This window comes from Plectropomus leopardus, chromosome 6, assembly GCF_008729295.1.
Source record: "Plectropomus leopardus isolate mb chromosome 6, YSFRI_Pleo_2.0, whole genome shotgun sequence".
Taxonomy (NCBI): Eukaryota; Metazoa; Chordata; class Actinopteri; order Perciformes; family Serranidae; genus Plectropomus; species Plectropomus leopardus.
In genome coordinates this window covers 26,350,374-26,582,944 of record NC_056468.1, presented here as the reverse complement: position 1 = coordinate 26,582,944, position 232,571 = coordinate 26,350,374, and the positions used below count along the sequence as shown (strand labels likewise).

The 232,571-nt window shown below is 38.7% G+C and overlaps 11 protein-coding genes across 16 annotated transcripts; 4 read left to right on the top strand and 7 right to left on the bottom strand.

Moving 5' to 3' along the window:
- Positions 1-850: 850 nt before the first annotated feature.
- Positions 851-2,534, top strand: cldn5a (claudin 5a). Its single transcript, XM_042488430.1, has one exon. It carries the CDS (start codon positions 1,067-1,069, stop codon positions 1,712-1,714), a length of 648 nt encoding a protein of 215 aa, XP_042344364.1. The 5' UTR covers positions 851-1,066; the 3' UTR covers positions 1,715-2,534.
- Positions 2,535-30,171: 27,637 nt separating this feature from the next.
- On the bottom strand, positions 30,172-39,532 carry cdc45 (CDC45 cell division cycle 45 homolog (S. cerevisiae)). The gene is made up of 18 exons (XM_042488412.1): positions 39,354-39,532; positions 39,134-39,193; positions 37,019-37,111; positions 36,432-36,569; positions 36,153-36,302; positions 36,002-36,060; positions 35,856-35,904; positions 35,698-35,759; positions 35,540-35,590; positions 34,498-34,617; positions 34,212-34,343; positions 34,010-34,108; positions 33,742-33,903; positions 32,747-32,885; positions 32,572-32,655; positions 32,348-32,466; positions 31,014-31,090; positions 30,172-30,480 (listed from the first exon to the last, which is right to left on the bottom strand). Exons 1-18 carry the CDS (start codon positions 39,402-39,404, stop codon positions 30,416-30,418), a joined length of 1,710 nt encoding a protein of 569 aa, XP_042344346.1. The 5' UTR covers positions 39,405-39,532; the 3' UTR covers positions 30,172-30,415.
- A 3,642-nt stretch (positions 39,533-43,174) lies between these two features.
- Positions 43,175-49,855, bottom strand: plpp5 (phospholipid phosphatase 5). The gene is made up of 8 exons (XM_042488542.1): positions 49,702-49,855; positions 47,157-47,297; positions 46,923-47,031; positions 46,311-46,401; positions 46,149-46,212; positions 45,926-46,050; positions 45,452-45,622; positions 43,175-44,407 (listed from the first exon to the last, which is right to left on the bottom strand). Exons 2-8 carry the CDS (start codon positions 47,225-47,227, stop codon positions 44,238-44,240), a joined length of 801 nt encoding a protein of 266 aa, XP_042344476.1. The 5' UTR covers positions 47,228-47,297; positions 49,702-49,855; the 3' UTR covers positions 43,175-44,237.
- Positions 49,856-56,331: 6,476 nt separating this feature from the next.
- Positions 56,332-84,393, bottom strand: nsd3 (nuclear receptor binding SET domain protein 3). The gene is given in 29 exon segments (XM_042487540.1): positions 56,332-57,276; positions 58,550-58,754; positions 58,854-58,960; positions 59,076-59,217; positions 59,306-59,422; positions 60,269-60,391; positions 60,495-60,641; positions 60,755-60,867; positions 60,969-61,171; positions 63,031-63,187; positions 67,024-67,170; positions 67,866-68,045; positions 70,072-70,272; positions 70,349-70,475; positions 70,569-70,694; positions 71,450-71,580; positions 71,696-71,741; positions 73,973-74,073; positions 74,163-74,319; positions 74,401-74,850; positions 74,852-75,031; positions 76,065-76,219; positions 76,301-76,463; positions 76,584-76,783; positions 76,786-76,831; positions 77,690-77,872; positions 77,874-78,287; positions 78,289-78,551; positions 84,116-84,393. Coding segments are annotated over 28 exon segments (4,800 nt in total). The 5' UTR covers positions 78,508-78,551; positions 84,116-84,393; the 3' UTR covers positions 56,332-57,016.
- Positions 84,394-85,616: 1,223 nt separating this feature from the next.
- letm2 (leucine zipper-EF-hand containing transmembrane protein 2) lies at positions 85,617-100,970 on the top strand. Its single transcript, XM_042487539.1, has 11 exons — positions 85,617-85,873; positions 86,637-86,705; positions 88,542-89,076; positions 92,167-92,310; positions 93,448-93,591; positions 94,383-94,586; positions 94,985-95,104; positions 95,304-95,423; positions 96,579-96,677; positions 97,073-97,141; positions 98,526-100,970. The coding sequence occupies exons 2-11, from the start codon at positions 86,659-86,661 to the stop codon at positions 98,580-98,582; spliced, it is 1,539 nt and encodes a 512-aa protein (XP_042343473.1). The 5' UTR covers positions 85,617-85,873; positions 86,637-86,658; the 3' UTR covers positions 98,583-100,970.
- Positions 100,971-103,394: 2,424 nt separating this feature from the next.
- LOC121944625 (protein pygopus-like) lies at positions 103,395-108,645 on the top strand. Its single transcript, XM_042488480.1, has 2 exons — positions 103,395-103,623; positions 105,206-108,645. The coding sequence occupies exon 2, from the start codon at positions 105,213-105,215 to the stop codon at positions 106,944-106,946; it is 1,734 nt and encodes a 577-aa protein (XP_042344414.1). The 5' UTR covers positions 103,395-103,623; positions 105,206-105,212; the 3' UTR covers positions 106,947-108,645.
- A 2,557-nt stretch (positions 108,646-111,202) lies between these two features.
- LOC121944148 (calcium-binding protein P-like) lies at positions 111,203-113,460 on the top strand. Its single transcript, XM_042487849.1, has one exon. The coding sequence runs from the start codon at positions 111,203-111,205 to the stop codon at positions 112,529-112,531; it is 1,329 nt and encodes a 442-aa protein (XP_042343783.1). The 3' UTR covers positions 112,532-113,460.
- Positions 113,461-120,883: 7,423 nt separating this feature from the next.
- On the bottom strand, positions 120,884-125,948 carry sprn2 (shadow of prion protein 2). Its single transcript, XM_042488827.1, has 2 exons — positions 125,585-125,948; positions 120,884-122,070 (listed from the first exon to the last, which is right to left on the bottom strand). Exon 2 carries the CDS (start codon positions 122,057-122,059, stop codon positions 121,538-121,540), a length of 522 nt encoding a protein of 173 aa, XP_042344761.1. The 5' UTR covers positions 122,060-122,070; positions 125,585-125,948; the 3' UTR covers positions 120,884-121,537.
- Positions 125,949-126,122: 174 nt separating this feature from the next.
- rassf2b (Ras association domain family member 2b) lies at positions 126,123-143,807 on the bottom strand. 3 transcript variants are annotated; one of them, XM_042488429.1, is made up of 11 exons: positions 143,619-143,807; positions 137,773-137,818; positions 134,573-134,646; positions 133,826-133,901; positions 132,920-133,071; positions 131,066-131,181; positions 130,349-130,485; positions 130,012-130,165; positions 129,755-129,876; positions 129,454-129,551; positions 126,123-128,812 (listed from the first exon to the last, which is right to left on the bottom strand). In XM_042488429.1, the coding sequence occupies exons 3-11, from the start codon at positions 134,623-134,625 to the stop codon at positions 128,743-128,745; spliced, it is 978 nt and encodes a 325-aa protein (XP_042344363.1). In that variant the 5' UTR covers positions 134,626-134,646; positions 137,773-137,818; positions 143,619-143,807; the 3' UTR covers positions 126,123-128,742. The 3 variants fall into 3 exon arrangements, with proteins under 3 accessions (XP_042344363.1, XP_042344362.1, XP_042344361.1); XM_042488428.1 differs by having other exon boundaries at positions 143,629-143,806; XM_042488427.1 differs by lacking the exon at positions 143,619-143,807 and having other exon boundaries at positions 137,773-137,970.
- A 1,267-nt stretch (positions 143,808-145,074) lies between these two features.
- On the bottom strand, positions 145,075-197,257 carry slc23a2 (solute carrier family 23 member 2). Of its 2 annotated transcripts, none has more exons than XM_042487448.1 (15): positions 196,987-197,257; positions 176,430-176,656; positions 173,425-173,523; positions 170,922-171,038; positions 167,730-167,887; positions 160,712-160,800; positions 160,461-160,528; positions 158,866-159,047; positions 157,557-157,677; positions 156,022-156,178; positions 155,239-155,386; positions 155,025-155,130; positions 153,850-154,117; positions 153,145-153,240; positions 145,075-151,483 (listed from the first exon to the last, which is right to left on the bottom strand). In XM_042487448.1, exons 2-15 carry the CDS (start codon positions 176,532-176,534, stop codon positions 151,206-151,208), a joined length of 1,992 nt encoding a protein of 663 aa, XP_042343382.1. In that variant the 5' UTR covers positions 176,535-176,656; positions 196,987-197,257; the 3' UTR covers positions 145,075-151,205. The 2 variants fall into 2 exon arrangements, with proteins under 2 accessions (XP_042343382.1, XP_042343383.1); XM_042487449.1 differs by having other exon boundaries at positions 176,430-176,653.
- Positions 197,258-202,864: 5,607 nt separating this feature from the next.
- kcnip3a (Kv channel interacting protein 3a, calsenilin) lies at positions 202,865-222,468 on the bottom strand. Of its 3 annotated transcripts, none has more exons than XM_042488872.1 (8): positions 221,032-222,466; positions 210,730-210,732; positions 210,104-210,228; positions 209,942-210,011; positions 207,920-208,098; positions 207,252-207,356; positions 207,061-207,123; positions 202,865-203,866 (listed from the first exon to the last, which is right to left on the bottom strand). In XM_042488872.1, exons 1-8 carry the CDS (start codon positions 221,135-221,137, stop codon positions 203,819-203,821), a joined length of 699 nt encoding a protein of 232 aa, XP_042344806.1. In that variant the 5' UTR covers positions 221,138-222,466; the 3' UTR covers positions 202,865-203,818. The 3 variants fall into 3 exon arrangements, with proteins under 3 accessions (XP_042344806.1, XP_042344805.1, XP_042344807.1); XM_042488871.1 differs by lacking the exon at positions 221,032-222,466 and adding an exon at positions 213,321-213,432; XM_042488873.1 differs by lacking the exon at positions 210,730-210,732 and having other exon boundaries at positions 221,032-222,468.
- Positions 222,469-232,571: the final 10,103 nt, after the last annotated feature.

Genomic DNA, 232,571 nt, shown 5'->3' with positions numbered 1-232,571 from the left:
TCATGAGAACCTCGGAGGACACTCACCTGGATATTTCTGGTGTAAATTTGTAAGTAAAAGTAAGTAAATATCAAATAATAAACAACAGTGGCAGCAGCAACAACAATAACAATAATGATTATTATAATTGTTGATGTTATTGTTATCATTAGTAGTAGTAGTAGTAGTATTGTCATCATTATTTGTTAATAAGTAAAATTATAAAATTAAAAACAGAAGCACCCTGATTTCAAGAATGAGAATAATTATTGTAGATAGCCTAATCTAAATGTTGTTGTTTTTTTTCTGAACAGTATGATGGTAAATTTCTCAAATTAAAGGGAGCCTTAAAACATATTTCATGATTCTGTAGAAACGGAAAAAGGAAACAGAACGGCAGATGAACAGGAGGTTTTATATATGGGTTGTAAAACTTCAAATGCATTTAAATGTTTGCAATTTTCTTTTCTTTCTTCTTTTCAGGCATTTTGAGACAACAAATTAAAAGCCTCACACACATCACAATGAGCGTGACATGACCACAACCAGACAAGTGGCATTATCCTCCATGTCTGAAAAATCAATAACAAGTGCCATGATTCACCCAACCACTGCAGTTCAGCTGCTCCATACCCTTAAAACACCTCCCGTGCGCCCTCACCCCCGCTGCTGCCCCCTCTATTCATTGTAAATAACTGTTCAAACGCACAATGCGCTCTGGACCGCTTTATTCAGCCTCACAACTTCCCCGCGTTTTCATTGGTCCCCCGAGGATGCGGCGACAGCTGATTGGAGGAAAGTTTCTTCTCGAGTTTAGACACCCCCGCCCCGCACATATTCGTGGTTCGGTGCTACTGTGATTCCAGTTGTTTTCACATCCCCTCACTAACAAAGAGACCCAGAGCTGCTGTCTCTTACATCTCCCAGTAAATGTGGTGAGTGATGCGCAACTAACGATTGACGCTCCTGCACATCGAGGCGAAGACGAAGAGATAAAGAGCATAACTACACCTTGCTCCCAAAGAGGAGAAATTAGGAGAGAGTTTGAAAAGTTTCTGACGGACTTCAGTGAAGGTAAAAAGCAAAAATGGTGTCGGCCGGACTGGAGATCCTGGGACTATCGCTGTGCGTAATTGGCTCGCTCCTGGTGATGGTGTCCTGCGGGCTGCCCATGTGGAAGGTGACGGCTTTCATCGAAGCCAACATCGTGGTGGCTCAGACAATTTGGGACGGCTTGTGGATGTCGTGTGTGGTGCAGAGCACGGGTCAGATGCAGTGCAAGGTGCACGATTCCGTCCTCGCCCTCACCCACGACCTGCAGGCGGCTCGAGCGCTCACCATCATCTCCTCAGTGATGGGCGTGCTGGGGCTCATGGTTGTGATCGCGGGGGCGCAGTGCACCAATTGTATCCGCGCTGAGAACGTTAAAGCCCGGGTGGTGAACGCCGGAGGGGTCATCTACATCATCAGCGGTCTGTTCGTGCTGGTGCCTCTCTGCTGGATGGCCAACAACATCATATCGGACTTTTACAACCCTCAGGTGCCCGCATCCAAGAAGAGGGAGATCGGCGCTGCGCTCTACATCGGCTGGGCGGCCTCAGCGCTGCTGCTGATCGGAGGAGCGCTGCTGTGCTGCTCCTGCCCCTCCAGCGGGAACTCTGGATACTCTGTAAAATACGCACCGACCAAGAGAGCCACGCCGAACGGGGACTATGATAAGAGGAATTATGTGTAGCTGTGCGGCTCACAGCAGGTGGTGCGCAAAAGTGACCTTTTGAAAAACTGTTTTTTGACGGACGTTATCTTTGCACCTGCAGTTTTTTTTTTTTTTTTTTTAAATCTGAACTTTGAAAATCAATGGAAGCACATGTGCTGTTTTTACACTGGCCCTTTAATATGCTCGGACCACAAATTCACACATCCTCTACATCCTTTTTGTATCTATCTACAGGAGATTAAAAAAAAGACTATCAACCACAAGAGGTAGCTCACGACAAAAAGGAGTATCTTTGTTAGGTACCTGGTTTTGTAAGTCTTTGAAATTATTAGTATTTTGAATTGTTTACCGTTTGTAACCGAAAAGTTTTTTCTTTTCTAGAGGAACTGTCGCCATCGAATATATACACTGATGTTGTTTTGCCATGATGTGCACTATCAGCACAAACTTGTACAGTAACTGAGAATGATTGCACTCCCACACATTCAAAGACCCATTTCCTTTAGTGGAGCTACGCCGACATGTTTGAGGACTCCAACAATGTCCAATACAGAACGAGGAGAAGAAAAGTGTACACATGGTAAAGCCCCCAATAAATCTCGGACAGGCTTTTGTGTTGTTCATGAGTTGGTGGCGGCGACTTTGAAGTCTAATTTTGGACCTGTAGATCCCGGAGAGCCTGGGGTCTGTATGTCACGACATGAAATGTTAGAGTCCGTTATTCGACTGCACTGAACACCTGCAACGTTTTTTGTTTTTGTTTTTCATCATTATCACTGCAGGAAGTCTTCTCTTTTCCAAACATCCTAGGAATAAACTTTTTTTTTCTGTTTTTTGATGTAATGATTCATCATTCGTGTATATGAAGATGCAATATTGTGTCATTTTATTAAGATTAAAGTGAATATATTGACTGAAATCTTAAGTTAAGTGTGTTCTTACAGAAAACAAAGTTGAGATGGTGTGCAGAGCTCTCCGTGGCTGTGCGTAATGCATGCTGTTCCCACCGTGAATCCATAAACCCCCACGGCGGGAGAAAGTATTTTGGTTAGCCATAGAAATCCAGATGACAATGCCCATTCAGCTAGAGTGGGGCTCTGCTGTTCAGCTCACAATACTGCACAGCCCCCACCACCCCCCCCCCCCTTCCGACCCCCCCCCCCCCTTCTCGTCCGCAGTCAATGAAAGGCGTCCAAATTAGAGCTATGGTGAAGTTGCTGGAATCGTCTTCTCGCAAGTCACTGCATTCATCCATCCTCACAACGCCATCTCCCTCCACAGGGGCGGTGCTAAGATAGATGGGCTCCTCACAAAAGATCATCACTTTAAAGCAATTAGTTTATCCACAGCTGCGTCACGGACACCGCATTTATCGACACACTGAGGATGATTTACAATATTATAATAAAGGCATTAAATATACAGGACTCTTTAAGTTGTGTGACAACAATAGAAAAACAAAAGATATTTCAGTCCACGAGTAACTCTGATTTCACACTGTGACTGGATTACAAAAGCTTATCCATACTTGTTTTGCTGGTCACTTAAGGATCTTAGCAGGTCATATGCCCTCTTAAAAGTTGAAAATATGGCTATGCAGAAAGTCTGAATACAGTTCGGGGAGCGTGTGACTTGTGCACCCCTTTAAGAGACCCACAGAATCAATAAATGATCATTTTTAATCCACTGTAGTAATTGTACTATTTACTACGGCAGTGGTTCCCACTGGTCCAGCCATGGGGCCCAGATTTTTCCTGAGTCATTAGTCCCAGGTCCATAAGAGACATTGCCCCATATTGAATTTCACTTCACAAAATGAAAAAACAAGTGGACTTAGAACACAACTAAATGAAGAATATTGCAAGAAAAACAAGTACATCTACTTAAAACTTGGTTAATAAACAGCACTGCAACCAAAACAAAGTGCATATTATTGCTTTAAGACCAGTGACATAAAATTTGCAAAGCCACAGCATATTAATAAGTCAAATAGCATCAAGAACGGGACAATAAAATGGTTGCTGTACTTCACAAAAACTCACGACAACACAACAGCATCTCCAGCTACATTATCGCTTAGTAATAGTTCAAGTGTTGCTAAAGCACTAACTAACAGAGTTATTTCGACACAGGCTTGTGTCTGCTACATGCAACAAAGCACGTAGCCTGGATGTCATCTAAAGTTTGCATTGGGTCCATAAAAATATCTATGCTTTTGGCCGATTTAACATATTTCAACACCCCATTGCGTCCCCGTCTGCATCGCAATGCAGATAAAGCTAGTACAGTGCTAGCTAAAACATATCGGTTGACGCTTGGTTGAGGCCAGCACTACGCGCCCCTCCCCAGCACCAAGTGTTGGGTGTCCAACACCGATTTCCGTTGAAAATTACTTGTAGCCTGTTGCTGTGTCACTCTGACATAGTACATCTTACATAGTTCTTCTAGTCCTTCTTGGTCTTGGAAAAAATAGTTTGACAAAACAATCTCAACTCAAGGGCCACTTACAAATTTGTTGTAGTCGTAAAATTTAAATCAGCAAACTCCATGATGACTATGTGATTTTGGATAAAAGGTCTAGAAAAGAAAAAGTTTAGTAAGTGTGGCTTGAGTTGGGCCTGTCACATTATACCATAATTATAAACTACATATTGAATACATCCAAGGTCAAAAATGATCTTTCATGTTGAGTTGAATCAGTAAGTCGATTAATCAATTAGTTGATCATAAGACAAAACAAGATGAGAGGAAATAAGTTGAGATATGCTTCACTGTTTTCATAGAAAACTTTTGCTGGGGTAATTGTGCTACAACAGCTACAATAAACTTCAGACATAATAAATCACATACAACAAAAATGAAACTTACACCAATAATATATAAATACATAGGCATGGTAGAAATGAGATGGAGTCATAAAAAAACATAAAACCATGACACATAATCCATAAAACAATGTGCAATAGTCGCGTCTTGCTTACCAAACTCAGGAGTAAGGATCAACCTGGCTTTTTCTGATCAACAAAAAATGAATTACCAATCATTTAAAGGACCAGTGTGCAGGATTTGGGGGTATATTGGCATAAATGAATGTAAAATCACCTGAAAATAACAATTGCATTTTCATTACCATAGAATGAGCTGGCGTAGTTAGAAGACCCTCTGCAACAAGCAGCATCAGAAAAAAACAACAACCAGCTTTTCTAACATGAAACTTAAGTGACTTAATTCACTGTTTTTAGCGGTTTAAATCACCAGGTCTGTTTGTTTTGGAGAGGAAGAGACTTCTGCAGATAATTCGACTCCCGGTAGACACTCAGGAATGATGAAAACTAAAGAAATTCTAACCAGGAGAAGTTTCAGCTTGTTACAATCTATAATCCCTGCCACTAGACTCCACTAAATCCCCTTTACATATATTACAAACAATTGATTCATTGAGAAAATAATTGACAGAGAAACTGATAATAAAAATAATTGATCCTACTTTGATGCTTATGGATTCTAATATAGTTTAAATACCATATTTGCCCTTTCTTCAGTGCAGCTGAGCTGAGATATAGTTTCTCAAACTTGTTAGATAATTTTAAGTGACTGGAATGACTAGATGAGATAATGAATAGTGTGATATGTGATTTTGTCAGCACTGCCCAGTGCTCCCAGTACAGCTGGCTACAGTAGGCGTTCCTATTTTGGGTCTGTATGGGTTTTTCTACACAAAGACACTCCCTGAAAGGTCCAGTCTGGTCCGCCTCAGTGAAATGTTTTTGTGGGATTGTTAGTTCCACTCCTCTAGTCACCACTCACAGGGTGACGAAGCGCCGTGTGTGTGTGTGTGTGTGTGTGTGTGAGCAAGGGGTTAAGTGAGCGTATGTGTGTGTAGAGAGAGTTGTGTGTGGGGGGGGTGGCACCTTTAAAAAGACCCTCATTCCAACGAGGAGAGAGGCGGCAAATAGGGCCAGAAACGTCACTCAATGGGCTCGCCATGGTAACCAGCCAGAACCTGCTGTTGCCTGGTTACAGGAGCCTATAATGTGGTGGTATGGATGAGCCTAATAAAAGGGCCTGGTCGACAGACATTCCTGCAAGCATGGACACACTCATACACACGGACACACACACACACACACACACACGGACACACGGACACACACACACACACACACACACACTATGCACGGCAGTCTAGAAGATGAAGAAGGGATTTACTTTAAGCCTGTAATGGTCACTGCAAAAAGAGCTGTGACAGCAGAAACATCTTTGTTTCATTGTGTTTCTTTTTAAGAGCAAATGTTGAGTGTTGCCATAAATGTTGCACATCAGAGAAGCAAACACTTTTTAATCAAAACAAGTAAAAACATGAGCATAAACAAATGAGAAATAACTAAAGGTGGGAATACTGCACTGTTATGATGCTGTTCTGTATATGAGGTACGATCTGGAGTAGGGGGACAGAGTTGTCTCGCATTTAAACCGCCACAGAAGGTAGTAACAGCGCTGAAATGGTCTCTGTATAAACAGGACAGCTAGCAGAATGGGACCATGGGTGGTACAGGAGTGATGTTTTGATGGCGTGTTATGATTCAACCGACCACATGATATTTAAAAAGCAGCTTTTAGCAGTTAGTAGCTAACTGAAAGAAGAACAGTGGCCAAAAGTGTCTGCAAATAGGGAAAACGATGGAATTGGGGAGCTCCTTACCCTCCGAGCTGAGGACAAGATCCAGTGTCAGTAAATGATTTTTATTGCCATGCTATGCTGTTAATATTATTCAGAAAGCGCTGCCAACCTGTATATTATATGTCACATGAGAGGCTGACTCTGTTGTGTTAATAAAAAATAGATAAACAAATGAATTATTATTATTCTAATTATTATAACCTAAATTCATACAGATAAAAAATAAGAACAAGAGTGATAAAACCACAAAATTAAGAAAATAAAAAAAATCACAAAATCACATAAAAGCAAGTCTACAAAAACAATGACTGACGATGCCAAATGCTATCCAAAATCACAAACTGGAGCAGAATGATGCTGCTGTCATTTGTTTCTGTGGAAAAATGCAAAGGCGACATAAAGAAGGGACTTAGTAGCGGCCTTATAGCTATATTTCTGCGTAAAAAAAGGCAATTGTTGCCAATATCTCAGAAATGTCTCTTAGAAACAGATGACGTAACACAACAGAGAGCTATTTTGACCTCTAAACTTGACCTCCCTCAGCCCGACAGAGCACATGGTTAAGGTCATGTCAGAAGTCGGTCAGGTTGCATTCTGGTGTCAGATAGCCAGTGAGCGGTGTGCATTTTTTTTGGGAGGTTGGCCTCAGCTGGGGGAGTCGTTTCTCATGACATGAACTTTGAACTCTGAATCTGGCCTCAGGTCAGGCGCATCAAAAGTCACTTCCCTCGACTGACCAGGCATGATCTCATCGAAGCAGAATCCCCCTCATTTGATGGGGGTCACAACCTTCAACCTCGAGCTCCTCACACCAGCAAATAACAGGTTATGCAGGCAGCTGATGGAATTTTAAGTTTTAATTTGATATAATGAAACAGATTCTTCAGAGCAACGATGAATGTAGCAGTGAGTCATGACATAAATCAGACTTAATTATTGGTATTACTGACTGACTCAGACTTACATCAGAGCCAGCAGGTGCATACAGTCCGCAGACCTCCCAGCAGGACGGAGCTTACTCACAGATAGTAAAGCCAAGAGTCAGCAGGTGGTTAAACATGGAGGACAAATGTGGCTTTGTGTACAAAGTTAAAGACCCTGTGAGCCGTTTGTTTGAAAAACAATGTTTGAGGGAAAAGATGGAGATCAGAAAAGAAAGCAGAATATCAGTTTTTTTTTCTCCTGCATGTTTGCAAAGTTTACGGCTCTGTGACTCACGGGTTTTTGTCGCAGCTCAGTAGCACGACCAGGCTTCCTGTGCAGTGGACAGCGGAACAGGAAACAGGAAGGAACATTGAGAGGGTGTGGGAGAGGAGGAGGAGGGCTGGAGTGTGTGAGTGAGTGTGTGTGTGTGTGTGTGTGTGTGTGTGTGTGTGTGTGAGAAATTGGTCGTTAAAGCACTCCTGAAGACATACACACACACACATACACACAAACAAACAAGTACAAGGGAATTATGTACATAAAATCTATCTTTTGTCTGTTCAGTTACAAATCTTTTCAAACCTCACAAAACAGGTAGACGTAAATATATGCAAGGTAATATACAGAAGCACAGCTGTATGAAAAGCGTCTCTTGTTTGTTGGTCTCATAGCGACATGTGCGCTGTCGGTAAGTGAACGGCTTGCTGTCTGTCTGGATTTTGCAGTTGCAGTTGCAGTTGGAGCTTTCCACAGCTCGGCTATATTTTCCATATTAAAAAAAAAATATTACTTGTTTCTCAAAGCTACTACACATAATAAGTGCTTTATTGTAATGATTTGTGTTTTAACTATCTAAGTTGAACTGGTATTGTATAATTATCAGTCTAATTACTATACACATATTACATCTACGATGTTACATCTTTTCAAATGTATACATACAGCTTCTGTATATTGTCCGCTACTTCTGTTGATACTATTTGATGGAGGAAATTAGCATTGTTCCATTACTAATCTTTATTTCTGGGATCCAGCTTTGGACATTTGGAGGGATGGGAAGGTTTTTTTTACATTACAATTTGCTTTGTTGGCTACATCCCACTTTGGCATGCACTTTGGCTATTTTAACGGTCCCCTCCATTTCTTGCAAAAATTTCAATAAACATTTGATCACAAAAAGTAGATGCATAGTCATGTCAAAATATTTGTTTTTTTGTGCAAGTTTTCGAAGTGGAGTGGAGTGAAGCGAAAACAAACTATGTCGGGCGTAATACAGAAGACATGTCAACTTCAAACCTCAAGAGCAGCGTAAATATATTTTATCTTGCTCGCCCTTGTTGTAAGTACTTCTCACTGGTTCCAGTGCACCACTCTATAACACCTGACAACAGCATTAACCCCGCCCATGGCGCTGACTGGTTGTTTTTTATTTTAACTGAGAAACAGCTGCTTCATGTCACAATGCCAGATGAATCAGTCAACTTGAACTCGGCGGAGAGGGCAGTTTCAAAGTTCTGGACCCAGGCAACATAAATTCAAGAGGTGGCCAGAAACACAACATCAAATGAACATTAATATTCCTCTGTAACTGCTGGATGTGTAAATAAGCATATGTTTGTCAGATCAGCTGTAACAGTCAATGTTGTATTCACAAAAAATCAGTTATTGCAGGTTTAAAGCTACTTCAAGGTTGTAAACTGAACAGTATGAGGTTGAAGGAATACCTCACCCCCCAAATGACCATCTGCATATTAATTCCTCAAACCATGTGACATTGAATTCATGAAGAATGTGTGACTTTGGTGAATCTTAACTCACCCATTAAAACACCAAAGTCACACAATAACTCAAACAAACTACCTGATCAAGGCAGCAGTAGGCCAGCAGGGTAAAATTACTGTTTCTATCTATGGAGCCCGGCCTGAAGAGACCATAAGTTTTACTTTCAGTTCAGTTTCCCATGAAAATGGGTGGTCGTTTGTGGCAAACTGAGAATATAACTGAATAAATGAGACTTGGATTTTACTGCACGAGTCGTTTGAGAGTTCGTAAACAGATTGTTTGACATACTTGTTGACATCATGGTAACGGTATCCCAGAGCGTAAACAGCTGACGCAGAAGGATACCTAAAACATCATATGTAGACACGTATGTTGGAATGAGAGCGTGTTGGTAATTGATTTACAAACACTCATTTGGAGGGTAAAGTATTCTTTAAAAGGTCACTAATAGTGATGCAATTGTAAGATCATACCCGAAAAACCAAACGCAATCTCAATATTTATAAAAAGTGCTGCCAAATATTTAATCACACTTTCCCAAAACTACACAATATTCAAGTATTGATGTGTAATTTGAGACAAGCCAACAACAGTTTTACAGCAACAGATGAAGTGTTTTCCCAACAGAGTGATAAATAGAGTGCTCCGTGACGGTTTTATCTCAAAAATATATGAGAGAGGAGAAGTCAAAAACGGGGAGTCTGAACTCCTCTCATGCCTGACTGAGTGAGATCATGTTTCCATACAGTATATTATCACGAGGAGGCATTTTTAAATAGATGCTCACAAAACACACACACACACACACACACACAAAGACATGTAGGTAAGTTGGAACAGACAAAGAGGTGAATGACAGCCCTCTGCTGAGATGAAGAGGCCTGGCAGCACGAGGAATGTCTGGGTTGGATCAGGAGACATTTCTGATTTGGCATGCTTAGCAAAATGTATGTGAACTCGTCTAACATGGGGGGCTGCAGCTGCTCACCACACCAGTGTTTATACACCATCTTTGCAATCACAGAGGCACGTGGTGTTGCTTTTAGCTTCAGCCTCTTCTGGTAATTTTGACTCATATTAACATAGGATACAGCAATCAGTGGCTAAGTAAACAAACAACTTGTCTCAAAACACACACACACAAAAACAGGATCAGGATTTCAAGTTGTAAGTGTATTGTTTCCACACTAATTGCATCTTGCGGGAAAACTCTTGCTGGTTATTCTCAGGACAGTTTAAGTCAACACTTGATACGTGGAACAAGTCAAATTTGAAACAAAGCAAACCCACATTAAAGTTTTTCTTTCTCTTGCTGAGCTCTTGTCTCGAGTTTGTGCATGGGACTGCAGTGTTTTTTTGAGAATGGGAGTTGCAGTGCATGTCATCCACTAAAGGGAGTCCAGCATGACTGAGCCGCCCACCGCTGAGAGTAAAGAAAAGACACCCGACTGCAGAATGAAGCTGTTGTGTTTTCAGCCTGGCCTCCTTTAGTTTTCTTCCCTGGCATCCCAGTGTCTGTGCAAACTCAAATATAATGTGAATGACATGCAAGCTGGGATAAAAAAAAAGTGCAAAAAGATGAAAAAGTAAAATAAAAAAGCAGGGAGTCTGATAAGAGGATCATCACCACTCTCTCATCCAACTAACCATATAAAACAAACTATACTGTCCCTGTTTGGCCACTTAAATGAATACTTTACCCACTAAGACAAGGGTGAGTAATTGTATATCGATTACTCATGCATTCAAAATCATTTACTGACTTTACTTAATCGGATCACTGTGTTTGTACCAATTCAAAATTCAACGTTAGTATCCTAAGTATCATAATTCATGCAAATACTTTTCATACAATACCTTCTTTTTGCTTGAAAGCACTTTAAAACAATGGAAGAGTGGAGAGCAGTTTGCGGGAATAACACCCCGACTGTGAGAGGTCTTGAGGGGTTAAAGGTCACAGGGGTTAGGGATCATTAAGGGCATCTGTGGGCTGACAGGCTGACGTGAAGCTAGCAGCAGCAGGTCTGAGGTGAATATGTTGCTTTTTACAGTTTTAGTGAAATACAGATTTGTCTATGGAGGTGGTGAGTTTACCTATGAGCTTTTGTGTATGAGTGTAGAAATGTGTGTGTGTGTGTGTGTGTGTGTGTGTGTGTGTGTGTGTGTGTGTGAGCATCCTCTCACAGCATGCTGGGGAGACAGGCAGCAGGCAGAAACACTCAGCTGTAGTTCTTTGTCCCTGGTTGTCCAGTAAAACTAATCCTATCTGGAATCTGAGATTGTTACAGACAAAGAAAGGCACGAGAGCAGGCACGAAAACAACTGAAACTGTTCAAGGAGGACGCAGAGAAAAAGGAAGTGGAGCAATTTGTCTTCATTCTTCTCTAAAAATATTACAAGACTTCACCTCAGTGACAAAGTGCACCGTCTGAAAATTTTACATTAGAAAAGTGAAAATACTTATGGGAAAGATGTCCACCTGACTGCAATAAGGAAATATTGAATTAACTTGTCAAACAAGACTTTGCCTACATAAAGCCACAGACAAACTAGTCAGTCATACGGTATATTCTTAAACATGTTTAAAAAAACAGAACTGATCCCCTAACTTCATCACTGCAAAATCCTCTTTGTGATGATCAAGTTAAGTCAGACCAACTTGATTTACTGAAGTTGCTAACACTTGAAAAAACAAGGAAACCTAACTTAGTTATATGTACTTTCAGTGGGTTTTCCAAAATTATTTTCAGTAAGTTCAAAGCGCTAACAGTGATCTGTTTTCACAAAAATGGTGCTTTGCATTTATGTTACGTTAACACATGTACCTATAAGCATTGTTTTGTGCTAGATTGTGGAAGCAAATGTGAAACCTGGGGATCTTGTTTTCAAGCAATAATCTTTAGGAATAAGAAGCAAAGACACAAACGGGATCAGAGTATTCATTTGCTCCTCATCTCATTGTAACTAGATGCAACAGGTTTTCTGTAACCACAAAAATTTATTTTGAGGGAAACGGTTGGGCAGCAGTTGCAGGAGGAAGACGGAAAGAGTGCAGATGCTCAAATCTAAAGATGCTTCTCGAGATTCAAGTGCATATGCATGATGTGGCATACAGCTATTACATGTACAATATCAAAACTCAAATGCAGGTGAGAATATATGGTTAATGTGGTAAAAATACTGCATCATATAATAAACCAGAGCAGCGCCCTCCGTCTCTGCATCACTACCCACTCCAACATCTGCTAAGGCTCCACTCAGCAGCTCACCCTGAGGAGCAAAAGGCAACGAGGCTGTTTGAGTGTGGGGCCTTCAAAAATGCTGCTCTGCATCAATAAATGGGCTGTATGATGTGGCCTTTGGGGGTATGTCTCCCTCAGTGTGTATGTGTGTGCTGGGTCTGTTGCATGCCACATTCCTCAGTTGCAGAGCAGCGGAAAGGGCAGTGGCCCCACTTCACTGGAGGTGCTAGAGGGGGGATGGAGAGCAGAGTGATTGATGGCTGAGAGGAGAGGGCCAAATGATGGGCTGAACAGGTGGATGTCCTCACCAGAGCATCAACAGACCGACTGATGCTGCCACCGTCTCTGCTCACCGACCAGGTAAGTGTCGCGTGAATGAAAACAACAGCTGTTCAGACCGGACCTGTCCTCAAGAGCCAACAAAGAGAAGACTTATGCTGCGTTCCTTTCAAAGTCGGAGGCCAGAATTTCCCAGCTGAAATTTCTGATATCCAAGTGTTCCAGGTGCACAACACCAAACGCAAAGAAAACAGTGACGAACTGATGTTTCTGTGGCTAGTCCACGGACAATTGCACAGTCAGCGGGGCCGCCTACTTGCACATATGAGCAACACAGAGTAAAAACTATGCATAATAGGTCGGCTAATGTATTTTAGTACTACAGTATAACGTGATGATGTTGTGGCCTTAATGGATGTCACCATTTTCTTAAAAAAATAAAATAAATTAAAAAACCTGGGAAGAAGGCAATAAGAAATTATAATGATACTATAACAATATTTTTAAATATATAATCATAATTTAAACATAGTTGTCCAGAAATATTTGAACTTTTTAAAAAAATTCTAATTCTATTGTTTTTTTTGCAATTTGCAGGACTTTTCTTGCTAAATTTCTCATTCCTGTGTTTTTTAAATAATCAAACCAATTTCTAATAATAATAATAATACATTTACTTCTTTATTTTCTTTATGTAATTTTGTTTTATTTCACTTTTTTATTTTATGCACAGGTCATGATGCTCATTGTTCATTCAGGGGGAAAATTAAAAAAGCACATGTTCTCTGGCATCATTATCTCTATGAAAACATAACAAATTCTATCAATTTTACTAACCTTACTAACCTACTAACCAAAAATTAATCTGAGAAAATTGGTGCAATTTATTTCAAACCATGGGATAAAAAAAGGCAATGAGCAACTTGGTAAGAGATGTTCTTCTAATTGCAAGAAATGAGTAGATTTAGAAAACTACTGTTTAGCAAGTTAGGGAAAATGCTGAAATTATAATTGTAAAAAACTATAAATAAAAAAAATCAGAATTGTAAGCACTTTTTTCAAGTCATGCTTGCTTCTTTGTAGTTATTATTTTTTTAAATAATAATTTTGAGGTAATTTTCTTGTTCTTTTTACCAGTTTCTTGCAATTTCTTAATTCATCTTTAGTTCAGTCTGGCTTGCATTGTTTGTTTTTTTTTTTCTAAATCAAGCCAATTTGCTTATGTTTCAAAAAGGTAAAGGACCACAGCAGTGAAACCTTTGAAACTTGGGTTAATATAGCTTCTCTTGTGGTGCTTTCAGAGGCCTTCAACAAGTATATAACTTATACCTTTGATCCCTGAGCAAATTGGTGCAATATCTTTAAACATGGGAAAAAGGCAATGGGCATTTTGGTAAGAAACTCTCCACTTTTCTTGTACTTATTTAAGTTCATTTTCTTGTACTTTTACCAATTTCTTGCACATTTTTTCTTCCTTTTTTAATTTTTTTTTTTTTTTTACTAATTTCTTGTATATGCTTGGGTCATTTTCGTCTTGCTCACCCCCTTTCTTTCTTTTCTTTTCTTTCTTTCTTTTCATTCTTTTCTTACTAATTTAAGGTAAATTTCTTGTTCTTTTGACTCATTTCTTGCATATTTTTTTTCTTTTTTTTCATTTCTTCTTTCGTTGCTCATTGCCTTTTACCCGTGTTATTGAAAGATATCAAGCCAATTGCTGAGGTGTAAAAGGGTTTAATTTTACACTGAAAGCCAAACAAAAGGACTTACTCTGCAGTCAGACATTTCCAATCGGTATTTCTCCCCTTTTTAATGTGAAATATTTAAACACAATGAATCATTACTATGCTTAAAAAAGATTAACATAATTAAATTCTTTAGTGCATGCATGCTTAATAATAATAATGCTAATAATCAGAATCGTAAACAGTTAAAATTTAATAATAATTTGTTTTATTGACAATTTCTGGCCCTTTTGGAGTTTGCTATTCTTATTATCAGTGAATCGCTCTTAGTCTGGCCCCTCCCCTAGGAACACTTTGCGTTTGGAGACCCTACCAGGAGGTAATGCCCCCGACAGCTCAGCTCCCAGGATCACAGGGACACGCAAACCCCTCCACCACGTTAAGGTGGCGATTCTTGGAGGGGATTTTTTTTTATTTTAATTTTATTTTTTTTTAATTTAAACAGCAGGCCGGCAGAGCAGCCGCTTTGTGAGCTCCGGTTGTGAGGAGCTGCACGAAGCTCCTGCAAGTCACAATACTCAGGAACAAGAGTCAGGGCGCTTCACAGCAGAGGAGAAGAGCTGATACAGGTATCAGCAGAGCAGGAGGACTGCAGCTGTCATGGTCATAGAAGCAAAACCTGAAGTGTTAAAGGAGTTAGCGGAGGTCAGAAACAGGCTCTAACAAACTGCCATATGACTGACAGGTGAGGCAGGTGTTTGTTCAGCCAGATGTCAGTACTGGAGGAGAACTACTTACCTTGACTCTGGATATTGTTGAGCAGCAACCTGAGTTTTGTTTGGGTTTCAGAGAGCACAAAGACCTGCAGCTTTTCCAGACTGAGGAGCAGCTCGAGGATAATACAGTCTGTAAGGAGAGGAGATGAATATTTTGTGAGCGAGACTGATTTTCTTGAGGTTGTTCAAGAATGGCTAGCAGGGCAGTGGAGTCAGGAGCATTATGATGTTCTACTGACTTTGATACAGTCAGTACGTTTACATGCACAGTTAACCCTTTACAACCTGAGAAACTTGGCTTTATTTCTTTAAAAACGTGGGAAGAGAGAAAATGAGTAACAAATGAAGAAATTACCAGAAAAGTTTAAAATTAGATTTTAAACTCACTAATTCAAGGAACATTCTTTATCAAGTTTCTGACTGCCTTTTCCCCAAGAAAATATTTGTGACAGATCTTTGAAAGTGGCACAAAAAAGTGATGCTGCTCCAGGATTCAAAGAGTTAAGTGGAGCTGTGGTTAAATCTCGATTAGGCCATTTAATAGGACTACTGCCCTTGTCCCAGTATACAAACACAGAGGGAGAAACTATTTATTGATGGAGGAATGTCCCACTCTGCTATAATGGGTGGTGATATGCCCCTTTTAGCCAGCTGCGACTGGACCTTCACTGTAAAAAATATTTTTTTTTTTTAAGATTTGAAGATTCTGGGTCAGAGCCCGAAGCAGCAAATAAGAGCAAGCACAGAACGCCTGGGCCGGTTCGGGTCCGGTTGACACGCATACATGAAAGTGTAAATCCGAGTATTTTATCTGTGTGTTAGTCCAACTTTGAGAAGTTCAACTTGATACGATTTCAGTCTTACTATCATGTTTACATGTATTTTAAAACTCCACTTTAAGTCAGACTAACATAATAATTTGACTTTTTCTAACATGTAAAGGTACTGAGTTGATTCAGTTTAAGTTCAGAGAATTTTAACATTTCACATGGGTGGTTTGACATACTTACAGAACCCAGAGGAGGTTGATGACATGAAGATGCAGTTGGCCTTTTTTTTTTGGCCAGAGGTTGCAGAGGTAGAAGATACGATGTCAGAGGAGCTTGATAAAGAAGCGAGACGTTGAGGACTTGAAGATGCAGTTGGCTTTTTTTCCCTTTTTTTTGGCCAGAGGTTGCAGAGAGGTGGAAGTTATGTTTTAGTTGGCCTGCTTTTTAGGCCAGAGGTTGCAGAAGTAGAAGCTATGCTCTGTGGAGTAGGCAGTGGCAACTTGCAAACAACCCAAATGCTGTAACCAGGGCAACTGACAAAAGACTTGCTCATGTTCACTGGTAATTACTTTGTGTTATATTTTTTGAGACAGTAATGTAGTTAATTTTTGACTACATTACATTTTGAAGTGAGAGCAGAAAGTATTATTCCCCATATATATTACCTCTTTTAAAGAGGAATTACCAACCCCCTGAAAACGCTATGGTGGCCCCCTGAGACATCCTGAATACTCAACTTAAAAGTGTGAGTTTTCATTTGATTTCACAGTTTCTAAAGGCAGCATATTGGCTCATTGTGGTTAAGAGACTTGAGTGATTGTCCCACCAGCAGTCAGCGTCAAAATTGTCTTGACTGCAATCTCTCCTCCCTCACTTTAACCCAGCCTGTTATTTATGTTATGTTTCCATAACCTGTTCATTCAGTTCGATCCAAACCGTAACCATTAGAGAGGGAGAGGAACAGCTCGTGTCAGATGAAAGTAGTCCTTCCTCTGGTTTGATGATTTTTTTTTTGCTGTTAACTACAGCAAGAAGGATGTGTGTTAAATCTGCTGTATTTGTTGTTTTTTTTTTCTTGTTTAGTTTTTTTTTAGTTAGGTTTAGGTTTTTTGTTTGGTTTTTTTTTTTTGTTGTTTTTTCGTTTTTGTTGTTATTTTTGTTTTGTTTTTTTCAGTTTTTTGTTGTTATTTTTTTTTTTGTTGTTTTTGTTGTTTTTTGTTGTTATTTTTGTTTTTTGTTTTGTTTTGTTTTTTTTTTTGTTTTGTTTTGCTTGGTTTGTTTCTAAGATTATTTTTTAGGCTTTTTTTGCCTCAAAAATAATCTTGTTGTTTAGTTTTTTTTTAGTTAGGTTTAGGGGTTTTTTTTTTTTTTTTTTTTTTGTTTTTTTTTTTTTTTTGTTGTTATTTTTGTTTTGTTTTTTTCTTTTTTTTTGTTATTTTTGTTTTGTTTTTTTTCAGGTTTTTTTTTGTTATTTTTGTTTTTTGTTTTGTTGTTTTTTGTTGTTTTTTTTTTTTGTTTTGTTTTGCTTGGTTTGTTTCTAAGATTATTTTTGAGGCTTTTTTTGCCTCAAAAATAATCTTGTTGTTTAGTTTTTTTTTAGTTAGGTTTAGGTTTTTTTTTTTTTTTTTTTTTTGTTGTTTTTTTTCAGTTTTTTTGTTGTTTTTTTGTTTTGTTTTTTCAGTTTTTTTGTTGTTATTTTTGTTTTTTGTTTTGTTGTTTTTTTGTTGTTATTTTTTTTTTGGGGGGGGTTATTTTTTTTGTTTTGTTTTGCTTGGTTTGTTTCTAAGATTATTTTTGAGGCTTTTTTTGCCTCAAAAATAATCTTGTTGTTTAGTTTTTTTTTAGTTAGGTTTAGGTTTTTTTTTTGTTTTTTTTTTGTTGTTTTTTCAGTTTTTTTGTTGTTTTTTTTTTTTGTTTTTTCAGTTTTTTTTGTTGTTATTTTTGTTTTTTGTTTTGTTGTTTTTTTGTTGTTATTTTTTTTTTTTGGGGGGGTTATTTTTTTTGTTTTGTTTTGCTTGGTTTGTTTCTAAGATTATTTTTGAGGCTTTTTTTGCCTCAAAAATAATCTTTACTTAACTCTTTACTTAAGCCATTTACTTCTCCTTCTTCTCCTGTTTCCTTCTTCTTCCTTTTTACTTCCTCTCTGTCTCCGATCTTTTCCTTGCCCACATCAGGCCCTCGTCTGTTTCTGTGCGTTTTTCCTTCTCCTCCACCAGATCAAAGCCACCTAAAACCAACAGCATATACAGAAAAGGTTAAGTTTGGAGTCCAGTTGCACACCTAATGTCAGGAAAGAGTCAACAGACCTTATTGGTGTCATTTTCCACATAAACAGATTTTACACACTTATGTCTTCTCTGCAGAACAGGATAACACAAGGGAACTCATGTTTTGACATAAACAACAAGTAACATATCACCAACTTTAGACAAATAATGTGCACACTTTTGATAAGCTGATAAGTTCAGTAAATCGAATACTACCCAGAAATGGACTCATTTAAACATTTAAAACATCCATTTTCTTGTGCTGTGTTCAGAAACCTTTTGGAAGCATATAAAAACTTTGAAACATACAAACTTGTTGGATTTCTGTGAAAAATATGTTTTAAAAACATATTTTTTTGGGGGAGCTACAAGTCACCTTTTGTCAATAATTTTACTTTGGTTGAACTCCAAAAGCAGGACTTTTGCCTGTTAGCAAGTCTTTTTATATTGTGTTATTAGTACTTTTACATGAGAAAATAATTTGAAGTAGTTAAAAGGAATTCTGTGTCTGTTGGATGCAGTTCATATTTTCATCACATTTTATGTGACAGAATGTCAGCTGTCTTTCTTACTTGTTTGTTGGAGGGGGCGCTCCTGCTGTTCGTTCACCGCAATGTCAATGCAGTTTTTACGGCCGCAGCACAATGCAAGTTGCACTCTTTTCAAGAGCAGCTGTTTTCCCCACCTTCAAAGTCTCTCGCTCCTTAATCTCTGACGCTATGGCCTCCTTCCTCTGTTTAGTTTTCTCTTTCTGCATATTTTTCTCCTCCTTCTCCTCTCTTTTTCTCTCTTTCTTCACCTCCTTCTGTCTCTTTCTCTCCTCCTTCTCCTCCTTCTCCTCTCTTTTCTCTCCCTCTTCACCTCCTTCTGTCTCTTTTGCTCCTCCTTCTCCTGTCTTTTTCTCTCCTTCTTCACCTCTTTCTGTCTATTTCGCTCCTCCTTCTCCTCTCTTTTTCTCTCCTTCTTCAACATTTTCAGCCTCTCTTTCTCCAGCTTCTTGAGTCTTTCTCTCTCCTTCTTCTCCAACTTCTGCCTCTCCTTCGCCTCCTTTTTTCCTTCTCCTTCTTTCTTCTCCATTTTGAGACTTTGGCCGCGCTCTTGAGCCCTGTCTTTGTTCAGATTTACCAGAATATCTCTGAACTCCATCCTTACTCTTCTTCTTTTTTCATCACACTCCTTCTTCTTTTTTTTTTCAAAGTCCTCCCTAAACCTTACGCAAATCTGGATACAATCCTGTAACACAGCCCTCTGGAAGCAATTCCAGCACTCAGTGGTCAGAGGTTTCTTTTCCCTTTGTTTGAACAGCCTCCGGATAATAGTGGGCAGGTCGTCTTCAGAAGACGAAGGGCTCTCACCCCTCCGTCCCCGCAGCCTCCGGGTGGTAGTGGGCTGGTTGTCTTCAGAAGACGAAGGGCTCTCACCCCTCCGTCCCCGCAGCCTCCGGGTGGTAGTGGGCTGGCCATCTTCAGAAGACGAAGGGCTCTCACCCCTCCGTCCCCGCAGCCTCCGGGTGGTAGTGGGCTGGTCGTCTTCCGAACATGAAGGACTCTTACACCTCTTTACCCGCAGCCTCCAGGTGGTAGTAGGCTGGTCATCTTCAGAAGACGAAGGGCTCTCACCCCTTTGTCCCTGCAGCCTCCGGATGGTAGAAGGCTTCTTGACTACAGTTGTGGAAATATTAGGAAATGTTAAGAAATATTGTTCTCTACAGAGGAAGAAATATCAATAAAATCTCTTGTTTTTTTATGTCTACCTGCCCAGGTACAACAGATGAAAACTAGCTAGCTGGTAGCTCACTTCCTAATGTCTTTGTAATGCACAATTAACGATGAATCCTGCACAGTCCGTGTTAAAATACACTGTATATTTAAGAAAATGGTACCTACCCTTCTTGTAAGGCTGGTAATCTTCACAAGACAAAGGGCTCTCACCCCTTCGTCCTTGGTCCTTCATGATGGTTGAAGGGTTGATGTCAGCGAAGGACAAAGGGCTCTCACCCCTTTGTCCACGCACCTTCATTGAAGAAGGGTTACCTCCACGAGACGAGGGACTCTCACCCCCTCGTTCGTCTTCAGAAGACGAAGGGCTCTCACCCCTCCGTCCTAGCAGCCTCCGAGTGGTAGTAGGCTGGTCGTCTTCAGAAGACGAAGGGCTCTCAGTCCTAGCACCTCCGAAGGTAGTAGGCTGGTCGTCTTCAGAAGACGAAGGGCTCTCACCCCTCCGTCCCCGCAGCCTCCGAGTGGTAGTGGGCTGGTCGTCTTCAGAACATGAAGGACTCTTACACCTCCGTACCAACAGCCTCAAGGTGGTAGTAGGCTGGTCATCTTCAGAAGACAAAGGGCTCTCACCCCTTTGTCCCTGCAGCCTCCGGATGGTAGAAGGCTTTTTGACTACAGAAGTGGAAATATTAGGAAATGTTAAGAAATATTGTTCTCTACAGAGGAAGAAATATCAATAAAATCTCCGTTTTTCTTTTTATGTCTACCTGCCCAGGAACAACACATGTAAACTAGCTAGCTGGTAGCTCACTTCCTAATGTCTTTGTAATGCACAATTAACGATGAATCCTGCAGAGTCCGTGTTAAAATACACTGTATATTTAAGAAAATGGTACCTACCCTTCTTGTAAGGCTGGTAATCTTCAAAAGACAAAGGGCTCTCACCCCTTCGTCCGTGGTCCTTCATGATGGTTGAAGGGTTGATGTCAGCGAAGGACAAAGGGCTCTCACCCCTTTGTCCACGCACCTTCATTGAAGAAGGGTTACCTCCATGAGACGAGGGACTCTCACCCCCTCGTTTGTCTTCAGAAGACGAAGGACTCTCACCCCTCCGTCCCCGCAGCCTCCGGGTGGTAGTAGGCTGGTCGTCTTCAGAAGACGAAGGGCTCTCACCCCTCCGTCCCTGCAGCCTCCGGGTGGTAGAAGGCTGGGTGTTGGCAGAAGACAAAGGGCCTCTCACCCCTTCGTCCCCACAGCCTCCAGGTGGTAGAAGGCTTTTTGACTACAGAAGTGGAAATATTAGGAAATGTTAAGAAATATTGTTCTCTACAGAGGAAGAAATATCAATAAAATCTCTGGTTTTCTTTTTATGTCTACCTGCCCAGGAACAACACATGTAAACTAGCTAGCTGGTAGCTCACTTCCTAATGTCTTTGTAATGCACAATTAATGATGAATCCTGCACAGTCCGTGTTAAAATACACTGTATATTTAAGAAAATGGTACCTACCCTTCTTGTAAGGCTGGTAATCTTCAAAAGACAAAGGGCTCTCACCCCTTCGTCCGTGGTCCTTCATGATGGTTGAAAGGTTGATGTCAGCGAAGGACAAAGGGCTCTCACCCCTTTGTCCACGCACCTTCATTGAAGAAGGGTTACCTCCACGAGACAAGGGACTCTCACCCCCTCGTTTCGTCTTCAGAAGACGAAGGGCTCTCACCCCTTCGTCCCCACAGCCTCCAGGTGGTAGAAGGCTTTTTGACTACAGAAGTGGAAATATTAGGAAATGTTAAGAAATATTGTTCTCTACAGAGAGAAATATCAATAAAATCTCTGGTTTTCTTTTTATGTCTACCTGCCCAGGAACAACACATGTAAACTAGCTAGCTGGTAGCTCACTTCCTAATGTCTTTGTAATACACAATTAACGATGAATCCTGCACAGTCCGTGTTAAAATACACTGTATATTTAAGAAAATGGTACCTACCCTTCTTGTAAGGCTGGTAATCTTCACAAGACAAAGGGCTCTCACCCCTTCGTCCTTGGTCCTTCATGATGGTTGAAGGGTTGATGTCAGCGAAGGACAAAGGGCTCTCACCCCTTTGTCCACGCACCTTCATTGAAGAAGGGTTACCTCCACGAGACGAGGGACTCTCACCCCCTCGTTCGTCTTCAGAAGACGAAGGGCTCTCACCCCTCCGTCCCCGCAGCCTCCGGGTGGTAGTAGGCTGGTCGTCTTCAGAAGACGAAGGGCTCTCACCCCTCCGTCCCCGCAGCCTCCGGGTGGTAGAAGGCTGGGTGTTGGCAGAAGACAAAGGGCTCTCACCCCTTCGTCCCCACAGCCTCCAGGTGGTAGAAGGCTTTTTGACTACAGAAGTGGAAATATTAGGAAATGTTAAGAAATATTGTTCTCTACAGAGGAAGAAATATCAATAAAATCTCTGGTTTTCTTTTTATGTCTACCTGCCCAGGAACAACACATGTAAACTAGCTAGCTGGTAGCTCACTTCCTAATGTCTTTGTAATGCACAATTAATGATGAATCCTGCACAGTCCGTGTTAAAATACACTGTATATTTAAGAAAATGGTACCTACCCTTCTTGTAAGGCTGGTAATCTTCACAAGACAAAGGGCTCTCACCCCTTCGTCCGTGGTCCTTCATGATGGTTGAAGGGTTGATGTCAGCGAAGGACAAAGGGCTCTCACCCCTCCGTCCACGCACCTTCATTGAAGAAGGGTTACCTCCACGAGACGAGGGACTCTCACCCCCTCGTTCGTGCACCCAGATGGTAGGGTCGAGGTCCTCAGGAGTCGAAGGTCTCTCACCTCTTCGATTGTACTTCTTCGAAGAAGAGTACTTGTCTCCTTTAGACCGAGGTTTAAAGGGATTTTGTCCGAAAATGGACTTCAGCATGCTATCAAACTCTCTCGTACACGGGCTGTGGAAAACTGCAAACACAAACACACAGCGCTTATTTCACTGACAATCAGATTTTTTCAAGCAGAAACACTATCTCCACTAAACCTTAAGATAAGACTTAAACAATAAAACTGACCCCAAGATAAATTGTTCAACTGAACCAAAATTTAATAAATTGTTGAAATATTTTTCAAGTGATTGTATTATGGCACACAAATAAGAAATGGTTCACATTTAAACCCAAGTCTAACTATCACTACAATAACACAAAAAGACTAAATACCATAGTGTTGTTTTAAATTAAATTCAAGTATGTAAGAAGTTCAACTGACAAATAACACATCTAGAATAATTACATTCATTGGCACAGTATTGTTACAACTAATGTAGTTAAATATAACAAATGATACTGAACCTTCACTATTAACAAAGATGGTTACAGTAATATAATGATTCTAACAATAACTATAATAAAGTTGATAAAAATCAGAAAATCAAGACAGAAAATTAACCTCAGAGCTACAGTGAAATCATGGTTTTCCATCTAAGTTCAAAAGAAGCTTTTTCTGTAACATGTAGTGCAAAGAAACACTACAAATGCAATCCATTTTGTGCAGACACAATTTAGACAACAAGTGAAGCAAAATTTACAAGTTAAAATTTTGTTTTGCGAGACAAAAAGTGAAATTTCATGTACTGATTTACAGCTCATGTTACTGCACTTATATTTTGATTGTAACAAATGAAAAAGGTAATTTAATTGACAGAAAAATGTGTGAAGAGTAAATGTACTTGTCTTCCAACACAAATGAACATAAATGGTTGAGTAAAAAACAGAAGTTTTAAGTGGTGAAAAGTGTGTCTTACCTCTCCAAAGGGTTGTGCGAAAATGAGATTTGAATTCTGGCCTCCTCTATTCATAAACTCAGTGTTCCGTGATGTCATTCGGAGTAGAACATTGGTGTTCTAGTTCTACTGTAAGTTCCAACCGGTTTTTTTTCTTGATACAAACAATGGTGGACTCAGTATTTTTACTAAAGTATGGTACTTAAATACAAATTTGAGGTACCTATAACTGAGTATTTCCAGTTTATGTTGCTGAATACCAGTACAAGACATTTCACACAAAATAACCACATTCAGTATGATGCATTTTCATAAATGTATCCACACAAAAGTATTTAGAGCGGCAAAAATTAATGCAATTATAAAAATCCATAATAGGATGCCCAGGCTAACCTGCAAGCTAACGAAGCCCTGGTTCCCTCATCAAATTTCCCTAGGGATGATGTTTTTCTGTTGGCCAACACGCAAGCTAACGAAGCCCTGGTTCCCTCATCAAATTTCCCTAGGGATGATGTTTTTCTGTTGGCCAACACGCAAGCTAACGTAGTCCTGGTTCCTTTGTCAAATAGCCCCAGGGATGACGTTTCTCTGTTGGCCAACTTGCACGCTAACGTATCCCTTATTCCTTCGTAAATTAGCCGATGGGATTTCTCCATTTAGTTTTGGATCATTGTAGAAAAAAAGAATTTATCCTTAGCCTAACTGCGAGATGTAAAAAGCTAATGCTAGGCTAAAACTAACTACACTACGGTTGCTTTGCCACAGCTACGAGGCTGTAAAGTCATGTTTGGCGCAGTTCAATGCTATGTTTTGCATTCTCTTTAGCCACTTGATAGCAACTGTCCATATTAGTTACACCTCTCTGACACCATTAATTAGTAGTATTCACCTTATTCCTGAGGGCACGACTGTAGAAATGAACATGAGAGCAACTTCTGGTGGGGTAGAGAAGGTTACAGTAAGCTAGTTCACTGCATTGACTTTCCATAGATGCTACTCTCAATGGCTAAATGCCAACGGCTATTCTTTAATAAAGTAATTTGAATGAATTCAGCACATACAGCTTTGTTTTTTTGTTTGTTTTTTTTTTTACAGCTATTTAGCTAACGTTAATGTAAATAAGGTCTGTGGTTAACACAGGCTATGTTGTTGTTTTGATCTGTAACATAAAACACGTCCATATAAATAAAATTTTTTAACTTTTAAGGTTTTACGGATCTTAAAAAAGGCAACTGCTAACAAGTGGCTAAAGCCTCGTATTTAAAGGCCAATGCAATGCATAAAATGCCATTTTCAGCTTGCCAAAAAGTGATTGCAGCTGCTATCTTGATACTGAAAGGTTGTTTCTGCCTCAAAATGACTAAATTTAATTCTTGGGGGTTGTTTCTGACTAATTTTAATCACTCATTTTTACCTGTGTAAACACTTTTAAATGGCCAATGCAATGCATTAAATGTACTTTTCAACTAGCCAAGAAGTGATTGCAGCTGCTATCTTGACACTGAAAGGATCTTACAATATGATATAGAGAAACCCTACAGTTTCTTCAATGAACATGCACTTGGCAAGAGTGGAGACTCAATGACTGCACATAGGTCCCTTGAAACAAAACAAAACAAAAAAACACACATAAAGTGGTGTAACTTAAGGGGTATGACATAAGCTGCTCTGATGGCTGAATGATTTATTTACAAAATCTAATCAAAACTAATCTAAAATTAAAATTTGATCAAATTATTTTTAAGGTAGTAACTGTTTAGTGGCCAGATAGGAGCTGCAATCACCCTTTGGCAAGTTAAAAATTGCATTTTATTTGCTGCATTGGTCTTTTAAAGGAATTTAAACAGATAAAGGGCACTGGGTGGGCTATAATCTGTCAAATATGATCACTCAGAATGAAATCTAGTATTTTGAAGCAGAAACAGCCTTTCAGTGGCAAGATAATTAAAAATTGCATTTTTTTTTCTTCAGTTGGTCTTTTAAAGGTATTAACATGGGTTGAAAGGGACAAGTTGTGCTATAATCAGTCAAATATAATCACTATGAAGGAATCAGTTCATTTTGAGGCAGATGCAGCCTTTCAGTGGTAAGATAGGAGCTGCAATCACTTTTTTGGCAAGTACAAAATTGCATCTTATGCATTGCATTGGCCCTTTAAAGGTTTTTAAACACGTAAAAAGGACTGAGTGAGCTATAATCTGTCAAATATATCACTATGAATAAAATCAAGTCATTCTGAGGCAGATTTCTTTGTAAGAAGCTGTCATTTGGTGAGTTTATCTTTTGAATATATGTTATTTAAAATGGAAGTGAAATGGAAGTGAATTGGCATAAGTCAAAGCTTCACGTTCATTTTTAAATCTATGAAGAAAATGTATGCATTTATTATTTGACCTTGAGAAGTGCAAGGCTGTCATTTTTCTTCTTCTGAAATCATCAACAGACACAGTAACATTTCACGTGTGTTATTTGCTACCATGGACAGATTAACAAACCCTCCTGTTCCAATATCCACCAGGAAATGTAACGAGTTTGCAGACTTTTCTAATAGCAAGGTTCAAGGCATCAGACTTAAGAATTAAGAATTAACTCTTCAATGCCAAAGACTAATGTGCCATCACTGCAGACTTCCCAAGGTAACTTACTAAGTATGAAGCAATTTAAGGCCATGAGTGACAAATCACTGGAAGAAATTATCTCCAGTCTCAGTTCCTCCACCTGCTGCCTTGATGTGTTACCCACTAGCTTTGTTAAAACGGTTCTGAGCAGTCTGGTAAAACAACTCACTCTTATAGTTAATTTGTTTCTCCAATCTGGCACTTTTCCAAATGCTTTGGAAACTGCAGTCATCAAGCCTCTCCTAAAGAAGAGCAGACACTGTACTGAACTATTTCAAACTTACAATTTTTCAGTAAAGTTATTGAAAAGGTTGTCCACCAGCAACTTAGCAACTTTTTAAAACTAAACAACTGCTATGTAACTTCCTTTTTCACATTGCCTACGCCACCTGCTGACTACCAACTCATTTTAAAACTTGATTTTAAATCATTTTAAATTATCTTTTAATCTTTGCACCTCTTGTCTGCATTTTTTTTTAGCATTTGGTAATTGTTTAACCTTGTATATCTTATCACTTTCTCTTTTACTGTAAATCTGTATCTTTTATTATGTTTTTATATTTTATTACTCCTTAAAGCTCTTTGAATTGCCCTGTGTATGAAATGTGATATAAAAATAAAGCTGCCTTGCCTTGCCTTGCTTTTGTTTAGGGTAAAAGACTAATTGACATTTAAAATCTCTTTCCAAGTGACCTGGCCAAGAGTGCAGCTTAAAATATGGTTACAATAATAAATACAAACAAATACAAATATCACACAATACAAAGAGCGAGTATAACCTCCAGTTAAAATGCAAAACAGAACAGTCAGATACATAAAAATGTGCAGTTATCAAATTCAGTTACCATTAGAGTAGCAGTCACATTGACCAAAGAGTGCTATTTTCTTGACCTTTAAATGCAACTTAAATTCCCCTGTAGTGATCAGCTCAGACAGTTTCAGGTCTTCCTGTAAGTTATTCCGAGTAGAAGGAGCGGCAAATTTAAAAGCTTTTTCGCCAAGTTCTGTGCGATATAGCTCGATATCACGAATTAAAAAATTTGCCTCAAGTGCCTTTGAGATCTGTGCAACAAACAGCACCACCTAAAAAAGCCTTCGAGTTGAGTTGGGATCCCTCTCCCTGGACGGACAGACATGCAATTGATATATGTATGAAATATGTTAAATATGACAAGACAAAAGAAATAAGGGGAGGAGCGAGAGGCCATATTTATCAGTAACTTGTATCTTATTGTGTTCCCACACCTAATTAAACATCAAGTTCATGGACTTAACAGGTCCAATTCCCTCAAAATCAAGGATCCAACACAACGCAGTCTGAGAGGATCAAGATTTTTTAGAATGAAAACAAGGACTACTGACTCCAGAAGCTCACAGGCAAGAATGAAAAAGAGAGATGATTTTTCCCTGAAATGCACAAACTTTCAAGTATTTCAAGGACCCATGGGAACTCTGAAAAACCGTCTCTCTGATAATGATATAAATGTGTCTTCCACAAACAGTATTCCTGCTGGATAACATCACTCCGCTGTGACTGTAAACAATATCATTATGGATGCAAACTGTTCTCAAACAGTCGACGCAGAGGAAGCAGCGAGACATTCACATTCATACACAATAAGTGATGACGGTGATGCTCGTAACCTCAATAATAAGACTGTTTGCATTAACATGCTGCAGCTCGATGCAGATCATGGCACATTTCAGTCCCCCCTACCACCACCCAGTCCGGACTTTCCTGTGAAACCACCCAAACACGTTCCACTCTGCAGGTCATGATCGCATCCTGATCCAAAAGCGATAAGGATCTTAATCACCCCGCAGAGAGCAGCTCAGGCTCCACCTTTCCAGTCACTCTGTGGGCCGGCGGCAGATCACCACCAGGAGGCCTGGCCTACTTTCTCCAATGTGGGCCAAGGTCACAGCCCTCACCTTTGCCCCACATGAGCGGGCTGAGCTCAAGGGAAGATGTTTTAAGTTTCACTAGAAGTCCCACAAATACGGAAAGAGCTGTTTTACTTTCTGTGGACACACAAGTTGTGCATCAGCAAAACAAAAGATTGGATCCAGATGAAAAGACTTTAATCAGTTTAGATCATCCTCTCTACCACCGCCGGCTGTGACTGCCAGCTGCAGACACTCTGCCAGATCTTTGTTTTATGACATGAGAGAAAATTCAACTTCCCTTCTGACAAATAAATTAGGAACTTGCAGTGTTTTTGTCGATAAACCAACAATGGTGGCTCCTAATATGGGTCAGTGGGACTATAAAAAAAAAAAGAAGAAGAAAAACATAGATAACACACTTTATTTTTGTTCTTCCTTGTGGAATATTTCAGTCTGTAGTCCCCACTTATAATGAAGCTTAAAAAGAAAGGAAATTATTAACTACTATTATTTGTTTACAATTCTGCCACCTGTCAAGGGGACTGCAAACAGGTGTTTTTATGTTTTTTTAAGGTATAAAGGTTTAGGAGTCAGGGGTTTAACACATTAACACTTTCTTTATAGACTCACCAGAGATGAGAGGGACAATATATGATTTTGCTGCAGGTCATTATAAAAAAAACCAAAAAAAAACACCCACAGTAAGTCAGTATGAATCGAGGTTGTTATTATATGTGCAGCAACACCCAAAAAGACTGCTGGCCAACCAGAAATTAAAGAGACTCTGTAAAGCTGCATATATACAAACTTAAATAAAACCCAAAACAAAATGTCTTAATAAATCATCAGCATATTTCATAGCCTATTGGAAGATCTGATGCCATTTCAAAGAGTTAAAAATGCCTTTTTTTAAAGGACTATTTAATTGTTAGAAGGGTGGTCATTGAGAAAAAAGTGTCCAATCTGTGATGCAATAAAAATATTTAATTAACATAATGTATGGTAAAGTGATTCTAGTAAGTTTTAATGTCTTTTTAAGACTTTTAAGTATATGTTGATGATTATCAGGATAATATTGTGAATCACATATTATATTGGCCAGAATAATGGTGACATGAAATTATCACATTGTCCCACCATGCCCAGTACAGTTCCTAATGACTGAAATATTCGAGCGCTCCACTGATAAGAACAGATCGAATTTGACCTCTGCGGATAATTTGGCTCTTGGTGAAAACCCCATAAACATCTGGATCTTAAGTTAGAGAAAAAGATGAGGAAACATTAGCAGCTGCTGGGTGAGTCACCGGCCTCCAAAATGTCACACAGAGGAGGAGAAACATGGATTTGTACCGTAAAATTATGTTATTCACATTTTTTTAATCACCTCGTCCATTTGTTTTAGCGAAGAAGAGACCTCTGTGGATAATTTATCTCACAGTTAAAACCTCCTGAACAATGAACACTAAATGAATCTTAACCAGAAGTTTCAACTTCTTGAAATCTGCAATTCTCACACTGGACACATTTCAGCTTTTTTCTTTAGTGTTTTGGTGTCTTTACATTTTTCTTAGAACCACAAAACATTTTATATTTAGGCAACTGAGGAGAGTTTAGGAAATACAAAAGGTAATGTTTTGGAGTATTTGAAATCAGTGTATGATTTAACCTCTGTCTAAAATCTCTGACAGCAAGAATCTACCCTGCCGAGTGAAGTAAAACAGGTCATTTCTCATTTGGAGACTTGGCAGCAGAAGCACAACAAAAACAAAAAGATATGTATAAAAAGATAAGAGTACCTACTGATAAAATGAATCTAAAGGAATGGCGATACAGTCATATTTCTACTGGACGAAAGAGGAAGTTTCCAACATTTCACAGCTTTTGGGTTTTTTTTCAGGAGTTTTTCTTTAGGCGATGTGAGGGTCTGAGGGCAGAGGGATGTCGTACACTGTAAAGCCCTCTGAGGCAAACTGTGTTTTGTGATAATGGGCTTTATAAACAAAATTGACTTGACTTGACTTGACATACCAAAAACTCCTAAAAAAAACAAGAACTGTAACAAACCACCAAAGCATTCAAGTCACTTACTATGATTTATTAAACATGCTAGAAATGTCAACGATTCACATACACAGATAGGAATAAAAAGACAAACGTCACAAGAATTTAAAAGCAAAAAAAGACACATTTACAAAAAGACTGTACAATATTCACACAAAATATTAAAATCATGTTTAAAGTTCTGGTACATGTCTGATAAAGACGTGAACAGCAGCAACTCTTTGACTGTTCAAGACTCAAAACTCATGTGCTCAGGTGCTTTTTCATGTCAGCAGGGTGATGAGTGCATCCAGAAACTTGCTCCTGTCCTCCGTCTTCAGCTCAATTACTGCAAAGAAGCAAAACACGGGTAAGAATAACCAAATATAATATACTTCTATCAGCCAGAAAAAGATAGATTGGGATAAACTTTTCCATGAGGAAGGTGCAGAAGTACTACACAAATCTTACTTTACATATGAAAAATGACTGATATTTCATGATACCAAGTGCTAGAAACTCTAATAGAAATGTCATTTCATTTTCACTTTTATTCCGCTCATGGAAACAGACAGTTTAAAATCAAGCAACAAGTTTTTTGCTACATAACATTCCATAAAAAAAGGGGCAGGGAGAAGAAAATAATATTTACAAGCCCCTTTATCAAAAATAAATCTACAAATGGAAGTAGATGGTGTGTCTATCAGTTACTTAGCAAAAAAAGACAAGGCTGCCACCTAGTGTCTGAGGTAGAGACTAACAACTAAATGGTAATGATGACCCCAAATAACACCAGATGTAAAACACTTATATACTTATAAATATATACTTGGACACAGCACATTAGAGAAGTAAGTAAGTAAATAACAATATTAATCTTACTTGAGGTGTCGAAGTTGTCATGAAGAGTTCTGGAGCTCGTGCTCTCTGCAGCTTTCTCAAATGCCCGACCAAAGAAACTTTTGGAGTGCAGAGAAAAAGATGCGAGTGGAGGAAATTAGGTATTTCTGCTGTATATAAACACAAAACTAGTTGTTTTATGCATTTGTCGATCAACGGAAAATTAAAAACCAATTATATTTATAATCGGTTTATATTTTAAGTCGTTTCTTTGAGCGAAAACACCAAAAGTTCTCTGGTGTCAACTTCTCTTCCGTAAACTTTTTGCTTTTCTCCATTTCATATAATAATTTGAATGTCTGTGAGTTTGGGATAGTTGCAGGGTGTCTTCATATTTAATGCCTTTTAAGACCTTTTCAAGATATTTTTTAACCAAATGTAAGACAAATCTTTGTTTCTTATTCAACTCCCCACTGTTGTGAAACCTACGCCCTTGCATGCAGAGGCAGGTTTTAGGAATATGGTTATTGGAGATAGATGGGTTAATCTGCATTTTGCCAACAGGTAAGTGCTAGTTTAAAGTAAAAAGATTTGAGGTTCAGTGGTACATTTGAAGATTTGCAACACCAGAAATGCAGACTTGAACAGAGAGGAGTTTGATTCATTTTGACAAAAATAAAAGGTGGATACATGAAATTAGATAAAATGTTTGTGGGGTTTATGGTTTCACAAATATCACTTTATAACAATTTAAAGACTTCTGAGGCCTTTTGAGACTTTTATATAACATGAAGACATTTTAAGACTTTAGAAGGACCTGCAGACACCTTGTGTTGGTTGGACAAAACGAGCGGTGTGAGTACGTCACCTTGGACTACACTGAAACACATCCCATCACTTCTTCACAAAAAACAATATACATGAATATGTAATAGTCATTGTAACATAACAGCCTGTTAAAGTAAATGCAGGTCTGAGTGTTTGTCTTTTAATTATTAAAATGTAAAGAAAGAGAGGGACTTTTTTTTTTTTTTTTTTTTAAATAAGGCTGATTTAAATGTTTTGCAAAGTATTGCAACATCAACTTTAACCAAAGATCAAATCAGCAAAAGATATGAGACAATAGTAGTATTATATCTCAAAGCACACAAAGCATGACAGGAACATGAACACACTGCAGGTCTGCAGAGTCGATAGCAAAAACGATACCAAATATGGAGTGTTTAGGCCTGATTTCAAGATTTTGAGGTTATATTTTCCAAAAAGTTAATAAAACAGCTTTGTAGATGCACTTTCAAGTTGTATATTGGAGACAGATTTTTATCATTTCTATATTTTTTTGGTTGTATCCTACAGTGTAAAAAGTGAGATCTTACTTCTTCTTGTCAGATGTTTCAGACTCGGGCGGGATTCCCACAACAATGACGGTTCCCTTCTCCACGTCCTTGGGAGCAGCCATGATGAGCGGGAGCAGTTTGCAGCGCTTATTCCTCGTCTAACCAACAAAAACATCACCGGTGAAAGAGTGACACCAACAAAAGTGTTTTTCAGTTCTTTTTTTCACAGTCTGAATGCAGCCTGACGGCAATAAGATACTTACAGAATGGATGAAAGCCTTCAGGAGGTACTTGCAGAGCAGAGTCAAGGCCATGGGCTTAGAAAAGAGCTTCACGTCAGGTGTTCCCTGCACGTGAAAGGAAAGTATTGAGCTGAGCAGGAAGTACTGCTGAGAAGCTGCCATATAAATATCCGCAGGTCATAATGGAGACTCGTACCTCCATGAGGTAGCAGTAGAGGAAAGGTCCCTGCGACAGGATGAGGTTGGTGCAGATGCAGCTGGCGACTGTCTGCTGGATCGCCATCAGCTTCTTCTTGGCCAGGTCGATGCCTGAATGTAGACGATCGAGGTTACTCCTACACAGGAGGAGACACCAACAAGGGACAGAAAGTAAATTGGACAAGAATGTTTTTGTCATCTGATCATAAATAGACACTGCACAGCTTTAACCCTCTGAAACCTGAGCAAAATAGCTTGATTTCAGTCAAAATAATGGGAAAAGGGGAATGAGCAACTTAAAAAGAAGGTTAATTGACCTGGTTGAAAATCAAACTGCACAAATATTGTATAATTATGCGTGTATGTTAATGTATGTATATGTTCATACATTTATATGTGTGTATGCAAAATATTCATATAAAATGAAGAATAATTGCTGAGTTATGGAGAAAGTGCAGGATTAAACAAGTGTAAACTTTATCCAACTCCTTTTCGGGCATGTCAGTGCTTGCAAATGGAAATTATTTTCTAACATGCTTTTCACTTTATTCTGCATATTTGTTGGAACTAATTTAACTTTTTGTTTGTTTATTTTGTTTTCACATGTCTTAAATAAATATTTATTCATTCAGATAGAAATGACCCAAAAATTATCAAGAAATTAGTAAAAGGTTACAAAGAATACCTGAAAATTAGGGAGGAAAAGGGCCAAAAAAGGCCTAAAATCACAAATAATAATGTAAAATAAATAATTATGATAATTCTAAACATAGTTTTGAGGACATTTTTCCTTGGCTTTTTTTTAAAAAATTTTTTAAATAATTTTCTAAATCTATAAAATCTTGCAATTTGTGGGAAATCTTGCCAATTTGCTCACCGCCTTTTTCCTCCCATGTTTCCAAAGAAGAAACAATTAGCTCAGAGTTCAGAAGAAGAAAAGTGATGTTGATTCAGGCTCTAAAGGGTAAAACCACTCATCTTATCAACACAAACCTGGACAGCGAGTCCAGAGCCTTGATGAAGTTGTCGCTGTCGCTTTCATCCCTCTCGGTGCTCTCGAGCAGGGCAGCAGTGGCATGCACCATGTCACTGGCCAGGAAGCGGTTCTTAAAGCCGAAGTGAACGCCAAATGTCTGGATGCGGATGTCCTTCATACTGATGGAGGAGGAGAAAATAAAAAAGACGGAAAATGTCAGGCTGTCTGTCAATTAAAGCATCTGAGTTAAACAGCTTTCCTTCTTCCTCTCGTTGCTCTTCATACCCGTATTTATTGGAGGACTCCTCAATGACGTCCCTCAGGTTCTCTTTGATGGACATGTCCATGGAGTTGAATTTCTGCCTCACTTGTTTCAGAGGGAGCCTGTGAAAGCATCATTAGCACATATCAACCAAAAAAATGTGAGGCAGCTCAGTTTCACATCATTCAATAAAATTAGACGTTTATTGATTTCTAGGCACATTACCCCATGTCGGCTAAGAACTCCTGGAGCTTCTTTTGGCCGTTTAAAGTCCAAAGCTTGAAGTTGCATGATGTGTAACAGGAATTACAGATGCTCTCATACAGGGACCAGTGCTGATAGAGCGTCAGACGGAGGCTAATAAAAGGAGGGTTAAGGAAAACTCAGAGAAAAAAGGAGCAACAAAGTTTGTACGGGTAATTTGACTGCCACTATGACACTTGATCATATGACGAAAAAAGTTGAGATGTTTAAAATCCACTTGACAACATGTTAAATGCATGATGGATACTCGTATTCAAAGGAGATCCTCATGCAGTCGATGGACAGAGAGTTCTCCTCGTCCTCGTTTCGGTGGTTATGTCGGGAAACGTGTCGCTGCATTGTGGCGATGTCAGTTACATACTTCATACTTTAGGGAAAAAAGAAGAACTCAGTGTAAAATCAGACAGAAGTCAAGTAATCCCAAACTAAAGTGCCTGATAGCATAACAATAAAAATAATATAAACAAAACGTCGCAAATAAACGTGATATTGCAGGTTAGCCTGTGCGGGAGTCCTTTGGACGATCAGCCCCTCTCCAGCAAACCTGTCTCATCTGATGGTGTTCTTCTGTTCAGAGTTGTGAAGGTAGAAATGCATGTCAAAACGAAAGCCCGCATTTCTCATCAGAAGAAACACGCCTTCTTTTAAAGTCTTTCTTTGAAAGACTTGTTTATCAACAGGATTTTGGATATGCGCAAAGATCGCGATATGGACCTTTTCAATAAGGTTTTTGAAGGAACAAATGAGGGAGGCTCTGATCACACGTTGGCACATTGTAATTTTATTTTATTTATTTATGATACTGTTTTTGCACCTTTTTTAACTGTTTTTGCACCCTGCTTTTACTATCTCACATTATAATATCTTAATATTTTTATATTTGTTTTATTATTTTATTTTTTTTTTTACGGTTGTGTTGTGTCTTTCGCTGCTTATACTTCTTCGTACCTCATAGCTGCTGTAATATTGTGAATTGCCCCACTGCGGGACTAATAAAGGAAGAATTTTACATTAAAATAACATGATAGGACACATTAACTGACGTATGCACGGCTGCATGTACACATGGATATTAGTGAAATATTAATTTTCATTGGCCATGTAAACAGCTCAGTAGGAACATTGGGGTTTTTCAGAATAAAGGCAAATATCTTAATATTTTGGGCATGTAAACATAGTCAATGTGAACAACTTGATGCAAACACAGTAAATACACCCTGTGATGACCTTTAAATTCTAATCACTTGACGCTTTTTGGAAATGTTTTAAAATATTGAAGACATTCTTACTGTGTGATTTTATCATGAACCCACTGGTCAGTCAGCCCAATGATGGCCCACCTGCAGAGAAAAAAATCAACAGTTATCTACATTTTAAAGTCTGAACAATGCACCGTGCATTTCCACAATGTTTATGTCATTAAAATGAACTTGATCACACAGCTTACCAGAGCATGTCCTTGGTGTCTTTAGTCAACACCCACGCCAGCTCAAAGAACATCATCGCAGCCTGACAACAGAATAATTTCAACAAAAGTCGACATACAGCATAAATACAAGTAAACTATCAAATCTGTATAAATAAATGTAAAAACTGTCCACTCACAGATGTCCCGTGATATTCATACTGCTCATAGTCAAACAAGATTTCCCTCCTGAAAAACAAGTCAAACTTTAGTGTCTGTTTAGATATTGTTAAGTCCATACAACAGATACCATCCTCACACCTACACCTCCTTAAAAACACTTCACCTTCGTGCCTCCCACTCCCTCCTCGCTCGCTGTCTTTCAATTCTCCTCTCCACTGCACCCTGCAACAACAAATAATCACACAATCTCTGGACTCGCATCAACACTATCTGATTGATTTCAGTGGTTTGTTCTTATTCACTTCAATACGTACTTCATCAAATCTCCTCCGTTTTCCAGACGGCTCTGAGCCTCCGTCGCTCTCATTTCCAGAGTCATCTCCTTCTTCACCGTCTTCATCTCTAAAGATATCATCATATGAGGGAACTCCAAGGTCGTCATCCTGTTTGATTAGTAGCTTTATCTGTGGACGAGATGACGGGAGTTTACACAGTCTTAGATTTTGGTTTCACTCATAAACTTCAAGAGCTAAACAGAAGAAAGTGCTAAGTAAAAAACAATAATTTGAGCTGAAATGATCATTATCCATCACCTGGGTGTCATTGTAGACATTGACCACGTCTACAGGCCGGTGTGTGTCACAGATGAAGAAGACGGAGTCATCATCCGGCTGCAGCATCTCAAGAAGGTCAACATTTGCTCCGCAGTTAATGAGAACAAAGTACTGGAACTACAACAGACCAAAATAATACACTTAGTTTCAGGCAAAAGTGGAGCAAAACTTCTGTTATTTAAAGGTGTGCTATGCAGGACTGTCAGTTAGTTTAGAAACACGCTCCCCAGCGAAGCTGAAAGCCAAATCCAGGTTTTTGTTTGGAGTTCCACCTCATTAGATGTGGGTTTTTTTGTGGCACTGCGTTTTTATGAAGCCCTGACCTCGCCTGTGTGCTGTGGGGGTGCACGCTCATAAACGTCCCGAGCACAGAAAATAAAAACAAAATACAGGCAAAGCAGTCTCTGCAGAAAAATACACCTTTACACACTTCTAATGGATCGTAAGCGATGGTTGGGGGGATTTATTCTGTGTAAGTCTTTACATTGTGTATACATTGTTTTTGTTTTTTCCCAGTGAAATCCTGCATAGCACACCTTTAAGATCAGGTCTGACTTAGATCTTACCTGCTCTTTGTGTTCAAGGAAGGCAGTGCCGAGGTCCTGCCAGCCTGTAACTGGCACAAGTGTGTACTGGACCTGGTCACAGTGGAATAACGCCTAAAAAGAGACAAAAATTCAACGATTGTTTAATTAGCTAATTTGCCATTAGTTTGTCAATGAAAAAAACAGGGGAACACCAGTGTGTCTACAGGTATCAGATGCTAACATTTGATGCTTTTTAAGACCTTTGAGTTTTTTTTAACCAAACTTAAGAAAGATTTTTGAAAAAATAAATAAAAAAATCTTCTTATTCAAGCACTGCTGGTACATATAAGTAGTGTTCATGCGGTCCTGTGCAGAGGTGGGTTGTATGTAGATGTGTGGTTGATAGAGTTGTTAGATTATTCTACTTTACTAGAATAGTTTTACTAGCATTATCAAGTGGATTTTATCCATGTAAAGATGCATTTTATGTATTCTTGTCTGATCTTATTTTATCTTATTTTTACATGTGGGTTTTATTATGTCTTTATGTCTCCTATACCTGTTTTCATGTGAAGCACATGGTGCATGTCATTTCTTTGTTGTAAAGCATTTTGGGCTGCATCTCTTGAATGAAAGATGATATACAAATAAAGTTTATTATTATTAATAGTCTACATTTTGCCAACAGGTAAGTGCAAGTATAAAGTCAAAAGACAGTATCAGGTTTAGTGGTAGGTTTGTCACAAGATCTTGACTCATTCTAAGAAATTAAAAGATGGAAACAAAGAAAAAAAAGATAAAATGTCTGTGGCAATTAAGATATCACATATTCAACTTTTAAATTAATTAGTGACTTTTAAGGCCTAGGAATTTAAGACTTTAAGGACCTGCAGAAATCTGTAACAGTGAATCTTGAGGGACCGTGTCACTGAAGGCAAAGCCCACAAATCTCAAAGTATAAAGATTTTTATCGGCATTACCTGCATGTGATCATTTTTATTTATCCTTGATATGTGCATCTAAAAGATATGAATTTGACAGCTTAAACATCATCCCCATAAAATCTGCTGACTATTAGTGTAAGAGATACAACTGGAGGCATTTATCACTATGATCCCAAGTTAACATTGTATAGAGATTCATGAATCTAGTGAAATTCTAGACTGCACGAATGAAGTACAAAGCAAGAATCTACTTCCTGGCAATTCACAAAAAAATGGTTAGAATTTAGGAGAAAAATATAATTCAGAAACAATGTTGTGTTCGCACCAACCTATTAAGTATGTATCTCTTTGTGTTGTGCTTATGTGGGAAGGTCTAGTGCAGGAAATCAAACAAAGTGAGTTTATCAGACAGTTTAAAAAGATGTACAAATGTACAAAAAATGTTTTTTGTGAGGTTAAAAAATTGTGAAGGGGATTGAAAAGCAAGCTAATGGGGGATAATGTTTATATACACACACATATATAGGAAAAGCATGAAGAGAGTGGTTTAGTTGTGTGAGTTGTGATTGGATGCTGGGGCAGAGAGTTGGTTTATGAGACTATTTAACAAGGATTTTGTACTGATGGGTTAGAATAGAGCAGGGGTAGGTCTTGAAAAGCAGTTTGGATATTAAATGTTCATTCGTGTTGCTTGTTGAAAATCTGTTATATATGTTACAATTATTTTTGTTTGTTTTTATAGTTTTTTTTATCGCATTTTTGCAATTTTGCACTTTGTATGACTGGTAAGGCTATGGCTTGTAAGGGATCTCAACTCAATGAGGACAATACATGTTAATGTTGTGTAATCAAGAAAAGTAAACAAAGTCAAAGTAAGTTTTTCGAACTAAAGCAGGTTTAGTTCAACTGACAATATTCAACAGGTCCTGTGCACACGTCAGATACTGTACCTAACACACCATAATGTTTACAAGGAACTGACGTATCATAGTATTACTTTCTGTTGTTGTTGTTGTAAATAAGGGATAATAAGGGATACGGTCTACAGTAGAGCTGCTTATTGATAAAGTCAAACGAAATACTAAGCTGGTGGTCGCTAACAGAGCACGATACATGATATATTTTATTTGAGGGGATCTCAGTATGTGGCCACAGTCTGAACAGAGGGAGCAGGAGCTAATGTTTGCTAACAGTTAGCTGATTATCTTACCTGTAGTATCTTACAGGCACACAGAGCGTCGATGTCTGATGCCACCAGGAGTGCGACTCTCTGAAAGAAAAACGAAAGTTAGTGTTAGTTTAGTGTATCACATACAACTAATACCGTGTTGATAATAACGCACCTAAACGCTGTGTAACGTTAGCAAACAGTCCTTCATGGTTCAGGTTAGCCGACCTGACGTTACAGTTAGTTCGCTCAAACAACTTACCTGGTTGGCAACAACTTCGTAAAATTCCTTTCTTATGTCCGTGACGAACATTTTCAACAATTAAAAACGTTTAAGATGACAGAAATGGGGTAAGATAACGCTTAAATATCATGAACAGCGGGTTATTATGGTTTACTGACAGTCAGAAGCGGAGCTTTCTGTTCCCTGTTGGAAATGTGGCGCCAAATCGAGACGTCACTTCCGACCAATCACCGGGAGGGGATTCACATACGTCATACACACTAGGCCGCGCCCGCTCCATTGAAGAAAACAGCTGCCTGAAAACAGAGCAGAAACCCAGACTGTCTATGGGAGAAACCAGTAAAATACAATTAAACCCGACTCCTACTCAATCATTTTTAGTACTTGTACTTTAGTCGAATATTTCCATTTTATACCACTTAATACTTTTACTCCACTACATTTTGTAGGCAAATGTATCTTTTATTCAACTGCATTTATGTGACAGCTTTAAAATCAAACTTTGCATACTGTAAAACTTCAATTAATAGCCCTGGCTAATATTTGTTTATACCACTGAACTCAGCAGGCTTATAACTCCTTTTAACACAAAAAGCAAAGATGGACATTCATTCAAATTATTTATTCAAACCTTTGAGACGTGGGCAAAATGGCTTTTTTCCCCAAAACATGGGAAGAAGGTAATAAGCAACAAAAGAAGAAATGACCCAGAGGTTATCAAGAAATCTGTGAAAAGTAAAAGACAATTACCTTAAAATGTGCCCCCAAATGAAAAAAAAAACAAAACAGAGAAAGTATTTATGTTAAAAAAAAGCCACAAATGACCCCCCCCCCCAAAAAAAGCTTAAAAATTATAATAACTGTTGCTTTTGCTTACTCATGAACAGGACTGGAAAAAGATGAAGTTGCAGCAGTTACTTCACTGACATTGCAGCTTTAAAACAGAAAATAAATGTGATTTTTTTTTAACTTTTAAAAAATTTTTATTACTGCAACTCAAGCTGCTTCATGATACATTTGTATTCATCCATTTTTTGTTGCTGTATCCTGTTATCCTGCCCACTTTTCAACACATCCTTAACTATAAATTTAATAATTCTACACAGCTTCCCGTAGTCATCATACATTTCTGACTAATTTCTGAAAATAAGCAAAGGACAGTGTGCAAGATTATTTAGAAACATCATTTAGTGTCACCAAAAGAGTCATTAAAAGCATCACAACATGTACAATCAGGATACTGTATCAGCACAAGCGGCTGCTAAATGGATACAAGCCAAGGCAAATTATGATGAGTGTGACATCAATTAAGAAAAACAGCGTCATCCCTTTTCATGACAGCAGATCTAAAGACATGATCAACAACCTGATACAGTATTCATGTACAGAAAATCACATAAATTAATAGAAATGGATGGAAATGTGGGGAGTTGGAATGATGTAATAAAGAACATGTTGCCATTAAGCTGTGAATCATGCAGGACTTTATAAAAATGCAGCAAAGTCTAATGATCTTTATTTTTTAATCTGAAACATCCACCCGAACTCCATCTGCCCACACACATGACCCCTGTTTTAATGAGATAACATCGTCATATATAAGGTAAACAAACAAATATTCAAAATTCAAGTAAACTCCAACATGCCCCTACATGATACACTTAGACCTGTACATCATATCATAAATACCTGTGAGATTGACCAAGTAAATTAATGTTTTTGTCTCAAAGTTTTGTAAAAAGTGACATTTTTCCTCCTGTTGACTACTCTCTCTGTTGTAACTTTTACATGCTTCCACCAAGAAATCGCCACATTTGACTCCATCAACAATAAAATTTATGGAAAGTACTAATCATTTTTTTCTGAGGTAAAGAAAGGCAGCATGCCACATTTAAACTCCCCAACTGACTCCTATACACTGTAAAAAAACAAAACAACAACAAAGATTCTGAACAAAGTTGAGCATACACTGTAACATGCAGTATATACTTCATTCATCAACTGAGAATAATAAAGTAATATAGGAAACAAAGGCACAAATTCATCTGCTTTTTCTGCCACGTTTGGTCTGAAACTTCTGTGATTCAGCTGCTTTCAGCTCGACTCACAGCGATGAACAAAAGTGCTTTGACCCTGCAAAACTTTGGCCGGTTTCACACGCAAACAGAAACATGAAGAAGTTCAGTTGTTTCTCATGTTTCAACCTGCAAAAACAGTCACATCTTTGTAACATGTCTTTGTAACGTGTATGGTTTTTTAAAATTGAAAACCAACCTCACAAACATAACAAAAAGATAAAATGGAAAAAAAAATAAAAGAGGACCGGAAAAAGTAAACATAAATCAACTGAATCACAGACTTTAGTGCTCCCTGTCTTTAATGAACTGTGATGAAGAAAGAAAAAAACACTTTACGTGCCAATAAAACTACTAACAGGATAGAAAACCTGACCAGCAGGAGCACTGGGAGGCTAGCACCATCACCTGGAGAGGTTACAGTCTGACCTCACTCAGGTTCATCAGATAGATCTGGTTTCACTCCAACAACCAACCCCCTGCACACCACGTCCCTCCACCTCTGATGCACGACTAAACCTCAGATGTGTCTGCAGAAGAGTTACGAAAACCAGACCTACAGTAAGCCTGAGACCACTGGTGTAGGAAAACTTTCTTTTACAGTCATATTAACGATATTTGCACATGTGCTGTCCAGCTAGAGCAAAGATGTGATTCTCAAGTACAGCGAGAACTGCGAGAAGAGATGAGTGGAGCTGCTACATCAGTGCCGAGGACAGGGCGTACGAACCCTTTACAGATATTAATCAAACAATCTGTGAATGGCAACAGTTAAATTATATCAGAGGAAGACGGAGAGATTTAAAGCACTGCAGACAGGCAGCAGAGCAATGTGGAGGTCAAAGATATGAAGCAGACAAAGTGGTTTTGATTAAACTGCTTTAAATACGAAGGTGCTTTCAGAGAGGGGTAGAGGTCGTTTTCACACAGAAGCAAACAGCAGACTCCCAGGTGAAAGTCTGGAGTCCTCCCCTCCTCCCTGCTCTGTATGGACTTAACTGCAGCTACTACTCAGTGCATCTCATACAACCGCTAAAGGGTGCCTCTGTGCTTTGGTTATCAGATGCCAAGGGCCACTGACCAAGCTTTGATATTTGACGAGCTGTGAGTGAGACCAGGGTGTACAGTTTGGTGATATTCTGTACATTTCTTTTGCTTTTCTTTCTTGTTGTCAACAAGTCAAAAACCAACAATGACTTGATCCTATTGACAAGGTCTTTCCGTGTAGATGAAGACCAACATTCCTCTTATATCTGTGTCATACACCTCCACTTGGACACTAAATGTTTATTAATCCGCAGCTGAAAATAGTCCCCAACGAAAGCATATTTGCTCCTGGTTGAGTAACGGTTCCTAAAAACTGCAGCTGCTTACAGAAATTACTGAGACGTTTTTTCAGATATTAAAGTACGATGTATATAATGACATCATCAATGATATCATGATGTAAAATTACATATAGTATTGTAATAGAGGACCCCCCCCCCAATTTTTCGACATACAAACAACCCACATAAACACCTCTTATTTCACTGCTGTTAAATCAAATACTATATAACGCAGATGATCTCAGCTCAAAGTCCACTTGCTAATTATCTGTCAACCGCATCTCAAGTCTTTTCTGGTGAACGGAGCATCAGGTAACTTAAAGTTAAACATTCAGGTGCATGTTAAAGGAATACTTCACCTGCAAAATGCTCATTTCTATATCAGTTACTCACACCATATTGTGTTGAATTTGTGAAGAAAACATTGTTTTTCTTGCATGCCTCTGGTGAACGGAGAATCCAAAAACAATTGAACATTCTTCATGAATTAAAAAAGGGACCCGCATTTCACAACCGAAAGACTATGAAACTTCTTAACAAATTCAAATTAACACCCGCTGAGTAATTGTTATGAAACAGGTCATATTACAGATAAAGGGTTATTTCAACAAGAGATTGAAACCCGTATAAATATTCAAAGGGTGCCCACTTTAAAATTTTTATAGCCTGTCCGCTGACTTGTGGTCATAAACCGTGTGTTTATGGTGTTCATTCAGTCTGATGTCCGGGGTCCTTGTTTCACATTCAGGTCTTGAATTCGTAGAGCTCCATTCGTAGAAAAAGACTTCAAGATGCAGCTGAAACTCTCAGTCATGAATATGTGGATCTTTTTAAGCTTGAGCTGAAACTAATGATTATGTTTAATATTTATTACCTTAAATATATTACATATTCATTTATTAAGATTTTTTCTGATTAATTTTAGAATATTATATGTAATTTAAAAAAACAATACTGAATATTTTTCCATCAACCCTGCTTGTTGAAAAAGTTTTACAAAACAATCACCAAATATTGTCCCTACTTGATAATGTGCCCCACAGCAGCTGAGCTGGTGGCTGATGGGCAGTGGACTATTAGTGCAGTGCTTGTGTTGTTGACCTGCTCAGCTGGTGTGAGGATTTAAAGTTATGTGATCTAGAGGCACAATACACAGAAAGTGCAGGGCTGTGCGTGATATTCAGCAGGCCCTCCATAGTTGAGTTTTTTTATGTCATGATCTGTTTAGGTTTGGAAACACCTTCAGTTGTTTATTTTTAAACTGGAGTTGTTATTTACAGCAACTCTCAGGTGTTTCAGGAGCTACTCGAAATGTGTCATTAGTATTTTCAGTTTAAAAAATAAACCATATGTCACCATACAAAAAATCCCACTATACAGTTACAATGATTGACGATAAACAATAAATACTGATAAACTGCCCAGCCCAAAGAGTGAGAAAACCAGAGGGATTACCATGTAACCCAGTATGGATGACACCAGTAACAGTTACAGCTGTTCTACAGGGGCAGGATGTAGGTGGAGTTGGCCAATTTGCGCTCCTGTGCAGCGGGAACAGTCTCTCTGTGACGCAGAGGTCTGTGGCAGTCAGCATCCTGAAGAGGAGGGTAGTGCTGCCTGTAACACAGCCAGGCGAAGACGAGACCCAGCAGAGAACCCACTAATACATCTACAGCAGGGAGAGAGGATAGATAGATACACACACACACACACACACACACACACACACACACAGACAGATGAGGACTTTGATATCACCACTTCATATGAATCTTTCCATATTTGTTATTTATTCCCTCTTTGGGAGGAATTTTAGGTCATGAGATTCAATTAAATTAAAAGGAAACCTCACTATTTTCCGATATTTTTGTCTCTAAGCGACCAATGGAGGCAATATTATTTAAAATTGGTTCAGTATTGAGAGAGTGCTCCAGCCGCAGCGACGAAACAGGCTGCAATGTAACCACTCTGTACAACAGGGAAGTGTTAGTTTATGTCAAATGTTGTCAAATGAGTTGGAACAGAGAAATGTCCACAGTATGGAAAGAGATGAATGTATGAAGGTATATATGCATATAGTGATATTCTTTTTCTCTGAAATACCTTCAAAATTGATCAGATTTCAAGAGTTTTCTCATCTGGAATAAAATTTTATACTAAAAAGAATCAGTTCAATAAATCAGAAGATGTACAGTAATTGTATTAAGTATCCACAATTTAAGTACATCGATATGTGTTGTTAAAAAATAATTGTTGTGATGTGACGCAAATAATATAATTATTTCTTAATCAAAATATTTATGTATTTACTGCTACAAAAGCAAAACTGACAGGTTCATATCCCGAATAAGGTGTTACATTTGCACTAAGAGTGGTTTCCCAAAATGGAAAAAAGAACACAAGCCAATCAGAGTTTTGATGACAGGATTATGAATATGGATGTCATCTCCCTGTGACAGAAAAATATCCACAGAAAAGCTGACAAATGTGGATGAGATTAATACTGCTGTACAGGCGGATGTAATTCGATTACTCATCATATTTCTTCGACTGACATGGAAAACTTCAAAATGATCCCAGTGACTGTACCAGTCAACTCACATCCTCCTTCACTGCATCCCTCTAAAACATCTTCTGGTCACCACTGTCAAGCAACCGGTTTTGTTTTTTACACAATGCACTGTGCCACTCTGAGCATTTCTGCGACTCTGACCTTGCCAGTGGTGTTTGTAGTCGCAGGTTCTGGAGAGAGCGATCACAGTCGCGATGAGTAAAGGTGTGAGGAAGGCACACAGCCGCCACGCTCTGCCTTGACCTGCTGCGTTGAAGCAGCGCAGCTTTCCTGCGACGTACAGCGCCGTGAAACCCAAACCTGCAAAGGCAACTGTGGCCAAGGAGAAACGATTTGAAATGGTGATCAGAACCAGAGGACATTTTATACAGAGAAGATGAAGAAAAAACAACAAAAAGAGAACAGATAACGGATGCTTTTTAAGAGAAACGTGGGACGATCTCTTGCTCATTTCACAAAACCAGAGCCCGAGGGCTAAAATACACTTACATATGTCTATTTTCAGATATATTATATGCCCTCCTGCCCCACTCTGTGCATTTGTTGTTTTTTTTGTTGCCTGCTGATGAAAATGTACCAGCTACTGAGGCATAATAAAGCATAAAAGGTCCTTACAGGAAGAGTGCCCGCTAGGAAAGCTCTTCCTGCCCTCCATCACCACATCTGGGTCACCACTGCAGTGCATCTCCAGGTTCATCTGACCGTCTGGGAAACAGCGATAGAAGAAGTCTGGCCGCGGTCTGAGGCAGCGACAAACACGGAGAAGAAAGCTTTAGGCTTTTATCCACTTAAACACCGGGGTTCATTATCATCTGCTGTGTTTTTGTTCAGTGTTTACCTGCCCACAACAAGTTTGATAACGTTGGTGAAAACTCCGTTCAACACCAGAGTCAAAGTCACAGCTGGATGGCGGAGAAAAAGAGACAAGTCAAGTCAGCAAACTAGTGGACATTTTTTACTTTAATATGAAAAACCAGATGTGTGTTTGCAGCTGTCTTACCCAGTGTCGCCTCCTTCAGATCTCCTCGCTCTGACTTCTTCAGAAATGCAAAAACCACGATTACAATCAGCGGGGTGAAAACCGCCACACTCTGATAGAGACAAGACAAGAGGAAAGTTTCACAGCTCTAATCCACTTAATGCCAAATTAATGTCTGTCTGTAAACAAGCATACCGTAAAACTTCAATTAACAGCCTGAGCTATTACTTGCTTAAATCACTAAATTCAACCGGCTCATATTTGGGACAAACTAAACTAAACAAACAAACAAACAAAAAATAAAAGTTAAAAAAAAAAAAAATTACAAAGTGAGACATGACCAGAAAAAAAGCTTAACAATTATAAGAATTCTGTAAAATCTTAAATATATAATTATGATAATTATGATTATAGTTCACTGACATTTTTAACCTACTAATCTCTGTTTTTGCATCTCTCTTGTTTACTGTGTTGGTATTACTGTCTTCTTTGGTGCTCATGTTGTCAGTAAAACTAAACAATTAAATTGGTGAGAATCTTACCAATCTAACACTGGGCCTCATTTATTAATATGTGCGCAGAAGGTTGTGAAGGTTGAGGTAAGACTTAGAGGCATGCAGCCATATAACTTACAAACATCAGAGAGGTGGGTACGTGGTCTCTCTCCACACGATGGAATTTATACAACCACATCTCCTCCGGCTGGATCTCACGGTAGAAAGGAGGAAGCTGCTCCGTCACACTACACCAACACAAAAGGAGCTTTGTTTGTATGTTTGTTATCTCATCATTAAAAACAATGCCTCCCTTTTGAATAATGGATCCATAAAGCAATGATGCAAATGATTCAAAGTTAGATATGCTTACAGGAACACGAGGAACAGCGCCATCCGGACGGAAACTTCCGACAGGAAACCGCGAAGCAGCCTCCTCTTCATTTTGTAGTTTGGACTGGACCTCAGTCAACAGCAAACATCATCACTCCACTTTCACTTAACTTAACTGGGACTAGAAAAAAAACAAAGACCTGAGGTTAAGTTTATTTCTTTTTCATTTTTTTTTAAATGGAGGTTACGGTTTTATGGCAAATGTTTCTGAAAAAATTCTAATATATTTCTGAATTACTATATCTATCTATCTAGCAACTAAGGTCAAATGCCATCTGAATACATGTGAATACTACATCAGCGAGGTACTGAGAATGATCGGCAATCCTAGCAGCAGTAACTTCTGAATAACGTCACCATAAAATAGGCCTAACATTCACACAGCATGTGTATAATTTAGCTAATAAATATACAATGCTTCTTTAAAATGGTTACATTTTCTACAAAGCTAATACAAAATTTAAGAAATATCTCTTCAACTATTTACATGAAATACGACGTAACAGAACCAACATAAATGAAATATTGTCTTCTATATGTTTTCCAGCACGTATTTCTCCAGACACAATAAAGTTAAAGTTTATGTAATTAATTTGGGTGCTGAAAGGAAAAGATGTCTAATGAGTGGTAAACATTTGTTTAATGAGTTAGAGAGGTTGTGCAAGTGGAGAAACAGTAAATCTAATTACTTTATATGTGGGCACATTCATGAAACAATAGAATTATCTGCTCTCTGCAGAAAAGAAGAAACTGACTTTGCTTTTTCTGGATATTATTTTGTCTACTTCAGAAGGTCCATCACACTGCATAGATGTTTTTAGTGATTTTGTCTGATGGACCTCTTTAACACATTGTAAGAAAGTACAGACTAAATTCATACAACATCTCCCTGATACACGTTATTTTTGTTAGAATGGGATTTTTATATCAGTTGTCTGTAGCTTGACTGATACTGGATTTTGTGAACACAAACAGTATTGATATCTGACAGTTTGAAAAAAAAATCCAATGACATGATATAGGCCTATATTTATTTTTCTACTTAATGGTCCAGCGTGTAAGATTTTGCGTATAGCAATGAGGACTGCAGATTGCAACCAGCTGAAACTTCTCCTCGTTAATATTCCTCCAGTGTTCATTGCTCAGGATCTTAATCAGGAGCCGAGTTATTTGAAGAGGTCTCTTCCTCCCCAAAACAAACAGACAAGGCGATCAAAACTGGTAACAGTGAATAAAGCAATTTCACGCTACAAATCAGTGTTTTTTCCAATGCTGCTCAGGTTGTTGCAGACTGACTGCTAACTACAGTGGCCAATGAGAACAAATTAAAATGTGTATGGCCCCATCTAGAAACAGTTTTAGGTTTGTCCATCCTGGGCTTTTGTAAACATGGCGAAGCAAGATGGCAAACATGAGAACCCGCTCCCTGTATAGATATAAAAGGCTCATTCTAAGGTAACAAAAACACAATTATTCCTATTTTCAGGTAAATAAACACTTAGGAAAACGTACTTAATCTATTATATTCAATTTCTGCTAATATATAAGTTCTGCCAATATTATTAGAAATTTTAAAGGTTCTCTTTTTTAACTTACCTTTGGATTTTAATTTATTAATTTTTTATTTATGTTTTCATTTCACTTTGTAAAAAAAAAGTTGCTGGGAACTTGCTGTATATTATATGTATATGTGTATGTTACTTGTTTCAGTTTTACTTATTACACTTACAACATTTGCCAAATGCATTTAAACAACGTTTTGTGCTGAAGTTTGTTATATTCCAAATTCTAAATATGACAGAAAGATTTTCATTTTTCATGGAAAAGAAATTGGTTCCAAATATCGGTCTCATTAAGGACCAATAATCACTTTTGGCTCTGAAAAACCAATATCAGTTGACCCCAAAAATACCCTTGCAATTTTAAGAAACCAATTGGCACATCCCCAGATTTAAAATCACAGTCAAGTGAAAACCCTTAGTATCACAGTGAGTTTTATAGCCCCACATCAGCACTGGTTTTTGACCCTTGTCCCCAAGATAATATTTTTCTCTACAAAGGAGGAAAAAAACTACATTAACACACAAAAAATGAGTAAAATACTCTCCTTTCCACAACATATCTCCACCACCTTCAGTCTGAGTATTTATCTGCTGAAATATCAGTAAAGATAATGTTAAAGTATCTTTCATGTTTTACCTTAGGTAGCCTCCTGCCCTGTCCAAAACAAGGCCAACATGCTGCACCTGTGTCCTCCTCCTCTAGATGATGCACATTAAATATTCTACGGTTATCCAATAGCATACAACACGGACTGTTTATAGAATAAATATATATTATTTACATATGTACTCTACAACATTTGTCCATACACAGAACAGGTCCAGCAAGCTAACACTACCTGCCTGTGTTGTAGTAACAAGATGTTAGCAGACTAAGCTAAGCTAGTTAGCAACATCTGTCAAAAAAAGACATCTGGCCCGTTTCCGCCTTGTCAAACTGGGAATCCCGGGTCCGTTACTCACATTTAACGGGTCCTGTTTTTATCTCTTCATCCTCATATTAACGTGTGTCGTTAACGTGAACCGGGCCTCGACATCCCCTGTTTGTGCCGACGGTGAAGTCTCACATTTGAGGACTTGAGAGAAACAGAGGATGCCACGGAGGAGAGAAGCGCCGCGTGAAGCTAACGGCCACATTCGGGCTGCTTCTGGTTCAGAATTTTCAAAATAAAAGTGTGTGTATTAAAATGTAGAATCGACAGTCTCATTTTGGGTTAAATATACTCGCCTGTTCTGGAGTTCTTGAACATGTAACACTGTTTTTATCAATTCATAAAATTCTTAATATCATATGTCATTTAAAAATACTAACATGTTGTTCCCAGTTTATGATACAATGCAACATATAAATAAACTATAATAATATTTTTCTAAATAACGCAGAACCCTTGAGTTAATGAAATTCAGATTTATTGTATTTTTTATAGGAATTCTTGTCGATTAAGTCCATATGAACATTGCAGAAAGAGGCATGGAAATACCTATAGAATTAATTATCTTAACTATCTTATCTTATCGAATTTGCTGATGTGTTTGTATTTCTGCTGTTTTCATTATATCCTGTGATGTGCGTCTTAATACATCTTGACTGGACTGAAAGTGAAGTTATGTTGAGGAATTCTGTGGTAAATTTGTTGTTGTTGTTGTAACACTTGGATATTTGGTAACATATATTTAGAATATTGCTCCGGAGTAATCAGTTATTATTGCAAATTTTTGAGTATTAAATTATGTATGTATTTATTCATTGTATTTAACAGTACAAGTTTTTTTTTATTTAACACATTTCTAATGCTGTTGTCTTTTTTGAGAAAAAAATAAATAACTCTTTTATTACATTTTCTCTGTTTCATTGCACCTCTGTGTATAATGTTCCTTCAAGTGTTTGGGTTTTTTTTTTGTATTGTATGGTTTTTTGTTGTGAAGCACTTTGTGACTGGTTTAGAAAAGCACTATAGAACTTTATTTTTCTTTCAATTACATGAGCTTCCTGTGTGACAAAAGCGGTTTTAGAAAATACAAATTTTTATAGTATAAGATACATATATTTTCCAGGGTTTTTTTTAATTCCATAAGCGCTGAAGTTTATTTAAATTAATAAACTGTAATCGGTTACTGGGTGTGTAAGTTTGACCATGTGAGAGCTCTGGAGTATTTTACAAACCGGAAATGGCCATGCAGGTGATTTCTCGAGCTTGACACGTGAATGCAAAAAGCCACGTCACGTTACAGCCATCTAGAGGTTAAATGACAATGTTTGCATGCATTTTTTATTTTCACAAGTGCTCAAATAAACATTTATATTTTTTTGTGATGCTCACTTTTACTTAGCAGTCACCTGACTGGTAAATACGTATATGGTTCCCTGTTTTCATTAAACAGTTCAAATAAATCTGATGCAGTGACAGCGTTTCACTGAGACAGAGTACAGCTTTATTAAAGTCAAACTTCAGGCATGTCTGAACTCTTCAAACTCAACTTTAGAATGAAAAAGGACAGAATCAATATTCTCAAATAAAAAGACAGTCATGTACAAAAAGAGTGTCGTCTCAACAGTCACACACATTTAGAAGCTGAATTGTACAGGCAAAAAGAGCACGCCACAGTAACATGAGTCTATGCAAGTTCAATGCAAACTATTTACAAGTTCTTCAACAATATGCAGTATGCAGTAACACAGGCTGAACAGTAATCAACATGGTATTTTGTGTTCATCCACGTTTTAATTGAAGCAACACCAAGAGAGATAGATATGACCCCAGTTAGAGTTACTGTAAGTAATTTTACTACAAGTAAAAAGAGATGATGAGTGCTTATGAAGGTGAATTTATTTATTTATTCAAACACTTTCTCTCCTCTGACAGCATGTCAATTTCAAGAGACAGTCGGCAACATTGCACAAAAAAAAAAAAAAAACCCAAGACATCACAGTGAACTAAAACATACCCTTCGACACACAAGGGGTCCATCCTAAATTTAAGCGTATATAAAAAATAATAATCCTGGACAAAATCCTCCTCAGGTGTATTTAAGGGTCACTTAAAGGAAAACAAACATGCTGTCTCTTTAAAAAACAAATGCGAGCACTACAATGACAATAAACCAACAAAACATACACATAAGAGAATATTTTAAGTGACTGAAATGATGCACGCTGGGACACTTAAATGAGGCATACGTAATACTGCTGCTGTAACAGCTGACAGGGGCAGGACAGGACAAACTGGCACAAAGTAATTTGTGATCATGCGATGTGCAGGTGCAAAAACAAACAAAATAAAGGCTTTTGCACAACATCTGTGCAAGGTGGCAAAAAAAAAACAAATCAGGCTTTTAAAGACAGTGTCTGATGTTGGAAGCATGCATTCAAGCCAAACAGTCGCCTTGAAAATAAAAGGCTATGAGACCAGTTGTATAATCGCAACTCTTTAGTCAGTTTCTGAAGCTACAAACACAAAGAGTCAAGGATACCTGCAGTCTGATAATGAAAAAAACATCAATAAATTAAAAAAAACTAAAATAAAATTCAAGTTTAGACATGCAGCTTGCTTTGATTTTGTTAATAAAAATGAACTGAACAAAAACACATCTCTGAATGTTTGTTGCCTGGGTCCAGACCTTGGAGCCCGCCCACTCGACCGAGCCGACAATTTGGTCTGATATCAGGCAAGAGAGTTTGGCAAACTTAAGGGCAGAAAGAAATAAGCAAGTTACAGCTTTCTTATAGGAATTCATTAGAAAATAAAGGACTTCCTAAAAGGGTCTGTAATAACAAAAAGACAAAAGACGCGCAGCACTTTAATACAGAAGATAAATGGATAACATATTTTAAAGGGAAACAGAAGTATGTTTCAAAGGGACCCTATTTTCCTATGTATTTTGTGTCTGAATGACTCAGTTTCTTAAAACTGGTCCAGAATTGATAAAGAGCGCCGCAGCCACACTGGCAAAACAGGCTACAATATAATCCCTACAGATATGTCTGCACAGTCATGTTCAACCACTAAAAAGTTCTTCTTTTTGCCGCTGACAAACTCAGATAATCACTCCAAGTGCCTGACGAGATTATGAAAAGAACCCTACAGACAAATGAAATGTTTCTGCTTACCTTTCGCAGATCTGTTTATTGTGACCAAGTCTCCCTCAAGGAAAAGTCTATTTCTAAAATCTCATGGACTTTTTCAAATTGTCAACATCAGCTAAATATTCAGTCATGACACTGTCAATCACCAAAACAACAAACCCTTCCCGCTCTCCAACTCTCACTAATGTTTCCACCGTCGTTTTTCCTGCAACTAGTCACCAACTTCTCCTTGAACGAGACTTGGTCACAAAAACAAAAAAGTTAATTGAAAAATGTTTCGTCTCTCTGTTCTATAATGTTGTCAAACACTTTCTAATAACAATCTGATTCTGTCGGTGGAAAAAACATGCACACAGAGGACATAATTGAAGGTGCACATTTGTCCGTACAGGGATTACACTGCAGCATGTTTTGCCGCAGCAGACGTAGCGGTCTCTCTCAATACTGGACCAAATTCAAACACTGTTGTCTTTATTAGTCACTTAGACACAAACATGAGGAAAAAAAGAGTCCAGGTTGAATGAGGCAAAGCCTTTTTCTGCTTTCTTTATCTGATTAAGTGCCTGTGTTTTGTATGTATGTGTAATGTGCATATATTGAGATCCCCCTCCACTCAAAACTGTATTATGCTGGGGCGTCTGGTGGCTGAGTGGATAAAGCAGGCGCCCCATGAATGAAGGCAGTGTCCTTGCTGCAGCAGCTGTGAGTTCGATTCCCATTCGTGGCCCTTTGCTGCATGTCATCCCTTCTTTCCCCTTCACACTATTGATCTGTCCTATCCAATAAAGGCCAAAAGTGTTATGCTCATTTTTACCCTACTTCAGTGTTTGATCGTCACTGTGCAGAAGTCTATTTTTTAATTCATTTTTATGTCTTAAAATCATGTCGGGAATTTTCTCATTTTTCTACATTCAGCGACTCTTGATGTTTTGATTTTAGTCTTTTTCTTTAGTCTATTGGGTAAACCCAGCTGAAACTAACGTAGTCAAAGACAGCAGTCCAGAAATAAAACCTTCTGTTCAGTTTTTGTTGCTATTGTTTTGAGGTGTGGATTTAACTTTGTGGTCACTTTAAAGGATGTAGTTTGTGGTGCTTTTGAAATGTATTGCATTATACAGAGCGGTGTCTCTTATATTTTATCCACCATGTTTATATTAATGAGAAAAGACTAAATATTAAAAACACCTCTCGCTGTAACAAAGTGCAGTTTTACAGTATCCCAATCTGCAGTCTCAAAAATGATCATACAGTTGAATTAATACCTCTATAAAACAGTGTCTACAAAAACATTATTTGTAACCTTCATAAATAGGGATGGGAATTTCTAAAAAAATAAATAAAATTTTTTAAAAATTGTATTCCAATGCCATAGTCGATTCTGCTTTTTGGTCCAATTCTATATCTGTTCTCTTATTAATTCCTGATCAATTTTCTGTGTAAAAATAGAGAGCTGATGTTTGAGTTGAGCGAGCTGCACCCTGACAACTAGCTGTAGCAACAGTTTGTCAGTCATCATCTAAAATGGATGAATGAGAGAATATTTTACCGCATTTGTTTTGACTTTGGTTTGCTTCGTCAGGGGTGTTTGCTGGTGTTTACATTCTTACTTTAAATGATCATTTTACAAACATTACAAGCAGCATTGTTGTCATCTTTCTTGAAATTAAGCCAAAATTTGGACTGCTGCATGCAGAAAACGTGCATGAGCCTGATGTCTTTCTTTTGCACAACTGTAAGAAAAAGACGCTGGCATTGATAAAAAGATTTCAAAAGCTCAGAGGCAGAAGATTCAGATAGGTCAGACAATTTGATACCAGTTCTCGATTCCCATCCCTCTTCATATAGGTACAATTTATTTCAGGTCTTTTGTATCAGACTGCATCAGTTTTAGCTCAATGTATCGAACAAACTGACAAGCAAATATATGCACTCTCTGCCTTCAAAAAGACCCTAAATGAACTAAAATGATTTTGTAACATTGGCACAGTTTCACCCTGTGGCTCCACTTTTAACAGCAAGAGGCTTAAAAAAATCATCTTTTAAGGGCAGAAGTCACAAACAGTCATGTAACTGGGGTAAAATCACAAAAAGCTGAGCCGTTATTACAGATAAACTCTCTTGAGGCAGGCAAAGAAAGAAAAAAAAGCACAAAAACTCCTGAAACTGAATCTTTACATTCCTATACTGAACTGCTTCACACTGCTTTAAACACCAATTACAGTGAGTCACGATACAAGTCGATGAGCAGTGGCTGTTTCCAAAGTGTGGAATCATTACACCAAATGTAAAAAAGAATAATATGCAATGACTAAATACAGATATATTATGTAAAACTCCCCATGTTTTTTTTAAATATTTCACTTACACTGTGGTGGAGGGGGAGACAAACTACTGCACTGGTGTTTGAAAAAAGAAATTGGTATAAAATGTGGTGCAATAAATACAAAAATTTTGGATCTGACAGATGAGCGATTAAAAACACTGTACAGGAGTTTGTATTTGTACATCATACTGAACTGGACTGTTGTTATACCACTACGTCTTTACATAAAGCCCAGCCTTGAGGATGTTCTCCAGGTGGAAAATGAAGGAGTGCCTCTGGTGGACTTTTCTGTACGAAGCCGGGCTGGCAGTCATTCCTACTTGTGCCAAAAGAAACCAGCAGCATTTAGGCCACTTTCCTCAAAACGAAAAAAAAATAAACAAAAAAACCCAGCAACTCACCACGTTTCTGACCGAGGAAAAAGTTACAGCACAGTTTAAATTCCGACGTTACTACAAGAAGAAGAGGTATCCATTTTGAAACACTTGTCTTATGTTCTTTTAAATATACATTTCTGTATATGTATGACCTAGCTAAACTGTGTCGCGACAAGCCGTGTAAAAGTGCTTTTCAGAAAAAGTTTGGCAAAACAAAAAACAAAAGCGTCAAAGCGGTCACAGTACACGACGTTACTGAAATGGACTGCATCTGGGCAGTAGTTACTACAGCCAGAGTCAAACTTAAGGCTGATGAAAAATACTTTAAGACAGCACCAGTGATCACAAGCTGAGCCCCTCCGTCTACAACACAAAGAACCGCTCGGAGGAAATGTGGGAACAGAAAAAGGGAAAATAAAAAGCTTCTGTCTTGTCGTTTAAAAAAGCGATTCCTTCTTCCAGGAACAACCAGAGAGGCGAGGCTCTGTCCCTCCTGGTCTGTACGTACTTTACAATATTATGAGCCAATTATGTACACAATGGCGAGTGAGACTGGCAATATGAAAATCACAAGTACTTTTGTAATGTCATACCATTACACTATATACCATTATATTTCACCTTAATAGGACTATTTTCACAAGGAGGTCTGCGTAATGCTTAACACCTAAACAAACAAACATAATACACCACTCACCGAGATGAAGTGAGAGAATCTGTCTGTAAACATTAACAAACATAGATACTGTATATAATTATATTCATCTATACCCATAAGTATATTAAAACCATGTCTAAGGAAGGTTGGAATGTAGTGTGGTCCTGAAAAAAATTGCACAAAATCCCCCCTTTTTTTTCCTCCACGAAGAAGAAGAAGAGATAAATACGATGACGGATCACGTCTGGAGTGATGATCGGCTGAGGAGGAGGAGGAGGAGGAGGAAGGCTCGTCTCCGCACAGCCATCCTGTGTGTGAGATGCCGACCACGGCTTACAGCAGGTAGACAAGGAGTGGAGCAGCGTGGCGGTGGAGAGGTTCAGCTTCACATCCTCCTCCCTCTTCCTCCACCTCTCTCGTCTAGTTCTTAAAAGTGCCAGAAACTGACGACGTGACAACACTTAAAATTTCCACAGCTGTAAAAATTAAAAAAAAAAAAAAAAAAAAAAGAAACATAATGAGGTGGTGGTCTGGGCCCTCCAATGGGCGCAGACGAGCTGTAGAGAGCGTTATTAGTGGTGTTTTAGTAGCAAGAGAAGGGAGGGGAAAACTGTGCACAATGATGCCTGGTTAGTTCCCCTGCCGACACTCCGGTCGCTCTCGCCACAAACGGCATCGAGGTGTTCGTCTGTGTGTCTCAGCTCGGCCATCGCACTGGTCAAAAAGCACTGTATTCCCTTTCGTCGTGCACTGCTTCAGATCAGAGGTGGATCAGAGCCCAGGGGGCCGACGGGAGCACACTTTACAGGGAATGAGGTATTGAGGGAGCTGCGGTGTCACTCTGAAGCCGGATGGCCCGCCTCCGGCTCCTCTTTGACGCTGACGGGGCTCAGAGCGGAGCGGCGTGGCTGTGCCGAGCTGGAGCCCAGGGGGCTGGCGGGGTTGTGACTGGAGCAGCAGGGGCGGCCTTCCAGGGAGGAGGAGGTGAGCGCCCCCGCCTCGTGATCCCGGCAAAACGAGCGAGGGCAGAAGTCACAGAGAGACGAGGCCGGGGCGCCGCAAACGCTGCAGTCGTGCCATGGACATTCCCAACGTCCTACAGACAGACATGGAGGTCATTATGGTTTCAAACCTGAGGGTCGAGACCCCCACTGAGGGTCACTGATAAAAAGTAGAGGTCATGAGATGATTAACAGGACAGGAAATCAGATAATACAAACTTCATCCTGTGAATTACTTAGTTATAGTATCTATCCAGGCCTCCAAAAATATTCAGATAAAACAAGGAGAAAAATCACTTTTTGATTCAGTGGGTCACAGTATTTGGACAATTATGCATCATTAAGTTTGAAGGGGTCACAAGGTAAAAAGTACAATATAATATACTGACATTGACACACCAGTGGTGCTGATACGATGATGCCAATAATGGCAATTATGTGCCAAACCTCTCTAAAAACTTTTAAAAGTTCACGTCACCCAAACTACATAAGACATACAGTATATTCTCATGAAACTCCAGAGATGGGCAGTAGCTCAGTTAAATGTATTTAAAATTCATATTCAATTACATTTGAGTGTTTTCTATTTTTTATTTTGCTGAATAAGATGAAATTTGTAACAAAATACTCAGAGAGCTTACATTTGTGTATTTGAGAAAATACATAAAGAGTGCAGCTCTGCTTAACTTGAGTTTGTTTTTTTTTGGGACAACCTCATTTTTTATTCACTCAACTCAGATATAAAAAAAAAAGGCAGCCAGCAAACGTAGGCCCTACACTATGACTTATAATGCACAAAGTGCAGATATTCTTGCAATAAAAGTATCCAGCGAGCATCCTGTTGATGATAATGCCACAGCAGTTTCATGCAGTGTCGCTCTAGCTGAGAATCCACCCTACTCTGAGGGGTACTATTAACAGCAGAAAAAAATTATAACACAGAACACAAATATACATATAACACAAAAAGTCGTGTCTATTTTTTGGGAATTTCCCACAATATTTCTTGTAATTACTGGCTATGTTTACCTTTTCAGGACTTCATATGCAGCCTGTGACTAACAACCAGGCATTGTATGTAGACATTGCCAGTTTTGAGCCATCACAAACAGAAAGGGTTGGGTATTCATGGTTTAGGAACTGACCTTTTGTTTAGAGAAGTTGTGTAAGTGTGAATTAATAAATCAGTATGGGTACTAGTAAAGTAAGCAGTGTTTTTTATACCTCTGCAGCATCACAGCAGGTATGATATGCTGCTGAAATCAAATGGAATTGCCATGAAAAATATTTGTTATAAGCAAGTTTTCAACATTGTGCATCTTCAGATTTCACTGGATTCACAAACATAGAAGCTCATTGTGTCATTACCGTATGGCGGCTTGGTGAGGTTGAGACACAGCAGGTGGTAAGCTTTCGGACAGTCCTTTCTGTCACACATCACCAGCTCGCCTCCTTCTCCGCAGCAAAAACAGAAGTACTCATGCGTGTGTTTGCCCTCTGGCCGCAGCTTCCGCTTCTTCGGCTTCAGCTTGGCGTTTCGGGCCTTCTCTTCTTTCTCCATCACCACAGCACTCTGGAGAAAATATAAAAACACCAATGGTATCAAACACGGCTTCTAAAGTTGGGATTACTCTGGAACTGGATGTACGGTGGCGAGGGTAAGCGTGCTCACCGTTGGCTGCACCCCGAGGAATCCAGAGCAGTTGTCTGATCCACAGTGACAAGACGATCTCCTGTTGCCCACACAGTGCAGGTTGTAGTTGAACGTCAGCTCTGTGTCTGCAGGAACAACAGAGACAGGATTCATTGATCCTCTGACTCACTTCAAGTGCATGTTACATTTATGTAGGAATGTAACAGAATATGTATGTGTCATGTTTCCATGTGAACCCACCGGCCTCGATATCACACAGGGTGAAGAGTCCGATGCGAACGTCTCCGTTTACCGTCCACTTTTGGGTTTCACAGTTTGGGCTGCAGCTGTGGTTCATAAACCGAGATGAGTTTCCTTTTGGGCCAGCGTCTATCACACGATCCTACGACGAAGGATGGACATTAAGACACCAGAGACTCAGTGGATGTCTCTCCTCTAAACAGTGTTTATCAGTTTATTGCTGACGTTACCTTGGTGAGAGTGAGCATGTAGAAGTTGGTCACATGATTTTCGTGGGCGCGTTTGATTCGCTGCTGGCACTCCTCTGAGTCGATCACCTCTCCCACATACTCTGTCACAAAGTCACCCTGGAGGTAACAAAGATCAAATTTTTTACGTTTGTGTTTTTATGTCGATTTAAAATTGCTTAAAAATAATGAGAAGGGCAGGAATCAATGTCATGAAAGACTCAATAGGACAAGTGTTTCGGAGACTTTTGAATGAGTCTGATCATTGGGTCATTAGGGATTTGACTCGAAGATCAAGGTCATTTTAAACTTTAAAAACAGCCATCCGGAGAAAACATTAGCAAAGTTTTGTGCGTTGACATAAAGGATCTTGGCACCCTGAACTGCAATCACAGCTGGGCAGATCCTCTGCAGCGCACTGGTACAAAAACATATGTACGTGTGCGCCGTAACTATCATATATGTTTTTATAAATGCTTTGTACCTGTCTGCTTTGCACCTTACATGTTATTAATCGATTATTGTTTGTTATTCAATGGATGTGTGACGCTACTATTGTTGTATGCATGTGTTGGGCGTATATGAATCACCTGCTGTTTTGGCTAAAGTTTCCAATGTCTAGATTCACTCCAGGCAGCAGGAGAGGATCAATTCAACTCACCATCTCCTCTGGGCCCACTGTCACACAACACTGATACGTTCTCTGCTTTCAAATGTCACTCTGCAAATTGAAGAAAATCTTGACCCATAGCATGATGCAAGAAGCACAAGTTGACTAATCTGCAGTTCCTGATTTTGTGGTTTGTTCTCAGCATCCATCAGTGCTGGCTCAGCAGGAACAACGGTCATTTTGAACATATTTTATCCTGTTAGATTTTCTAGGTTTATTTTGACTTTTTTGTGTGTCTGATTATACTACAGGAGGCCGGTTCAGACAAATGTTTTGGGTAAAAGGACTGAGCTCACCTTCCTGAGAGCCTGGTTTGTCCTGAGGCCCCACCCACGGCCGTCTGTCTTAAAAACTTCTGTCTCTGCATACAGACGCTTTGAGAAACACTGATTCTCACAGCTTTCTCCCGCAGGACACACCTAAAAACAATAAAACAGCATAACAGGTAGGAAGTGTGATCTCTCATGACTGCTTACTGGTTTTACTGTTCAAGAAATTAGCTATATAAACATGCACGCAGACCTGTGGATGACACTCGTACTGCAGCATGCGGTTGAGACACTGGGAATGGAGGCTGCAAGGATGCTCATCTGTTGGCCTACAGTTGCATCGTGGGATTTCTGACAAGTCGGCTACGTGCATTTGCACTTTCCCCACTGGTTTGTTGGACTGATACAAGAAAAAAAACACCCAAAGAATAAGTAAAAACACTGAAGACTTACTGAGTGAATAGAACATCTACTTACAGTTTTGCGGTTACTTGTTCATTAAAATGACATTACCTTGATGAATTTGTAGGGTGGAGGTTTACGAGAGTTGCGTTCCTGTTCTAGTGCCTCCCTGCTCTCCCTCTGTGCCTTAAGCTCCTGAAACCTCCGAGCAGCTTCTTCCAGAGCTAAACACACAAAGGACATCTCAGAGAATCAGCCTTCCTGCACCTTTGAAATTATGAAATCACAGCAGATGTCTACAAGGAAATTTCTATGGAAAAAATACCTTTCTTGAAGGTTTTGTTGATGTTGATCTGACCCGTGACAAAGTTCTTGTCATTCTCTACGTAGGGGAAGACACGGCCCTGGTTGATCCAGTAGTAGTCGTGGGAGCCAAAGAAGAAAACAGGGAAGTCACCGACATCGTGACGAAGGCTCTGAATGTTTGATGGCACCAAGCGAGGGTTGCAGATCTCCGCTGGCCACCACCTGCGAGGGAAACAGGACAATGACGTTGAAAAGTTAGGAAAGAGACGAGTGTGGTGGAAAAGAGGTCCTAAAAGATGTCTTTGCACCATCTTATTCTTTTCTATTGAAACACATGTGAATGATAATTTTTCAGAATTGTATATACAAGTATAGAAAAGCTCCTGTAAAATCCTATATCTACATGTTTGACTAACAGGAATGCCATTTTTGGCATATAATCATTTTTCTTAAATGGAAGAGACATTGTTTGTGTTCTGTTACTACATTTAAACCTAACAGCACTCCAGCAGCCTATAAACTGCAGAAGAAATATTAAAGAGTGCAAGAAAGAAAACACCACTTCTGTGCTCTACTTAGTACTTTCTGAATACCTGTATCTATAATATCACATCACATACTGTTTCAGTGTGAGGTGCAAAGCAAATCTGTTGCACTGAACTTAAACAATAAGACTGGTAATATACATAATTTTTTTAATGGATTATTTCCGCGTAGCTAATGCTATAAAAGAACAACAATAAATCCGTCCCTAACCCAAAGCCTGTTTTGTCCTTCTAGAGACATAAATCTGTAGTTAGTTTTGGCTTCCTCATGGGATTTTTTTTAATTAGAATTAAAATACAGAATATCACAAGACTTATCCTTTAAAGAAATAATTTAACCCCAAAATAACCATTTGTAAATCAGTTAATCACCTCATGTTGCATTAAATTTGTGGATAAAATTTGCCTCCAGAAATGAAAAAAAAAAAAGAAAAAATATTGATAAATCGAAGTCATGGGGTCAGCATTTAACAACAGTACATCTTTATCAAAAATCTGTTTACAAACTTTCACAAAACTCGTGCCGTATAATCATTTATCCAGATGCTCAGTCCTTTCCGATAGGGAACTGAACTAAAAGTTTAAACTTGGAACTTATCTATGCTCGCTGCAAAGCCACACTCCACTGACAAAAACAGTCATTTTACCTCATTTTACATGAGAGATGTTGGTCTACTGCTGCCTCCATCAGTCACTTTGTTTGTGTTGTTGTTTGACTTTAGTGTTTTAAAGGGTTAGTGCGGATTCACCAAAGTCACGCAATAATAAAAACTACCCTACTGATGGAGGCAGCAGTAGACCAGCGGCTCCCCTGTTCAGAGATGTCAAATTACTGTTTTTGTCAATGGAGTCTGGCCCTGAGGGGAGCACAGATATGTTTTGTCAGTAAGAGCTGTCTGGATTGTGTGAGAGTTTGTAAAGTTATGTTTTAATATAGTTTGGCTGTTGTTGAATGTGGACCAGGGTTGGAAATTAACTCATTTGTCCGCCTGCCTCTGTGGCTGGTCGATTCAAAAATCTACAGCCACTCAATATATTCCCATTGTTTTTTGGGCTAGCAGCCACTTGCACACTTGACCAACATTTAGCTGGTGGCTGGTACTAATTTTTGACCCTGATGTAGACCATGATGACTTATATTCATCTAGAATTTCTCCAATTTGTGGGGCATCCACTAGTTCCCCTGGTAGAGCGGGGGCCCCATGTGTAAAGGCTGTGTCCTTTCCACTGCAGTTTCTATTCCGGCCTCTGTCCTTTTCTACATGTCATCCCCTCTCACTCTCCCCCTTTCACGCTATAGCTGTTCTATCAAATTAAGGCAAAAAAGCTCCCAAAAATAAACTCTTAAAAAAGAATTTCTGTATTCTTCATTTAACATAGTCATTCGAGAAAAACGTTTTCTTCTGAAGTTCAATGAAACACAGGGGGGACGAACTGATATACAAACAGTCATTCGGGTGTTTAAGTATTCCTTTAAAAGCATAAACTGACCGTTAAACAACCTTCAGCAGTCTATAACCAGTGCTCTCTGCGTACCTGTAGTTGCCCAGTTTGACCCAGACAATCTGTTTGTAGTGAGGTTTCTTCCCTGCCCTGCAATCGCTGCAGGACCACGCCCCCTCCGGCATCTCTATCTCCAGACACTCCGGGTGGAAGGAAGCCGGGCATGTGTCGCAGCACAGCAACTTGCCTCCTACATTTGTGTGTATGTACACATGTATGTGTGTGTGTGTATGTACACATGTATGTATGTGTGTGTGTGTGTGTATGTATGTACACATGTATGTGTGTGTATGTATGTACACGTGTATGTGTGTGTATGTATGTACACATGTATGTGTGTGTGTGTGTGTGTGTGTGTGTGTGTGTGTGTGTGTGTGTGTGTGTGTGTGTGTGTGTGTGTGCATGCGTTGTGGAAAATGGGTATGCAAAGAGAGGAGGAGTGTCTGATTAGGTGATGCATCTTAAAACCTGGACAAACTCTGAATCTAATTTGCAGACAAGCCTATGAAAATTATAAATACAACAAATACAACGAGTCTTGTTTTTCCAACATCTAGTATGATGTGAAAATATTGTCTGTGTAGGGAAAACATCTTTATCTACAGCTACCATAGTAACATCTGGTCATTGTTCTGAAATCAAAAACTAGTGCCAGGAGCTTTTTGCTCGAGTGGAGGCTCCAGTGAGAGCCGCACTGCGTGAAAATAACTGATTTTTGGAAACCACTGCATGGCGTTCTCAGGCCGGTTACAACTTTCACTGCAGCAGTTTAAGCATGTCTGGCAATCAGATTCAGAGCACTGTACCAAGACCAGTCTACGGGAAATACATGCGGCAGCACAGGAATAAAATCAGCCAGTGAGTTAACAATGGATAAGGGTTATATTCAAATAATAAATTATTGGCAAAAAGCAGGCATGCAGTCCTGCCAGTAAAGCAAACTTTCCCATCACACATATCGCATCCTGCACAGACCAGCTTGCATGGAATCAAATTATTTTATAATATAGCAATTTGGAATTTTTTTCTTTACATCACAACAAGAAAATAGCGTTATTTTACTATTCTTGCACTCATCTCTGCTTAACTGTGATCAGATCTGGTCCTGATTGAGACTGTATTCCATTCAAGGCAGGTCAAAGCTTGAGAAAATGGGGTGAGCCAAAAATTTCATTTCATCTGAAAATTTCAGTCAAAAATAAAACTTAGTTGCAGTCAGCCTAAAAAGAGGTGAGGCCTTTCAAATCAAAAACAAGCCCAGAGTGCTGAAGCAGAGAAGCAGTGCGCCTCCAGCAGTGATAAGCTCCACAAACCACAGACAGAACCTGAATTAATCCAGAGCATCCTGCATCATACAGTAATTTAAGTACTGGAGCTTTGATGACCAATTACATTGTCCCAGAATATTTAAAAACTGTTTTTATTTATGCAGTATGTTTAAACTAATTGGCTTTGTTTTTGTCTCTGTAAAGCGATTTTGAGCATAGTGAACAGCGCTCTATAAATAACAACAACAACTTTATGGCAGAGACAAACACTCAAATTGACTGTTTATGTAGAGCATCAACCAATGGGCCTCGTGCAAGAACCACTCGTACGAACAGATGTGTTTGTGACACGTACAAATGACTTAAGAGACCTTGTTGCATTCACCTGTTTTCCTGTACTTTTCTTAATATCATGAATACATAGATTGTCTTCCTCCACAGAAGAGAATCATAGTGCTTTATTTCAAATTAATCTGAAATCAAATATGATGCTTAAATAAACTCAAATTATCGTTAATGACTAAATAAAGCTTAATTACTACAATAAACCACATTATCGTGGCCAATTTATTGAGAATTTGTTTTGACAAGATTTTGTGGTTTTATTGGCATATTGTAAAATCTTCTGGTGCACCAAACAGTGTAATACCACCTGATGAATAATCCTCTCTCATCCATCTCTGTGACATTACCACATGCCATACACATTTAGCATCTCACCATTTTCTTCTTTGAACATGGCAGTTGCTTTTTAATAAAACTAATAATTTGACAAATATTCTTAACTCAGGGTTCACTTCCAAGGCCAAGTCACATTTGACATCTACAGACAGAGACAGGGTTTATATGATCACCTGTTGTCACAAGGCCCAGTTGTCCTGCTATGACACCTGGACAACTTCCACCTGCTAAAGAAGGCCTGAAAGCTGCCCGAGTATCTTAGAATAGCTGAGCAAGTGAACTTTGAGTGTCGAATCTTCATCACAACATTTTTACCAAACATTTTATTGTTTTATTCTCATAATTATGTGTGTGTGCGTCATCATGGCAGAATGTGGTCCTGGTGACACCTGCTGTAGCCGAACTACCACAAGTGTTTATATTTATCTGTCTTTAAAAAGACTTTGGTAATGCAAAAAAAATGTGCAAATAGAGTCATCAAACTTTACAGATGTGTAGTCGAGACCACAATGAACACAGAGTAGATGGATTATTGCCCTCCCACTTTACACCATTAGGTGGGTTTCCGTTACAGATTTGCGCTACACTTAAGCGATATTTTCAAAATATCGATAAAACACAATTGTGAAATGACTGCGTCTCCATTGAATGATGTTATGCGACTCCTCCTCTGGTGATAACATTCCAAGAAGCCTGGCGATGGATGTTCAAAACATCAGCAGATTTATTTCTATCACAGCCAATGCACTATTTCGTCATTATTTCCAATCGAAGGCTACATAAGCATGTTATGCCAGTGATAATGGAAAGGCAAGCCCCTTATACATGGGAGCGGCCACGTATGAGGGATTTCTATGAGGTGATGGTCAACGATTAAGGAATTGTGGATTCAAAACTTCTGGATGATCCGCTCAATTTTTGAAGAGTTATGCGATGCAATAACACCTCTTGCAGGGCCTGCTGCATCATGCCAGAGGGAGCCAGTTCCTGCCGATAAGCGCATAGCCATAGCATCATGTAACATATAAAAGCGAAAAAAGTGTTTCCATTGCAGTATTGCGAAATACGGCTTTTTTGAATCGCTGGAAATACCACCTCATGCCAGAGTAAAAACTTTTGAGTTTTTTTCTGAAATTGACGTGTTTCCATTGGGTGTATTTTATATTCGCAATTTGAGGGTTAATGGAAATCCGCCTACTGGTCGGCATTGGCTTTAACTCGCAGCTCGTTGTATCGCAGCTGGCCCTGCAGGATGGTGTCTAGGTATTTTTGTCTCAGCTGCTCTGATGACACATTACTGGAAGCTGTATTAATATTTTCTTATTATTTCAAAGCCTCTAATAACATCACTGACACTGCTAAATGTGTTCTGATTTCAGACAGCTTAGCTTTTTACTCTTGAGTGAAAGCTGCCCACCAGTGAAGCATAACGGCCTTGTTAGCAAATTAGGGGCATGAATTATGCAAATAATGATGCAGTGAACAGGTGACATTCATCAGGTTGAAACAAGAAACATGCCTTTTTCACAGGACACATTTTAATTTGTCATAGTAGGAAAAGCACAGGTGTTAATATCACCATAAACAGAACCAGTAACATTAACAATGGCTCTGTTCTATTCAAGTGTCAGAGTAAACCATGACACTGAGACAGTGAGCCGGTGAGACAAGTACAATATCAAGACCTGAAACTTTACCATTTAAATTTGAATTAACTTTTCTATTTATACCTGCGCTTTTCCGACTTTGACATGTCACAATGTCTGCTGCTAAAAAGGCTAATTTGTGGTTTGTTTTGGTAAATCCAAGTTCTCGTTTACCCCACTAAAGAGAGGTTTGGTGTGAGAGTACAAAACTGTTCTTGAATGAGGCCCATTGTTTCCTGTTAATGTGTTAGGGAACTTGGCTGAGGTTACTTTGCACCACTCTGCATTAAAATTAACTGCGTGTCTAACCAGTTAATTAACTTTGCACCTCAAGGCTTTGAAATGAAAGATGCGTACAAAAAAGGGGAGCAGGCACAACACAAACACAGAGCAGTGGGACAAAAGGAGAAAGAGAAAAACTGTTCAGTTACCTTTCCCAACATTCTTTTTGGTAGCTGACGAAGGAGAGGGAATCATAGGTAATTTCAACTCAGCACGATTTGACTCAGTCAGAAGGTAGTGGGACTTATAGGCATATGAACTTAATATGGTGTCAGTAAGGTCTTGCACTAACAGTCCTACACAAGACACACAGGAAGAGACGGGGGTGAGCCGCAGTCAAACTCGAAATTACCCAAAATTCACAAAAAGAGAAAAAACAAAAACTCACACTCTCACACACACGCATAGAAGAAACAAGAAAAAGAAAGTTGGTCCTGACACAAAGAGGCCAAACAATGCACTCAACTTATCAGCAAGCAAAAAAACATCACTTACAAACTCGTTAAAGACAGATTTTTTTTTTTAATCCTGTTGTTCTCTCACTCATCACCATCCAGGACAGATGGGATTGTTTTTAAGCAGAGTGCAGTGTATCATTCATAGTATTAGTATCGTGATGGAAAACAAACATTACATTTCACAGCACTGCTATTCATGAACAACAATGCCAAACATGAAACATGTAATATTAAAAGATAAGGTTTTACTCATGAGATGTTACTGCAGTTGTGACTTAATCAAAAAGGTAATATTCCTTAAAGAAGATGAAAAAACTACAATCACGGAGGGTGATTGGGTCCTGTTGATGCTCCAATGTGAAGTGCAAGTAAGAGAAACTGACTGAAACCAGCCGGTGGGAGAAAAATCATTGCTTGTGGTGAAATTAAGAGCTTCCACGTGTGTCTTCTCCGTCTGTTTGTGGTCACTGCTAAAAAAAAATCACGACTGTGGGAGAGGAAGGCTGTTAGCGTGTGCAGTGGTGCGAGCTTACCTCTGGCACACAGGAAGCACCAGCCCACGTTGATCGGGGAGGTGAGGAGGCCGTTCCTCTTGGTGCTGCCGTGGCTGCTGCAGATCATGATGTGATGGGTGATGGCAACGCTGCCAGCCGCCACGCAGCTGTCTCCTGTGTGATAGGCCACTGGACAGCGGATGCAACGCATGAGACGGCCTGGACGAGAGGCAGAGGACAGACAGAGAGGACTTTGTGGTCACACTCATGTGGCTGTGAAACAGTGCAGTGCATATAGAGCTGAGTTTTCATGAATAATTAGGTCAAATTTCTTTATGTGTTGCAGCTGTAATTAAAGGAAATCAGAAGGGAACTAGAATTACTGCCTTATGGGTGTATGCCTCCGCAAAGTTACACTTTCCATCCATGTCTGTCCAGATTCATACACTGTGTAGCCATGACAGTAGACAATGCTTAAAATATGGATATTTCTGCAAAGCAGCCACATATTCTGAATCTTGGATGCTTACACACATCTTCAACTCGGCAGCACAGCAGATTTATACAATCAGCACAGTTTCAAGCAAAATGCCTAACATTAGTGTCACCACGTCAGTATCTGACCAAACATCTCCCTTTCAGTCCTGACATATGACTATGAGTAACAAGAAAACAAGAAGAGTGTTTTTGTAAAACATTATAACATCACAGTGAAGCTGACCTTTGCCATTTTGGATCTTAAATTTCATCACTTCATCATTACTTCCCCATTAGACAATTGTGTAAAACTGTCATAATTAGCTCATGAATTCTTGGGACCAAAAACATGTTTTCTTAGGTCACAGTGACCTTTGACATCCAAAATCTAAATAAACATTTGTGCCAAACTTGAGGTTTTCTTGAGATTTCGTTTTATGGGAATGGGAAAGACATCAGGTCATAGTAACCTCTAACCACCGAATTCTAATCCGTCAACAAGGTGTTTATAAAATATCAGGTTCATGAAAATGGGAAGTACATATGTACGGACAGACAAACAATTTGAAAACTATTTGTGGCTAAGACAATAAAGACTTCAGATGGTAAAATGTATTTTTTTCTCCTTGCTTCATTTGTACAAGAACAAAAACGAAACACAAAAACATGGTTTAACACTGAACATTCACACTTGATGTTTTGGACCAGTGGTTCCCAACACAGGGGTTCAGAGGGCTGAAAAGAAGAAACAAACTAAGTTCCACTAGACTTTTCTTTGTTTTCATTTGTTTGATTGAAACATCTGTTCGAGGCCCAAAAAGGTAAAATTATGAAATATTTCAATCTTTGAAAAATGTCTCTCTGGTGGAACAACTCATCACCACATACACACACAACATAATTGGCAAAGGGATGTAATTTGGGTCTTCCTGAGAGCTTTAAATAAAATATTACTTTTCTCTCTTTCACTTTGTAAAAAGGCATAACTAGCAAAGGAGTGAATTTTAGGTCTCACTGACTTGCTTTCCAGCTTTTCTCATCTATTAATATGTTATACTTAAAAGTTAAGTCAGAATCGGACACAAACTGCATTAATCCTGCCTTGTCTCACATTTAGGCAAAGGTGTCTGAGTGTTTTTTCTCAGCACATTTTTGGCACCTCCGCATCTGAGGGTCATTTTTAAACCACAAGATGCCAAAACTCTGTTGTAAACAAAGGGCACCTCCTCCATTTTCAGATGTGTTATTTCCAGCCCGATAATGCACCATCATCTCAAGACATTTCCCGGAACATGGCAATTATTTTATTTTCCTCCAGTGGTCTGCAGCCTCCAGATGCCTCTCACTTCAAACCAAATAGAGCAAATTTGGTTTCAGGTAGAACCGGATGTTTGTAGCATGACTGTGTCACCAAATATGCTGCAGGATATGCTGTGCAAGATTTTTTAAGTAGCACAATTTTGTCAGCACCCTCTTTCTAAATCTAATTTCCATCAAGAGAAACACCTTTTATGTCATTTTTCTTCCTCTTGCAGTTGCCTCTCACATGTTCAAACAGGGAAGTACAGCACTGACTCTTGCACTACTCATTATTGAGCTTTTTTTGTTGCTTTTGGTCAATGACATCAGCCAGAAGGATTGAATGTAATGGCAAATGAAAGTTTTGTTTTTAATACGGTTTCTTCACACTTTGCTGATGCAGCACCGGCTCATTAACCCACAGCTTTCACAAACAGGAAATCAGCTGAAAAACAAAGTTGAGCTTTACCTTTACTGGCTCGCTGCAGGTCTCTCTCCAAGCAGCAGGTAGAGCAGCTGTGCTGAGGGCAGCAGAAGCCTCCGCCCGAACTGCTGGTGGTGCCCGGAAGTTTGCGGACACAGTCCTCGTGGTAATAACAACCACATCCAGACACGGAGCAGCGTGTCACCTCCTGACCCGCCGTCTTACAGCTAAAACAAAGATGATTGCCTGGAGAGAGAGTCTGTGTGAGTACAGAGCCAAACACAACACGTGAGATAGTGAAGATGTTTTCTGATTCGCTCACCATTTTTGCACTCCATGCAGGTGAATCTCCCTTCAGGTAGGGACGTCAGACCGAGACAGTCCAGGTGAAACTGTCTGCTGCAGTCACCTTCACAAACCACCAAACCCTCTCCATACACCTCACAGATCTACACACAAACACAGAGAAATACGCCTTATATAACTCAATACTTGAAAGTTTTCAGAAGACAGAAAGTACAAGAATTGTGAGCAGCGCTGACCTGACACACAGTGTCTCTCTTTCCTGTGCTGCCATCTTGACGGGACAAGCCTGAGTCCACAGACTGAGTATCTGAAGCATCTGCATCTGCGGCTGCTGGACTATCAAGACTCTTCCCAAATAAACCCTGTGAGGAAAAGAGAGCGCAAACGTGTAAATGTGTTTTTCTGTGAAAGAATCCAGACGCGTAAAGCACAAACACAGCAAATGTAAGCCAACTGTATTCAACTACTATTTCAAAAGTGTGTAGGTATTTAGACTCGTAGATGGTGTGATCAGGGCTGCAACAAAAAGTCTTTTAGGGGTGGGGGAAAAATTGAAGAGTCAATAATCAGACACCTAAAACCCAACTCTCCACATTATGAACGCCTGAAATAGTTTTGTAAGAATGAGCTTTACATTCCTTTCGGCTCAACTAACTGGATGGTGAAATGTGACGGACGTACACATTTGTGTCGTGTTTAAAATCTTACATTACGTTCAATTTTTTTGATTAGTTGATTAATGGTTTGGTATATAAAATGTCAGCAAGTAGTAAGAAAATCTCATTACAAGTCCCAAGACTCCACAGTGACATTATCAAATGTTTGTCCAATTAATAACACAGAATCCACAGATATATATATATATATATATATATATATATATATATATGACAGTTAATGACTAAAATATATAAAAATATCCAGCACACTGCTAAAAATTCACAGGGTCAATGCTATTCAGATGACTAAAAGTTGTGTTGTTTAATAGTCTAATACTGAGTATTTTCTGACTTCTGCATTTGGATGTACATTTACTCATACTACTTTATGTCCAGGAGAAATACAGTGTTTTCCTCTCAGTGTGTGTGTGTATTTCTGCACATGATTTCTATACTACCTGTGGGTCATTGAGTCCTCTGGAGTCAGAGTCAGAGGTATCTCTGTACTGCGAAGACGTCATTTCCACATCTGTTGACGCTCTGCTTCTCTTCTTCAGGGGCTTGCAGGCATCTGAGATCTCACTGGCTCCTGGTGGATCACACAGGAGGCAATAAAATAAAGATGAATTTCACTTTTTTTTTTTACATAAAAGGAGCTCCTGCCACAGATGTTTTACAGGAAGCATGAAATAAGGATCCTCTACCTTTCTGTGAACCGGTCCTCAGTGTGGTCTCAGGAGCCATTTCAGCCTGTGAGGAAGTTCAACATGAAAGTTTAAGTTATCATGGTTTATGAAAATGGCAGTTGCTAATGCTAAATGGCTGTTTAAACCAGTCAACAAACACTTACATCACTCATGGTTCCTCTTGTGCTGGGAGAGTACCTACTCTGAAATAGGAACTAAAAAAGTCCCTAAAAATGGTGTTATAAGAACTGCAATCATTCCTAGTTCTTGCGGTCCAAAAAACTTAAAAAGTAAAGTCAAGGAGGGTACTAGAACTATGAAAACTTACTTAGGTCCAAAATCGCCTGTTGCATCTGCACCTCAAGAACTAGGACTTTTGAGGGATGTTTGTAAGTTACCTTTGAAATTGGAGAGTAGGTCTACTCCCAACACAAGAGGAACCGCAAGAGACTACATGTACGCAGACTGGTCAAAAACATGAGTCAATGTAGCATCGACAACCGGCATTTTTTAAAAACAGTTAGCCGTGTAAACAACAGACAACACAAAACATAAACAAAAGTGAAAAAGTTGAAGAAAATGCAGACAAATGGACTGACAGTGAGGTCCAAGCTTTCCTGAGCATACATATAAGGGGAAATATGGTGCAATTTTGACTCGTCAAAGTGAAATAAGAATCTTCAATATCAGACTTACGTCACTTCAGCATTCCTAATAGTGGCACTGATGCATACAGTAAAAAAGTCTTTATTGGTTTGTCAGAGAAATGATCGTAAAGCATCTCATTTTGTTTCTATGAGGTACGCATCTCTCTGGGGAGCTCCCCAGGATGCACTTCCTCTCAGGGAGTCCCCAGAAACTGTTTGGCCTGAAAACACCTATTGTCTAACCAGTACCCCCACCAACACCCCTTGCATTTTTTATTTATTTTTTTATTATTATTTTTTGCAATTTTGCCTTTATTTGAGAGGTGAAAGTGGGGGGAGAAAAAGAAAACAGAGTAAAGAAAACATGGAGAGAGAATGGTGTGACATGCAACAAAGATGCTGAACAAAACTGGGAAGATGCTGTGAAGTTTGTAGTCTAAGCCATAGAAATAGAAAGAGTAGAATAGACATTGAGATTCAAATGAATGTATCAGGATGGTCAGAGCGACAGCCGTGTTTAAGCATACTGTCGCCATTGCAGGAGAATAACTTCTGTATAAACAAAACAACTCGCGGTATGCTACGAACTCACTGAGGTGAGGTTTTGTAGTCATGACCAAAGGAGCAGTAACGCAGAGTAGTAACATTACGTTTTCAGATAAGCAATCCTTTACTTTTAAAAAATTGCAATAACTTTTATTTCCCTGTTTCTCTTGTTGCCATCAATTGCATATATGTTGAAACATTATGTGCTGTAGCTGCCTCCGAAAAATGAGGAAGAGACGCAGCTGAGAGGACAGCTGACGGGGGGAGACCACAGGGATAAACAGCGTGCAGAACAGCATATTTTCACATCTAACTCTGTTGATTAACCCTTTGAAACCTGAGTAAAATGGCCTGATTCCTTTCAAGAACATTAGAAGAATGCAATGAGTAACTCTAGAAGAAATGACACAAAAAATGTAAGTTACAAGAAAATTACCTGAAAAGAAGTGGTGATATATATATATATATATATTTTACTGTAAACAGGCTGTAAAATACATAACTCAATACCTACAAATAAATTTTCTCGAGGAGAGAAAAATCACCTTTTAATAATTTCTAGCAATTTGCAAGACATTTCTTGCCAAGTTACTTGTTACCTTTTTTCCATGTTTTCAAAATAAAACAAAAAACTGAATGCTTGTGAAAGGCATCTAAACACAACAACACAAGAAAACTAATGTTGATCCAGGTTTCAAGGGTTAAGGCTTTATTTTGACCAAACTGGAACTTGTTGTTAGGACAGTGGACTAACTAACAAGACTAAGACATTTTCTTCTAATTGTATGTTGTTTCTGTCAAGTTTGAATATAGTGTGTTTTTCGATGAAGCTTGTGTAAGTTCATTGAAAAAGAGAAACTTGGATTGGTGTATGGTTGTATTTTTTGGTTTATTATGGAAAACAGTTAATAAAAAATAGGCCAAAAAAAGGCTCTCAAACTAGTTAGTGTGACACACTTCACAGCCCCACTGACATTTATTATTGCCAAAACAACTTACAACAATCTCCTTTTTTTATTGTACCACGGCAAAAAGTTAAATGTTTTTCTATTCATTCCATTTCTATGGTCTGAGCACCAGGTTTTCTGCTGAGGACTGATACCTGTTCCTTTTTGGTTTTCTTCTTGGGGACGGGGTCGTTGCCTCTCTCTGACTCAGACCGGCTCCTGACTGACCGCCGTTGCAGCTTCCTCTCCTGAGAACCTGAAAACACATAAAATACTGACCTGTATCTTTTTATAATCAATTTTTTTAAAAAAGCCATACACCCTGCATGTCTGTGTTTTACCCACCGTGTGGACTACTGTGGTGTGAACCAGGAGAGGAGGTCTGCTGCATTCCTCCCTCCTCACTTCTCCGACTAGCGGGGGAGCCTCTCCTCTCCTCTTCCTCTCCGTCATCCCCGTCTTCCTCCTCCTCTGGACTGGGCTCAGGTTTTGCTCTGCTGTCCTGCTGAAGGCATCAACATTTGAGTATCGTGTCAGGAAACCCAAGATTCTACATTTTTCTGTCTGCACAAGTTACACCTACCTCAGGTGAGCAGTATCCCAGGTCGGGCTGCCGGGCCTCTCTCTCCACTCTCTCCTCTTTCTCTTCTTCTCTGTCTTTTTTTGGAGACGGAGCTGCTTTTTTCTGCAGGAGAGGCCAGTCGCACTTTGTGATCTCCACGTTCAGTCTCTTCATGGTGATAGAGAGAGGCAGCAGCTTCCTGGCGGCTGCTGTTTTCCAGGCCCTGACTGGTGGCGGTGAGTCCTGCTGTGGTCGTGCATCACAACCAGCGTTCTGTTTCGGGGAGATGGTCTTACGCTGGTCTCCCCTCTGGTTCTTCTCTTCATTTGAAGCCTGGGAGTTTGTGTTGTCCTCCGTGTTGGAAACACTACACTGTCTGCGTGGCAGCAGCCGTCGTGGCGGCTGCTCTCTCTCTGGTGACTTCACGGCTCCCTCCTCCTTCTTACTGACTGAGCCGCTGGAGCGCCGGTTTTCGTTTCTCCGCTCTGATGTTGGGTTTCTTGTTGGTCGTACCTTCGTTAGGGTCTGGGTCAACATAGATGAAGGTGTAGTTGTCAATTCGCTCCTGCCGCGTCATCACGAAGGCGTCCTCTGCATGGCCCACACCACCTCCCCACTGGGAACGCTCCCGCTGAGGGATAGGCTTCAGGAGCTGGAGAAGAAAACATCAAAAAGATTAAAAAAAAAAAAAACAACTGATGAACTTTATTTCTACATGGAACCCATCTAACTGGACAACTGGTGATATCAATATTGGCTTCACCAAATACATATTAATAGATGTTGGTTTAAAAATGCAAAAAAACATAAATGGGATTACCTAGAAACAGTGTCATCATTTCATTGTTCTTTTCCTATTTTTCTCTATTAATGATAATGTAACTAGCTGTCAGACGGCACTGCTCACCATAAAATTACCCTATTGATAAAAGGATACATGTTACTGAGTAGGGCAGAACCACAATGACTAAAAATGTTGTTTAAAAAAGAGACGATTCATGGGAGTTTAGAAAAGTACATTTTTTGTTTGTTTTGTAAAAAGGTGTTTTAGAAGCTTACCAATGATGAGCCATGTGATGGAATAAATAAAAGGCATTTACTTCATTTGTACAGTGAACACAGTCTTTTTGTAAATGGGATAGAAACTGAAGAGAAAATCAAAAGAAATTGCTAATCAGCCCCTCAAGTATTTTGGGATGTGATCGCAACAATTAATGCAAAGTCAACCAATCGCAAGACATTTTGCACAAGCTTGCTATTTTGTCCAATTGCTGCAACTTTTCAGCAAATTTGACCAATCATCGGTTTTTAACAAATTATACAAAAAAAAGCAACTTTTTTTCCCTTTTCGCTTGCTCCTGCAATTTAATTGCAACAAAACAAAACAAAAAAACATTACAACACGTATCACACCTTTTTTGAAAAGCTGTGGTGAAATTTTAGAATGCAACAATCAAAAAAAAAAAAAAAAAGAATTTAAGATAAAAAATTTCTGAAATTTGTGATTGGTGGATTTAGATAAATAGGCATTACTAAAAATAAAACATCAATAAAAGCCCATTCAAAATATTAATTTAAAATAAAAAAACTGGACTCACATTTGTATCAAATTAATTACTGCCTACATTTCAAATAAAGGAAATTAATTTAAACACAAGTATTTGGTTGGTTTGTGTCGTACGTACTTTGTGTTTCTCTACAGGGTTTGTGGCTTTGCGCAGAGTCTCAGCCTGAAGTTCATCAAACTGTTGCTTTCCCTGATACAGGACAATCCTCTTCTCATGGATCCACGCTCGCTCTGCAACACTGCCAAAGAACTGGACGTGATACTCCCGGTGACCTTTACACAAACAGAGAAAGAAGCTGTGGCGTTTTAGGTCATCACACATTTATACGTTTGTGGAAGGAAAAATGCTCGTACCTCTGGTGTTGATGCGAGTGTGGACCTTCATCTGCGGGTCTGAGGAGACCATGCAGGGCCACCAGGGGTAGGTGCCCACCTTGGACCACACCAGGTCTCCTATCACAAACTCCTTGCAGAAGCCCGTCTCTTGGATCACTGATGGATGATGGACTTTCGGAACCTAAACAGGAAAATGAACGAGTCACTGGTCTGCTTTCAAAATCCAAACAATGACAAGTTCGTCTACTGTAACATGCAGAGAATCCAAACTGCTGTGTAGTGTGAACAGTCGTGCTCTTGCCTTCGGCGTCTTTGGTTCAGTTTTGATAACGGTCTTTTGAGGCTTCTCTGTCTGGGCTGGGGGTGTTTCTGTCGGCTGGGGCTGGATGTGGATGTCCTCTGTGTGCTCCGTGGTACCTGCCTGGGCTTGGCTCTGCTCCAGCTTCTGTTCCTGGACCTGCAGCTGCAACCTCGCACTCTTTTTCCTCTTCTCCTTCTTCTCTCATGTCTGCGCTGCATCTGAGTGGCCTCGTTCTTCTGAGACTCCTTCTGAAGAGTAGAAAATAGAAAAAAAAGAAAAAAAAAAAACAATAGCGATGAGACATCTGTTAACTTTTTTCTGTTTATATAAAAGGTAATTCAAAAACTGATCTCTCTGTCTGCTGAAATATTAAAAACTTCTTAAGACGATTAAAAGTGAACCAAGATGCATGCAGTTCAATTCCAGATGACTTTTTATGGGAGAAATTAGAGAAATAAGAGTATATAATATGCTGTTGTTTGCATGTAGAGCATGCAATTTTTTTTAAGAAAAAGGCCCAAACAAAGCTGGTTCCAGCCACTAAAATACTTAGGTTTTCTGTTTTCTATGCTTTTATACAACAGTGAACAGAAAATCTTAAGAGTAATAATTTGGACAATAGCAATTTGGGCACTTTTGTTGATTTGCAGACAGTAATAAAAATTTGCAAGGGTCAAAGCAAGGTTTTAAAATTAATACTGCACTCCTAAAAAGGTGCATGTAGAGCAAAAAACTAATCATTAAGCAATAACGGTCTTTCATTATTAATTTATCTGCTGATAGTTTTCTCAAGTAATCAATTAATTGTTTGTTCTAGTGTTGTCACGATGGTGTAATTTCTAACTCCGATACAATAGCTTGAGAAATAGCAATACTGTCAACACTGCCACTACCAATGCCACTTTGACGCTCAATGTCTTAAAAACCCTCAGAACGCAGACATGACCTTCCCAGTTGGCAAAATGGAAAAAAAAAACATTAAAAAGGACATGACTGCAGGGTCTGTATGTGTGTGTGTGTGTGTGTGTGTGTGTGTGTGTGTGTGTGTGTGTGTGTGTGTGTGTGTGTGTGTGTGTGTGCAACTAACTCAGATGTGCACACATTACCTGCAGTTCTTGCAGCAGGTCTCCACACAGCGCAGATTCAAACAGCTCCTTCCCGTTCTGATACGTCTTTATGATCTTCAGCTTGATCTCTGGAGAGCTGGTTTTCTTCAGCACCCCACCGGGAGTGTTGGACAGGGTGTGGGAGGGCTGAGAAGACGGGGTACTGTCCACAAGGGAGGGGGGGAGGACTGGAGGAAGGCAGGAGCAATGGGGGAGGAGGGGGGAGAGTGTGGGTCATGATGTGAGGCGTGTGGGGCAGGTGGTGCTGGGAGGGCAGTGGCGGCGGCGGAGGACTCTGTGGGTGCGAGTGGGTTTGTATGTGCGGTGGATTGGAGTGGAAGTGGTGTGCGTGGTGGTGGTGATGCGGGTGATGATGGTGGTGGTGGAGGTGCGGGTGATGCGTGGGCAGAGGTGGGGACACAGGAGACAAAGGTCTCTCCTGGAGGCCCGGCCCCCTCAGGACCGTCCCCTCCCCCGGCATGAGACCATGATCTCCGTAGCTCCGTATGGCGCCGTAGCCGTTAGCGGAGCCGTTGGGGAACTGTGAGTACATGGAGAACTTGGCCTGTGGCTCGTACATGCCCAGGCCGGGCGGGCGGGTAGCCGTTGGAGACCTGCGACATGTCCTCCGAGGCTGACGGCGGGTAGGAAAACTCTGCATCCAGGGCAGCATCGTAGGAGGGACCACCATCCTCGCCTGGATCACTGCCGGTGTCGCAGGTGCCTTCCTGTCTGATGTTGGCTGAGTCAATGAGCTGAGGGGGTTGCTGAATTGTATTTCCCATGATCCCTTGCATGAAAGAGAAGGAGAAATCCATTGTTGGGCTCCTGCATCCTTAACTGTCTTTTTCTTTGACTGGACCTGTTGACAGAGATTTATATAATTACATTAGATGCAGGCAGGCTCCCATTAAACTATTATCACTTTAACCCTCTGAAACCTCGGCAAATTGGCTTGATTTCTCTCAAAAATATGGGAGGCAGACAATAAGCAACTTCAGAAAAATTGCCCAAAAATTAGCAAGAAATTAATGAAAAGATACAAAAAAATCCTGAAAAAAAGCACAAAAAGAAAAAAGTGCTTAAAATACTTCTGTAGCATAATTAAAATAACTTTAACTTTAAAATAAAAAAATAATAATAAAAAAATCTTCTAAATCTTGCGGGACATCTTTTCAAGTTATTCATTGCCTTTTATACCATGCTCTCCCTGCTGACAACTGCAACGCTACATCCCTGGACATGTTTAAAAAAACTCCTTAAACCCAACCTGTTCACCAAGGCCTACAACCTCACGTAATTCTGTCCACTCGAAAAACAGGCAACATGTAGTTATTTTTCAGCTTTGTATTTTGTATTTATTTGTTTTTGATAAGGGAACTATGCAAAGTGTCTTTGGGTCTTGTGAAAGGCACTATAAATTCAAGCTATTATTTTAAGTTACTTATTTATTTTTTCTATAATAATAAGCTTTATTATTATTGTTGTTGTTATTATTATTATTATTATTAAAGAAGAAATCAAACCAATTAGCTCAAGATCCAGAGGTTTACATGCTTGTGAAAGGTGTCTGAACGCAGCACAAGAAAAGTGATGCGTTTCCAGGTTTTAAAGGTTAAACACATTAGATTTTCAAACTACCTAAATGTATTGTTCAAGATCATCTTGTTTACCCTTTATGAAGCCCAAAGAAATTATACAACATGCAGAACAGCTTGACATTAAAATCAAAACTGCTCTCTGTATGACCAACAGGTACAATCAGGGTTCCCACACGTTTTCATGGACATTTCAAAAATGTTTCGATTACTTTTTAAGGATCCATATCCATTTTTTCTTGCCCCAGTTGCCTGGCAGGGAGAAAATGAAGTAACGCAAACAAACGTCACACACAGACACCAGTGTTTCCCACAGAATCAGTATCTATGTGTTGTAGTAGCTTTTTATCTTGTGTGTGTGTCCCTTCTCTAAATTTTGTCATTTCTGCGGGTGCATGAACGGCTTAACTCATCATGAGTTGTTTTTATCCCTCAGCGGCAGTTTGTGTCGCGGCCGGGTTCCTACAGCTTAAGGCTAGGTTAGGTTTTTTTTAGGTGACTTTTTTAGACTGATTCAATGTAAATTGTAATTAAATTTAAGACAAATTTTACAATAATCAAGATTGAAAAAACAAAACAAAACAAAACAACAAAAAACAAAATATCAACAGACATTCACGACTTCAGGTTAGGGACAACTTTACTCAAATGTTTACTGGAACATAAAACATGATTTTTGGTTCAGGTGAAAAAGTTGAGCTACTTTAAATGTTGGAAAAAAAACAATTTCGTCGGAAAGGTTCACTGTTATGTTACATGACAAAAAAGGTTATTCCCAGAAGTTTACTGTATCATCACAGACTACAAAATTCAATTTCCAAAACTTTCAATTATTATTATTATTATTTTTTATTTTTTTTGATAATTCCTTGACGGTTCGAGACCTGGAAAATGTTATTGTGAAATTCCATGACTTTTCCAGGTTTTCCATGACTGTGGGAACCCTGCGCAGTGCATACCATGGACTACACAAGGCAGCTTCATACATTTTTTTCCCAGAGGCCCAAAAAACTACCAGGGCTCTATTCTGGTTTGCTGTGCGCCAGCTGGTTTGTGGTAATTTAATTAAACACAAATGTATTTAGGAACATGCACCGTGCAGGCAAAACATAATCTGAAATTTTGAAACTAGATTTTGACAAAGGTATAGCTATGTCAGGGCCTCAAAATAAAGTGAAACTGTAGCACTGGTGGCCCTGTGGTTAACACACATGCCTGCATAAAATGCAACACCCCCGGTTTGCTTCCAGCCAGGGACCTTTGCTGCATAACATATTCTGTCTTTCCTTTGCCTGTCTATTCTGTTAAACAGCCCCACCTCGAAAAAATCTCCCCAAATTATCTTAAAACAATGCAGTGCCTGCTTTTACCATTTAGGCTGATACTGTGTTTTAAAGGTGCATATTTGCAAACAAACCAGCTTGTGTGAAAAAACACAATAATTGCTAACCAGGGGACTGGAGTAGTACCCCGGAGCAGTACTACGATTTGCCTGGTGGGTAATCCAGCCTCACTGCTTTATGAAGTCATAAGATATTACATGACATGTAGCACCATCTTAAAAAGACATACTGTAGCTCTGAAATGTAATCTGAGCTCCTAAAACTCGAGAGCTTAAACGATTAGTACAATAATTGAACAACATTTCAAAGCAAAACTGGCCAAAAATATCACTGATTACTGCTCCTTGAATGTGAATAGTGCATTTTTATTTTTTTTTTTAGTATTGTTGAGTTTAAACTGAATATCTTTGATTTTTTGACTGCTGGTGAGACAAAACAAGAGAATAAATTATGTTTACTTGGGATTTTGATGGGCCTGTTTCGTTATTTCATTCACCAAATTATTATGTATTGCCCATGTATTGAAATAGTTTGCAGATCATTCGATAAGAATTTTTTAAAAACAATTAGTCAATAGGGGTGAGGGAAAAACTGATACAGCGTAGTATCAAGATATTTTGAGTGGTGACACATGGACAGCAAGTATTGATTTTTAAAATTATAAAACACATTAATATTACAAATACAACATCAGCGTAGCCTACTAGAATATAAAATAATTTGCTTTATTAGTGCACAAGGTACATTTTGCTGCAAAAAATACTTTAAGGGGGACGGCTGAAAATGTTATGTTATTAGATAAAACAGATAATGACAAAAATTTCCTTTGGTGACCTAATTTAAAAAATTGAAAAAAAAGGTAAATAAATCTCAATACATGTTATTGTAATACTCAAAAGCTTATGGCAAAATGCTGAAAATCACACTAATATTGTATTGTGAGTAAAGTATTGCGACAATATTGTTCCATGGGGCTTATGCAGATTTCCACCCGTTAGTGTTGGTCTGAATGTCAGTGGACATTAAGGGATTGTTCATTATTTATGAGAGGGGATGCTGTGGTGCAAAACGGGGAAGGAACTTCAGGTAATTTCTTAAGTATCGGGGAAGGAGTTATGTTTCTTAAACTTTAAATGGTTGTATTGTGTATTATTTTATAAACCCTTTAGAACCCCAAACCCACAAACGGATTAAAAATCTTTAAAAATATCCAAAATAACACCATTTATCAGCCAGAAACTATGAAATATGGTTATTTGTGGTGAGGGGAGGGTCTTGCATTCCCCCCAGTCACTCAGGAGGGCTTGAGGAAAAATATTTGTTGCTGCTGAGAGGGTCATGATCGAAAAAAACAAAGACAAAGTCAGAACCCAGCCACCCCCGTACTCTGATAGAACAGTAACAAAGTTCTAAAAATCATTTGAATTCAATAAATCAGAGATAATATTTTAAAATAATAAAGTTAGAGATAGGTTTAAGTCTGAGATGTTGCACCTATATTGTACCTTATTCTACCATATATCTCATACCTCATAAAATACTTTTTAATTATTCTAATTCAATTTTACAATTTTTATTAATCCGAAGGGGAAATCCACATTTTTCACTCTGTTTTCATATACACACAGGGTTTAAACACACACACACATGCACAAACAGGAACTATACATGCATTTAATATCTAAATATAAGTGCACTTGGGGGTTCTGAAAGAAATTTCTGAGTGTCAAACACTTGATTTCCTGCACTCGGTTGAATTTTATGCACCAATTTTTGCCCCTTCTGCTTCCATTTATGATGTAATTGCCTTTAATTTTGTACAACTAAAAGTCCTCTGCTACTTTAATGTTTTACTGGGGGGAATAAATGCTCGTGTTCGTAATATTAAGGGGGACGTGCCCCCCCTGAAATCTCTACCTATATACTATATGTTAACCCTTTGAAACCTGAAGTGACATAGTTTTTCTTGGGCTGCAGTCAGAGGCCTTTCAACAAGTATTTAAACTTTTGAACTCTAAGCAAACCACTGCAGTTTCGTTCACAAACATGCAAAAAGGCGATGAGCAACTTGGTAAGAAATGTGCGACAAATTGCAAGAAATTTATACATTTAGAAAACTATCTTAAAAAAGGCTAGGAAAAGCTATAGTCAAAATGATATTAATGACGTATATAAAATTATTTTGCAGAATTATTCTAGATTGTTTACACTTTGTCCTGGTCATTTCTTTGGGTTTGTTTTTGTTTTAACTTTCTTTTTCATTTTTAAAACTATTTTTCAGGTTATTTTCTTGTTCTTTTTACTAATTTCTTGCTAATTTTTGTGTAATTTTCTTCCTTCGTTGCCTTCTTTCCATGTTTTTGAAAGAAATCAAGCCAATTTGCTCAGGTTTCAAGGGATTAAAATGTTGCACAGTCCCTATACAGACTATAAGTGGACTTGTTTGATCAAATTCTTTACAAAAACAGAATAAATCCACATAAAGAAATCACCATCATTTATTTTAAACTTCCTCTCAAACCACAAAACAAACTCTAAGCATTTTGTACTAAATAATAATTTTCCTCTTTGATGGCTATTAATCATCTCTTAAGTGCCTCTTTTCACAAGCTTTAGATAATTTAGTGTTTTTATCTCATCAACACAAACACATGGTGGCCTGCTACCACAAACAAAACAAAGAGCAGCTACCACCGCCCGGTTTAGCCTCTTAAACTTATCACTTTAATATCTTTTATGATTAATTAATCAGGTTAAGAGTGCCGGACTAATCTACTGTTAGTGGTTTAATGTGTGAACACACTCAGGCTTGCCCAGCGTTGGCGAAGGTGGATAACGGTGATGTAAACATCCATAAAGGTGTCAACTAACGGTCACTAGCTGCCCATAACGACTTGTGTTGTCAATTTAATGCTCCTACGAGTTGTGTTAAACATTAATGTTTGCTTTAAACTGTGTGGTTGTGTTTAAAAATCGACTGCGCAGACAACAAATGTTTCACTGAATGATCTTATAGCTTTCTGCGATGTTAGCCCTAAAGCTACCTGGCATTAAAAGGGGGGATTCAAAAAAGATATGGCCGTTTTTAACCGTTACAAACACAAAACGCGACGCGGCGGTTACGACCGTTAGTGTCTCGGCTCACACGAAACGAATGAACGTTTCCATGTATTGTTTATCCGTTAATGTACATCACACATGGAAGAAGATGAAAGAGGGGGAAGCTAACGGTGGCTAAGCTAACGTACCATTTGCCAATATGGCTGCCTTTGCCCCTTTAAATCAAATTGTCTGGCGTGATTATGGCGGTTTGGAGAGAAATGTGTCCGAAAATAAGCTAGCTACGACCCCCCAAAAACACGGAGACGGGGAGACATGCAGCGGGCAGCGGCTATGGCAAACATCGCCAAAGAGGAGAGCAAAGGAAGCAGCACAGATTTCGAGTCGAGAGATGCAGAGGAAATGTAAATTTAAAATATAAATACCTTCAGCGTGTCCCATTCTAAACACATACACCAGCCAGTAACGGATCCTCGTTTAATATATAAGGAGAAAAAAAATCAAAAAAATCCCTGTAATATAGATAAAGCGCAGGCCTTTTCCTTTTTCGTTTTAACGCAATTCTCAATAGAGAGGAGGAGGGGGTGTTACGCTATCTGGTCGCTGCCCAATCCCAAAGCCTGGCTCTTCCTCAGTGTAGGGACTGGAGCATTTAGTACTGCTAGATATGTTCAATTCTCGCACCCCTCCTGTGTGCAGTCTCTATACTACTACTACCAATAATAATAATAGTCTCTAGCTCCCTCTTCCTCTGGTTCAACAAAAGCACCCTGCTATGTTTTTTTGGTTTTTTTTCAGTCCAGGCCCCTTTGGTCTCCTGCAGCTGCTCAGCGCCAAAATCACACAGATCCGGATCGGAGGAGCACTCCGGGATGTGTAGTTTACCTCTGATTATATCTACTCTAATAAGAAAGAGTGTGTGCACAGAACGAGTATCGAGGAGCTAATGTAATATATGTCACACCTACACTAAAATGAAAGAGGAAATCCATGTGTCATGTTTCATCTGAAGAGGACAATGAAAAAAAGAAACTATTTTTAAAAATACAAATGTTTAATAGTGTCAAAAGGTATTCAAGGACGAGGAATGTGAACAGTATTAAATTGTATTTTGGTTATTTTTATTTTGTCCATATCATAGAGCGATGCAGATGCTGTCGTTACGTCTACAGCAGCGTCTCTGATTGGCTTTTATACGCCTCCTCGCCTGATCTGTAACTGAGAGGAGGAGAAAATAAAAGAGGTCTCACTCTGCCTCTAATTCCTAAAACCATTGTTGAACAGTTCAATTCAATTCAATTCTATTTGCTTTATTGGCATGAATGTTTGGAAAACAACATTGTCAAAGCCTCAAATACAATCAAATGGTGATATAAATAAATACAAGGGTAAAAAACCAATAATGATAATCAAATCAACAGCAGTCCATTGGATTAAAAATAGATGTGTATATAAAAAAGTGCAAGAACAGTCTATTACCACGTAACTCTGGATAACGTTAAGTATATATATATATAGATGCTTCACCAACATTTCGGTGGAAATTCAAAATTATCCAGTTTCGGAAAGTTTGGGATCTCCAGTAGAAATTAAAATTAAGTTAAATGGTTTTGAACGACATGTAGCCAAAAGCAGTGACTGGTACAGCCGAGTTTAAGAGGTTAACTTTTACCAAAGTCGTTTTCTGGTAAGACATTTGTACTTTTACTTAAGTAGCCTACAGCTTTCAGGTACTTCATCCACCAGTGCCTATTACTTTCGTAAAATAAAACACCAGCTTTGCATAAGTCATCCTGTGTGTTATTTTCAACTTTTAGATGCTCTAAGGTGGGACTATATGGGTGGGACTGGTATCTTTTACCCACAGAGTAACTCATCTTTCCAAATATAGAGGATCTTGGGCTGGTACGCAGTCAACATTCACGCATGTACATTGTGACCTTTCAGTGCAGCTGCCTGAGAGGCTGCACATGCAGAACAGACGGACCGGAGCTGAAATACGACGACTTTAAACGTATAAACCCTTCTTAAATGGGTTTATCACAACATCAGCCGTTACTTTCGTGGCTCCCGTTTACCTCGACCGACTGTTGTGGATGGATTACAATATTCACCGTCTCACCGAGAAGCCTTACGACGCCCAGTCAGCAGCGGCAGCCATCGCTCCGTCATTGACGCTGGAGGTTAGTGCGCTCGTCATCCGCAGACTGCCATTTCACCAGCTAGCTTAGCTCAGCTAGCATCAGCGAACCGGCTAGGCTAGCGGAGGGAGCTAGCGATGCTAGCAGGGTGCTAATGTAAATCTAACCTACCGGCAAGTTTCAGATGGTTGTAAAATACATTTTTTTCGATGTGTTATAAAGATATTTTGGATATTTCGACTTAAGCGTTACAGCAGTAGCTAATGATAGTGGAAAATGATCAAAATATTGAGGATTTTGTCTTAAGTTGAGCTCTAAGTTAACGTCTATTTAGCATAACAGTGGCTGGATTGCTTAACCTGACGTCGACCAATATGGATGATCTTCGTAGCGATATCTAAGTTTATTTCCTTGTTTATAATATCGCTTGATAATATTGGTTGATTTTAACGTTTAGTTAAGCCATTGAGTGTTACTGGGACCGGACTGATACGTGATATCTGTCAGATAGGAGGTGAGCTGTGCTACTGTTGAGTTGTTACATAATAATGAGCTAAACCTGCTGTTTGGCTGAGCTCATGTTAATGTTAGTCATGTTATGTCAGTCATAGTTAGCTAATTTTCAGAGCATAGATTATGCATGGTTTTAACACGACAGGAGACTGTGTATGTGATCAGACGGACTTATTGCTTTCTGTATTTTTCCAGTCAGCCTGTTGCTGCCCCATGTGAGTGAACTGTAACCGGACACCTTCATGCTCTCTCTCTCTCTCTCTCTCTCTCTGTCTGCGTGTGTGCTCAACAGAAAACTGTAATCTGCCTCTGCAATGGCAGTCTTTAGTCACCAGGTGCTCCTTGCAGTCACAAGATCCAGGTAAGCAAGCAGCACATGGCTACAGTAACATCCTGTAGTTAGTAAAACAACAACTCCGTCCCACAGAACTGGTTTCCTCAGAGTACAGGGGCAGTAATTACTAGCTCTCCAATGCTCCCTGTTGTGTTTAAAGAGATAGTCCAGATTTTGTGGGGATTGTAGGTTGTGTAAGGCACTAATCCATAGACTGTATATTAGATACAGCAAATGTCAGCAGACAGGACTCTTGACATGGAAGCTAAACAATCTACTGCTGCCAAGGGGTCAGTAACAAAGTGGTTTTTTAAGTACTTCCTAAGAAGTTGTATGTCAGATTAACCCTTTAAAACCTGAGCAAATTCACTTAATTTCTTCCAAAAACATGAGAAGAAGACAATGAGCAATTGATCAATCAACTGATATTTTTCGCTAAAAAAAAAATCCAAATCTAATTATTTCTTGCAATTTGTCGAACATTTCCTAACAAGTTGCTGATTGCCTTTTTCGCGTGCATTTGAACGAAACTGCACCGATTTGCTCAGGGCTCAAAAGTTTAAATATTTGTGTAAGGCATCTGAAAGCAGCACAAGAAAAGTGATGTCGTTCCAGGTTTCAAACGGTTAAGTGTACGCTAAATTGAGAGTATTTTCACAGCTTTACCTTCATGTCATACAGTGACTTCCAATGGAAGAATGAAAAAAATGTGATTAAAGATCACTGAACACGGGAGTTGCTGGTCACCCGCTGTCCCGATTAGTTGGTTAGTTTGTGTTATTGTGATACCTTAGTTTTTAAAATGGTTAATTTGTAGTCACCAAATGTATACAATAACAAAAACTAGCTAACTGGTAGAAGCAGCGGTAGACAAGCAGCTCCCATGTTCAGTGAGGTAAAATTACTGTTTTTCTTAATGGAGTACGGTGACTTTGACGAGAGCATAGACAGGAAATTGAAGCAGTTAACGGTTGTTAAGTGGTGACAATACTCTATATAGTGTCCACTTAAACTGAAAAAATGTTTAAGGTGGGTAAAACATGTTATGCTGTTGATGCCCATCCCTGCAAACTGAAGGCATGCTGACTGACATCTACTGTATGTGTATAAGCACCCCATACAACCCTACTTCAAAAAGTCCAAACTATCCCTTTAAGGAGAGTCATAAGCACAAACCGTCTCTGTTTACCTTTTGTCTGCGACAGTGAAGCAGCCTATTCAGTGTATCCCATGACACACAAGAGGTGAACACACAACTGATGATGCAAGATCAGAAACTTGCAGATGATAGGCCAGCTTTGTCCTCACTCTCACTACCCAAATTCTCATGACGGCAGCAATTGCAGTTGTCACATTGTTATACAATTTCAGTTGTACATTAGGGTTGGGCTGCGTGGTTTTCTATACCATGACAACATATAGACCAATTTGTCAGCTGTGAGAGACCTTATTACACTATAGTTAGCAGTTAAATACCATTTTGATATCTTTGGATTTATAAGGCCACCATCACATTAACAATATCTCATTGAAAGGATTTTTTAAAATCAGTAATTTTTCTTTGATCAGCCAAAAACAGCCTTTGTTTTAGTTATTTTATCGGTCGTAAAAAGAAGTTGATTGAGTCACAATAATTTACTATGCTGATACATACTATTTCATTTTTAAATATCCCCGTTAACATCGTCAATACCGGTTTATCGCAACACCCCTACTTTGTCTATTGATTGATTCATTAGTTATCAATACTGTATGTGTTTTGTTGACATTTGAGCCACTATCTCATACTTTTGTTACTTTTTTATAAGCATTCTTCTGCACGAGATTGTGCAATAACTAACCAGTTTTTCTTGCTGTCTCCAGGGGATCATATTTGTTATCCAAGAGGCACAGCTGCTCGTCTCTGTCTTCCAAAGCCTATCTTCACATAGACCCTCCCCGCCACATCTCGTCCTCACTCACACTCAGGCACTACCGCTACGGCTACCCCCACTGTTACCGCGGCCACGCCCTCAGCCGTGGCCACAACTCCGCCCTGCTCGCTCGCTCTCTACACAGCTCAGGTGTTTGGCTCCAAGACATAAAGAAGGAGGATGCTAAAACTTCACTAGCTGCTTCCCAGGATGTTTCTGCGGGAGCTAAAAAGGACTCTGTAGCTGCTGCACAGCAGACACAACCTCCATCAGCCTCGACTCCGACGCCAACCCCCACAGCGGCCGCCATCCCTCCAGTGCAGGAGAGGGCAGTCGTGAAAAAGGCTCTGCATGTGAGGATAGTGGACGAGTTGAAGCATTACTACAATGGCTTCAGGTTACTCGGCATCGACATCAACATTGCAGGCAGAATGGTGTGGAGACTGCTGCACGGACAGGTGCTCACGCGTAGGGAGAGGAGAAGGGTAAGAAGTTTACATTACTGGGTAGCATTGTTCAGTCTGTCTGATATTCCAGGATTTATTTATCTTCAACTGTATATTTTAGCAGGCAAATGGAACCAAAACATATACAATTAGGGAGTTACTGAGTCATGCATATTTAAGTCTTGGAAGACACCAAAATGCTTTGCAGCTGTGAACCAGGTCAGACTGGAACATCAGTGCTTGTAGGGCTGCACAGTTACTCAAAATATTATCAAAATCACAATACGACCGAGTGTTATTTGCAGGAGCTGTAATTTTATGATGAAGGTTAAGTGTTCCACAACATATGATTATAAGTGAAGAATTGTGGAGCTATAGAGATGCCCCTGCCTAAAAATCCTTAAGGGAACATGCGTGTTTGGTTCAGACCCCTGCAAAAATCACATCATCAACATTTTATGTCATTTTCATATATTATCTTTGTTTTATTTTTTTTTATTTTTTTTTTTGCATATTGCACAACCTTAATTGCTTGCGTATAACATTCTTACACCTAAAACACAAGTCAGGTTGGGTTTTTCTTATAACCATCTTATCCACTAACCAGCCAGATGCTGGTTAAGTGTACAAGTGGCTGCTAGATTTGCTTCACTCACTTGCCAAAAAGCAATTGTAATCTACTGTGTGGCCAGTAGATTTTGGAGTCCAGTGCCTGGCAGACAAAAAGTTAATTCCCAAACCTGAGCTCACAAAAAAAACTCATTCGAAATTAGGGTTTTTTGGGTTTTTTTTTTTTTTTACAAAACAACTAGCTCTTACATCAACATATTGAGTGTTAAATAGACTTAAATTTCATGTCTTTTCTGGTTAGTGAAACCACTATTCCAACCTGTGTGTAATAATGTTTCTAATAGTAACTACCATGGCTAAAAATTGAATATGCTGTGGACTGCCTGGTCTTCTGTAGCGATCGTCTTTTGTTACCCTCTGGTCACAACACATCTGTCCAGTTCTTTTACAATTGTCTGATTTCTTTTTCGTCTACAAAAAGACTCTAAATGTTGTCGTCCAGGTACCTTTGTCACTCTTGTCTGGGTTGTTATCATGAAATCAGTGAGACGTATTTTTATGGCTTTAGGGCTTCAGAGTGTCTCTGAACGTTGTAGCACACCTTTGCATTTCAATAAGGAATGTGAACAGCATGTTCCCAAAGTCATAAAAAAATAGTCCACTACAGTGTGTACGCTGTTGTGCTGTACAGTGGTGAGACAGATCGTCCTGTATGTGGTTTCTGACCGTTTTAAGCGTTTTGTTTAATACTTTATGAAAAGTCTTTTATAACCCTGAAATTGGTTTAGTCTGTGGCGCTGAATCCTGCTGTTCTGGTGTTGTTTTGCACGGATGCATAAAGTATGAACTTTTGCACAGTGATTTATAGAGTTAAGCTGTAGGTTAAGCTTTGTGCAGCACTAACATGACACTGACTTACTTTCAATATTATTGTACTATATAATAAAATAAGAGTCAGAATTTGAGCTGAGAGCAATAAGTCGATAATTTGTTTTGTTTGTTTAATTTATCAAATATTTTGATTACTGATAATTATTTTGGACATTTTTTCAAACAAAAATGTAAACTAAGTGCACACTTGCTGTGTTTCTTTGTCTTATGCAGTTGGTAAACTGAATATGTCTGGGTTTCTGATTCCCTTTTTTTTTTTTACACTTCATAGACAAACAATCAAGAAAATAATCACCAGGTTAATCAATAATTAGAGTAACTGTCAGATGAAACCCTGGTCACTGTCTCTCTGTTATGCTCCTGAGCTGAATTGATGCTCTTGACTGTACTGATTCGGAGTCTGATTTTATTTTATTTATCTTTCATTTAAAATGATTATTTCCTGCATACTACAGGAACATTGTTAGTGTTGGGAAGGTTATCTCTATTCCAACAATAACAAAAGTTGTGTTGTGTCTCAGAAGCCTGATACACCTGGATAATGTGGCCGAAACACATCCAGTGGGAATATGTCTTCAATAAAACTAGATAGAGTTTGTTAATCTGCTATAAAAGTGTAAAAAATATTATCGCAATAACAGACAATATTAATTGTTTTACATAAATACATTACATTTGTTTTACAATTTTACAAATTGCGACTGAAATCTGTAGTCAGTCGGGTACAGGTGCTATGATGTAAGTTATGAAGGAGCGATCACATGATGTGATCAGCTGAGCTGGTCTTGGTTGTATTCAGAAAACCTGAAGTTATGTGAAAGTTGTCCGGACATGTTTCTTGACATGGAGGTGGCTGAGCTGGTGGCTAGTAGCTAATGGTGCTATCTCCATTAACCCTTAAACACCCGGATCATCATCAGTTTTCTTATGCTGCATTCAGACGCCTTTCAAATTCGTCTAAACCAAGCTAACTTGCAAAAAAAAAAAAAGGGTTTAAGCTGATAACAAAATCGTCTGGAAATTAGCTGTGGAGGATTATATGATTTTATAAATAAGACTAGGGATAAATGTCCAGAAAATTTCATTTATAAACAATTATTTTATATTTAGAGTTGTTTTACAACACAAAAAATCTTTTATTCTATTTTTTCTTTTCTTTTTTTCTTTTTTTAGTACTTTAAACTTTTCTTTTTTGTTGATTATTTCAGTACATTTTCTTAATTTTAATTCTTAATTTTTTTTTTGTAAAACTCCTGCTTATTTTTGGCCCCTTTTTTTGGTAAGTAGCTCATTGCCTTCTTCCACTAATGGCTTTGACAGAAATCGAGCCAATTTGCTCAGATGTAGGCTTAACAGCAAGGGTTAACAGTAATAAACAATGGCAACAGTGCTGACAGAGCTAATGGTGTTAATCAGGGAGGTACTGGAGGGTGTGTGCTATGATGATGATGCTGGTGCACATTATTCTACACCCCCAGTGACCCAAGCTGTGCACATGCCATGGTAAAACTATATTAAGGCTATTTTAGAAGAGGACTGGCAGAGCCTCCGTGCACATGTAATGGATCTTACATGCAAACACACCTCCAAAAGATGACTGCATGCATACTGGCTCACGTTACCGCCCACGTTTTCTGGCATTAACAGTGTTTCTCTCTGGGTTGACAGCTGATGAGGACCTGCGCTGACCTGTTCCGTCTGGTGCCCTTCATGGTCTTCATCATCGTTCCTTTCATGGAGTTCCTTCTTCCCGTCTTCCTCAAACTCTTCCCAGAGATGCTGCCCTCCACCTTCGAAACAGAGACCAAAAAGGCATGTGTTCATGTACACACAGACACACACACCCTCATGACCCCACCTCCGGGTTCATGGTTATTATATAACTCCTCAGATATGTCTGCTGTACTCAGAACCTCGGGCCATAAAGGCAGCAGACTTTATCTAATCTTTATTTATTTTAGGACATGTAGCATGATAGACACATAATCGCCCAACCTGCAGATTTTTTTTAAAGAAAACTTTCATATTGTTACTGTAATTAAAATGATGTGACACTCTTTTTACCTTTTAATCTCCGGTAAAAGAAAAGCAGCAGGTTTCTGTGCTTGGTCCGGTCGGCCTGTCAGCTCTGATGTTCTCTGGTTGTTCTGGAGCACGGTTCAGTGAGTCACAGAAATGCTCTCGTGCTCCTGGACAGCACAGACGTGTCCAGCCTCTGAAAATGTGACTGAACAGAAGGACAAAAAAAAACATGTTAATATAGTAGACTACAGTATGATATAGTCAAAAACTATCATCACTAAATGTTGGTGGAATTACTATTATTATTTCTGTAATATTCAAAGTGTGTGTTTTGAGTCCATGTTATTATCTACACTGAATTCATTCCAGAGGGACAGTGTACGCTGCCTCGTCCTTTTTTATTCAGATGCAAATGCCTTTTAACTGTTAGGTCAAGTAATTATTCAGAACCGTTTCCCTCATAGGTAGTACTTTTTTTAATTGTAAAACTCAGTTTTGGGGAACCATCCTTTCAGGTTTTCATGTTTTGCCTCTCTAATATGTAAAACATTAGTCTTTTAGCTAAAGAGAATAAAAGCAAATAAGAGTCACAGTTAAAGACGGCAGCAGAAAACCTGCAGTCCAAACAACGTAATAAATCACACCTTTTGTTTTTTTATTTTTGTTATGCACTACTGTTTCAAATTATTTGGAAAGTTCATAGGGTTTTGCACTTGACTACAGAGGCAAAGACCATCTTTTAAAATATCTAACTACCACAATGAAGAAGTATTAACTCTGTAACATTGAACTATAGAGAACTTGTATTATACACAGTGTTCTGGAAAACATGAGTGTATACTCATGCATCAAACTGCAGCTGTCTTTGAAGTATATTGTATATATTTTTAAACAAACTTGTCTCCTCCCTCCTCCTTTTTCATGCAGGAGGAGAAGCAGAAGAAAGGTCTGGCAGCGAAGCTGGAGCTGGCCAAGTTTCTCCAGGAAACCATCGCTGAGATGGCTCGAAGAAATAAAGCAAAAGCTCAGACAGAAGATGAGACGCAGCGCTTCTCCACATATGTTCAGAAGGTAAATTACAGCAAAGTTTTATTCCTATGACATTTGCTTAATGACACATGAAGCCAAAAAAACTACCCAGATTTTCCACATCATTGGGCCCATGAAGCAAGCACACTACAGACCTCACTGGCCAAGCTGCCTACTGCCGGTTTAGCCCAGTGATATAACCTTTTCTAACATGAATGGAGGGAAATGACTTAATTGTCTGGCTCTTCTAGACGTAAAATTTAAAAAATTTGACTGAATGAATCAAATCCTGATCGTGAAACAAGTCTTTTTAGGGGGTTGAGATGCTAAAAAGGATGTATCCACTGATACAGATGTCTCTTTTACAGTATAGGTCTAGGGGGAAAAGTCTTTTTGGACTGCATGGCATCACGTGACAGACACTAAAATTGTAATTACACGGTTTAGCTACTATGTCAGAGTGGCTTCAAATTCCACCACACTTTGTTGGTGTCTGAATAAAACCATTCAATTGTTTAAATGCTGTATTATGTCTTCTGTGCTCAAATTAGGGTTTGACTGTTGCCAACTAAGTGTTTAAAAAGTGATGCAAGTCTGTGAAACAACTGATCCATATTTGGGAATTTAAGATGCATAGAGGATCTGCAGTGTTGAATGTTGTATCAATAATACTGTTAATACTACTAATAATTAGACAGTACATTTAATGACTGCAGTCCTTTATCCAAACAAAGTGTCTGTACGTTATCTAATCTCATGAAACTGCTGGTACAGCTGGTCTGGAAAATATTTGCTCAGCCTTCTGTACATTAGTGACTTTATGTCCTTGTCAGGTTCGGGGCACAGGCGAGCAGCCCACCACGAAGGACATCGTCCGGTTTTCGAAGCTGTTTGAGGACGAGCTGACGCTGGAGCACCTGGAGCGCCCCCAGCTCGTGGCTCTGTGTAAACTGTTGGAGCTGCAGCCCATCGGCACAAACAACCTGCTGCGTTTTCAGCTGATGATGCAACTCAGAACCATCAAGTCAGACGACGAGGTGAGACGGAGGAGCAGAACCTGGTAGTTTAATTGTGGAGCGACGGTCGGCTTGATTTTATCGTCATGAGATGAAGAAATAGAGCGCCATAGCCATTTTCTACAAACGGCTTTTGCAGCTGCTTATGTTTGATACTTGAAATTTGATTTTAGTGTAGTGAAAAGAAGTCAGTGGTCCTCTGGAAAATAGCTTTTTTTAATTTTCTACCCACAATAATAATCTGTAGGTAAATAGTATAACACTAGGGAATGAGCTTTGACGATATTTCAAACTCTGCTATCGTCATGATGACATTAATTTCATAATTTCCTGTTTTTCCTGTCCCTCTTTATTTGCAGCTATCTGAATTTCTCATGCTTGTGCAATAGTTTTTGACTTCTGCCTGTGTTTCTTCACAGATGATTGCAGCAGAGGGTGTGGCAGCTATGAGTGTGTCAGAATTACAGGCAGCGTGTCGTAGTCGAGGGATGAGGTCTCTGGGTCTCACCACCGACCAGCTACGTCAGCAGATGCAGCAGGTGAGGAACTGAATGTTAACTTTTAACATTCGTTGGTTGATAGAAACTAAATTCTTCTTTCATAAATGTACAATTCCCCAAAGATTTTATGCAAATCTTTTAATCTCACAAGATTGCAGGGGAAAAAAAATACATGTAGGTTTTAATTTCTTCATTTATCAGATAAAGCTCAGTCTCGTCATTGCTTTTCTCCATCTAGTGGCTGGACCTGCACCTGAAGGAGAACGTTCCTCCATCGCTGCTGCTGCTCTCCAGAGCCATGTACCTGACTGACCTCAAACCAAAACCTCCAGTCATCCCACCTGTTCCCAAACTAGAGGTTCGACCTTAACAGTCCACTATGAAGTCGTACTGGATACTCACTTTAATGTTCAGATCAGAGAGATTTGTACTGAGCTTAACATTCCAGCTGTTGAAATCACTGGTTTGCAGGTCACTGATGTTTGGCACTGAGCAGTGTTTCCTGTCTTTAGCACCTGATGTTACATAACTATTCATGATGTTTCTTGGCTGCAACTAATAACTATTTATTATCGATTAATGGTTTAGTCTGTGAAATATTAGAAAGCAGCAAAAAAACCCACCAATTATAACTTTCAGTGTCTTCAAATTGCTTGATTCGTCTGACCAACAGTCCAAATACACAAGATATTTAATTTACTCCAATATAACTAAAGAAAAACAGAAAAATTTCAACATTTGAAAAGCTGGAACAGGTAAATGTTTGACTATTTTGCTTGAAAAATGTACTGAAATAATTGATCAACTGTCCATAATGTTGCCAGTTAGTTTTCTCTTGTAGCGAATCATTGCAGCTCTATTGCAGGGTTACCGCGGATCATTAAAAAGGCTTAAAAGGCATTTAATTCATAAACCTAAAAATGAGGCCTTAATTAGTATTGAAATGTCTAAAATCAATCTTTCAAAAGTCTGAAAATGTGTTTGAGACATGGGAACTATGATTTTATTGATTTTTTTTTTTCAACATTTAAAGTACCTCATCTAATTTTTTCCTTGAAAAAAACATTTTTCAAGGTACAGTAAAACTTTGAACAAAATTGTCCCTAACCCCAAAGTTGTTGATGTTGGTTCACTTTTTTTTTCCTTTTTGTCCTTTTTTTTGTTGACAATTTTCACTGTTGTAAAATTGGTCTTAATTTTTCATTCCAACTGACATTAAATTAGTCTTAAAAAGTCTTAAATCTCTCTTGCCTTAAACTGTAGGAACCCTGTATTAGTTACCCTGGACCCTTATTAATCCCAATTAAAGACGTCCTCCAGATATGTGTTAAACATGTAAAAGAATACTCTGCTTAGATTTATTCTGTGTACAATATATATAAAATTCTTAATATTATATCTGTTTCCTTTCCCTCGTTTAAACGTCTAGAATCTATAATTATATAAAAATGTTCTTAAACTTCTGTTTTGTGGGATGTCTCTTTCTTACCAGATGTTTTGTTGTTTTTTGCAGAAGTCCACACCTCCTCCAGTGGAGAATACAGGAGCAAACACGACCTCGGTCAGCACCGACATGTTGGCGGACCCCGCTATCATCATCAAAGAGAGACCGGTCAGTGCACGGATATAAAACACAGCCACAAAACACACAGCAGCACCAGATAAAACCTGTAATGATGACAGAGAGAAAATAAAGTCATCGTCACACTCAAGAACAGATTTCTGACAAAGCAATAGATTTGCTTGTCGTGCTTGTGGGGCTGCACCACTGTTTTTCTAGTCAGTCGAGTGCTGGGATAATTTCAATACTTACAAGCTAGATACAGAATTTCAAGATATGATGAAAATATACAAAATACTAAAAACTGGTAATATATGAAGTTTCTTTCAGTCACTGTCCAGTTTCTGAAGGCTTGTTTGAAATACGACAGAATGAAACAGAAACAGGAGAACCATGAAATCCTGCAGCACCCCACACTTATGTTTTTCTTGTTGTGTGTGTTGTAGGTGGAGGAGATAAGAGACAAGGCTCCTTTGGTGTCAGACAAACCTCTGACTCCTGCTGAAGTCCTTCAGGTGAGCAGCTATTGTTGTTTGGACCTGTGGAAGACACAGAGACCTGTATGAGATGTGAAGCAGCACAGGGCTTCATAATCCAGTTAGTCCTTCCTGACTTTTATCTGTCTCACATGACATGCTGATCTCTCACACAGCTGCTATTCTGAGAAAGTAACTGCACGCAGAGGAAAACGCACAGACCAGCTGGTAATCTATAACATGTAGATGTGTAGAAGTAATATTTATTGACAGAGTAACCATCACAGATACAGAAAGCTACTGGCAACGTTTGAACTGAACATCTCAAGTTAATCTGTGAGGTTTAAAAATAGCAGATAAATATAGACCTGTCACCGGCACGCACGCTTCCAACTCATTCTTTTTTTTAACCAGCTGGTCATTTAAAGAGATACTACATGACAGCAAAACACAGTTTAAATCCCCTGTGTGTCAATTTTTTAATGCAATTGAAGCATCTTTTCATATTTTTCTGGTGGCATACATTTGTTTTTAGAAAAGGTAGTAGGACACAAGTTAGTTTTCGCTCTCTCTTTTTCATTCGTTATTATGTTTAAATGTTTCCATCCCTTATAAACACAGCAACACAATTCTTAACAACCGTGTATCATACGGGGGGAAGCTCATGTCAGGTTCAGGTCTTTGATTTCCCGGGTCAAAAAATTAAATTTTAAGAATACTGGAATACAATTTTATTTTCAGTTTCTGTCAGAAGTTCTATCCTACGCTCATAGGCATTGATTTGTACTTTTTCGGATGAAGGAAGGTTGTTGACAGTTTAGTGATGTTTCATTCAGTGTGCTCAGTTGAACAAATGGTTCAATAATGTAAAGTTGATATGGCTTGTGATATAAACAAATAATGATGTATGCATATTATCTATACAGTTCCTAGTCTGTCTCCTTTAGTATAATAAAGAAATAAATGATATCAAAACACATATTTTTACCAAAATGTTTGCATACTGGGTATGACTTTACTATTTAATTGTTAAAAAAATGCTGCAACAACTCAAAAATCATCTCACGTACTTTAGGACCTGTTGTATTGTAGCTGTTCAATATTCACCTCATTATTGAGGCTGCGCTTCAGAAAGTCATAATAGGTCACTATAGTGCACCAATCATCTACTAGCATTTACAGTGCTGTTATATCAGCAGACGGAGACACATACCATGTGATTGTGACGGTTCTTGTCTGGCTGCTGACCTTTGTCACGTCCTGTCCCCCCGTCTCACTCTCTATCCCATGATTTAGCTCACTAAATTGCTTTGAGCTATCAACTTAAGGAAAAATGATATAAATATTTAAAAAAGAGTACTACGTTTTGAATGGGGAAAGCTGAGTATATAAGCTTTACTAACCTCTGTGATATTTTCTGCAGGCTAAAGCAGCAACAGAGGTGTCCCAGAAGAGCAAGATGAGTGCCAACGGTGTGTAAAGTGAAGCAGGAGCCTCTGGACCGAAGGGAGGATGGACGCAGCTCTGTGTCCTCTTGGGGAGAGGGACGACTGGGATGTGGTGGTCAGATGACGAGCCATTGATGGTCTACATTTCAGTAGCCCTCAATTACATTGAAGCTCCTTTTTTTGGACGAGAGGGAATCACCGGCTGTGTTCAGCATTGTGTCTGAATGTTGAGGACACAACTCATCCAGGAATTCCCTTCTTGTCCGTCTCTGTTAAGGAAAGTCTGCTGCCTCTTCTGCTTCGTCTCAGCAGCTGCTTGTTTATACCCTCTATTTTTACGTGTGTGCACTCCGTTCTCTGTCACTCTCCGTTAGAGCTGGAAAAACCAGCCTGACGTGTCACTGGACTGGCAGACCACTGATGGTATGATCACTTTGACCTGATGTCCTGGATGTGACGCCCAAACCGCCCACAGCAGCGCCTGGTCAGCTGATGGCGTCTCCTTACAGTCTAGTCGGTTTCCTCCTTCTCCTCCTCCTGTAAATGTGTAAATATGCTGTAAATTTGTGTCTCTGTCTTACATCGCAGCAGCAGCAGCTTTGTACATTTTGCTATGCAAAGTCTCTAGAAAAATTTCAAGGTGTTCTCTCTTGGCAGTTTCATTTTGTTTTATTTCCAGTCCTTTTCGGGATATCATAGAAGTCATCCTTTTTTTTTTTTTTTAATATATTGCTGAACTTTTTGGTTTAGTCCCACCTCCATCCTGGCTCAGTAAGCTGGACCATGGTGATGTGTTCAAGCAGACGGCACATCCTGAACCTGCGATTGAATAAAAAAAAACTTATTTCTGCAGATTTGGACCGGCCCTGCCTCTAAACAGGGTGACAAAGCGTAGTTGCTTGCTGCTGCAATTAGTAAATGAAGACTGGTATAATATAAGAGAGGTCACTCCTTAAACCCAGAGGTGACTGTGTGTGTGTGTGCAGTCCGCCTCCGCTGGTAAACCACTGAAAGAACAATCTGTATAAACTGTGCAGATTTTATTTGCATATACAGTGTATGTATTGTGTTTTAACACTATGATGATACTGTAAACTGAAAAGAGAAAATACTTGATGTTATCCATAAAGATATATTATTAATTTTTTTTGGGAGGGGGGGGGAGGGGGGGTGCTTAAATTTTGAAGCCACAGATGAGATTAATGTTATTTTTGGTATTGTGGCGGTAAAAGAGGTAAAGCATTATGATTGATTCGCCCAAATATCCTACTGCATTACATGACCCTACAAGCTGTTATAGAAAGGTTTACCACATAAACGTGTACTGTATAATACAGTTTTGTGTGACAGTACTTAAGATTTTCCATCCCTCTTTATACATTGACTTTGTTGGAGTGAATTTTTGTCTCCATATTTTTCCTCATTGCTATTTATCGAGAAGTGGATGCCATAAACTAAAATAATATTTTCAAGCAAAAGAAAAATATATTGCTAACAAAGATTTTTATTGGTTTTACATATGTGCCTAAAGTTAAAGGGCGATTGTGTTTGCATTTTTCATCAGAGAGCAGATTTTCTATATTGTATTGTTTTCAGTTTGCACATTTACCTTAGTGTGTTTAAAGCGCCCATTTGCACCTTTTCTCTTTAGTGTAATGTCTCCTTATCCCGTCTCCTATTTTATCCAACTATCAATCCTTTCTCCACTGATGAAAAAGCAATCACCTTTTCAATCAGCTCTGCACTCGAGGTGCAAAGGGTATCCAAAGTAAAAAGAATCAGAACAGTTGCTTTATCGTCTCTGCTGCCATATTTGAAAATATCTGAGACATTTCGACGTGAACTGATTTAAGCAGCATTTATTTATTTTTTTTGGAAACAAAGGGTTGGTGCTTTTTAACACCTGTCACTGACCTGCTGAGAAAGTGTTGTGCTGCTCCTCAGAGTTGTAGAGTCGATCTGTTGGGAGGTTTTCTGATGTCTACTGCATGATTAAAGGACTGCACAGCAATGGGAATGGCTGGACTGGTTTCATGTTTCTGCTGTCCCTCCGAGACCCTGAAACAAATAAAAGTAAAACATCACCTCCAGTTATTGGAGAAGGTGCATTCATCTGCATCCACAACTCGCGTCTAACATTACCTTCCTCGTGTCGCCTCTTTCATTCATCAGCATCATAGTGTTAGTTAAACGACACGATGCCTGTCTGGAAGCTACAACTTCCCACTGCAACCTCACTGGTACATCAGTGCCATCGTGATGTGTCCTCTGTCTTTAAGGATTGTTTCTTTCAGTTTAAAAATGCACTGCTGCCCAGCTAGTTCTGACCCTGCATTAAATCCATGCATCACTTTACCATGGCATACGAGTGTCTGGGTGATGGAGAAAAAAGAATTCACACGATTAAAATCATTAAACCCGGACTTCCGGTGACGCCATGTTCGAAGTCGCAGCATAACAGTTGAGCTCCGTCCATACAAATAATTTAACCCTAACAAAAGAACTAAAAACTTGGCAGAATCGCGGAACTCAGGATGACATCGTCTACTAGACACAAAGGTACAAGTAAGCAGGAGCTGCAGAAGGATAAAAGTGATAATTTGAAGCAGCTAACAATTCAAGCATCCAGTGGTGCACTTGAAGCTAACACACAGGGCCAAGAATCCAAAATACTAGCTGAGCTAGAGAAGCTAAGGAAAGAAAAATTCTGATTCTGATATGCCTTTTCCTTTCTTATTAAAAATTTTATTTTTAGCCTTACTTATATATATATATAGATATATATATATATAATATATATATATATTACACATTTAAAAAAGAATTATAATTGTTTTTTCTTATTATTTCTAATTTATTCTTAAGAGACTGTACACTGATTGATAGTTTCGTGGGGAACTTAACTTGTCAAGCTCCTTGAGGTTTTTTTGAGTTTTCCCCGCATGTCTCCTTTTATTGAATGTATAACAATTCAAATCAAATCTTTATTGGCTAAAAATAGGATAATATTATTGTGAGGTGGTTGAGTTCACAGAAATACTTTGCAGGATTCTTGAATGGGTCTCTTTATGGCCAGCAGGTGGCGCCATCTCTATACAAGCTCAACTGCATTAACACATTGGTTAAGTTTAATGTCTTAAGCTCAATCATTTAACCTATGCCTTTATGTTAAGCACAGGAGAGGTCTCTCTTACATCTGATTATAAGGACTAATCTGCATATGGGGAGGTATCGTTTAAACGTGTCTACAGATGGAAATGTACAAGGTGACAGTTATGTGAAAACGGTTGCCTACTAGTGTCAGTCTTTCCTTTCACTTGGGATTTTCTCAAGTCTAAAGAAGCTGATAACATCACAAGGAGGGTGGTTCTAGAAAATGTTGGTTCAAACTGGTGCTGTTTTTTCTGCTTTTATGGAACGTTAAAAGGTTAATCAACCCAAATCACACCAACACAATAACACCCTCAGTGGCATCTAGCCATGCAGATCGCTTTGTTTTTTATTTATTTGTTCTGTTTAGCTTTATGTACAATTTACCTGTCTTTGGATTATCCCAAACATTTTTTCAGTGCGGTAAATGCCTCAAGAATTCAAAAATATATATTTCTAAATGTATTGTATTTATCATTTTCATTCCCTGCTTTTCCTTCTTTTCTTTTTTTGTTATTAGTGCATATCTATTTCCTTTGGTGGAGGAAGTATTCATGTGTTTTCCTCAAGTAAAAGTAGCAATATCACAGTGAGAGGAGAATACTCTAAAATAAATAAATAAATAAATAGATAATAAAACTGAAAAGTACAAAGTTAAAGTATTTGAATATACTTTAAGTACCAAAATCAAAAGTAGCTACTAATGCAGAGGGGCCCATTTCTGAATCATACATAGGCCAGTATATTACTGGATTATGATAAACGATGCATTAATGTGTGCATCACTTGTTGCAATTTAAAGTAGGGCTGTTTTAATTCCTACAGCCTACTGGTGGGCAGCTTAACTGTTAAAATAATAAATTTAGTTTATTAGTTAATTTATGTTAATAATCTAAATCAGCAAAGAAACCTGTAACTTAAGCTGCCAAATAAATGTAATAGGGGAAAAAAAATCTTATTTATTGAAAACATGAAAGTAGTCGAGAACTTGTCTTTTGTCCAAATTAGAGGTTTACACCATAAACTGATGCAGAAAAGGTACACATTACTGCCTAAGATATTAAGTATTGCTGTGCTCTAAATTTTCAGGTGGAGGACCCCCAAACCCCTTCAATGTTTAAGATTAAACCGATGCCCTCAGATAAAATAAGAAAAATGTCATGACTGTCTGTGTTGGAGCGTATATTTTTTAACTTTGGGGTGCCTTTTTAACACATGGCCAGGGTCAGCAAACAGAAACTCCACACAATATACGTCACTAACTCATTTACAGTTATTTTTATGCTGCTGGCCCAGTAAAATAATAAAACAAACATATATTAACCTCCAATATATTGGAAGCAGAAATGTCAAAATCTGGCCAAATTAATCCTAACTGTCACCACTGGAGTTAATAAGTAAGAAAATTATGTTTGGGTGAAATGACCCTTTAATTCCCACCATCACCCGTGTTGCGTTCAAGTTCTCTGAAATATGAAAAGTTGGTCAAAATAACTGTCAATCTTATAATGATCTTACCCCTAAAACTCCTTATCCAACTTGGAAATACATTACAAGAGAAACAAAACTAAATAACTCGAGGTAAACTATTGCTAAAGCAAATTATTTCAGTTAAAATTAAAAGCCCATTTGATCAAATGCACTTTAACCTACAGTCTCCTCTGTTCACACTTTAACGTTGCACTCAGCTGAAAGGAAACGCCATCTTTCACCTTAATCATTTGTCTAACACAGGCGATCAGCTATTTTAGATACATATTAAATTATCCCAGTCATATTATTGGTTAATGTGAATGTTAGTTTTGGTGGGCGGGGGGTTTAAAAATATTTTAGCCGCACATGGAGGACGGGAGGAGGCTGATACAGAAAGTTTGAGAAGCAGGAGCTGGATCTACAGAAAGAAACGACGGTGTAGTGAACAAGGTCAGTAGTAGGCTTCATTTATGAATATTCAGTTTTAACATAGACAGTTAGACTTTAACAGTTTTAACTTTTGATTGACGTTACACAAACTTTTCCATAGCGGATGTTTTCTGGAAAGTTTCGCAACGCGTCATCGTGGTTTTATCAATGTGCCTTTCTTGTAACGAATATTTGCTGGTCTTTCTCCAATAATAAAAAAGCAAAGTATAATTTAGCCTAACGTTTAGTGTGAACTTGTGTAGAAACAAACATTTGGCCACCGACAGTGAGATAACAGTCTGAGGGTCTGCGCTATTTTGAGCCTGGCAGCTATGTTGGACCCACAGCTTCATGCTGAACTAATGGCACAGAACAGGTGGACAAGGCTGCATGCTGCAAAAACACACCAAAGCTGTTTATGCAGGCTGGTATGGGAACATAATGTATTGTAGTGAACATGATTCAGGCTAATGTGTCATTGCTCAAACGTTTCCAGTGCAAGAAAACCAGTGGTAACTGTATCTCCTTTCCACTTTAAAGCTGCTATATGTTATGGTATTTTATTTTTAATAAAATAACAGACAATAACACCACTATGAGAGTAAATCTTCCCATATACACTGTTTCACAAGTACAGTAAATCAGTCAGGCTCACATTAGTACATATTAATTGATTCAAGGAGTATGCACAACCACTGTTGATATTAATCTAAGAACATATTCTCATTGGATGTGATTTAAAGATTATATACAGCAGAGCTAAAAGAGAAAAAACAAACAAACAAATAATTACACAAAAGGAGAACAAACATTGTTTATAAAAACCTGCAGGTATGGGGGTGAGAGAAGACAGACAAGACCCAATTTATATTGGCAAACCATATGGAAAGTATTGACTGGATCTAAAAAATGATTTAAGGCCTTTTTGAGCTGTTGTAAAGATGAGTTATAAAAAATTGTGGCCGGCAAATTCCAGATTTTGGACCCTCAGTAGATTGTACTAAACTGGGATTGGGAAGTTCGGGAATGAGGGGCTCTAAACTGACCAGAGCTACGTGTGGGATACGTATGAAATTGGTAATGAAAAACAAACATGTCATGGAAAGAGAGGAGAAGGGTTCTTTTTTAAAAACTATAGAAAAATAAAGTGATCTGGAAGGGATTCACTTGATAAACATTGAGGACAATGAGTTTAAGAAACACAGGCCCGAACGTCTTTGATAAACACAAGTTATTATTCTGAGAGCTTGTTTCTGTAGACAGTAAATAGTTTCATGTTCAGTCCAATAAGTACTTGCTCAAGCTGTCTTACAAATAATTATCTAATAATTGTAATATATCTAATTGTAATAATTAATAAATGTATGGAAAAAATGTTGAATGATATAACATACTGGCTACCTCAGTGTTTATCAAGCGATGAATTTTGCCCAGTATACCAATACTCTTGGCCATTTTTGTTGTTATGGCTCTGATGGTATGGCTCTCAGTTTTGGGTAAAATGTTTGCTGTGTGTTTTGAATGGCAAAATAATAAAATCCATGCCTTTTCATATCTCTACCCTTTTGTTCTCTTTATATTTTTTTCCCTGATTTCTCTGCAGTGCAAAGATGAAGCCGGCTGTAATAGCTCTGTTGTGTCTGTCCCTTCTTTTGGTTGATGTTCGTTTTTCGTGGGCCAAGAAAAAAGGAGGGTTCGGTGGGAAATTAAATATCTTTAAGACGACCCCCAAAAAAGACAAAGTGGACACAAAGTCTAAGAGTGGAGTCCTTAAACAACCTAAACAAACTGAACAAGTCAACCAAGGAGGCTACCCACAGCAGCCAAGCCGACCAGGAAGTTACCCTAACCAAGGGGGTTACCCTAACCAAGGGGGTTACCCTAACCAAGGGGGTTACCCTAATCAAGGAGGATACCCAAATCAAAGGGGTTACCCTAACCCAGGGGGCCACCCTAACCAAGGAGGCTACCCTCAGCAACCAAACCGACCAGGGAGTTACCCAAACCAAGGGGGTTACCCTAACCAAGGCGGTTATCCTAATCAAGGAGGATACCCGAATCAGGGTGGTTACCCTAACCAAGGAGGTTACCCTTACCAAGGAGGTTACCCTAACCCAGGAGGCCACCCTCAGCAACCAGGCAGACCAGGGGGTTACCCTTATCAAGGTGGCTACCCTAACCAAGGAGGCTACCCTCAGCAACCAGGCAGACCGGGTGGTTACCCTAACCAAGGAGGCTACCCCCAGCAGCCAGGATACCCAGTTGGGGGCTATCCCGCTGGCAGTTACCCAGCACAGGGCTACCCATATGGAGGAGGTTATGGCAGTTACGGTGGTCATGGCGGATATGGTGGTTATGGAAGTTATCCAGGTGGATACATGAACTACAACCCAAACAACAAAATCCTGAGTCCTCACGATGGTGGCAGCTTTGGATATGGGGGCCATGGTGCTGGGGGCGGCTCTCCCTTTTCACACTCAGTACAGGCAATGGGCATATATCCCTCTGATAAATCCAGAGGATTTGGACGTAGCGCTGTAATGGCAGCAGCTGGAGGGGCTGTGGCGGGGATGGCCCTGGGTTATGGACTAGGAAGATTCCCCCGCCCTCCCTTCCACTTCCACAACCCCCAAGAGGAGTATTACTACAACCACTACATGTACAAAAGATATGGTACCAAGTCTACTGATACCAATGACTACAGCAGAGACTATACGTACAGCAAACCTCCTGAGACTTATGATAGCTACATGGACTCCTGCATGAAGAGAACAGACCTTCTGCCTTCAGAGAATCGAAAAAGCAAACCAGCTGCAGCTACTACAACTACAAGTACAACTACCACAACTACTTCTGTAACTAACGCACCTACTTCTGTAAGTAATGCAACTACTTTTGTAACCAACATAACTACTTCTGTAACCAACACAACTACTGCTGCCCCAGACTCTGGCATTGGCAGAAACACAACAAAGAGCAACAACACTGCAGCAGAAAACCCAACTACTGCACCTTCATCTTCACACCCTCTAAATGAGTCTGAAGCCAATCCAGAGCCTCCAGCTTCCCTCGCTCTCCTAAAAGCTGCTACTGATGATGATGATGATGATGATACAGTCAGCATTGTGGAGATCGGCTACCCCGCACTGATTGAGCAGATGAAGGCCAGGATATGTGTAGAGCGGTACATGGTCTACTCTGAAAAATACTTAAAGAAAAAGACGGAGCCAAGCATCATCGCTGGGGTGCAGGGACTGCAGATGGGCTTGCAAGGGCTTTTAGCTGTGATCACCAGCACTACAGTGATGCTACTCAACAGCAACATGTTAATACTGCTGTGCTGAGGCCTTCTTTAAAATTTAAAATGAGGGACAAAAAAAGAAAAAAGTGTACAACAAACAATGTGTTAAATATATCAACTACATATCTTGAAACATATCTTGATGAGGTTTTGGGTTTTGTAGCTGTAGACTCATTCTTGTTTTATTTATTCAAGCCAACTGTGTAGTGTCTAACACAAGTGACTGAGGGGATTAGTTTGCACCCTGGAGCTGTTACAGGCTCTGCCATGGTGATGATCTGTGTAAATAAACAGCTCTGCAATGATAGCTCTGTGAATACAATGGCGTTATCACAAAGGGTGCTGATGTTGGAGGCGAGCTGAATATTATATTTAATGAAAAAAATGTAATGAATATTAGAATATTTATATTATTGGTGCTTTAGACAATAGAGGGGTTTCACATTGTAAGCATTAGGGTAGTAAAAACAATTATATGAAAATAGCATATTACAAAAACTACTATGAGTATATGTAACATTATTAGTGGCTTCTTTGGTCTGATATATGAACTGAATTAAGTTTTCCTACTGTCATGTCAGCTTTTTATTTGATAGAAACAGATGGTTATGGGGGTCACAGAATAATTCATCACAGAAAGTTTTTAATGTTGTTTTTTTAGTGTACTTTGAATGACCAGCAGGTGGCGTCAGCTGTATTTCAGACTTAACTGCACTGCGTTTTCTGTTCTGTCTCTTAAAAGCAGCCACAGCCTTTCAGAGCTCAGTTACCTACATTAAAATGCTTTGAACTCACTGCTTTTATGACTAAAACAATACCACCAATGGCTCAAGCAAATGAGAGCATTTGAGCTGAACAGCAAATGACTAAAATGCATACACTCTACATTAAGTTTGTGAATCTCCTTTCACAAATTACATTAAAAAATGTATGTAACTGGCTTTTTATGTACTCAGAGGCTTGTAAGCTATGATGAACTGTAACCCTTTTTTCCTCTCTCTCTCTCTCTCTCTCCCCTAAGGTTTACTGCAATCTGATTTATTTAACAGGCCATAATGCAAGAATTGGAGTTTTTGTAATCTAGGTTACGAATAAAATTAAATAAATACAAAAAAAAAAAAAGAGAGAAAATTTGAAAATCCATCTAACTTTCAGTAAAGTTTAAAATACTTTCCCCTTGAAGAACTAAGTTTTTGGGGCTATTCCAATTAGTTTCTAATTATTATTACTTTTTTTTTTTTTTTATAAAACTGGAACTAACTCATCTGGTATGACTACAGATAGTAGCCAACATGTGACCTAAAATATAATTTTCAAATGTGTCAACAAAGCTGAAGTACTCAAACTACCCATCTTGTACTTAAAACTTAGGCAGATAATATGACTAAATGTATAATTTATTGACTGCATACATACCATACTATTAATGTCTTTTAGTTGTAAAGTATTCAGTTCTTTTTTTAAATAAAAGTGGCCATGCCACAATACCAAAATTACTTCAAGTACACATAGTACAGAATGTACCCTTTCAGATATTGGCTGATCAGCATACTGTTCATTAATATGCAAATGGCTAGCTGTTTAATATTTAATCAGAATCCTATATTGTCTGTATATAGGATTCTATAATATTGTATACTATTCTAAAAGATCGCATGTTTTGAGTGACCTATCTGCACGTTTTGTTTTCAAAATAATGAAAACTATGTCCTGAAATGTATAGAATAAACGGATTAAATGGTCAAGTTAAGTATTTCATAATTATAACTGAATACAGTACTTAATTAACTGTACTTTTATTGATTTGATTTCCACCTCTGAAACCATGCATTCATTTTACCTACACGTGAATCCGCACACTGTTCATTTAGGTGTGGTGATTTTCCGTGAGGTTGACATCATCAGAGGGTTAAGGATGCTCGGAGATGAGTCAATTCAGACCCCGCCCCCTCTCTGTTTCTATGCGACCCACATCCCTCGTGCCACACTACGTCATTTGATATTATCCATTGCACAACATAAAGATCCCAACTCACGCGCAAAATCGACCCGCGACACTGGAGGGAAATAGCACGTGAAACAGCATCCAAACAGTCATCACTCAAGGTAAGACCAGTCCCTTATTTAAGGTAACCGCACCCTCTGTATTTTAATACTGGTTTAGGAAATAAAACTATGTTTCACGCGACCATTTCTGAATAAAAACGTATTTCGACGCTTTATTTACAGTGTTCAGCTTAGTTAAAGTTCACATTTAGGCTGCTGGCGCCATCTTTTAATGAATAAAGGGCAGTGGCCATATTAAACCACTGTCAAAACAAGGGCAGTAATAATGTCTGTCTACAGTCTGTATTCATAAATCTGTCTGCTTTGTTTTGAGCTTTCTTGTGACATTCTCCGGAGCACATGATTTGTTGTTGTATTAACAAGCATCATGTCCATCCTAAAACCTGGACATGTTGTTATTGTGTCCTGCCGCTGCCACACCTGTTTTCTCCTGATGTACCGAGTTTGGCTTCAGAGAGAGAAAAGTCATCCTTTTCATTTATGAGAAATCGATTTTTTTTGAACGAATAAACTTTAATTAGAAAGCAGATCGATTAATCATTGCATTTGCCAAAGAAAATGCCGACTTTGTCTCGGGTTTATGACTTCTGTATCCCATTGTTGATGTAATGTGAGAGATCAACATAAAACAGCAGTGAGGAGAGACAGAAACCACTCATCCAGTTTTTCTTGTCTTTTATCACAGTGAATGTTTACAACACTGTAAACAACTCACTAAGATCAGAGGCTACATCAAACGTTTAACAACAGCTTGCTCCCACTGGATAACAGCAAACAGACAATAAGAGCCAATATAAACTCAGTATTGGTGTTTGGATCAGGCCTCTGGTGGACTGACACCAGTTACACCATGTTCTTAACTGGTCACATCATTCAAGGATAGTTAGCATCCCCTTGATGATGAGCCAAAAAACTCTGATTTATATGCAAAACTGCTTTATTTAGTGTTTTTGCCATTTTAAATCACCTGTCCATTTAGTTTTTAGAGAGAGGGAGATCTGTGCGGATAATTCAGCTCCCAGTAAAAACCTCCAAAGAACTAAACACTGAGGGAATTCTAACCAGCGGTTCACACTTGACACCTGGGACAAGTTTCATGCTGCAGTCTGCAATGCTCACCTTCAAATCCACTAAATCCTATGCACTGCTCCTTTAATGATCAAACTAAACTATTCTGGGAGTATGCGTATGCTCATGAACGTTCACGTGAACTCTATAGATAATCTGTTCTACATCTAAAGACAAAGCGAAACAATTACATTTTTGAATATCGACTAATAAGCTGTTGAAATGTTACAAATAAACTCTTTGTAGGTGGATTAACCAAATAAAGTGTTACTATGTTATGTAATTTAAATATTTTTCTCATCACAATATCAGTTGATAATAGAAAGAATCATTTTAGATTCGAAATATCTTGACACTGATGTTAAAATCATATAAACATCTAATATGGTTATACATAAGTGATTCTTATTGATTTGTAACATTTCCCTACAATAGCCTAATACATATATTAAAGTTATTTCCATAAACAGTATTGCAAAACATCTAGACGGTAGACAGATTTATATAATGTTATGTTAGCCTTTATCATAAAACCACAAATTGTTATAGTTAAGTATACAGATGCGTAAAAAAAAAAATACTGTTTTCCCACCAACAAGGGTCACTTATCCATACTAATAAGAAAACATCTCTGTTATTTTAGCGACTGAAAGAAATATTAAGTGTGGATGCTTTGCAACAGTGTCACAAATGACTGAAAATGAGCACCACTGTTGAGTCACCTGCAGTAAAATTAGGACGGCAGTGCACTGTGCTATTTCAAGCCAAACTGGAAACCTAAGATGTTGAGAGACTGTCACTAAAATTAAGAGATTAAATGGTATTTTGCTTCTGCTGTTTGAGTTGAAAGAGGTTGCTCCAATGTTCCCAGTACGCTCAGGTCAATGAAACTAGTGTTAGGTTCATGTTCTCGTGTACGTCAAAGTTGCAATAAGTGCAACTCAAGGATTTTACTGCTTCCAAAGAGAAGGACAGCTGGCAATAAATGAAACAAGACTATTTTAGGATAAAATTATAAAACTAAAGTACTGATATTTTGGACGACATGCTATAGTATGACTTTTTTATGCTATTTTGGATGACATGCTATAATATTATTATTTCACTTTTTCCTCAGCACCTTAATGTTCCTTTTCTCTCCTCAACCCTCACGACAGGGCGAAGATGAAATTAAATTCATTAGCAGTGCTGTGTCTGGCACTTCTTTTGTGTCATACTCATTTTTCATTGGCTAAGAAAGGAGGAGGCGGCGGCTTTGGGAGAAGCTCAGGCGGCTCAAAGAAAACCTCCACGTCCAGCCGAGGCAGCACCAGCTGGAATTCAGTCAGCAGAAATAATCAGGGCTCCAGCTCTCAGGGGGGATACCCCAGACAGCCTGATCAGAGAGGCCACCAACCGCAACCAGACAGACCAGGGCGGCACCCGAATCAAGGAGGCTACCCAAACCAAGGGGGTTACCCTAATCACGGAGGATACCCTCAGCAACCAGGCAGATCTGGCTATCCAGGAGGTTACCCCCAGCAGCCAGGTGGAGGCAACCGTTACCAGTATCCAGCACCGGGCTCACCATACGGAGGAGGTTATGGTGGTCATGGTGATTTCGGCGGTCAGGGTAGTTATGGTGGTTTTCCTGGTGGATACATCAACCACAACCCAAACAACAAAGTCCTGAGCCCTCGCTATGGTGGCAGCTTTGGATATGGGGGCCATGGTTACGGCGGCTCTCCATTTTCCCGATCAGTTCAAGGTATGGGCATGTATCCCTCTGATAAATCCAGAGGGTTTGGACGCAGCGCAGTAATGGCAGCAGCTGGAGGGGCTGTGGGCGGGATGGCTGTGGGCTACGGACTAGGTAGATTCCCACGTCCTCCCTTCCACTTCCGCAACCCCCAAGAGGAGCATCACTACAACCACTACATGTACAAGAGATATGGTACCAAATCCACCGATACTAATGACTACAGCAGAGACTATACGTACATCGCAGTCCCTCAAACCTATGATAACTACATGGACTCCTGCATGAAAAGAACAGACCTTCTGCCTAAGCCAAAAAACAAAGCACCTGCCAAACCTGCAGCACCTGCCACACGTACAACAACTGTGGTCGTCTCAGCTCCAGACACCAACACAAGTAGTGACACAACAGAGAACAACAGCACTGCCGCAGATAACTCCTCAACCTCTGCACCTTCAGCTCCCCGCAGTCTAAATCCACCTGTAGCCACTGCTGGGCCTGCAGCTTTACGGGCTGACAGCAGTGCGGAAGACGATGATACGGTCAACATCGTGGAGATCGGCTACCCGGCACTGATTGAGCAGATGAAGGCCAGGATATGTGTAGAGCGGTACATGGCCTTCTCTTCAGACTACTTGAAGAGGGTGGACAGTGGGGTGCGGGGACTGGAGATGGGTTCACAAGGGCTTTTAGCCGTGCTCACTGGTACTATACTGATGCTACTGAATAGCAACATGCTAATGCTGCTGCACTGAGGCCTTAACTATCATTGAAAGTCAGGGAGAAAGTGTTAAACCTCTATAACTCTGCTGCACCAGTCACTGGCTCCTGTGTTTGAGCTTCATGTTACTCAAATTAATTGAAACTAATTTTAAATTCAATTGGAGATCCCAAACTTTCCAAAGCTATTTCAAGCAACATGAGAAATTGTGAATTTCCACCAAAATGCTGGTGAATAATATACACAAAGGCGCCATCTATGGGTGGGGCATTGGGTTTTTACCACACCAAAGTTAAAGATAGACCCCTTCCCAAATCCTGCAACACCACTGATAATATTTGGAAGCCAAATGCAGTGTTCTGAGCAGTAGCATAGCCAGAAATATTAATTTAGGCGGGCCTAAGTTCAAGTGATATGCAGATCAACCTGAAGCAGTTTTTACTCTTTATTTTCAGGTGTCATTTAAGCACAGTGATACGGTAAGGACCCAGGCACTTCTATGGAGGGATTCCTACACTGAATTAATACTGCACATATAAACACAAACATGTCTAGTCAGTTCAGTGTTGCTACAAATAAGATATAAGCAGAATAAAATATTTTTTCACAGACAAATTTAGGTGCGTATCCGCAAACTCCACAGGTAGGCCAAACAAGTAATTAATAATGACTTAAAATTAACTAGTGCCCACGCGCCCCGTTTATGAATGATGCAAAGGTGTCTAACATCAAACCTGAACAGTTTTGGTGTGAGCCAAACCTGTACAAGTCCAAATTTATTGAAAAGATATGGATGAAATAATTTTCAAAATTCACGATATCTTTATCTAACAAAAAAAAAATCAGCTTTAAGCTGTATTAAAACTAAAATTAACCCTTAAAAAAAAGAAAAAGAAAACAGCAATATTTTCAGTCCGGTCTCTAAGTTTATTACTCTCGCTGTGCACAAAGGAAAGACGGGACTGTCTCATACCAATACATCACAGAGCCAGCTGCTTTTCAAATTAAAGAATGGATAAATTGTTCAATCGGCCCATGAGCATAGTTGCCCTTTAGTAAAAAACAAGAGCTCAACTGTGCAGCTTATTAATAGGATAAAATGAGACATTATATTAAGATTTTTCAGTTTGCTGTAAACTTATATTTCTTAGGATTTGGCTGAGTGTGCCATCGTTAGATTAAGGAGATACAGACACATCGAGACACACCTGCTGCTGTCAGGACATTTTTACATTAATCCATTAAATAACGTGACGCTTGTATCAACAATTCACATACAAGTAGGCTTATTTTACACATGATATAAGCAACTTATATATATATATAGATAGATACATAGATAGGTAGGTAGGTAGGTAGGTGGATAGTCCCTTGAAGTGGCTGATATTTTACATTGGTTTGGTTTTACTTTAGTTCCACAAAAATGTTAACAAGTTGGTTTGTTCTAAAAATCAGTAAAATTCTTAAATGTTTTGGTAGTTTTAATCTCTGAAACCATTGATTTTCACAATAATCTTAGATTTTATGAACATTTCACCAACTTTTTGGTGGAAATTCAAAATTTTCCAGCTTTGGAAAGTTTGGGGGCCAGGGGCCAGTGACTGGTCCAGCAGAGCTTAAGAAGTTAAGGGAGAAGAGGGAGAATGAGTAGGGAAGGAGAAACCTGCTGTCTCTTTTTATTGTGTGCTCGACTGGCACCACACAGCTGGTACACATACTGTGTTGTATTTTTGAAAAATGTAATTAAGGATAAGAGGGGAAACAGTTAGACTAGAGGGCCTGTGAATCCCACAAAGTGCACTTCCGGTTTCCTCTTCTGAAAGAAAAATAGTCCATTAATGGTACTCTAATAAAGGATGTGGCCCATTAACTTCCATTTAAATTTGAGTGAACATGGTCTGTAGCCCTCAGAGATACAAAAACTTTTTTATTGTTTGACTGCAGAACCATCTCTGAACACAAGCAATCGAAAACCCAGTGAATGCTTTCAAGGGAATCTCAGACAAAAACAAAATCTTTAAGGAAGCTGGGTCTCTTTATGTTGCTGGAAACGCGTTGCGATTAACAGCATCTTGTGTTCCAGATTTGCAGTAACAGATATTTGCTTTTTTAAGTGTAATATGATTACCTTCAGGGACATTGATTTTGGAGGACTATTTCATTCAAGGATAAGAGTTGGGAAATAGTGACCTTAAACTTAAATTAATACTGGACTTTAACTTGTCTAATATTGCATTAGCCTCCTCTGAGCTGAGTCTGTGCTTCAGACTCAAACATTTTACACTATGAGCATGATGAGTATTTTTAATGGATCATATATACTTATTTCTTCGTAGCTTAAAACAAATGGACTTCTATCATATAAGGTCTGTTGAAATAAAGAATCTCAAACCAAAAAGACTGATAACTATATCTGTCAGTCCTTACTGCTTTTGGATTAACAGACTTTCTTAACAAACAAACAATAGTATGCATGCAGGTATCATAGCACTCGTTAAAGTACCGACTTTCGAATCAATGTAAAACAAAGTGCACTTTTCCTGAATACGTATGTATGTTGCTTTAACCTTTTTCCACTCATACTATCCTTGCCTTGTGCAGCGTGTGCATATTTTCAGATTTTTATTTTATTTTTTAAGTTTACATACACGCGCCTTTTTTCTCTCTTCAGTGTTTTGCTTCCCTCTTCTGTCTCGGGGTAGCTTGTGATTACAGAAGTGCACTTAAAGTGTAAACACCTCCTGATGTACTAATTCACCTCTAAATCCTGCTGAATGTAATCTTGTATTAAAAGTCGAATGTATGTTTGCTAAGCCCGTATATATAGATACATACAGAACAGTACATTAAGGTTTATGTAATATGATTTTTTGAATCATAGAAGTTGATTACTTTAAAAAGGTGCTCTCTGGAGTTTTTGCAAACAGCTTCAATTTAAAAATTTCTATACAAAACATATTTTCCAACACAATTCATAACTTGTAATTCAGTTGGTCATAACTTGTAGACGCAGTTATTATGTGCGCATGTAGGACACTTTGTTACCAACTGCAGTCTAAGCTGTTGTGAGCTGTGATTCACAGGTTAAATGAAAACAATGCAAGCTTCATGTTGGATCAAAATCCTTTCTAACGTCAGCTCTGTCACTCAAGGATAAAGCTCATTCATAATCACCTATTCGCTCTTAATCTCTCCATTTATTTACAGCCTCCTGCCAGTGGTGGAAGAATATTTAGATCCATTACTTAACCAACAGTTCACCCACAAAATGACCATTTGTATATATCAGTTAGTCATGCCGTGTTACCTTGAATTTATGAAGAAAACCTTGTTATTCTCGCATGTCTCCACTAATTCATTTTCACTAAAAAACTTTTAAAAGTGAACTGAAAGTGGAACATGATGCTCTCTTCAAAGCTTAACTTCAAATAGTGCAGTTTTTCTACTTTTCCATGGAGGCAAGTGAAAAAAACAACATTCACGGTAACATGCAGTGATAATTGATTTACAAGTTGTCATTTTGTTGGTGAAGTTTAAAAATACTAATTCCACACTGTGAAAATACTCCACCACAAGTAAAAGTAATGCTTTCAGATCCTTCAGGGAAAGTATGCAAGTATGTAGAAAAAGTCAGGGTTTTATTTTTATTTATGATGGAGATACAAGGTTTTCACTGGAGAGGAGGGGTATGAAAATTTGTAATCTGAAAGTAATTAAAGCTGTCAGATAAATGTAGTGGAGTTAAAATTACAATGTTTGCCAATGAAATGTAGTGGAGTAGAAGTATAAAGCAGCATAAAATGGAAATACTAGAAAATTTGTACTTGAGTAAATGTACTTATAGTCCACCATGAGCACTAAAACAGAGCATTTCACATTTCAGTGACAATCACTAAACTACAATACGACTCTATTTGTTTGACTGTAGAACAATCTGATCATAAACTCCACTGTGTACCTGTAATGTGTTGTTATGTCTGTCTCATGTGATCTTGTGTCCGGCCTTGAATGTATGTGAAAATACACGTGTACTGCTATAAAGACATGTATGCCTCTTTCTGTGTTGGACCGCGTGTACTGTGCTGCTGGAGCGTCTAATACTGAGCTTCATCAAGTAAACTTATAAACGTCACTGATGTGCATTTGTGGATATTTCATTTATTTTAGAATTGGGTGTGGAAGGAGTTTTGATGACATTTTGACTGAAAATGAGCATTATATTGTAGAGATCTTTAGATTAGATAACACATTTGAATAAACAGGGTGAATTGAACTAAAACAATTAAACGTCTGATAATGCAAATTATAATATTGAGATAACAAGAATTTGACAAATTCTGAGACTTCCATCTGAATTTTTAAGTTAAGAAACAATGGGTTACTGGAAACTCAGACTGTTGTCTGTTTTTTATTCGCTCTTTGGTTTCTTTGACTTTGTACTTAAATGCATTAAGAGGCTGTTTATCAGAGAGGGAAGGCTCTGTGAATATAGCTTGCGTTCAGGTCGTCACCATGTCCTTATCCTGTCAGATTTTGTTCAGATTATATGTTAAATAATAATCTAAACCTCTTAAATACTCTAAATTCAAAGGGAATACAATGCATGTTGGTCAGTTACTAATTCGATGCTGGCTGCTGACAGTCTGGCACCTGCATGTTTTTATTTCCTACAGCCCTGATCTCAACTGAGCGCTGTGGACGAAAACGCCCAGAAATGTCCAGAACACAGAAAATACAGGCAGAAGGCAAATACAGGGGAGTCTCTGCAGAACAACACACTGCCACACGCTTCAGATGGATCATAATGACAACTGAGAGAGATTACTTCTGTATGAGACTATAAACTGTTCGAGGAAAATCCTGCAGAATATATCTTTAAAAATAACAAATTAATACCCTTTCTTCACATAAATGAATGAAAGGCCTACTTTACATAATTACAATAAATTTTTACAGCCCTTAAAATAGAGAAAGTCTTGCGACACCCTGTGAAGCTTTGGTGACCCCTACTGGGGGTCATGACCCTCAGGTTGGGTACCAGTTCTGCACAGAGAAAAGCAAACATGAGCTCTGGTGTGATCTGATCAGCTGTGATCTCACAGAGCAGAGAAAGCGATACACGTCTGCCACAGGCTGAGTCATGCAGCGCCGCAGCCCCCCCGAGGGTTTCCATATGTTGATTAAATAACAGGCTTAATGGAACTGAAAGCCTGTATTTTATAACACAGTGAAGGTGTTGAAGGAAATTTAATTACTGGACTCAAGTTTTCCTGCTGCATGTTGCCTGCTCCAAGAGGGTCATATAGTTTACAGCTGTGTCTTCTAGTCCGGATGGTAAAGTACGAGAATATACTGAACCAACCAGTGCATTTTATTTGAATAAAACTGCTTGTATAGAAAATGTATTTGGAAAAAAAATAAACCAGTTAAAATGTCATTTGAGTAAACTGCATGATGTATTGACAGGCTATATACGTGTGATTATTACAATACTGCTGAAAAATTAAAGATCACCTTTTTACGACAAAAAGAAAACAACAGCAGCATCACGCCACCAAACTCTAATGTCCAAACAAACAACAAATTCAGTTTCTATAGAAACACTATGCAGCCGGTGCATACAGCAATTAATTCATTATACAACCACCCATCTCAGTTTAACCAAAAATAACCAGAACAAAAGACAAATTCAAACAGTTTAACAAAAAGATCTGACAATAAATAACAACTGGACACCATGGCTGGTGCAACAATAATTAACCCTTTTAAAACCGAGATGTAACTAACGTTTCATGTGCTGTGTTCAGTATTTTTTTTTTTATATATTTTTTTCTTTTTAAGTATTTTGAACCTTTGAACCCAGAGCCAGTTGGCTTGTTTCCTTTTAAAAACATAGGAAATGCTACTTTTCAAGAAGTGTTTGACAAACTGGTAGAAATTAGTAGATTACAAAAACATTTTTTAGAGAAAATTATCTGAAAAACTATTTAGAATTATCTTAATTATATATTTAAAAATATTTTACAGAATTAGTATTACATTACATTACATTTTTATTTTTTCTAAGTATATTTCTTGTATTTTTCTAATATTTTTTGTTACTTTTTGAGATATTTCTTCCTTGTTAGCTCATTGCCTTTTTCCCATGTTATTGAAGGAAATCAAACTCAGGTTTCAAAAGGGTTAATAAGTTATGAAAAATCAATTAATCTGGCACTACTTATCGAATCTGCAGAAGAATAAAAATTTAAAAAAATCACCAAAGCCGAACAGCACAGATGTGTAAACAATATTGACTGCAGCCAGAAACACACATACAGCAGAGAGAGCAGGCAGTGTGTGTATGTGTGTGTGTGTGTGTCCCCTGTACAGACACAAACACTGGTCACAAACACTCTGTGTGTGTGTGTGTTTGATTTGGGTAACACAGTCTTTGTTGACTCATTGCAGTTCAGTGGGTGTGTTTGTACTCACCTGAGTATTTGTCTTGTGGCATGAAATCCTCCTCAGTCGGCTCCAGGTTAAACTTCTCTAATCGTTTATTCTAAAAACGTAGTGAGTCCACTCTCTGCACCAGTGTAACCAGTCCACTCTCTGTCCCAGTGTAACCAGTCCACTCAGCCTCTCTGTCCCAGTGCAGAACGAGGCTCTGCAGTCACATCAGAGATAAACAGTCACAAACAGACATTTCCTCACAGTCCTCACTGAAAGTAAGAGTTCCTCAGTGAACACAGAAATCACCTGTAGAGCCAAAATGCAGCTGCTGCATCATCACAGGTGTGTTTGATTCGTCACTCAGCTGCCAGCCAGGCGGTGCCTCAAACCACTGATTAATGAAAAAAACGTGTGTAAGATTTCGGGGGATTTAGTGGCATCTAGTAGTGAGGAGTGCAGGTTGTAACCAGCAGAAACTTCTCTTCCTTCAGTGTTCATTTTTCACAAGGTTTTTATCCTGAGCTAAATTATCTGCAGAAGTCTCCTCCTCTCCAAAACAAACGGAGTCTGGAATTAAAACCAAAACACTGAACAAAGCAGTTTCCTGAAAAAACAAAAAAAAACCCACATCTCCAGGAAGAACTTTGTGTACCTGAGGGCCGTGCCAGCTCTTCCTTGTGTTTCAGGTCTGAGATTGTAAAGCTTGTGAAGCTTGATTTATTAAACACAAACTGCCCCAAAACACTGTTGGATGGTCAAACAGATTTTACGATGAGCAGTTTCCCCACATTTTTCCTCCGAAACCTGTTTTCTATTATTGATTTACTGACGTGTCCTGACAAAGTAACATATTTCATGGAAAACAATAACAGAACAGAACAACTGAAACACTGCACAATTAACCCAAAAATGAACACAATGACTGCAGGAAGTTTGGGTAAAACGAGAGATCTGCATGAATTTTGAGTCAGGTATTTTCTGTGCATAATAGATAAACGCTGACGATTCTCTGTCTGTATTATGGTTTTTAATTTTTACTTTATTTCTTTTTAAGAGGATTTTTTTTATTGGACAAATTCAGTGTTTTCTCAGCCATTTTTCTATTTGCTCTTTGGTTCCTTTAACTCTGTACTTAAAAAAATGGTGTAGAAATATGGCAGTGTGCCATATTTAATGGTTATTTATGGGCATGTTCCCCCACAGCACTCATCTGAGATCTCCATAAACACGGACTCGCTCCCTATGAAGATATAAATTGCTCATGTTAGGTAACAAAATCACAACAGTTCTTATTCTCAGGTGAATATACACTAAAGAGAACATATTTATGATATTATATTTGTATACTAGTGCCAATACACCCCCCGGAAACCCTACACATGGAGCTTTAAGGCAATTTCACCCTTTTTCTAAAACAAAAAAAATTAGGCCAGTGTACTATAATGCTAATCATCCCCCATAATGACTTGATCATTAATTTTATGGCTTTGTTGTAAATTTTTTTGTATTGTTCACTAACTGTAAGCAGGTGCGGACACAGTCTGACACCACCTGATTTTATTTCAAACTTCCAAAAATAAATAAATAAATAAAATTGAGGATTTTAAAAAATATAAGAAAACAAACAAATAAAGAATACCCAGGGAAAAAAAACGTAAACAACATCACTATTTCGTATCTTAAAAGGAGTAGGAAGAAGTGACGTCCTACCCCTTTTTAAAGAAAATGTGCAGTCAATAAACTCAGTACTCAACATACATATCTTTATTTATTTATATATATTTTATTTATATTTATATTGACAACAACAGTTTTCCTGAAATGCGATCCATCAATCAACGCGTCACGGTCTCTCATTTCTGTAAACAATAAAACTCAACACAAATGTTTGTTCTAGATTCTTTTTTTATTAATATAACAATATTAAACATGAAAGCAAATGTTGGTTTTTTTTAAACATAAAAGTCTACAAAATGGCATAAAACGTGCTTGATTAGGTAAAGTATAGTACATTTACAGGCGTAAACATTTTAATACTCACTTAAATATGCACAGCAAACAGAATATGAAACAGATTGAAAAAACTGTCTAAAATATTGAACTGAAAATGAAGTATACTAGGAAATGGCATTATCTTATGAAGTAGCTGCTCTTAAACTTTGGTCCTCACATGACTTGTTGAGGTAGACGTCACCTACGTCCAGTCTACTCCTAATGAATCTTCACAGATTCTGTAAGGAGAAATCATACTTGATCAAAAACAATCTTAAAATGTATAAAAAAAAGACTTTAAATGGGAGAAATGGGAGCGAGGAAAACATTTTAGTCAAACTATCTCTGACATATTTCTACAGGAAGTGGTTTGTTCATCAGAAGATGTGCAGATTGAAGTACGTCACACTGAGGTGCTGTAGAGGTCAAAGGGGTCAAATTCCTCCTCCTGTCCTCATGGAGGGTCACTGAAGTGTAAACAAATTGGCAGCAGCTTTTCAGTATTCAAGGATCATATTAGACTTTAAACCGGAGATAGTACCGCTTTCTGTTTTTATTCAGGGTTTGTTTGGTCCCATGTGTGGTTTTTGGGATGGCGGCTCGGCCTCCAGCTCTACATGACTGCCACCAGGTGGCCCATTAGCAGGGACATCAGGGAGCCGATGACCACGATGATGCTGTTGTAGATGGGACCGCTGGATGCTCCGGTGTAGTACTCCATATCTCCAGAGCCCTCTGGCTCGTAGCCGGACCTGGGGCCAAAGCCACCTCCACCTCCAAATCGTGGGTAGCCGTAGCCCCCTCCATATCCTCCGTACCCTCCTCCGTACCCTCCATAGCCTCCACCATAGCCTCCATATCCTCCACCGTACCCAGGGCGGCTCAGGGCAGACCCTAGCATTGCTCCGCCTATGGCACCCGCTGCAGCTGCCCCGGCTACTTTCCCCGCACTGGGGCCGCTGCTCTGGGCCGGTCTGTAGCCCCCGCCGCGGCTGTAACCTCCACCTCGGCCAAAACCACCACCTCCAAAACCGCGGCCACCACCGCCACGCCGGGCCTCAGAGCTGGGCAGAAGTGTGGCGAGGAGCAGCAGGCAGAGGAAGGCTGTGAGGGGGAGCTTCTGCAGGCCAGACATGATTTCTGATCCTGTAAAATAAGATACATAAAGATATTAGGAGGAAAGAATTTGCTACTTTTTTATTTGTTTAAGTTTTATGCACCAACATCCTCAGCTGGTTCTGGGCTGTTCAGATCTTGGCAGTGATGGAGGAAGTATTTATATCTTTTATTTTAATAAAAGTAACAAAAGCGCTTTAATAAATGTAGCAATACTAAAGTACATCAGTGCTGTATGTTATGAGTAATAAGCACTTTTCATGCTTAAGCACTGAGAGTCTCCCACAGTTTGTAAATGAAGAGAATTACAAGATACAAGCAGCATTAAAATAGATGCAGAAGGTAGAAAACAATAACAACTGTAAAATGGTTATTTAAAAAATAAAAACAAATACAGAAATATACATAAAAATACACATAAAGATGCTTATAAAGGCCATTCTGTAGACATTTAACCTTTTAAATACTACCTAACATTTCAGATTTTTTATTGCAACAATACTATTACAATTGATATTTTAATTTGTTTATTTATTTTTAATAAATAAAAGCAAATAATAATAACAATAATAATGATAATAATAATAAATCACCACAAAATGGTGAAGATAAATAACAACTATTGTGTACGTCAACATTAATACACAGTGACTCCAGACATTTGTCCTTGTAAACTTTTTAAATATTATTTAACTTTACTAGTAAGTAAACTACTAAGTCCTGGCGTTCAAAATTTCAAAAGAAAAAAAAGTATTGTTAGAAAATTATATTTAAGGAATCAAACGTAAAAGTATTATTTATGCAAAATTGCAATTTAAGAGTGCAACATTATTATTTTAATATAATATAATACAATACAATATAATATTATGTATATAATATTATATAATAATATGCAGCATTTGAAATGTTATATGTGGTTGAGTTGGAGCTATTTTTCTATTTTTCTTTTTAAGTGTTGCATAAAATCTTGAGTGAGTGTACCTGGTTTAACAGACTGATGAGATGTTCTCATGTCAGCTAAAGTCCTGCTGCCTGTTATTTTTACGTGGCTGATAAATTAGGAGCAGACAGATCATGTCTCTTAATCCAGCTTTGAGAAAACACATCTTACACAAGCAGCGTCACTGCGACACCAGTTAACGCTGCAGCTGACCTGGGATCAGATAGCTTCCATAATCTCTAACGCCCTTTAAGATCTACTGAAAGAAATTTAATCTGGATCTGTGAACAAGACCTGCTGCGTTAATGATCAGGGCACCAAATGACGGCTGTTTGTCAGCATTAAATAAATTAATATTTTGTGTATCACAATACCTTAGACTACTTAAGAAAAAACATTTATGCATAACTCTGGCAGCCATATGTATACAATACAAGACACTTACAATTTACAGTATAAGTAGGCCTATAAATTATAAATATCCTTTAAAAATATAACATATTAATAGCACTGTCTTAACTGTACCATAATTGGTCCAATTATTCAACCGTGGAATATTCTTCCCGTTCCTGTATATTTACCATATGTTGTATATTTTATATATTCTTATTCCCACTTGTTTATATTGTGTATATACATTGTGGCATCATACACATATTTTATATTTACATATTATTATTATTATACTTTACATATGAGTTAAAACATTGCATTGCAGTATAAGGGACATATTTTTAAAATATTTTTTACATTCAATAAATAATACATATTCCACTATTTCATTATATTTTATAATATTTATATTTTAAAATATGTTACATGTAGCATATTGCACACATTTTATTTTTTATATTTTTATATACTCCCTACTTACAACTTATTTCTTCTTTTCTAATATTCTATGCTTTACATCAAAGTGACTGTACCAAAATAAAGTACTGTATTTAAGTATAATTTTGAGGTACTGGTACTTAACTTGAGTGGTTTCATTTCATGCGACTTTATTCTTAAAAACACTACATTAATTTAACAGATATATCCTCAAGCTACTTTTCAGCCAGCGGTACAAATATGTAAACGTGTAAAATATGCCTTTCATTATTTCAAAGTACTCAAAAGTATATGAAGCACTTCAGTTGGCTCCATTTTGACCTGCTCTGACACCAAAGAGCCACGGACATATTAATACATCAATAATAAGAGTCCAATACTGTAACAGTGTAACTGACAGCAGCTATTCTGCATCACCATGAATGCATTGACTTTTTATACTCAGAGTAGATTTTAATGCAAATTAATTTTTAATGCAGGACTTTAATTTGTGGTGGATTTTTTTTTAGAGTGTGGTTCTTAAGTAAATAGTTTGGATTCTTCTTCCACAGCAGGACATCATTTCCTCTGCCGTCAACAAACAGTACGAGGTCTAATCTGTGTCCTCTTAAAAGATGAGTTGAGCTATAATTAAACCGGGTCACTTAGTTTGAGAATAATCCAGTGACTCTCAGATTAGAGGAGCACTGACTCTCAAAGAAGATAAAAACATTTCATTATGAATCTGGAGCACTCTGATGTGTTTATCGGCGAATCATTGTCACATTTTAAATCACTTAATCTGTTTTAAAAAGCCTTTTATTGATTTTAGCAAACTGCTTATTTTTTTATTTGTCTTATCTGATTATTATTATTGTTATTATCTTATATTGTCATTAGGTATTGTTGTCTTTTTTTTTTGTATTTCTCAATCAACTTTGTTTATTTGCCTACCACATAAAGCACTTTGTAACTTTGTTTTGAAAAGCGCTTTATAAAAAAAAGATTATTATTATTATTATTACCATCATTATCATTATGTGGTTTCTAGATATTGACTCTAGTTTGTGCAGCAGAAAACAGCTAAAACTGCAAAAGAAATTCATTCACAAAATAGGGGAGGAAAGGGGGGATAGTTACTTCCTTTTTTTTTCTTTGCTCCTGGAATTGAGGTATTGAGTATTAGAAAACAAAAAAGCTGTTTATCTTTTTTAAAATGTTTTAATTTTTTTGTCTGTTTATTTGTCTGTTTTTGTTGTTTGTTCTTTGACATTTAAGCTCTAAATTATGTTGTTTTTCTGCTGTGCTTTTGTCCTTTGCCTTATGTGTTGTACATTTCCTCTTACTTTACCTTAATCTTACACATTAAAGCCAGCAGTATAGTGTAACATTAGCTACCAAAAGCTTAAAATCTTCCACATCATTCATACATTACTGGTATTCAACATTTAAAGCAGTGCAGTGTCGTCTTTTCAACATCCAGCGTTCACATCTGCAATTATGCTCTAAATACACACTGATATCATTCAGGGTTTTTCTACATGTGCTGTTATCTGATGTTTAGTACATGTTCATTTTGTCAATTAAAAGAAATACATCTTTTTAGAAGTGCAATATTTCCTGTTGAGATGTAGTATGTATGACAATGTATGACAAAATTGTGCTTTACTGTTGTCATTGAGTAAATGTACTCAGCACTGAAAACATTTTTCAAACCTGCTGAAGTCGACAGTAAAATCTTCACACCAGATTATATTAAATAAGAAGCAATAAGAATAAAAAAAGTCTCACCTGTTGAGTTGCTGTTTTCGGTGGAAACAGATGACGTTCCTCTCCTGACAGTGAAAAACACGCAGCGTTTGTTTGCAGCTCAGACTCCTCTGACAGTAAGAAGTATGTTTCGGGGCCGGCCTGTTATCCTCCAGACAATCTCTATCAGGTGGAGTGGCTCACTGCGTCTCACACCTGCTCATTGGCTGCAGTAAGCTGCTGCAACACTGACATCACACATAAATACCTGTGTGTGTGTGTGTGGGTGTGCATTTGTGTGTCTAATTTTGTCACAATTATTTAACCAGAGCACTTAACGAACTCTCCCGAAGCTTCGACTTATGTTATAGCTCCTCTGTTACCAGATTTAAACATTATTACGTAACATGTGGGACTTTTTTTACCCACTGACCTGAACCACACTGAAGGAGATTATATATATATATATATATATATATATATATATATATATATATATATATATATATATATATATGTACATGTATATTCATCTTTTTTGAGATAACTTTTTTTTTTATTAAATAACAATCATTGTACGAAAAAAAAACTACATTATCCAAGTAGTGGCTCGGTTCTTAACATCTCAAAGATCATTATTTTGTAAAAGACACAATACAAAAGCAGGCAAGTCTTAAGAGTCACTAAAAATATAACATGCACACTCTCAGAGTCTCACACACACACACACACACACACACACACACACACACACACACACACACACACACACACACACACACTCCGGATGAAACTTTGTACGGCGAGGTTTTCCACAGCGGTGTCAGAGATATTGAACGGACGGGCAGACAGAAGCAAAGCGCTGTACATGTGGAGGCTAACTGTGCTACTTTAAAATGATCATTCATACATCTACAGCGTTCTTCCGACAAAGATGATGGACATTATTCACAGTCTTGTGGGATCCACGCGGGTCGCTCTTGGTTGGATGTAAAAAAAAAAAAAAAAGTCCATCCGTGAATATTCTCTCATGTTTGCAGTCAGTCCAAATGTCCATCTGGGAATCTTCTTATGAAGGATTATGTTGAAAACTGTTCATCTGTCAAATATTTAACTTTAGAATCTCAACAGGACATCCTCTCGTCATCTAACATAAGGCAGGAAAGCAAATGAGGACAATACACCCAAAAGAAAACCTAAAAGTAATGTTTCAGGAGTCTTTTCTTTTTAAGGAACAGTTTTGGGAAAGAATCTTCTTGGATTTCTTGCAGTTTTATAAAAAGGTTGGCAGCACTCTCCGTGAAGCTACAACAACCAGCCGGTTAGCTGAGCTCAATTCAAAGGCAAGAACAGGAAACAGCTTCCCTGACTGTTTCCAAAGGTAACAAAATCTGCCTACAGATATTTTTAAAGCTTATTAATTACATTATTGATTGTTTGTTTAGTCTGACAAAAATCAAAGTGTAATAATGACAAATTGCTAGCGCCGCGACGCACCAAGCTCATAGTTGGACATTAGTCAGTGTAAGATGTGAGCATCTGCTGCCCTGATTTTTGCAGTGTGTCCTGCACTGTTGTCACTAGTTCGCCCTTAACAGCTTTCTTTCGGCCAACACTGCGTGCCGCGTGGCAGCAAAGCCTGTCAGCGAGTAAATGCCTCTGACTCAGCCAAGAGGGATCAGAGAGATCAAAACAATCGAGTCATTTAAGATTTTGTTTTAGCCATCGAGCATTTAAGCAGAATGAGTTTGTTTGTGCTATTGTTTACTAACGCGCAGTAAATATAATTGTTCTTTCAACATATGGCTGTGTCTTTAACGTGCTAACTTGTCTTGAATCTGTCCCGTCAGTCTTCTTGTCTTTCATGTCGGTAATGATGAACACAGACGACCGCGGCCTGCTGACGTGAGTTATTTCCACTCACACAGAGCAGAACATATGTGCTAGTCGGCTGTTGGCTGTAGTCTTTGCGTCGTGTTTAAGTGCAACTTTTTAGCCGAAGAGGCAAGACAAAAGCCGGCCTTTGTTACTGCTAGATCTGATGTCTGTTTGGTGTCTCTGAGCTTTTACAGGGGCTATGTGCTCAAATATGTCCCGACCAAGAAAAAAAAATCATCATTTCAACTCCTTTAAAACCATGACTTATAATATTGACGTTGTTTGTTGTACAAATTAAAACAAATTTGATATCACATAGTTCAAAGTGAGCAGTAGAGGTGCAGCTTGTTACCTTCGGACACAGCCGAGCTCGCTGTTTTCTTTGTCTCTGTTTAACTCAACAGCCGTCGACTGAAAATTATACAAACATCTGACTCTGCTAAAAAAGTTTCCCACAACATCAAACTAGTCCTTTAACTTCAATCATAAAATGTCTTGAACATTCAGTTTGAACGCCTGCTGCAAAACAACAGACAGCTGTCTCCACCGGACCACCAACAGACCGATGGTCACAGCATAAACAGATTATCTGTTCACACCACCGTCAATAATCCCGCAGTGAACTTCTGAGATAAAATAAAAATGGTCAATTATTTTCCTTCAAATTAGAATTTAAGAAATTCTTAAACATTGAGGATCAAAGGCACGCAGCTTTTGGGGGAATGACTGTTTTCTCGGGGGTTTGGTCGGTTTCACACCAACAGAAACTCTGTGGTCTGATGTACTTTCTAGGTGAATTTTCAAAATTGTTCTACAGAAAATCATATGATCAAAGTTTGTGTCTTTGTGCTTGGAGAAACCTTTCAGCAGGCACTTTATTAAGACCATATTCTTTGATGTTTGTGCTTTAAATCGATTTTGGGTATCAGCTTGTAATCTGACGGGTAAACACAAGACAGGACGTCTCATTTTAGGCTCATTCTGCAAAACACTACACTGCAAAAATGTTAAAACTACTCATGAGTAGAGGAATGTCTTTCAGTATGGACTGTTTGTGATGGTGAAGACAAAAAGTGATTGTGTCTGAAGACTATTGCTGAATGTTTCCACTTCACATGCACACAACATCGCATGTTTTAAGTTTGGTCTGTAGGTTGATTGATTGGATGATTTGACTAAAGACTCCATGCAGAGGCAGGGATTCAGGCGGAGCAGGATAATCGCTGAAACACGTACATTAGGGTGCTGTCAGCTGATTCGCGGTCGCTCTCTCGGTCACAGCAGGGCGGGCGATGTGGTGCTTTTGACATTTGATGAGCGGATCACATACACGTCGCTCCTTCTGGAAGACATCTGAGCTGCTTCTCTATTACACACCGCAGGTACGTATACCTGCCAGAACAAGCAGACAAATACAGAGAAAGACCGAATGTGTGTGAGAAGATACATTTGTTATTGATTGCACTCAGCTGATGAGCTTTTTGACGACTGTGGCCATTATAGGCCAAAAAACAGAAGAAAGACAAAAGAAGTTGGTTTAGGGTTTCCACACATTTCATGATCGATGAACTTTTCAAACTTTTACATAATATTTGACTTAGTTTCAATGACTTTATGTAAGTATTTTAAAATAGGGCTGTGTTTTAGCCATACGTCTTTAAACAGGCATAAGCTGAGGTAAACTGTCCTGCCACCAACTAGCTGCACAGCCAATAGATCAGACCAGCGCATATTAATATTTCACAAAACGCCAAGGCCACGCCCCTTTATTTGGGATATAAAACCAAAGCTCATATAGATGTCATCCAGTTTGAAATGTGAATTATGTAAACATGAATTAGGAATACAAGGAATATATTTCATGTAACCTCAGACATGTTTTAAACTTTAAACTGTTTTTAAATAGCCAAAACAATGTATATGCAAAGATTTTTTAAACCTAAAAACAAAAAGTGTTTTTATAGTTTCATAACTTATTGAGGCATTTCATGACTGTGAGATGTCTGTCGATTATATTCAGTACTTTTTTGTACCTTTTCCTGAGTTTCTGCACCTCTCTGTCCTCCTCCTCCTTCAGTTTGGTGATGAAACTCTGCAGGACGGGCATTTCGAACTTGATATACTGCGCCACCTGGTGGAAGGGAGGAGAAATACAACGAAAAAGCACAAATAAGAGAGATAATCGTAGCAGGAATGGATACGGGATACACATGGGAGAGGATTTTTTGGCTAAATGCTGTCACAATAAATGAGTATGACATGTTCATATCTCTGTATCTCTGTGTCAAATCATTTGTCCACTTTAAAGAAGTTATAATGAATATGGTGATTTACATCATATGTGACTTCTTCTCCCAGATCTTCCTCCATGAGGAAAACCTTGCAGACCTGCTCACATGGGCCCTGCATCACTCTCAGCAGCAGAGGATAGTCACTTCGCTTCAGTTTCACTCGCTCTGAAACATCAGAACATCAGCAAAGGTGTCAGTTAACGAACGAGATAACAAATAATAGATTCAGTACAAATGCCTCTGTGATTAAGAATTACTTCTCTTGATAAACAAGAAAGAAACTGAATAATTCAAACTCACCTCCGCTTGCATGGACAAGGTAGAGCGCAAAATCATCCGGGCTGTTTTCAATTTTAAACTTGTTGAGGAGAACACGGAGCACCTGAGGTGTCGTCATGCAGCTGTTGATCCGAACATTAGTCACTGAGCCCAAGGCAGGAGTAAACACTGCTGTCTGAGGAAAAAAAACATCAAAACATTCATTTAGTTTCCTCTGTACCTTTTTTATAATGGTGTGTGCGTATTTGCGTACAGATTTGCAGCCAGAATCACTAACAAATCCAGCAAAAGTAAAACATTAAGTGCACATAATTTTTTTATCAATTTTTCAGACTTTCTAGGGAGCCATTTGCATCACCTTATGGTTGTAAAAGTGTCCGTTGATGGAGAAGCGATTGCGTCGAATCTTCCTCTGGTCGCTTGGCGACCGTCGCTGACCCCGTCTTAAGACGCCGGCGTCGCTCTTTGTCCTGAGGAGCTGAGCAGAGCTGTCCTCTGTCCGATCAACAATCATGATTATCAGTTATTTTTCAGGGTTTTTAACATGAAAAGACACGTTTTATTATTTAATGAAGCAGTGGCAGAAGAACTCAAATCTTTTACTCCAATAAAAGTATTACCACAGGTGACAGTAAACGTCACCTGTACACAACTGGAAATAAAAAAAGTATTTCTGTATACATTACCATTGTCATATGCACCCTCTTTTAAAGCCTGAAAAACCTCTAAACAACTCTATTAAAACTAAAAATAAAGCTTTAATTCCCTCCTCATGCAAAGTTGCCATGCTGGAGATGAGAGGTTTCCACCAGCAGTGATGGAGGGTTTATATAAAGCTGCTGAGGGTTAATTAGAGATTTGGTCCATGGAGTTTTTTTTAAAGCTAAGTTCGTTTGATCTTAAAGACCTAATGCAATGTTTCTTTTTTTGTCTCTAGAACTGATGAGTCAACACAAATAAAAAAAAGAGAAAAGTATTATTTAATAATTTTGTTGTTTTGGGAAGGTTAATGTATACTGTTGCTCACTGGATCCTGATGACTGATATTCACTATATTACCAGTAAAACCACTCACCTTCTGTCTGTTCCTCCTTCACACCGTTGTTCTCTGGTTTGCTGTCGGGCGGCGTCACTTCCACTGTGGGCGGGCTCTGTGCTGTCGTCTGTTGACCATCTGTGCTGTTTGGGGAACTTCAAAAAACAAAAAAACAAGAGAGTACAACACAGAAAAAAACTGTTAGGATACAAACTATTTTTTATTTTACATATAATTACATTGAATATAGATAAAAACATTTAACATTTAAGTTAGGGGAGTTAGAGTACAGAATAGTGCAGTAAGTCAGAATGTAAACACTGTAAGACTTTAACTTTGGAGTAACAACATCACCACAGCAAACACTGATACAAAGTTGGTTGTTATTATTAGATTTCCTGCCAAGCAGCAGCATTTCATTAACCACTAATAAACCACACACTGTGCGCACGTCACATCCCATCTGATTAGTTTCAGCTTGTGATAGCTGTTCCTCTTTGTTGGTGTAGTTTGTGTTGTGTAACAGTATTTCCTTTCGTATTTAAAGTAACTTTGCTATATTTTTGGACTGATATACCGGCAGTGTGTGTGTGGAGTATTTGGCCTTGTCTGATAAGTTGTCTGTATGTAACTTTATAAAACTTGCATTATCAGAACCAGAACCTAAAACCAGATCTCGTATGTTGCTGCTGACTGGCATCCTCCCACCTAAAAAGCAACTTTACAGCAGCTGTGGTGTTAAAGTTGATGTTGTTACTAAAAGTAAAAGGGCTTAAGTTATTTTGTCTATTTTCTGTAAATCAGGCTCTGTCTACATGTATACAGATATTTCTGTTGCTTTAATTGCTTTCTACTACGTTTTGGCTTCTTCTCCACATGCAAATGATATTTAAATGCTTCTTAACAGCATGTTCACACTGGATGCAGAAGTGCAGCAAAGCACAGTGGTTTTCCACAAAGCGCTGCACGCTTCTTTTTGGCACCTGTGTTAAGAGATGAAACTGTTCACACTGGACACACCGCAGCTCCAAGCTCCACTGCAGGCTCACGATTATCTACAGTAGATGTCTGTTGGCACGTTGAAGTACCGACACGGAAGCTAACACACTTCCACATATTTGTCAGTTGTATCTAAACAGAGACGAGTGGACACAAACAGACAGACGAGCACACACAGGCACCTGCTGATGGCCGGCTACACGATTAACGTGCCCAGTGTGAACTCAGCGTAGGCTGCAAATTTTTTCAAAAATCAAGTTACGTTATATCCTTGTGGATGTGCAAAGCGGAGCATTTGGAAACAATGACGTCATCTCCTCAATTCAGTTTTGTTGTCTCTGCTTGATGTAATGATTACTTTACACTTAAACAAAGTATTTCTGCAGCACTTCGCAGATAAACAGAAGCTCTGCTGCACACAGTGTTATTTGGTCCACCTCAGCGGTTGATGTTTTGTAAAACAAAGGTTGTATGGACAGAATTTTTCATAAAAACAGAGGAGAGAAATATTTGTTTGTAAAAGTATCTGTGTATGTGTAGACAGGGCTGTATTTTGTCCTTAACATCAGCTGCATGCCCGTGAGCTTTGTTATCCCTGGAACAAGAATAGCTTCTTCTGATGAATGGGATTACAGAGCTGAAAATGGGGCTTCAAGCCTATTGATACAAATTCATCTTTGGTAGCTTGGAGCAAAATCCAAAACTGTGCCAGACATGTGGGCTAGAAGGGTCCCTTTCCTCTGCCGAAAGGATTTATCAAACTGTGGAAATCAATTACTTGACTTAACTTCAGTTTTTCACCAGACAAACTAGACATAATCTATACCCCCCCCCCGCTGTGTATCACAATTTCCGGTCAGCAGAGGTGTAACTGGATCTGTGTAGACCTCTTACCCTTGACTGTCCAGATTGCAGCCTGAGTGCCAGGATGTAGAGGAGGGGGGCGGTCTGATTCGCTCGTGGTCATCCTGCATCTGAAGCCTGATTGGTCGGCGCAGACCCCAAAAGATATTGAGCAAGCCCTCGATGATCAGCTCCCCCTCTTCCTGTTAGGAGAGAGCAGCTTTGGTCAATGCACGCACACACACACGCGCACACACACATGCACACACGCATGCACGCACGCACACACGCACATGTATAAACACATACAATGGACCCTTATTACCCCTTTGGGATACAGAGTATAATGGAGAGAGTATATTAAATTACAAATGACTGACAGAAAAGGGCGACAGACAGGGGGACAGTCAGACAGACAGACAGACAGACAGACAGACAGTCAGACAGACAGACAGACAGACACAGACAGACAGGGGACAGTCAGACAGACAGACAGACAGACAGACAGACAGACAGACAGGGGGACAGGGACAGACAGTCAGACAGACAGACAGACAGACAGACAGACAGACAGACAGACAGACAGACAGACAGACAGACAGACAGACAGACAGACAGACAGACAGACAGACAGACAGACAGACAGACAGACAGACAGACAGACAGACAGGGGACAGACAGACAGACAGACAGACAGACAGACAGACAGACAGACAGACAGACAGACAGACAGACAGACAGACAGACAGACAGACAGTCAGTCAGACAGACAGACAGACAGACAGACAGACAGACAGACAGGGGACAGTCAGACAGACAGACAGACAGACAGACAGACAGACAGACAGACAGACAGACAGACAGACAGACAGTGGAGAGATTCAGCTTCTGCTAAAAAGGAAGAAAAACATTAAAATAGAAGTAAACACATACACACACTGAGCTGTAAAAACCCACCTCTCTGTGTCGGAGCTGTAGATTTTGTCCTTCATAGTAAAGGTTGTAAGTCTTCAGATGTGAGAGGACAGTTGCCCTGGAGACAGAGATGTTGAATCACTGAGTAAGAAAAGCTTTTTAAAGAAGCATACTGCTGATTTCATTTTTTTAGCCAACCACTGTTGATATACACTATGTACTGTATATTTATCATGTATACGTCACAACACATTTTTACAAAGCGTCAGAAGTGGTTGCATTGATTTCCAGCTGTCCAGCATTTGAATCTTAATTCATTCTGGCGATATCACAAACCGATATATATACTGTATTTGAACATGTACAAAACACCAACCGTAAGTTGAAGTATTTTTCTTATTGTGCACAATAAATGAATATTACGTATATTAAAAAGCATTGTATTTACGTCTCCATCTGCAGGTGGGCTGTCACAATGCATAATAATTATGCATAACATGATGTTATTTCTACTACAGGGAAAGACTTGATGAACACTAAAATTAGGTGGTTGTTGCCCAAATTAGTTGTTATAAATCAACATACTGGCAAAAATCTGATATCATGCATCCATTATCTGAACTATCTCTGCAAGTAAAGCTTTTACATACTAGATACTTAATCTATCAATAAATGTATGTGTAATTGGAAAATGGTCAGGCAAATGCAGGTGTGTGTGTGTGTGTGTGTGTGTGTGTGTGTGTGTGTGTGTGTGTGTGAGAGAGAGACAGGGAGGTGTTTAATACTTACTTCCTGATGAACTTGTTCTCTCCAATCTGAACCCCGTCCTGTATATCATCCATTCTCAGTCAGCATGAGAGGAGCTGAGGACAAAGAAGCAACATAGAGAGTTAATATTTTCATTTATCTGATTCAGTCTCATGACTCCTCATGACCAGCAGTAAGACACAACAAGCCTGGAGAGGAGGAGAGTGATCGCAGGAGGAGGAGGAGGAGGAGGAGGAGGAGGAGGAGGAGGAGGAGGAGGAGGTAAAGCTTCACACAGTACAACAACAACAGCAGATCATATCTAGTTTCCTGTCAATGTATTTCCTTCAAGAGACAGATCAACTCGTAGTTTACGGTTAAACCAACACTGGACGAAACATTCGGTGTGTGATGGAGTGAGACAGCTGCTCTCCACTCTCCCTCCTCCTCTTGCCTACAATATATCTTTTCTTTGCTGTCACCCTTTCATTCTCCCCTCATGTCTTTGTGTCTCTGCGCACATGCAGCTGTTTGAAATGGCACTCAGCCATCGGCCCGTAGAGATTTCCTTCCCCCTTTGCCGTTTGTGTGTATTTGTCTTTGTGTATCAGCAGAGGATGCAGGACAGAAGCCTCCGGAAGGAGACGAACAGGTGGAAGACACATGTGCCCCCGTGCAGCCTAATCATTTCAGCTGCTCAAACATTCATTTGTGAGTAAGCTATCATACGCATTTATCTGTCATATCTGTGTCTATACACACAGTATGTCCAGTCTTTCTGTTACAAAAATGAAAGAATTGATTTAATGGGCTCCTGTAATTACGTATTTTAGGTTGAAGTGATAAAAAAGTGATAAGGTGCTGAACTGGTTTCGTGTATTTTTATTTTTATGTTATTGTACCAATTTATTTTCTTGAAACTCCTATGTGGAAGCACATATTGCCACGATTTATAATTTGTATGTCTGTTTGCCAAACTGTGACTAGTTCTTTTTTTTCTTATTCTTTCTATTTTCTTAAAATATCAATGTATTATTCAACTTTGAATAAACATTTTGTTTAAAAAAATAGACATATATATATATATATATAAATATTTACGGAGAGACCTGAAAACCTTTTTTCCTTTTTGCTTTGTTTCCTGCTTTCACACACAAAGAGTTTTTTAAAGGTTATGTTTGCAAGTTTAGCTCCTAAACTACAAATAACTCACATTTTTGAATGTAGGCTTTGCAGTTTTAGATTTTTTACCAACACTGTATGGATAGAAATGCCATATCTGTCCATCACTTTGGTCCAGACTGAAATATCTTATAATTCATCAAATGGATTACCATGAACTCTGGTACAAACATTCATGTTGTGTGATTGTTTGCAGATAATCTTAGTGTCGAGAAGATGAATCCTAATTATTTTTCCTAAAAGGTTTCACTTACCCGGTCTAATGTCTCAACAGTTACTGGACGTATTGACACATTTTGTTGAGACATTCGGGTCAGTTTCAGTTCAGTTTTACTTTGTTAGTCACATGTAAACAGAAGGTCAACTGCATACTAAAATGAAATGGACAACAGATCTGGTCAGCACAGCAACAAAAGCACTTGGAATAAAGATTAATAGTATTAATATAACATAAAATATGAAATTCATGGTTCCTCTAATCAGTAATCCCCTGACTTTTCCTCTCGCACTTTGCCTGGGTCCAGACCTTTAAACACAGCGACTCCACTGAGGTCACTGATTCATCTGGTATCATCACATTAATAGCAGATTTTTTGGTTGAAATAAAAAATGACTACTGAGCACTGTGGGGGAACTTGATTAGTGAATCAGCACCATGAGCTGGACTGACGCCATTGTAAAGCTGTTGTAAAGCTGTTGTCAAGCTGAGCGCTGGAACCAATGAGGAGTAATAACAACAATGGCGACTGCAATAGACAAGATAGATGCTGCTATCAAGGCTGTTTTAAATCGACGTGTCTTCTAAATATCGCCCAACCGACAATCTAAAACCATTATCAGGTCAAACCTTAAATGTGTCCAATAATATCAATATCTGCTGACATACTGACATTTCCATCAGCCTCCGCTGTACTTTTAACTTCACTCCTTAAACTCCAGCAAAACAAGAAGTATTTTGGCATGGCTACGGATGAGTGTGGACTTAAAATGACTCTAGATTTAGGCAGATGCATCATCTCTGATGACTGCAAAGGGAAAATAATCCCTCTTCTGCACCGAAATCACTAAGAGCGCATGCAACATCAGATGGAGAGTCAATGTGTTAAATTTAGTCTGATATCTGACAATCTAAAACCATTATCAGGTCAAACCTTAAATGTGTCCAATAATATCAATATCTGCTGACATACTGACATTTCCATCAGCCTCCGCTGTACTTTGAGCTCAGTGCTAAGTAGCAAACAGCATGAAAGCAGGCTAAACTGAAATAGGGACCCTGCTAAAAATAACCTGCAAAACACCAGAGCTGCAACAATGAACTGATTGGGTATCAAATCTTTAATAAATCACCAACTACTTTAATAACTGATCAATTAGTTTGACTCATTTCTAAGAAAAAACAAGTCTAAATTCTCTGATACCAGCTTCTTAAATGTGATTATTTTCGGGTTTCTTTACTCCTACATGACATTAAATGGAATATATTTGGGTTGTGCATGAAACCAGGACATCATATTGGGCTTTGAGAAACACTAATAGGCATCTGGCACCATTTTCTGATATTTCATAGACAAAAAAAACTATTCAGTTAATCAAGAAAATAATCAACAGATTAATCAACAATAATTGATTAATTGACAATGGAAATAATCCTTAGTTGCAGCTAAACTAAACATAAGCATGTTAGCATCGTTGCTGTGAGCTTGTTAGTGTTGAGTGTAGAGTAGACCTTTAAGTCTTATGACTTTTACGTCTTGTTTGTGTATATTTCCTACAGTTCAAGGCTATCATTGGTTTCCTTTTAATTTCTGATGGTATTAAAATATATAAGCAAACTTTTGAAACTTGTGTAATTCAACACAGTTAACATCCACTCTGCTTTTATCTTTAAAAGTTACATTACTGCTGTTACAGCTTAAGCGCAGCTCTCATGACTCTCTTACAACACACTCAGTTCCTCTGTAACATATAAACAAAGTATTAATACTAAAAGTCAGAGAGAAACACCTGCCAAATATATGTGGTATAAATATCAGTGACAAGACTAAAAGAGATCTCACCGTGGTGAAGACTGTGTGATGTTGTTGAGTCACCAGAACGAGGGAGCTGCAGATGTGGGGAAAGAGAGCGAAGTGTTTATAAGGCAGACAGACTGTATGAATCCTCAGGTATTAGCAGATTTGTCACTCAGGTGTCGGCTTCAAACGTCTTTTCTCGTGAGTGTGACAGCAAACAGACAAGGAAGAGGTGGGGGTGTTTAAAGGAAGTGCTCCCCTTCCGTTAAATCACTTCCTCCTTTGCTCAGTCAGTGACACAGGAAACTGACACTCGCCCTGATACGTCCCGAAACTTCCTCAATTCAAGCAGCACTGATGAATTATCATGTATACGCAAACAAAGACTTCACACACAGACACACACAGACACACACACACACACACACACACACACAGACACACACACACACACAGACACACACAGACACACACACACACACACACGTGTATAGAAACTGTAAGACCAATAAAGTTTCCTCAGATCTTAACTCTCACACATCCAAACACTGTAAACAAAGACACTGAAAACCTGACGAGCGGAGTAATGTAGCAGCTTTAAACACACAGCGCTGTCAAATAACCCGACCCTGTCAATCCCTGAAATAAATGTGTTCCCTTATTGTAGACAAATTAAATATTAAACACTAATCAGCCCAGCCCACATGCCAAGGTCTATCAATATTTCAGCACCTATATTAGCTCTGTCAAGCGCTCAAAAGCTCAACTGTTCAGCCACACAATAGAAATCATTAGCCTTTAATACTGCGGTCGTGGTCAAGGGCGGCCGTACTCATAGACTCATTAGCGGGTGACGCCGGTGGACGGAGACAGACATGTGGCCGGCTGTCAAACCAAAACAGTGATGTAATTGTGTGTCAAACGACCCACGTGAACTTTAAGTCAACTAAATGAACATCCGATAACAAAATTGATCAGTGCCTGATGTCAGGAAATAAAGATCAGATCAGACAGCTGACCTTTTCAGCTGCTGCTGGAGCGTCATACCAGCTCAGGCTGGATGAATGTGTGTTTTTGATTTTATCAAAATGGGGTTTTAATGGTTTCCTTCAGCTCAAGATCTCAGTGTTTTCTCAAACCATGTGACAGAGCTGGGAGATATTTCAGTGAAACACTGATGTCTTGATATGAGATTAGAGAGTTTGTGTCTATTATAAGGGCTTGGCATTATGTACAGTATACATATTATGTCACTATTGTGATATGACACTAAATACTGTCTTAGATTTTAGATAATGTATTATTGTATGTGTTATCTTTTCCTGGTTTAAAGGCTGCATAACAGTAATGTGATGTCATTTTCTGAACTTTCCAGACTGTTCTAGCTTTACACATTTAGTCATAATATCTTCATTAAGGATAATTGTTTATCAAAAACAACATTGTGATAATATTTTGTAAAAAGCACAAATAGTTTTGTATTGTATTAAGTATTGAGGTATTTGGTCAAAAATACTGTGATATTTGATTTAATACATATCTCCCAGCCCTAAAGTCTGAAATGAGTAAAATATGATCAAGAACAATCTGATAAAAGAACAAGAAAACAAGTGTATGAATCTGACGTTTGATGCCAACACAAAGTATCGATGTCCAATACTAGAATTTTATAGGTCAAGAGTAAAGTTACTTAAAATGAAACCCCTCTTTCTCAAATACCAAAAATAAAATACCAGAAAATATTTAGATTATTCATTCAGTTACCAGTTCTATTTATTTTCTGTATTTCTCTCCAGCACCAAAGGTTACATGCTGTTGTTGTTCAGTGAAAACAAACTGAATCCTTTTGTTAATTCTGGCAGTCTGTATGACTCAAATAATGGTCTGAAATCTAAAAATAATGGAATTAGCTCAGAAAATACCATGTCTGACTTAAAGAACGCAGGCTGTTAAAATCCTCAAGTACCCAGAACGAATACTAAAGATATAACCTCAGTGTCCTCGATTAAGCTGCAATGATTGATCAATCAATCGACTAGTCAAAAGTCAACTAATATGATCATTAATTAATCGGTTTGAGTAATGTTTTAAGAAAAAGAACAAAAAAGAAATCTGATTCCAGCCTCTTGAATGTGAATGTGTTTAGGTTTCTTTACTCCTCTATGATAGTTAACTGGATCATTTTAGGTTGTGGACAAAACAAGACATTTGAGGACATCATCTTGGCCTTTGGGAGACAATGATCGACATTTTTCATCATTTCCTGCCATTTTATGGATCCAACATAACAACAAAAAAAATCAACAAGGAAAACAATCTTCACTTGCAGCCCTTGTCCTCAGTCATAGCTACAGTCCCGTCGAGTCAGAAGGTTTTTTTCTACATATCTGGAAATCATGACCACATAACTTATGTTTTTGTCAAAGGCCATGTTACAAACCTAATTTAGATGGGAAATATTAATTCAAAACATTGTTGCAGTATTGAAATTAAAATGTTTTTTTTTAAATTTCAGCTCTACCATGGCAGAAACTATATTCCTCTAAATTAAGCAAAGCATACTTAAATACTATAATTTATGTAGCTTTCATGAAGCAACAAAAACAAACTACTACCTTGATTTTTGTACACTGTGGTCAGCGTCTCCTCAAGATTACAGCCTGTGAAACTGTTTTAATTACCTTTAACCAAAACAGTTCCAAACCAGGGATTTTATTTATTTATTTAACCCTTATTTAACCAGGTTGGTCCCATGGAGATTAAGAAACTCTTTTTCAAGGGAGACCTGGCCAAGACAGTCAGCAGTACAAAACACAAAATTGCAGATGGAGAAAAAAAAGGAGACAAAGTACGATTCACAAGCACTAAAATAAGCATTAAAAGAGAACTGTCAGTCAAAAGGGATAGCTTATAACCAGAGGAGCTCGTCTCGGCGGAAATGATCTGTGTTGACATTTAAACTGCAGAAAGCCACGGTCTCTGCTTTTTGTTTTAAAGCCAACAGCAGCATATAAATGCAGCCAGACTGACCCACAGCTGACCCAGTCCTGTTTCAGATCAGGGAGCATTTCTCTGTTCAAAAGTAGACCTCATTGACTCCCTGAATCCCCCTGTGTCTCATCTCAACATCAGCCAGTCCTCCGCCTGCATCTTCTCCTCTTTCTCTGTGTCTTTATTTCTCATTCGTCTTCATCTGCTCAGTTATTTCGACCAAAGTCCAATTCTTATGATTAGGGAATTCTTTCCTCTTTACTGTCGGACTGTTTTTCCCATCCAGCTTCTCCTCCGTCTTCTTTGTGATTCCCTTGTGAAAGACTAGAAGCCATCCGCCATGCTATTAAAACTCATGACCACAACTTCCTGACTTCTCTCCCCCCTCCACTCTCTCCTTCTCTCTTTCATTGACACACATGCACGCTTGTTTTCTGCCCTCTTGCCCCGTTGCTTCTGAACCCTCCTCTTACAAAGTCTTTGGCTGAAATGGACGATGAATGTCTCCCAAAACCTCCTCCTGTCCGCTTTCAAACCCTCCAGCCTCCACATTACTACAGCGCTGCTTCACTATTGTCACCATTGTCATAGCAACACCAAAAACATCTGAGCTCCAGAAACCAGCCCACAACACCGAGCCAAAAATAGTGCGTCTGTGCGTCTCTCCTGCTTCATATCAGGCATTCTGGGGTTGTCAAAAAACATTGCAAGAGTCTAAATATGGCTGCCAGATTTTCCAGATCAAGCTGAAACTATTTGTGCCCATTTTTGACTGCAGAGCTGCAACGATTTGTCAATCCACAAAAAATCTATTTGCAACTGCTTTGATGATTGATTAATCATTACAGTTATTTTTCCAGGCCAAAAAATGCCCTGATTTCAGCTTTTTAACGTGAATACTTTCTGTTTTTTGCAGTCTTCTAAAATGGTAAAGTAAATATCTTTGGACATTTTGGTTGCACAAAGCTAAACATTTTAAAGGGACAGTTCAGCTCCAAATCCAAAATACATATTTTTCGTCTTACGTGTGCTACTCATCAGTCTAGATTGTCTTAGTGTGAGTTACAGAGTGTTGGACATGGCAGCTGTCGAGACATTACATTCGAAAAACTAAACAGTAATGTCGCTTTCCAGAAATCATGACCTACTTACTTAAGATAATCCACAGACCATGTTGTGAGTAGTTTCATGTAAGAATTATTTTCTTTTTACCTTTCCGTGAAATTTAAACATCAATGGCGTCCTCCTCGGCTGAGCTATAATGTCAGCTAGCTCAGTGAGCTAATAGCAGCTTCACACGTCCTTCGCAGTGATACGGTCGGTGAGCGTAGTTTGGTAGAAAAAAAGCTCCTAAATGAAATTGCTCACAACAAGGTCTGTGGATCTGGTTATCTTGAATAAATGGGTCAATATTTCTGGAAAGATACACAGTTTTTCAAATCATTTGTGCTTTAAGCCTTTGCAACCTGGGCAACTTGGTCTTATTTCTTTCAAAAACATGGGAAGAAGGCAATGAGCAACTAAAGAAGGAATGACCAAGAAATTAGGTAGAAATTTGTCAAAAGTACAAGAAATTGGCAACAAAACCCTCCAAAGAAACCAAAAACAAACAAGGAGATTACCTCAAAAAACCCTGCTTAAAATTATAATTATTCTGCAAAATAGTTTTAAATATATAATTATGAAAATTCCATATAATTATAGATAATTTCAAAATAATTTTGTAAATCTACTAATTTCTTGCCATTTGCAAGACATTTCTTGCCAAGGTGCTCATTGCCTTTCCAGTGTTTTTGAATAAAATTTCACCAATTTGCTCAAGGTTCAAAGGTTTAAATACTTAAATACTTATAAAGGGTTAAGCATCACAGGCTGAGTACCATCTAAGTACATTATATATAAGATACACCTCTTTGGGCAATATCTCCAACAGTCAGCAAATCACACCAAAACAATCTTGTATGATAAATAGCACTGCAGGTATTAATAAAAATGTGTTTTTTAATTTTGGGGATGAACTGATCCCCTTTATGACGCCACCATGGACTCTTTCTCTGGATATTTTATTGAAGATTGACAGTACACTCAGTTACTACTTTATCAGGTCCACCTACTTAAAACTGATGCAGCCTTTCACAACAGCCCTGCAAATAATCCTACCATTCATGTTCAGTTTATGATTTACAAAGTTAATTAAACTTTATGTTAATTTTGGAGGCTGCTGGTGATCTATATTGTTTTGATACTTTGTCCAGCTCAATTCAGGTGGACAAAATACCAGAAACCACCATACAGTTAAATCTACATCTCTGTAACAGTTACACCAAAAAACAAAACACTAGATTCATGAAAGTAGGATTTATTGCTAATGTTAAAGTGAATTACTTTTTGCTACGTGTGCTTGATGAGCTGGCAGCTGAGTGTGCATTACAAGCCAAAAACACTATTCATTTTTGGCAGTCTGTCCTAGCCAGCCTCATGTGTGCCGAGAGGAATCTTAACTATTGTTATGTAACCTGTTTTACTAACACATAGCTGCATGCACGCTCCCTGCTGAAGAGAAAATGTGATAAAAATACTGAATTTAGATCATTTTCTGCTCAAGATTTCGCGTGAACCATCACGTAAAGTGCTACGGAGCATGCCTATCACCACTGCGTGCCATTTAAATACACCACACGCCTAAAATTCAGATTTTAACCCACTTATGTGCCGCCTGTGCTCTTATAAAATTAATACCTTTGCAATTTTTGCATTAAATGTTGTCAAAACATTTTTAAGTCTTATTTTTGTACAAACAACCACGCTATCAAACTACACGACATCACCCCACAAACATCACGATCACTCAGCGACAGCGGCGCTTCTGTCTGATTCATGCCGACTTTGGGAGATCAAACCTCGGCTCACCAGACCCGGTGGACGGCAGGCTCTCCGGTTCTCCTCTTCCACCTCCTTCCTCCTCCTGTCGCTCCTCTTCTCCGCTGTAACGGCTGAACTCTCCGTTAACGGTAAACTCCTCCCCGGTCAGCTCGCTCGCTCTCCTGCCGTTGGAAACAATCACTGGGGCGCGTGCATCCAGGCGGCGGCGGCGGAGAGGAGGAGGAGAGCGCGAGGGGTCCATCTGCTGTGGCGGAGCTCGCGGCACAGCAGCGTCGGGGGGGCCGGGAGCCAATCAGAGCGCGACCCTGACGTCCCTTTGTTCGCGCTGCGTGCACGGAGATGAATGAAAACACGAAAACAATAGGAGGGCTGAGCATGCGCAGAACAGCTGTCCGCTGAGGAAACAAACAATTATCCAGGGGAAACCCAAATTTACTTTAACACCCTGAAACCTGGAAAAATTGGCTCAATTTCTTTTTAGAAACATGAAAAGAAGGCAACGAGCAATTTAAGAAGAATTGACCCAGAATTTAGCTAGAAATTTGTTAAAAAAAAAAAATAATAAAGTGCAAGAAAAGTGCCTGAAAATTAGCAACACAAAACCCCAAAGTAAACAAAAAAGGGAATTGCTACTAAATCTTATCTTTTATAAAGGTAAATTTAACGTTTTTACTTTTGTCCATTGGTTGGACAAAATAAATTGATTAAGGACATAACTTCAGGTCCAGGGGAATTGTGATGGGTGTTTTTCACTACATTATGATTTTTAAAATAATGAATCGATAATGAAAAGAATCCTTGCAGCCTTAATATATCATTAATTCGCACTTTGTGCATTGTGTTTAAGATAAGCAAAAACAATACATTTCTTATAACTATTTAGGGACCCCAGTTTTCAAGAGAGGAGCTCACAGTTTGGTAAAAAGCGGCACCTATCTCAAGGCCACAGTTAGTTAGTTGATATTGTGGGTTTGTAGTGCATATTTCCAAAGAAAATTCTGATAATCTGCATTACTAGAAACCAGCTGACAGGGGGAATTGTGTCAGTCTCTGCTTTACCTGGTGTGTAATCCATCTCTATTTGCATGATAAGGCTGTCCCAACAATCTTATAATTTTAATCCATAACTTTACAATAGTTGATATTAGGCTTCCAGCTTGGAATTTGATAGCAACATTGAAAACATGTACGGCTACTAATATTAAAATAGTGTTTTATCAGCATCTGCCTGTCTGTCGTATAAGAGTGTTACACTGTATTCTGTGAGCTGATTTGTTAAATTAGTAAAAATGTTTTTACCATGGGTACACAGGCCTGCTGTATTTTGATCACTGTGATCAAGCAGGCTGGAAACTGCTGGAAAAAGTGACATATTTTCATAGCACTCGTGGTTATAAAATAAAGTGTTGGTCAGCAGATCTTTCTCTAATGTACATCCATATTTATATTTACTTAAATCAGGTGGTCAAAGAATCTGAGCAGCTACATAACTCAGTTTTATTACCAATAAAGACAAAAGACTGCATTCATTCAGTAACATCTTATTAAATAGTTTTAGGAACAAAGAATAAAACATTTTGTTGCTACAATTAGTTTACACAATTTCTCTCCCAGAAGGTTTAGCAAACTTTACTCCATTAAATATACATTTATTTTTTTGTTGTTTTGTTTTTACATCTATTTAAAGATTCTCAACTCATTCTTTCATTTATACTGGTAATATGAGTTAACATGGACAGAAAGCAGTGTTAGAGTAAAAAAATACAATATGAAAAGGTCCTAACAAAATAAAACAAAAAGATTCCACCAAACCACAGATTCCAAATAGGATCAAAATGTATTTACTTTTTTAAATAAAAAGTACAACAAAATGGTGCGCTTTCCAGCATGATTTAAGATTAAACGTTATGATTTGTTTCTTACAAATATTTGCTTGCAAAAACATAAAAATGAAGTATAAAAAAACCCCAAAACATTGAAAAAGATAAAACACTTAATACACAAAAGTATATTCTTCAGGTAGCACCCCCTTCAAAATAACTGAAAGGGATCGATGTCTTTGTGTTTCACACCTCATGGCCACCTTCTTAGGAGCTGCTGGATAAACCCACCTGCGTGTCATTCAAGACAGAAAACCATCAAGGAGGTCTCTACTTGAAATTCAAAGTGTTTTTACTGTAACAATTGTGTGAGAAAGTGTTTATAAACCAGTCAAAAAACAGAGGAGTAAAAGCTAAAAACAAGAGGAAGCTGCCTGTAGGCACAAAGACATCCAAAGTTCAGTTTTATGTTTAGTTATGAGGCAGATTCACCAACAGGGTCTTAAAAAGGCGGCCAGCCAGTGTCGTCTCCTGCATCCAGACACGTCAACACTAAGAACTCCCGGGAGAAAAACCAGGTACACTAAACATGAGAGGACACCTGTATATTTCACTGCAGGACTGAGGGGGTTAAACAGAGAGTGTGTGGAGAGAGGTGGTGATGGGACAGTAAGTGCTGGTCGTATGAACATATGACACAGAAGACAGAGGTCACACGTTGTGCATGTGATTATTATGTGTGCATGTCCTTAAGAATTCACTAAAACAGGTGCCAAAAAGTGTCCAACCCCCAATGTTCACTCTCCTCTCTGAGAGAAGTAGCAGCAGGAGGAGGTGACTGCTTTCTGACCTCTGATCATCACCTGCTCCTGGAGCAAGGTCACGCAGCGTGGGCGCCAAAAACATCGGCCGGTGTGCCAAAAACACACCGCTATGTTTACCAACTGCCCTGTAACACTGCTTCTTATCTACAGCTGCCGATCCAGCGTTTAGATGAGGACGGTGAGGTTTTAGATTTACAGTTTCTGCACACATCAGTGGTCACCGGCTACAGTCGAGCCTCTATTAAGACTTCAGCACTCTCTTTGTTTCTCTGTGGTTCGCTCACATTAGAGAATGATAACATATTTGTTAAGATCAATATTTAAATCCAACATTTTCACAGACTACGACACCTAAGAGATTCTGTGACCTCAATTTCAGCTGTTGATGTTTAACTACTGCAAATGTTTTATTTTACTTGCATACAGTGTTTTGAAAGGTGTAATTAAAAATTAGGGGTCGACAGATCCAACGGCCAATTATCGGGGCCGACATTTGGACCTCTAGTAATATTTTGTCCCTGTGGTGTCCAGACAGGGTCACACATTTTGACAGCCGTGACTGTGATATACTAAAATCTGTGACACTTAATAAGAGAGATCAAAATCAGCGTCTCCATATGAATACTGTGGGCGGCTCTATTTTTAGAAACATCCAAATAAAGTATGTGGTAAACACTGGTCACTGCCTGTTCAGCACTACAAGCTGGCAAAAAGTAGCACCACAGTCTGTGGAAATATAAGATTTTAACTTTGCTTCTCGAGCAAAGACAGTTAACATCTGCAAAGTCACAAAAATACATTTGAAGCTGACCCACCACTGGACAACAGGTTTTAAAAGAAGAAGAAGGAAAAGGGTAGATTCTTCCACCAACATTTAAATTATGGTTGGGCATGATGTTATATACCATGGGACAGTAGAAATAACATTTCTGAGCTCTTCGGGCGGGCTATCAATGGCTTGGCTAACAGTCAAGGCTGGACTCTCGCGAGGTAACCTGGAGTCATTCAGTCTGAAAACAGTGTGCTTCATTCTGCTTTGGTTTTCAGGCTGAACAACATGTTTCCTTGAAAGGGTGTGCAACGGGATTTGAGGGACATTTTCCCTCTTTTCTTTTTACATTTTTTTAAATTTCATTTTTCAGCAATGAAAACAAGTTTCCCATATCAATAAAACCTCTGAATTTAATTTAGTTAAGCACTGCCATATTTAAAGGCAGTGCAGCTGCGTGACACAAAAGGGTGTTCGTCGTACCCCTGTTTTTATTTAGACAAAAGTCTGTTATGCTTCATCGGGGCTGAAGACAGCTCTGATTTGGTCAGACATGGAGGAGGAGAGTGATGCTGTAAGAAATGTGTAACATTGAAATAATTTTCCTGATGAACTTTTGAAAGAATCTTCATTTTGCTGTTTTGAGTCTTTTGTTTTTAACTTGAGTGTTGTTTCATGTGAGGCAGACGGTTTTTGTTTGTATAGAAGTAAGATGAAAATGATCAAATGTGACTGATGAGATGGTTATTTTAACCCATGTCTTAATTGAAGTTACAGACAGAACAATTACTATATTGTGATAAATATTGTTATCGTGACGTATAATTACACATCCAATGATGTGTAATTATACAGATATGGCTAAAATGCAAGATTTTAGCCGTATCTCCCCACGCCCAGTCTGAATTACGCGACTGAATCACAGAGTAACGTAGAGAGTGCTGAGGTCATGAATGGGGCTACCGTGCAGCTGACCATGCCATCACAGACTGAGGCCCCAAAAATGTTCACTCACAATGAGCCACTTGTCTTCAGGTCATCAAACAAAAACAACGTTCATACTCAACTATAAATGTGAATATGCACTCTAGTGACACTTCAGGGTTTCAGGACTCTGACACCCGATGTTCTTGGCACCGTTACATGTGCAAACAGTACTTGTAGGAAAAGGCCCTGATTATCAAATTAGACTAAACTATCCAGTTCCAACATGTAAAAGTGTTTTTCTCATTTTTAAAAATAACATGATATAAATGGAATGAAATAGAAGCATCTTACATCAGAAACTATCTTTAGGAGAAACTGCTCTCCACGGGTGAGTTTCTAAAAGCACCGACTCTAGTTGCGGAGTGGCGGTCCATTATCACCATCACACCGACCTTTACAGGGCATGAACACGTAAACTAATAAATATACTTTCAACATTGTGCAAGAGACACATAGACCTGCTTCAAGCAATCTTTAAACATCAACTTTCTTCTCATAAATAAATAAATAACTTTAATAAATGAGATAAAAAGTGAAGAAATTTGGGATGATTAGTCAAAGTAATTTTTTTGAATCGTGACACATGCCAATGCTTACAGAAAAGTTTTGGTATGTGGTAACAGATCAATAGAAGACGTAAAAGATCTTCAAACATTTTGGTTTAGTAAAAATCTCAGCTGGGCTAAATCTTTAGTAGTTTTCTTTCATTTTTTCTCTCATTGTGCTATGGTTTATTTACCAAGATTATAATATTGCAAACTTTTTTGTGATTTTTTGTGAATTATTCCAATTAAAAAACACCAGAGGCACACGGTGTTGTCAAATTAGAGACTTGCTCTTAAGGGTCACACCTGGGTTAATAAGTGACAGGCTGCTGGTGCTCTGAAACTCTCAGTTACTCAGCTTAATAGCCTGAAATACAAAAGACATGAACAGTAACAAACATCAGCAGGTAATTAAATAAAGAGGGATAAGAGTGGGAGGGGAACAGTGACTGAGGATGGGAGGAAGAGGAATGTTAGGGAATTAATCATTAAATAAGTGAGAACTGTTAATAACATCTGCTCCATCTCTGAGTCGATCCAAAGAACAAAAGAAACCCCTAAAACTACATTTAAAGATCCAGTGTGTACGATTTCGGGGCTTTAGTGCCATCTTGCAGTGAGAACTGCAAATTGCAACCAGCTGAAACTTCTCCTGGTTAGAATTCCTTTAGTGTTCATGGATTACATGATTTAATCTGATTTCGGAATCTTTTCTGGATTCAGGATTATTCTGATTTCTCTGGATCAAAGGTAACACAACACAACTAAAAAGTTTTGAACATTACAAACTGAAGGTTTGATCCAGATCAAATCTAAGACTGGATTACATGATTTTATTTGATTTCAGAATCCTTTTCTCCTGAGCAAGCCGTTTTCAAATTTTGATACAATCTGATAGCTAAAATTCAATCTTCTGAACAACTCAGATGTTAAGTTTTTACCGGGAGCCACATTATCGGCAGAGGTCTCCTCCTCTCCAAACAAATGGATGGTGTGATTTAAACAGGTAAAACCACTGAATACAGCAATTTCACAGAAAAATCTGTGTTTTTCCAACCCGTCACAGAGGTGCTGCAAACTGTAGAGGTCATTATGAAAATGCAAAAACAGGAATGATCTCATGAGAGTCAGTGTTTGGTTTGTCCGTGCTGGGCTACAGCAGAAACAACAAGGTGGATTTTATGGATGAGGATCCACTCCCTATTTAGTTATAAATGTCTAATTCTAAGGTAACCAAAACACAGTTCTTACTTTTAGGTGATTAAACTTGACTGAAAACATACTTATCTAATTTACCATTTTTGCCAAAACTTCCACTGAATCCTCCACACTGGACCTTTAAATACTGGATATCCAAACCACAAACTTGACTTTTTCGGACAGTTATTTAAGCGCCAATTGAATGCATGGATGGGAAAACCAAGTAAGTTTGGATAGAAGCAGGGGTGAAAAATGTATGCCCAATTCCTACATTAACACACATTACTGCTTAAAGAAGAGACACATGTGAGAGAAGATCCACACAGAGGATGACAGATCTCCTCCTGCTTTTTAGTGGTACCAACACTACCAGAATTTAAGCACACAAGGTTTGTCTGACAAGGCCACATGTCTGTTACTGTGTGCCATTAATGTGACTTTTCATCACGGCAGTGGAGGTATTATTAAAAGCTTGTTTCGTTTTGCAAGTGCCTTTGTGTGTTAGAGGTAAAATAATAAAGTTAAGGTCATCAAATAAAAATAAAACCTAATTTTGTTCCATTATAATGTATAGTTTTGGTCTTGTTAGTGACCGATGCATAATACTGACACATTAAAGAGATGTAAACCATGTTACATTGGAGGTCCTGTGAATATTAGAGCTCTACTACATTTGAAAAATGGGGGATGTGAGTTCAGTGTGAGAAGATGATGTTCTGCTAAACGGGTCTCTGAGGAGAAGAAATGGGGGCGCGAGCTGCAGAATGAAATTCTGCTTTTGAACTCGGGAGGCAGATAGTGCAAAAATAAAAAACTCACAATCACTTTGCATGGCTAAGGGCACCTGACGAACCACTTCCATCAATCTGCATGAACCCGACGTGCATTGTAGCGCTCAAGCAAGTTCTGTTGAGGCTGTTGGTGTGTGAGCATGTGTGTGTGTGCATCTTTAATGTGGTTGCATAATCAGTTTAGAGGCAAATTATTCATAATAAAATCTGCATAATCCTCATTTGACATAATCAAATCTACTGTGCTTTTAGTAGAATGTGTTTCATAAAAACTGGGCAGTTATCTAACATTCAGCTGCGATTGTTTGACGTCCATCCGTCTCCTTCTGGATTAAAGTGCAAATAAATTAATGCACAAACCCGTTATTCTCTCGCTGCATACACACACGCACACACACCAACTGACCTCCGCATGGTGACATCTTTTATAGCATGCTGTGACTTGCTATAGCATGCTTAAAATAGCATAGTGGTAAGTGGGAGAAGACTGACACGAGCTAAAGAAAACACACACTGACGGGAGGGGGGGGGTGGGGGGTGTCATATTTTTTTCCACACAGAACCTGCAACACTTCTGTCTTCCGCTCTCCCATCCGTTTATCTTAGTGTACCATCCCTTGCTCCTCAAAATCAGCAAAATGTAAAATTTTGCAGCACCACCCCGTTGGCTATACCCGACTCTCCCCCGGTGCTGTGCCTCCCTCCCCTCCCAGTCCTCCCCCCTTCACCCCATCCCCGTGTCCCATTCTGTTGCTGCAGGCGTCCCGTAGCCTCCCCCACTGGTAGCCTTGGAAGGTGGGGCTGATGGGGAAGTACTTGAAGACGGGGTGTCTGCGGATAAAGTCCATCCCAAACGGCAGATCGTACGATCTCATCCCCTCCAGTTCTGCAGCACTGAGGCCCGCGCCACGCTTCAGCTTCCTGATGCCTCGTTCTTCGGGGGTACCTGGGGAGAAAAGGAAGACAGATTAATCACAGCTTACTTGAAATCCATACACTAGTCAGGTTCCATTAACCCTAAAATTGTGCAAATTCAAATTGGGGATATAAAATACAGCTAATGGAAACACATCACCTTCTCAAAAAAGTTTTTACGCTCGCATGAGGTGGTATTTCAGACGCTTCTAAAAAGCCATATTTTGCAAAACTGCAATGGAAACACTTTTTTTGCTTTTATAAGTCACATGATGCTTGTCAGTGGGAACTGGCTCTCTCGGGCATGATGCAGCAGGCAGAACTCTTGAAAAGTTGAGCAGATCATGCAGAAGTACTGAATCCACAATTCCTCTGTGAAAACGTAGAGTATCACCTCCCAGAAATCCCTCATACTTGGCCGCTCCCACTTCTAAGGGGCACGCCTTTCCATTATCGCTCACATAACATGCCTATGTTGCCTTTGATTAGACGTAATGACGGCTAGTGCGGTGGCTGCTATAGGAATAAACCTGCTAACGTTTTGAACATCCATTGCCATGCTGCTTGGAGTGTTATTGCGAGAGGAGAAGTCACGTAACATCACTCAATGGAGATGCTGTTGTCTCGCTATTGTGTTTCATCGTCATTTTTAAAATATTGCTTAAGTTTTGTGCAAATCTGTAATGGATCACACATACTTAAAACAACATGAAATGATGCATTTTCCTTTACCTAACTCTCGCGCCCACTTCAGACCAAAGACATGTTAAAACTTGCAACCACTTATAATGTGCTGGTCTGCCGTGTGCTGAAAATCAGCCAGTTTACACCAATGCAACTAGATTGGACGGTTTAATGTCTTCGTAGCAACAACTCGTTACTTCTGTTGGAAAAACCCAGCTTTTCAGATACTGTACAAGTAATGACTGTAAGAGTAATTTGTCAGAATAGTGTGTGTGTGTGTGTGTGACGTGCACATACAGCCAGTGGCAGCAGCGACCCACCAACCAACACCAACAAACTGTGAGGTCAGAGACTGACAAGGGTGTCAACAGATGCAGAGACGTTACTGAAACGGGCTCTGGGGAGATGGGGGCTGTTGTCAGAGAATGCCACAACAAGCAAACCTGCCGTCTGCTGACAGTTTGTAACCGCCATGACCAGCCGACACTGCTTTGCTACGAGCTGACTGGCTGCTGAGACAAGTGAGGTGCCTCACATTGTAAAACAAGCTGCTGGCGACTTGACGAGCTGAGTTGCAGGTGACACCATCAGCCGGCTTGAGTCGAGCAGAGATGAACCAGTTCAAGCCGCTCCAACTCTTTCCTGCACATTCTAAAACGGTTTCGCCTCGTTACAAAACTTTGGTCTGAACTGGGCTTTATGATGTAATTCAACACAAAGAAATAGGTTGTTCCTCTGTTATTTAACCAGGGCCAGGTCACAGCGGCAGATGTCTTCTCCCAGCTCTCCCAAAGGCGTTTGGAGAATGTCGGGTCAAACCAGCACATTCTGCTTTTATAACAATACCTGTTCCTCCTTGGCACAGCCACAATATTGAAATTTTATTACTGGAATTTTCCTCTGTATCCTGCCATTATATTGTCATCAATATCATCCAGCAAAAAACTTTATAACATAATACATATAATTATCAGTTTGATGTGAAAAAGAGTGGATTAAACACCTTACCAGGGATAGTATTGTCCAAAATGAAGGCGACTGAGCCGCCGACAAACATGGCAGTAGTGAGGAGCACGTTCAACACTTGGTCAATCCCAACAATGCCTGAGGAAGACAAAGAGACGCTGATTAGTAACTTAGTAACTGACTTAAATATGTCTTTTGTTTTGTTCACATGGAATCACTCAGACAGCAGATGAACAACACCAAGACGGCACGGCAACAACAAAAAAAAGAAAAATGAAATGTGTGCGACAAGATGTTGCAATGGTGTGACGTATTGTAGTATAGTAAAAAAAAATGTATAAAGAATGGAAAAAAACACTACATAAAATTTTTGTGTTTTTTTAATTTTATGTAATTATTCTAGCAATGTCAGTGATTGTTCAGAGCTCCTGTCTTTTTACCTTGTGTGAAGGAGCTATGTAACATCCGATTGTAAATTCCATCAAGGAGGACAGCAAAAAGTTAAATATTCCAACTTTGAACGGTAATTTCGTCCAATGCTTTTGCCAGCATCACCTTATTTTAACATCCTGCTTTCATTCAGTTAAAATGATACTGTGTTTGCTGTCTCCTGCGTACGTAAATCCATGTGAACGCAGCATTGGTTTCAGTAACTTTGAATCTCTAACCGAATTATTTTCACTCACGCTTATGTACATACATACGCTTATGTGTGTATACATGTTGGGATCTCTCCCGTGCACTCACCGGTGACCAGCGGGTTCTGTTTGAGGTAGCTCGGCAGCATCAGGCCGAAGAAGATGGAGAAACCCAGAACAAAGAGGTTCCTGGAGGAGTTGAGGTCGACAAACTGCAGGTTGGAGAGTCCCACCGCTGTGATCATACCAAAAAGGGTGCAGAACAGAGCGCCCAGGACAGGGTCAGGCAGAGAGGCAAACAGGGCGCTGAATTTACCCACGAGCCCCAGCAGCAGCATCATGGCGGCTCCGTACTGGATCACACGTCTGCTGCCCACCTGGAGGACCAATCAGAGATCAGAGGGAGCGAAGGGAAAGCCAGCCAGTATTGAACAATTAAAAAAATAATACATCATTGATTATTAGGATGCTACACATTTACAGTTGAATAGTGCATCAGTAGATAAACTCAACAGCTGACTGAATATCATCAAATATTGTGACTGATGTTTCCTGCTCACACACGAGAGAAGTGTGTGCATCTCAAAGTTTGTTTATACCTCCAACTTAATAAAATGACACTTTTTTTTTTTTATTAAAGATATTTTTGGGAAATTGTCTGCACTATTTAAAATGAGAGAGAGAGAGGCCTTAGCTGGTCCTGAACCTGTGGTGTTGCGTTGAGAACTCTAAATAATATGGGCTCTCCCCTGTGAAATAATCATGCACGCAACAATGACACTTTGTAAAAACATCTATATCAGAAAGCTAGTGAAATTTAGTTTAACATACTTTAGGGCTGTATTATAAATGACTTTGTCTATTGGTCCATCTAAAAATGTCCCAACAAACAAAAAACAAATGCCCCAGACTTACTTATTCAATTTAAAAAAAAAAATGAAAACAGTGAAAAGAAGATAGGTTTTTAAGAGGTCACAAATCATAAAAACTTCTGATAATTGTTTCAGTCACATTTCATTTGCAAAAATATTAAAGAAGTTGCCATTCAGTTTTCTGCTGATTAACTATCAATGAAGCAACTTGCTGTCTCAGCTCTTGCTAAATTATTTGCACAATTAAACCATTATGGAAAAAGAAATAAAACCACTAAATCAAAGTGTGCAGAGAGGCTCATATAGCGAATCTACTGTAGTGTATCATAATTATCAGGTAAAACATATGTAATGTTACAAAAAAAAAGGCAGGATAAAGAAGAGAAATAAAATGAGTTCAGGTGTCGGTTACCTTCGTGATTCCCAGGACGCCTATATTTGGACTGGAAGAGGTGGAGCCATTTCCTGTCCCGAAAAGACCGTCCACCACACAGGAAATACCCTCAACAAATATCCCCCTACAGAGACGGAAAAAAACCCAAACCAATTTAAGTACCTTTCATATTCACAAAAAAACTGAAAACAGTGAAAAGAAGGACAGGAATAAAAAACTGGAGAAGAGTTACCTGTTAATGGCGTGGATGGGAGGTGGAGGAGCACACGAGAGACGAGCACAGGCGTAGTAATCTCCGATTGATTCGATGATGCTGGCCACCACCGCACTCATCATACCGATCACACCTGCAGCTGTTACAGTAGGAAAACCCCACTGGACTGCAGAGGCAAAAACACAGTGAGTCAGAACTAAGAAACAGCTGAACGTAACAGAAAATACAAAAAAAACAGACTTTTGTTTAGTTTTTAAGACAATGTTATACTTGAAGTTTAATTTCCAAATGTGTTCTGATGATGGCCAATTTCTCAGTAATATCTGTCTCTCCTCAAACTATTTCTACATTAATCTGTATTTAAAAAAAACATCCTACTGTATACAGTATTTGCTCATTTCTGTGTACTGTAGACATCATAGCTGCATTATTTTGTGCTGTACATTTTATAATGTTTTAACTATTTTGTGTATATCAAATTTACACCACTTCCTGCAAAAACAATAACTTTTTGAAACTTATTTTTTATCTTCATGGACTTTTGATCTGATTAGATGGTGAAATGCATTTCACTGTACAGGTACTTACTGTGTGCAAATACAAATATGATTATGAATCTAATCTGATCTTAAACTGTCAAAACACTGAGATCATTATTCCTCACTACCTGATCGTAGTGCAACTAAAACCCGTCCACGTGTTGGCCGCCTGCAAGCTGCGTCGCCCAGAGTTCATGGAGATTAGTCATAACATCAACAATCCCTTCAAACAGCCACACGTACACAGAACACACACACTTACATGGATATGGGATCTTAAACCACGGTGCAGCTACGAGGATTCCTTGACGTGCGTCTGTGCGGGCGTAGAAGCCGTACTTGTCGACCTCCGGCGGGAAAACGTCAGTCACAGTGAAAATGAAACACAGCAGCCATGACACCAGGATGGCCATGATGATCTGGGTGAAAAAGGAAACGCTCATCAGAGATTCTCACTGAATCTGTGATTGCTAATCACCTGTCCATCACCGTCAGCTTGTAGGTTGTCGTAGTTAACAGTACAATATCATAGTAGGATGTGTGTTTGGATCCCAGTTTGCAAAAGTTTGGTTTAAATAACAAAGGAGATCATAGTTTAGGTCAAATTTCTTCATTTCACCCTCACATTTCAGCTCTTGGTCAAACAAAAAGGGTGGAGGAGGTGTGGGTGGAGGTTAAACAGTCCTCCTGCTCTGTTAATTCCTGCATTATTCACAAAACCTCTCCCAGTTCTGATCCAATTTATTGTAAGCAGGGGTCCTACAGCTGAAGGCAAATGGGATTAAAGACTTTTTAAGACTTTTTTAATGCCTCTTGCAACTGAATTTAAGCCTAATTTTACAAAACAAAAATTAAAAAAAGCAAAAAACATGAACATGAGGAATTTTATCTAAAAATTTATAGTAACATAAAACATGACTTTATGGGGATATATGGAGACACATTTAATAATTATCATCTTTAATTTACCAATTGTTTAAAATGCCAATAGACTGCTGAGATGTTGATTTAAGACATTTTAACACCAGTAAGGGCCTTATTTTTAAATCACTGAATTCAATGGATTTTAAGACTTTTTAAGGATCCGCAGGCACCCTGTAAGGGATCAGATTAAATTCTTCCCATAACTATAAACTGCCCTCATAATTTGTTTCATTTGGAAATATGTTCAGGCCATTTTAACCTTTTAAAATGGCTTCAGGAGATTTTTGTTTGCACAGTCCTGTTTAAATCCACCTAAAATAAAACATGATATTTGGAGGTTTCATTCTTTTAGCGCGGGGGACTGCTTCTGTCTTCTAGGTCATCATGTTGTGCGCTCTTGATGATGTCATTACATTATTTACATGCAGTCCAAAACCACACAGTGATAAAACAATCAAAATGCTTTTGAACTCTTCTAAAAAAATGTATGTTAGAAATATATGTTTCTATATTAATAATAAAATGTGATGGGAAGCTATCTGAGGAGAAAGGTAAGGGTAACTTTCATGTGAATTTAAGAGTTTTTATTATTCTTTATATGACCAGCAGAGGGCAGGAAAAGCCTGATGTACACTGCACAGACACATGCAAAGGGAAAACCTCTTCACCTCCCAGAGAGAATGGTATTAGCTCTGTTTAATAATTTGCGACTTAGATGGGAGATCAGTTTGTGGTGGAAGCAGCGGGGCAGTTATAAAGAAACCAAAGTTAATTCGCTCAAAGGCAAAATATGAGAAGTGGAGACCAGACAGCTTGTGCAAAAGGCAAAAACCTGAGGCATGTATGTACTGTTATGAGAAGTTGTGTACTTACAGGAAACATTTTGAAGACCTGCAGCCTGTAGGACGTCCAGCCTTTCTTGGCTCTGTAGATCGGCAGAGGGAAGTGAACGTTTCTGGCATACTGAGAGAAAAGCAGCACCAAGAAGATTGTCCTGCAGACAGAAACAATCACCCTCAGTTTGATGGATCACAGTGTCTTATAATTATTTTCTTTATTGTTTATTCTCCCTCGAGAAAACTGATCCTGTGCGAACATGTTCCATTTCCTCCCATCTACGTCTGACTCTGACCCCAGAGGCCTCAAAGCCAATCAATTATCTTAACTGTCTGAAAAAAAAGAAAATCAGTGGCAATTACCGGCACATATCCTCTGTCCCTGAGGAGCGAGAGGAGGCGGTTTCCAGCTACAGTGTAAATAGCCGTGACACAGCAGGAACTGATGTCACACCACATGAATATCACAGCTCTGAAGTGCATCTTCCCCCATGAGTCACTCCTCTGTATCTTTACAGCCTTTAATGATACAGTATGCTTTTTCCTAAGGAAAAAAAGGCTTTCTTTATGTCCTTTTTATCTGCTCAATCTTGGGCTGCAAATATTTTCTGTGAAGGAGATCTAAAAGGTTCATTCAGCTTAAATCAGTTGAAGTGCATGAGCCACACGTGACCCTGTGAATAATCATCATCAAGTATTTCACTGCTGGAGAGATAGTCCTCTTATACAACCGAGAAATTGAAACTGGTGCTACATGACCAGAAAAAACTGAAAAAAGGGATGTGGTATTCGCCTTCGCTCAAGATGAAGAAAACCTACAACTACCAGAATGCACTGCACCGCACTGGACCAATAAACGCTCCGGCTTGTGGGTGACACGGGGTTCCCACACATTCTTTCACAATTAAAATTTTTGCTGCCATGTATTGATCTTCTAATTTTGGAGCTTGACTGTTCATTAGGAGCACCCCGTAAATATTAGTACCTTTCGTCATTCTTTGCACCACACTTTCAGAGTGCAGAGTGACTTCTGAGTGCAGACGGAGCAGCAGAACGCTACACGTAGCTAAACTTAACCCTTTTAAAACCTATTCTAAAGCTATTTAACCCTTTAAAACCAGAGCAAATTAGTTTCATTTCTTTTAAAAGCATGTGGAAAAAAGGCAATGACAAATCTGTTAGAAATGTATAATAAGAAGAAATAAATAGAAGCTGACAGAGCAAATGACTTCACTTTTAGTTACTTTTTCCTTATAAACAGAGAACAATGGTTCAGGGTGTCACTGTAGTAAAGATTTTTATTGACGTATAAACGTGAATTTCCTTCTGTAAAAGTGCGAACTTACAGCATGGCAATACCCCAGTGTTTTCCAGCCCTCTCTCCCGCAGCCTGGAAACCAGACAGACCGATAAGAGCCACGGTGGGGGTGATGGTCAGAGGTCCTATGTACTTCAGCAGGATCCCGGGGAGACCCAGCGCTCCGATACACACCTCCACCAGGGATGACACGATAATAGCCCCTTGGATCTGATGGGAAATAAAAATTGAAGAGTCAGAGAGAGTTCACTAATAAGGGATGGGTTTTTTTGGGGGGGGTGGACTATGGCTTTGAAAGTGAAACTACACACTTAGACACTCCTGCAGTTTCAAAATGATTCTCTTTAAACTGAGTCATGCTTATGAAGCACGGGTGCAGGCTCAGATGGATACAAAATGATGCTGACTGAAGCACCTTAAAGTAGATTTTAATTAAATGTTTAAATCTCAAATAACACACCCCGTTTCGCCTGAACTATATGGCACTCAGCTTGTGGTGCTCAAAGTGCCAAAAGAATACATTTAAAAACTGCATCAAACTGCTACTCCTCTGGTTACTTATTTCCATGAAAAAGAAAATTCCTCTTCTACCAACCAACATTTGTGATATCCAAATCACGTGAAATCAAATTAATGAATAAAAAATAAAAACTAGAAAAGTTTCCATCACAGTCGGAGCAGATGAGGTTACAGAATAGTAATCCTGTTTGTCTGGTCTTTATCAGTCTTTGTGTTCCTTGCATAGCTTTTTATCACATGCACGTCGCTCCCGCCCTCAGCCCATCCATGTCCCATTCAACAATGTAATTTGGTCTGATTGAGTTTAGTCTCATTCGCGGGTCACATAAAAAACAATTACTCAACTGGCTTACGCAAACGGAAAAGGTTAACACAAATTAACAGCTTCTGTCACGGAAAAAAAACCCTGCAGCCATTTAAAGACACTGACACTCCCATTTAGAAACTTGGAAGAAAAACTCTCCTGTTCAAACATGAGCCTAAAAAAACATCCATTATTTAACCATGATACATAACAAATTATAAATATACTGATAAAAAATCTAAATACACTGACTGTAACATTGAGAAATACATTGTATTGTGTACACATTTCTGTGTGGTTATATTTAATTTAAATTTAGTTTTCTTCTTGATTCTGTTACATACATATGTTGTTTAACTTGTAAAATATACATGTACAATAGATCGGATATGTTATATACACAGTACACATACTTACGCTGTGTAATTATTCTTATGTCTATCATATAGTGATATTTTGCCATATCTGCCTGTATATATATATAATATGTACGTGTCTTTATCCATATCCTTTATATTTTACCACTTACTGTGCAACAGTATTTATACATTTCTACTGTTACAGTAAAAATAATACATACCATGCACGTATTACAATTATTAGGAACAACCAGCAATTATGGATGTAACTGCTATTTTTATAAGTGACAGGTGTATAGAGATTACATATTGTTTTATCTAATTTGTATTTTTGTCATATGATTTATTCTTATTTAGCACTTGATCATCATTTTTTCTCTTGCTACTGACTCTTGAGTTGCTGTTCCTTTGAACTCTTTCTTTTCTCTTTCTTTGCCTCACCTCTCGTATCCTGGGGTGCCAGATGTGCTCTGTGTGAAGGAGCTCTGTGCTGTTGAACACGGGAACTTCTGGTGGTGAAAAAAAAAACCAACAATGAGGAAACGAGATTAGAAAGAGAATTTAAAAATATCACTGTGTGAATCATAACTCTGCAGGCTTTTATGCAGACAGCATTTGGAGTTGAGATCATAGCGTAAAAGACAGGAACGTCTGTCTGAATGAGTCTTTGAGAGACAGACGAGAGAAGTTACCTGTGGTGTTACACTTCCATTTGTCCAGTGACAGGATGGCTTTGGCTGGTGCGAGGAAGGCGAAAGCGCTAGCCTGGAACAAAGGCAACCTAAACACAAGAAAAGCACAACAGATGACATTATGACATTATTGGGGTGAATAATCACAGAAATGCACAACAAAAAAAGTGTTTTGATTTCGTAAAAAGCAAGGTGATTCTTTGCAACACTGTTGCAAACTGTTGCAGTACTCTAAATATATTTCTCGTATAAACATCAGGGCAAATTCCTTGTAAGTAAAAACCTAATACCCAAGTAAAAATCTACTTGGTAATGGAAACTTTCTAATTCAGTTTCAAGTCAATAATGTGGGATTCAGAGATCATACTTCTTGATAGCTCTTATTATGTGGACTGTGAGAACCCCTCTGGTCTTTTTGGGAGGATCTAAGGTCAGTGAAACACAGGGTGAGTTATTGAGATCAGTCATGTTATTGCTGGCACAGATTTCGCTCCGTCTTTTCTTTCTCTTCCACTCAAACCATTGGTACCATTCAAACTTAAATAAACTCATAAACAAGTAACAAGTTTTTATGATGGCTGACCTTAAATTAGAACTGTAATTGGCTGTCATGACAATGGAGGGATATGAAAAGATCTGATCTGACGTCATATGAGTGGAAACACAAAAGACAGAAATAACAAAGGTGTGAATGACCCGAAACAGGAGGACTTTTATTTTTTCAAGAAAGGGGAAGTGAACAAAGTCAGAGCTAGAAGTATCATCTGTGAGTGTTACTGGTGCACTGAGCCAACTAAATCTGTGCCACAAAAAACATACACCCTGATGACATGACAAAGATCAGATTGGAAATGACACAGTGTTTGCTTCAAAAAAAAATATTTGTGGTTTAGAGACAGTATGCGGACATTAGTATTTAACCAACACTCCTACATATTATATGTGTGTCATCATGTTGCTTTGTACAGCTGCTTGTTTCCAATGTGTGCACAAGGACAAATCAATAGAAATGTTAACAAAAAAGACACTCTGAACTTGAGACTAGCACAAAAGTTTAAAAGATTTAGGCTTGAGACCTCAAGAAAAATAGTTTGATTTTCAAAATAACAAACAACAAGCAGGCAACATAAATCAGTAATTTCTCCGTTCCAATATTGGTACTTCAGTAAACTCTAACTTTCCACCTGCTACTCTCCATAACACTCAAGTTTAACCCTAAAGATACTAAGGCATCTATGCAGATGCTGCTTTATTCTGGAGTGCACAAATATATTTGTAGCAATGTAAAATGACATACTTTACTTTCTTAAAAGACTTTAGTCATTTGGAGCAAACAATCTCTTCCAATCTATAACACAGTGTTATGCACATGGACGGAAACCGAATAAAAGGTTCCAATTGAGAACCGGTTCCAAACTTTCCATCCATAGGAATCCTATACCTCAGAGTTTATTAATGCCATTACTCGATGCAGGTATGTCTTTTCAACAGCAGTGTATTGAAAAACAATGACATCATGTTGCTTACATTCCAGAAATGCCATGAATTCAACTCTCTACACTTGAGTGCTACTGCTTTTCAACCGAGCAGCATGTCTGTATAAATATCCTGTTATAATACACTTTCTTCTTTAACTAAGAAATACGGAATGACAACAAATGCTGTACAAATATTCTCACATTCATCCATTTTAGATGAGGAATAAAAACAGATGGTTGATGCTAAAATCTTGTGTGGGTTTGCTGTTTTACACACAGAAAATGATCTGGTATCCATAAAGGAATCTATGAAGAAACATACAGATAAGAAGTATTAATGATGGCACTGGTATCAATAAAATCATACCAGTTCCCATGCCGAGTTATGCAGTATGAAATCAGTGCATGGTTATGCTTAGACTGCTACCAATCTGCTCAAACACTGTGGGTCAAACATTTGCTTCAAGCTTTCAAACTGCATCTGCTAAAAGAATATTGTGCTCGGCTGCAAATATCAGACCCATCAAATAAAAACAGCACTTAACCTCCAGCCAGGACAGCTTACACTGAACAGATGTAATTTACCAGTCGGTAGAAATAAAGGACAATAAAGACGGACTTCAACTATTAATTATGGAAGTAGTTGTGTGTCTTTTTCAGCAAACAAAGGTATATAAGTAGGAAGAGGCTGTAAATAAATAAATAAAACTGTAGAAATAAAGAATCAAATTTAAAATAAAAGCAAGGCTACACTGAATCATATCAAATTTTATAAATGTCTGCAGGTGACAGCTGTTCACACAAGCAGGATACACAGTGAGACACACACAGACGCACGTTCACTTCACCTTTCCTGGAAAAGCATTTGGGTTTTTTTTTTGGATCGACCTCACTTGGCACCGTGACTCATCACACAGACTGCTTTCTCTCCTCCCTCCACCCACTTCTTTCTATCCTTCAAGAAAATTCTGCAAAACTCTTGACTTGTGACTGATCGCTTGTGATCAGATTGAAATGCTAAATATGCAAGTAATCTTGCAGTATCCATCAGCTCATAAAAAATGTACATGCTAAAAATAAAATGTCCACTGTCATCCTCCAGCATGCAAACCAAGTTTCTCAATGAATAGAAAGCTACTGTGTGTGTCACCTCAGCTCAGCACTTCCTTTGAAAAGAGAGTGGGCTGTTGGTGTGACAAGAATGCCACTCCTGTTGAAGCCAAAACGCTGCTGTGTCTTTGTTTGTGTCAGAAAGTGAGGAAGAACTGAATAAGAGGTGAAGAGATAGACGACATTTTGACTTGAGAGCCTTCGCTCCCTCTCCCGGGAGAATGCACTGAACCGAAAATGTCCCTGCTGTTTGCCATAATGAGTCAAATATTAGGTGTATTCTTAAGCTATTTTCTACTGACAAATGTTTGCTGAAAATTTGTCCATATAACGCATCACAATTTAAAGTTCTCTAACTGTGTTTAACCATATTACTTGGGTAACCCTTGCAGCTGCTATATATATATATATATTATATGTGTGTGTGTGTGTGTGTGTATATATATATATATATATATATAAATAAAAGGGACACACCTCCAATTTTACACATAAATATAAGGTTTCTCATCATGATAAGTGCTACTCAGCCTGTGAAAACTAAAGCTCTGTGGGCCTGATAGTGACTTCTGGGTAATCTCAGACTGAGAAAGCCTGTGTGGGGATTTAAAGACATGGGTTTTTAAGTTGCATTATGAAAACAGTAGGATCCTGCCTTTTAGGTGCTTGAACCATGCTGTTAGAGATAAAAGTCATTAGATCTTGACCTTTTTTTGAGCAATTTACCCCATTTCCGTGGCTTTATTTGAGCAGTTTAAAATAGGTAGGCATCTATAGCAATGAAGTGCTTTGCCCAACGACTGGCATTGTAGCCAAAATGTAGCATTGAATATGACATGAAATGTGTCTACACTTACAGCAGACCCAAAGTGTTGACGTCATCTGGCGTCAATTCTGGCAGTCTGTTGAGCGGCCTTTTGGGTGTCTTGATGCTCATTACTCTTCAGTCTGGCCGAACAGGATGCTTCTTCCATGTTGCCAACATCAAATGTTTTGGTGCAGAGCAAACATCTGCCTGTCTCTTTGGTCATCCATAGTATTTGTTCTTCAGAAGCCATACGTTATTAAATAGGTCCTCCCAGGCACATCTGCACATGCCTGCACAACTGCTATCTGCACATTATCTAATCTGGCCCCCCATTTAAAAACATTTGGACACCCTGTCTGTGGTGGAGGTAACAGTTAACAAAACAGTTTTCTCTGCAGGTAGTGACCAAACTAACCTGCTATAAATGAGCAGAGCTGCCGTACTGACATGAGAACAAACAAATACCTGGGACCAGTGAAGCCCATCAGTATCAAAAATGATCTGAATGACGCACTGGACAATCTGTGCTCTGTTGACTTTGGCATGTACCCAAAAAATTCTGCTTCCGGACTTATACTGTATTTAATCCTTATTGGGACACTGGGAAAGTACCCAATCAAAGCCTGAGGGTAAACAAGGTCGCTGACTCCTGATCTGACCCCAAAGCAGAGAAATGTGTGAGCAAAATAAAAGTCATGTTGAGTTTTGTAAGAGGCCTGCCGAATTTGTTTATCCTCATCTGTTTGTCTCAGCTGTTTCTAAGACATTTTTTCATTTCACAGTAAATCAAGGATCCTCATGAGGAATACAAACGTTACGATGAAACTACAAATATCCACACAAGTAATTAACAGGGTTCCCACACATGGAAAAAATTTCACTTTTCCATGACTTTTCAAGGACCCATAATAACCCCCCCCACACACACACACACTTTCCAGCGTTTTTCGGACATATCAAACTCTATTAAAACATAATTTCAGCCAGCTGAAGTTTTATAGCAGTTTTATAGTTCAAACCTGAATTAATCACTTGTGTTAAAGTTCTTCTTCAAAAGGTTTCCACTTTTTTTACCTCAAAAAGTTTCTCTGAGCATCCTACTGAATGTTTGAGTAAAAATAAATTTAAAAAAAAGACAGATAGGACAATGTTTGCAAACTATTTCCATCGAGGCATCAGTCATGGACATGGAGTATGTGTCAAAAAGAACAGCGAGTATCTGTGTCTGTCTGGGTTTGTGTCTGAATGAGGTGATTTGGCAGAAGTGGCCGCTGAGGGAGCAATAATGACACACTCAGAAATCTGCCATGACATGATGGAAATGGTTCATTACAAAAACGGGAAAAGAGTCAGAGTTAACCTCCCTGAACTGCCCCTCTTTTATGAAAGAAAAACAACACCTCATGCCAACATGACCTGGCTTTCATTAAAACACAAATCCAAGAGATGGGATAATATCCAGGCAACAGGTAATATCTCATGTCAGTTGTTGTTTTATTGGTGAGGGATGGGACTGATATAACCCTCAGAGTGGAATCAGGTGGACTGAATCATATTATGTACGCTTGAGAGCATTAAACAAAGGTAGGGGTGAACCAGAGAGATCAACAGATTTCAGATACTGGATCAAGACGTGTGAAGAACGAGGGCGGCTCGAGGGCAGGCTGTGGACTGTGAGAGGAACAAGAGGAGGAGGAGGTGGAAGGAGAAATATGTGTAATCAGTCCCTGTGGTGACATGAGAAAAAAGATATGAATGTATTTTCAAAACAGAGCAGGTGCCTGCGTTTAAAAGAATTTAAAAAGTCTGGGAGAAACTGGGTCAAAAGAACACACGTGTTGCTGAAAGCAGGGGACTTCCCTCTAGGTTAGCAGACAGCCAACAAAGACACGGCTGTGTGTTTCATAGCCTGTCCAAAAGTGATGCAATAGTTGAACTACATGTAGGTCACTCCTCTGGTCCGCACTGAAACGCCACGTCTTTAGTTTCTGGAATCTCCTCATTCTCTGTTCTGTTGTCTCAATTTCTGGAAAGTTTACTGTCCACTCTGCAGTCTAAAGTTAAGTATATTTCTGTTTTTGCCAGTCCGGTCAGATGTACCAACTTTTTAACTGTATGCGAACTGGCTGAACCAACATTTGTCATAACGGCACAGTCTGGAAAATCAAAAAGTAGCCTAACAGAAATGGTGTCACAGCGCTGAAGCCAGTTTGTGTTGCATTAGTAATAAGTAATATGACTGAGTGATTTACATAATATTTTGTTTGTTGATGAGCCGTGTGCAAGTTACTGCTGAGCTGAGCACCAGCAACATGAAGAGCAAATTTCAGTAGAGATGGCGCATGTTCTGTTTGTTCACGGGAATATTAATGTGTTTTTTGGGATGAGACGGGACACTATAAAGTCAGTTTTTCAAGAAAAAATAACACTGCACCCATTTGACAAAATTTTGTATTTGAAGTGAATGAAAGAGGTGTCCTAACTGGCCGGACGTCCTGTTTGTATTATTCCTGTCACTTGATTTGAAAGTACCACAACAGGAACAGTTTACTCTTGAAGTTCAAAAAGGAATTATCAACATGAAACCTCATTGAGCTACAAAAACCTCAGAAAGATGGCAGCTGGCTGGTGGGAGATTGCCTGGAGGCTGAAAGTTTCTGGTAAATGACCATCGCTAATGACAACCTACTTGCTGTTTCATATTGTAATGCAGCATGTCATTCCATGTAAATATTACAATATAAAAGGTGTGTTTACTGTGTAAAAGGTCCAAACATAAGAAGACAGCGAGTACTTTCTAATCATCTTTTAAGTAACTACATCTCAAGTCTGATCTTGAGTGCTGATATTTGCATGGTTTATTTATATGATGAAACAAAAGTGCATATTTAAGGATTTAATGTTAATGAAGAGGTCCAATGTTTGAGGATGCCACGTGACAATTGGACGCTCGCTTGCAGTTGGGACTCTGTGTAATTATGTTCATCTTGTGGAGCAGTTGCTGAGTCAAGTGCAACATCTACTGGTAAAATTTGGTGTACTGGTCCGGTATTTTGCATAATATCAAACCAGTCTAAAAATGTTTAGAGCGGCCTAACACTCCTTTTGTAACATGAATGAAAACTTGAAACTTGAAAGCGTCATTAACTCATCACACATTGATAGAATATATGCATTAAAGTAAACTTTGACAGAATAAACCCCCTTAAAATATTAAGAGGAATTACGTATCTCTGCTTAATGTATCTGTGAGATCTTTTTAAATTTCAATACAAATTTGAAATTAAAACTGACTCTGGGGAACCTACCATGACAATAAGAAGGGACATGTGAGCCTCTACTTAAGCCGTGCGAACACACTTTAACACACTTCAGAGCGACATGAAGAGGAAGGATGGAGAAAGAGGAACTTAACGTCCACAACGACCCTTGTCTTTAAGTAGTACTTAAGAGATGACAGGGCGAAGGAAGAGGAGGGGGAGGTGAGGAAGTGACAGACTGAACACGATGTACGACTTACAGAACAGCTGCAGTTTGGTGTTTGTGTGTAGACATGAGTCTTCTAGGGGTTTTTTTCCGGAAATCATTTCCATAAGTCTGTGTGAGAGTGTTTTGTGTGTACCTGCAGCCCAGCGTGGTCTGCAGCAGCGTGGTGATCCCCACACAGAAGAAGATGGTCCCAATGAGCTGACTGGTGGCCCACTGATCAAAGCCGACGCACATCGCCTCGGCGAGGAGGAACGGCACGGCGATAGTTCCACTGAAACATGTCAGGTAGTGCTGCAAAGACAAAAAAATTATAAATATATAAATAAATAAAAAAAATAAAAAACAACCCAGAGTCACTGTGTATATGTGTGTCCATTGTTAGACATGAGTTTGATGACACAGACTGTAAACACAGAAATACCACAGTTACAATCTATTAGGAAGTTCCCTCAATTTGATCATCATCATAAACCTTTTTTTCTTTAGGATTACCATCTTCTATGAAAACTTTGCTCTCTTGGGACAAAAAAAAAAAAAAAAAAAAAAAAAAAAAAAAAAACAATACCCAGATGTGAATGAAATTTGGTAATTTGGTATAGCGTTTTAGAAGAGGCAGCCATTAAACCACATTATATTTTGACTTAAAACTTCAATCTTGATGAAAATAAGTTATTTTAACCCTTTGTTTTAAACTGAATCAGAAGAAGAAAAAAAACAAAACCTGCTACAGAGTTCCTTTTCATTACATTTGGTACACAGGTGGAAAACATGATCTCATAATCATGCCTGAAAAACTCTCCTGAACGAATTGTGTAACTGAAAACAAATTTACTGCCCAGGGCACATTTACCAGGTCTGCGTGTTCATGAGAAATTTGACAATGTTTCACATTATTATAAAATCACCTGCTAATAATAACAGCCACTCAACAGTGGGACTCATCTACATTCTCTTTACATGATTCATCCCTGTACCGGTCTGTATTATTGCTAGAACAATCATGTGTGGAAAAACCACTCCCACATTATTTCACCTGGCCTAACTGCTACACGTGAGAGTGGAAACCCCTGAATCTCAAGTTAGTTAGTCTCACATGCAATTTTCCTTTGATTAGTTTGACTCACTTAATAGTTTAGGAATTAAGCTGTACATATGGTGGCTTTGATTTTATATTTTCTGTATAAGTAGAGTTTCTTTTGATCTAATTAGATTTTTATTAGAAATTTGAAGCACAATGATGCTAAGGAATATCATGTCATAAAAAATCCCAGAGGGTAAAAGCATTATGTTTACCCACTAATTTCCCAGAGCTGTCTTCGATGGAGACAAAAGCCATGCATAGAAACACACAAAACATTGCAAAAAAAAAATAAAAATACACTGTAAACTGAGTCACCCCCCTTGCAACTCCACACCCATGGTTCAAATTTCCCTTTCTCAAAGGTGAAGAAAGGCATCCCTCCCCACGAATCCTTCCTACTTTTTGTTTTAAGAAGTGCTTTTGTTTGGCTTTGTTTAACATGCAGGGACAGGTTGTTCTATTGCTGTTTTACCTTTAACAAGAAGAAAACACCATCACATAATACCTGCTCTTATGTTAAGTTGGCTTTCAGCCATGTCAGTTTCATAGTTCATATATTCTAGGGCCCTTTTGTGAATGATATCAAACATACGGGTAAATTTTAGTATTTTTACTCAATCTTAAACAGATAATAATCCGACAGGCTTTATTTCTACAGGTTTTAATACTCACTAAGTCTCAAATCTTTGCATCAAAGTCCCAAGTCAAGACCAACAAGTCCCAAGTCCTAAACTTTTAGTTTCAAGTCACAAACAAGTCATAATGCGCTCTTCACCACATGTAATGCCATTGTAACAACAGTGGAATAAGACTGGCTAAACATTAGCTCTCGAACTATGTTAATATTAGTCTTGACTTAATGTTTTTTGTGCAATTTCAAATGTCAAGATCTTTTTTGTCAACCACTACTTAGTTTTTGGATGCAAACAAAATTATCTTTAGTATCTTTTTTTCCAACTGGCACTCAGTGACATAACGTTATATCTTCATGGTTCTCCTCTCAACTTGTTTAGATGCTGTCGGACTGGTTCATACAAAGTGAATCTGGGGAATTGAGTGTCGACGCTCTGAATTGGCACACTTTTAAAATAACATACATTTTAATATTTGTGCTTGGGGGAAGGCAATGAGTATTTTAAAGTTGAAAGGCTCAAGTCCAAGTGAAGTCACAAGTCATTGGTGTTTAAGTTCAAGTTGAGCTGCAAGTCTTTTTTGATTTTGTCAAGTCGAGTCTTAAGTCATTACATTTGTGACTCCAGTCTGACTTGTGTCCAAGTCATGTAATAAGTCCACACATCTGGTTTATTTATTATTATTAAAATATATGGTATTTAAGCGTAATGTTCATTTCTTTTCTCATGACAAACAACTCTTCACTCATCAGTCTTTTCTAGTCTGTCCTGACAAACAGGCCGTTAATGTGATTGGTAATCCTGGAGCCAGAATTTTCTGAGCTGTATTAAGCCCCAGTATTCTACAATATACAATATTTGATGCTAATTTGTATCCAGATGTACTCTTACTTCTAAAATTGTATTTTCCTCGAATATTACAAAATCCAAAACACATTTGAAGGACTGTGAAGCCATAGTAGGTCTCTGTGCTCAGTCCTTTCATTTATTTCCCAGAAATATATATAAAAGGTGTTTGTAAAAGGGCTCAACAGATTATCCACCTGGCCGATTAATGGGGCCAGTGTATCTGCATTTTATCTGAATGATCGCCGGTAAAATGAATTAAGGAAAAAGTGCAAAGAAAGTGTTGGCATGGGAGGAACTTTTACTATATGAAACCTAAAAAATGCATATCAGTTTCAAATGATGGTTTTCGGTGTCATTAACTACTAATAATCTGTATCAGCCCTGAGAAACCAATATTGGTCGACTGCTAAAAGATGTTCTTAGTAATGACTACAAAACAAAAGTCCAGACGCAAACTCATTGTGGTCACAAAGTGAGAACATAAGCCCACAGAACCACCTACATGATGACCTCTGTAAGCACAATCCTATTTTTGTTTCTAGCGTCAAGTTGCATAATGAAGGTTTTGGACGGTCTGATGAAAAATACTGCACTGAGATGACAAGTACAACCACTGTGATGATGTGACACACACTGATTATACAGGACCTGTGTACATGCATGTCTTGCAGGTCTCATGTTGAGATATCTCCAGTTTAAAGACAAAGTACTGATGACACACACTGTCAACCATGACACATAACAGTTCAGTATGTAGTTTTACCTGTAAGCCCAAGAACACACACAGATACCAGGGTGGGGTGTCTTCAATAGTGTAGATCATATCCATTCTCCGTGCATCTGTACTATCTGTGCTGTCCAACGTCTCAGACATTGAGCTCTAAACACACAAAGAAACAAAAAGAATGAATATCCTTATCAGGTTTACTTTGTCCTGTTCACTTCACTTTGTGTAAAGTGCAAAATAATGCTTCTGCTGAAATATTTTTATGTGAAAGTTCAGGAAAATAACAGCCAGATCACACTGATCTCGTCAAATGTTGATGTGAGAACAGCACGTCTAAGCGGATATGAGAAAGGCTGGAATTTCATGAATGATAACAAAAAAGAACAAAAAAAACAGAGACTGTGTGAAAGAGAACCAAACACATGACTTCAGTCTCTCTGAAAAAAAAAACGCACAGTCACAGTGACAATAAGAAAGGAGGGAAGATAACATGGTGATGTGTTTGGGTGAATTAGTACTTTATTTATGCTAACTGCAGAGTAAATGAGTTTGTGTTTCACTGCTGAAAATACAAAGAACCAGGGATGTGGTAAAACTAGTAAAGCTGACTGAGCTTGCAAATCCTTTTACTTAAAGAGTCAGGCATCTCTCATGGCCAGAACTATATGCTTATTTTATTAATTCACATTATTAATCATAATAATTAGTGAAAATGTAATTAATATTGGATGTGGAATTTGCTAAAAAGGGTCAACATATGAACACGTTAAATATAACTGATCAATAATGATGGATTTTGCTTCAAGATGTTTATAGTATAAATTGCTTTGTATAAAATACAAAATTAGATAAGTGAGAAAAAGAAAAAGGAAAAACAAAACAACAAAAACGACAACAATTTAAGTTCTAAACGTGAAAGTCATAATAGACAGAACATAAAAAATCAAAACCAGTTTTAAGTCATGAGAGCATTTTGGTGCTTTACACTGATATAAACAGCCGTTTCTGATGGGGAGCTGAAGCCATTATATCACCTTCTTCAAAGCCAGACTCCATTGAGAAAAACAGTAATCAAACTTAGCTAAAGACAGGAGCTGCTGGTCTGCTGCTGCCTCTATCAGTTTCTTTGTTTGTGTTATTGTGTGACTTTGGCTTTAAACAGTTATTTCAGATTCACAGAAGTCACACAATAACACAGACTAACTAACTGATCGAAGCAGCGGTAGACCAGTAATTCCAGCACTCAGCGAGCTAAAATTACTGTTTTTGTCAACGGAGTCTGAAGGCTTTGATGAGAGCATAGTGAGAAACTGAAGCTGTAAGTGGTTTCCCCGTCAGAAAGGGCTGTTTGATTGAAAGGTAAGGCAGTTTAAATATTCTCAGTATAGTGTAGTCTTTAACTTATTTACTTTTTTAGGTAGGGCAATTTTACGGGGCTAAAATGTGTTTGGTTGCTGATCCCCGTCCACAGCAGGACATTGCTTGGCTTCCATGTCGATACTGCTGCCTGCTTCTCCAAATGGGGCTGTGCTGACTGACTACTGGACATCTAATAAAGGTAAAACACGGACTATGGATAAGTACCCCACTTCAAAAAATTGTACTATCCCTTTAGGATGTTCAGCTTAGAAACTTGGATGTCATTTTTTTATTCTCTTGAACTTAACAACAAAAATACACAAAGAAAACCAAACAAGATACAACTACACACAAACCCCTAACCTGATACACCCACGACAAACAAATAAAATACAGACAACAAGCAGAAAAAAAGGCTGCCAGGGTAGGTAATCAACACGAGGGACTCACATGCAGCAGCATTAAATTAAGTGCTTTTTTAGTCTAACTGATAACAGCCTCACTGTTTACTGCTTACTCTCATCGCAGCCGTATCAAACTATTACAATCAGTTATTGATAAAGCAAACTGACTGTTTCAGACCGCTGCGTCTTCACACTAAAAGCATTCATCTGGAAAAACACTGCTTTTATTGTGAAGCAGCTGCTGGGACCGCAAAGTGTCAACACTGACTGCAATCATCTATGAATAATGCATCTACAAAAACAAGACAGTGGATGAGTTTTACATTTTTCTATGAGTAATGAAAGATGAAGGAGCAGCCACAGTGAGCTCTGTGCTCTGATCTCAACTAAAACAACATGTGTTTGCTTATTTGAACGGTAAACACACACACCAGTTGTTGTTCTGTTGCATGTCTGACAGAGTAGCTGTTCAAGTGCGTGTAAACTGTAGTATTAAACCACAGGTGTTGTTACTACGGTAACCACGACTTATAAATTCACTAGGACTGAAATCTGAAGGATTACATCTTTGAGAATGTCGGGGAAAGGTGAAGGAGCGAAAGAAAAGTCCTTGAAACTTTGATTGCGAGTGATTATGAGTAAGCTTTCTGCACCATGTGACCATGTATCAGTCTGCTTAATACAGGCTTATTCGGGAGTAAAATAGCACTTTTGATGACTAATAACGACACGTGAGGATTGTTTGTTTCACTTCTCCGTTTTTCCTCTGTGGTTACCTTTTCTGCTCCTTGATTATCTTTAGTGTAGATAGCCATCAGTTCTGTGTTCTCAGTATCCTGGTCTCCACTGGCACCGCCCACGCCATTCACCACCACCTAAACACACAAACACACACATTATTAATATCTCTCTCCTTTCATAAAGAAAAGGGCAATCTTAATCACAGTTTGCCAAAGCAACATTGACCCAACCAACTGATAGAGGAGAACGCTCACAGTGTTGACACATTGTTGGCCGTCTGACAAGACCATATGAAAAGACAGGTGAGATGCACAAGTCGCAATCTTCATGTAAGTGTGTGCGATGCCGTTTCGAGAAAGCAACAGAAATGTTAAATCAAACAGAAATGGAACTGTCCCTCCTGGCTCCCTTGCAGTCAAGATGGCCGCAAAGACAACAAAAACAGAGATTTATTCATGTTGTATCATGCCTGACTTTAGTGGATCATAACATATTGGGTATAGAATTAATCTGCAGATGCTCTGGTTCAAAATGAGACCAAACATTTCTCTGTATGTCAGTTTTTTAAACACAACTAAGGCCTAAATGTATCCTGCAGCCTCTACTGGCTGGTTAAGAAGAGTTAGGAGTCGGTGGTTAATGATGGTATAAAACAGTCAATAGAGGTTTTCAGCAATTGTAAATCACTGCAACCACAAGAGATCCTTGAGCATAGAGTCATAAATGTGAGCACAAAATATGAGGCTGATTGTTCAAGTAGTAGCAGCAAGATTGACTGTTGACAGAAAGAGGTTCTCACATGGCCAAATCCATGATCCCCTCCAGGCGTGTGAAGAGACACATTGTGAAGAGGACTAAAAGCTTACATTTGAAGATGATATAGTTTTGGATGTTTCCATGTTTGAGGGACAAGATGCAAAGAGACTAAAGTGTGTAAAGACGCTCATCCATTAACTGCCAGCAATCCCTCTTGACTGTGTTGTTACAGAGTCCTTTTTACAGCCTAGTTTTTACTGTTCAGCCCTGCAATCCCTTCTGAGAAAAACCTCTGCATGCCGACTGCCCCAGATTTAACACTGGACAGTAGAGTCTGTGCATGTATCGAAGGAATTTCTAAAACGTTGGAAAAGAATGTCTAAAAGTTGAGGCTTTTACACAGAAACAAACACACAAACAAAAGGAAACTTTAAGCTCCAATCACCCCCCCCCTCCCAACCTTGTGTTGTTCTGAACGGCTCCAGAAAACGACACAAAAGAAGCCTTGAGATTGTTCTAACAAACGGGACAGAGGTTATCTGAAGCCAGGCTTCATGGTCACCGCCGCAGCTCTGTGGAAAGTTTTATTCTGTGGCTGCCTGCGTCCCGACCTTAAAATCTGCTCACTCCAGGCTGACAATTCTGTCTGATTTCAGGCAAATTCAGTGGATGGAGTGAGTGGACTCAGTACCTGCATGAACTGAACTGATTTCATTGAAACTTGGATGCTTTGGAAACAAGCTGTAATTACAACACTGACAGTATAAACTCACCAAGTTAATATGTTAAATGTGTTATCAAAAAGTTGCCGATTAGTTTTTCTTTAATTTCATACTTTTTAATCCAATAATTTACAGGATTTTTGTTCTTGATTTTGTTTTTTTTAAACACATCGTACTGTATGTAATGTGTCTTTAAAGACCTTTGAAACTATTAGCAGCATTAGCATCATTCACAGTTATGTTTTTTTGGATAACAGATGAATTTAGGTTTGCTGGCTTTTTAGCTCCATTTTGATTTCTACCAACTCCTGAGGGAAATATCTGGCTCTTCATCTGCTCAACTGTTTTCATCAGCTGGTTGCCAACTTTGTCAGTTTGCCAAATTGTTCTGAGCAGGTGTCAGGTGCAGGTTTATTAGAGCTTATTACTGAAAAATATAAAGCTGTTGAGAGTGGTGATACTGAACCAAAACCGTGAAATTGGAAAACTAAAACTATGGGCTGGTAGTGAAAATCTTATATTATGATGGCCCTATTCCACACTAAACAGTCATTTGAGTCATTTTGAATATGAATTAATACAGTTACTTTAGCACTAATGATAAGTTTAAGTAGCAAAATTGGAAGTACTCTTTGGAGAAAAAAGCATGTCAGAACTTGTGTAAATGTACCTGGCTAATTTTTATCACTGGAATTATGATTAAAAAAAGTTAAATTAAAGCAGAAATTTGTGTTTGTTTAATGAGTCTAAGGTAAGGTGCTATTGTTGCCTTTTGACCTACATGAAGCTCTTGTCTCACACCAACAGGACAAACAAAGGAAATGGATGGACTGAGCAGCAGCGTGCACCGACTGACCACCAAGTATACAGTTTGTGTGTGTGTGTGTGTGTGTGTGTGTGTACACTCAGGCCGTGCTCACAAAAATAGAGTCAAGGGAAAAGCAATGAAAAATCTGAGCATGTGAGCCAAAGACAGAGGGAGGAGATGGAAGAGGACAGACATTTTAGGTTGCGTGCATATTGACCAAACCCTGTCTTTGTTATTTCACGTGAGACTGCCACAGGGCCGGGACACATGCCGCCTCTTGAGCCTACTCTGTGGTGCAAACTTTCGGGAGAAAGGAGGCAGGTTGCGTCTGAGGTTGCCAAGTGACCATAACTTGCACAGAATCATAGCCTACTAAGTAGAAATCCTGAGTGCAGAGCTGATGTTCTCCCCAGCGTTATTTTGTGTGTATTATGCCTCAAATATTGTTGGTAGGATGGATGTAAAGCTCTGGGCAGGCCTGCACAAAAGTGATCACCAGCTTCTTCATATTTACCACAGAAAGATACGTATGGAGGAAGGGAAAGATATCTGCCAGCTGTGACTGGCTGTTACTTCCATATGACATGCGGTGCCACCTGCTGCATTCCTAAAGATGAAATCTGATTATCTCAGGACGCAACCATCGCGCAAAAGCGTGGCAAATACTGTTCCTGCTGCATGTTCCTGATGCACCTGTGGTTTTGTCTTTTGTTTTTATCATTTTATAGCCAGGTCATAACAATTGTTTGTGTACCGGAATAGGGTAGAAATCGGCGCCATGCTTGCTCTCCTCCTCAAATTTTCCTCCCTCACTGCTGCTGTCCATCGTCTTGGAGGTTGTATTCTTCCCCACGCCCATCCTTGTGTCTTCGATATCCTCCTCGTCTTCTTCTCTCTCTGTCCCTCCTCCGTCTCGCTCCGGTGTGAACACTGCAGATGAATTCTTCAGTCCGATTACATCGTCCAGGACTGACTCATCTGCTGGGAAACCAAAAGAGACAAACAGACAGCGAGATTAATATCTTGATTTATAATGTCAAAGGTTCTAATATCCTAACTTGTGACGGTCTCGTCACACCAAAGCCCGAGAGGCTGCCAGGCTGCACGTCTTCTCAAAACTTATCTCAGGTCTTTTGTTGTCGCTAATTGTCATGTTTTATTTCCGATGGCAAAGTATGTTTACAGCGACCACTCATCATTTATCAAGGGAAAAGAAATCATTATGCTGCTTGTAGCTTTTCAAATGCAAAGATCTAATACACATTTCAAAACCTTACATCTCTATTTTGGCTGCTGTGGGTTTTTTGGTTGCTAATTAGATCATGTACACATCCCAAGACATCAGTTTTGACTCAGGTAATTTGCTGTCTGCTATGGAGTGATCTAAACCTCCAACAGCTATCAACTATTATGATAATCAATGAGAATTTTTCAAGCAAAATTGAAGGAAACGTTGATAGCCTCTCAACTGTGACATGAGGAATTCGCACATTTTCTTTGTCTCATGTGGTAGTAAACTAAATCTCTTTATCTGTAGACAAAAAATCTAAAGATGTCATTTTGGCCTTTAAGAAATGTCTGTCATTTTATAAACTTAACTATCTAATTTGTAGTAAAAAATAAATAAAAATAAAAGTTGCAGCCCTAAACCAACCAAAAAAATATTCAAATTAATTAAGAAATAATCATCCATGTTGCCAACAGACGTGAGCAGAGAGGAGGAGGCAAATACATAGAGAGCTGAGATTATACAGAGTGAAACACAGATGTGTGTTTGACAGAGAGGAGCAGAGTGATCAGAGCTGAGAGTGATGAAAAGGCAGCAAAGAGACAGATAGACAATACCTGCTCAGACGAACTGATAATTCTCAAATTCCTGATGTCAAGGAAACTTTTGTGTTTGACACAAACAAAGGTTCCCATGACATCAAACTTGAGTTATGTCGCTGTGCACCATCTCTGGCATTTAGCTGGCACCGACAAAACTTTTTTTCAATTTATCGTTAACTGTCCCTTACGACGGAGGATTAGGGCCACATTAAGAAAAAAAAATAATTATTTACGAGATTAAAGTCATTAGTTACGAGAAAAAAAACTCATTATTAACGAGAAAAAAGTCATTATTAATGAGAAAAAAGTCATTATTTACGAGATTAAACTCATTATTAACGAGAAAAAAGTCATTATTAACGAGAAAAAAATCATTATTAACGAGATCAAACTCATTATTAACGAGAAAAAAGTCATTATTTATGAGAATAAAGTCATAATATTCAAACCTGCTGCTTTTGGAGACACTTGTTAACATGAGGGCTACGGAGGATTTGGTTGAGTTGTATTTTAGGATAGGTTTCACAAACAAGGAGATACTTAATCTTTTGGCACATCAGCATCACATTATCATAAGTATCAGGACTTTAAAAAGAATATGCAAGAAATTGCATCTTTTCCGGCGAAAGAACCAGCCGGACTTAGAGGATGTTGCTGCTTTTCTGGAGGGGGAAATGGCTGAACTGGTCAACTGCAGGGTTATCGTTGGATGCATCTACGGGCTATTCAGAGGGGTTTCGTTGTGTCTCAAGAAACAAATCCTCCGTAGCCCTCATTTTGACAATGGTCTCCAAAAGCAGCAGGTTTGAATATTATGACTTTATTCTCATAAATAATTACTTTTTTCTCGTTAATAATAATGACTTTTTTTTCTCATTAATAATGACTCAAAATGTTTTTGTGTTTAAGTGACTAATGGGACAAACACATTTTGAAATTGGTCTGCAACGTAACCACTCGGGACATGTTCAGTGTAGTCCACCAAAAGTGACTGTTTTTGCCACTGACAGGCTCAGATTACTGTAGAAGGATCCCTGCAGAGATAGATCTTTTTGTTAAGAGCAAGATCCTTTCTGTCTAAACAAAAACAGCCCAGAAATCAACATCCTCAAACACAATAGACTCCTTTTAAATAAACAGTAATTTTATCGTTGTAAAACACATTTCATTCAAAATTGACAAAAACAAAATAAAACTCACAAAAAAAACAGTCTTGGTTTGTCTTTCAACTGTCCCAACAATCACAAACTAATCACAAACCTTTATTTCTCCCAGTTAGATGTGAAAATATGATGACTCTATACACGCTAAAACTACTGTTTATTAAATGGAGTTAAGTGGGTTAAGGCGTTTGTAATTTGGTGCAAAAAGGTTCTTACTCTTTAACGAGAGGGTCTATCTCTGTGGGATCCTTTCCATGATGTTGTCGGACACTTACAATCACAATAACAATCTGAGCCCGTCAGTGGAAGAATCACACACTTTCAGCGGATGTGAATTTATGAAGTGGACATGCCCAGAAAGTTTACATAGAAGCCCGTTTCGCTGCTGCGTGCTATAGCGCTCTCTTTCATTACTGGACCAGTTTTAAAAAAATAGTTGCTGCCTTTTGTCACTTAGATACCAAGAGAAGAGAAAATAGAGTCTAGATTGAAAAATATCAAACCAAAAGTGTGAGAAAGTCAAAAGTTGCCAATATCTCAGGGTTGAGGACTGTCACTAACTTAAGCCCATTTTAATTAAAATATGTGTGTGTGTGTGTGTGTGTAAGACAGAGAGATAGTGATGACTGCTGTGTGACTGAACTGTCGTGTTGTTATGTTATATAATATGCACTTTGACCTCAGTCTCTATAAAAGAGATCTCTCTGAAAATGGATCTTTATCTCAATGAGATTTGATTGATCTGATAAAATAAAGCTGAGCTAACAAGCTGATCTCTGACAAAACATTGCAGGATGGTTTGGTCTTCACATTACGTTAAAAAATAGATATTCAGCCACACACTGAATGAATTGAGCTTTGCGCATCAGACAAACATCAGATATCTCAGGTTCTATCTCTGTCACCGCTGTCTGGAACTAACAAAGGATGTTTCCATGTTTTAAAATTACAGTGCCATGGTCTTTTATCTTGTTAAGGCTCAATAAGACTGTTGCATTAGTCAGTTCATGAATCATGCTCAAGTGTTAAATGAAACTGCATCGCATGACGATATTGTACAAGATCGTCAGGGTCAACTGATGGTTCACTTGAGTGTTGCAACACAAAAGACAAATAAAATGGATCACTGGAACCTTCAAATGTTGACCAAACCCTCTGGATAAATAGTCATATAGATGAATGAAAAGTGAACTGAGGATCCTGTTTTCCTGGGCACAATGCAAAGCTGTTACATTATTTAAAAGGTCATTTCATTCATTACTTAGAAACCCAGTTACCAAACAAGCTTGACAAAAAAAAAACAGCTCATATAACTAATCAACTATTTGTTTGTTGAATTTTTATTCCCCTTCCTATTTCCTTGTCTCCAAATTTGTTATTATGTATGTGTACAGGATGATGGTAGGAGTGTTACATCCTTTGCTTTTTATTCATTCATAATATATCACAAAAAATAACTTAACCTGATGTCCTGATGTTTCTTGAGTGCATGTAAAAGAAAACGCAAGCCTGAGCTAGTAATTGTTTTTATTTTGAAAGAGCAATTTTTAAAGTGCAAGAGCTGTGACATTAAGTATATCCTATATTAACGCTAAGGACAAAATTAAGGCTGAGACCGCTGACTTTAGCCCCTTCAACACTGCCTGTTCAAGGCAGGAACCCAAGAACAAAGGAATCAAAGGTGCAATATCAGAATAAGGGCACATTTTAATTACCTCTGCCGCCCTTAAGCCGGCAGTGGAGGTAGTAGCAATGCCGAAAACGGCGACTAGGTAAAAGGGACAGCCGGCTGGAGGGGAATACAGGCGGGATGGGTTTGACATTTTGATAAAGTGTTAAGCATGTTATCCAAAGTGGGAGATTTAAAAAGCAGCTAGCAGCTGTTAGTGGCTAACTCAAAGAAGAAAAACAGCGGTCAAAATCGTCTGCAAAATGGTAAGACAATGACGTTTGGGAGCTCCTAATCCTCCAAGCAGAGGACGAGATCAGATTGTCATTTTTATGTTATGCCTTTGTGATTGTTTAGAGCCCTGTCAATACATGTATGCCACACTATAGAGGCCAACACTGTTGTGTTTCACATCACGCTTTTTTACTTCCCCAATACCGGCATGCCAACTAAAATCACACAATCAAGGGGCACGATGCTGCCATAGTTTGGTTCTGTGTAAAAATGTAAAGGCTCCATAAGGAAAGGACTTTGTGGCAGCCCTATCGATCCATCCCTGTGTGAAAAGGGCTTTTGTTGGCTATGAACCCTGTAGGCCTGGAGATAAACTTGCACAAAATAAATGCTATTTTAACCATCAGCTGATGCATGCCAAAATTGTATTCTGCTTTTTAAAACATTTTTAAAATGTTTTTTCCCAAAAAATATCCCACCCAGCCAGTCTCCCTGCTTGCAGTGTAAAATGTTGGGATAGGTGTAATACCTAGTTGACACATCCCATCACTCCTGTCAAGCTGGGCGGCTGGGAGCATCTGTGTGGAAGGGGCAAGAGAGAGGGGAGAGGAAGAGGTAGGAGTAGAAGAAGAAGAAAAGGAGATTAAAGCAGAGAAGGGGGAGGAGGCAGAGAGGTCAAGGATAAGGAGGAGGAGGGAGGTGAGACATAAGTTAATTTGACAGACAGCATTTAATCACAAGCAAGTTAGTGTCTTAGTCTCAAATATGGCTTTAGGAAAGCAGCAAGAATGAATTATGTTGGAATCAAGTCTCCCACCTGTAGAGGGTGCACGCAATTATTGGAAAAATGAGAGAGAAAAAAGAAGCCAGCCAAGTAACTTAAATCTTGCATGATTGTTTGGAATGCCATAATTTCCATGGACAAATTTTCAAAACTTTTCCACAACAAGATATCCAATATATTTTTTCCTTGTCACACTCTTCCAGTGTTTTTCAAATATATTAAATTCAAACTCTATTCAAATATAATTTCAGCATCCCAAATGACATGTTCAAGGATCACTGGATATTTGCAAATCCAACAACAGTTTTTGTTTTTCCTGTTTCTGGTTGTGATAAGCGGAGTAATATTGGCAATTTTAAAGAAAACATACCCTCCACACCCCTCTCTCTAAATAGATAAAGCCAAGAAAAATGCCTTACAAATCCGCGTATTCATGATTTTTCCAAAGGTTTTAGTGATTTTTACTAGTTTCCATTACATTTCCAGGACTGGAAAATGTGATTGTGAACTTCCATGACTTAACAGGTTTTCCATGACCATTGGAACCCTGGGCACACTTAATTTTTTGTTTTTAAAAGGTACTTTCTAATTCTAAGAGGAACTGTGTTTACTCTAAATTATGCAATACATTCCTGTAGCTTCAATTTATATACAGACAAAAAGGCAAATAGGCAATACTGCCTAAGCCTCACTACTTTATAGGGACAATTTTTCCTTCTAATTGTATTTTTTTTTAAATTTATGTTAGTTTTCGCCATTATTCTTTCAGTAGGAAATCATCAGAAGGCAGTCTTTCGCCCTACAAGCAATATTCTGACCAGTGAATACTGCACACAGCACATGAAAACAGAGCTAACAATTGACATCAGTGCTTCCCAGCCTGTGGCTCTCTGTCAGTACTGTGGATCAGCTGGAGATGTGGAGTGTGACAGAAAGTATCCCAGCAGCCTCTGGGCGACGTAAAGTCTGATGAGGCGTGGGCTAACACCAGAGGAGCCAGCCGTGCTACTGTAGCATGACATCCTCGCAAATGCCCTTTTGCACTGTCGTCGCCCAAGAGACAGAAACACCTTTCACGACTCTTCTCTGTTTCTGTCTGTTGGTGTTGATGAGGAACACACACACACACACACACACACACACACACACACACACACACACACACACACACACACACACACACACACACAGACACGCACACACAGGGAACTGTAGCGAGAGATGAGAGAACTGAAACTGAGCTTATGTGATTATGTAACATGGGAAATTTGCAGTTTCATAAACACAACTTTTAAGATTATGTAAAAGATAACATATAAAAAATGATTGAAGCAGGATGCATGTGTGTTAGAGAGAGTATCAGAGAAAGAGAAGAAAAATATGCATAAGCATAGAGGAAAAATAAGAGCGGGAAAGAACAAAGACAACTGCTGTGGTAATTTTAACTCAACCCAGAAAAAGCCGGCTCGTGGACAGAGTTACCGCCTGGATCTATTACCATGGTAACCTGATCTGTGGATCCTGTGCAGGCTTGTTGTGTGGGACTTCACTGGAGGAGGAGGAGTTCACACCAGCTGTTTGTGTAGGCGTTTTCATTTCTCGTGCCAAATGTGTGCCAGTGTGCATACAAGTGTGTGTGTGTGTGTGTGTGTGTGTATCAACTCCATCACCTTCAGATGTTACTCTGATGTTCAGTCAGCAAATCTGGATTTGATTAAACCTTCAGCTGATTAACAGTTATCTCTGAGAAGTGTGTCCTGATATATAAGTCTAATAAAAATGCAACTTTTCAGGCATAGAGGACTGAATTCACATTAAGAAATATAAGCATCTTTATGACGGCTTCAACATATGATTACTTTACAACACAGGTTCCAAAAAAAGTGATGCTGTGTTGAACGTACATTAAAACAAAATGCAATGATTTACACATACAGTGGGGGAAATAATTATTCAACATGCCTTTTTTTTTTATTTAACATATTTCCAATACAGCTATTCACATGGCATTTAAATCAGACATTTGTATTGACAGTAAAAGACACCAATAAATACATTTTGACAAATCATTGCATTCTGGTTTTATTAACATTTTACACAGTGCCCAAGCTTTTTGGAATTGGGGTTGCATTACCAATTAATCGGATTATATTTACAACAATATATAATTGAGAATATAGTGGAAAAAAGGCCCATTGCATTTTCTCCAAACCCAAGTTGACGCCGACAAATTTCCTGTTTTGTTGTAAGAAACGATCACTGACCTGAACCAGCTTGTAAAAAGACTAAAATGATCAATCGGTAATCAGAATAATAGATGATTTATTTTCCATCAGTCTTTTCATCTCCTCTTAGTAATAAATCACTAACCAATCTAAGAGAAGTCAAATCAAGACACCTGGACATTAATACCTTTTCCCACACCTTTATACCTTGCATACATTTCACAAGAGTACATGGTATATTATGGCATTCACCATCACCACCTCCTGGCGTGGAGTGACTACACTCAACAAGCTCTCTTAGTTTTTTTCATACAATAAATAAACAAAATAAGCTGACAAAATGAAAAGACAGGGAATATTATCACACACTCCTTAACTGAACAGAAAAATACAACCTTACGAGTCTGTCACCTAACTCATTCTAGCTTAATTGCCTTGTTAAATCATTGTATAACATTTATTCAAACTCAACAGAAACAAAATAAAATTCACTAAAACACTAAAAAATAAACTTAATCCAGAGTTGGAGGTGAAAATATGGTGGCTGTAGATGCTGTTGCTTGCCAAGTGTTTACTAATCCCCACCACTCATTTCAGTTCGTACTCAGTTCAGCCTGCTCCAACAGTAGAGACGGATCTCTGATGGCCCGTGCTGTGCACTACATTCACTCAATATGGCATCTCTAGCAGTTTAATACAAAGAGAAAAACATACTGTTGGTATTTTCAAATACCCTGATATATCGGAATTCCATGACACAGCACAAGCCTTATGTCAAATTCTTTTACATCCTGTCAACTGCTGTGAAACAATTTGAACGATGAAATAATGGTGTAAACCAAAGTAAAGAGACAGAAATATGTCAACACACGAGTGCATGTTTGTGTGTGACAGCAGGCGACTTATTACTGGGCATGGTACACGTGAGGGGTTTTATTTCCTCATGGGGGCGCGAGGGGGTTCTAAAACGCCTGCAAGGTCATGTTTACATTGGTCAACTTCCTGTCAGTGGAGCAGAGGTGAATGCAGATAAGAGAGAGAATGTCTCAACAGCGCAGTTACAGGAGCAGCAGGCCGACTCAATGTAAACATTTTAGTCCTGATGTAATGACGAACCAAGGACGGACAGAAGTCTGCTGGTTAATTAGGCTGGATGAATCAGAGACAGATGTTTGCTGTTGTCAAGACGGAATAAATTTACTATGACAAAATAATGTGTATGTGTTAAGATTTAAACTATGTTCTACATACTGCTAAAAATAAGAATTATTTCTCTTTTTTTCTTGTTTGTGTAAAAAACAAAAGTACAATAATTAAGAATTATGTATCTATCTATTTATATATATATATATATATATATATGCTATATAATACAGTATATAGAATGCAATAAAAATCCTTTAAATTTAGAGGATGCCTATTTATTATCATTTATTTAAAATCATAAATAAAAATGTCACATAAAGGAACATTAAAAGGTTTAGTTACAGTTTGGGTTTTCATCTGGTTGTTGATCTGATCTTACCTGGTTATTCAGATTTATCTAGTTATTTGCCAGTTAATTCAATTTGCACACTTTTTTGACAATTAATAGTTAGTCTAACTTTTATGGTTTTATTTATTGTATTTATCTTATTCCTATTCCTAGTTACACATTTATTCTATTTCTAATTTATTTCCATTCTGTCTTAATGTTGCATTTCAGGAATGAGTCCTAAACCCGGAAATGATTTAACATTTTTTAACACTGTCTGTTCCCTAGTCTTGTGGTCAATGTTTTTTTTTACAACATGACTTTACGTTGTGATGGCAACGTTACATCATGCAAGTGTAACCATAGCTTTTTACTTCTTGCGATTGCATTGCCATTGCTAAAATCATAAAATTGATAATCTCGCTAAACAAAACATGCAAGTATCAGAAACATTTGTTAGCTACAGAGCATATTTTCTGCAATGATCCATAACTTACATATGTAAAAGTAGATATTCATTTTAACTGATTTACACTTGCTCCCATCTGGATCATCAGACACAGCTGAAAGTTTGGCGAAAGGCTTGACATAGGCGGTAACAGAAAGAAAAAGCTGCGAATGACTCCACCAGGGGTTGCGATAACTGTACAGAGAGTACAACTAAGATGTTAAACTGACTAATGAGTTTAATTACAGTGCAGGTTATTTCAGCAACTTCCATATAAAAATTTAACTTGACCTATGCTGTTGCCTTTTTTAATAGTTTGGCTGATGTACAGCCAGATAAATCCTACTTTATTCTGTACTTTCCCGTCTCACAGCAGGTGGACTAACATGCTGTGCTTCACAACGCATTCCTCAGTTTAAAAAAGCCAAAGCTGCAGGAAAGACTGTTACATTTAGATCAGGGGAATAGAGATGTTCAGCCTTTAAATGTAATTCCAGCCCCCTCTCAAAGCAACACCTACACCCACACAGCATGCTATCAGCAGCACATCAATGGGTGTTAAAGGTTAGATTAAAAAAAAAACAAAAAAAACAAAACATTTTTTCTCCAAAAAAAAAAGGCGTGTACTGTAACCACCCACAGCTTCAGGCATTTTTTCATCAAGTCCAAAAGGCATCTATTGTTGCTTTAAGTTGATGAAATCTTTTAAGCCTACCCGAGCCAGACTCCTGCTGCTGTTCCCAGTAGGGCAACCAGTTTCACTTGCTTATACAGTAACGGTGGAGAAACATTACCTTCATTTAGTCCCATAATGGTTTTATTACCTGAGATGATAAAGCATTTGAACATGTTTGCAAAACTTGGTTGTGGTTAAGTGGTTCAGTGATGTTCAGCAGTCTGTAGTTTTGTAGAGGTTAAGATATTTCCATAGCGATGTGAAACTTGAGGTCATGTCCGTTTTCTCACACATGCTCATAAATGAATTATCCCAAATTATTATTTCTGATTAACCCTTTAAACCCTGGGCAACTTGGTTTGATTTGATTCAAAAATGTGGTAAGAAGGTAATAAGCAACTGAAGAAGGAATGACCCAAAAATAGGCAAGAAATTAGTAAAAAGTACAAAAAATTACCTAGAAATTGCATTTAAAAAAGTACATGACAGTTACCTGAAAATTTGTTTAAGACAGAAAAATAAAAAAAAAATTCTGTAAAATAAGTTTATCTTATTATGATAATTAAAAAAATAGTTCTCTGGACATCCCTAGCCTTATAGAAATTATTTTCTAACTCTTCTCCTACTAAATTACTACTCTTTTTTATGGAATTTTCAAACAAAATAATTTTCTAATTCAAATATCTTTTGCACAACCAGCAGTCCAAGCTCAAAGATATTCAGTTTAAAATGATATAAAACAGAGGCCAGCAACCACAATGGACAAACTTGGAAAATGACTCTAAATCTACTACTCCTAATTCAAAACACACTCGACTCGTCATAACCAGCCAAACAACTTGCAGGAGATATTTTCGGGTTCATGTGAAGTGTTTTGGCAGAACAGGGGGCACAACAAAGAAACAAATAAGGTTCAGAGAGATAAGAAGATATCTGCATCATTGGGTGAGGCTCCTCACACACACAGATACACACTACCAGAGCCTGGAGAGGACACACATCATGGAGGGGACGACAATAACAAAGTTCACATTGACGTTGTGCCAGATAACATTATTAGCCTCCATCAAAGGTTACAGGCTGATTTAAGGTGGCATTTAGCGAAGACTGGGGAGATGCTGAGCCAGATTTAACAACATTTAACTGTTGAGAGCAACACAGAACAAGAAGGCAGTCGGTTTACAGTATTTCCTCGATTGACCAAGCAGAGATGCCAAGAATTTCCCGCTACCAGCGTCTCAAATGTGAAGATTTTGAGTGTTCTATTATTTGATATATTTGGGTTAGAGACTGTAAGTCAAATATTTTCTTCACCATTGAAGCTAAAATGTTTGAAATATGCTAGAATCAGCTTCTTAATGTAAGAATTTTCAACTTGTCTCTGTTCTCTTTTACTTTATTGATTATCTTTGGGTTCTGGACTGTCGATCACACAGAACTAGGATGTTGAATGGGCAGTTTTAATTATTTTATGACTTTAATTTTTAGGTAAAAATAATGAATACTCAGTAGATTTATCAATGACGATAATAATAATAATGGACGGCACAGTGGCGCTGTGGTTAGCACTGTTGCCTTACAGCAAGAGGTGGTTCGATCCCGGGTTGGAACAGGGTTCGGTCTGTGGGCGGGGGCCCTTCTGTGTGGAGTTTGCATGTTCTCCCCGTGTCTGTGTGGTTTCTCTCAGGGGTCTCCGGCTTCCTCCCACAGTCCAAAGACATGCAGGTCAGGTTGATTAGTGACTCTAAATTGCCTTTAGGTGTGATTGTAAACGTGAAAAGGTGTCTGTCTATTTGTAACGGCCCCGGCAATACCCCCCCCCCCCGGTAATAGTCACAGTCCAAACAGCGAAATACCAACTAGGAGTCGTTTCAAACAAAATGCGACAACATATTAGATATCTGCTGGGAGCATTATCCATCGAGGAGGCTATGACGATGGGAATAGAGTACACATTAGAAGGATAAAATCACAAAAATTATGAAGACCAAACTACAATAACATCATGACTGACAGACCATTTGCAAAGCAATCATGGGTGTCTGCGTCATTGTTTCGTAAAGGGAGTTTTCAAACTAAAACAGGCTCTAAAACAGGCTCAGCAGCATTTTTAAAGGTCTCTCTTTTAGGAGTTGTACAAACACTTGACACATTGGTGTAAATATAGCAATAGTTTTGTGCTCTAAAACAAAAATGTACTTGTGTGAATGCCGTACTGGTTGTTTCACATTGATGTAATTTCATGTAAGTTCAGAGCATCCACTGAAGCCTCATGCTTCAATCATCTGGCCGATAAGACAAAAGCTGAAAAAACATACTTCTAACCATACTGAAAGTTGACACTGATCTTTACAAAAACAATCTGGAAACTGCGTGTGGCTTTACACTGTTTTAACAATTAAACAGCATTTTAAAAATCAGACAACTTAGAGTGGATGTAAACCTCAAATGGACCACTTCCAGTAGTAATACAGAAGGTAAGGCAATTATAAACGCACTTTAGCCGGCTGCTGCCAGTCCATCCGTCATCTGTCATGCTGCTTTTTAAAATTTTATGAAACTTACAATGTGGTTCATTCAAAACTGCACTGACTCTCTCTGAGAAAAAGCTACCACATTTAGCTGTCTATAAATGAAGCACAAAATCTGGGTCGTGGCTGAGATTAGATTGTTTTTTTGATAATGATGGATGTCATCACAACATCCTGGCATTCATTCCACTAATAAACCAAAGAGGCAGAGAGAAACACATGTGTCCCAATTCATTTTGTTGGATTATTTTAATTACTGACCAACCTGCAGGGTATTTCATTGATAAACTGATTGATTGCTTCGTCGATTAAATGTAAGAAAAATGGTGCTCACAGTTTCCTAAGCTTGGTCTAACCACTTAAGGCCTGTTTACGATCAACAATTTAAGACAGTTTCACTGAAAGTTATAAATTATATTACTGAACAGCATCCTTTAAAAACCTATATGCTTTTGGTTTTAATGACAGTTAAACCTTATCAATATAAACCTATATCAAACTGCTTGGACTTTATTTACTTCTGATTTATCCAACTGATCTCAATCACTGAGCTTCTCTGTTTAAGATAAAAGTGCAAAATTTGGCATATTTTAAGGACAATGGGATGTGACAACAGATGCCTGAGGATGCGCTTCAAAGTTCAAGTCCTACTCATCTGTCCTACATCTTTGTATTTATAACTACAGCAGGGTAGACATATAAGAAAATGCAGTCTCTCTTACATTTGAAACATCAGAAGCTTAAAAACACTGACATCTACAAAAGAGCACCTATTTATACCTCAAACACTAGCATCTGTACCAAAGTATGATTAGCTGCAATCACCAATAAATCAATAAGTGGCCCCAGTAGTCTCTTCCATCCACACACCCCCACTCACACTTAGAGAGAATCTTTAAAACTCAAAACAAAAATCTATTGAATGCTCATTTATTCACTAACTCGTTACACCAGACCAGATGAGACCCAGCAAAATCATTGACACCTAACTCTAAATTTTAAAAAACTGTTCTCATAGACAGTCAATGCAGCTGTAACAGCAGCCAGACACACAAAGAGGACATTCCTCTGTGACCGGTAGCAGATTAAGGGGCTATTGTAAGTTTGATGCAAGACACATCCTCAACAAAGACCGGATGTTGTCCAAAACTCTAACAGCTCCAAACATCACTTCACTGACACTGAGGAGAATAAGTTATTGTCTGTAACAATAATACGGTGTACTATTCTGCCTTTTGCCATTTAATCCCCATTTTACACACAAAAACTGAAGATTAGAAAAGGCAGCAACTAAAAGGGTCAAAAGTAATACACCAATAAACATCTACAGATGAAAAAGTATTTTTTTAGGTTTTACTATTCAGAACCACGTGTTAAAATCTTACCACCCACAATGCCACCACACACACACACACACACACACACACACACACCTTTACACAGAACAGTGGGGAGGCACAGCATGACCCACTACAGTTTAATCCCAGTCACATGCTGCCTGCCACAAAACAGGGCCAAGAAACGAGTTCTGTGACCCAGTTCACTTCACTGTGCCCATTCCTGACCCGACATCCTGTGAGGTGATCCTCTGTATCCATTTACTGCAAGTCATAGTGACTTAAGGAAGCTACTCTGAGATGCTGAAAAACAATTTTTCAAACAATACTGTGGCATAACTAACACTGACATAAGTAAACTGTCTACGATCAGCATTGCGCAGCTCTGTTTCTTAAAATCCAGTAAAACCATTAACCCGGAAGCTTCTATCAGGGTGAAGAATCAACAGGAAACAATGCATGTGATGACTGCAGTTTACTGTACAAACTTAAGTCAGCTGCAGATCAGCTTTTTCTGATCGTTTCCAGCAAATGTAGGAGGCAGCAACTGCTTGGGAGCTGCACCTTTCAGAATAAGAAGTACTGACAATGAACCACACACACGCGCACACACACGCACGTGCCCGCGCACACACACACACACACACACACACACACACACACAAAAAAAAAAAAAACCTCTGTAATTATATGTTGGCTCATATACAAAATAAAAGAGTGTACAACCTACACTTACGAGACAAAAATCCAAACAAAGAAAAGATGGGTTGCCCAGCAGTAATCCAAATGCAAATAGTATTTAATGTAATCATTTCAACTATAAGTACTAAGGCTCTAATATAACCAATGAAATGAAGGAAAAAGATCATGATTCATCTGAACGCAATACAAGAAAACTGATGTCAATCCAGATCTCAATGGGTTAAATGTTGTGGCATCACAACTGATCATGTGATGTAACCATCACAAAATGACCATTGTGGCACACAGTCCATCTCCCAGAATGCCTCACCACAAACACAAGTGTAGGTGTTTAATGTTTAATAAATACATTTCAACTGGAACACCCCCATGATACAGTCTCTGGCTCTTGTTTTACATCTAGTATCTGCAAAAAATGCAGTTCCACATTTTTCCACAAATTTCCACAAAAAATTGAATAGTAGTATATTTGTATAAAACATCCTATTTGACTAGCTTATTCCTGTATTGGGAATAACCCTATCTTCAAAGTTCTACAGGCCATTTTTATAAACAACGCAATTAATCATTTAATAGAGAAATAATCAGCAAATAATTGAAAGGGAAAACAGTTGTTAGGTGGAGCCCTAAACATGACAAATGGGAGAGGATTTTAATAAAACTGGGTGGCACACCACAATCTCATCTGTTGCTGGTAAGAAATAAATATTTCAGCAATAATATCAATATCCTTGATTGGTTTAAAGGAACAAACATACCATCTGATTTCTAAACCATTTTCTTGCTCCTTATACTTAGCCCAGCCTGATCTTTGTCAGCTGCCTTTATTCTGGCTTCATTCTCGTGATGACATGAAAGGACAGACCTCAAATTGCAGGATGGGTTTGGTTTAAAGATTGTAACCTTCTTGTATCTCAACCCACGCACCCTACCAACCTGCCTGTCAACCGGTGCCTTGGATTTCTAAAGTGGAAACCAGCCAGCACTTTCAAACAGCAAAGAGGAACAAAACACCTGCTCCAAACAGCCGCTGACGTTGCTTTCTATTTCAGATATTCCGCCGTCACACTGGTCCCCAAACACATTGTTCATCACAGGTCTAATGACTAAAAGGCCAGTCGCACAGACTTCTGTCGTCCCGCAGGCTTTTGATCTTCACATCAGTGTATCATCAACTTCTGTACAGACTGGAAGCGTCCAGCACCTGAACAGTCAACACTGGCACCACCTACAGATGTCAACTGTCACTACAGTCCTCCTTAAACATCACAGCGGCACCTCTGAAGGCTGCTCTGTGGCTTTTATGGAAATTTTGGCAAAGCAAAGCTGTACATGTCAGGGTAGTATGGAATTTAATGTTAGTAATTTCCAGGTCTGGATTGTGCTTTTGCCTCTTTTCTGTTTTCTAACACAATTCAGAATTTCTAAAAATAAAAACATCATACAAGAAAAATATTTTTCATGGAATTTGGAATTTTCGCAAAGCAAAACGTTTACCACCAGGGTCGAAAATAAACACCCACCAAGCGCCAAATATGGGTAGATTTTTCATTTGGCCAGTAAATGTTGGAAGGCTCAGTGCATTTAAACACATATTCAACATGATACATATTACCTCGATAAAATGTATCACCCAACTTTCTGCCAAGGAGTATTAACTGAACAACCACAATGGGTAAAATGCACGTTTGAAGAGCAGAGTTGGGAAAAAAAACACAATCCACCATCCAAAAATATGCAAGTGGCTGCTAGATTCGCCTTACTCAGGAGCCAAAGACCGACTGGTAGATTTTGGAGTCCCCCAGCGACAGTGGCAGGTGGACAAAACGTTAATTTCCAACTCTGTTTCGAAAGATTGGATATTTGTACTTTGTGAAATGATCTACTGTCTGTTTTAGTTTGGAAATTGGAGTCTGGAAAAGTATGGAACTTTGAAATGAAAAATGTATAGGCAATCTGAGATATGTGCATTGTGACTACTGGGAATTCCTTGTATGCAAAAAAAGAAACTGATAAAGCATATTTTAATCGTTTGCTTGGGTCCAAGAGTGACTCAGCAGTATGCTAAACAGGACTTTGTACTGCAACTGTAATGCAACTGCTTTGAGATTTGCCTCATGATAAATAAAGCTCTATTTTATTTATCTTATCTTATCCAGATAAAAATCTACAGTAGAAATGACCAACCCTTTCACGGTACAATGTTGTAGGGCTGCACCTAATGATTATTTTTTTATAGATTAATCTATCGATAATTTTTTTGATGTATCTATGGAAACATCTTTGTATTTCCTCATCTCTGTGACAGAGAGAGATTTTAAACTGCACCGTTTCTTCAGATGTGCTGCGCGGGTGAGCAGTGTGCACGTTCTAACTTGATACACGAGCACCTAAACAAATAACACGATCGGCGCTGCTCACGTTCACTCACTTAATTGATTACGTCGATTACGTCGACGCGTCACGCTGGCCCTACAATGTTGTAAACCAATATTTCCTTTAGATATTGCTGGTTGACTTGTTGTACAACACAAAGTAGAATGCAATCAAGCTGAGACTGAGTATCAAAAATAAATCAATGGTGGAAAGGGAATGGCACAAACCTCAGCTTTGCTCTCTCACGCTAGTGTGTGACCATATCAATTTCTCCCGTCCCGAGGTCTATGCAAACTGCAGGCATAGGTGAAATGCAAAATACTACTGCTAGGTACACAGATTGTATCGCCACAATGAAAACTCTGCAAATGCTCAAAAACACTCAACTACATCGAAATAGAAACCCATTGAGCCCAAAACAAAAGTTTAATTGAAAAAAAAAAAAAAAGAAATAGGTGGGCACCTCTGGACAGGTCTTAACATTAAAAAATTTGCTGCCAAGCACTCATCCTCTCCTGGCTCTTTTCAGACTCTAGGGATATTTTGAGACTAAGTAAAAGTTTGCTTTTAGTGTCCACAAAAAGACAAAACCGTCTTGGATTGACAAATAGAAACACACATAAAAGAAGAGGAAACACTTGATTGATACACACTTGCAACATGGGCCTAAACTGAACATCTTGATGAATTACAAGCATACAAACACACATCAACTACATTCCTAAAACCAAGAACATACCAGTAAGAGCCACGTTATGGATATCTGACTGTCTGTCCTCCAAAAGTTCCGGTTAAGAGGTTTAACCAATAAATGAATAAATCAATGTAATGATTATGCTTACACAATGAGACCTCTTCTCACCAGAAGAACACTCAGAGATCAATACATAAAAGGTCTCAGATAAAACCAGAGAACATCAAACAGTAGACTGCTCCAAACAAGCTGGTAATATTATTAATGTGGGATGATTTCTATGGTAGCTCTAGAAAAATGAGCACCACATAAAAGCAAACAACAAAATCTCAGAATCTCTGAGAGTTACCCGTCTCATGACAGGTGCATGGCGACAGGACTATGATCGTCAACAGTCTTGAGATCCCACACAGTGTTGTTTTATAGACATTGATGTGCAAATGATGGGTCATCATCACATCCCTCTTTTTCTTATAAATTTAATTCAGTTTTAATTCTATTTCAAGAGGCTTTGTTGGTATGGGAAACATAAGTTTAAATTGACAAAGTAACAAGAATATGCATACAATATGTATGTACATGTATGCCCTCAATGTCAATTTTGCAGGTATCCCCTGAATGCAGAGGTTTTGGTACTACTTGGCACTGGGTTATTTTGGCCGATACCTTGGTGTCGAGTACTAATATCCAGCCTTATTCAGGATTATAATGGTTTAATGACCCTAATAATGAAAAACATTGGTTTCACAACTAAGTCTTTATATTATAAAAATATTGCTGTATTTTTTTAATCTCCTCAGACTAGGCAAGGTAAGTAAGTCTCCACACTGACTAAACTGAAATAGCAGTATCATCTAGAAATTTTACTAAATTTATGAGACTTGTGGCTGAAACAGTCAAGCTGCTTTTTGGCATCAGGAGTTAATATTTATTTATGTTAGATCTCACAGAAGACTGAAAACTCCATGGGAGGCGGCATCTTTATCCATCATTACATGATTACTTCCATACTGTGCATTTAAACTTAGTTTGCTTGATTGTTTGCCTAGGACATGCACACACACACATACACATACACACACACACCTGCCTAGCCACGTTTCCAGGACAACCCCATCATCAAGAGCCAATAAATCCTAATGGCCAAGTAAGCTCTGGTGTCCCAGTTACTGCTGCCTGGTAGCTGTAGTTTCTTATCTCCATTACGAGGCTTCATGTAATCAAATGATAAAGTTCAGTACAATTTATTGACGCCTGCTTAGACTTGCTATGGTGCAGTTCATGTTTCAGAGTCACAATAAGCCTTCACCTAGAAACCTTGAGGCATCTGGCCTCCACACTGTAAAGATAATAGCTCCTGCTCTTGCTGTCCCTGTTTTGTTGCGTTTAAGAGAGGAAAGGTGAAGGGTGACTAACCTGACCTTGTTTTATGGTCACTGGTAGCGATGCTTGCCATAGACAATATAGGTGTCTGCCTAGAGCGCCACCCCAAGGGGGGGCGCCAAAATTGCGCCCAGAAAAAAAAGTTTTGATCGGTCTGAACAATGAGTAAAGTGGACATCAGGGGATGTGTTTCTATCCGAATCAGCCAAAAAGCCACAGGAATATATAGAGTTTAGCCAACCTACTTCCTCCTCTGTACCCTACCCATGTACCTGGTAGAACACCCACCTCTTCAGGTATGAATATACCACTGACAGGACTGTACATGAAGAGAAAGACAATGAAAAACCAATAAATCCTTGTTAAAATCAGCAGGAGGAGAGCTTGTTAACGTTAATTAACAGAGGTCACACTGAGTTGCACTGTGATGCAATAAAGCTTTATTCAGTAAAAAATGAGCATTAGGCAAAAATAATTAATAATGTTCTCATGATGTGTTCAATGTAATCCAATAATAAAATGTTTTTGCGAGAATCTTGAATGAATACAGCTGAAGGAAAGATCTGTTGATGTTTTTACAGTAACATGAAATAGATCATAGAGAGGGAGTGGCGATAAATTAATAGTAAAAAGGCTTTTTCTTTTTTTTTTGAATATGTCTTCTATGTAAAAGAAGGTTATTTAAAAGGTTGTTTCATAAATGTGTAACACACTGAATTTGTGCTCATTTAAAGGAAGTGTAATGAAGGGCTTAATTACTTTTCAACAGTTCAGTTATTTTTTTATAGCATAGATTTCTTTGTCTCCCTCACACACAAGAGTAAAAAACAACAACAGCAAGACAAAACATAAAGAACAATATAAAAAACATCTGTATTGGCTATTGAACATCAATTTTGTCTGATAAGAACCAAAATAGATTATAATTTAAAATATAACAAACTCCAACACATAACTTTGTTTAAATGCTTTTAGCAATTTTTTAATCAAAACTGAGACTTTCAACATCATTTATAGAAAGTTCCCAACAACTTTTTTATAAAGTCAAGTGAAAATTGAAATAAAAAAATGAATAAATAAAAATAGCTCCCTGAGATTTTACAAAGTAAAAGTTCCTCCAATGTTGACTATTTCTTTGCACATTTTAATCAATTTATTTCATCAGCAATCATTAAAATAAAACGCTGACACAGATAACAGGCAAAATGCCAAATATCTGCCCCTAAAATCGGCCAAACCGATAATCCGTCTACCGCTAGTATCATGTTCTTTTACCTCCACTGTCACTGCATAGAAATAAGCATTTCATTTCCCTCAATTTCTAGTCATTGAATCCTATCATATTACACTGCTGTAAATGAGCCCATATTGCCAACCATATACTGTAACACACAAAATGTATCATCACACCCCTTATCTACAACATGTTACTAGTACTGACAGCAAATTGGCAGATACTCTTGCCTTGTTTTGTTTTTTAGTTTTAGCAAGGGGTTTTGTTTTTTAGTTTTAGCAAGGGGTTTTGTTTTGGGGTATTTAATGGGGGGGGTACCAAACATGCTACATCCGCCACTGACGGTCACATTTTAGCATCACACCGAGCAACTAAAGTCTAGCGTTAACGTTACATCTCTGACCGTTACTCGTTATCTGCTGCCAGCTCGAGCCCACGTTAGCACAAAGAGGGCACCCAGAGCGCCAGTCTCGACATGTCCCGCTTCCTAACATCCACACGTGTGATAAAGAGTGTCTCAACGCGGTAAAAATGGCACGTTTTGTCCTCACCTGCCTGATGAAAGAGAAGACGGAGCCCACTTCCCCTCTACGTCCGTCGGCTCGTCCCCGTGGTTTGTGTTGTTGAAGCGGTGTGTGTGCGCACGAGGAGGGGGTCAGATATTGTAGCCGGAGGATAACCCGAGCTAAGCGGACTTTGGCGGTGAGATGAGACCGTCCTCAAGACCGGTTTCTTCCGATGGGAGCTCCTTCTCCTCCGCAGACGGGGCTTAGACAGCTGCTCCGCTCATGGAGGATTTCGTCTTTCATAAAGCCACGGGGTTGACGTTAGCGCTCGCGCATGCCCACATCCACCCGTGACGTAAAACGCCCTCCTCTAGCCCCGCCTTGGAGCTTCAGCCAATCAGCGGTGGCCTAGCAGTGACGTAGCCCCCTCCCTCCGTGTGAGGATCCTTACTGACAGTTTAAGTAATCATAACCTTCCTTGCATAAGCTGCATTTTTTTTCTCCTCCACCGCCGAACAGTTACTCAACCATCACGGTCACCACATCCTAAAATATTAACAATGGGGTCTTTCTGCTCGCCCTCACTGTGATGCCTCCAGGCTGATATATTTCTCCTCACTGCCATCTGATGGCTGTTTATTCGCTGTGCCTCGTTTGGCCCACATTCACACACTAGTTATCCTAATGTAACCCAATTGGCACAAGATTGGATAACAGGGCTCAACTTGCAAGCAGCAAAACGTTGCCTGTGTGTACTGTGCGATTCCACACTGTCAACAGTGACGGCTGAAATATCTAAAATCTATACCGCAGTAAAAGTACAGATATCTTTCTAGAAAATGACTTGAAGTTGAAGTCACGAATTAGAACATAAGTTGAGAAAAAGTCTTTAAGCATATCATATTTTTTGTACATAAGTATCAAAAGTAATTTATGACATTGAATGTCCTTAAGTATTGACAGTAAAAGTGAAAGTAGGCTAAATGCTGGTGATGAAAAACAAGCAATCAGAATTTTAAGAATGAGGGCAAACACTGGTAAAGTGGCACAGTGGCTAAAGTGAAACAGTTAAGCGTTATCATTTTTATCTTTCATGTACATTCTTCCATTAGCCTACTAAAACTGAGCTCATTATTAGCAAGCATGTAAATGAAAGTATATGCACCCCTTCTTTAAGAGGTGATGGGTTAAGTGATGTTTATTGTTTTTGTTTATAATCGTGTTTTTATTGTATTCATATGGTGTATTTAATTAATTAGGTCTACACTTAAATAACAACAAAATGTGTCAGAAGTGTGTTTGCCAACATAGCTGTCCCTTTTTCACAGTGGCACCAGGTAAAATTAGGTTTCGGGCCAATGTGTGTTTGAGGAAGTCATCCATCCATCCTGTCTTTACTCTTTATTTCTTCTCTATTTTTCTATCTATTTTTCTATTCTTTCTAAGACATTTGGGTTATAATTGAACAAAATGGTGTAGGTAAATTATCATAAAGTGTCCCTCTTTACCAGTATTCACCCTATTAAGTTTATACACCACCTTGAAAACTGAGCCTTCATTACAATAGAAGAAAAACAAGGTCTTTTTTGTAAGACTTAAAGGATTAAAAAAAAACCAATCCACTTTTTCCCTTTCTCCATTTCCTTCAATTATCCATTTATCCCCTCCTCCCGTCTTTCCTCATGTTGTAGTAAGTTACTAAAATGCCAAGACAGAAAAAAATACAGATACTCCCAAACAATACTTAAGTACTATAATAAATTATTATGACTTCATCGCATTACACCACTGAGTATAAATATATACCCTGTTACAAATTAAAGTTGAACTTAAGTAATAGTGCATTAGTTATAGTATGAGCATCAAAAAGACACAAAGACTACTTGTGCATAGGGCCCAGATATATAGTTGTATATATTTTTTTAAAATACCATTTAGCTTGATCCATAATATCACATCACCTTTATTTGACAGTTTAAAGTGAAGAGGCAGACTGGAAAGGGAAGAAGAGTTAGTTAAGGGGCCTTTTTTTGCACTTATTTTTAGCTCTTATCTGGTCAGCACCAACTTTATTTAAATTCATTTAAGGGTTTTGGCCAAAAACTGAGCACTGCTACTAGAATTAGGTTTACAGAAGCATTGGGACTGAAGCATACATGAATTTTCAAGCAATAAAACCCAAATAATAATTTACAAGACATTTAAAATACACACTTGAGTCATTTGACTCAGTGTTATATCAAAAATAAAAGTTATTGGGGTTTTAGAGAAGATATTGCAGTGCAAAGGCACAAAGGGACATCTTGTGTCAGAAATCCAGTTTTAAAGATTTAGTCTGGTTGCAAAGTTGTACTTTTTAAAAACATAATTACCGGCAGTGAGAGACACTGACGTCAGTTACTGGATCTTGCTCTGAATTCTGCTCTAACTTAGGACACACTGCAACAACAAATAACATAAGTACAAAGTTACTATTTCACTACACAGAGACTCCAGACAAACATGGGAATAAGTCACAGACCTATTTCGACAAACAGCACCCAAACACTACTTGTACATTATACATTAATTCATGTAATATAAATTTTAATATTGTGTGTATTCTTATTATGTATTTTATGTATTCCATTTTATTCTTTCAGTAGACTGTAGCTTGAAATTTTAACTATGAAAAAGACATGATGACATTAACAAAGCATGAGATGTTGCACAATGGTGATGTGAACAAAAGATAACGGTCATGAAGTATAAATAGTTAAACATCTGATGGCGTCAGTTTTGTCTCAGCTTGCATTTTAATTATCTTAAAGGAAGCAGATATTTGCCATTAAATGTCCAGTCCGTCCTCTGGGTGTGACTGGTGCTTCTACACATGCAGTTTAATTACTGGACATAAAAGTGTATTTATTTTTATTAGTGTGTGTCTCTATAAATGTGTGCAAACTGTAAACCATAATCCACAAGCAAACTAGCAAACACACAAATGTCATTATTGTTTTGATTACATTTTTGCTTAATGCATGTGTTAACGTCAACACACAGATTCTTGCATGTTTATGTGGATTTACAGTAATTTGGTCACTACCATAGACGGATTATGAGACAACGGGCTCCTGGGCACAGATATGCAAAACGCGCCAACACCTGGGAGCAAGACACACAAACTTGGTGATTGTAGTTTTAGTCTCTTTATTGTTGTGCATCTTTTTGTGGTTTTGTGTCTCTTTGTGGTAATTTGTGTCTTTTTGTGCTTGTTTTGCGTCTCCTTGAAGTTTTCCTGTGTCTCCCTTTGGTTGTTTTGTGTCTTTTTTGGTCATTTTGTGTCTCCTTGTGTACCTTTTTTTTTTTTTTTTTAAATTTTTTGAGGTAATCTGTATCTGCTTTGGTCATCTCTAGACTCCTTGTATTTGTTTTGTGTCATTTTGTGTCTCTTTGTGTTAATTTTATCTTATTGTGGTCATTTTGAATCTCTTCCTGGTCTGTACATGTTCATTTAAGTGACTTTTCAAAGGTGTAAGCCATGGGGCACCCCCGACACTCTGGGCCCCTGAAGCTGTGCCCAGTAGGCCAGTTCAGTAATTCATCCATGATCACTACTTTGCAAACACTGTCTCTCATTACCTGCGTACTGTAATATGATTCTTTACTTATGTAAACGCACTGACTGACTGATGGCTTTGTGCCACGCAACAATCCCCCAGAAAGCCCAAGACAGACATGAACTTTTGGTCTGAGTAAAGTCAACAATACCAAGAGATCCACACAGGAGAAGCTGCAGCAACAGGTGGTGATGTCACAAGGGTGTCAGCATAACTGTGCAGCTGCATGAATACGATTCAACACTGTATGTCAGATGGCAGCCAAGCAGCTCCTGAATAAATAATTGGAGTTGAGGCATGAACGAAATGGCTAAGGCCAGCGTGACTTTGTTGCCACTCCTAAACTTACCCAGTTTAAATAATTAATTGAATGAATATAGCAACAAGAAGTGATTCCAGGGTTCAAGCCAACCCGGATCAGAAAAGCTCTTGATCTGGACTTGGTCCAATGTGGTGTAGATGTGAAAATGCAAACAAATCTGAAACCATGTTTTAAAGAATATGTAGCCTCTCTGGGATAATCCTGTCCAGATGTGAGTTGTTTTTGCTTCTTTTCCATAGTTTTCAGTCAACCAAGTGTTAGGCATTGCAGAGATGTTCATTCTTCAAAAAGTTAAGAACATAAGGAGATGGGTATAATTCACTCCTCAATCTCTGAAGGTGAAGTTGAAACTTTTTTCGTAAAAGGGAAAAATGATCATTAAAAAAGTGCTGTCAATATGGAGGTTATATAACATGATGTAAAAAATACTGCAACCTTATAATGTACAGTATGCGCATCTTGTGAGGGAGTACCAGAAAACCACTAGGTGGTAGTGTCATTTCAGTAAACAGTAGGCCTCTTTTCACTACCTGTTCAAGGCAGGAACATTGCGCCATTATGCCGCCTCGCTGTTCTGTATAAAAGGTGCACTTAAGGAATGGGGGGACAGTATTGTCTTGCTTTTCAACTGACGAAACGGCGTCTGTGTAAAATGGACAGCCAGCAGGTTGGGACCACGGGCAGAGAAGGTGGGAGGTTTTGACAGCATGATTTGAAAAGCAGCTAATAACAGTTAGTAGCTAACTGAAAAAAGAATGACAGAAAATGACCGCAAATTAGGAAAAAATACGAGGTCTGGGAGCTCCTTACCCTCCAAGAAGAATACGAGATCAGCCGCCATATAACACAGATGATAAATGATTGTTAATGCCATGTTGATCTGATGTTATTGTTTCTAAAGTCCTGTTGACGTGTATGTTATACGTCACATTAGAGGCCAACGCTGTTGTTGTTAATCCCGTCATGTTACGCCTCTTTTTTTTCCGCGATGCTGGCATGCTGTGTAAAATCACACACAAGCTGCCATAAACAACCAAAGATTTTTGGATGGAATCGTGTTGTGATTAAAAAGTCATATTATTATTATTATTATTAGAGTGAAGTATGTTATGTTCAAAGAAATGCATGACATGCCTTTTTATCAGGTTTGCCTGGTAAAATACATTGTCTGTGCAGTGGTAGCTTTTATTTAATACACATGAAGAATATCAGTACCAGCCTCATGGTGTGTAGTGACTCACTTTTGCCGTTGTCTTTGCGAATGCTGAATGAAGCAATTCTACTTTTTGACACAAAAGACGTCCTACATTCGTATATGTTGGCTGGGACAGGTGTGCAGGATAAGACATTTTATCTCTCAACTGGAAAACATTTCAGGGGAAATCTGCACAAAATCGAAAAAAAAAGAAAAACAAACAATGTCAGGCTACAGAAGATGAACACAAGCCGACAGGTGAGGCTGATAATATATTATTAACTATAACCATGTCTTATAACTTCCACACTGCTGTTCTCATAACAGATCTGCATACTTTGCACTTGTCTGAAAAAATTACCCAGATCTCCCTCTTGTGACCTGAAACATGTCCTGCTGTTCCATGTGCCAACTTGGAGGGACCGTGTCTCATGGTAATTTTTTTTAAAGGTGCATGTCCTTAAAAAAAACTGCATTGCTGCAATGGTAGCTTTCTATGTTATCACTCCCCTTTCCTTCCCTTAGTTAATTGTGTTCTGTTCTGTTCACATGTGTCTATAAACCATCATAAATCTTGAAAACAACAAAAGAAAATGTGCAACACATCCATATTTAAGGCTAATAAGAGACTTTAAGAGACTGATAAATGAAAACACAGTTATCTGTAGTGAAAGGGTTGATGTCCCTCTTGTGAGTTCACTTGATGTTTGTTCACCCACACTGTTTACTGCTTCGTCATCTGAATGCAGGAGGGTAACGCAGTGAAAGGACGCATTAAACAGGAGAAGTCGCAGCTGTCGACAGCGTCTTTAATTAACCGACATCACAAAGGTCCTACTGTACCGTACAGAATACTGTGGCACTTAAGAGTCAGCATGCTCGTAGATACTGAAGAACCAAGAAAAAGCCTTAATTCAGCATGAGAACACACTTTTAACAGTCCGTTTGTTTCTTCACAGTACTGTACAGACGCCAATCTGACCAGCTAAACAGAGTCTTCCAAATACATTAAAAAAAGGATAAATACTTTTAATAATCTGTGAAGAACTGCTACTAAACATGTTAAACAGAGATTTCTAAAACAAATATTCTGGTCCTATTCCATCACCGAGTGCAGCACAGATGAGACTGATACAAGGTAGGATATATAACTATTCACTATACATATATACATACACATCAGCTGTGTATCAGGTGCAGGTATCTACAGGGCCTTTACTTCAGGCGCATATTATACATAGTCTTAAAACTGTAGTGCAAGCTAATTCCACATCACATATTTGATGACAAACATGCTTTACTTCATTTCTCTTTTTTTTCCTCTTTTTTTTAATTCTCATAGTTGAACTCATCCAGTGCTCTAAAAAGTCTCGAGGAAACAGCAGGTCCGTGTGTGTTTGTGTGTTAAAGCTAGTATCCTTACGTGCTCAGAGGATTATTGTAAGATTCTTCATTCCTTGTTAATTCTTTTAGTCTGATGATAAAAACACAAGGAGCTCTTCTGTTTCTCCATTAAGGACACACAAAAAAAAAAACACAGCAGGCAGACAGGGAATTTTTTACCCAGGAAGCTCATCTTCTGTCTGTAGCAGTCCGTTTTAAATCAGAAGCAGATACAGCTAAAGGAGCGCAGCGAGAGATATAAAAAACAAAAACGTCTAGTTCCTGTGTCTTTACAGTACCTACATTATATTCCAGGTTGAGTTGGAGGTGTGGGTGAGGTGGGTATACTTTGTTTGTGAGCTGTGCAGGCGGACTTCCTTATATCACGTTCTCAAACAGCTGCATGGAGTTCATGATGTTCTCGTCCTGGAAAAACAAGAAAAACATTTGTCACCAGAAGTCTGAAGTAAACGAAATGTTCAGGGTGATTCCTTTACTTCAGACCATAGACTGTATATGAAGATGGACAACATGACAGCTCACCCAAAGTTTAACATTTCAATCTCGATCGCCCTCTGGTGTGTGTCTGCAGTATAGGTCATAAAGCCCGCCCCTCCATGTTAATGTATGGGACAGAGGCCATACTAAAACTTCAAAGTATACACCAAATAAATTGGTCAGATGGTGCATCACCAGTGCAACATGGCAGCAGCCGTATCTGGGATATGTGAGCTTCACTTAAAGCAAAGCGAGGGTAAGTAGGGGCGCGTCGTCCATCTTTATATACAGTCTATGGTTTGAACACAATATTTTTGTTCTCATCAAGTGGCCAAAGTGACATTGTCATTTCCAGTTAAGTCATTCCAGACAATCGTTCAGTATTTGTCCCGTTGTTTGTTTTCTGGTGTCTAGTTGGAAAATATCAGGCCTGGCTTTTTGTGGCTGCTGAGGGAGGGATTTTGTTCAAGTTGTTTTTCAAAAGATATCTTGCATTTTAAAATCTTCTTCTTGATACTGAGGACAAGCACATATGTTAAAGGGATATTTTGCTGATTTTCAACCGACTTTGTATCACAACACTGTGGGTGGTAAATGAACTGTGGTAAACTTTCCTCCATCTAACCAATGCCTGGACATCCCTCCTCCCCTCCCAGTTAAACTCTGCCAGATAATGCAAAACACATCATCTGGCAAAGATCAAACTAAAAAACTAGGCAGTGCTGATCGAATATAAACTAAGATTCTGTTACTGAGTAACATATTTTTTACCTCAAATGTTTTTGGAAACATGTTTTAGCTAACTGTTTAACTGCAACATAAGATTGTTTGTTGCCAGTTGGTTCGGTGCGGTAAAGTGCATTATGGCAGTTGTAAATCAATGATACTCAACTTGTGGCCCATGATAGGATGCCCCCAAATCATTTTCTTATTCACAATGAAAATAAATTGAATCACACTGTGATTTTTTGGTGTACTTTTACTGTGAATAAGGGGGCAAATACCATCAAAATAGTTTGTTAATAAAAATAAAATGCCAGTGGAGGACCTCTGTTGGGACAACCCAAGAGAGGTCAAGGCTAAATCCCGAATGTCCTAAAATCCTCAAAACACCTGTGTACACAATATACCTGTTCAGGGCTGCTGCAACTGGCCCCTGTCCTAATGTCATTTTGCAAAAGTGGCAAAGCAAGTTAAGTATCCCTGTTGCAGGCTTTCTACCTCTTGAGCTAGTGAGTATCACAGTCCTTTTCCCCTTTTTTTCTGGTCATGTAGCACCAATTTCAAAAGTATTTGCACCTTTCTACTGTACAGATGGCCTATTTCTATGTGTGGATATATTATATATTAATGAAATACTTCTTTTATAAATGCTTGACTTCACTCTCGACTCAGGACACCATCACTCCTATACATCTTTACATAGCAAATTGTGGTTTGCAGCTATATTAAAGCTATATTAAAGCTCTGAATATCATATAGAGGATTTTTTTCTGTTCCTTTGGCTCTTTTTCTCTGAGGCTTTGTTAGAACAGCTGCAAAGTTGCAACATATTTTTATTGCCAAGTGTTTGAGTTTGGGGTCAATTAAGCACACAGAGAGATCATCTGAAACACAAACACAACATGAGGGAGTCTGGATAGTTTATATAATCTCAGCCCCTCCACTACTTAGGAAGTCAGGAGGAAAAATTGCCACACAAGTTAGCTTGTACATTATAATTCCAGTTTTAAACTCTATTTTCCTCAATTAAAATGCTTTTCTCTTTAACTTCAGCGCACTACATCAGGTGACTAGCCCATAAATGCCAATTGTTTTTGTGATTTAGCTGGAGTCTGGGAGAAAGTTAAGAGTCTTCAGTTGACCTTTGACTGACATTATTGGACTATTTCTTAAAGATTTAATTATTTATTTCTTTATTTATATTGTGCAACACAGGGACTTTGCAATTTTGTTGTATACTTGTTCATATGATGACAAATAGTAAGAACAAAAAAGTTCTTGGAGGTGAGGTCTACTGACTCAAAGAAGCAAATAAAAGCTAAATAATGTATCCCTATTTGAAAATGTACTTTGATATTGTTAATCTGACCCCTTGAAACCAGGATAAACATCAGTATATTTGCACTGCATTCAGATGCTTTTCACAAGCATTTAAACCTTTGAAACCTGAGTGAAGTGATTTGATTTCTTTCAAAAATGTGGACAAATAAAGGCAATCAGCAATTGGCAAGAGATGCCGGCAAACTGCAAGACATTATGAAAAGGTGACAAGAAAATTACTTGAAAATTTGTTTAGAATTTGTTCAAAGAGTTAGAAAGACAGGGAGAGCATTATTTGAAAATAAACGAATTAATAAAAATAGGGAAAAATCTCAGAAAACTGTTTGGAATTGTTTATTGTTTATTTATAATTATACATTTCAAAATGTGTTTTTTTTAAAATTATGATTATTTTGAAACATTTGCTTATTTTTGTTTTCCTTTTTGAAAGTTTTCAGGACAATCTTTTTTGTACCTTATTAGTAATATCTGGGGTAATTTCCTGTTTAGTTGCTCATTGTTGTCTTTCCATATTTTTTGAGTGTTAAAAAACATTTGTGTATGTGTCATGGTATATTTTCTTGAAAATCCAAGTGTAATGACAAATGAAATAAAGATTGATAAAACAAAATAAACTGAAAATTAGAAGCAGCAGATAATAAGGAGTAGAAATATCACAGCCTTATTATTTAGGCAATAATATGAGTTTCTAGAATATTTCATATTCACATCAAGTGAAAATCATCATCCTGATAATATTTGTGTGACCATACAATGAGTAAGAGATTGGTGGGAAACAGAGAGGATAACAGGATTTAAAACATACTTTCATAAGAAGAGGGAAGGTCAGGACATGATTCAGGAGAGGGATGGAGGAGGTAAGTTATTTCTTGAAAACACGAGTGATTCTTTACTGTATGTGCAAACGAGGATGATCTAAATCAGCGCCTGTTTAATCAGTGACATCATGTTGTTACTGTCAGTGAACCCTGACCAGCTGTACTGTGTTCGTGTTGATGAGTAACTCTAATTGTGTTTTTTTTAATGTCTGTCTGTCTGTCTGTCTCTGGAAAACTCACCTTCTGACAGGTCTCAATGAACTCTTCAATGGTCACGACACCATCTCGGTTTTTATCCATTTTCTGCAGGAGAAAGACAGAAAAAAAACAAAACAGAGAGAAAGGACATATTTGAGCATTTACAGGGAACTTTTCAATGATCCCAGTAGCATATTGCACTTGTGTGTGTTTGATTTGTGCATTTTCGAAACCTGGAAGAACTTGTCCACGTGCTCGGAGGGCGCTTCATCTCGCACGCAGGGGTACGTGTACCTCCCCATCATGTCATAGATTGACTTCATGATCGCCAGCATCTCCTGAAGAGAAGCAGACATAGGTAACATGAAAGAGTTAAAGCAAGTATTTATTTTTTACATTTATATCTCTCAAGAAAGATGCAGCACAATCAGACAGAGATTAAATTATAAAGGTTTTTACCTGAAATTGCGGAGCATAGAAAAAACATCATATTACTCAGAATGTTATGCATAAAAGCTAGAATTTAACAGTAAGATGCAGATTTTTTTGGGTAGTAGAAAACATGTTAACAAGATACAAAAATGAAAATTACAAAAGGTATGTAAATATAAACCCACACTCTTCTTCCCTCCCCTCCAAGTCTCAAGAAAGAAAAAAAAAGTTATAATAAATAAATCTGTTCAAATAATGTGGTTACAACTAGGTAAATGGTACTTTAAACAAAAGGAAAAGTTTTCCATAAAGAGGACTCCAGGCTAAGAAGTTGTTGGAGGCTTTTATAGGTTTACATTGTACTTTTCTAATGGCAGCATCTCCTTTAAGCACTGTAAGAATGATTATTCATTCTTATTTTGTCATTTTTCTAGTTTTGTGAAATGTAAGCGTCTGACATGTCACATACCTCTTTGGTGATGTAGCCGTCCTTGTTTATGTCGTAGAGGTTAAAGGCCCAGTTGAGCTTCTCTGTGACTGAACCTCTGAGCAACACCGATAGGCCGATGACGAAGTCCTCAAAGCGGATTGAACCGTTTCTGTCGATGTCAAACGCGTTGAACAGGAAGTGAGCGTAGGTGGTTGCATCTGTAGACAAACAGAGTTGAGTTCATAGATTTAGTGTGCTGTTTCTACTTTTTCTCAAGATTGACATATTAGTCCTCCTAGTTACAGTGCTTAGAATAAAGCCACTTAAGACCCAGTGGAGGAATGTAACTAAGTAAATGTAATATTCTTCAGTAAACTTTTGATGTACTTTCTATTTCATTTAACTTTACATTTCTTACTTGTTTTTATTACAAATTAGGTTTTTAGGACCCAATTATAGCCGAGCTTGTACTGAACATAAAGTAGTTAAAGTGTTTTCAAATTCTTTTGTTTTGTTATTGTTATCGTTGGCTGTTGCAAAGACAAACACAATGATTACCGTTTTCCTGGCAACCTACCAACAACACAGGACATTACATTACATTTCCTTAATCACACCCAGCTGAAAAAAACAGCTTGACCAGCTTGAGATGGTTAAACTGGTTTACCAGCTTGTTTGACAAGCTAAAGGTGTACTTTTGCATAATTGTTGATGGTTTAACTGGTCATACCAGCTTGTGGTGGTCAGTCTAGCTGGTTTATCCACTGAAGTTCCTGTAAAATTGAAACCAAATCAATGTCCTTGGGTGTGGAGAAATAACAGTGTCAGGAGGGGGAAGTATGAAAAGCAAAGGGCATAAATGAGTTAAGTCTACTGTTAAGGGATATACATAAAAATAAATGTGCGTAGCTTGACAGGGTGGTCACACCAGCACGTCTGGCTAATGACCCACCCAGTTAAACCATCAAAGACCAGCAAGTACTGGGTCAGGACCATCTAAGAGCATCATCGACCAGTTTTTAGCAGGTTTTTGTTTTTGAAGAGGTCTCCCACCCTCTTCTTGTTTTGGTATCGCAATGGTTGATGCACTTTCTTTGTGCCACAAATTGCACCTTAGTTCTCCTGGGAAGAGTTAAAGCAAAAATCATGTCTGTTTCCTCTTTCCTCTTTGCATTGATAAGCTACAACAGGAAAATGCTACTTACACATTAATGCATTAGCCACTTCAATCCAGTAATATAATCTACATATAACACAATCAAAGGGAATGTACAACAATAGTTTTACTTTTGATGCTTCAAGTAATTTTGTTTCTGAAAACACTTTTACTTTTAAGATTCTGAATGCAGGACTTTAACTTAAAGTTTTTTAACACTGATGTATAATTACGTTACCAAAATAAGGGATCTGTGTACTCCTTCCAAAGCTCTCATGACATATATTTGACCCATCAATTCAATTGTTTTGTTCAGTAAATCTTGCAAGAAAATGATGAAATATAAATCTGGGGCATGGAAACCTATGTTGTTACAGAGCAGATTTTTTTTTTTTGCATTTTGACAAAGTCTCCACCAATATACAGGTCTGTGGTCTGCATGAGATGGCGATGTGTACATCCCCTGAAGTCTACATGTAGCTGTGGTGCACATATCCCCGGGTATGAACTAGTGGTCTTAATTTACCTTTTGCTAAGTCCCACCCTCAAATGCAGAATGGCCAATCATAGTGTAGCACTCTCTGACAAACATACAACAACAACATGGACGTGCTCCATAAACTCTCATCAACTGTTTCAGATTTTCTTCATTTTGGTTTTGTGGATTTCGAGCTAAACTTTGTGCCTTTGTACGTGTAATAATGAGCCATGGGCTCTTTAAAATCTGTCCAAGGGTCACGATTCACCCCCAGGCCATGTCTAACCTACGTGGTCATTTTTTGGAGGATGGCCCCAAGATACACACATTCCTCCCTCTTTTCTCACCCCACCCTTCTCCCCTAATAATTTTCACACAGTCCCTAACAATAAAGGACAAGAAAGGAGAGATAGTTTTAACGTCTAACCTCCTTGGGGAAAGAACTGAGAATAGATGGTCTTGAAAGTCTCCTCATCAACCAGCCCGCTGGGACACTCCTGCTCAAGAGAGGAAAAAAAGAAAGATATAAAGAGAATAATTCAAGTCTATATAAAGCAAAGTAACAGTGGTAAAGCAACGATGGACATACATTCTTGAAGCCTCGATAAAGGGACTGAAGCTCCTTCCTGGTGAACTTAGTCTGAGCCTGCAGCTGGTCCAGACCCTCCGGCTGGTGACGCACTGTCGACAGCTCCAAGTCACTGTCGCTGCTGTCTGTGGGAGAAAGAGACAGACGGAAAAAGGGGATGGAGAGACAGACAGAAAAAGATGTAGAGGGGGAAAGATGAAGAGAAAGAGAGGGAGGATGGGGCAGACATTGAGTGTGTGGGTGCATGTTAGCATTCAGGGAAGGGGTGGGATCAGACATTCAACTGGGAGGCATTTGTTAACGAGCAGGTGGGGAAACGTGCAACTTTAAGAAAGAGATTTAGCAAAAAACTGTAGAAGAGCAAAACTTAGGTGGCTGAGGGAGTGAAAAGAAGAGGGGGTACTTTCTTTGTGGCGGAAATGTCACCAAACATTTTGATGTGTTGGCTTTTAAAAGAAAAACACTGCAGAAAATAAGAATTTGAGAAATTCAATCAAAGTTTTACTCACATTATCAGTTCACACACACTAAGAGAAAGCACTGCACGGCTGGGACGAAGAAAACAAAAACAAAACAAAAAAAGGGAGGGAAGTTTTCTTAAAGTTTTCTACTGTTACTATACTCACCATCTTTAGACAGAGAGAACAGAGGAGGAGGGGTGTTCACACCAAGATGTAGTGAAAGAGAGTAAATGGAGAACGGTGAGAGAGCGATAGTAAGAGGAAGAAAAAACAAAACAAAGAAAACAAGTCAGATCGGACACGCAGAGATTTACACGCTGGGCGGTCCAGAGGAAAAGACTCAAGTTATATTCTGACAAAACATCCAGCAGAGCAGTAGGATATAATACTTCTGTGAAACATAAACCACAGTGGAGGGAGCGGTTGCGTTAAACTGGATCGTTTTTTTTGGTGTTCATTTAAAACAATAAGACAGCAGAGTACTTTGAGAAGGAGACGACCCCTGACCTCCTTCATCACACGAACGCTCCCACTGATAAAATTTGTGAAATCAAGAGTAGGTGTCCAATGCTGTTTATTCCAAACTAATTTGATCTCTTATTTAATGACTGAACAGCATTTTTCCACAGAGCATAAATTTCAATGTTGACCTTTAAAACAGCAGTTTTTCATGAAAATGTTATCTCAAGGTCCACTTACCAGATTTGTTTCAGGACTTTTTTTTCAATCTCAATTCTTGATTCATAATGCCGCATTCGCGTTATACAAGAGTTATTGTAATTGAGTTTCCAACTTGTAAACAGCATCTAATTTTATAATTCTATAGACAGTATAGTAATTTTATTGCTCATGTGTTTTCAGTATTTAGTGTTTATTTTTAGAGCTAGTGTCTTCTCAAGATGATATTTATTCTGCATTTTGCAACTAAGATTTCTAAGAAACTCTCTTGTTCTGCTTCTGATCAGATTTAATTCATCAAATACAGATGCCTCACATCAGCCAAAGATCACAGCTCAATGTGATTGAACCCAAGTAAAGACTATAGCAACGTGTAAATCAGTTTCTAGGACACATCTGTAGCAATGTCTAATCAAGCAAGAGCATTGTACTATGTAGACAGGAAGCCACTGTGGCATCACAAGCTTGTATAACTTCCAAAAAATGCTATGTTTTATGGCCATATAGATATCTTGTCTTTTGTAAATATAACTATGGCCTGATTTTTTGCCTGTATACATGTAGAAATGTGTATTTCAGTCACAGTATTAACATAGGCCTAGTTTGAAATGAGAGGGAAATCCCCCATTAGGCTATGCTAGGCTAACCCAACCAATGAAGTCAAATGTTACTGGAATAATGTTTTGTAATTTGATGTACATGTATTCTGCTAAATTAACAAAATTCAAATTGTATACGGTAAGATACTGTATGTCGACTCTACTCCATAACATCTCTTTCACTTTTTTCTATAAACAGCTAGTAGATTAGCATGCCAACGTTATTGTAAGTTTGCTCCACAACAGTTACACCTGGCGGTTGCTCTGTGTGAATTTAGTCATGTGTAAAACGCCACTCAGTAAACACAAACATAAGAACTAGGACACGAAATTCAGAAAGCTCAACAAGGAGGTGGCTGAGCCGACACCTAGCAGCTAATGGTGCTAACACCATAAACAGTGCTACATAACAGCAACAGTGCTGACAGAGTTAACGGTGTTGACCGGGGGAACAAGAGGGTGGGTGCTATGCTTCTGCAAATTAGCAGTAACAGTCATATGAGCGCAGTGCAAAGCGACAGCGATGAGCTAGCCAGTGGGATACACAGATGCACTAACATGCATGCGCAGAAAAGCTCGGATTACAACACATAGAGAGGAGCCGTGACTTCGTTCTTTGCTCTGGACACTGTTGCTCCACTATATTTGCATAGCAAACATGGTTTGCTGCTCCTGGTGCTGTAAATACTTCGAGAGCACCCAACGTGTATTTAGACCTAGCTGAAAATAGCTCCCAACAAATACACTATTTACTCCTGTTTGAGTAACATTTGCTAAAAAACTGTGCTCAGCTGTATTATTGTACCCATTTTAAATATTTATATTTTTAACCCTCTGAAACCTATGCAAATTGGCTAGATTTTTTTTTTTTTAAAAAAACAGAGGAAGAAGGCGACAAGAAACTTCACAAGAAATGGCCAAAAATTAACAAGGAATTGGTAAAAAGTTACAAGAAAATTCCCTGAAAATAGGAAAAAATACACAATTAAAAAAAAAAAAAAACACCATAAAAATATAAAAACTAGAAAATGCCCAAAAAAAAGTTCTAAAAATCTGACTTCCTTTTTCTATGACATGATTTGAAATATTTAATTTTCTCAGGTCTGAGTGGTATTAAAAGGCATCTGAACACAGCACAAGAAAACTGATGTCATACTAGGTGTTAAAGGTGAAAGATTTGGGGGCTGAGATCTACAGTCAGACAGTCAAGAGGTGACAGAAGTATCTTTTATGGGATGTGCTGATATATATTGTCTAATATTAGCAGTCTGATTCCAGATAAACAATGAAAAGTCTTTATTATTCAAATCCTTTGTATCTCACTCATAATCAGCTCATAAACTATTCAAATTTGCATCAAACAACATTCATAAATATGGTCGGCACATGTGGATACATTTGTTTTTGGTTTTTTTTTCTAATTTCCCCAGCCTCCTTTCTACATGCTCTCCTCATCACCCCTCTCCCAGGTTGTCTCACCGGTCTCAGTGATGTCGATCAGGCCCAGCAGGTGCATCAGTTTGAGGAACATGATCACCAGGCAGACGATGCCGACAGTCTGGAGTCCCTCCGTCTCCCACCTCACACTCATCTTCCCCTCTTCTTCTATCTTTCCCTCCACGGTCCTTCTTAATCCTTTCCTCTTCTACTACATAACTGAACTTTCTGTACACCTTTTCTTTCAGTCCATCTGTCTCTTTCACTCTCGCTGCCCGTCCTCTCGTTCCCGTCCCGTCTCTGAAACAGTGTCACTCACTCATCACTCTTTTTCTGTCACATTTTTTCCTTGCAGTTTCTGTTACTCCATTTAGCTCTTCCCCTTCTGCCTTTTTAATCGGCTGTCACTTTCTCCTCCTCTAATGGATCTTTCAGGATATTCTCCTCATGTAAGCACGGGGTCTGATGGTCCAACTCCTTTATTAAGGTCAAGTGAATCAGATTATTGCTGTAAAAATACCTCTAAAGGGAGAGAGAGATAAAAAAAAAATCCCTCCAAAAAAGCTGGACTACCACATTAATCCATGAGAAATCCAATCAGATAAAGAGGAAGCTCAGATGCTCTCCCATCACATGAAGGGTTTTTTTTTCACAAGCATACAGTTGATTTGGGATTCCTCCAATGAATATTTTCCTCTAGTTGGTGACAAAACTCTTGTCAAATGAAAAACAACATTTAACATCCTCCACTGACTGAATGACTGATGCTCTGAAGTTTCCTCCACTCTTCCCTCCCTCCATCTCATGACTTATTTCTGCTAATTAACCTGTGAGCCCCAGAGGAACCGGAGAAAAAGTCTCATGATGCCTTTTTCAATCGAAACAACAAATTAAAACAGCCACCCACTGAATATTGAAGCTTTAAATGGACGAAACTATCAAGATTTTAATTATGTTTTTTTCTAAATGTGAAACACATAAAACTATTTGCCTTTAAGGAAGCAGAGATGGTGGTGAGAAAAGGTCAACAGGTGTCCTGAATCTCATTTTCCCAGTCAGCTCTGTGATCCACTTTCTAATTGTTCCCCTGTCTCTCCTGGGGTTCCTAACACAGATTTAATACTGTGTCACACACTCACACTCGTGTGATAAACGCTCCCTCTAATGGAGATCAGTGAAACAACAGGAGCCACAGGAGGGTGAACAGATTACTTCACCCAGATCTTGAAAATATGTTTCTTTCTTTCTCTGTTCACGACAAAGAATTGACCTCTCATTCAATATGTGACTTACAGTGTACTGTGCAAAAGTCTAAGGCCACCTTAAAATTTGTTATTTTAGCAAGGGTATCATAATCAGACACATTTATTTCTCAGTGGTATCTTTATTAAAAGACAACCAGAACAGAGAGGAAATATGTCTTGAATTCTCTTGGGCAGACACTATGAGACTTATGATATTAGTAATATAATAATATAAAAAATAGAAATACTAATACTGAGAAATTGCAAACTGTGTGTAGGAAGGAACGAAGGTAGGTAGTTAGGTAGAAGGAAAAGTAGGTAGGTAGGACTGAAGGAAGGAAGGAAGGAGGGAAGGAAGCCAAGTAATTAGGCTACATGTAAAGGGGGAAAAAAGTTCCATAGGTAGGAGGGAAGGTCGGTGGGTAGAGAGGGAGGGAGGGAGGGAGGGAGGGAGGAGGCAAGGTAGATAGATTTGTATGAGGATAGGTAGTTAGGTAGGTTAGCTGGGATACAAGGAAAAAAAATGAAAGCAGGTGGGTGGGAGGGGATGAGAGGTAGGAAGGAAGAAAGGTAGGTTGGTAGGTAGTTAGGTTTGAAGGTAGGTAGGTAGGAAAGAAGAGGAAGGAAAAAGTTAGCTTAGAGGGAAGGTTGGTAGGAAGGAAGGACGGAAGGTATGATTGTGGTATGAGGATAGGTAGGGAAGGAGGAGGGAAGAAAGGAAGCAAGGTAGGTAGGTAGAAAGTAAGATGGGTAGGTAGGAGAGAAGGGTAAGTAAGAAGGAAGGAAGGAAGGAAGGAAGGTTTGCAGGTAGGAGGGTAGGTAAGAAGGAGAGAAGGAAAGTTGGTAGATGGGTAAAAAGCTGTCAAATAAACGCTGTGGCGTAAAAAGTACATTAGTCTCCTCTAAAAGAATACAGTAGCAAAAAATAAAAATACTTGGGTACAAGTGAATAAAAATTGTGCACAAGTTCACTTCTTGAGTAAATGTTAGTTGCATTCAACCAACGTTTGAATGATCTGTCTGACGACAAACATGAAAACAAGTCACAAACAAAGCTACTCGTTCCCTTCTCATCTCTTTACAGTGTATTGATGTTGCTCACCACTAAAATATCCTGCACAAAATGCAGAGTAAAAATATCAGATATTGGTATCAGAGAACCTCAAAATACATCTCTAAAGACAAGGCTACCTCTGGCATCAGATGTCTTCCCAAAATAGGACCAAGCTGGACTGAACCCAAAATCGACATCAGAGCAGAGATGACCGGACTGAAGCGACAATCAAAGGCCAGCGAGTTTGTTTTAGATTAGATCATTGAGCTGGAGTTTAAAACGGGCGCACACACATGTGGATAAACACACACATAAACACGCATACACACAAAGAGTCAATGTGCCTATTTTAAACATTAAAGGATCTTTCTTTGAGTGCTAACGGATCAAACAAGCCTGAATTTACGGTAGCTGCAACTTCCATGTCAAGTTTCAGTCTCACAGGGCAAAAACTGTGGCCTCCAAAGCATGAGGACAATTTTGTAGACCGACCAAGTGAATGACCAACAGAGCAAGCTACAGAGCTAATACTGCAACAGTGATTGGACTGCTGATTAATAACGGATGTCTAATGTGCTGCTAAATGTGGAAAATCTGGATCACAGCATCAAAGATTCTCTACAGACTGTGTGTATATATATATATATATATATATATATATATATATATATATATATATATATATATATATATATATATATATACACACACACACACATACACACATATATGTATATATAAAATTTATTTCAGCCCAGCATAATTCTTTAATAATCCCTTCTTTAACATGTTGCAAGAGCAACATTAGACTACTTATTTCTTTTCAAAGAGAAAAAAAGGTACTCCAAGTAGCCGCTAAGATCTCATAAAGGGTCCAATATTATCAATCAAACTCTAAAAACTGTAAAATCCTCCTGGTATTTTAAAAAAATCACAAAATTATTACTTAAATTATTACTATTACTATTACTATTACTATTACTATTATAATTCAGTATTTGTCATGGTCAGTTTTAACTTACTACATTGCTGTTACTACATCCTGCTCTCTGCAGGGAGTATAAGGTGTAAATGTAAATCTTAAAATCCTGTTCAAATCACATTTAAGATAACTGGCCATCAAAATCAACCTATAGAAATGTGGACAAACTCAGTCAAATCAATTGATTGACTGAGAACTAAATGACCCTTTGCGAAGTCCTGCCCCTTTAACACAAACTTGCCCATTGAAGAGTCTGTAAAACTAAATGGATGTGCTCCATTGACTCTCAAGCTTTTTTAGTTTTGACAAAAATTTGATTATATTTCTTCAGGGAGTGCAGGTTGTTACGGTGTGGGCTCAGTGCTCGCTCTGGCAGCTTGAGACATACCATCACAAAGGTGTGGGACTTAGCAAAGGGTCAGCTGATGAGAATGTTGATAATAAGTTAACTGATTCATTTAAAAAGAAATTATTATTAAAAGTGAGGCTTTGACTGCTTTTCCCTGTCTTATGTAATGAAATGATTACATTTGGATTTGGACCGTTGATACAATTGTTTAGACAGAAAAAGCAATTTGAAGAGAAATAAGAAATTTTATTAATTGTCATAAGTATGGATTAACAGGAGCCTGCCTGAAACTTTCTGCCAAAAAGGGCCATGAAACTTTCTGCCAAAAAGGGCTGGCTTTCGTGGGACTTTCTCCCATGTGTCCATAGGGTGAGACAGAGGGATGCTGAGTGGGTAAAACACAAGACTCAAGAGATAGCATTTTAAGTCCCTTGTGAATCCAACATTTTTGCCCAAACATGACCTTTTTCTAAACCTTAATAGGTTGTCATGGTGTCAAAGCCAAAGGAAAGAGAAAGTGAAACCAAACAGACTGGCAACACTGAATGGGCTGATACAATGCGTTCTCATCCCAACTCATCAGTGGACTTCCACGTCAAATGCACATGGTGGGAGGACGCCACACGTGGTTATGTTTAGATAACACAAGCACATGGCAACCAACACCAGAACGTCAACAAATGCACAGGCTGGCACTGATTAAGCAACAAAGTCACAAATGGTTAAGTTTAGGGCAAGAGGGCATATGGGTAGGGGGAAGAAAAAAAACATAAAATTCAAATGGGAAGCGAACACTGGACTCCCACATGAAAGTCCAGGTTTATGGGACACATCCACCACCCCTCCCGCCTGACCACCAACTGACCTCATCCAGCAGCATTTCATGCGCATGTGAAAGGTGCTCTCTGGTGTCAGCCTTTACACCAAATTCACTAACAAAGCAGCGCTATTTCACAAGTTCGTAATATGAACGGGCTGGCTGATAACAACTTTCTGAACCCATGCACAGTAGGTCACAACTGACCTGTATCTATGAGACCTATAACCACAGATTAGGGCCATCTAATGTGCTGCTAACATCCCAATCAGGAGCCAAATCATTCATTCATGTCATTACAGTTCTCAAATTTAGAATTTAATTTAATTTAGAGTACATGACCTTGGTGTCCTCCTCAGTCAGTGGAAGCTATGGCCTCGAGCTACAGGTGAATCATTTAATAGGAAAGATACATCACAAAACAGCTCAGGAATGACTGCAGAACTGAATCAGCACCTCAATGAGAGTATCGATAACAACTGTGATCACCACAAAGCTGATATTTATAGCAGGACTGCATTTCGAGTCTATTTCTAACCGAGGCTGATCAACAAAGAGCTCAACATCTGGACATGTGACCTCTGAAAAGTATGACGCCCTCACAAATTGCTTTTCACTAATTTCCCCACATGCAGACTGGAGAGACAAAACATGAAACAAAACTGCTTCCAGAAGTTCAACACGCTGATGAGAAGATGCTGAAGCAGATGAGATAATGACACTGCCGTTGGTGAATTAGTCTCACTGGGAGGTGATGAAGCAACAAAGTGGCGGGATTGAAGACGTATGATGAGAATTTCGGAGGCTGCTGAGGGATGGCCAGTGTCCTTCAGGGTCCTGGAGGAGTGCTCAAGGCTCCATATTTAGGCGATCTCAGAGAAAGCCTGTTCGATACTGCATGTATAATTGATGTGAAGTAATGCTAAACCGGGGTGTAGGCCCTGACACAGTGGGAGCGGGCAGAGGAGGAAGGGGGAATTTAAGATTGGAGGGGATTGGGAGAAGTTATAAATTATGAAAGGACATTACTGGTGTTTTTGTTGAATTTATTACTTATGATGCAGGACCATATGAGAAGCACTAATGTGCCGACTGGAGCCTTCCTGCTGTAATTGTCTTGGCACACTGACTGCAGGGCACTCTGACTGGCTGGCCTTCAGCCCAAAACTCTAATCAAAGGGAACGGTAGCGTTCAAAGAGCAGCGTCTGATGTCTCTTTTACCGTCCCAAATGTACACAATCTATTGGCCCATCAAGATTTTATGGTATATCTCTTAGTAGGCAAAATAACACATTAACCCATTAACCTTTTCCCACTCTGATGCCATATATAGATTTGCTGATAGTCCTGAACTTTCAAATATAAAATAAATTACACATGCCACTGTAGCTATAGTATAATGCAGTGTTGTTTATTTTACTTCATTACATAGCAGAGAGCTAACAAGGAATAAGTGGATGGAGTCATAAACCCCTTGACCACTCTTTATTTATTATTTATTAAAATTATTTTTACAGTGACAATGTGAAAAGCTAATTTTCAAATGTCGCCCCTTTTTTCATTTGTTAAAATAGCCATTTAAACATTTTAACTAGGACGCCTCATCTCTGTTTTAATTTATTACTCCAATATTGTGTCTGTATTTTACGACTCCGTTTTGTCTTTGAGTATGAAGCACTTTGTGACGTACGATCCAGACAGTTTAATATAAACAACATTTGATTTACTTAACTCCAAGTATGCGAGGCAGTGTGTAAAAATAATGACTTGGTCACAGTGGTACAAGCACTCTGATCCTTTACCTGAGTAAAACTATCGAACATCATAAAAAATACTAAAGTCCATATAGGATTTATCAGTAAAAATATACTTGAGTAACAATAATAGACTGGGAACTTTTGTTAGATTAATTAAATGAGATTCTTACTGATGCATCAAAATGTAAGAAAGATGTTCATGGTTTTTAATAAGTTAAATAAATGACATTCAATAATGGGTGATACTTTAATTATAACATTGGAGAGAATACTGTATAGTGATAACATTATGGCAGGTAGAGATGCAGCGTGAGCATTTATTTAAGTAAAGTAGCAAAGTTGTTGTATATATGTTCCTGTCTTACATGAATGTATGTATGTGTGCATTCAAATGGGGGGGGTGCTTATATTATATTAAAGTGTGTCTCTGCATTGTACGTCTGATGAAGAGCATGAAGCTCAAAACATCATTTTGGTGGTAATGAAATTAAATATTTATGTGAGCATAGTCAAGTGTGCAGACTGTGTTTTGTTTTTTCATCTTCAGATGTGCATGTTTTTGTAAACATTTATTCAGTGTAAACTCTTCAAGAAAGTGTAACTTATGGTTGATAATTACTGTTGTAAGAGTAAACATGAAGGAAACAAGTAATTAAAGGTACTCAAGGAGATCTCTACTGTGACACTGTATATCCAAACACCAATCTGGGTTTGCACTGACATCGAAATTTAAAAAAAGAGCTAAAATAAACAGCCTTGTTTTTATATTTAACTTAATGACAATGTTGCTTCCGGATAATTTAATGTGCTTAGTTTATTTATTACTTCATTATTTTATTTAGTTTAAAAAGTAGATAAACATCAAATTTGAAGAAAAAAAACCCCAAAACACTAAAACAACATTATGTTATTTTTTATAACCTAAAAGTGGCTACAAAGACTTGACCTCTCTATCAAGCATTTATAAGCAGTATAAAATAAATGGTTATAACACATTATAATGTAGTTCTAAGTATTTATTAATGTATTTGTCAGTAACTGTAACTCATCCTGTGGGCCCTGGTGTATAAAAAAGATCATGAAAGACAATATGGTTTTAAAATGTGTCTTCACTGCCGAAAATATCTAATTAATGATACTTATAAACTCTTATCAATGTCCTTCAATCTCGCATATAGCTACATTAAATGTTTATATAGTATATAGTGTCCAACTATCTGACGAACTGATTAACTAGTCTGACTTATTTTTTAAGAAGCAGCATCTTACATGTGAATATTTTTGGTTTTTTTTTACTCCTCCATGATGGTAAATTGAATATTTTTGGATTATAGACAAAACAAGACATTTAAGAACATTGTCTTGGGCTTTGGGAGACACTGACATTTTTCACAGTTTCCTGACATTTTTATAGACCCTTCAATGAACAGATTAATTGAGAAAATAACAGACAAATTAATCGAAAATGGAAATAATTATAGTTGCAACCCTAGTGCTTATACAGTACAGTAAAGTGGTGAGTCATCAGGGGCCTCTGGTGGGCCCTTACCTTCAAATGAGGACATGGGCTCCAAGATGCCAAACTGCTTGAGAACTGCCATGAAAAGGATGATGACCACGCCAATGGCAAACAGCTCCATGCCCTGGATCCCCATGGCTTCAGGAAGGGGGGGACCACTCAGGGCCAAGCCTGCACGGGAAGGCCTGGCCCCTGGGAGGGACGAAAGAAAGCCTCGGCCCGAGTAACGCTGGGCCGTGCCAGTCAACAACAAGTGTTTTCAACAGAGGTGAGCCAAGAAGTCACAGGAATCAAGTCTGGTTGGTGGGTGACTGCATGGGTTTGTTCCCAGGCCCAGTGACAGCATGAGAACCAGGCCAAGCCGGCTGGACGAAGGCTGCTCTAATGTCAACACTGATGCTGAAGTGGAAAATATGTGGGAGCCGACATATATGGAAAACCTCCCTCTCTACACCCATGAGGGAAAATGGGGGTTGTGTCATGAGCCATTTATTACGGTGCATTAAAGGAGACGTTTAGAGTCACTTTCCAGACTTTCGTCCTGCGCGCTCTCTCAGGAGCTCAGACTGGCGAAGACACAAGTAACTGCTCACCCTCTTAATCCAAATGATCAGTCCTCACGTCATAGTTTACACTCATGAATCACATCTTGGTTTTAGATGAAAAATGTCTTTTGGGAAAAGCAAAACATTTGTTGTCCACTTACATTTTTCTCCAGAGAAAGTCCGCCTGAATAAAAGTGACTTATGGAAATACTGAACATGAGTCTTCTCATCTTCCATGCCATAAAACGGCAAAACAAAACAACATTAGCAATTATAAATGAAGTACCCCATTATATGCGTCAACACCACAAGGAACAAAAACTCAAAAACATACTATAAAAGCTCTTAATCTGCCAGTCGGGGACAATTTCTAGTCTATGCAGAATCTGTTCACAATATTTAGGATGAGATCATCTTTTAAAACAGACTATGCAAAGTGAAAACAAGCTGTACTGTCCAAATAATAAAAAAGACGATCACTTCTGGGACTTCTGATGTTTAAAATCAGCCAAATAATCCTTAGGTCCAACAAACACCTTTCAGCAAAGACTTAATTTAACCGTTAAATTTAGATTCTGCGTTGTCCTATCTGACTCCGTCCATTTCACTCTTTGTCCAAATCCAGGTCCAGATATGGAAGAGTATGGCCCTGGAGAGAAGGCACTTAGAGCAGCAGCAGCAGCAGCGTCCAGAGACGGAAATCCTGAGAGGAGCTGTGGGGAATGAAACCTCCTCCCCCGGTGTCTACCTCCTCCGCACATACTTTTCCATCACTGCTGTCTCTCCGTAGCTTCCTCAATTTATCTGTTGCTGCTTCTGGTGGCAACTTTTCCTCCCTCGACTCACTCAGTCAGCGCTCACTATGAAGTGTCCACCCTAAATCCATCCTGTCCTTCTCGTGGTCTCTCCTTACTCTGTTGCACTCCTCCTTTTTCTCCGTCTGTCCACCTCATTCGCCTTTGCGCCCGGGAGACTTCCGCCTCCTCCTCCACCTCCTCCTCCTCCTCCTCCTCCCTTCATCCCCTGTCATTCCATAACTTTCGCAAACCGCAGACTTTCTCTCCCCCCATGCTCAACTCGCTCTTTCCTGCCCCAAAGTGTCCCTCTTTTCTCCACCACATCCACCTCTTCACGGCTGGGTTTAGAGATGTAGCCCTTAAAGCCCTGGTTCTTAGAAATGATAAACTATGAGGGATTGAACGCCATACAAAAAACTTTTAATTATACAATTACATTACTAAATAACTGCTGTTTGTAACTCCAAATAGCCTACAGCCATACACACATTATGAGATAAAAGACCTTCTACATCACAGCAAGACACCCAAACTGATAGACAGTTTGGTGTCTACTCAAAGAGACATCATGCAACTCTTTGTGCATGTTTAGCATCTTCAAGTCATCTGATTAACTTTTCAACAAAAGAGTTAGTATTCATTTCATACCAATGTTTTGGTCCTTGCTGCCTAGACTGTTCACATTCATGTTTGAATTGAAACATCCCAGTGGGGCTGGGATGTGAAGGGTTTCATAGAGAAATGGCTCATCCAAAACTTTAGGACGTCCAGCATTACATTCTAACACCTCTGTTGACGTTTCCCCGTCAGAAAGCCTCCGGAAGTTCGGCTCTATTGACTGATGATTGAGGAAGACTATCACTGCAGCGGTACGGCTACACCAGCCCGCTGTAGTTTCAGCAATCTTCTCCTGCACAGTGACGTGTGACTGAAAAAAACCCCACGGCTGTATGTTAAAACACCCATGAATTCTGATATGACTGTTATCACTGTGGTTGCATGGCCAGTGATCAAAACTGTATCAGATTTAGGAACAAATATAAAAGTGGCCCAAAACTGATTGGAAAAAAACGTATTTCTGTGTTCCATGAGATTTATTTTTAACCTCTGCAGTAGTGTGACTATTACTGCTCTGCTGATCCGGTCAGAGTTGATCAGATTGATAAGAGGAGCGGGTGCTGCAGCGAGAGCAAGTAAATTTTTAGCCCTAGCACAATGAATGGTTAAGTTTCATTTTCACTGCGCCTGGCGTTCGGCTGCTCTGTCTGTGCCCAGAGTAAGCTCTGCATTCCGAGAGTGTGGTGCAAGAATAACTTAACACAGTATATATACTCTAGTAAAGCTTGTAATGAATGGTGCGACTCCAAAAATATAAAATGAATATGTTGGGAGCCACCACAAATGAATGAATGTGTAGGAAACTCTGACACTGCTGTGAACAAAATCTGATTTTTGTCACATGAGCGCAAAAATACATTGCATTTGCTTATAATGTGAGCATATCCTATGTGCACATACTACATCTTCCTTTGCTGCTATAGTTTACAGATGAGGGCTGAAGTCAAATATGTATGGAGTGGGCATGCACACACACAAATACATACACACACACAAACACACACACACACACACACACACACACACACACACACACACACACACAGATCAAATATCAAGGACATCTCCACCTCCTCACACTTCAGCTCCTCCTACTTCTTTGACTTCCATGTATTTTTCCTTTTTCTCTGTGAACGTAAAACAGTGCTGAAGTAAGGAAGATGCCTAAATAGAAATGTATTGTTGTACGATAATAGTAAGTCTCCAAATATGAATATTTCATGAAAATATGTGCAACAGTTTGTCAAAGATAAGGACATATGTGATCAGAGAGCACAAGTGTGTATGAACGTGGTTGTTCAGCGGGTCAGAGGGGGATAACTGATGACTCGGCACTTGCTAATGCATCAAGATAAGATGGGGAATGTGTGTGTGTGTGTGTGTGTGTGTGTGTGTGTGTGTGTGTGTGTGTGTGTGTGTGATGCTGCACACCACCAAGCTTTTTGTGATGCTTTCAGGGGAAATTTGTGTGTTTGGGTTTATCTATGTGCATTTAGGTTTGTTCTCTTGTATATCGATGCTGGTGTTCAGAGTTTATGGGGTCTATTGTGTGTGTGTGTGTGTGTGTGTGTGTGTGTGTGTGTGTGTGTGTGTGTGTGTGTGTGCGCGTGTGTGTGTGCGCGTGTGTGTGTGTGTGTGCATGATCGTTCCTCTGGGCAGGCCATTAGGACACTAACAGGTTTTTAAAAGGCAGGCTTGGCGCTGCCTGCTGACACAACAGTCAGTAAAGAGGGAGAGAGGACCCAGACAGTTTCCTCTCAGTCAGACACATCAGCAAAATCCCCTCAGTCTTCACCACAGAAAAGATGGGAGAGACACGGAATGACACTTAAACCAGTGCAGAGGCATTCGTGAAAAAATCATGAGAAAATACAGCTATAATGTTCACCAGCAATAATATAATACTCTAGCATATTTAAATGCAGCTCATTATACATCACTTATGTAGGCCTAACACATAAGTGATGCAGCCAGTTGTTGAGAACTTATATTTACCGATATAAGTGATAAAAACTTGATTTCTATTAAATTTCTAAAATGTTTAAAGAAGTTATATTAAAGCAGAAATGTCATCATTGACAAATAATGAATTTTAAGTTTAGGTCTTGCACTAAAACAAGATGTAGACAGTATAAAAGCATATCTATGATTCAGAGTTCACACCAGGGCAGACTGCAACAGTTCTAAACATGGAGGTGGCCGAGAAAGCAAGCTGTACTAAACAGTACTAAAGTCAGCAACAGTGCTGACAGAGCCAACATTGGGCAGGTTTCTATTTAACCTAAAATTGCGGATAAAAAATTCACCCAATGAAAACACGACAATTTTGACAATACTCCCATTTATGGCAAAAAGTTTTTACGCTGAAATGAGGTGGTATTTCAGATGATTTCAGTGACTTTTTTCACTTTTATAGGTCACATGATGCTATGGCCTTGTGTTTGTTGGTAGGAACTGGCTCCCTCGGGCATGATGCAGCAGGTGCTACAAGAGGTGTTACTGCATCGCATGACTTCAAAAGCTGAGCGCATGATCCAGAAGTTTTGAATCCACAATTCCTCTGTCAAATCCCTTATACGTGGCCACTCCCACATATAAGGGGCTTGCCTTTCCATTATCACTCGCATAACACGCCTATGTTGCCTTTGATTGGAAATAATGATGGCTAGTGTGGCGACTGCAATAGAAATAAACCTGCTAATGTTTTGAACATCCATTGCCAAGTTGCAGAACATCACTCTTTGGAAACGCAGTCATCTCTGTGTTTTACTGACATTTCAAAAATATTGCTTAATTTTTGTGCTAATCTGTAATGGAAACCTGCTGAGTGTTGACCTGAGACGTGCTGCACTTCTGCAATGACGCCATCCCTGTAACCGCTGTATGAGGGCAGAGTGCCAGCAGCTGCTGCAGTGAGGCACATTGTCTGGGAATCATATGCATTAACATGTGTGTGCGGCTGGACCGTCCACCACAGCAACAAACAGTGAAGCTCTGATTACAACACATACAGCAGTGTGACTTCATTCTCTTCTCAGCACGCCATCACTCCACTATGTCTTAACAAATCAAATAGTTGTTTGGGGCTTTATCAATGCTGTGAATGTCACACACAGAACCTTTAAACTACAGTTGGTAACTTTTGTGACTTTTTTCATACTTGCTGAAACTGTCACTATTCACACGGCACTGAATGAAACAGATCATCTGTAAAAACAAACAAAAAAAAACAACAAAAAAATGGCCTTACTGCAAGAAAATAAAAAACAACCAATCAGAGCCATGGAGTCTCTAACGCTAGACTCTGTGACTGCATTGCCTATTTCTTGCCCCAAGTTGTAGTAAACTGTTTAGCTTTAAAAAAAATGGGAACCTTTGTGGCCTGGCTGCCATGTTGGATACAGTTAAAAAGAGTACCAAACACCTCCCATCAGCTGGATCAACTTTCTTAATTTACAGCAAAATGGTAATCTAAAATATGTCTCTAAAAACACTCGTGGCTGCCACACTGTGACTGCCTGGTTTGACAGTTTCACCACAGTTATCGGAGCAATTGACATAACTGAAGGCTCCTTTTATTTCCCTTTAAGTAGCACTAAGGTTGAAAAAAATCAGACATTATCACACATACTCTGTGTCATGTTTTTTTACAGCTGCACCATTTTCTTGAATGTAAATATTCTAGATGTCTAGTGCATCATTTTTAAACACTTTCCCCTGAAATATTTCCAGCCTGATGAATTTTTGGAAACTTTCGGATCTCCACAAGAATTTTCGATATAGTTTTGTATTTCTTTTCTCTCCAAAGTTCAGATATATAACACAAGTTCATAATAATTTAGTAGTGTAATCTGTAACACTGTACCAATACTTTATGAACTTATTATATGTTTTGTGTATAAAATCTTAATCTGAAATGTTTGTAGTAACATCCTTCAAGAGTACCAAGCATAATATATGAAATATAGAGGGGTGTAGCCATGTCGAAAAATAGTTATGGTGTACGACTGTTCTGGGAAAAATCTTTTCAAATGTCAGAAGTAATGAGTGTACAGTGAGTTGGAAAAGTGACTCCCATCATTACTGAAAAAACAACCCACAGACACTAATTTACTAGAGAAATGATTTTATAGACACACTTTTTGACTATAAAGTGATTTCTGGGAAAAAACACCACAAAACTGCTCACAATTCACCTAAACCACGACTGAACCCAGAAAACAAGACTCCTGTGGATTACCACTTCAATTAGAAAAAGAGGGAATGAAAAAATGAGGTGAGACAAGGTGAGAGAGTGAAGGAGTGAATGAAGACACGGACAACAATGCAGAAGGGGAAACCATACAAGCGCCTACCTGAGCGATGGTACCTGGCTGCACTGTGGCCGCAGTGAGAGAGGCAGCTGGGTCGAGAGAGGCGTCTCCTGGCCTCCACAGAAAGAGCAGCCATCACAGCTCCCATAATGCAGCTGAGCTACCACAACAACGAGCCTAACAGGCTGTTCTGAAATACTTATACTAAATACCGCTGGAGATCCCTGGATGAGACCAAAGTCTAACAAGACAAGATCCAGACTTTCAAAGACTTTACGGGCGTGAACGCTCAGTCATGGAGATCAATGCTAACAGAGTGCTTAAAACTGCTGAGCTGCTGAGTTTGAACTCCGGCTCTCAGGATCTCAGCTCAGAGCAAAGCTTAAAAGTCTGACGCTCATGTAATGATGAAGACTGGCACTGTGGAAAGGCGACAGGTTAGAGATTTTCTGTGTGTGTGTGTGTGTGTGTGTGTGTGTGTGCACGTGCCTTTTTCAGAGGCCATACTTGAAAGTCTGTTTGGGTTGGTGACATCACGTCACAGTGAGAAGAGAGAGAGATGAAAAAGGACGGGATCAAACATCACCGCAGAGCTTCTGACCTTTCACATCACACACATCACACACCTCCACGTTTCTTTTTTTTAATTCTCTTTGTCTCACTCCCTTCCTCTCGTCTGATCGTGCTCCACGTAAAAACATGACTATATAACTCCTGTCTCACTCTAACACACTCTCTGTTATACAGATAACTGCAGCCAAGCCTTCATTATCTCACTGCAGACAATCACAAGTGCAGCATGGGCGATATAGATAAAAATGATCCGTCACACTGTAGCCTATGACACCATACGATCTTACTGTTAACTTACACTTAAAATTCATTTTGCGTCTTCAGACAGCTGTGCTCAAGAGGTTACAAACAAAACATACCCATAAAAGCTCACAAAACAGTCATGACCATAAAATACATATATTATCCTCAGATCAGATCTTAGTTAGCACCATACTGATTTTTGTTTGAACTGATGTATTAACATTTTTTTTCAGCCTGTTGGGTTTTTTTTAGAGGGGCTCTCAATCTCCTGTTGGAGGGCAGAAGCTGGTTTTCTGCATTTAGAACGTGCCAGGGATCTGCAGAAATGCTGTAATCTAATCTGAGCGGGCTCTTTTTGCAGGTTGCCTGAAAGAGCCTATGTCGTTTTATGTCACAGAATCAATATACAGCATAATGCAATTATTTTCTTGAAAATCTATCTACCCTTTAAATCATGGATTGAAATAAGTTTTTCTGTGCTGCCCTCAGATGCCTTTCACAAGCTTTTAAACATCTGGAAAATTGGTTTGTTTTCTTTCGAAATGGGAAGAAACTCAAGTAGCAACCTAGTAGGATGTGTCCCAAAAATTGAAAAAAATAGCAAAAAGTGACAAGGAAATGACCTGAATGAGCTGAATCTATCTGTCTATCTATCTATTAGCACTCTCATAAGGACATTGTCTTGTTTTCTTTTTTTGTTGCTTATTTTCAGGTAATTGTCCTGTACTTAAAAAAAAAAATCTTATTACATTTCTTACTAAGTTTTGGTCAATTTCTTGTTAAATTACTTCAAGTCACTCCTGGACAACAAAATATCTGCGTGATGTACAATGGTGGAAGAAGTAGTCAAAACATTTGCTTAAGTAAAAGTAGAGATCCTGCTCTACTGTCGGTCCTGCTTTACTGGGGCCTATGACAGCAACAGAACATAGCTGGCAAATTTCTGGCACCACGCAGGAGAGGAAAACACAAATTCAACAACAACAACAACACCCACCACCTCTGTGAAAGTATAATGAAGGCAAGAGTGCTTTTAGCTGTTCCAGTTTAGATCTGCATTACCCAGAAAGTGGCAATGAAATTGCCAGTCGAGGTTATTATGGGAAATCTGCTTCATTTTTTTTTCGGAAGTGAGTCAACATATACTCACACTCGCACAACTGACAACAAAGTAATTTGATGAGTCACTCGAAGCACGACAGGTTCATGTTATTTTTTACTTTACATGACTCAAACATGCTGAAAGTTAGTCAGAATTTGGGGGTGCTGAGAGAAAGTGAGTCTCTATGGTGATGTTATCCTAAATGCTGCAACCAACAAAAGGCTGGTAGCGAGTTGAGGCGACAAAATCCAAAATGTAAGGTTTGCACACAAATGCAGTTTATCTTTATGGATCATACTGATGGCAAACTTAGAATACACTCGACATATGACACCTTTTATTTTGTGTTTCTAAAGGTACGTGTTTTTGCAGACGTGAGGAATTAAAGGGAGTTTAATTAGTTTCCATTAGGAGCAGAATGGGAAATAATCTCAAAAGGAATCTGATTGTAGTCTTGCAAATAGTGACACTGCGATATCTTATAGTCTGCGACTAAAAGCTCGCATTGTCTTTAGATGTGAGAGTGTGTCAGACTTTAGTGTTTTAAAGGTACTTTAAAAGTCTTCTTGTGTACTGGTAGGCATGAGTTGCACAATATTCTTCCTCCCAAGCAGCTGTGTAATATCCCCTTTGTCCACCAGAGGACGCTGGGCGCCCTGCAACACACAGCGGAGCAGAGCAGCAGCTCACAACCAGAGGGGAAAGAGAGGGAAATGAAACATGAGAAAATGGATCAAGTTATTCAGACTATTCCAAGATCGTATATGAGCTTACTCAGCTGCTGTGTGGTTTGTCACATCATCAGTTTCTATGTTTCACACAGAAGGGATTGATTAGGAACAACCAAAATGGATAACACAAGAAGCCACAGAGAAATATAAAACACAAAGACTGCATCTTATTCTCTGCACAACTAGTCAATGAAATTATGGACACAACCCTTTGAAACCTGAGCAAATCAGTTCGATATCATTCAAAAAGATGGGAAGAAATAAATGAGAAACTTAACAAGAAATTAGAAACAAATTAGTAAAAAGTTAGAAGAAATTTACCAGAAAAAAATCAAAACAAACAAGAAAATGACCTGAAAAAAGCTAAAAAAAAATAAAAAATAAAAAAAAAATTATATATCCTTTAACATATTTTGAAAACATTATTCTACAATTCATAAATATAGATTCTGGACATTTCACCCCATTTTTTCAGGTAATTTTCTAGGCTCTCTCTCTCTCTCCTTTTATTTGAACATTAATTTCCAGGCTGTTTCCTTGTCCCCTTTGACCAGTTTCTTGCAATTTGTCCATTGTCTTTTCCAATATATAAAAAAAAATAGGTTTCAATACTCGTGAAGGGCATCTGGATGCAGCACAAGAAAAACTGATGTCCATCCAGGTTTCAAAGGGTTAATAATGCATGCACAGAGCCAACAGATCAAACAGTAAGCCCACAGGAGGCTGATTACACCCACCATGTCTTTTTAACGCTCAGATCTTCCCTATAATCCTGCTCCAGTGACTAGAGATGAAAACTTTTCTTCTCGCTCTCCAAACTCGGCAAACAATACCACAGATATTTAAATTTACAGTGTGATCTCTCAACTAAAAATTCCTACAAGAGCTGCAGACGTACAACACTGGCCATCAGGAGAAAAGATGGCAGCTCTGTCAGGCTTTTCCAGCTCCTGCTATCTCTGCCCTTTAACCACTCGATATGTTCCAATTAAAACTGAAACCAGTCTCACTTCCACACGAGGTAATCTCCTTTTCATAAACCCACCTCAGCCCGGCAGGTTCAAAGCCGACGTTAGCTGCGTAATTAAAACAGGGGCTTCTTAATCAAAGCTTATTTTTCTCCTCTCCCTCCCTTTGCCCTGGTTGTTGCTTTATTCCTCTCATTTCTCTTTATCCAACACCCAAATATCCCTCTTTCTCTCTCCTCTCCAGCCTCTGAGGGCAGAATCAGGTTTAGGTAATGGATCAGTGGAGACCTGAACCTCCACCTGAGCAGGACTCCATTACGGAGTCTCAAATGGGAACTGACGAGAGGAAAGGATGATGAAAAGGGGCAAAACAAAGAGGGATGTTTTTCCTCTGAACATTCATCATCGAGTCTTGTCTATAAAGAACAGAAAAAAACTGCACCCTGAGGTGTCCTCACCTGTCTGCACAAATTTTAGGAGAATCTGGGACAGAGGAAACAGCAGGGGAGAACACACAGAATGAGACTGATGTTTAACATTTAGGGAAAAAATATTTTAAAAAATGGAAGGAAAGAGAGGATTGAATTTGGATGAAGAGGAAGTGGGGAGGAAGAGCGAGAAGGTGCTGATTCAGCATGTGGCGGCGTGATAAGGCGACGTGTTCGTTTGGACGAAAGGACACAGGAGGAGGACAGAGGATAGACTTACATCTAATCAATGATGAACAGAAGGACATGCAGACGGACTCAAGAAGGACAGACTGGATAAAAGATGAAGAGAACAGAAATAAAAATAAAAATCTTAATTTGGAGAAGGCGCCACTGTTCAGACCAACCTAATAAGATTTTACTTTGATGACGTTCAAACAAAAAGAAAAAATACATTTGAGAGAAAATACACAAGGAAACCCTTCAATATGAATCCAAACAAAAAAAAAGCCACGGTGCTCTGTTTCCTTAAAGAAATACAGGATTTTCCTAAAAACCATTGTATAGACAATAGACAATAATCCCTCTCAATCATCACTTTTGACCAAACAGCAGTGTGTGGAAGTGTGATTTTCTGCAGAGACTGCTGTCTGTATTTTTTTATTTTTTGTGTTTGGAGGTTCATGGGCGATTCCCTCCAAAGCACTCTGGTGAGGTTGGGACTTTATAAAAAGGTAGCGACCAGGTGCCACACCCTAAGCAGCTGGCATCCAAGACACAGACACAGAATAAAATGCTACTATAGTGAGGCAAAATGGCAAAAAAAAGGGTGAATCTGGCTTTTACTTTCACAACTGACAGTACCTCTTTTAAGGTACAAAAAATGAAAAAGTCTTTTCAATCAATTGCAAAAGACAGAAAAAATGTCAAAGAATTGCGACACAACTTTGTAGTTTTGTTCTCAAATATTTGCTGTTCTTTGAAATATTACATCATTTTACCTCTTTAAACCTCGATCAGTTATGAGCCATCTGAGAAGTTTACAAGGAAAATCTCTCTTTGATGTAACTGCTAACAACACACAGACCTGTCGAACCTGTCAATGAGCCCCAACTAGACACTACTTTTTTTGTAAGGGATTTTGCTCAGTATTACAAAAGTTTAACGAGTGTTTTTATAATATACAATCTTAATTTCAAAAGTAACCAGTAACTGTCACATAAGTACAATATTTCCCTCTGAAATAGAAGAA

Bases quoted from the DNA above. Each gene is read 5' to 3' on its own strand.
- cldn5a (XM_042488430.1), top strand. From the start codon at position 1,067: ATGGTGTCGGCCGGACTGGAGATCCTGGGACTATCGCTGTGCGTAATT.
- cdc45 (XM_042488412.1), bottom strand. From the start codon at position 39,404: ATGTTCGTCACGGACATAAGAAAGGAATTTTACGAAGTTGTTGCCAAC. The intron at 37,112-39,133 runs GTAAGATAATCA...GTCTCTTTTTAG, and splicing joins GTGCCTGTAAGATACTACAG to GCGTTATTCCACTGTGACCA. The intron at 36,303-36,431 runs GTGATGGATAAT...TCTCGTCCACAG, and splicing joins ATGTCTACAATGACACCCAG to ATAAAGCTACTAATCAAACA.
- plpp5 (XM_042488542.1), bottom strand. From the start codon at position 47,227: ATGAAGAGGAGGCTGCTTCGCGGTTTCCTGTCGGAAGTTTCCGTCCGG. The intron at 46,213-46,310 runs GTAAGACAGCTG...TCCGCCATCCAG, and splicing joins TCTGAAGGAGGCGACACTGG to CTGTGACTTTGACTCTGGTG. The intron at 46,051-46,148 runs GTAAACACTGAA...TCGCTGCCTCAG, and splicing joins ATCAAACTTGTTGTGGGCAG to ACCGCGGCCAGACTTCTTCT.
- letm2 (XM_042487539.1), top strand. From the start codon at position 86,659: ATGGCAGTCTTTAGTCACCAGGTGCTCCTTGCAGTCACAAGATCCAG. The intron at 86,706-88,541 runs GTAAGCAAGCAG...TGCTGTCTCCAG, and splicing joins CTTGCAGTCACAAGATCCAG to GGGATCATATTTGTTATCCA. The intron at 96,678-97,072 runs GTCAGTGCACGG...TGTGTGTTGTAG, and splicing joins TCATCATCAAAGAGAGACCG to GTGGAGGAGATAAGAGACAA.
- LOC121944625 (XM_042488480.1), top strand. From the start codon at position 105,213: ATGAAGCCGGCTGTAATAGCTCTGTTGTGTCTGTCCCTTCTTTTGGTT.
- LOC121944148 (XM_042487849.1), top strand. From the start codon at position 111,203: ATGAAATTAAATTCATTAGCAGTGCTGTGTCTGGCACTTCTTTTGTGT.
- sprn2 (XM_042488827.1), bottom strand. From the start codon at position 122,059: ATGTCTGGCCTGCAGAAGCTCCCCCTCACAGCCTTCCTCTGCCTGCTG.
- rassf2b (XM_042488429.1), bottom strand. From the start codon at position 134,625: ATGGATGATATACAGGACGGGGTTCAGATTGGAGAGAACAAGTTCATC. The intron at 131,182-132,919 runs GTAAGAGGTCTA...TGTTTTTTGAAG, and splicing joins TGCAATCTGGACAGTCAAGG to TTCCCCAAACAGCACAGATG. The intron at 128,813-129,453 runs GTACAAAAAAGT...TTGTTCTGGCAG, and splicing joins GTGCAGAAACTCAGGAAAAG to GTATACGTACCTGCGGTGTG.
- slc23a2 (XM_042487448.1), bottom strand. From the start codon at position 176,534: ATGGGCGTGGGGAAGAATACAACCTCCAAGACGATGGACAGCAGCAGT. The intron at 154,118-155,024 runs GTAACCGACACC...TTGGTCCTCCAG, and splicing joins GCGTCCTGGGAATCACGAAG to GTGGGCAGCAGACGTGTGAT. The intron at 151,484-153,144 runs GTAAGGTGTTTA...TTTTCTCCCCAG, and splicing joins TTTGGACAATACTATCCCTG to GTACCCCCGAAGAACGAGGC.
- kcnip3a (XM_042488871.1), bottom strand. From the start codon at position 213,432: ATGAGTGTGAGGTGGGAGACGGAGGGACTCCAGACTGTCGGCATCGTC. The intron at 210,012-210,103 runs GTATGTCCATCG...TCTCTTGAGCAG, and splicing joins TTTATCGAGGCTTCAAGAAT to GAGTGTCCCAGCGGGCTGGT. The intron at 207,124-207,251 runs GTTTCGAAAATG...TTTCTCCTGCAG, and splicing joins ACGTGGACAAGTTCTTCCAG to AAAATGGATAAAAACCGAGA.